The sequence below is a fragment of the Macaca thibetana genome, chromosome 8, assembly GCF_024542745.1.
Source record: "Macaca thibetana thibetana isolate TM-01 chromosome 8, ASM2454274v1, whole genome shotgun sequence".
Taxonomy (NCBI): domain Eukaryota; kingdom Metazoa; phylum Chordata; class Mammalia; order Primates; family Cercopithecidae; genus Macaca; species Macaca thibetana.
This window is the reverse complement of record NC_065585.1, coordinates 121,049,066-121,273,680: the sequence shown is the minus strand read 5'-3', so window position 1 is coordinate 121,273,680 and position 224,615 is coordinate 121,049,066. Positions and strand designations below refer to the sequence as shown.

Here is a 224,615-nt window from a genome sequence, read left to right as displayed (position 1 = left end):
CAAGGATTGTTATCCAAAATATCCAAAGAACTCTTTAAACTTAATAAGGAAGCTAGTCAGTTTTTTTTTTTTAATCGGCAGTAGACCTGTACAGACATCACCAAAGATGCACAGATGGTATATAAGCGTATGAAAAGATGCTCCACATCATATATCCTTAGGGAACTGCAAATTAAAACAAGGTACCCATTCCATACCTGGTAGAATAGCCAAAATCCAAAACACTAACAACGCCACATGCTGGTGAGGTTGCAGAGCCACAGGAACTGATACAGCTACTTGAGAGTTTTCAATAAAAGTAAATAGGATTACAAAACAACATACATAATCTTATCACATGGTGCAGCAGTCGTACTCCTTGGTGTTTATTTACCCAAAGGGGATGAAAACTCATGTCCACACAAAAGCCTGCACACGGACATTCATAGGAGCTGTATTCATCGTTTCCAAAACTTGGAAGCATCCAAGATGTACTTCAGTAGGTGAATGGATAAACTGCACCACGACAGTGGAATATTATTCAGCACTAAAAGGAAAGGAGCTATCAAGTCATGGAAAGACACAGAGGAACTTAAATGTATATTACTTAATTGGAAAAAGCCAATCTGGAAAGGCTATATATGACTGCAACACATGACATTGTGGAAAAGGCAAAACTGTGTAGATAGTAAAAGGATCAGCAGTTTGGCCAGGTGCAGTGGCTCACCTGCAATCCCAGCACTTTGGGAGGCTGAGGTGAGCAAATCTTGAGGTCAGGAGTTCGAGGCCAGCCTGGCCAACATGGTGAAACCCCGTCTCAACTAAAAGTACAAAATTAGCTGGGTGTGGTGGCGGGCACCTGTAATTCCAGCTACTCGGGAGGCTGAGGCAGGAGAATCGCTTGAGGCAGGAGGCGGAGGTTGCAGTGAGCTGAGATCACGCCATTGCACTCCAGCCTGGGTGATAAGAGCAAAACTCTTGTCTCAAAAAAAAAGGATCAGCAATTGTGGGGAGAGAGATGAATGGGCAGAAACAAAGGATTTTTAGGGCAGTGGAACTACTCACTGTGATGCTGTAATGGTGAATACATGTCATTATGAATCTGTCTGATCCCACAGAATGTACACCAAGAGTGAACCCTGATGTAAACTATGGACTCTGGGTAATATGTCAGTGTAGGTTTATCAGCGATAACAAACTTACCAGGGAAAAAAGGAGAAGGGAGTGGGGAAGGGAGGAAGGTTAATATTTGTTACAAGAAGGAAAGGGAAGCCGAGTGGTACTAGCACAGCTCCCAGGATTCTGGTTTCATTCCAGGTAGGGCCAGGACATAACAGCCTGAGCCCCTGCGAAGTGCAGGATTGCTACAGCTGAGTCTCCTGCATGAAGAGAGCAGGAAGCTGGAAGGGGACTAGAGAACCCTGTGCCAATCATGCTGGGGCAGCCACAGGGAAATGTGTTGTTTGACCAGGGAAATGGATACGGTGAAAAAGACATCCATGAAAAATCCCCAAGCCTGGACCACGTACAGATGTGTGTAGCCTGAATTTTTGTTACCAGCATGCTGAAGGACCACAAGCTGAAAAATTAACATAAAGATTGGCCCAGACTTGTGAAAGCTCCAGAGCCTTGTGGACACCAATGCAGTCCATTAGATTGTCCCACAAAGAGGTATAAATAGGACCTATGGAAGAGAAGAGAGAGAGAGAATGAGCAGGTCCAACATGTGTCTGAGAAGTTCCTGCAGGTTAAAATAGAATAGGTGGCACACAGTATGGAAGATGCAAAGACTGAGAATTTTCCAGAATGAAAGATATGTGCCAGTGTAGCGGCTTATACCTGTAATCCCAGCACTTTGGGAGGCCAAGGTGGGTGGATCTCGAGCTCAGGAGTTTTAGACCAGCATGGGCAACATGGTGAAACTGTCTCTACAAAAGAAATAAGAAATTAGCCAGGCATGGTGGCACATGCCTGTAGTCCCAGGTACTCAAGAGGCTGAGGTGGGAGGATCACTTGAGCCCAGGAGGTTAAGGATGCAGTGAGCTGTGATTGCACCACTGCACTCCAGCCTGGGTGACAGAGTGAGACCTTATCTCAAAAAAAAAAAAAAAAAAAAAATCATCCAACTGAAGAAACGTACTGGGGATAAAGAAAAGCATATATGGCTGGGCGCTGTGGCTCACACCTGTAATCCCAGCACTTTGGGAGGCTGAGGCAGGCAGATCACATGAGGTCAGGAGTTCGAGACCAGCCTCCTGGAGAAACCCCGTATCTACTAAAAATACAAAATTAGCCAGGCGTGGTGGCATGCCTGTAATCCCAGCTACTCGGGAGCCTGAGGCAGGAGAATCGCTTGAACCGGGGAGGTGGAGGTTATGGCGAGCTGAGATTGCGCCATTGCACTCCAGCCTGGGCAACAAGAGTGAAACTCCGTCTCAAAAAAATAAATTAAAAAAAAGCATATCCATTGCTAGATAAACTATAGTGAAACTATAGAACATGAAAGACTGAGAATCATGAAAACAAAACAGCCAGATATGATCCAGCAATTCCACTATTGGGTATATACCCAAAGGAACTGAAATCAGTATGCTGGGTGGGGCATGGTGACTCACACCTGCAATTCTAGCACTTTGGGAGGCCGAGGAGGGTGGATCATTGGGGGCCAGGAGTTCCAGACCAGCCTGGCCAACCTGTTGAAAACCTGTCTCTACTAAAAATACAAAAATTAGCTGGGTGCGGTGTTCCACGCCTGTAATCCCGGCTACTCAGGTGGCTGAGGCATGAGAATCACTTGAACCCTGGAGGCAGAGGTTGTAGTGAGCCGAGATGGTGTCACTGCACTTCAGCCTGGGTGACAGAGCGAGTCTTGGTCTCCAAAAAGAAGAAAGAAATCAGTATGCCGAAGAGATTATGTGCACTCCCATGTTCATTGCAGCACTGTTCACAGCCAAGATACGGAAACAACCTAAGTGTCCATCAGCGGATGAATGGATTTTTAAAATGTGGCACATTTACACAATGGAATACTATTCTGCCTTAAATAAAAAACAGGACATTCTGTCACTCGTGACAACCTGAATGAACTTAGAGGACATTACGTTAAGTGAAATAAGCCAGGCACAGAGAGACAAATACCATATGAGCTCACTTGTATGTGGAATCTAAAAAAGTCAAACTTATAGAAGTAGAGAGTAGAAAGGGAGTTACCAGATACTGGGTGGGGGTAGAGGGAGGTTGACGGGGAAAAGGGGAGACATTGGTCAATGGGTATAAAGTTACAGTTAGGAAGAATAAGTTCTAGTGTTCCATTGCACAGCACAGTGACTGTAGTTAATACTGTATATTTTATTTGTTTATTTGTTTTTTGAGATGGAGTTTCGCTGTTTTTGCCCAGGCTGGAGTGCAATGGCGCGATCTCGGCTCACTTCAACCTCCGCCTCCCGGGTTCAAGCAATTCTCCTGCCTCAGCCTCCCGAGTAGCTGGGATTATAGGCATGCGCCACTATGCCTGGCTAATTTTGTATTTTTAGTAGAGACGGAGTTTCTCCATGTTGGTCAGGCTGGTCTTGAACTCCTGACCTCAGGTGATCCACCCACCTCGGCCTCCCAAAATGCTGGGATTACAGGCGTGAGCCACCACACCCCTCCTAATACTGTATATTTTAAAATAGTGAAAAGAATTTCAAATGTTCCCACTACAAAGGAATGAATTTTTTTTAAAGGAATAGCCTGACAAAGACAAGGCAAAAAAGAATATGTATATATAATATATATATATTTGAGATGATAGATATGCTAAGTACCCAGATCTGATCATTCCACAATGTATACAGGTATCCAAACATCACATTGTACCCCATGAATATGTACAATTATTATTTGTCAATTAGACAAAACCAACCAGAAGTTAGAGAGATTGCTTACAAAGAAAGTCAAACCACCAGCATACACTTCCTGAACCACAGTAGATGCCTTAAGACAAGAGGAATAGAAATTTTAAAATGCAACTGTAGGCCGGGCGCAGTGGCACATGCCTGTAATCCCAGCACTTTGGGAGGCCAAGGTGGGCAGATCGCCTGAGGTCAGGAGTTCAAGACCATCCTGGCCAACATGGTGAAACCGCGTCTCTACTGAAAATACAAAAATTAGCCGGGTGTGTTGGCGTGCACCTGTAATCCCAGCTATTCAGGAGGCTGAGGCAGAAGAATCACTTGAACCTAGGAGGCAGAGGTTGCAGTGAGCAGAGATTGTGCCACTGCACTCCAGCCTGGATAACAGAGCGAGACTCCATCTCAAAAAAAAAAAAAATTGCAACTGTAAACTTGGAATTGTATTCCCAACTAAACATTCATTCACAGGTGAGGACAAAAATAATATTTGAAAAATAAAGATCAGGACAGAAATTAATGAAATGAAGAACAGAAAACCGATAGAGAAAATCAACAAAACAAGTTGGTTCTTTGAAAATATTAGCAAAATGGGCAAACCTTTAGCTAGAATGACAGAGAAAAAAGACTCAAATTACCAAAATCAGGAATGAAAGAAGGCATATTGCTACCAAACTTATAGGGAATAAAAAATATATATACTGTAAGGGAATACTATGAACAGTTGTTTACCCAAAAATTAGACAACTTAGCTAAAATGCACAGATTTCTTTTTTTTTTTTTTTTTTTTTTTTTTTGAGACGGAGTCTCGCTCTGTCACCCAGGCTGGAGTGCAGTGGCCGGATCTCAGCTCACTGCAAGCTCCGCCTCCTGGGTTCATGCCATTCTCCTGCCTCAGCCTCCCGAGTAGCTGGGACTACAGGCGTGCACCACCTCGCCCGGCTAAGTTTTTGTATTTTTAGTAGAGACGGGGTTTCACTGTGTTAGCCAGGATGGTCTCGATCTCCTGACCTCGTGATCCGCCCGTCTCGGCCTCCCAAAGTGCTGGGATTACAGGCTTGAGCCACCGCGCCCGGCCAAATGCACAGATTTCTATAGCTTACTAAACCAAGTGCTTTTCCCAGTTGTCTTCTTTTGTGTGTCAAAACCAGCAGATGACAACAGAAATGAACACTTGAGGCCTCTAAAACTCTTCTCTTTCAGCTGACAAGGCAGGGAGCTAGTACTTGAGTCCTCTGACATGATTTGGGGTTGAATAGAACCTTCACATTCCTTCCAATCCTCTTAAATTTGTTAAGCCATCCCAAAACAGAAAATTCATTTTTCCCTGAGAAAGTACCAGAGAAATCTGGTCACTGACCTCCAGACAGACTAAGAAAAGCGGGCCTAAGGCCGGCACGGTGGCTCACGCCTATAATCCCAGCACTTTAGGAGGCCGGGGCAGGCGGATTGCCTGAGGTCTGGAGTTTGAGACCAGCCTGGTCAACATGGCAAAAATCCGTCTCTACTAAAAATACAAAAATTAGCCAGGCGTGGTGGCGTGCACCTGTAATGACACCTACTCGGGAGGTTGAAGCAGGAGAACCATGTGAACCCGGGAGGTGGAGGTGGCAGTGAGCAGAGATCACGCCATTGCACTCCAGCCTGGGCAACAAGAGTGAAACTCCATCTCAAAAAAAAAGAAAGAAAAAAGAAAAGCTGGCCTAAGACCTGGGATGCAGTGGGATTTTGCCCCATCCACCTGATCAAGTTGCTTACCTTGTCACCACAAACCGCACAGAGGGCTTTCATCTGGAGTCCCCAGCCCGTTCTCCGCACAATCAGGTCTGGAATCTCATTTCTCTGGCTGATTTCCCAAGGCTGTTCTGTTCACCTCAGCTACGGGAAATCTGGCTACGTATCTTTTGGCAGGTAGCTGTGGTGTCTTGTCAGAAGCGAAACAGTAGCAATGAAAATGTCAGATTTTTGTGCTATGTTTCCTTAAGTATTGCCCAACACCAAACTTCTAGTGAGCCAGCCCGTTCATTCATCCAGCAAATATTTATTGAAACTGTGTTATGTGCAAGATGTTACATTAGGAGATACAGGTATATAGGGAAATCTCATGTAATCAAGGCAGATTAAAGTCTAGTTGGAGATTAAAGTGAAATAATTTTTTTGTTTTTTTGAGACGGAGTTTCGCTTTTGTTGCCCAGGCTGGAGTGCAATGGCGTGATCTCCAGCTCATCGCAACCTCTGCCTCCTGGGTTCAAGCAATTCTCCTGCCTCAGCCTCCCAAGCAGCTGGGATTACAGGCATGTGCCACCACACCTGGATAATTTTGTATTTTTAGTAGAGACGGGGTTTCTCCATGTTGGTCAGGGGGGTCTCGAACTCCCGACCTCAGGTCATCCGCCTGCCTCAACCTCCCAAAGTGCTGGGATTACAGGCGTGAGCCACTGTGCCCGGCAAAGTGAAATAATTTTAAGGGAAAAAATATAAGTACCATAAACCATATAAAGTTTTAATTATGTGGATTACAACCTAATAATGGTCATGAAGTCAACTTAGTGGGTTTGTTACCCCTTTTTTTAAAAAAAAATATGCATTGCAATGCATATCTTTATGGATATTTTGTGAAAATTTTGTTTGCTATATTGTTATTTATATTGGAGTTGCAGTGTTAAATGTTTTTCATGTGGGTTACAGTCAAAAAATATGAAAGGGTAGTTCAGAATTCTGGATTCAGAAAAATCCAGAAGTTTGCAGATGAGAGGTGACTTTGGGGAGTTAGAATTTTGACAAGTGAAAATGAGTAATGAGAGGAAAAAGTGGAGAGCAGAGGCCGGGCGCAGTGGCTCACGCCTGTAATCCCAGCACTTTGGGAGGCCGAGGTGGGCAGATCATTTGAGCTTGGAGTTCGGGATCAGCCTGGCCAACATGGTGAAACCGTGTCTCTAGTAAAAATATAAATATTAGCCAGGCAGGGTGGCGGGTGCCTGTAATCCCAGCTACTCAGGAGGCTGTGGCAGGAGAACCACTTGAACCTGGGAGGGGGTGGTTACAGTAAGCTGAGATTGCGCCACTGCACTCCAGCCTGGGCTACAGAGTGAGACTCTGTCTCGAAATAATAATAATAATAATAATAATAATAATAAAGTGGAGAGCAGAGAGAAGTGGGTCTCCAAGCCTGGCACCAGGAATGAGAAACTGAGAACTACCCAGCAACAAGGAAGGATTTAGGGGATACCTAAAGAATTTTGTGTGTGGGAAGATATGGAGAGTTAAGACCTTTTGTTAATAATTAATTGTATTCCCTAATGGATTACTGATAGCTTATCAGCTCTGCTTGCCTATGTGGACTTTGACAGCTCCACCTTTAGTGTGGTTGAAAACAAGTGAGAACGCCATGATAGGCCCGGTGGTGGGGTGTCTGGTCCTGCCCCCTCTCTGCCCAGCAATCTCCTTGAAGGGTGCCTAGTTCTCCTGTGGATAGTATTGACAACTAGCCTGGAAAAGCCATGGGATTGCTCTCCAACTTTGGTTTTAAGAGATTAACACTCCTTTAGGATACGTGTTTACGGGCTTCATACCCTTCAGAGCTCTGTGTGTTGGAAGCATGCTTATTTCACTTTATCTCTGGGTAGACTTCTCACTCCTTTTCCAGTGCTTCAACAAAAGGTGTGGTGGGGATTGGCCCCTTTCTGACAGCCCACTACAGTGGGATGAGAGTCCCAAACGGATGACATAATGTCTGGAAAGCACCAAGTTTAACCAAGAGAGAAATAGGGTTATTACAAAGATGAAGGGGCTCTGAGGGAAATTCTGCAAGAGATATCATTACTCTGAAATCACTTGGAAAATAAATGAGAGGAATATCACCGCTGCCCCCATACCCACTGCAGCACTGTAATTACGGGGTGAGGATAATCGAATTTTAGAAACGCCCGGGGCCCAGCTAGACTCTTCAAAAGTAACATGAAGAATCTGACCCCCTCTGGCCTGGCGAAGAGCAAGCTGCTGAGTTCTTGCCACCGGCTCCAGCGACTGTCTGCTTTCCTTTCCTCCTTAGCGCCGCCATCACGGGGGTCCTCCCCGCAAGACCTGCAGAGAGTGGGATGTGGCCCCCTTCCCTGCGCAAATTCAGAGAGAGCTAGTGCCGTCTGGGGATCAGTCACTGTGCTAGGAGCAGATCGAGTACTAAGCCGCGACAGTTGGGCTAGAAAGCCCTTCCTCCGAGCCCTGAAAGGCCCAGGTGGCAGCTGGCTCAGCTCATAGAGGAAATAGTCCTGATGTCCTGCAGAACAGAAACAATGGGAGTCGAAAGAGTGGTTTATTTTCTCAAGAAATCTGCATTTCTCAGGCCTGATATACATCTCAATGAGATGTCCCACAGCGGAAGAGTCTCCTTGGACATTCTTCACCCAATTAACATTTCTCCCAACTTTGGGTTAGTAGGGTTCTTTAGGCGTCTGATCATTGTGGTAAGCGGTGCGGCATCAAGTCTGAAAAGTGAATGTAATATGGTTTATTTGGAATTCGACCAGGAAATTTTGGTTCCTTTGGCTGGTGGAAATATGCAGAAGAACCATCGTCTAAGGGCGCGTCCCCTTCTGGAGTACCTTTCCGAACTGGGGAGGGAAGAGAAAAGCTTTTGGGATGAACCAAAAGTGGTAAAATGCACATTCAAATCGAGTGGGTAAGGACTCGCCTCCTGGGGGAGCGGGGTGGAGGCTAGGCGGTGAGAGCTTCCCGCGCCCGGGGAGCAGGTCTTCACGGGAGGTTTCCGGAGGCAGGAGGAGTCAGAGGTCCTCGCGAGTCACGGCCGGATGGAGGGTGGGAGCGGGCGCCTACCACAGCCAGGGCCGCGAGGCGCAGGAGGGCGCAGGCTGGCCAGGTCCCGGGTCTGCCGGCCCCACGTGGCAGCCCCGGGGCGAGCGGGGCGGGTCGGGGGCGGGTCGGGGGCGGGTCCGGTCGCTGACGCGCCGGGTATATAGCCGGGCATGCGCGCGGTGCTGCGGCCCGGACGCACGGAGGGGGGTTGGCGCGCGTGTCTACGCGGACGCACGGGCTGAGCTGCTTCTCCAGCCGCCGCCGGCCGCCCGGGACCTTGCGGTGAGGCTGCGTGGGGCCGGGGCCGCCTCCGAGCGCCAGGTGAGGGCGTGGATGAGAGGGGCCGCGAGATGGGCAGCGGCTGAGGAGCCGCGCGCCCCAGGCTGGGGCAGCGGGTGGGGGCGGGGACAGCGCTGCGCCGAGGACAGGGCACCGCTCCGGGGCACCGGCGCACGCCCGGACTGCTGGGTGGAGGCTACACCTGGCTCTGGTGCCGCGCTGGCGAGGGGAGAGGTCAAGGCGCGGCCCGTCCGCCTGGAGGGTGCAGGATGCTGGAGCCGCAGAAGGGTGCTCAGAGCGTGGGTCGCCGCGCCGAAGGCTGAGCCCGGCTCCCGGAGCCCCCGCGCGGACACGGACGCAGAACGCAGACAGTAGGTGGCCAATCCGAGGGGCCGCTCCATGGGGCTCTGGGATCTGGACTTTGCTTTTCAGGAGCTGCGTCCCCCGGGCCCCCTCCGGTCCATCTCCGCCCGAAGATACATGTACTCAATCTTCCGGCTGAGCGAATCTCCAATCTGGCTTGCCCGCGAGGATGGCTTTCTGGCTATTTTTGGTCCTTAATGACCAAGTTAGGTGGTCGGGTTCAGGCTGCCCCCTCTTGGTGGGTGAGGGCAGTGGGACAAAGTCGCCATCCGAGCAGTTTCATCATCTGATCCTGAGGTCCAGTTGAGCCGGGAAGATTTCCTCAGCTCTAGACTGGGGGTTCACTTTTGAGGATCTGGTGCTTGCCAGGGCCTGGGCTCCAAAGAGAGGCTTCTCTAAACAGTTAAAGGGCTAGGCTGTGGAGGAGGACTCCGGACACGATTTGGGGAGTGGCCAAGTGCTCTCTTGTGGCCCGAATGGAAGCGTGGGGGTAGGAGCAGCTTTGACCTGACCCTTCCCGGAGCAAGCCTGGTTTGGGTTTATGTCTTTAGTGGCCCTCCCCTAGGAGCCCCAGGCCATTGGGACGGCTGTGCTCCTGCCGAGGAGTGGCCTGGGAGTTAGCCCTGGCCTCTGTCCCTGCTCTGCACTTAACCGGCCCTGTGACCTTGAGAGGGTCAGGCCAGTACCACGGTCAGACTAGATCACCTTATCCACAGCATATACAATTCGGTAACCCTTACCCTTTTTTTTTTTTTTTTTTTTTTTGGAGACAGAGGCTCACTCTGTCGCCCAGGCTAGAGTGCAGTGGCGGGATATGGGCTCACTGCAACCTCCGCCTCCCAGGTTCAAGCCATTCTCCTGCCTCAGCCTCCCGAGTAGCTGGGACTACAGGCGCCTGCCAACAGGCCCGGCTAATTTTTTGTATTTTTAGTAGAGACGGTGTTTCACCGTGTTAGCCAGGATGGTCTCGATCTCCTGACCTCAGGTGATCCGCCCGCCTCAGCCTCCCAAAGTGCTGGGATTACAGGTGTGCGTGAGCTACCACACCGGGCCTATCCTTACCTCTTAAAACACAAGCCCTAAATATGGACAAGAACTTGCATCCTTGGTAAAGCTACAGAAGGGATGTTCAGAATCATAACTTAGCAGCTGGAATTAAAAGCCACATGTTCGGCTGGGCGCGGTGGCTCACGCCTGTAATCCCAGCACTTTGGGAGGCGGAGGCGGGCAGATCACGAGGTCAGGAGATCGAGACCATCCTGGCTAACACGGTGAAACCCCGTCTCTACTAAAAATACAAAAAATTAGCCGGGCGTGGTGGTGCACGCCTGTAGTCCCAGCTTCTTGGAGGCTGAGGCAGGAGAATGGCGTGAACCCGGGAGGCGGAGCTTGCAGTGAGCCGAGATCGCGCCACTGCGCTCCAGCCTGGGCGACAAAGCGAGACTCCGACTCCGTCTCAAAACAAACAAACAAACAAAAAAAAGCCACATGTTCCTTTTCCTGGTGGAGGCTCAGAGAGGTGAGTTTCCCATCACCTGTGTGGTAGCCAGGAGATAGGCTAGTGGTCCTCCTGCGGAATTGGTTTGCAGGTAAGACTAGAGGGCACCAGACAGTGGAAGGGGATCCTCTGGATACTGTCTTCCCAAAGGGCCAGTCCAAAGCAAGTTCTTGCTTAATTTATCATTTTTTACTCATCTGGCCTCTGGGGCCTTGAGAGAGGGCAGTGCTGAGGGGGAGATACGATCCAGGTGTTGACTGACAGCTGGCCAGCCAGTGCAGAGGCTGACCTGAGAACTTGGGGGCTGGGGCAGCTGCATCATTGGCCTTGTAATTTAGGCCAGAGTGAGAATTTTGGGCTCTGGGACTCAGCCTGTGGATGTACAGTGCCTGGTCTGTTTTGGGCTCAGCAGTGGCCACCGTGGCGGGTGCATGCAGACGGCCTGGCCCCCACCCTTCCAATGCAGACTCTTGGGGAGAAACAGCATCCGTGGATGGGGAACAAGATAACAACACAAGAGACGCTTCCGTGCTCTGCACAATTCAGTTCAGAGAGTGAGCGCTGTGCTAGACACGGTTGTGCTGGTGGCGGAAGAATTCCGGCCTTTTCAGATAGGTGGGTCTCTGTTCAAATCCTGGCCCCGTCACTCTCCAGCAGTGAGAAATTTCTTAACTTCTGTTCTCACTGGCTTGCAGGATGTCGTGATTTTGCCTGGAACATAGTAGAGGGCTTGTCATCGTTCTCATCGTCATAATTTTTGTGGGGTGGAGTGGGTTATTTAGGGGTGCCAGAAGCTGACAGTTGGGTTGGGTTGTAGGAATGGTGTGAGCCCAGGCATAGGGTTGATTCATCTCTTCCTTGGCAACATGGATGCAATTTCCCTGCCCTTCTGGGAAGGCCGCTTTTCTGTGGCCTGCCAGGGATTGTCCCACAGATCAATTGGGCAATCTTACGGAAAACAAACTTCTTTCTACCTTTATTTCTGGGAGCTACTCTGATTTCTTCGGAGAAGAAATGCTCCTTCTCTGGGCTCATGTGGCCAGGAAGGAGTAACAATGCCTTCGTGTGCCTGGGTGGTGCATGTGTGCTTGTGTGTGTGTGCATGTGTGTGCACATGTGTGTGTGTGTAGGGTACATATCACTCACAAGACTGGTTCTGTTTTTAAACCCTGCTTACCTTCTTCCTCCTTCCTTACCTGCTCACACCCTGCACTGTTCCAAGAGGAACCTCAATCCCTGTTTAATATTTGCAGAATCGTGGGGTTTACACAGTAGTGTTGTGAATAGATTGTGTGTGCCTGGGAACCAGGACCTCCCTGTCCCCACTATGTCAGGATAATGGCCTGCCCTGACTTGGCGAAGGTAACGATCCGCCATGTTGTTGAGCCACAGAACCATGGAATGTTGACCGGGGGGCTTTGGTGATCTTGGAGTCCGGCCCCATTATTTTACAGTGAATGAAATGGGATCCAGGGAGGTGAATTGGTGTACCCGAGTCACATGGTTACCAGTGGCCAAGAGACTTGATGGAGAAGACCAAAGAAGGGTTCTATTTTTGATCCTAAATGTGATTATGAAATTGCTGACACCTCCAGTCTTTACTTGGAAACTAGAAGAGGAAGGGGACATTTGTCCCTGCGCTTATTGAGGGAGGGGGTGTTAGTTTCTTCTGGAGAAGTGTCTGTCTTTCCAGACTCCCTGGAGACATGGGAGGCTGGGGAGTGAGCAGGGAAGGGGCCTGCTGCTCAGCCCAGCCAGGACTCACCGTGTGTCTGCAGTGGGGCTTCTCCGACCTCCCGGCTGGCAGGCTGGTGGAATGCCAGGAGATAAGGAGTCCAGAGTCCGCCCCCTCGACTGTCGCCAGCCAGGGCCTCATGCCCACCTAGGGGACAGGAGGACAGCCCCTAGGACACAGGATCATGAAGCCCCACTGTCTTGTTCCCCCACCCCCTTACCATGGGCATTAAACCTCTCAGAGGCGGCCCCTGGTTGGGCCTGGCAGAGGCAGAGATGCAGAGGCTGGGCGCTCTGACCTGCACAAGGAGAAGAGGCTGGGGAAGCCACAGAATTGGCCTGCCCAAGGGAGCAAAGAGTGCCCAACCATGGGAAACTGAATTCCCCACCTTGGCAACTGGAGATCGGGCTGTTGTTAGAACTCCTAACCTCCCTCAAAGGGCAGGCCCTGGAGAATCTTGGAGCTTGGTGGAATGAGACGGTGACTGTCCTACATTTATTACCACCGAGTTCCTAATGGCCCTCTTAGGCAGTGCACTCAGTATTAGTAGTTAATAAAAAAAATCAGATAAAAGTTGGGAATCTAAAAAAAAAATACATGTTTTAAATCATTTTTAAAATTTATTTTATTTTATTTTAGAGATGGAGTCTCACTCTATCGCCCAGGCTGGAGTACAGTGGTACGATCAACTCACTGCAACCTCCGCCTCCCGGGTTCAAGCAGTTCTCTGCCCCAGCCTCCGGAGTAGCTGGGATCACAGGCACCTGCCACCAGGCCTGGCTAATTTTTGTATTTTTAGTAGAGACAGAGTTTCACCATGTTGGCCAGGCTGATCTTGAACTCCTGACCTTGTGATCCACCTAGCTCGGCCTCCCAAAGTGCTGGGATTAACAGGCGTGAGCCACTGTGCCCGGCCAAATCATATATATATATATATATATATATATATTTCTTTTTTTTTTTTTTTTTTTTTTTTTTTTTGAGACGGAACCTTGCTCTGTTGCCCAGGCTGGAGTGCAGTGGCGTGATCTTGGCCTACTGCAACCTCTGCCTCCCAGGTTCAAGCGAGTAGCTAGGATTACAGGCGCCCACCACCACACCTGGCTAATTTTTGTATTTTTAGTAGAGATAGGGTTTCACCACGTTGGCCAGGCTAGTCTCGAACTCCTGACTTTGTGATCTGCCCGCCTCAGCCTCCCAAAGTGCTGGGATTACAGGTGTGAGCCACTTGCGCCCAGCACCTTTATTTTATCTTTAAAACATGTACGTATTTTTATTCACCAAAATTTTGATTTAGGGCCAAGTCCTTTCCTTTGAGTCTTTAGATCCCTTATTTAGACTACTTAGAAATTGTTGGTATATAAAAATCATACTTAAACGTATTACCTGTAATTTCCCATTTCCTTCCTTTCATTAAATTTTTTTCCTACTAGGCTCCGTATTCACATAGTTGAAAAATCAAAACGGTAAAAAATAGCAAAATCTTGTCTTCCCCCAGCTTTTCAATAAATGCTCCAAGGTAGCATTTTAAACATCATTCAGCACCTTGCTTTTTTCACCTAGCAACAATATTAAGATTTTTTTCCATATCAGCATATAGAATGCTTTTAGCATTCTCTGTCATAGCTGTGTAGTATTCCATAGTATGGAAGTATAATCTTTTTTTAACCAACACACATATCACCCTGTCTGCACTTAATGTTTGCAGAATACATCTGTGAAATAGGATTGCTGGGTAAAAGGTTAAATCTGTTAATTAACTTTCACTAAATAAAGAAATAAAGCGAAGACAGGAGATTTGCAAAACAGCCATGTTCAGAATCCAGTTACTGCTTTTATGTACATACCTAATTTAATTTCAGCTTTTTATTATTTTTCCATTTGCAACAAGTCTTTCTAGATTAGTAATTCTCAAACTTTTTGATGCTAGGACCCCTTACATTGTCTTTTGTATAAGTGGCTATCTTTATTGATAGTATATTAAAAATTAAAACTAAGAAAAAAAAATTTTTTTTTTGAGACATGGTCTTACTATGTTACCCAAGCTAGTCTTAAACTCTGGCTTCAAGCGATTCTTCTGCCTCAGCCTCAAAACTGAGAAATTTTAAAATAGTTATTTATTCATTTAAAAAAGCAAAAATAAGGCTATTACACATTAAAATAAAAAAAAAATGTTTCGAACGAGCCTGGTGGCTCACACCTGTAATCCCAGCACTTTGGAAGGCTGAGGTGGGCGGATCGCAAGGTCAAGAGATCGCAACTGTCCTGGTCAACATGGTGAAACCCCGTCTCTACTAAAAATACAAAAAATTAGCTGGACGTGGTGGCGCATGCCTGTAGTCCTAGCTACTGTGGAGGCTGAGGCAGGAGACTCTCTTGAACCAAGGAGGCAGAGGTTGCAGTGAGCCAAGATCGTGCCACTGCACTCCAGCCTGGTGACAGAGCAAGACTCCGTCTCAAAAAAAAAGTTTCATGAAAAATAACTATATTTTCCAAAATAAAGTAGTCAAAAGAATGGCCTTGTTAGCATATTTTTAGAAATTTCAGGATTTTGAAATAATTATTATTGGATGATAATGAGATAACAGATTATAATAGGTGTAACTTAAATTTGCTGTTAAGAAGTCAGTTAAAAGTTCTGAGAACAAATCAAGCTAATCTCTGAGAACACCTATATATTATACCCTAAACTTCTACCTTAGAAATTTCTCAAAAACTCAAGATGACACAGGTACATGTCACATTTCATGTGGCTTCTGAAAAGTGAGAGTGAAAAGCTTTTAATTTCTGTATATTAGAATAAAAATAGTCTTTTGGCGGGTCGCGGTGGCTCACGCCTGTAATCCCAGTACTTTGGGAGGCCGAGGCGGGCAGAGCACAAGGTCAGGAGATCGAGACCATCCTGGCTGACACGGTGAAACCCTGTCTCTACTAAAAACACAAAAAAATTAGCCGGGTGTGGTGGCTGGAGCCTGTAGCCCCAGCTACTCGGGAGGCTGAGGCAGGAGAATGGCGTGAACCTGGGAGGCGGAGCTTGCAGTGAGCAGAGATCTCGCCACTGCGCTCCAGCCTGGGCTACAGAGTGAGACTCGGTCTCAAAAAAAAAAAAAAGAAGAATAAAAATAGTCTTTTACCTCAGGGACCCCAGGTGTCAAAATATAAGACAGTAATTTCAGAATTACTGTTCTAGATCACTTAGCTTAATTTTCTCAGATATCAGACATTTTTCTTTGTATTTATTTTATGGGGTTTTTGGTTTTTGTTTTCTCGTTTTTTTTTTTTTTTTCTAAGGCGGAGTCTCTTTCTGTCGCCCAGGCTGGAGTGCAGTGGTGCAATCTCACTGCATCTTCTACCTCCCAGCTTCAAGTGATTCTCCTGCCTCAGCCTCTTAAGTAGCTGGGATTACAGGCATGCACCACCACGCCCAGCTAATTTTTTGTATTTTTAGTAGAGATGGGGTTTTGCCATGGTGGCCAGGCTGGTCTCGAACTCCTGAGCTCAAATGATCCGCTGGTCTTGGCTTCCCAAAGTGCTGGGATTAAAGGCATGAGCCACCGGGCCCAGCCCTCAGTTGTTATTTAAATAAATCATAACCATTTAAATAAATAGAACCTGCCTAAAGAGGTTTGAGAATAGGCACAGCTGGCTGTTGGCATGGAAACCTTCAATGGTGACAGCAGGTGGTGGGGTAGGAGGGGAGGTTGGCCACCTGGTGAGGGGCCTGTTGGCTGCAGGGAGGGACTGGAGACCTGGGGGCCTTGAGCAGTCCAGTGGCGGTCAGCTAAGAGAGCTGCTAAGTACTGTCTCCATTCCCGAGATGCTTGTGAAATGTGTGAGGAGCTGTGCACGTGTGGAAAGTCAGATGCAGGATGGCCTTCCTGAAGTTGCAGCAAGTGGAACAGAGGAGAGGTACTTGGTGAGGCCAGAGGAGGGAGTGGCAGGAGCTGACAGAGAAGGCTTCCTGGGGAGGGATGGAGCCACATCTTGAAAGCTAGGAAGGGGGAGAGAGAGCAGGATCCTGGTAAGGAGAGCCGTGTGAATGCGTGAATGCCGGTGGGATGGTGCGCGTGGCCCAGGGTTGCTGATAAGAGGGAGCAGCAGGTGAGGTGGCTGGAAATGTACGTTGGGTCTAGGAGTCTTGAATGGCTCACGGGTCTAAGGTACGAGTGTTCTCTTGGAACTCAGAGCTGTTTCCATATCAGAGACTTGCCAGCAGCCCTCTGTCTTGGGGTGCAGCCTGCCAGCCTGCTCTTTTTTTTTTTTTTTTTTTTTTTTTTTTGAGACAGGGTCTCATTCTGTTGCCCAGGCTGGAGTGCAGTGATACGATCTCAGTTCCCTGAAACCTCCCCTCCTGAGCTCAAGCAATTCTCCCACCTCAGCCTCCCAGGTAGCTGGGACTCCAGGTGCACACCACCATGCCTGGCTAATTTTTGTATTTTTAGTAGAGATGGGGTTTCACCATGTTGGCCAGGCTGGTCTTGAACTCCTGACTTCAAGTGATCCACCCACCTTGGTCTCCCAGAGTGCTGGGATTACAGGCGTGAGCCACTGCGCCTGGCCAGCCTGCTCTTATCTGGAGCAACTCCATGGCCCCACGTCCCTGTCCTCTGTACCGTTCCACTTCCTCCAGCCTCCTGCCATCTTCCTCAGCCCTCAGAAGCATGGAGCAGCCTCCAGTTTGAACACAGCCCTTAAAAGTCTCTCCCAGAAACTGTAATAGATGTGACTAACTATACACAGAATTCCACCAAACAATTGTTTGGTATTTTTGTCAACTTTATTTTCTTCTGATTATCAGAAGTAATGCATGCATATTGTAAAGTGCAAAAAAATATTTTGGGAAAAGTCGATAATCCTGCTCCAGTCTTTGTTTTCATATTGGCATGTTTTCTTACAGTTGTTTTTTTTTTTTTTTTTTTTTTGTGGGGGGTGGGGGAATGGCTGTCTACCCCCATCTTACCTTGACATCAAAATTTCTTCCTAAGTGTTTAGTCTGTCTTATGACTGTATCTTTTTTTTTTTTTTTCCGAGACGGAGTGTCACTCTGTTGCCCAGGCTAGAGTGCAATGGCCGATCTTGGCTCACTGCAACCTCTGCCTCCCAGGTTCAAGCAATTCTCCTGCCTCAGCGCCCCCTAGTAGCTGGGATTACAGGCATGCGTCACCATGCCCAGCTAATTTTTGTATTTTTAGTAGAGGTGGGGTTTCGCCATGTTGACCAGACTGGTCTCAAACTCCACCTCAAGTGATCTACCCGCCTTGGCTTCCCAAAGTTTTGGGATTACAGGAGTGAGCCACCGTGCCCGGCCATGGCTGTATCTTAGTTTGCTTAACCATTTCCTTTTATTTATTTTTTTTTTATTTATTTATTTATTTTTTTTTTTTTTTTGAGACGGAGTCTCGCTCTGTCACCCAGGCTGGAGTGCAGTGGCCGTATCTCAGCTCACTGCAAGCTCCGCCTCCCGGGTTTACGCCATTCTCCTGCCTCAGCCTCCCGAGTAGCTGGGACTACAGGCGCCCGCCACCTCGCCCGGCTAGTTTTTTGTATTTTTTAGTAGAGACGGGGTTTCACCGTGTTAGCCAGACGGTCTCGATCTCCTGACCTCGTGATCCGCCCGTCTCGGCCTCCCAAAGTGCTGGGATTACAGGCTTGAGCCGCTGCGCCCGGCCCATTTCCTTTTATTTTAAACTTTTATTTTGAACTAGTTTTAGATGTGCAGAAGAGTTGCAAAAATACAGCAGAATTCCTTTATATTCCTCACCCCAGAGTATAATTATATAATCAGGAGCAGGAAATCAACATTGGCATAACACTCTTAACTAAACCGCAGGCCTTATTTAAATGTCACCAATATTTTCACTAATATCCTTTTGCTGTTTCTAGAATCTGATCTGGGATCCCACACTGTTTAGTTATTTCTCCTTAGGCTGTTGCAGTCCGTGGCAGTCTCTCCCTCTTTTCTTGCTAGAATGTTGGAACACAAAGTGATGTTGCATCTTTTTGAGATATTCATAATGTCACGGGGTTTTTTTCTTTTTTTTTTTTAATTTTGAGACAGGGTCTCACTCTGTGCCCAGGCTGAAGTGCAGTGGTGCGATCTCGGCTCACTGCAGCCTCCACCTCCCAGGTTCAAGCGATTCTCTGCCTCAGCCTCCCAAGTAGCTGGGATTACAGGTATGAGCCACCCACACCTGACTTTTTTTTTTTTTTTTTTTTTTTTTGTATTTTCAGTAGAGACAGGGTTTCACCATGTTGTCCAGGCTGGTCTTGAACTCCTGAGCCCAAGTGATCCACCCACCTCAGCCTCCCAAAGTGTTGGGGTTATAGGCATGAGTCACTGCACCCGGCCATGTCAGAGTATTTTTTTACTGGTGATATTTATCTGGATTACTTGGTTGGTGTCTGCTTGATTTCCACACTGAAAAAAGATGGGTTTTTTGTTGTTGTTTTACAAAAACCGAATGGGGCCAGACACGGTGGCTCACACCTGTAATCCTAGCATTTTGGGAGGCTGAGGTGGGCAAAGGCTGAGGTTGGGAGTTCAAGACCAGCCTAGCCAACATGGTGAAACCCAGTTTCTACTAAAAACATAAAAATTAGTCAGGCATGGTGACGTCAATGCACCTGTAATTGCAGCTACTCGGGAGGCTGAGACAGGAGAATCGCTTGAACCCGGGAGGCAGAGGTTGCAGTGAGCTGAGATGGAGCCACTGCACTCTAGCCTGGGCAACAGAGTGAGACAATGTCTCAAAAAAAAACCCAAAAACCAAAAAAAAACCCGAATGGGTAAACTGAAAAAGTTATCTTTCTTTCCCTTTGTAGTTTCAGGAGATACTTTGAGACTATGCAAATCCTGTTTCTCCTTGTACTTTCATCCCCTAATTTTAGCATCCATCTGTGGACCCTGCTTGCAACAATGATTACTGTGATGTTTGCCTGATGATTCTCTGTTTCCCTCTTGTACATTTATTTATTGGAATTCTTTGTAAGCAAGAGCTGGCCCTGCTTCCCCATTTATTCATGCATTTGATTATTCATAATCAGATTTTGTTCTATGGGTGAAAGTTGAATAATACTTTTTGCGGCTCAAATTGTTCTCGCTTTGATCATTTTAGGAGCTCCTTCCAGTTGTCTCCTGTGTGCTTCTGGTAAGCCCCTGTCTTTTTTTGCTTTTCAGTGTTTCCTTAATTTCCTTTACTATAAAATAGTCCAGGCTCATCTTGTGACTTTGCTGCCCCAGCCCTACAGTCAGGCACTTGTCCACGGAGTCTGGTTTCCTTTACTGGAGAACGCTGTTTAGAAACCAAGGTCTGGTTGCTAGGGGTGTTCACTGCTACAGGAGTTATCATTGCTAATAGGTCCTCTTAGCAGACAAAGCTAGGAAACAGATTATTCAGCACCTATCTGTATACATGTATGCTACAAAATACAAGTTTGTACTGATACCTCTTATTCTGATCTAACCTTACAAATTTCATTTTATTTTAGTCTTTCCCTTTTCATTATGACTTCTTTCTCCAACAGTGAAAAACCCTTTCAGCCATTTTCTTAGCTGGGATGAAGGTTATTTTCCACTGGTTTTGCTCCTATTATCGTGGCCCTGATTAACACACATTTGCACGTGTGGACTGTAGAGTATTTGACTCAACTCACCTTTCAGATAGTAACATCTGGAGGCAGAGGTGAGTGTTTCTGATTTTATTTTATTTTATTTATTTATTTTTATTTTTTTTGAGACGGAGTTTCACGTTTCACTCTTTGTTGCCCAGGCTGGAGTTCAATGGCACAATCTCAGCTCACCGCAACCTCCGCCTCCCAGGTTCAAGTGATTCTCCTGCCTCAGCCTCCCGAGTAGCTGGGATTAGAGGCTTGCGCCACCATGCCCGGCTAATTTTATATTTTTTAATAGAGACAAGGTTTCTCCATGTTGGTCAGGCTGGTCTCCAATTCCCAACCTCAAGTGATCTGCCGCCTTGGCCTCCCAAAGTGCTGGGATTACAGGCGTGAACCACCGCACCCGGCTGAATGTTTCTGATTTTAAATACTCTGTGATTCTGCACGCAGAGCTGCACTAGGATGTACTGAGTGCTTGATCAGTGGCTTACCTGCTGAATACCCCATTTGGATCTGTGCCTACTCGGCTACACTGTCCCTCTCTACAGTTCACAACTCTCTTGCCAATTGTATTTGTCTTAAACAATACTCCCATCCAGTTCCTAGCTTAGAATTCTTTGTAAGATGAGAACTGTAGCCTAATGTTAGAAGCTATAAAGCCTGCCCGGTCCAAGATCAGAAACCGCTACCACTCATTTACCTACCACCCGCTCTTGGTAGGCATGTGTCAGTAGAACGGATTAATTGGAAGTAAACTGGAATAGGACGGAGTGCAGAGACCCATGCTGCCTGGCCTTGCCACCTGTGACCAGAACTTGTCACTTCACTGCTCTGGAGAGTGGAGGTCTATCAGAGCAGGCAAGCGTATTAGTATGACACACGTAGTGGCTTAAAACAACACCCATTTAGCATTTCACAATTCTGTAGGCCAGAAGGCCGAGCATTGCATGACTGGCTCCTTTGCTGGGGGTCCTAGAAGACTAAACTTAGAGTGTCAGCTGGAGTTTCAGGGCCTCTGCCAGGCTCATATGGTTGTGGAAAATTCAGCTCCTTGTGGCTATAGGACTGAGGTCCCCTGCCCCCTCACCCCTATTTTCCATTGCTGACTGCCAGTCAGGGGCCACTCTCAGTTCCTAGAGGCCCCCGAATTTCCTTTCCATGTGGTCCCCTCCATCGCTGGTGACACAGCCTTTCTCCCACATGGAGTCCTGCTCACACTTCAGTTCTTTTTGCCAAGAGGAGCCATCCTTGTAAGGGCTCACCAGCTTCGTTCTGGCCCACTCAGGGTAATTTCCCTGTCTCACGTCGACTAGTGTGGTCAGCAAATACCTGCAGACTCGCTTTTACTACACAGTGTGCCATGATCCCAGGAGTGATGTCTCATATTGATGGGTTCCGCCCACACACAGCAGTGAGGGTCACTGGAGTTATCTTAGCGTTCTGCCAGCTGCAGCTCAACATGATCAGGTCTTAATTCTGGCACCAAAGTGTTTACCCGTGGATCTGTGTCCCATGGTTCCCCTGACAAGTTACCTCAAACTTAGTGGCTTAAAAACGACAGAAATGTATTCTCACAGGTCTGGAGGCCAGCAGTGTGAAATGCAGGTATCACCAGGACCACACTCCTTCTGACAGCTGTAGGGGAGAATGCTTCCTTCTTTTCCCAGCTTTTGGTGGCTCCTGGTGTTCCTTGGCTTGTGGCTGCACCACTCCCTTCTCTGCCTCTGTCTTCACATGACCTTCCCCTGTTGGTGTATGTCTGCATGTCCAAATCTCCCTCTCCTTTTTCTTATAAAGACATACGTCATTGAATTTAGGGCCCATCCTAAATCCAGGACAATTTCATCTTGACATCCTTAACTGATTTTATCTGCAAAATCTGTATTTCCAAATAAAGTCACTTTCTGAGATTTCAGGTGGACAGTTATTTGAGGGGATAGTATTCAACCCACTAGATTCAGGATTGTGGGAAGAGCTGCTTACTAAACTCTGGTTCACAGAGCTGCCAAAGAAAAGAGATTTCTTTTTAGACCTAGGAGAGAAGGCAGGTTTGGCTGTGTGGAGGCTGGGGCCCATCCTCAGGCCATCTGCTCCCCTCATGGTGACACAGATCTGAAAACCAGGTGGGTAGAAGGCTGGGCTAGAGGCCCTGTGTCCTTAAGATCCAGACACTTTGCAGTATAGTCAGCTCGCAGTCTCTGTCTCCGTGGATTCAACCACTGATGGAAAGTATTTGAGAAAAGAAACAAAACTGGCCAGGCGTGGTGGCTTACTCCTGTGATCCCAGCACTTTGGGAGGCTGAGGCGGGCAGATCACAAGGTCAAGAGATCGAGACCATCCTGGCCAACATGGTGAAACCCCATCTCTACTGAAAATACAAAAATTAGCTGGGCGTGGTGGCGTGCACCTATAATCCCAGCTACTCAGGAGGCTGAGGCAGGAGAATCGCTTGAACCTGGGAGGTAGAGGTTGCAGTGAGCCAAGGTTGTGCCACTGCACTCCAGCCTGATGACAGAGCGAGACTCCATCTCAAAAAAAAAAGAAAAGAAACAAAACTGACAATATAATGATTAAAAAGAGTACAAATAAAAAAACACAGTATAAAAATTATTACATGCCATTTACATTGTATTCGATACTGTAAGTAACCTAGAGATGGTTTAAAGTCTGTAGGGAGGAAGTGCGTAGGTTATATGCAAATACTGTGCTATTTTATATCAGGGACTTGAGCAATTGTAGATTTTGGTATCCTGGGGGCGGAGGGGGTGTCTTGGAACCAGTCCCCTGCCGATGCCAAGGGATAACTGTACCAGCAACTTGCCTCTGTACAGAGAGCTCTGGTTGAGTGTGACACTGTCGCTGTAGGATGGGCAGGGGACAGATTGTGGTAGCCCTGTGGCAAAGAGGGAAAACTGAGGTCAGAGAGCTGAAGTAATTGCAGAGTTTTGTACTTAGAAGGGACAGCAGTGTTTGGTCCAGCAGTCTTGAAGTGTCAGGCCAGTTCCTGGGGCTAAAGAGAGGCTGATCCTTTAGCACCTCTCTAGCCCCAGGTGGCCTGGGCCTCACCTAGAAAGTTCTGATTCAGGACCAAGATGAGGCCTCAGTGGTGCCACTGGGTTAGGGACCCACGCACAGATGCAGTCCAAGACTGGAATCTGTTTCATACCTCCAAGTGAAGAGCTTCAAAAAGGGAGCAAAAAGCACCCCCCACCCCACCCCGTCCAGCCACCGAGCACCCTCCCACCCGCCCAGCTTATCAGTAAGCCTTGCCTTCCATTTCCGGTTTGTTTGGTTTTTTTTACCCCGAGACAGGGTCCCACTCAGTCGCCCGGGCTGGAGTGCAGTGGCTCCATAATGGCTCACTGCGGCCTTGACTTCCCGGGCTCAAGTGATCCTTCCACTTCAGTCTTCCAAGTAGCTGGGACTACAGGCATGTACCACCATGCCCAGATAATTATTGTATTTTTAGTAGAGACGGGGTTTTGCCATGTTTCCCACACTAGTCTCAAACTCCTGGGCTCATGCAATCCACCCCCTTTAGCCTCCCAAAGTGCTGGAATTACAGGAGTGAGCCACCATGCCCAGCCTCTCTAAATTTTTTTTTATACAGTCTCGCTCTGTCCCCCAGGCTGGAGTGCAGTGGGGCTCCTGCCTCCCGGGTTCAAGCCATTCTCCTGCGTCAGCCTCCCGAGTAGCTGAGACTATAGGCGCCCACCACCACACCCGGCTAATGTTTTGTATTTTTAGTAGAGACGGGGTTTCACCGAGTTTGCCAGGATGGTCTCGATCTCCTGACCTTGGCCTTCCAAAGTGCTGGGATTACAGGCGTGAGCCACAGCGCCCGACCCCTAAATTTTTTTAAATGCAAGAAAATACAGCTGTATTGCCTATACCAGGGCAGGAGAGGATTTTCCAAGCATGTTACTAAAAGCAGAAACTTTAAAAAGGAGAAGTATGATATATTTGCCTTTACCTCTTTAAAAATTATGTCAATAATACCAGTTAACAAAATTAAAAGGCAAACAACTAATTAGGAAGAATATTTGTAACGTGTGACAAAAGGTTAATATTTTGCCATATAATAAACCAATAAAAAAAATGAATGTATCAGCAAAAATGGGCAAAGAAGGCTAGGCGCAGTGGCTTATGTCTGTAATCCCAGTACTTTGGGAGGTAGAAGTGGGTGGATCACCTGAGGTCAGGAGTTCGAGACCAGCCTGGCCAACATGATGAAACCCCGACTCTATTGCAAATACAAAAATTAGCCGGGTGTGGTGGCACGGGCCTGTGATCCCAGCTACTTGGGAGGCTGAGGCAGGAGAATCACAAGAACCCGGGTGGGGAGGTTGCGGTGAGCCGAGATCATGCCGCTGCACTCCATTCCTGGTCAACAGAGTGAGACTCTGTTTCAAAAACAACGAAAAAAAACGGGCAAAGAAGAGTAACAGGCAATTTGTAAAAGGAGTAGAAATATAAAAGTCAACCTTGATAATCAAAGAAATGCAGATTAAAATAATAAGTAATTTTTAACCTATCAAATTGTAAAGATGGAATAATTTAATACTCGGTGTTGGTGAGAATCCTGTGAAATAGGCACTCATACACAGGTAGTGGGAGTATGGAACTAGTTAAATCTTGATCAGGGACAGTGGTACGTGCCTGTAGTCCCAGCTACTTGGACAGATGAGGCTGGGGAGGATTGCTTGAGTTTTGGAGTTAGAGACTAGCTTGGACAATGCAGCAAGACCCATCTCTACAAAAAAAAGTTAAAAATTAGCCCAGCAGGCTTGGTGGCATGTGCCTGTAGTCCTAGCTACCTGTGAGGTGGGAGGATCCCTTGAGCCCAGGAGTTGAAGGCTGCAGGGAGCTATGATCAGGGCACTGCACTCCAGCCTGTGCCACAGAAGTGAGACCCTGACTCTATTAAAAAAAAAAAAAAAAGAATAAAACTTAGAACCTTGAGAGTTTTGTTTTGTTCCTTTTTGAGACAGAGTCTTACCCTGCCACCGATGTTAGAGTGCAGTGTGGTGGTCTCACCTTACCATAGCCTCTGCCTCTCAGGCTGAAGGGATCCTCCTGCCTCAGCCTCCTCACTAGTTGGAACCACAGAGGCGTGCTACCATGCCTGGCATTTTTTTTTTTTTTTTTTTTTTTTTGTAGAGACGGGGTTTCACTGTGTTGGCCAGGCTAGTCTCAAACTCCTGGGCTCAAGCCATCCACCCGTGTCGACCTCCCGAAGTGTTGGGATTACAGGCGTGAACCACCGCAGCCGGTGGTTTTTTCTTTTAGGCTGAGGATAGGGATCCTTGTCCATGCAGGTCTTCTGCTGGCTTTGGTGGAAAGCTGGCTGTGGTGTAAGCCAGAAAGGACCACTGCCTCTGCTCAGGATGGTAGCTTCAGCAAATCATACAGTAGGTTCCTAATAAATACTTGTTGACTGCAACCCCTGAGGCCAGGGACTGCCTCCCAGCCAATTTTATCCCTGCATCTCAGGATTCCTTTCATTCTTGGAAGATCCCTTCTGATCCTTTTCTCTGCTCCCTGCTGGGGAACAAGGAGCGAGCAGAGGAAGAGGCAGCCAGCTCACCAGAAGCGCCTCGCCCACCCGCACAGGGATTACTGGGCTGCTGTCCTGGAGGGACCAGGAGCGGGGCAGACCTGGACCAGCTATATTGTTTCACTTATTTTACTGGAAGCCCTAAAAGTTGTATTTGTGTGGGAGCAAGTGGGGTGGGATATGGGTGTGTATCTTGTTATTTGAGAGAGCCCTGTAAGATTGAACAGTCTGCACTCTGTCCTTTCCTGGAAGCAGAGGGCCCCGGCCAGGCCCCAGGGACTGGGCGCTTGTTTTCTTAGAGCACAGCGTGCTGGAGGCCTGGGGCCAGGTTTAGCCGCGCTGGCCTGCAGGGAGGCTGGCCCTGCTTTCCCTACCAGGAAACAGAGAGGACAAGGCTTTGAGCCCTGGAATTCCTCCCTGCCTCCGCCCTTCTCTCCTCCTGCTCACTGAGGGCGCATCCTGTGCCCTGTCATCCCAGGCCCATGTGACTCCGATTGGTGTATCTGTATTCCAATTCCAATGCTGACCATTTCTCCAGGGCTGGCTATTTTCCATCTGATAGGCTGGGCAAGTTCTCAGGATACCAGGTCCCTGGGTGGTTTCCAGGGGCAGCAAGCCACGCCGTTCCCATCTCCCTTCCCAGAAAGGTGCAGAAAGTACAAAGTCACCCACTCCCTCAGGCCCAGGCTGCTGACCAAGTGCCAGGTCTCAGAACAGAAATTCCACGTCTCAGTTCCTGTTCCCGGCTCCTCGGGACGCTCTGTGGTGCCTCCCACGGCAGAAGCCTTGGCCGTGGGTAAACTGGTGTGTGCAGTGGCTCTGCTGGCCAGCTCCCGGCTGTGGCCATGGTGACTCTGGCATCACTCCCTCTTGACGGCACTGGGCCCCCTCCCCCAGCGTTTCAGGATGTGTGTGATGGCAGGGAAACTCAAAATTTCCATGAGCCAGTAAGAAATTCTAGAAACAGCCTGTACTTGTGGACTTTCCTTTTTCTTCCCCTGCCACAGGGAAGAGTGAGAATGTTATTTTTGGTGGAATTATCAGCTGGTTGACCTTCTCAGGGATGTGGAAAGGGAGGCTGCCTGCCCGGGCCTCTCTCCCATTGCCTGCCTTTGTGTCCCCTGCCCCACCTCACTTTATGTTTAGAAAAAAAAAAACCACTGGCAGGCGCAGTGGCTGATGCCTGTAATCCCAGCACTTTGCTTTGAGAGGCCAAGGTCGACAGATCCCTTGAGGTCAGGAGTTCAAGACCAGCCTGACCAACATGGCTAAACCGTGTCTCTACAAAAAATACAAAAATTAGCCTGGTGTGGTGGTGGGCGCTTGTAATTCAGCTACTCGGCAGGCTTAGGTGGAAAGATCTCTTGAACCTGGGAGGCAGAGATTGCAGTGAGCCGAGATTGTACCATTGCACTCTAGCCTAGGCAACAGAGTGAGACTGTCTCAAAAAAAAAAAAAAAAAAAAAAATGTGGCTCACACCTGTAATCCCAGCACTTTGGGAGGCCAAGGCGGGTGGATCACCTGAGGTCAGGAGTTTGAGACCAGCCTTACCAACAAAGTGAAACCCCGTCTCTACTAAAAATACAAAAATTAGCCCAGCGTGGTAGCAGGTGCCTGTAGTCCCAGCTATTCGGGAGGCTGAGCAGGAGAATTGCTTGAACCCAGGAGGCGGAGATTGCAGTGAGCCGAGATTGTGCCACTGCATTCTAGCCTGGGCAACAGAGTGAGACTCTTGTCTCCAAAAAAAAAAAAACCAAAAAACTCCACCTTATGTTTTACGTCCCTATTCCAGGCCAGCTTCTCTGGCTCTCCAGGGTCTTCAGTTCTGTTCTACTGAAATGACTGCAGGAGACAGGGGGTCCCTGCCCTCTCCCCAAGATTGCCTGTAGTTCACCCAAGCATAAAGACCAGCGAACAGTAAAACTGAAATGTGTGGCGCTTCATGAATGGGCAGTGGGAAAATAACATGCTTTCAGTGGGTGTTGTTTGGGGATGGACACCAGGTGCTACCCAGCCCTCCAGTCTCTGCCCTCCTGGAGTGGACAGTCTAGTTAGGAGGAGATGGATAATGAAAAAAGACTAATAGGGTATTAGGGTTCTCAATGCCTGGGAGTGGGCTTTTTTGTCCACATTGAAGAGGTGACTCTTGAACTGAGACCTGTTAGGAAGATCTAGGGGAAGAGCATTCTAGGCAGAGGGAACAGCAGGTGCAAAGGCTCTGAGGTCAGAATGAGCTTCATATGTTAAAGGGACAGGAAGAAGGGCTTGGGTGACTGCAGGCCAGTGAGTGACATGAGCCAGTTCTATGGTCAGCAGGATGGGCAAAGGCCAGTTGACACAGTGGTTTATAGACCAGGAAGAGGTGTTTAGATTTTATTCCGTGTGGGATGGGTGTGGTGGCTCACACCCATAATCCTAGCACTTTGGGAGGATGAGGTAGGGGGATTGTTTGAGGCCAGGAGTTCAGGAGCAGCCTGGGCAACATAGTGAGACCCCCGTCTTAAAAAAAGTTAAAAAAGAAATTAGAATAAAAAAGATTTTATTCTTCATATACTGGGAAGACATTGGAGGGATTGAAGCAAGGAAAGTGATGTGATCAATTTATACTTTATTTTATTTTATTTTTTTGAGACGGAGTCACCCGGGCTGGAGTGATCTCAGCTCACTGCAAGCTCCGCCTCCTGGGTTTATGCGATTCTCCTGTCTCAGCCTCCTGAGTAGCTGGGACTACAGGCGCCCACCACCTCGCCTGGCTAGTTTTTTTTTTTTTTTTTTTTTTTTTTTTTGTATTTTTAATAGAGACGGGATTTCACTGTGTTAGCCAGGATGGTCTCGATCTCCTGACCTCGTGATCCGCCCGTCTCGCCTTCCCAAAGTGCTGGGATTACAGGCTTGAGCCACCGCGTCCGGCCTAGTTTATTTTTTTGAGAGACAGTCTCATTCTCACCTAGGCTGGAGTGCAGTGGCTCAATCTCGGCTGACTGCAACCTCTGTCTCCTGGATTAATGCGATTCTCCTGCCTTAGCTTCCCAAGTAGCTGGGGCTAAGGTGTGCGCCACTATGCCCGGCTAATTTTTTGTATTTTTTTGGTAGAGATGGGGTTTCGCTATACGTTGGCCAGGCTGGTCCCCAACTCCTGACCTCAGGTGATCCACCTGCCTCAGCCTCCCAAAGTGCTGGGATTACAGGTGTGAGCCACCGCACCTGACCAATTTGTACTTTAGAAGGATGACTTTTTTTTTTTTTTTTTTTTGAAATGGAGTTTTGCTCTGTTGCCTAGGCTGGAGTGCAATGGCACGATCTCGGCTCACTGCAACCTCCGCCTCCCGGGTTCAAGGGATTCTCCTGCCTCAGCCTCCCAAGTAGCTGGGATTACAGGCATGTGCCACCACGCTCGGCTAATTTTTGTATTTTTAGTAGAGACGGGGTTTCGCCATGTTATCCAGGCTGGTCTCGAACTTCTGACCTCAGGTGATCCACCGGCCTCGGCCTCCTAAAGTGCTGGGATTACAGGCGTGAGCCACCGTGCCCACCCCAGATGAATCTTTGATTAAGCTGTAAACTTACGATTTGGGCACTTGATATGTGCATATGTTAAACTTAAAAGAGGGGAGTGGGAGACTCTGACAGAACAGAGTAGGTGCTGAGAGGAAGCTGGAAGCCCAGGTAAGAGATTTTTATTTTATTTCAATATTTCCTCCACTCAAATTCCTTGTATTCCATCCACTTTGCAAGGAAGACTTGCATGAGCTCTTGTCCTCAGGGAGTTTACAGTGCAGTGTCTTCAGATGCAGAGAGTCCTTCCAAATTTTCCTGGAGGGAGCCTTGAAGAATGAGCAGCATTCAAAAGGCTATTGTTGGCCGATTGTGGTGGCTCACTTTTGTGATCCCAGCACTTGGGGAGGCTGGGGCGGGAGGATCTCTGAGCCAAGGAGTTCAAGACCAGGCTGGGCAACAGGGTGAGACCTTGTCTCTACAAAACAATAAAAAAAATTAGCCAGGCATGGTGGTGTGAACGTCTGGTCCTAGCTGCTCTTGAGGCTGAGGCGGGAGGATCACTTGGGTCCGGGAGGTCAAGGCTGCAGTGAGCAGTGATCATGCCACTGCACTCCAGCTTAGGTAACAGAGTGAGACCTTGTCTTAAAAAAAAAAAAAAAAAAAAGCCAGTAGTTACTAAAAACTTGGCATGTCCAGTTGGTGTTAAAGTCGTGTTGCAGTTCACTCCTCCACTCTCTTGCTGATGGGCTTTTGGGTCGGCCCTGATTTTTTGTTACTGCGAATAGTGGCTGCCGTAAGACGTCCTCGGGGTTGAAAGTCACCCAGACAGGAGGCTGTCCGAGTTGCAAGCTAAAAGCAGAAACCTTTTCTTGGTGGTAATCCAGTTGCTCCCTAGGGTTGGTGTTAGCTGGAAAGGGTAAGCCTTTAAGTCTGGTTAGAATTTTGATCCCTTGTTAATAGGCGGGCAGGCAGTTTGCAGGACGTGGAGGAGCGAAAGGGCAAGTGGAAGTACATAAGTGGTTATGTTGTCAGAGAAGTCACTTCTTTCGTGCCATATTATCTGGAAAGTGCCACCATCCCCACTGCCTTGAAGTCTTTATTTTTATTTTATTTTATTTTTTGAGACAGAGTCTCGCTCAGTTGCCCGGGCTGGAGTGCAGTGGCGCGATCTCGGCTTACTGCAAGCTCCACCTCCCGGGTTTACACCATTCTCCTGCCTCAGCCTCCTGAGTAGCTGGGACTACAGGCGCCCGCCACCGCACCTGGCTAATTTTTTGTACTTTTAGTAGAGACGGGGTTTCACCATGGTCTCGATCTCCTGACTTTGTGATCCGCCCGCCTCGGCCTCCCAAAGTGCTGGGATTACAGGCGTGAGCCACCACGCCTGGCCTTGAGGTTTTTAAACCTGAGGATAGGAGGCCTTGTGTGAGCGGGTGTTGGATCGTCTGGCCCTAAGTGAGAGCTGGGTGTGATATGAGCCAGAAGCCTCTGTCCTGGAACCCATCTGTGCATGTGCTCTAGGCAGCCTCTCTGCAGAGTCCTAGGCGAGGCTCCTCCTGCTTCCTTTGCATCTCTGACAGGGAGCTTTAAGAAGACATCTGTAGCCAGGCGCCTTGGCTCATGCCTGTAATCCCAGCACTTTGGGAGGCCGAGGTGGGTGGATCACCTGAGGTCAGGAGTTTGAGACCAGCTTGACCAACATGGAGAAACCCCGTCTCTACTAAAAATACAAAATTTAGCCGGGTGTGGTGGCGTATACCTGTAATCCCAGCTACTTGGGAGGCTGAGGCAGGAGAATCACTTGAACCTGGGAGGCGGAGGTTGCAGTGAGCTGAGATCATGCCATTGCACTTCAGCCTGGGCAACTAGAGCAAAACTCCTTCTCAAAAACATAAAGAAGAAGAAGAAGAAGACACCTGTAGGCTCCTGCCCTTGACTTCTGGACTGGAAATAATGCATCTGCATTGAAGTCCTTATCTTGGCCATTGTGTCACGTCTGGGCGCGGGGCTGAGGATATGTCTGTCTGTTTATATATGCGTTTGCACGGTGAGTGTGTGCATGTACACATTTAAGCAGCAGGTGCTTATTAAGGTCGTACCAATCCCGCAGGACTCTTAGGAAACAACCTAAAGTATAAGGCCTGTCCTTCTAGAACCGTATGACCTTGAAACTACGCAGGAGGTGAGAATGTTCCCTGGATGGGGATGGAACTGGTGCTGGGGGATGGGACTGGTGCTGGAGGATTGGGGTGGATCTGAGGTGGTGCTCTGTCCCGCAGTATGCCTTGTTTTGTTCGTCCAGGCCCTTCACACCTCGTGGAGAGAGTGCATGGGGCGCCTGCAAACCACTGACATGAATGGGACTTCCTAGTCCTGTGGCGGGGAGGGGTGTGGAGATAGAAACATGCAGGGATGGAGGGGTAGAACATTTCAGATGCAGCCTAGGGCCCAGGCAAGAGAGCAGTGGCAGGTGAGGGTGACAGTGGGCAGGACCCCAGTTGGAGAGACCCCTGACTCCCAGGCAAAAGGGCTGTAGTACCTTGCTGGAGGGAGGGGAGTGTTGGGAGGTTGTGCTTTGGGTGGGTGGGGCGGTGATGAAGTAGGGGCAGGAGGTTCTGGAGGGGAGGGACTGCCTGGCCAGGAGGGAACAGCAGGGGCTGGAGTGTTTCTTTCTGTTCAGGAGCCTGGAATCTAAGGGAGATGCTCTGGGTTCGTGGTGAGCCCCACAGGGAGAAAGCAGAGGTTGTGGGAAGGCCTTAACTTCAGTAATGGGTTGGTGGCTGCCAGTGACCTTGAGCCAGAAGAATGTGCTGTGTGGGAGGTTTGGACAGCCCGAGGGAAAATGGAGGAATTATGATTCACTCGTCTACCTTTCTCACCCAATTTGGAAATATGGGCTTTTCCTTTCTTTCTTTCAGTAACCCTCTTTCTCATGAGAATAGGGCTTTTTTATTAATCTGTTGGTAAGTATTTATAGTTACTGAGAAATCAAAAGTCCAAGATGCAGCCCCTGTCTTTCCTGCTGGCGCCCTGGTCGTGCCCTCTCGAGCAGTGATGACGCAGGGGCTGGGCGGGAAAGGGCCGGCGCTGAGCAGCAACCCTTCTTACCTGCTTTGGTTAAGAGATCTGGAGATGGAATGAAAAAGCTCTGGCTCTGCCTCTGAGACTGGTGGCCCTCCGACTTCAGTGTGCATCGTGATCACCTGAGCACTTAGTCAAACCCAAGTTGCTGGTCCAACCCCAGAGTGTCTGATTTAGTGGGTTGTGGCAGGAGTGCTAAGAGTTTGCACTTCCAGCAAGTTCCCAGGTATTAGTGATGCTGCTGTTCCAGCAACCACACTTTGAGAACCCCTTTCCTGGAGAAATTACCACACACGACTCTGCATCTCAGCTGTAGACTGGCATGGGCGGGGTCTTTGAGGAGGAGTCGGGCCTGAGTGGGCTTGAGGGCTTGGAGGTCGTCAGGGGGAGGTAGTGGTACAGGAGGACCCGAGGGAGGTGGGGTAGGCTGGGGGCAGGTGGTCTTGGCTGCAGGCCCAGCAGTCGGGTCGCCACTGGAGCTTGGCTTCTGGGGACACTTGCTGCCCATCCAAGCATGCCTCGCTACTGCTGCACAGGTGCTTGTCATGGGCCATCGGATAGATGTGAGCAGAACACAAAGGCTAGAGGTCTGCCAAGGGCCCACCTCCCCTCCCCGGAGTGGTGAGGTGGGGGGCTCAGGGGGACTTCACCCATTTTGAGAGGTAGGGCGTACGCAGGCTTCTTGGGAGAGGCCCTTGGAGGCACGTTTTGCCCAGTGTATTGCTGCCAGAGAGTTGGAGTTAGCATTTGTTAGTATTTATTTTACTACTTTGCTTTCTTTTTACAGTCCAGAGGTCTTTTGGTTTTTACACCTGTAATGCCGTGAATTCCCAGGCAAGAGGTTCCAGCAGCTCAGGCCTCTACCCTTGGTCTTCACAGTGCCCTCCTCCAGGTGGGGCAGGCTGGCCCTTCAGTTGCACCCAGGTACTTTTCTCTTGGGCTTCCTTGTGTTTCTGGTCGTTTTCCTGCACGCGTTCCAGGAAGCAGTCTTGGCTCTTAGAGCGCTCACTGTGCTCACTACACACATTCATTCTCTTGGCCAGAATCTTGCCCTTGTTTGTTTACGGCAATGCCGACAGCATGGTAGGGAACACTGCAGACGCCTCTGGTTTTGCCATGGTAACATTTGTGGGTTATTCCTTTTTTGAACAGTACCCATTCCCTTGAGGTCTAATGTCTACAGTATCACCTTGTAGATTCCCATGTATGTGGTCAAAGGAACAACTCCATGTTTCCTTCCTTTTTGACAGTAGAGTATACTTTTTTTTTTTTTTTTTTTTTTTTTTTTTGAGACAGAGTCTCACTCTGTCGCCCAGGCTGGAGTGCAGTGGCACAGTCTTGGCCAGCTGCAACCTCTGCCTCCTGGGTTCAAGCGAATCTCCTGCCTCAACCTCCCGAATAGCTGGGACTACAGGCATGCACCACCATGCCCGGCTAATTTTTGTACTTTTAGTAGAGACGGGGTTTAACAGACAGGGTCACGCTCTGTTGTGCAGGCTGGAGTACAGTGGTGCAATCATAGCTTATTGCAGCCTCAAACTCCTGGGTTCAAGCAATCCTCCCACCTCAGCCTCTCAAACTGCTGGGATTACAGGGGTGAGCCACCACATCCAGCCCTCGAACCAGTGTTAAGTATGTAACAGTCTTGCAGGGAGAGCCTGGATACCTTCCAGAGGGTGGATCCTGGGACATGCATTTTCCTGGTGTGGTTCTGGAGCAGGTGGCTTCTTGTGCCATAGCTACCTGGTGGCAGCACAAGCAGCAGCTCCATGGCATCCCAGTTCTGCAACATGATCTTTGCAAATAGGTAGCTCCTGGGAGCTCAGCCTGGAGTCTTGTTACTTCCGCTCTTTGAAGGACCCTCTAGGCCATTTAATATCCTGTACAAAATCCCTTTCTGCTGAAACCACCTAACTGCACCCTGATCTATACATCGCCCTTGTCATCATCATTCAGGTTAGATTCCTTGCTGAATTATTTGCTTTCTCTGCTTTGTTAAGGGTAGGTGCTAGGTCCTTTGCATCCGCAATACCTAGCCTGACTTCTGGCACACAATTGGTAAGCAGTGAGTATTTGTTGAATGGATAAACTCTTGGAGTGAGTTTGTAAAGCCAGTAGGTAATAAGCTAGCTTTTAGTTCAATTAATATAAATGAAATTCAAGGTCAGGGAGTTGTGTAGAGAAGTGCTTAATAGGCGATCCTGACATCTGACCTCAGATAATCTGGGTTAAAGTTGGTCTGTGGGCCCAAGAGGATAGAATGTCTTTGGCAAATGGTTCTGAGCTCCCTGTTCTTTTTTTTTTTTTTTCTGAGATAGAGTCTTGCTCTGTTGCCCAGGGTGGAGTGCAGTGGCGCGATCTCGGCTACTGCAACTTCCGCCTCCCGGGTTCAAGCAATTCTCTGCCACAGCCTCCTGAGTAGCTGGGATTAAAGGTACCCGCCACCATGCCCCGCTAATTTTTGTATTTTTAGTAGAGACGGGGTTTCACCATTTTGGCCAGGGTAGTCTTGAACTCCTGACCTCGTGATCCACCTGCCTCGACCTCCCAAAGTGCTGGGATTACAGGTGTGAGCCACCGCGCCCAGCCAGAGCTCCCTATTCTTTATCAGGCTGCAGGGGCGATGCAGGCAGACTTCAGTTAGAAGGGAGGCAAAACTTCTCTGCCTTTAGCCCATTATGTGCCCAGCACTGTCCCAGGCACTGTGCTGCAGGTAGGGAGGAGAGGAGGACATAGAAGAAACGGGAGGGAAGGATACGTTTCAGGAAGTTATCTTCAAAGAATACAAATCTAGCTGGGGAGGCTCCCTGGGAGACAAGGTAATGAGGAGTCCATAATAGCCAGAGAAAAGTGCTGGAAAAGTGATCCAAGACGACTTCCTCGATAGGGAAGTAATTGAACAGAAGCAGAATTCAGGACTAAGTAAAGGGGTTGTCCTAAGAACCCAGAAGATAGGGAACTAGGAAGGCGCTGGCCTCAGTGCTGTGCCAAGCAGCCTTTAAGCTCTGTCTTGATCAGAGTGCCTCTGTGAGCTCAGTGCTTTCACAGTTTAATTGTGCCGGACACAGTTGGGAAGTTCCTGGCAGGCCCCAAAGTTGAACCCAGGGCGTGTGGCACGTCGTGTCGTCCAGTGATTTGGCCACTAGATCATACTTTCTATTTATTTATCTGATCCTGAATAACAAGCCGGGAAGTTCTGCTTCATGGGGGTGACATAAGTGATGGATGTGAGTACCGCGTTTCCTAAGCCACATGCCTGGCCCCATGGTCTGACAAACGGGAGTGAACTTGGACGACAGGGAGAATTTTGCAACTGTCTGGGAAGTGTTGGGTGAATGATGAGAAGTGAGGTGACTCTGACCCTGACCTTGGGTGGGGAAAACACCGGCTGGCCACTCTGGGCTCTTCCCGGGTCCCTGCCCATCTGACTCAGTTGCTTTGGGAAGTCCCCTTTGCTCCAGCTGCAGCTGGGCTGGAGCAAGCCTGGCAAATGTGTTCCCTCCCTCCCTCCTCCTGGCTCCAGCGCCTGGGCCTGGCTGTCATTACACTCACTCCGTGCTCAGCGTGGGGCTAAATAAGCCATTCCCTGTTTGTCTGTGCCGGCTGCGTGGGGCCCTGACCACCCGTCTCTGCCTCATAACCTCCTCCCACAGGCGCTGGCACACACAATGGGGGCTCAGTAAATATTAGTCGGTGAACAGCAGGCTCAACGTTCTAATTTTGTTCCCTGCTTCTGGGTCACCAGAGTTTTTATTATTATTTTTCTTAGTTTTCCCATCCTGCCCCTCCCAGCAGCGCGAGGTTTCACAAGGAGAGTGAGTGGGCTCTGCTGGCTGCCCTCCTGCACTGTCTGGAAATTTCCCACCCTGGGTGGGCTTCGACTGTGCCAAGGCTTGAGGCGAAGGTCCTGGGAGCAGGAGCTGGAAGAGGAGAATGCATCCTTTTAGGGTATGGAGGAGAGTAGTAGGTGGGAGGGCAAGAGGAAGCAGGGGGAGAATGGGCCAGTTACCCCCTGGGCAGGGCCAAGCCAGCATTGGTTTTCCAACTGTGAGATTTGCTGTTTGCTTGAGTGAAGGTGTCAGCCTAGGTCAGCTTGTCTGAGGGGAGAGTGGCTTCTCACATGATGTTCCTTGGGTGAGTGGAGAGGGCCATGGGCTGGATGGTTTTTCTCAAAGCTCTTTCTACCCCCAGAGAAGCCTGTAGGGCAGTATTCACTTGATGGCCAAGCTGGCAGATGATTGGTTTTCTGATTTCGTAAACTGGGACTTACACAGATGACTGTATCATTGTTAGTTTGACCATGAATATCCAGAGTGTATTAATGAAGCATTTGTAAAACATTTGGCAGTTTCTGTAGCCCATTGTATTTTTTTTAATTGATTTGTGTTATTTTGATGATTTTTTGAGACAAGATCTTTTCTCTGTCGCCCAGGCTAGAGTGCAGGGGCACAGTCATAGCTCATTGCAGCCTTAAACTCCTGGGCTCAAGCAGACCTCCCACCTCAGGCCTCCTTAGTAGCTGGGATTACAAGCGTGCATCACCACACCTGGCTAATTTTTGCATTTTTTGTAGGGACGGGGTTTCACCATGTTGCCTAGGCTGGTCTTGAACTCCTGAGCTCAAGCAGTCTACCTGCCTTGGCCTCCCATAGTGCTGGGATTACAGACGTGGGCCACCACCCCCAGCCCTGTAATGATTTTTTATTATTTCTTACCTGAAGGGTTTTTGTTTGTTTGTTTGTTTGTTTTTTGAGACAGAGTCTTGCTCTGTCGCCAGGCTGAAGTGTAGTGGCGCGATCTCGGCTCACTGCAACCTCCATCTCCCGGGTTCAAGCAATTTTCCTGCCTCAGCCTCCCGAGCAGCTGGGACTACAGGCGTGCACCACCATGCCCAGCTAATTTTTGTAGTTTTAGTAGAAACGGGGTTTCACCATGTTGGTTAGGATTGTCTCTATCTCTTGACCTCGTGATCCACCCGCCTCAGCCTCCCAAAAGTGCTGGGATTACAGGCGTGAACCACCATGCGCAGCCCTGTAATGATATTTTATTATTTCTTATCGGAAGGGTATTAATGCTCACCATCAGTCCTGTTACCATGCTTTCTGCACTCCTGAGCTCTCCGTATTTCCATTTCTGTATTAATTACATGCATTTCATTGTTAAGTCATATTTCCCCCCAGGAAGGGGACTATATTTTCTGAGTTCTTTTATGCCCAAGAATTTCTGCCTATTGTCTTTACCTAATTGTGCGATGTGTTGGCTGGGGATAATATTCTTGGCTCATAGTTTCTTTTGCTCCGAATTGTGGAGACTTTCTGGCATTCTTGCATTCTCTTCTGACACTGAATGGTGCTATGGGAAAGAAGAAGGCAGTTGGATTTTTTCCTGTTTCAAAGAAGTTTTAGTATGTTTCTCAATTTTCTTTTTTTTTTTCTTTTTTTTTGAGACAGTTTCGCTCTGTCGCCAGCCTGGAGTCAGTGACGCGATCTTGGCTCACTGCAACCTTCGCCTCCCAGGTTCAAGTGATTCCCCTGCCTCAGCCTCCTGAGTAGCTGGGACTACAGGTGTACACCACTACACCTGGCTAGTTTTTTTTTTTTTTTTTTTTTTTTTTTTTTTTTCCAATAGAGATGGGTTTCACCATGTTGGCCAGGATGGTCTCCATCTCCTGACCATGTTATCTGCTTCCCTCGGCCTCCCAAAATGCAGGGATTACAGGCGTGAACCACTGTGCCCAGCCTCAATTTTTATAGTAACCCCTTCTGGGGAGAAAAAGAGTTTCTTCTAGATGCCTAAAAAACACTGTAATGTTTCAGTATTGAACATTGGCGGAATACAGTGCATTATTTCAGTCTTCAGATTCTGTTTTTCCTTTAATTTCAGGAAAATCTTGTTTTGTTGTTGTTGTTGTTTTTTGTTTTTTTGTTGTTGTTGTTGAGACGGAGTCTCGCTCTGTCGCCCAGGCTGGAGTGCAGTGGCCGGATCTCAGCTCACTGCAAGCTCCGCCTCCCGGGTTCACGCCATTCTCCTGCCTCAGCCTCCCGAGCAGCTGGGACTACAGGGGCCCGCCACCTCGCCTGGCTAGTTTTTTGTACTTTTTAGTAGAGACGGGGTTTCACCGTGTTAGCCAGGATGGTCTTGATCTCCTGACCTTGTGATCCGCCCGTCTCGGCCTCCCAAAGTGCTGGGATTACAGGCTTGAGCCACCGGGCCCGGCCAGTTGTTGTTGTTTTGAGATGGAGTCTTTCTCTGTTGCCCAGGCTGGGGTGCAGTGGCACAATCTTTGCTCACCGCAACCTTCGCCTCCCGGGTTCAAGCAGTTCTCTGCCTCAGCCTCCCAGGTAGCTGGGACTACAGATGTGCGCCACCATACCTGACTAATTTTTATATTTTTAGTGGAGTTGGGATTTCACCATATTGACCAGGCTGGTCTCGAACTCCTGACCTCAAGTGAGCCACTGCGCCCAACCAGGAAAATCTTGTGTTTTATCTTAGAACACATCTTCCATTTCATTCTTGGGTTCCCCTCTCTGACAACACGAGTTATCCTTTCGTTCGTCTCTTTGTCTTCTGTTTTTGCTTTAATTTGTCTTGTCCATCTGCATTTACTGTGATTATCTCAAACTTTCCTTGAGCCGTTTATGCCTAGTGTCCCATTTTTTGAACAGCAAGCATATGGGAGTTAATTTATATCCTGCTCAAGGTCATCACCAAGGTCTGATTGCAAAAATTCAAAAAATTGCAACCTCAGGCATAAATTTTGGGTTAAATGACCGGCAGAATTTTGTTCTGTATTTGTCATAATGTATTAGTTCTTCAGTGAGGTTTTATTCCTCTTGTTTAGTAAGCCTGCATCCTCTTCTGGTCTCATGTTGGTTATAATCTCATCTTTGAGCTCTCGTCTCGTGGAATTGATGTTCTAATGAGGTTATTCCTTGGCGTGGAGCAGTGGTGAGGAACAGCTTTCTCTGGAGTTGTGGTTTACCTGTCTGTGGCTTGCTCTGCCTGCTGTTTCTTTACCTCTTCCTCATGTGACTGCAGTTCTGCTCACATGTTCTGTTGGCTCTAAAATAAGAAAGCAACTTTCCTCTCCAGGTTTGTCCCCTCTTCTCAGCTCCAGGAGTGCTAAGGGCTAGGTATTTATGACCTGTTTTCTGTAGCCTGAAGGAATGCTAACTGTGTGGTGAGGTGGGTCTGTCCTCTATTCAGGGATGTAGTTCCTGCAGTGTGGCTCAGCTCACTTCCTTGAGAGTGGTATTCTTTTGTGTTAGAAGAGAAGATACACTTGGCCGGGCATGGTGGTTTACGCCTGTAATCCCAGCACTTGGGAGGCCGAGACAGGTGCATCACCTGAGGTCAGGAGTTTGAGACCAGCTTAGCTAACATGGTGAAACCCCGTCTCTACTAAAAATACAGAAATTAACTGGGTGTGGTGGTGCATGCATGTAATTCCAGCTACTGAGGAGGCCGAGGCAGGAGAAATCACCTGAATCTGGGAGGCAGAGGTTGCAGTGAGCCGAGATCATGCTACTGCACTCCAGCCTGGGCAACAGAGCAAGACTCATCTCAAAAAAAAAAAAAAAAGAAGAGAGAGAGAGAGAAGGAATACTAACTGGAATTTGGAATTGGATCATGTCCTCAATTCAGAATGTGGCCTGCGAGCCCTTATTTCCTTCCATGGGAGTCGGCCCATTGTTTTTGGTCCAGGTGCACCGGTTTTTTTTTTTTTTTTTTTTTGCTCTTCCCCAGTGGCTTTTCCTCCTACTCCTCAACTGAAGAGGAAAAATACTTCCTCTTGCCACACTTGGGGATGTGAGTGAAAATTCTGGATCTGCTCTTGTCATTCATTTGGTTTGTCAGGGTTGGGCCAGGAATAGAACATGAGCCATGTGTGGTGCCTCCCTCATTTTTCCCTTGCCTCTGGTTTTGAAGTTAATATATCTCTGATTAGATTTGTTTTCTTGTTTGGCTGCATTGGTGAATTTTTTTTTTTTCTTTTAAAAGTTTTACTCATTTTGTTAATTATCAGGTGTAGGAAAATTATACTCCCATTTCATGTTCTCATCTTAAGTAGTTAGTGTTGCAATATGCTTGCTTGTATGATACTCATTAAACTCTGCAAGTTTATTCTCCTCTTTTCTTTTTTCTTTTTTTTTTTTTTTCGAGACAGAGTCTCGCTCTGTTGCTTTGCCCAGGCTGGAGTGCAGTGGCGCGATCTCCGCTCACTGCAAGCTCCGCCCGCAGGGTTCTTGCCATTCTCCTGCCTCAGCCTCCCGAGTAGCTGGGACTACAGGCGCCCGCCACCACCCCCGGCTAATTTTTTTGTATTTTTAGTAGAGATGGGGTTTCACAGTGTTCGCCAGGATGGTCTCGATCTCCTGACCTCATGATCTGCCCACCTCGGCCTCCCAAAGTGCTGGGATTATAGGTGTGAGCCACCGCGCCCAGCCTGTTCTCTTCTTTTCAAGCTAAGGATATGGGTTCATTGTAATAATATGTCACTTGTAGTCCCACCGAAAATTGGGCTTCAGATTCACGTCCGTGGGCCTTCCATTGCCAGGCGGCACTTCCAAGGCCACTAGCACCCGCAGTCCTCAAGACAAGTAGTCCTTGATTTTTTTTTTTATTCCTTAAGACCTCCACCTTCCACCCTGAGGCCTGGCTTTGTCCTTTGTCTGCAACTTGTCAGGGTTTTTCCTTATGCCTGGGCTCCAGATGGCTCTTGGCTCACTCAGGGCCTTTTGCTATTGTGTGAGTCACGGAGAGCTAACCTTGAGCCATGGTTATCTGCTAGCGGGTATCTGCTAGCTGGAGATACATTCCTATCAGGCTCAGCGGTCACAGCCCTAGAGTGGGGCAGGGATCGGAGAGTGGAGAACGCACAGTCTGCTTGAAGGACTGATGCAGAAATGAGCTGTTTTCCTGGGAGAGAACCCCAAGGGAGTGGTGGGAGCTGCCTTTGTAACTACTGTCTTGTGGACAGTCATAAGCCTGGGTGATGTGCCAGGCAGGACCATGGGTCCCTGAGAGACCCCTTTCTCTGTCCCTGAGGAATATATGAGAACCAGATGGCTCATTTTACATCCTTTGAGAAGACAGTTTGCGGGGAAGTCTTAGGATGATTCACTGAGGCCAGTCCGTGGTGGAACCAAGAGCTCTGGGGAACATAATTTCTATCAGCCTGGCTTCTACTTGGCTGCCCCCTCCACTCCCTCACCCACCCCTGCAACCCTGTGGTCTTTCTTTGTGTAGACCGTCAGCCTTCTCATAATTTTAAGTGAAGTGCTTCATAAAACCCCAGTTTAGACTGCCTTCAAACCGACTGCCACCCTAGAGCCTAGAGCTGACTCTGACCCCGGGTAAGAGCCCCACCCTGGCGATGTCCTATGCATTCACACAGCCTGTGCTTGGCGGGACACAGTGGGCACGAGGGGACAGAGGGCAGACACACGGTCTCTTGGCCTCAGAAATCGTCTGAATTGGGCACGTTTGTCTCTGGAGCATTTGAGCTTAGTTTTCATGTTTTGTTTCTGCACTCAGAATCTGAGAACAGGAGTGTTGGACTCCCTGGCCAGTGGAATGGGGGTGCGGTGGGGGGGTTGTCAGGAAAGGGAGGGGACAAGTGGATGCCCGGCTGCTCCGAGGCCTTGTTGGTTTCTGTTGCCTGTTCTCACATCTGTGCCCAGCCTGCAGACCCAGCATCACAGAAGTGATGGGAGGGGAGGTGGGCTTAGAAAAGAATGCAGCAAGCTGAGCATCACAGGTGCGTCCGTGCAGGACAGAAGTGCCGCTTCTAGGCAGAGCTACTTCTGGACCAAGTGAAGGGCAATGGTGGGTGGAATTCCAATTATGGGCCTCCGGATGGTAAGGCAACTTCTGAGCTTCCACAGAGGGTTCCAGAACAGGTGTTGCTTTCTTCTGTGTCTCCCTCCCACCTCCCCCAGAGTTGGGTCTGGCACCTTAGACACAGAAGGAGGGCACTAAGATAATTTTACTTCTTTGACCCCGAGGCAAGTGCACACTCGGGCAGAGAGATTCTAGTCTCTCTCCAGCAGGAAGAGCTGGCCTGGAGACGTTCCCAGGCCACAGCACACTTCATTTTGTCTCCTTCCCACTTGTCTTCCTGCCCCTGAGAGGTGTCTGTCCTTACTTGAGGGCAGCTGGCCCAACACCCTGGGGGGACTGGAGTGGCTCTCCAGGGGCCACATATGGAATGGAACCTGGCGTGGGGCTTCCTCCTGCAGCTGGGGCCACGCACGCGGACCCCTGCCCAGCCTCCCCGTCCCGGCAGCATCAACCGCTGTGTGTGGTTCCCTCTTCTTTCTTTCCTCTCTAATACTTTTTACAAACCTTTTCCCTGCTAAGAATAACTTGTAGTTAAGAAGAAAACAAAACTCCACCGGAGCAGAAAACTCCCCTTTCATGCCTGCCAAAAGGCCGGGGTCACGGGGACTTGAGTGTCACTCGCAGTCCTAGATCCTCCCCAACCCTTGTGGGTGAGTGCGTATCTCAAGCGCTGGCCAGGCAGGAGGGCTCTGCTTGTGAATCTGCACACCCCATGGAGACAGGTCTAGACCTGAGCCTGGATGCTGTCTCGTGGGCGTCAATGCCCAGTGCATCACATGTCCTGGAGGAAAGAGCAGCTATGCTGCGGGGGAGAAAAGGTGACCTGGGAGAAGTGAAGGTGCTCTTGTGGGCTCATTCTTCTGAAGGTCCAACCTGAAGGTACCTCTTCCCTAGCACTCCAGGCTGTCATAGCCGCCACCTGAGGGGCCGAGGGGCCACTGGGTCTGGGAAAAGTAAATGCTTCATAAATGCTCACCTCTAGGTGAATACCAGCCAGGTAAAGCTGCTAAAATCACCCTGAGTTTCCCACACCTGAAGTCTTTTGGGGTTTGAAGTTACAGCAAATAAGTTTGAGAAATGCAGCTGAGGGGGGAACATCTGTTGGTTTATCTTGTTGAAGTGGCCCCAGGGCACGAGCACTGTGACACAGTCTGTCCTCCAAAGGCTACCCGGGGCTGTCCCTTCATAGCATTGCAGGGCGTTGTAAGCCAAGATCTGGATGCTTATTGGGGCTGTTAGACATTGGGAAAGACCTGCACAGAGACATGCAGGAGTTTGTGGATCTCCATGGGTTCCAGGATGTGTATTTTTATGTCTTCGTGCAGAGGGCATGGTGGTTAAGAAAGCATTGAATTTAGCGTCATTCAGACCGGGCTTCAATTTACAAAGCAATTCAACTTCTGGCTTTGCTGCTTGCTTCTGTGGGTCACGTTTCCTAATCTCTGAACCCCAGTGTCCTTGTCTGTTGCGTGGTGTAAGTTTCCCAGCTTCTGTTAAAGGAACTGGGGAATGCCAAGTGCTTAGCAAGGTCTGCGCTTGGTAAATGCTAGCTGCTGTCCATCATCTCTTTGCCTTTTCTTTTCTAAATGCAGGCAGACCTCCCCCTTGTTTTGACAGCACAACTCATGCCATCGACAGTTCACAGTCTGCTCCGATGGATAACTGCTTTCTTTGTACAACAGGTTTTTAGTCATTCTTGCCTAAGATCCACCCTGCTCGCCAAAATTTAACATTTGTCTCTTGGTGGAGATTTGAGAGTTGTGAATCTCAAAGTAGCACTTGTACAAACCGTCATTGTGGCTGATGCCGAATCCATCCATGTGGACTCAAAGTATATATTCCACTGAAGAGTGATATTTTATGTCCCCAGATTCTGTGCGTGCCGCATACGTGGATCCTAAAGCGTGTAATGTCCCTGGCAATATCATAGTAGGGGACTTACGTGGTGTGTGTGCCCCAGGGCCTGGAGTTGAGATACTTTAGTTTGCCACAGGACATTCCTGACAGTTCCACTAGCAGCCTAATGTTTGGGCTGAGGGAGTCAGAGTTGGGAACCCTGCTGATTATAAGTCTTATAATTATTGTAGCTAAATTTTATTGAGTGCTTTCTATGTGGTTCAGGCAAGCTTGGCAAGGGCCTTGCCATGGCTTGTGCTGTTAGATTCTCAAAGTGATCTAATGAAGTGGATACCAATTTTATAGAGGAAAAAACTGAGGACAGAGGGAGACCCGGGTTGCTTGTCTGTAGTTACTTATAAGCAGCTGTGTAGAAATTCAAGGTAGGTTTGTCTGACACTGAAGGCCATGATAAGCTGCATCGCTGCTTTGAGTGATTCTAGAATATTGACTCGAGTTAAATAATTTATCCAAGATCACACTGCTGGTAAGTGGCAGAGCCAGGATTCAGGCAAGCCTGCTCTCAGCCTCTCTGCTGCTCTTCCTCTGTCATAAGCAAAGCCCCAGGGCGTGTGATGTACTGAGATTAGTGCCTGAGCCCTGGGTGCCTGGGGGAAGAAATGGCTGCAGTGATTGGCCGCTTCTTGGTCTGGAGCAAGGAGACTCATTTTCCCCTCTTGATAATTTGTTTAGATCACTAATGAAATTATAACCATACTACGGGAGATGGTTAACAAAAGAAAAATCGTCATCAATTTTACTTTAAGCTTTTGTTTGTCTGTTCTTTTTCTCTTTTTTTTTTTTTTTTTTTTTTTTTTTGATATGGAGTCTTGCTCTGTCACCCAGGCTGGAGTGCAGTGGCACTATCTCGGCTCACTGCAACCTCCGCCTCCTGGGTTCAAGCAACTCTCCTGCCTCACCCTCCCGAGTAGCTGGGATTGTGTGTGCCTGGCTGATTTTCATATTTTTACTACAGATGGGATTTCACCACGTTGGCCAGGCTGGTCTCGAACTCCTGAGCTCAAATGATCCACCCGCCTCGGCCTTCTGAAGTGTTGGGATTACAAGCGTGAGCCACTGTGCCTGGCCTCATTGTCTGTGTTCTTTCTCAGTTCTAAACTCTGCCAAATAATTGCTCTGCTTTTTAACTTGCCATTATGCCATGACTCATTTATAGCTGCATAATATTCTGTGAAACTGATATGATTTACTTGACCCATAACACATCTTTCTGCATATAGCCTTTTTACTTTTGGATTACTTCTATTAGAGCAAATTAATTAATTATTTATTTGTTAATTGAAGGATTTATATATTTTCATTATCACATAGCTTTTCAAGAGTCCCATTGTTTATCCAGTCACTGGTATCTTATTCTATCGCTTAGCCTCATTCACATGAAATGTTTTATCTTAAAAAAATCTGGCTGGGCGCGGTGGCTTATGCCTGTAATCCCAGCACTTTGGGAGCCCGAGGCAGGTGACTCATCTGAGGTCAGCAATTCAAGACCAGCCTGACCAATATGGTAAATCCCTGTCTCTACTAAAAATACAAAATTAGCTGGGTATGGTGGCCGGCGCCTGTAATCCCAGCTACTCGGGAGGCTGAGGCAGGAGAATTGCTTGAACCTGGGAGGCGGAGGTTGCAGTGAGCCGAGTTGGCATCATTGCACTCCAGCCTGGACAACAAGAGTGAAACTCCATCTCAAAAAAAAAAAAAAAAAAGCTATGTTGCTATTTTAATAAGTAGCAAAATGGAAGCAGCCAAGTTTTACATTTATATTCTCAATACTATAGAGAGGCTGAGTGTTTTGTATGTGTTTAGTGATTTATACAGTATAGAAATAAAACTATGTCATGTCAAATGGTATATATTTTTGCCAGTCTGTAATTTTTCTTTTTTAGTTATGGTGTTTGTTTGTTTATTTATTTATTTTGAGATGGAGTCTCGCTGTGTCACCCAGGCTAGAGTGCAATGGTGCGATCTTGGCTCACTGCAAACCTCAGTCTCCCAGATTCAAGTGATTCTCCTGCCTCAGCCTCCTGGGATTACAGATGTGCACCACCATGCCTGGCTAATTTTTTGTATTTTTAGTAGAGATGGGGTTTCACCATGTTGGCTAAGCTGGTCTCGAACTCCTGACCTTTTGATCCACCCACCTCAGCCTCCCAAAGTGTTGGGATTACAGGTGTGAGCCACAGCGCCCAGCTGATGTTTATTTTTTAACAGCTTTATTTCAGAGGATTTCAAACATACATAAAAGTAGACAGGGCTGGGCGCAGTGACTCACGCCTATAATCCCAGCACTTTGGGAGGCCGAGGTGGGTGGATCACTTGAGCCCAGGAGTTCGAGACCAGCGGGCCAACATGGTGAAACCCCATCTCTACTAAAAATACAAAAATTAGCCAGGCGTGATGGCGGGTGCCTGTAATCCCAGGTCCTCAGAAGGCTGAGGCAGGAGAATTGCCTGAACCTGGGAGGTAGAGGTTGCAGTGAGCCGAGATCACACCACTGCACTTTAACCTGGGAAACGGAAAGACTGTCTAAAACAAAAACAAAAACAAAACTAGACAGAGAGTCTGATGAATTCCCATCTACCTGTCTCTTCGTTCCAGTGAATGTCAGCTCATGCCTGATCATGTCTCATCCACACCCCCATGCTCGTACCCCCTCCTTTATTTTGAAGCAGACCCCAGATATAAGGATGTTAAATTCATGGGTATTTCAGTACCTCTAAAAGGACTTCTAAAAAATCGTAACTGGCTGGGCGCAGTGGCTCACGCCTGTAATTCCAGCACTTTGGGAGGCCGAAGTGGGTGGATCACCTGAGGTCACCAGTTTGAGATCAGCCTGGTCAACATGATGAAATCCTGTCTCTACTATAAATACAAAAAAATTAGCCAGGTGTGGTGGCAGACGCCTGTAATCCCAGCTACTCGGGAGGCCTGAGAATCACTTGAACCCAGGAGGCAGAGGCTGTAGTGAGCTAAGATTGCGCCATTGCACTGCAGCCTGGGCAATGAGTGAAACTCCGTCTCTAAATAAATAAATAAATAAAATCATAACCACATTGCTGTTTTGTTTTGTTTTTTTTTTTAATTTTTCAATCTAATCAAACCTGTTTAGTTTGTCCTTTTTATTCGTTTTTATTCTGTCCCTTCAAAAGAACGGTTTTTTTTTTTTTTTTTTTGAGACGGAGTCTTGCTCTGTCGCCCAGGCTGGAGTGCCGTGGCCGGATCTCAGCTCACTGCAAGCTCCGCCTCCCGGGTTCACGCCATTCTCCTGCCTCAGCCTCCCGAGTAGCTGGGACTACAGGCGCCCGCCACTTCGCCCGGCTAGTTTTTTGTATTTTTTAGTGGAGACGGGGTTTCACCGTGTTAGCCAGGATGGTCTCGATCTCCTGACCTCGTGATCCACCCGTCTCGGCCTCCCAAAGTGCTGGGATTACAGGCTTGAGCCACCGCGCCCGGCCAAGAACGGTTTTTCTCAAAGGCTAATTCAAGAAGGAGCAGAGAGGCAGAGACCGATGGATAGTCTCCCCATGTTTAGTGTGTGGCGGACGGGCCCGGCGCAGTTGCCGGCACACAGGGAGAGGCCTCAGCTTCATCTGCCTTTTTCTCTCACAGGCTTATTCAGTCACCATGAAGCTGCTGCACCCGGCCTTCCAGAGCTGCCTCCTGCTGACCCTGCTTGGCTTATGGAGAACCACCCCTGAGGCGCACGCTTCGTCCCCGGGTGCGCCAGCTATCAGCGCTGCCTCCTTCCTGCAGGATCTAATGCATCGCTATGGCGAGGGTGACAGCCTCACTCTGCAGCAGCTGAAGGCCCTGCTCAACCACCTGGATGTGGGAGTGGGCCGGGGTAATGTCACCCAGCACGTGCAGGGACACAGGAACCTCTCCACGGTAAGGCTCCCCTGCAAGCCAGCAGCTCTGCTCAGCCCTGTCTCTGGCCTCTCGGGGTTCCCTGTCTAGTTGGGCCCAGGGCAGCGTGGCAGAGGTAAGATGAGGCAGGCAAGTCTCTGATAGAGTGGACAGGCTGATTCTTTTTCCCCCATTGTCTGAATCAGCAAATTCTGAGTCTCTGCAGTACCTTCTGACCCCCTGCATAGGTGTTCTGAAGCCCTTAACAAAAGGCAGCCTGGGGCCGGGCATGGTGGCTCACGCCTGTAAGCCCAGCACTTTGGAAGGCCAAGGCGGGTGGATTTTCTGAGGTCAGGGGTTCGAGACCGGCCTGGCCAACATGGAGAAACCCTGTCTCTACTAGAAATACAAGAATTAGGCCGGGCGCGGTGGCTCAAGCCTGTAATCCCAGCACTTTGGGAGGCTGAGACGGGCGGATCACGAGGTCAGGAGATCGAGACCATCCTGGCGAACACGGTGAAACCCCGTCTCTACTAAAAAAATACAAAAAACTAGCCGGGCGAGGTGGCGGGCGCCTGTAGTCCCAGCTACACAGGAGGCTGAGGCAGGAGAATGGCGTAAACCCGGGAGGCGGAGCTTGCAGTGAGCTGAGATCCGGCCACTGCGCTCCAGCCCCGGCGACAGAGCGAGACTCCGTCTCAAAAAAAAAAAAAAAAAAAAAAAGAATTAGCGGGGCATGGGGGCAGGTGCCTGTGATCCCAGCCATGCAGGAGGCTGAGGCAGGAGAATCACTGGAACCCAGGAGGTAGAGGTTGCAGTGAGCCAAGATCGAGCCATTGCACTCCAGCTTGGGCAACAAAGCGAGACTCTGTCTCAAAACAAAACAAAAGGCAGCCTGGAAGTGCAGTTCTCAGCGCCCCCAGGGTCTTCCCCAGAACCGCACTTGAGTGACTTAGAAATGCTGAGAAAACATGACTCCTGGGACAGTATTTCTCAGAGAGTTTACCATTGACAGAGCCCATTACATCCCGGGTGAGTCCGCAGTCCCTGCAGGTGCAGGTGAGATTATCTGCATTTTATAGGAGAGGACACCGAGAGTCCCTCAGTGAGTCCCTGCAGAGACCAGGGCTAGAACGCCAGGTCTTTGGATTCTGTGTTCTTTCTTCCATATCATCTCTGCTAATCAGACTCTGGGGCTATTTGTGGCAGCCAAATATAAGTCAGACAGCAAAATCTTTATATATCGACTTCGTTCCCTGTGCTGGTGTTGTGAGAAATAGAGAAAAATGAGTCATATTTAGGGAGTTGACTATCATGATGGGGAGTTCAACCAACAGAGGACAAAGTCAGCAGGCGCTGAAATGAAGTGTTGCATTTTGTGGGTTGGACGGTAATTGTAGGATGCAGAAATGAGAGGGGGAGATGAGTGTGCTGCAATCATCAGGGAAGGCTCATGCATGGGATGTCCTCCAGCTGCCACTTGAAAGATGAGTGTAGTGTGGAGATAAAATGGATGGGGGTGCTGGACGCGCTGGCTCACGCCTGTAATCCCAGCACTTTGGGAGGCCGAGGCAGGCAGATCACTTGAGGTCAGAAGTTCGAGACTAGCCTGGCCAACAGGGCGAAACCCCGTCTCTACTAAAAATACAAAAATTAGCCGGGTGTGGTGGTGGGTGCCTGTAATCCCAGCTACTCCAGAGGCTGAGGTGAGAGAATCACTTGAACCCAGGAGGTAGAGGCCTCAGTGAGCCAAGATCGCGCCACTGTACTCCAGCCTGGGTGACAGAGCCAGACTCCATCTCGGGGAAAAAAAAAAAAAAGGCGGGGCGGGGTGGCTGGGCGCGATGGCTCATGCCTGTAACCCCAGCACTTTGGGAGGCCGAGGCAGGTGGATCACGAGGCCAAGAGAGCAAGACCATCCTGGCCAACATGGTGAAACTCCGTCTCTGCTAAAAATACAAAAATTAGCTGGGCTTGGTGGCGGGTACCTGTAATCCCAGCTACTCGGGAGGCTGAGGCAGGAGAATCACTTGGACCCGGGAGACAGAGGTCGCAGTGAGCCGCGATTATGCCACTGCACTCCAGCCCGGTGACAGAGCGAGACTCCATCTCAAAAAGAAAAAATTTTAAAAAGGGACAGGGGAACCACGTGGTATGGATGCAGAACGACCTGAGCACAGCAGACACCTGAGCCGGAGAGGAGCTTGCCCCCGTGCCCCTGCGGGGTGATGCAGCTGCGTGAGCCTCAGGACCCACCAGGATAGCAGCAGCATCTTGGGGTGGCGGGAGTCCAGCCCTCAGCCTTAGAGGCCCAGGCACTTATTTTGGCAGCACACCGAGAGGGCTGACTCTCAGAGATATGCCCATGTGAGACCGAACTCAGAAGAGGCCTGGCATGTCGATGTACACAGTATAATTAGAAGTGGAGCTGCAGATTTCACAGGAACGGTTCGTGAGAAGCGCTTACCTGCCACCTCCCAAGGTGACTGCATGCGATGGCTGCTGGCCGGCCATGGCCCACTTTGAATCTTCAGGTTTCCCTCCCCTAACCTCTGTGAACATATATGTCTTTCAGGCTGAGGGCAGTCCTACGGTCCTATGGTTGAGGATGTGTGGGGCTGATCGGGCAGCACCACAGTTTTGGCAGAGCCCCACCCTCAGATATTTCAGCTTCAGAGAAGTAACTGGAACCTGCATTTTAACATAATAGCGCCCTGGGCTATTGTGATGTGCAGCCAGATTTGGTACGAAGCTTGTATCTTCAGGCACACACACAGAATGGTGTTTTCTTTCTTTCTTTTTTTTTTTTTTTGTGTGAGAGATGAAGTCTTGCTCTGTTGCCCAGGCTGGAGTGCAATGGCGTGATCTCGGCTCACTGCAACCTCCGCCTCCTGGCTTCAAGTGATTCTCCTGCCTCAGCCTCCTGAGTAGCTGGGATTACAGGCGTGAGCTACCATGCCCGGCTAATGTTTGTATTTTTAGTAGCGATGGGGCTTCACCGTGTTGGCCAGGCTGGTTTTGAACTCCTGACCTCAAATGATTTGCCCATCTCAGCCTCCCAAAGTGCTGGGATTACAGGCGAGAGCCACTGCACCCAGCCCCAGAATGGTGTTTTCTAGAAACCATACACTCTAGTGACAATGTTTTTTTTTTTTTTTTTTTTTTTTTTTTTTAGAGGGAGGGTGTTGCTCTGTCACCCAGGCTGGAGTGCAGTGGCATGATCATAGCTCATTCACTGTAGCCTCCAACTCCTGGGCTCTAGCAGTCCCCCTGCCTCAGCCTCATTGGTAGGTGAGACGACAGGTATGTGCCACCACACTTTGCTAATTTTTCAACTTTTTGTAAAGAAGGGGTTTCATGTTGCCCAGGCTGGTCTCCAATTTCTGTCCTCAAGTGATCCTCCTGCCTTGGCCTTCCAAAGTGCTGGGATTACAGTGTTAGCCACCATGCCTGGCCACTTTGGTGACAATGATTGGAATCTTGTCATTCTCAAAGTTTCTCAGGCACTCATTTACCGATAGTTGTACTTATGATATGTAACTTTCGTGGCTGGCTGAGCCATAAGGATTAGTTACTAGTTTTTTAAGTTTAGGGAACACCTTGTCCTCATCCCTAGACTAGATGAATCTACAAATTCCCTGAAATTTGGACATTTCTGTCTTTTTTTTTCCTCTGGGCAGGCTGAGTAGGTTGCTGTTTAGCGGGGCAAGGCCTGACCTTTGGGGTCTAAGCGGCTTCCTGCCCTTCCTGTGTTTCAGTGCTTTAGTTCTGGAGACCTCTTCGCTGCCCACAATTTCAGCGAGCAGTCACGGATTGGGAGCAGCGAGCTCCAGGAGTTCTGCCCCACCATCCTCCAGCAGCTGGATTCCCGGGCCTGCACCTCGGAGAACCAGGAAAATGAGGAGAATGAGCAGACGGAGGAGGGGCGGCCGAGCGCTGTCGAAGGTGAGCCAGGCCGGGAAGGCAGGAGCCCATCTCCCAGCTCACCCTGGGCTCACAAGGACTCCTGGGCTGAGCTGCTGCTGCTCCTCACTGAATGCCTCACTAGTGATGACCGGGATGAGGCTGTCAGTGTCAGGAGGGGGAACGATGATTGGATGGATAATTTTTGTATTTGCAAGGATGGCCTAGCACGTTGTCAGACTCCTGGGCTGTAGCTGGCGAATGTTCAGAGCATTGGACTTTTTGAGCAGCCTATGGATGCCTTTTTGGTCCACTTTTTGTTTTATGTTGAACCACAGGGGCCCAACCCTTTGGTTTTTTTAATCTTTTTTTTTTTTTTTTTTTTTTTTGAGGTAGGATGTCGCTCTGTCTCCAAGGCTGGAGTCCAGTGGTGCAATCATAGCTCACTACAGCCTCGATCTTCTGGCCTAAAGCGACCCTCCTGCCTCAGCCTCCTGAGTAGCTGGGACTACAGATGTGCACGGCCATGGCCAGCTAATTTTTAAGTTTTTTGTAGAGACGGGGTCTCACTATGTTACCCAGGCTGGTCTCAAACTCCTGGGCTCAAATGATCCTCCTGCCTCGGCCTCCCAAAGTGCTTGGGTCACAGGCATGAGCCACCATACCTGGCCTACTTTGGTTTTATAGTTTTACCTTTAAGACCTCCCGGAGGCTGCTCTCGGCCCCTGAATCCTTCTTCCCCTCCCTATCCCGGTGTCCCTGATCCAGCCACAGTGGGATTGCCATGAGCTGTGAATGTACACCCTGATAGCCCTAAGCCCATAGGGCCGATGTGTGCTGCCTGACTCTTGGCACCTGGAATATATTGTCTGTGTTACTACAAGTCGCTGTTTTCTGCTGTCATTATTTACTTATATAGCTTTTTCTTGTTTTTTGTTTGTTTTGAGACGGACTTTCGTTCTTGTTGCCCAGGCTGGAGTGCGGTGGTGCAATCTCAGCTCACTGCAACCTGCGCCTCCTGGGTTCAAGCGATTCTCCTGCCTCAGCCTCCTGAGTAGCTGAGATTTCAGGTATGTGCCACCACGCCCGGCTAATTTTTTGTATTTAGTAGAGACGGGGTTTCACCACGTTAGTCAGGCTGGTCTCGAACTCCTGACCTCAGGTGATCCACCTGCCTCAGCCTCCCAAAGTGCTGGGATCACAGGCATGCACCGCCGTGCCTGGCCTACTTTGTATGGTTTTTAAGCTTCCATGCTGTTCGCATCTGTCTCTCCATGGAAAAGGTGTTTCTTTTGGACAGCAATTTTGATAGTTGCCATAGGCTTCTCCGCAGCATCTGGCGAGAGGTGGACTCAGCGAATGTTTACTGACGGGCTGGCGGATCTCAGTCTGCCCCCATCACACCTGAATTCAGAACAGCCCCGCCCTAGGCAGCAGGAATGTCCTCACCCTCAGTAATACAGGCCCTCGTCTGTTCTTGTTCCTCCACAGTGTGGGGCTTTGGTTTTCTCAGTGTCTCACTGATTAACCTGGCCTCTCTCCTGGGAGTCCTCGTCCTGCCCTGCACGGAGAAAGCGTTTTTCAGCCGTGTGCTCACTTACTTCATCGCCCTGTCCATTGGAACGCTGCTGTCTAATGCGCTATTCCAGCTCATCCCAGAGGTGCAGTAGAACAGAAACGTGCGCGTCCTCTTTCCCTGGGGCGGTGCAGCTGAGCCAATCAATTCCTCCCCTACCCTGGGCTCCAGGGCACCCAGTGACTGCCACCTGAGAAATGAACCTGTCCCTCGTATCAAAGCCACAAACAACTTCTAACTCTGGATCTCAGGGCCCACGTCTCACTCCTCTGGCCTCTGCAGGTGCTGTCAGATGCAAGGTTCTTCCAATTTTCCCTCCTCCTGGGGACTTGACTGTCTCCTCTCCCTTCCTAGGCCCCATACATAGGGCATCAAAGGAAAGCTGCGGCTATCAGCTGCCATCCATGCCTTTGGTGCTAAGTACTCGCTCTGTTCTAAGGAGAAATCCTGGCAGGACTCAGGTCTGGGCGCTAAGAGCTTATCCATCTGGAATGAGATGGAAGGAAAAGAAGTTACCAACTGATACGTAGAATTGGCCTAAAAAGCGAGTGTTCTTTAATTTTGAGCAGGCCATCATTTCTAGCATAGAGAGCCAAACATAGAACAAAGACTAAGACCAAGCAAAATTAAAATGACAAGATAAATAGAAGGGGCTCTCCGTCCTTCGTACCTTGCATCTTGACTTTTTCCTAAAAGGACTGACTTCCTGGTACTTTGACTTGACTGTTTTGAAATGTTAATTTTGTTGTTTAATTGTTATCACAGAGGAGCTGTAAAAATAAGACCCAAGTTGACAGTCTGCCCACTGTTTTAGCTCAGGCAGGGATGCTGCTGTCGGAGGTAAGGATACACAGACGCATGGTTGACCCCATTAGGGAGTGGTGGACGCTGCCCTTCACAAAGATCCCATGTCAGCCACTTCCCAGGCTTTCCCAGTCAAAAGACTCATCCAGAAAAGATAGCAGATGGGATGCTATGCCTTGCCTGTTCTTCCTGGTTGAATGTGAACCATCTTAGTGCCATCTCAAAATTCTGCATGGATCTGACAACACTCTGCAGGGGAGGCCTCAACTTGGGCTATTTTTTCAGCTCCAGCAATGGAATACGTTAATTTTTTAAAGATTTGAAATGAAGTGCCTTGTGACCTACTAAAATGGAAATACTGTTAATTGTGTGTGCTCTGCCCCTGTGGCCTGCCAGGGAGTGTCTCATCCTGGTCTGGTTCTGTCTTACCCTCTTTTGGGCCTGGATGGAGTGTCACACTGGGAAATGTTCAAGGAAATATTTTTGTGACAAGGTGTTCCTGGAACTCTGTTCTCTATGTTGGAACCCCTCTCAGAGCACATGGAAATGAGCAAAGAAGTTGATAGGTTAAGACACTGAATTTTATGGGCTCTGGGCATTCATTAATCGTTCTCCATCCCTTCTGCGCTGCACATCTGGCTTGGTTGTATCTCGCACAAAGCAAACCATGTGGTCATGGTGTCACCTGACCCTGCGCTATATGAAATGGACATGCAGAAGCAAACGCAGAAGCACAGTGATCAGCCTCTTTCCACATGCCTGTATGTCCTATAAAGAGAGCCCTCGAGTCCAAAGTCTGTCCTAGACAGCCTCTGTGATAGGTCTGGGCACACCTTGGGTGTGTGACAAGGCAGCACCCTGCCCTGCCAGTCACACCACTGGCAGGAATGATTTGGGGCCACCAGGCCACAGGGGCAGAAGTCACAGGATTCCAAGGCCACCTTGAATTCCTCTTTCTTCTGAACTGGTTGAAGGAAATTTCATCAGATTTGAATCACTAACAAATTTTCTATTTCTCTCTCCCTCCCTACTTGTCTCTCTCTGATTTTTCTTTTTTGTTCCTTTCATATCCACCAAACTTTTCCTTTCGACCTCCTTATCTGCTCCACCTTCTTCCCCCTAAATGGTGGTTGCTGTGCAATGGGGCGCGTGCCTTCTCTCCCTGCCCTGGGTGGGGCTGGCCCTCCCTCCGCATGGCAGTGTGGGGATATGGTCTCCTCTGTGTGACCGTCATCTCCCTCTGCTCCCTCCTGGGGGCCAGCGTGGTGCCCTTCATGAAGAAGACCTTTTACAAGAGGCTGCTGCTCTACTTCATAGCTCTGGCGATTGGAACCCTCTACTCCAACGCCCTCTTCCAGCTCATTCCGGAGGTATGGCAAGCCAGGGCCTTCACCCCGGAGCACGCCGGCGGGCACAGTGGGAGGACCTCCGTTTGGATGGAAGGCCTAGAGAGGGCACCTGGAGGCCCTTTCCTTTTGGAAAGTGAAGCTAGAACTTAGGCGTGAGCTAGGAGAGGCATCCTAGCATAGGCTGAAGAGCTGGGTTCAAATCTCAGCTCTGCTATCAGTAGGTTCTGTAACCCTAGACATGCCACTGACCTCACAGTGCCTCTGTTTCTTCAGATGTGAAATGGGGAGAGCAATAGAGCGGCCTCAGGACGATGCTGTGAGGGTGGAACGAGTGTTGTGGGCAGCACTGAGTGCCTGGTGCGGAAAGTGCAGTCTGGTGCGGAGTGAAAAGATGCAGTGTAGCGAGCTCACTCTGGCTCAGTTATGGTGCTCAGATTGAGGCGTTGGGTACAGAGAAGTTTAAAACACATCATCAGCCGGGCGCAGTGGCTCACGCCTATTTCCTCAGCACTTTGGGAGGCTGAGGCAGGTGGATCATTTGAGGTCAGGAGTTCAAGACCAGCCTGGCCAACATGGTGAAACCCCGTCTGTACTAAAAATACACAAATTAGCCAGGCATGGTGGCGCACACCTGTAATCCCAGCTATTCGGGAGGCACAAGAATCACTTGAACCCAGGAGATGGAGGTTGCGGTGACCCGAGATCACACCACTGCACTCCAGCCTGGGTGACAGAGTAAGACTCTGTCTCAAAACAAACCAACCCCTATATCATCAGAACCCATAGGTCTCAGTAAAAAGATCGTCCATAGAGAGTTTTGGGGCAAAGGCAATGCAAGTCAAACACTGTCTGGTTTTATATACCTTGACGGTACCTTTGCCTAATAAGTTCATGAGAAAACTTGCCACAAAAGAAGGCACTGATGGTGGTTCATCTAATTTGGTGTAATCCCCTCAGCAGAGCCATTAATTACAATAAGCACAGGATGTCTCCCTGTGGGTGGTCTCGCAAGCCTGGACAGCACCTCAGTTGAAGCAGAGATGACTGCATGTGCCTCTTACAACACTTGGTGTTTTGTAAAATGTCAGTTGGCTCCCTCCTAGTGGATCCTTAGATTAAATCCATGGCATCGATAAACAAGTAACGTTTCACCCCATTGGAATCTGACCTGCACCAGAGTGCGTATCCCTGAGCCGAGAACCCAGCTTTTGGGATTTCTGAAGCTCAGCTTGTGGTTCTGCATTCACCATCCTTTGTGGCTTTTTGCAGCGAGGTGTTAGTTGCCTGTTTTCACTTCACTTTTCCCCCAAGATGATTTGACTCCCCTGGAAAGTAAACATAAAGTGTTGTTTCCCTGGAGGGTAATGACTGGATTTGGCCTCTTTAAAACAGAAAGGCAACAAACAGCCCAGAGTTCCTTGAAGTTGGGATCAACTTTTATTTTGGACCAATTCATGAGAGGGCTGGAGTTTATTCAAGGCCCGTTTCCGATCAGAAAACAGAGGAACAGCTCTGTAAATATATATACCTCCCATGTACCCACAAAAATTTTTAAAAATAAAATAGGAGCAAGTCGTTACATACTTTTTGTTTTTGTTTTTGAGACAGAGTCTCACTCTGTCACCCAGGCTGGAGTGCAGTGGTGCGATCTCGGCTCACTGTGATCTCTGCTTTCTGGGTTCAAGCCATTCTCCTGCCTCAGCCTCCCTAGTAGCTGGGATTATAAGTACACCACCAGGCCCAGGTAATTTTTGCACTTTTTTAGTAGAGATGGGGTTTCGCCATGTTGGCCAGGTTGACCTCAAAACTCCTGGCCTCAAGTGATCCACCCACCTCAGTCCTCTAAAGTGCACGAGCCACCGTGCCCGGGCAGGCCATTAAACATATTCACAAGAACCCACCATAAATCAGGAGCGTAACCTAGGACAGAATTCTCTTGATTTCTCCTTCTGTCCTCTTCCCAGTGGATTCTCCCCTCCCTCTTTGATAAGTGACAATTTCAGAAAGGACTCAAAACAAAACCCAAAAATTGACGCTCGCAATAACACAGTCCGCTTTCTTGGTTCTGTGGTCACGGGGGAGTCTGCGGTCAGGAAGATGCTGCAGTTCTTATTATTTAACTGGGAAATGGGTTTCCTGTTTTAGAAAGTATAATTACACCATCTCCTTTTGTGTTTACAGGCAGGTCAGCCAGGAACACTAGATAAGATGAAAATAAATACAAGTGTCTGCTCCTTCAGTATGAAATCTGCTGGCAGTGAATGCCTTCATAGCCAAGCACCAAGAGAAATCAAAAGTGGAAAACCATATTGGAGATTTCTCTTTCTGGGATTAAAATTCTACAGATGATCAGTCATTTGCATCAGCAAATAAGCTTGAGAAGAACCTGGCAGGTTTAGTGTTGTCACATCAGGGAAACACCAAGGACTAGGTTTTTGCTGGAAAGAGGATGGGTAGATGGCAGAGTTACTCTAGTATGCCTCTCTCCTTTCCTAGAGTCAAGGAAGTAGTTAAGAGATAAGACCAGTAAAGATGCTTTATTTTCTTTAAAACTCATTTTCTTTTCCTGGGTCCACAGGCTTTTGGTTTCAACCCTCTGGAAGATTATTATGTCTCCAAGTCTGCCGTGGTGTTTGGGGGCTTTTATCTTTTCTTTTTCACAGAGAAGATCTTGAAGATTCTTCTTAAGCAGAAAAATGAGGTGAGGCTCAACTGTTGTTGAAGAAAGCTCTTCTAGGGAAAGCACCCATCTCAAAAAATGTCGATGTATTGTGGTGGTGGCGGTGGTGGTGACGGTCTTAGCCCAATATCACCAATTTCATGAAACTCGAATTTCTTGAGGAGACAATCCCATTTCCCCTCCTGAGGGTATTTGGCCAGAAGTGAGGCCAGACCAGAAACTAGATCTGGCCAGGGTGCCTTCTACTAAGCAGTAGTTTATCGCCTTTGTTTTGTTCTAGATGATTTTCTTAATATATTGGTAGCTTTACAGGATGGGGAGAAGAGCTTGATGACATGCATTCATTCTGTATGAAGTATGAGGCTGCAGAGAAACAGGACTATTATAGTACAGTTTCAAAAAGATATCTTTAGTGGCTGGCACGCAGTTATTCCCTAAATAGCTGCCGAATTGAGTGAGATTAGCCATTGCAAAAGAGGAGCTCTAAATATTTGAGCAGTGGCTGCCTTGCTGGAATAAGCATGTACCCCAGGGAGGCAGCTTTGACATCTGTCTGACACCAGGTCCCTCGCACTCGGTGCGGCTTTATATATAGATATTAGAAACAGGGTCTCGCTTCGTTGCCCAGGCTGCTCTCAAACTCCTCAGCTCAAGCAGTCCTCCCACCTCGGCCTCCCACTGTGCTGGGATTACAGGTGTGAGCCACCGTGCCCAACCATGGCTTTATATAACAGCTTTTGCTACGTTTCTGGGCGCGTGACCTGCTTGTGTCCTCTTTGATGGTCGGGCTGAGGTCTTCCAGTGTGTGAAGCGCCTCCTTGGAGCATGTGCTCAGTCAGGTTTGTGGTTTTGGTGAATGTCATGCTGATTCCTCCCTGTCACCCCTCCAGCATCATCACGGACACAGCCATTATGCCTCTGAGACACTTCCCTCCAAGAAGGACCAGGAAGAGGGGGTGATGGAGAAGCTGCAGAACGGGGACCTGGACCACATGATTCCTCAGCACTGCAACAGCGAGCTGGACGGCAAGGCGCCCGTGGTGGACGAGAAGGTCATTGTGGGCTCGCTCTCTGTGCAGGTCAGTGGGCCACCAGCTGCTTGGTGGAGCCTCTAAGAGGTCGAGTCAGGCTTACCTTGAGGGCACGCGGTCCAGCCTTTGACTCTGCTGGCCCCGTGGGTGTGCTTTCTCCTAGGACCTGCAGGCTTCCCAGAGTGCTTGCTACTGGCTGAAAGGTGTCCGCTACTCTGACATCGGCACTCTGGCCTGGATGATCACTCTGAGCGACGGCCTCCACAATTTCATCGACGGCCTGGCCATTGGTGCTTCCTTCACTGTGTCGGTTTTCCAAGGCATCAGCACCTCGGTGGCCATCCTCTGTGAGGAGTTCCCACATGAGCTGGGTAAGTGTGCGTCCCCCGTTCCACTGGTGCTCCCTCGGGTGGTGGTACAGGCCCCCTTCCTGTGGCTGGTTCCTTGCTCCCGTCTCCCTGTTTTCACAGTGCTTATTGTAGCTGATTAACATGCTCCCAAAGCTTCATGGACCCTAATCACTGTTTCTTTTTTTTTTTTTTTTTTTTGAGACGGAGTGTCGCACTGTCACCCAGGCTGGAGTGCAGTGGCACGATCTCTGCTCACTGCAAGCTCCACCTCCCGGGTTCAAGCGATTCTCCTGCCTCAGCCTCCCAAGTAGCTGGGATTACAGGCACCCGCCACCACGCCTGGCTATTTTTTTTTTTTTTTTTTTTTTTTTTTTTGTATTTTTAGTAGAGATGGGGTTTCACTGTGTTGGCCAGGCTGGTCTTGAGCTCCTGACCTCGTGATCCACCCACCTCCGCCTCCCAAAGTGCTGGGATTACAGGCATGAGCCACCGCACCTGGCCTAATCACCATTTCTTAACAATTAAATAGATAATTTAAAATGATGGGGTTTTTATAGGGGTGTTTGTTTCCTGTTAGCCCCGTATGCAGTGGCTCAGTTCTCACATATACAGTGGGGTTAATAAGAATTGAACACAGGAGGCGGGTTTAGAATGATAGTGAGGATTAAAGGAAAGCAAAGGGTGAGAGGGACTTCCCATGTGCCAGGTGCTATTCTGAGCACTCAGTAAAGGCTCTCTCTTCTAGCCTGTTAATCTTCCAAAAGCTCAGGTGCCTGGCAGGTGGATGAACCAGGGGGTAGGAGGGGCTTAGTTTGATCAGAGGGAGAGTATAAAAAGCCAGTAATTACTCCAGAGGCTTTAGGGACAACTTAGGGTCAAGTTCTGGCTTTGCCATATATTGACTTGTGACTTTGGGCAAATCACTTAACTTCTCGCAGTCTCGACACTTCATTTCTCGCAGTCTTGATTTTGTTTCCATGGTAGTCGTGAGGAAGGGGGTTCCTTCTGTTTCACCATGAATCCAGAGAGAAATGAGGAGGCCAGTGCCAGCTGGTCATCTATTTTTAAAATCCTGGGAAAGATTTTCAGCCTCTAGGCTGGGTATACGGCCAGTTTGGCAAAGGAGACAGGTCTTGAACAGAAAGTTCAAGGGCCTGTCTTGTTCCCTCAGTCTTGAGTCTAGGGCTGTCTTGATTTTTTTCACCCACACTTTTAGCAGTCTGATGTCATCAGTGCACGCTGTCTCCCAAGACCTTGTATGACTGGCTCTCGCTCTGTTGCCAGGCTGGAGTCAAACTCCTGAGCTCAAGCGATCCTCCCACCTGAGCCTCCCGAGTAGCTGGGATGACAAGTGTGTATCACCATGTCCATCTGACTCTTCTTTCATCGTCCCTCCCCTTTTCGTTCTCCCTGCTGTAGGAGACTTTGTCATCCTGCTCAACGCTGGGATGAGCATCCAACAGGCTCTCTTCTTCAACTTCCTTTCTGCCTGCTGCTGCTACCTGGGTCTGGCCTTTGGCATCCTGGCCGGCAGCCACTTCTCTGCCAACTGGATTTTTGCGCTGGCTGGAGGAATGTTCTTGTATATTTCTCTGGCTGATATGGTAAGTATTCCACAGTTCATTGGATGGGAGGGCAACTATGGGGGCGTTAGGTAGGTAGTTTTTTTATTTTTGTTTTTATTTTATTTTATTTATTTATTTATTTTTTTTGAGACGGAGTCTCGCTTTGTCGCTCAGGCTGGAGTGCAGTGGCCGGATCTCAGCTCACTGCAAGCTCCGCCTCCCGGGTTCACGCCATTCTCCTGCCTCAGCCTCCGGAGTAGCTGGGACTACAGGCGCCCGCCACCTCGCCCGGCTAGTTTTTTGTATTTTTAGTAGAGACGGGGTTTCACCGTGTTAGCCAGGATGGTCTCGATCTCCTGACCTCATGATCCGCCCGTCTCGGCCTCCCAAAGTGCTGGGATTACAGGCTTGAGCCATCGCGCCCGGCCTATTTTTATTTTTTGAGACGGAGTCTCACTGTGTCTCCCAGGCTGGAGTGCAGTGGTGTGATCTCAGCTCACTGCAACCTCTGCCTCCTGGGTTCAAGTGATTCGCCTGCCTCAGCCTCCTGAGTAGCTGGGATTATAGACGTGCGCCACCACGCCTGGCTAATTGTTGTATTTTTAGTAGAGATGGGGTTTCACCATATTGGCCAGGCTAGTCTCGAACTCCCAACCTTAGGTGATCCACCCGCCTCGGCCTCCCCAAAGTGCTGGGATTACAGGCATGAACCACTGCACACGGCTGATAGTTTGTTTTTAATAACAGCTTTCTTAGCTTTCTTTCACACACCACAGAGTTTGTCTGTTTAAGGTGTACCTGCCATTCAGTGGTTTTTAAGAGGGCATTAGATTTTAAAGGAGGAAAAGTTTATGTTTTTGTTTGCATATGTCATTAAAGAAAATGATGATAATCAATCTATGGCCTTTATTACTTATTATGGAATAGCTGTGTATAGATAAGAGACAGAAGGAAGGAAAGAAACTGCCCCTGAAACAATAATGGCAATACTTTGGTTTGTTTCTTTTTTTATCTCAATGCATTGGACATGTCTTTTTCTTTAATTTTTAATTTTTAATTTTTTTTTTTTTTTTGAAATGGAGTCTCGCTCTGTCACCCAGGCTGGAGTACCGTGGCGCAATCTTGGCTCACTGCAAGCTCTGCCTCCCAGGTTCACGCCATTCTCCTGACTCAGCCTCCCGAGTAGCTGGGACTACAGGTGCCCGCCACCACGCCCAGCTGATTTTTTGTATTTTTAGTAGAGACGGGGTTTCACTGTGTTAGCCAGGATGGTCTCGATCTCCTGACCTTGTGATCTGCCCGCCTCGGCCTCCCAAAGTACTGGGATTACAGATGTGAGCCACTGTGCCCAGCCTAATTTTTTTTTAGACAGAGCGTCACTCACCCAGCCTGGAGCGCAGTCGCATGACCATAGGTCACTGCAACCTTGAACTCCAGAGCTGAAGTGATCCTCCTCCCTCCGTCTCCCAAGCAGCTAGGACTACAGGCTCCAGCCACCATGCCCAGCTAATTTTTTGAACTTTTATAGAATGGGGTCTCTATGTTGCCCAGGCTGGTCTTGAACTTCTGGCCTCAAGGGATCCTCCCATCTCAGCCTCTTAAAGTGCTGGGATTATAGGTGTGAGCCACTGTGTCTAGCCTGTTAATAACATCTTGGTAACAAAAAGACCTCTTCAAGTATTTAAAGTCCACAATAAGGCCAGGCATGGTGGCAGACACCTGTGGAGCTACTCAGGAGGCTGAAGTGGGACGATTGCTCGAGCCCAGGAGTTCGAGGCTGCAGTGAGCTATGATCGCACCACTGCACTCGAGCCTGGGCAACAGAGCAAGACCCTGTCTCAAAAACGGGGTTGGGGGGAGTCTATAATAAAAAGTTTATTTTTTTTTATCAGAGTATATTTATTTTTAGCCAGCCTCTAAACTCATCCAGAGCCACATACAGGTTGAGTACTTTGTTTTACCTAGATAGTTGTAAAGACGTGGTACCTGCTATTGTTAATTTTCTTTTTTTTGTTTTGTTTTGTTTTGTTTTTGAGACGGAGTCTCGCTCTGTTGCCCAGGCAAGAATGCAGTGGCGTGATCTCCACTCACTACAGCCTCTGTCTTCCGGGTTCAAGCAATTCTCCTGCCTCAGCCTCCCAAGTAGCTGGGACTGCAGGCCTGCGCCACCACGCCCAGCTAATTTTTATATTTTTAGTAGAGACAGGGTTTCACCATGTTGGTGAGGCTGGTCTCGAACTCCTGACCTGGTGAACCACTGCACCCGGCCCTGTTAATTTTCTTTGTCAACCAACCTGATCTATATCTCCATCACTGAATTGCCCTGGACTTACAAGATTAAGCAAGGAATTGCAGCTGTGTTGTTTCTTGCTTCTTTCCCAGTTCCCTGAGATGAATGAGGTCTGTCAAGAGGATGAAAGGAAGGGCAGCATCTTGATTCCGTTTGTCATCCAGAACCTGGGCCTCCTGACTGGATTCACCATCATGGTGGTCCTCACCATGTATTCAGGACAGATCCAGATTGGGTAGGGCCCTGCCAAGAGCCTGTAGGACTGGAAGTCGGGCCCTGGGCTGCCCGATCGCCAGCCGGAGGACTCACCATCCACAATGCACCACGGAAGAGACCGTTCTATGAAAAACTGACACAGACCGTATTCCTGCGTTCAAATGTCAGCCATTTGTAAAATGCTCTATCCTAGGAATAAGCTGCTCTGGTAACCAGTCTCTCGCTAGTGCCTCTTGCCCTCTTCTCACCTTTTCTCTCAGTGACTCTGGAACCTGAATCTAGCTTACAAGACAAGCCTGACATTTTTCTCTGATTACCTTGGCCTCCTCTTGGAACCAGTGCTGCCAGGTTTTGAATCCTTTACCCAACAATGCAAAACTAGAGCCAGTGGTTAGAACTTGGCTAGAAATATCAAGAGTTGATTCCATAGTGTAGGGCCCATGACTCTCACTGGGCACCTTGGACCTCCAGCTGGCCAACAGAAGAGACAGGAGACAGGAAGCCTTCCCATTTTTTCAAAGTCTGTTTAATTGCCTATTACTTCTTTCAAAGAGAACCTGAAGTCAGAACACAGGAGCAGGGTGAGAAGCGAGGCAGGGTTCATCCTGAATGGGAGAGGAAGTCGAACCGCTGTTGTGTGTCTTGTCAGGATGCTCACTTGTTCCTACTGAGATGCTGGGTATTGATTTTGTAACAGCACCTGGTGTTTCATGGCTGTCCAAGTGAGCTAACGTGGCGGTGTGGCTGCCTGGACCCCCTCTTTCAGGTGAACAACTGACAGAATGGAGGCTCAGGCTGTCTGCAAGAAAACAGTTGGTTTGGCTGTGATTTTTACCTCCTCTTCCCCACTGCCATCTTCTAAGAGACTTTGTAGCTGCCTCCCTAGAAGCACATTCTGAGCACATTTGAGACCTGTGTGTTAGAGGGGAGACTGCACAAACTATCCTCCCCGCTAGTTGAGACGTCTGCAGAGTGGCAAGCTGAGTTGTAGAACTGGGGTGCCATTTATGCTCTACTTAGACAAGGATAATCAGAAATGGAATCAGTGCAGGCAAAATTTAGGATTTACTGCTTCCATAAATCAAAGCATGACTAATAGGGGGTCTCTGAAACATAAGGTCACAAACTTCACTTAGGGCATCGCAGATGTTTGCTGAATGGCGGGCCTAATGATTCTGTTGCAGATGGGTTTTCAATGACCCGTCTAGGTTACTGCTTCCTTGCAAAAAAGTCGAATCCTGTATTGAATTGAATATGAATTGCTCTAACTCTCTCCAGAAAATGGATGGAGATACTTGTCTGCAAAACTGTCGGCCAGCCTCAGGCACTGTGGAGCCCTTGCCTCCGAGCTCTGGCTTCAAGGGGAGCTCATCTCCAGGTTCACTAGGTGAATTGATTTATTATTATCATATTGATAATGTGAGATTCTTTAGCCACTTTGGGGAGCCTGTCTCTCCAGAAGCCTTTCTTAGTGGTGCCCACAGTTGGAGCCCAGGGGCCATGTTTGCAAACTGATTCATGTGCATGGCTGACAGGAGTACTGGTTCACTACCAATGCCTGAGCTTTTCTCTTACATAGAAAAACTGTCCACTCTCAGTAATCACAAGCAGCATCCATTTTGTTTTCTCTTCTTGGGAGACATCTCTCAAACCAGGAATATTCTTGAAAAGAACATGAGCAGGAAAACTGCTGGTGATTCTTTTTTTTAGTTTTGATCTTGCCTGTTGGCTTTGGTACATTTGAGAATACGCTGAAGAGGGAGAATTTCAGTGATGGAGATTCTAGATTAAATATCAGGACTGATTTCCTGGTAAGATTATGGTCCAGTTTTACCAAAGAACCAATTCCTTGAATGTCGGAATCTAACTTTTTATATTGTCATTATTATTGTTGTTTTAAAATGGTTCTTCGTCTTTTCTGTTTTATTCTTCTCAAGCTGCTTTCAGGAGCTAGCAGAAAATAACTCAAAGTTGAAGACTCTGGAAGATTTTGCTTTAACCTAACTTGCATTGATGTATTAAATTTATAATTTTAGCATTCCCAATAGATCCTGTCATTCCTTAAACATAATACCCTTTGTCTTGGAGTAGAATATAGAGTTAGTGGATTTCTAGTTTAGGAGAGGAGCTCAAAACTATAATGTTTAACAAATTGAAATATGAAATAGGGTTTTTTTTTCCCTTTTTATGCACACCTATATTACCTTAAGGAATTTCCTTCCATAGACAGCTGCCTCAAAGGGAAATCCTCTTTAAACTGTCATTGGCGCAGAGGTCAGTCCTAGTCGGAGCTTGGGAGGGGTGCGCTCACATCGTCTGACTTGAGTTGCCACTGATTGTGGCAACAGCTTTGCCCCAAAAACTGGTGATTTCTTTCGATTTTTAGGTGTTGAATTTGCTGTTTCAAGCATTTGTACATATTAGAAGTCTAAGGAGTAGCAAGTCAGTGGGAGGACTTTTTCACCCCTGGCATTAGCAGCTTCAACCTTGTTTTCCACATGCACCAGCTCCTATTAATAAATTAGCAAGGAAAGTGTATGTCACGTGCAGGAACAGTGAGGCAGGGACAGGGGTTCTGCTCCTTCTCACCTCACCACTGGCGCGCAGCTTGCCCCTGTCTTTGCCCCCAAAGGTATTTTGTGTCTAGTGTCAAATGGGAGCGATTCTTCACTGGTCCTTAACCTTGGGTTTTAAAAAGGCAGCTTCCCTGTTTGGGTAGCGTAAGATCTGATTATAGTAAGTCCTCTTCCAAAGAGATGGCAATATGCTGGGCATCTGCTTCAAAAAAAAGTCTGATTTCTACAAGAGAGGTTAGGATTTTATTGTTCATATTTCCCTTTACAGTTCTGCAATTCCATCACAGTATTTTTTTAAAATAACTCAGGTGTTATGAGAAGAAATTAGAAAGGAAAATTAACTTATGTGGACTGTAAATGTTTTATTTGTAAGATTCTATAAATAAAGCTATATTCTGTAATTGTTGAGAATCCCACGTGTGATCATTTGCAATAAATGTGGATGTAATGAAGGCTGTTGAACACAAGGTGGCGATGGTGTCTCACAAAGTTTTGTTTTTACCAGGTCTGGTTCATCATCATTTGGGATTTTAGAAGGAGCTGGTTTTTGGTTTTTGGTTTTTGGGTTTTTTTTTTGAGACAGAGTTTTGCTCTTGTCGCCCAGGCTGGAGTGCAGTGGTGTGATCTCGGGTAACTGCAACCTCCGCCTCCCGGGTTCAAGCAATTCTTCTGCCTCAGCCTCCCTAGTAGCTGGGATTACAGGTGCCCGCCACCACTCCTGACTAAATTTTGTATTTTTAGTAGAGATGGGGTTTCACCATGTTGTCCAGGCTGGTCTCGAACTTCTGACCTCAGGTGATCAGCCCACCTTGGCCTCCCAAAGTTTTGGGATTACAGGCGTGAGTCATTGTGCCAGGCCAAGAAGGAAACTTTTATACTCTCTTTTCTTTTTTTGAGAAAGGGTCTCACTCTGTCACCCAGGCTGGAGTGCAGTGGCACGATCTCGGTTCATTACAACCTCCGCTTCCCGGGTTCAAGCAATTCTCATTCCTCAGCCTCCTAAGTAGCTGGGACTACAGGCATGCGGTACCATGCCCAGCTAATTTTTGAATTTTTAGTAGAGACGGGGTTGTGCCATGTTGGCCAGGCTGGTCTTAGAACTCCTGACTTCAGGTGATCAGCCTGCCTCGGCCTCCCAAGATGCTGGGATTACAGGCATGAGCCACCGTGCCTGGCCTATACTCACTTTAAACCTAATTGGTTTCTCTCTCTCTCTCTAGATATATCTATCTTCCTGTATAGATAGATAGATAACTCTGTATCTATATATATAGTTTTATATCTATCTAAAGAGAGAGAGTGAGTTTGAACTACCAGGCTCAAGTAATCTTACCACCTTAACCTTTTGAGTAGCTGGGACTAGAGGTGCCTACCACCATGACTGACTGATTTTTAAATTTTTTTTTTTTTTATAGAAACATCTTGCTATGTTGCCCAAGCTAGCCTTGAACTCTTGGCCTCCCAAAGTCTGGAATTATAGGCGCAAATCACCAAGCCTGGCCAAAATCGGTTAGTTTATCTCTTTCGGAGGCTGTGATCTCACTGTTGCATGATCAAAGAATTGTGTTTCCAAGAAGACTTTTCTATCACCCTGTTTTATCTTATATAAACTTGAAACTTATAACGTGTGCTTAGTTTGTTTCAGCCACATTTCTATATCTTACAGGGAAAAGTCCTCTGCCAATGAGACTTAAAATGCTAAAATTATTCTCCTTCCAATTTAGTTGTAGGGTCAGGGATCTGTTTTTCTTCAACAACAGAAATGACTAGTAAGATTTTAAAAAAAAGTTGGTTCAATCTTATGACTACCTCCATTAGAGATTTCCAAATGCCTGTTACTCCTTCCTTTGTTAAAACAAGAATAATATATGAAGTGGCTCGTGTTGGTCATTTAATTTGCATTACCTCACTACTACGCCATTTGCTGTCAAAATGACATTCACTCTGCCCTTCAGCTCCTGATACCTCGAGTCCTTTTCTGCCTGCAGTCCCTCCTGCCTTTCCAGGAGTCTGTCTCTGCATACCTCAGTTACAGGACTTGCATTGTAATTGCTATTCTTTGCATACCAAATTCCTTCTGGGTGGAGGCCGTATCTGGTTTCTTTCTGTGATGTCAGCACTGACCATATGGAAAGAATGAATGAAAAGACTAAATGAGCCAGGTGCAGTGGCTCACCCCTGTAATCCCAGCACTTTGGGGGGCCAAGGCAGGTGGATCACTTGAGGTCAGGGGTTTGAGACCAGCCTGGCCAACATGGTGAAACCCCGTCTCTACTAAAAATACAAAAATTAGCCGGGCATGGTGGTGTGCCCCCGTAAATCCAGTTACTCAAGAGGCTGAGGCAGGAGAATCACTTGAACCCAGGAGGCAGAGGTTGCAGTGAGACGAGATCGTGCCACTGCACTCCAGCCTGGGCAACAGAGTGAGACTCCGTCTCAAAAAAAAAAAAAAAAAAAGACTAAATGAAATGTCTTGAAGTTCTGTGTTGGTGGAAATGCTCCTTTTCCATGGCGAGCAGTTCCTGTTGTGTCTTCCAGTCATCGGTGATGATTTCGCTTATGCTTTATTACTCAGTCCACCTTTATTTGGAAACGTTAAGTTTGAGAGAGGTGTACTTGTGGCCCGCGTAGAACAGAGCTAAGCAAACAAGCCATTAAGTAGATTAAAACCTTGACCTTAGCCATCTCTTTGTAATACTCTTAATCAGCTAAGCCATCTAGGACATTTTTGGTGGAAGGTGAAATAACTGAAATTCAAAAAATGCTATAATGAGTGTACTCTCCTATTTCGTTCCTTCTGTGCACTTTACCATTCAGTGATGCTTGGATTGAATTTGGGCAAAACCCACTTCAAGAAATAGCAATCACACTAAATGTGGACGTGGTGTTTTTGATGTGTGGAAAAACAAAATGCTCATCTATTTGAAAGATTTTGTACTCGTCATGATCTAGGGTGAAATACCTAGACTTCTGAAGAGTGACAGGTTCAAATCCCAGCAGGGGCGAATCCCTTTCATCCTCTGGAATAAACAGAATTATATTGCATTCGTGATTGGTGGCTTTCAGCTGACCTTTTTTTTTTTAATCGTGGGGAAAAAAATCAGTGGTTGGGAGCGATCCACGGGTCCTTTATCAGCCTTCGGGTAAGGATGCTAAGAACTGCCAGCCAAAAAACAGTTTTATTTCTTTTCAGCAGATGTCTATTTTTTTTTTTTTTTTTTTTTTTTTTGAGACGGAGTCTCGCTCTGTCGCCCAGGTTGGAGTGCAGTGGCCTGATCTCAGCTCACTGCAAGCTCCGCCTCCCAGGTTCACGCCATTCTCCTGCCTCAGCCTCCCGAGTAGCTGGGACTACAGGCGCCCACCACCTCGCCCGGCTAGTTTTTTTTGTATTTTTTAGTAAAGACGGGGTTTCACTGTGTTAGCCAGGATGGTCTCGATCTCCTGACCTCGTGATCCGCCTGTCTCGGCCTCCCGAAGTGCTGGGATTACAGGCTTGAGCCACCGCGCCCGGCCAGATGTCTATTCTTGCCCCATGCCTTGTCAGGTTGTTGAGTTTTTTTTGTTTTTGTTTTTTAATGAAGGAAGGGAGTTAACGGAGTATCCTTTATAACAGCAATCCTTTATCCTTTATAACAAAGTATCCTTGATCCAGCAGTGGATCAGATTCCAAGATGGTAGCATCAATTATGGTTAAGGAATAACCCCAAAGTGTTCTGACCCTGGCAATCATAAGCCAAGAAGTTCTACTAGGTTGTAGATGTTTGTTTGTTTGTTTCAATTTTATTTTGAGACAGGGTCTTGCTCTGTCACCCAGGCTGGAGTGCAGTTGCACGATCATGGCTCACTGCAGCCTCAACCTCCCGGTCTCAAGTGATTCTCCCATGTCAGCTTTCCAATTAGCTGGGGGTACAGGCATGCGCCACCACACCTGGCTAATTTTGATTTTTAGTGGAAACGAGGTCTTGCTAAGTTGCCCAGGCTGGTCTCGAACTCCAGGGCTCAAGCAATCCCCCTGCCTAGGCCTCCCAAAGTGCTGGGATGACAGGCGAGAGCCACCACACCCAGACTCTCTAGATGTTTTTCTACAACCAGTTTACTTACAGATCTGTGGAACACTGAGGTTCCCTAAGAACAAACTCAGGCAATAATCCACACAGGTTTTCACAAATGCATTCGTGTGACACACAGCCATCAGGATCTCCCAGAGGAGGCTCCTGAACACGGTTTTTTGATGAAGTAATTCTAAATGACACGCTCTTTTTTTTTTTTTTTTTGAGATGGAGTCTCACTGTTGCCCAGGCTGGAGTGCAGTGGCGCGATCTCAGCTCACTGCACTCTCTGCCTCCCAGGTTCAAGAGATTCTCGTCTCAGCCTCCCAAGTAGCTGGGATTTCAGGTATGTGCCGCCATGCACAGCTAATTTTTGTGTTTTTAGTAGAGATGGGGTTTCGCCATGTTGGCCAGGCTGGTCTCGAATTCCTGACCTCAGGTGATCCACTCACTACGGCCTCCCAAAGTGCTGGCATTACAGGTGTGAGCCACCGTGACCGGCCAATGTGCTCTCTTAAAATATGGTTTGTCGGGACTGGGCGCGGTGGCTCATGCCTGTAATCCCAGCACTTTGGGAGGCCAAGACAGGCGGATCACCTGAGGTTAGGAGTTTGAGACCAGCCTGGCCAACATGGAGAAACTGTCTCTACTAAAAATACAAAATTAGCCTGGCATGGTGGTACATGCCTGTAATCCCAGCAACTTGGGAGGCTGAGGCAGGAGAATCACTTGAACCTGGGAGGCGGAGGTTGCGGTGCGCTGAGATCACGCCATTGCACTCCAGCCTAGGCAACAGGAGAACAAGAGCAAAACTCTATCTCAAAAAGAAAAAAATATAGTTTGTCTTCCTGCATTTGGCTAACATTTTAAATGCATCAAAATCAAAGAATGACCCAAGCTAACTAATAGGACATTCACCCCAAAATTTGATGTCAACCTTTGGGTTTTAAGAAGAAAAACAACTAATTCAATAAAGGGAATCGTTTTCTTGCTTAAAATAAAGGATTAGGTCTTTAATTATAGATGCTAGTAAGGAAGAAAAAAAAAACTCTTTGATCTTGAGTATGCTCCCAGAACAGGCGATTCTCTCAAGTGGCATGTTCTCTAACTTCTTGAGGTTTATAAAACAAGCTCTGTTGAAGCCATTGTCTGGTTTATTCTATAGATGTGGCCCTTGAAGTGAAATAGCTTAAGCTGCCAAATTCACACAATTTAAGCATTGTAGAGATTCTGCAAATACTGTAGAATTCTTTCCCCCTCTTGAAAATCAAGAGAACAGGAGAGAGAGATGGAATTTACATTTTTCTTTTCTGGGAAAGCTGATTTTACAAAAGGGATCATACTGATTTTTCAGTATACATGATTCAGTGAAATATTCTAACTAAAAGGGCAGGTAAAATCTAAACAGACTGGGTGTGGTGGCTCACACCTGCAATCCTGGTGCATTGGGAGGCTGAGACAGGAGGATTGCTTGAGGTCAGCATTTGAGACCAGCCTGGGCAACACTGAGACCTGTCTACAAAAATAAAAATCTGGCCTGGTGTGGTGGCTCACGCCTGTAATCCTAGCACTTTGGGAGGCCGAGGCAGGTGGATCACCTGAGGTCAGGAGTTTGACATCAGCCCAGCAAACAAGACAAAACCCTGTCTCCACTAAAATCACAAAAAGTAGCCAGGCTTGGTGGCAGGTGCCTATAATCCCAGCTATTCAGGAGGCTGAGGCAGAATCGCTTGAACCCGGGGCATGGAGGTTGCTGTGAGCCGAGATCATACCACTGCACTGCAGCCTGGGCAAAAGAGTAAAACTCTGTCTCTAAATAAATAAATAAGTCCGGGCACAGTGGCTCAAGCCTGTAATCCCAGCACTTTGGGAGGCCGAGACAGGCGGATCACCTGAGGTCAGGAGTTCGAGACCAGCCTGACCAACATGGGGAAGCCCCCATCTCTACTAAAAATACAAAATTAGCTGTGTGTGGTGGCGCATGCCTGTAATCCCAGTTACCTGAGAGGCTGAAGCGGGAGAATCGCTTGAACCCGGGAGGTGAAGGTTGCAGTGAGCTGAGATTGCACCACTGCACTCCAGCCTGGGCAACAAGAGTAAAACTCCGTCTCAAAAATAAAATAAATAAAATAAAAATCTAAACAGAGATCTCAATATCGTCTTTATTCGGCTTTAAGGTATATTCCTACAAATCTGTTTTTCTAATTATGCTCAACCAAGCTTAGTAGAAAATAATTTTGTGTTCCTCAGTTCATATGTTCTTTTTTTTGAGACTGAGTCTCACTCTTTTGCCTAGGCTGTTGTGTAGTGGTGTGATCTCGGCTCACTGCAACCTCTGCCTCCTGGGTTCAAGCGATTCTCCTACCTCAGCCTCCCGAGTAGCTGGGACTACAGGTGTGTGCCACCACGCCCAGCTAATTTTTGTATTTTTAGTAGAGACAGGGTTTCACCATGTTGGCTAGGCTGGCCTCTATCTCTTGACCTTGTGATCTGCCCACCTCGGCCTCCCAAAGTGCTGCGATTACAGGCATGAGCCCCCATGCCTGGCCGGTTAGTATGTTCTCTCAATATTTTGTTTGAAATGGAGGCTGACTGCATGGAAGACTGCCTTGATCTAACTGATGATAATGTTTTTTCACTGAAAAACTTAAAGCAGCCTTGTAAACTAGTTTAAATGGGAGAATCCTTGGAAAAGTATTGATGTTTGGTAATTTTTGAGCAAACGAAGGTAAGAACCAATGCAAACCTACTTCCCCAGAGTTCTGGATTGTGTCTTTATCTTCAAAAAGAACACAGATTGGCTGGGCATGGTGGCTCATGCCTGTAATCCCAGCACTTTGGGAGGCCAAGGTAGGTGGATCATGAGGTCAGGAAATCGAAACCATCCTGGCTAACACAGTGAAACCCTGTCTCTACTAAAAATACAAAAAATTGGCTGGGCATGGTGGCAGGCACCTGTGGTCCCAGCTACTCAGGAGGCTGAGGCAGGAGAATGATGTGAACCCGGGAGGTGGAGCTTGCAGTGAGCTGAGATCGCGCCACTGCACTCCAATCTAGGTGACAGAGCCAGACTCCATCTCAAAAAAAAAAAAAAAAAAAAAAAAGGCCGGGCGCGGTGGCTCACGCCTGTAATCCCAGCACTTTGGGAGGCCGAGACGGGCGGATCACGAGGTCGGGAGATCAAGACCATCCTGGCTAACACGGTGAAACCGGTGAAACCCTGTCTCTACTAAAAATACAAAAAATTAGCCGGGCGTGGTGGGGGCACCTGTAGTCCCAGCTACTCGGGAGGCTGAGGCAGGAGAATGGCGGGAACCCGGGAGGCGGAGCTTGCAGTGAGCCGAGATCGCGCCACTGCACTCCAACCTGGGCGACAGAGCGAGACTCCATATATAAAAATAAAAATAAAAAAATAAAAAAATAGGCCGGGCGCAGTGGCTCAAGCCTGTAATCCCAGCACTTTGGGAGGCCGAGACGGGTGGATCACGAGGTCAGGAGATCGAGACCATCCTGGCTAACATGGTGAAACCCCGTCTCTACTAAAAAAAATACAAAAAACTAGCCGGGCGAGGTGGCGGGCGCCTGTAGTCCCAGCTACTCGGGAGGCTGAGGCAGGAGGATGGCGTAAACCCGGGAGGTGGAGCTTGCAGTGAGCTGAGATCGGGCCACTGCACTCCAGCCTGGGCGACAGAGCGACACTCCGTCTCAAAAAAAATAAAAATAAAAATAAATTAAAAAATAAAAAAACCACAGGATTTTGCATCCATAAGAACGGATTTGTGTCAATTCCATCATTGACTATCTGTGTGATCTCTAACATGTTTAACCTCTCTGCATTTCAATAATTTTACAAAGTAGAAATTATAATTTTACACTGCCTACCTTATAAGGTAGGTATAAGCACAATGAGGACTAAATACGCAAAAGTGTTTTATAAATTAAAGCTTTGTACTTGTAGTAATTAACATTTTGTTCTTTGGATTCCTTTGAGAATCCTTTGAGAAAAATACATGATTGCTCATACACACTCATAGCATGTGTAAATCTACTCAAACCTTTAATTTCATTTATAATTGGGAGCAGCATGGGGACGGGAGGTAGACGAGAAGGAAATGATCTCTTGAAGCCCCTGTGCCCCAGGTGAAAAACTTCTGCTCCAGACAAGAGTAAGATGAAATCCATTCATTCAACAAATTGTTGAGCTCCAACTTTGCCAGGTATGGTATGACATAGCAGTGAACAAGACAAAGATGCTTCCCTTAAGGAGTGAGGGGAAATAAAAACCAAGTACTACAGATAAATTAACACAGGGTAGTGAGGTAGGGAATGCGCAGATAGGGATAGAGGTGGTCCAGGAAAGGGCTCTAACCAGGTGACTTTTGAGTTGAGCTTTGTAACTGTAGAAGAATGTTCTAAGCCAAAGGGCCAGTCAATGCAAGAATGCTGAGACAGAAATAAGCTTCGTCTATTTGAGGCCAGTATGTGTGAACAGCAGAAACAAGGCCAGTCTGTCTGGACTGCAGCGGACATGGGGGAAGAAGTTTGGTCCCAGCTCAAAGTTGACAAGAGTCAGACCACTTCGGGAAAGGAGAAGACATTTATTTTTGTTTCTTTGAGAGATGGGGTCACGGGTCACTGCAGCTTCAAACTCCTGGACTCAAGAGATCCTCCCACCTCAGCCAGCCCGGCTAATTTAATTTTATTTTTAGAGACGGGGTCTCACTAAGTTGCCCAGTCTGGTCTCCAACTCCTCAAGTAATCCTGCTGCCTTGGCCTCCCAGAGTGCTGGGATTACAGGCGTGGGCCACCGCCCTTGGCCCTAATGAGGGTTTTCATTAGGAATGACAAATCAGTTTTACGCTTTAAGTTTAAAAAGATCTGCTGTATAGGAAAATAGACAGTAGGGGGAGGAAGTTGACAGGATATAGTGTGTGGAAAGGCGTCCCTGATTCTAAATTTTTGCCCCAAGCAACTTGAATGCCAGTGCTGTTTACCTTGGTATCTTACCTGTGGACCAATCAACTGTGTTACGTAGTGGTTGCCGCCATTTTCTCCTGTTCTGCAATGATGCAAACAACAGTCACAAGCAGGAAGTGACAGCAGCTTTGGGGCTCCTAATTCTTTTTTTTTTTTTCTTTTTCTTTTTGGAGACAGGGTCTGGCTCTGTCTGGAGTACAGTGGTGTGATCTCGGCTCACTGCAAACTCCACCTCCTGGGTTCAAGCCGTTCTCCTGTCTCAGCCTCCTAAATTGCGATTACAAGCCTGTGCCATCATACCCAGCTAATTGCTGTATTTTTAGTAGAAACAAGGTTTCACCATGTTGGCCAGGTTAGTCTTTAACTCCTGGCCTCAAGTGATCCACCCATCTCAGCCTCCCAAAGTGCTAGGATTACAGGGGCGAGCCGCCGCAGCTGGTCTGGGACTCCCAATTTTTTTAATTTTTTTTTTTTTGAGATGGAGTCTTGCTCTGTTTCCCAGGCTGGTGTGCAGTGGCGCAATCTCTGCTGACTGCAAGCTCCGCCTCCTGGGTTCACACCATTCTCCTGCCTCAGCCTCCCAAGTAGCTGGGACTACAGGCGCCCGCCACCACACCCGGCTAATTTGTTGTATTTTTAGTGGAGACGGGGTTTCACCCTGTTAGCCAGGATGGTCTCGATCTCCTGACCTCGTGATCCGCCCGCCTCGGCCTCCCAAAGTGCTGGGATTACAGGCGTGAGCCACAGCGCCTGGACTGGGACTGCCAATTCTTATCACAGTTTTCATAAGGGATTCTGCTGGGAAGACCAAAGGGATGATGCGCCATTAAGGGGTTTGCCCACCCAATGCCTGTAAAAAGAAGTCGGGGAGAAAAGAAGGGTTTGTGCACTACCCAAACAGTGGCCTGAATATCAACCTGTAAATCTATATTTACCAGTTAGCAGAAATTTCATTAGCATTTTTTTACGTGTATCCAAAGAGATTACTAATTGATATCAGGCTATTATTGGTAGGATGTTGCTTTGGGCCATGTTTTGCTAATTATAAAAAATTAAATATTTTATCTGGACTTGGGTTTTCTTTTTCTTTTTGAGACAGTTTCACTCTGTTGCCCAGGCTGGAGTGCAGTGGCATGATCTCGCCTCACTGCAACCTCCGCCTCCTGGGTTCAAACAATTCTCCTGCCTCAGCCTCCTGAGCAGCTGGGACTACAGGTGCATGCCACCATACCCAGCTAATTTTTTGTACTTTTAGTAGAGATGTAGTTTCACTGTGTTAGCCAGGATGGTCTCTGTCACCTGACCTCATGATCCACCAGCCTCAGCCTCCCAAAGTGCTGGGATTACAGGCGTGAGCCACTTTGCCCAGCCGACTTGGTCATCTTTTTAGATCACAAGACTGTGGGAGGGACAGGTCATTCCAAAGTAATTTAATCAAAACTAAATGCACTCATGGATATAAATTAAAATATATGATAAAATATAAATATGATATAGTACATTATAAATAATTTATGTAGTTTTTTGAGACGGAGTTTCACTCTTTGTTGCCCAGGCTGGAGTACAATGGTGCAATCTCGGCTCACCGCAACCTCCTCCTCCCAGGTTCAAGCGATTCTCCTGCCTCAGCCTCCCCAGTAGCTGGAATTAACAGGTGTGTGCCACCACACCCGGCTAATTTTGTATTTTTAGTAGAGATGAGGTTTCTCCATGTTGGTCAGGCTCGTCTCAAACTCCTGACCTCAGGTGACCTGCCCGCCTCAGCCTCCCAAAGTGCTGGGATTACAGGGGTGAGCCACCATGCCTGGCCTATGTAGTGCTTTTTATATAAAATTGCAGATTATACATTATAAAATACCTTTTGTTCTGCGTAGCTATTTTAGAAATGCTCATTTTACTCTAGTTTTTAAAATATTCTACGGTTCTCTTACCTGCATTTAACACAGAAGCTTAACATTTAATGGCTTCATATAAATAGAAACTGAAGCCAGGTTACTTTCACACAACAGTGGAAACAAGGATTCCCTGTGCTTTTGTTAAATTAAAAGTGTTCATAATTATGTCTCAGAGGAGCTGGTCATTAATTAAGGTTTAGGAAGTACTTAGGGAGTTTCATGAGGAAATACACCAAAGCTCACAAGCCCTGTAAGAAGGAAACCCAGATTTGAAGAAATGTGTAGAAATGATAGTTAAACATGAATCTTGGTTATTTAAAATATTTATGTCTTCTGACCAATGCAGAAAGTAAAAAAAAAAAAAAGTGGGGGGATGCTAAATTCACCAAGTGGACATCTGGCCAGGTGGAGAGGTCCACCGGCTGAATGAATTGGGATCTCCAATGATTGTTGGGAATTGTTAATGTCTAAAAACAGCACCACACCAGCAGTGAACTTAAATTTTATTTGTTAGGGAAAACAGTTGTTTGGGAAGGGAGCTCAATTAGAGTTTTCTTCTTTTTAAATTTTCTTTTTTTTTCTTTATTTTTTTTTTGAGACGGAGTCTCGCTCTGTCGCCCATGCTGGAGTACAGTGGCCCAGTCTCGGCTCACTGCAAGCTCTGCCTCCTGGGTTGACGCCATTCTCCTGCCTCAGCTTCCCATGTAGCTGGGACTACAGGCGCCCGCCACCACGCCCGACTAATTCTTTGTACTTTTAGTAGAGACAGGGTTTCACTGTGTTAGCCAGGATGGTCTCGATCTCCTGATCTCATGATCCACCCGCCTCGGCCTCCCAAAGTGCTGGGATTACAAGCATGAGCCACCGCGCCCGGCCTCTTTTTAAATTTTCATGGAGTGGCTCTAGATGTTTTTTGTTTTAATCAGAGAAGACATTGAGAAAGCAAATGAATGTTTAACTCTATTGGAAGTAGGACTTTAAAAGAAAAGAGCAGCCGGCACAGTGGCTCATGCCTCTAATCCCAACACTTTGTGAGGCCAAGGTGGGAGGATCACTTTAGTCCAGGAGTTCCAGACCAGAGTGGACAACATAGGAAGACCCCCATCTCTAAAAAAAGAAAAAAATAGCTGGACATGGCAGTGGCATGCCTGTGGTCCCAGCTACTTGGGAGGCCGAGGTTGGAGGATTACTTGAGCCAAGGGAGATAGAGGCTGCAGTGAGCTATGATCATGCCACTGCACTCTGGCCTGGGCAATAGAGCAAGACCCTGTCTCAACAAATAAACATATAAATAAATAGGTGAAGACAAAGAAAAGTGCCTCCTTCTTTCTCTTTCTTTCTTTCTCTCTCTCTTTCTCTCTTTTCCCTCCCTCCCTTCTCTGTCTCTCTCTCTCTCTCTCTTTTTCTTTTAGAACAGGGTCTTGCTCTGCCACCCAGGCTGTAGTGTGGTGGTGTGATCATGGTTCACTTCAGCCTCAACTCCCTGGGTCCAAGTGATCCTCCTACCTCAGCCTCCTGAGTAGCTAGGACCACAGGTGTTCACTACCGTGCCTGGCATTTTTTTTTTTTTTTTTTTTTTTTGAGATAGAGTCTCGTTCTTGTTGCCCAGGCTGGAGTGCAATGACATGATCTCAGCTCACTATAACCTCTAGCTCCCGGGTTCAAGTGATTCTCCTGTCTCAGCCTCCCGTGTAGCTGGGATTACAGGCACCCACCACAATGCCCGGGCTAATTTTTTTTGTATTTTTTGGTAGAGACTGGGTTTTACCATGTTGGCCAGGTTGGTCTCGAACTCCTGACCTCAGGTGATACACCCACATCAGCCTCCCAAAGTGCTGGGATTACAGGCATGAACCATCGTGCTTGGCCACCCGGCTAATTAAAAAAAAATTGTTTTTATAAAGACGGGGTCTCCCTATGTCATTGCCCAGGCCAGTTTGGAACTCCTGGGCTCAAGTGATCCTTCTGCCTCAGCCACCCAAAGTGCTGGGATTACAGTCGTGAGTCACTGCACCTGGCCTTATTTTCACCTATTTATATAGCAATACTTTCTCACCATAGAATATTGGAAAGAAAAAAATATTTTTTTATTATACCACCAAGTGATGGCTGCTATTCACATTTTTTTCCTTGATAGATTATGCTCAGTGAGGGTATGAATTATGTCAGTTTTGGTTCGTTTCCATATCCCTAACACAGTGCCTGGCACACAGTCCACACCTAATTCATACTTGTTGAATGAGTATATTAATATTTTCTTGAGGTCTTTTATTTTTAAATAAATGGAGTCTTGCTATGTTGCCCAGGCTGGAGTGCAGTGGCTATTCACAGGCATGAAAATAGTGTAATATGACCTCAAACTCCTGGGCTCAATAGATCCTCCTGCCTCAGCCTCGCAAGTAGCTGGGACTACAGGTGAATACCACTATGCCTGGCCTAAGGCTTTTATTTTATGCTTTTCTTTTTTTTTTTTTTTTTTTTTAGACAGGGTCACCAAGGCCGGAGTGCAGTGATGCGATCTCAGCTCACTGCAGCCTCGACCTCAGAGACCGCCCACCTCAGCCTTCTAAACGATCTGCCCATCTCAGCCTCCCAAGTAGCTGGGACCACAGACGCATGCCACCACACCCAGCAATTTTTTTTTGTATTTTTTATAGAGATGGGTTTCACCATGTTGCCCAGGCTGGTCTCGATCTCCTGAGCTCAAGATCTTCCTGCCTTGGCCTCCAAAGTGCTGAGTTTACAGGCGTGAGCCACTGTGCCCAGCCACGTATTTGTTTTTGTTTTTTTAGATGGAGTTTCTCTTTGTTGCCCAGACTGGAGTGCAATGGTGCCATCTTGGCTCACTGCAACCTCTGCCTCCTGGGTTCAAGCGATTTTCCTGTCTAAGCCTGCCAAGTAACTGAGCCAGCCATGTTTGTTAATAAAAGTGGAGACAATACTGTATATATATGGTTATATTTTAGCTTTTTCACTTTTCAGTGTCTCCTGAGGCTTTTCTCATGTCATCAAATATTTTTCTAATTTAAAATATGGTATTTCCTAACTGCATGATGTTCCATTCAATCATACTTCATATAACCATTTTTCCTATACAGATGAAATCATATAGTAGATACCATTTTGTGGCTTGCTTCTTCTGCTCAACGTAATGTATTTTAGAGATTCATTCATGTTGTTGCCTATATTAGTAATTATTTCTTTTTTATTAGCTGAATAGTATTCCATTATATGGAATTTTACAATTACTATCTTAAAAAAAAGCAATGAATTGCTTATAGGTAGGAAGCTAGCGCTCTTTTCCACAGCACACATACTGAAATAGGAATGATACGGAGAAGATTAGCATGGCTCCTGTGCAAGGATGACGCACACATTTGTGACGCATTAAAAGAAAAAAAAAGAAGGAAACTGAGGGTCAGGGAAAGAAGTGAGAATTTACTTTTCTTGTACATACTTTTGCAGTATTTAATTTTTTTTTTTTTTTTTTTGAGATAGAGTCTTGCTCTGTCGCCCAGGCTGGAGTGCAGTGGTGCGATCTTGGCTCACTGCAAGCTCCACCTCCCAGGTTCACGCCATTCTCCTGCCTCAGCCTCCCAAGTAGCTGGGACTACAGGCGCCCGCCACCATGCCCGGCTAATTTTTTGTATTTTTAGTAGAGACAGGGTTTCACCATGTTAGCCAGGATGGTCTCGATCTCCTGACCTCGTGATCCACCCGCCTCAGCCTCCCAAAGTTTTGGGATTACAGGCGTGAGCCACCGCGCCCGGCAATTTTTTCTTTTTTTTTTTTTTTTTTCTGGAGACAGAGTCTCACTTGCCCAGGCTGGAGTGCAGTGGTGCAATCTTAGCTCACCGCAACCTCCGCCTCCTGGTTTCAAGCAATTCTCCTGCCTCAGCCTCCTGAGTAGCTGGGACTACAGGTGTGCGCCACCACGCCTGGCTAATTTTTTGTAGTTTTAGCAGAGATGGGGTCTTACCATGTTGGCCAGGCTGGTCTCGAACTCCTTCCCTTAGGTAATCCACCCACCTCGGCCTCCCAAAGTGTTGGGATTACAGGCATGAGTATCATGCCTGGCCTTTAATTTTGTTAAATCATGGACATGTGTTACTTTTGAAAAATATATTTAAAACATTAAAAAGAGAAAAATCCTGAGAGCAGAGCTGGGTTCAAATTGTACTTTCAACTACTTGTGTGACAGTGGGTAAGTGGCTTGATGCCTCTGGGCTCATTTCCCTCACCTGTAATATAATAATTCTGGTCCATATGAATCCTTGGTCTTTGGCCTCTTAGATACTCCAATTGGTCAGTTATCTTTTGAATCAAACTTTATCTACTGGGGCATACTAAATTATTGCATATAAGAAATAGAGGTGATTGGCCAGGTGCGGTGGCTCACGCCTGTAATCCCAGCACTTTGGGAAGCTGAGGTGGGCGGATCACGAGGTCAGGAGTTCAAGACTGGCCTGGCCAACATAGTGAAACCCCGTCTCTACTAAAAATACAAAAAAATGAGCCGGGCATGGTGGCGGGCGCCTGTAATCCCAGCTACTTGGGAGGCTGAGGCAGGAGAATCACTTAAACCTGGGAAGTGGAGGTTGCAGTGAGTCAAGATTGTGCCATTGCACTCCAGCCCAGGCGACAGAGCGAGACTCCATCACAAAAAAAAAAAAAAAGAAATGGAGGTGATTAGTGATTCATTATATCCACAAACACCTACTGAGCAACCACAATATAAATGGGCCATGCTAGAAACTGGAAATATAGGCTGGGTGCAGTAGCTCATGACTGTAAATCCCAGCACTTTAGGAGGCAGGCCGATGTGGGTGGACTGTTTGAGGCCAGGAGTTCGAGACAGCCTGGGCAACATAGCAAGGCCCCATCTCTACAAAAAAGAAATTTAAAAAATTAGCTGGGCGTAGTGGTGTGTGCCTGTAGTCCCAGCTACTCAGGAGGCTGAGGTGGGAGGATTGCTAGAGGCCAGGAGTTAGAGGCTGCAGTGAGCTATGACAGTGCCACTGCACTCTAACCTGGGCAACAGAGAAGATCCTGTCTCAAAATATATAAATAAAAAACAAATTTTTTAAAAGAAGAAGCTGGATATAGTCTCTGCCTCAATAGTCTAGGTGGGGAAAACAGCCACATGTGAATAAATAATATCCACCATGCATTAGGTGGTTGATCTGTTTACAAAATGCTCCTGGTCCACAGAGGAAGGCTTTACCTCTACCCGGATGGACTAAGGAAGGCTTCAGAGAGGTGATTATAACAGGGCTGGATCTTAGGCCATGGCTGAACTTGTGAGTCAAAGTAGAGAAGGACGGGCATTTCCAGGCTATAAGGATCAAATATCCAAAGGGGTGGAGCCCTGAACATATCCACCATATTCCAACCCCATGCCTCTGTACAGCTTTACCCTATCTAGAATACCTCCCTTCCTCCTTGCTCTTCATATCCCATCCTTCCTTGGAGGGCCCTGGCCCTGAAAAAACATAGCAAATGGCTTCAAGTGGCCAGCCTGAAAGGTCTCATGGGGCTACAGACAGAGAGAAGCTATAGAGGTGAGTCAGGATCAGGCTGTGAAGGAGCTGTTGGGCCAGGTTTCAGGGTTTGAACTCGATCCCAAGGGCTCCAGGGAGTCACTGAAGGGAGATGAGAAGCAGCATCAATAGTCAGATTTTCTGTACAAAGTTGACTCTGGGCCGGGCATAGTGGCTCACACCTGTAATCCCAGTACTTTGGGAGGCTGAGGCAGGAGCATTGCTTGAGGACAGGAGTTGGAGCCCAGCCTGGGCAACGTTGCAAGACTGAGTCTCTACAAAAAATTTTAAAAATTAGCTGGGTTGTGGCCGGGCGCGGTGGCTCAAGCCTGTAATCCCAGCACTTTGGGAGGCCGAGGCGGGCGGATCACAAGGTCAGGAGATCGAGACCACAGTGAAACCCCGTCTCTACTAAAAATACAAAAAATTAGCCGGGCGCGGTGGCGGGCGCCTGTAGTCCCAGCTACTCAGGAGGCTGAGGCAGGAGAATGGCGGGAACCCGGGAGGCGGAGCTTGCAGTGAGCCGAGATCGCGCCACTGCACTCCAGCCTGGGCAACAGCGTGAGACTCCGTCTCAAAAAAAAAAAAAAAAAAAAAAAAAAAAATTAGCTGGGTGTGGTGGTGTACACCTGTAGTCTCAGCTACTCAGGAGGCTAAGGTGGAAGGATTGCTTGAGCCTGGGAGGTTGAGGCTGTAGTGAGCTGTAATCATGCCACTGTACTCCAGCCTGGGGGACAGAGTCAGACTCTGTCTCAAAAAAAAAAAAAAGTTGATTCTGGGGTCAGTGTGGACAATGGATTAAGAGGTCAAGACCAAAGACTCAGGGACCAATTAGGAGGCTGATGCAGCGGAGCCCCTATTCACTCCCAGCCTTTATGCCCTGAGAATAGCTGATTCTATTATTGAATCAGTTGAGATGGATTCCCGTAGAGAGCAAGACACGTTCCCTATGTCTGCCCCAAACAACCCAAAGTCTTTTGAAACTTCTACCAGGATAGGAAAGCAAGGCAATGCGATGGGTGAAGGTTTCTGGTGGTCTCAGCTTATACAGATCAAAGCCTTTCCAACCTGGTTTCCTCCGGGAGAAATCCATGGATCTAACGCCCTTTTCCAAACACAGAGATAGAAAGTGACGGGAACTATTAGGAGCAGTGCTGGACAGGAGGGCTGCAATCCCAGCTATCAGGAGGCTGAGACAGGGAGAACTGCTTGAACCTGGGAGGTGGAGGTTGCAGTGAAACTAGATTGTGCCACTGCACTCCAGTCTGAGCAGCCTGGGCGACAGAGTGAGACTCTGTCTCAATAAAAAAAAAAATAAAAAATAAAATTAAAGAAAACATTGCAAACCAATGTGAAGGGACGTATTATTCAATAATAGTAATGGAAAAATTAACCGACTATTGTATTTTGGGGCCATCTCATAACATCCAAATAAAATGAACCTCGTTTAATGTGTTCCGGCAGTTCAGTCTGTTCTCACAGTAAGCTCTGGAGCCTGAGTTGTACCACAAAGTTATTCTTACCTTGAGGCAAACTTAGTCTGACCTGGAGGCCGTGATAGCCACTGCTCCTAGGACTGGGGAAGGGATGGTCATAACTCCTTAGGGGAGGGGGCTCCCATTCAACCTAAGGCAATTCTCTGGAGAAGGGGCAGCAATGAACTATCAGCCACCAGCCCTCAAGAAACAGGCAGAGTACGGTAGCTCATGCCTATAATCCCAGTACTTTGAGAGGCCAACGCAGGAGGATCACTTGAGCCCAGCAGTTCAAGGCTTCAGTGGGCTATGATGGCACCACTTCACTCCAGCCTGGGCAACACAGCAAGACCTCATCTCTCTCTCTCTCTAAAAAAAAAAAAGGCAGCAACCAGAAGATGGTTATCCCTCATGGTGAAGGGTATGTGGGCAGAGCATCCCAGCCTCTGCTACAGGGAGGGCCTATTAATATTATTATAATCCCCACGTTACAAAAGAGGAAAGCAAGGCCTGAGAAGTGAAGGAACTTACCCGTGCCCACAGCTGGAAGTGATGGTATCAAGGTCTGTTTGGTGTCACTAGTTGTTGTGGGAAGACTAAGCAGCTATTGAAACAGAGGACCAGCAAGCTACTTGGAGAAAGGCAGAGATACTGAGTGAATCTCCTTAGAAAGGGGCGGGGAAGGCTGAGGTGGGCAGATCACGAGGTCAGGAAATCGAGACCATCCTGGCCAACATGGTGAAACCCAATCTCTACTAAAAATACTAAAAATACAAAAAAATTAGCTGGGTGTGGTGGCACATGACTGTAGTCCCAGCTACTCGGGAGGTTGAGGCAGGAGAATCACTTGAACCCTGGAGGCGGAGGTTGCAGTGAGCTGAGATCACGCCACTACACTCTGTTTTTGAGACTCTGTCTCAAAAACCCAAAAACAAAAAAACGGGGGGTGGGGATGCGAAGGGACAGGGCTGCAGGTTGCTTACAATTACTTTGCTAAAGCCAAGCTACAGAATAACATCTGGATTCTGTAAATTCATGTATACCATGCTTGAGGACTCAATGCCCCATATTCCACGCGGTGCTGTAGAAGAAGTTCAGGTACTGCATGTCTCTTGATGATGATGGTGTTCACTAGGCCTCCGACCAGCTGTGTGACTTTGGGCAAGTTTCTTCACATCTCTGTGCCTCAGTTTCCTTATCTGTAAAATGGCGATAATCATATAAATCAGGTTGGTGTGAGGATTGAATGAGTTAGTATTTGTGGGTTTTTTTGGTTTTGTTTTTGAGATAGATGGAGTGTGTATCGGTGCCCAGGTTGAAGTGCAGTGGCACCATCTCAGCTCACTGCAACCTCTGCCTCCCGGGTTCGAGCGATTCTCCTGCCTCAGCGTTCCGAGTAGATGGGACTACAGGCGCCCACCATCACTCCCAGCTAATTTTTGTATTTTTAGCAGAGATGGGTTTTCGCCATGTTGGCCAGCCTGGTCTCGAACTCCTGACCTCAGGTGATTCGCCCACCTCAGCCTTCCAAAGTGCTGGGATTACATGCATTGGCCACTGTGCGTGGCCCGCAACGTTTTCTTTTTCTTTTCTTTTTTTTTTTTTTTTCTTTTGGAGATAGTCTCGCTCTGTCACCCAGGCTGGAGTGCCCGGGCGTAATCTTGGCTCACTGGAACCTCTGCCTCCCGGATTCAAGCGATTCTTCTGCCTCAGCCTCTGGAGTAGCTGGGATTACAGGTGTGAGCCACCACACTCGGCTAATTTTTGTATTTTTAGTAGAGACGGGGTTTCACCACATTGACCAGGCTGTTTTCAAACCCCTGACTTCAGGTGATCCACCCACCTTGGCCTCCCAAAATGCTGGGATTACAGGCGTGAGCCACCTTGCCCGGCCCGCAATGCTTTATTAAACTTTTTATTTTTAGCTATCCTGTTGAGGTTCTTCCAGATGAATTTTAGCCTCTGACGCAGAGGTATGATTTGATAGGCGTGGAGTTCTGGTTACTTCTTTTTTTTTTTTTTTTTTTTTTTTTTTGGGGAATGCAACAACTTTATTGAAAGAAAAGTGCAATGAAATTTGTTGAAACCTTAAAAGGGGAAACTTAGACACCCCCCCTCAAGCGCAGGACCAAGTGCAGAGTGGACTCTTTCTGGATGTTGTAGTCAGACAGGGTGCGTCCATCTTCCAGCTGTTTCCCAGCAAAGATCAACCTCTGCTGGTCAGGAGGGATGCCTTCCTTGTCCTGGATCTTTGCCTTGACATTCTCAATGGTGTCGCTGGGCTCCACCTCAAGGGTGATGGTCTTGCCAGTGAGGGTTACTTCTTAAATGAAGAACTTCCTCAGGATATCTGAACAATTCTCTTGGGTGGAAGCCTCAAGGACCATGAAAACAAAACCAAATTCTATTCGGCCCCTAAAGTCCTCTTGCCTCCTGCGGTTACTGTCAAAGAGCTATGGTCAAAATTCCAAGGGATAATTCAGGGTCTGATTCCACTATCTATCCCCAGACCGCCTATACATAAATCTATTATTATTGGAGATTTACCATTAATCCTATAACATTTTAGGAGCTGTCCAGTATAATTTTCTGAAAGCCCAATAAGGTAGCTGCACGTAGTTCCTGAACGCTTGAAACGTGAACAGAATTAATTTAAATTTACATAGCTACATGTGACTACTCATTGGTCACTGCAGTAATTGTTAAGACTGGTTTTGCCTGTAACTTGCATGTTTTATTAGACATCAGTTTCAATATTTTATTTGCATTGCTAAAAGTCAAAATCCTTTTGACTTTGCCAGTTACTCAGTGAGAGGACGGTTGGAGCCAGTTTCTGTTCTAGGCTTACAGTTTTAAGGGCAGATAAAGGTCAGTTTTTAACCTCGAGATGAACAGACTGTTAACCTTCTACGGACTTGCCCATGGGGTTCCACAGTGAGCCTGGGCCGGGGGAAGAAAAAAGGGGCTTCTAGCTGGGGAGTGATACACAGGGCACAGGAGGAGGTCCGGCCCTGGGGTCCCAGGAGCAGGGAGCTCCCCTCTCTTAGATGTGGAAAGTGAGGAAGGAGCAGGGCCTTGCTCAGAAACCGAGCTCCCCAATCCCCCACCGCCCTAGCTACTGGACTGGAACTAGGATGGACACGAATGTCCTTCTCACTGTACTGACTGCACTCAACACGCGGGAAAGATAAAGCGAGGGGATTTAAATGTGTGGGTTTGCTGAATGACCCACAAAAGCTGAAGGAGCGCGGCCGGACTTATCACACTACTTGAGACAAAGCGGGTGGGAGACCCAGAGGTGAGGAGGGAGGCCTGGGAGGTCAGGGGCTCTCTGCGAGGCGGTCCCAGGAGGCGGCGCAGAGCGGCCGCGAGGCCGCAGGGCCGGGTCGCAAAATGGCCGCGGCCGGGCGGGCCTCCCGCGCTGGCCACGCGGGCGGGTTTCAGGTGTTCCCGGCCTGGGCAGGGGCGGGCAGGAGAGAAGGGACCGGCTGCGAGGAGGGCTGGCTGAGGAGAAGCGAAAATGGGCTTTTAGGAAGAGGGACCCGGAGCCGGAGGAGCCGAGAAGAGCGCGTGCGCCGAGGCCTACGGCCTCCCGGGAAGGCGGAAGCGTGGGGAGGGCGGTGCTCTGGGCGGGAGGCCGGGCCGGGTCGGCTTGGACAGCGGGGCCGCGCGTGGGGCCTCGGCGCGCCGACGGCGGCGCGCGGGGCCGCTGGGAAGTTGTGAGAGCGGCGCGCGGGGGCGCGCTTGCGCGCACGAGGGCCCGGGCCGCGAGCAGCCGCGGCCGCCCCGGTCGCCACCCTTAGCAGCGGTCGCGGTCGCTGCCGAAGCTGTGTTCCCCGCCTTAGCCGCTGGCGCCTCCCAAGAGAGCGGCCGGTGGGCCCGCGTCCTGTCAGTGGCGTTGGAGGCCGGCGCTGCGGCGGCCGCGCCCTTCTGGTCCTCGGGCAGCGCTGAGGAGCCAGGGTCGGGCACGGCTGGCTGACGCCTCCGGGCAGCTGAGGCCGCCCGAGGAGAAGGCGGCGGCCGCGGCGGAGGCGCACGTCGGGCGGGCTCCTGGAGCCTGGAGGAGGCCGAGGGGACCATGTCCGGGAGGCGCTTCCACCTCTCCACCACCGACCGCGTCATCAAAGGTGCCTGGCGGGCCGGGCCTTCCTCGGGGACCCGCGGGAAACGGCCCTCGGCTGGGCGGCGGCTCGGGGCGGAGGGAGGCTGGGGCCGGGCTGCACCCACCCTAGGAGGGTTCGGAGGGGTGTAGACCGGGCCGGGCGGCAGCCTCCGAGAGCAGCCCCCCGGACCCGGCGTTTTCTGCTGCACCTGGTCAGGTGCCTGGCCGTCATTGCCAGGTTCCCTCCCGAAGGTTTCAGGGTGTAGTGGGGACTTCTCCCACCACCCCCAAAGGGCCCAGAACCCCGTCTTTTTTTGTCTTTAAGAAACGACTCTGGGGAAGCCATCAGGAGTGGTGTGGGCAGGGAATTGAGTCGACTCTTCCAAGTGAGATATTTAAGATGAGATCTTTATTGACACCCACCCCCCACCCTTTTTTTAGGACGTATACCATGTGCCTTTTGACCCACTTTCTCTAGATCATTGCAAGTCACTGCTATTACTGAAATAAACTTAGTATGGGGAAGTCAGATACATCCATTATATGATGTTTAAAATAAGTTTACGGAGCTCTTGGCGTGGTAATGGTATTTTATTTTGCCTTTGGTTATGAAGACTTGGAGAATGATGTTTTCTGATTCGAATGTGTACCTGCATTAGATTTCTCTTGTTGTTATAAGAACAAAATGTAAAGGGCTCCTTGCTTTCTAAATCTTGCAGGGTTTTAGGTTACAGTTGTTTCTGCCTTTAAACTAAGAAGATGGATTAAACATAACCACTAATTTACGTGCTGCTTTTATTCAGCTGTAAGACTTAGGCACAACCCTTCTCTCTCAGATTAACAATCGGTTTGACAGCGCTATTTTCTAAGAGTAAGAAGAGAATAAACTTAGACCAACTATGTTAGTGGCGTCTGGATGCAGGGGTTAGCCTGACAGTGGGGAAAATTATTAAGATAATTTTCTGCTTTTTCATTTTGGTATTAGAGAAAGGCAACTAATATTGGTGACGGGAATACATTTTTAAAAAGTGAAACGCCTTATTGCATGTTCAGGGAGGGGGAAGAATTTTAGTGTATAACTTAGATTTTTTCCCCCATCTTCCCAAATCAGCCTCATAAATGTTAATTATCTATACTACATAATTATAATGGGATTTTTGAGATTTATCTACTTAGGATTTATCTACTGTCGTTAGAGATATAACTGAATTGTTCATCTAACTGACATCCCCTGAACAGCTAAATTATTTTGACCATGTAAATGTAAGTCTTCATATTAATAGTGTATAGCCTATAAGAAGTATAGGCTTCTCTTAAGAGTCAGAGTGTACTAACCATAACCTTTTTTGAGGAATCAAGGTCATCACTATGTACATTAATTTCTGTACTGTGCTGTTAATATGGCTGGTGCGTTCTGCTGTATAAAGGTGTTGGCAGTTTTGTCCTGTACTAAAATGACTCCTCACTGCTATACCAGTTCAGTGTTTTGTCTGCTTTTAGTTTCTCTCTCCAGTACTGTTTTCTGTCAAAATGTGCCCTTACTGCTTTCTAATCTGCTGCGTCTAAGCTGAAGTAGGCAGGGAAACCAGATAAGCCAGAACTGTGGGTCAAGTCAGAATAAATAGGATCTTAGTGAAGCTTAGTGCAGCCCTCAGGAATCTCACAATCTAATCACCATTGCACCATGTAATTTCCACCATAACATGTCATAAGATCAAAAGAAAATTAAAAATTTAAATGACCCTTAAATATAGTAATAAATATAGTAAAATAAAATGTAATAAAATAAAACAGTTAAAATGCAGGGGTTGGGAGCAGGCATGGTGGCTCATGCCTGTAACTCCAGCACTTTGGGAGGCCCATACGGGCAGATCAGTGAGGTCAGGAGTTCGAAGCCAGCCTGGCCAACATGGCGAAACTCCGTCTCTACTAAACATACAAAAATTAGGCATGGTGGCAGGCACCTGTAATCCCAGATGCTTGGGAGTCTGAGGCAACAGAATTGCTTGAACCCGGGAGGCGGAGGTTGCAGTGAGCCAAAATGGTGCTACTGCATTCCTGTCTGGGTGACAGAATGAGACTCTCTCTAAAAAAAAAAAAAAAGGCCTGTAATCCCAGCACTTTGGGAGGCCGAGACGGGCGGATCACGAGGTCAGGAAATCGAAACCATCCTGGCTAACACGGTGAAACCCCGTCTCTATTAAGAAATACAAAAAACTAGCCGGGCGAGGTGGCGGGCGCCTGTAGTCCCAGCTACTCGGGAGGCTGAGGCCGGAGAATGGCGTGAACCCGGGAGGCGGAGCTTGCAGTGAGCTGAGATCCGGCCACTGCACTCCAGCCTGGGTGACAGAGCGAGACTCCGTCTCAAAAAAAAAAAAAAAAAAAAAAAAGGCCGGGCGCGGTGGCTCATGCCTGTAATCCCAGCACTTTGGGAGGCCGAGGCGAGCGGATCACGAGGTCAGGCGATCAAGACCATCCTGGCTAACACGGTGAAACCCAATCTCTACTGAAAATACAAAAAATTAGCCGGGCGTGGTGGTGGGCGCCTGTTGTCCCAGCTGTTTGGGAGGCTAAGGCAGGAGAATGGCGTGAACCCAGGAGGCGGAGCTTGCAGTGAGCCGAGATCGGGCCACTGCCCTCCAGCCTGGGCAACAGAGCGAGACTCTGTCTCAAAAAAAAAAAAAAAGTAGGGGCTGGTTTATTGCTAGGCATGCTTATGGTTAAATAAACCCTGTCATCATATCCTGCAGGATGCAAATTTGTTCTTTACCAAAATTAATTAGCACATATTGTGTACTTTTTAAACAAATTTTTTTTTTTTTTTTTTTTGAGATAGAGTTTGGTTCTTGTTGCCCAGGCTGGAGTGCAATGGCACGATCTTGGCTCACTGCAACCTCCACTTTCCAGGTTTAAGCGATTCTCCTGCCTCAGCCTCCCGAGTAGCTGGGATTACAGGCATGCACCACCACACCCGACTCATTTTGTATTTCTTAGTAGAGATAGGGTTTCTCCGTGTTGGTCAGGCTGGTCTCAAACTCCCGACCTCAGGTAATCCGCCTGCCTCGGCCTCCCAAAGTGCTGGGATTATAGGTGTGAGCCACTGTACCCGGCCCTATTGTGTACTTTTAAGACTACTATTAAATAAATGAAATAGAAATAATTTCAGGTCCTTAGAATGTATGGATTTCTCTTCTATATAAAAACTTTAGTGTAAGAGCTTGACCACAGCATTTGTGGCTTCGTGGTGACTTATGTTGCTTTTTTCAGGGTTTTCCAGAGTTTGAAATAGTTGAAGAAAATGAGGTGTCACTGTGTGCATAGCTAAGGTCCATTGTATCGGGTACTGAACCTTGGTCTGATGCTATCTTGTTTAGCCAGAGCTGTCTGCATTTATTCACAGCTTGAAAGCTTTTTCAGAGGTGATACCACACCCCAGTTATTTTTGGTTCTGTCATTTCCTGTTAACTTTAAAGTGTACCTAATTGTTCTGTTTGAGCAAAATTTGGAGAAGAGTGGGTATGTGGGAGTGGTTTATATTTTAGATGTCCTTTAAACAGCAGCTTTCTTAAATTGAAGGATGTGGCTGGGCGTGGTGGCTCACACCTATAATACCACCTACTTGGGATGCTGAGGCAGGAGCATTGCTTGAACCCGGGACGCGGAGGTTATAGTGAGCCAAGATCGTGCTACTGTACTCTAGCCTGGGCGACAAGAATGAAACTCAGTCTCAAACCAAAAAAAATATCATTTATAAAGTAGGGTTAATAATACCTTCCCTGTCAAGCCTGGGTCATGCAAGTGACATAAAGGATGTGAAAAGGTCAAGTTAAGGTAGTACTTTGAAACATGATAATAGGTTGGTAATAGATTGCTTACTACAGAAGTGGTTAGTAGAGGTATCATTAACGTTTGAAAATATCAGAATTAGAAAGTATATGAAATTATAAGCTACGAAACTGTTCCTAGTCAGGAGAATACCTGTTCTACAACATAACGGATATGTGGGTGAAATCTCATCGGTAACAATGTAAAGAGACCAGCACAGTTCTGTCTGGTACTTCCCAGGCAGCAGATTTCTTCTCTATCTGTTGAAGGTGTTTATTTTATGTTTAAATATTCTTATGATTTTACTTGTTCATTAAATGTTTATTGAGTGCCATCTGCAATGTACCCTAGTAGGTTGCTCATTCATTTCTTCTTTGCTTTAAAAGTAGCATTTGTGGCCGGGCGTGGTGGCTCAAGCCTGTAATCCCAGCACTTTGGTTTTTTTTTTTTTTTTTTTTTTTGAGGCGGAGTCTCGCTCTGTCGCCCAGGCTGGAGTGCAGTGGCGCGATCTCGGCTCACTGCAAGCTCCGCCTCCCGGGTTCCCGCCATTCTCCTGCCTCAGCCTCCCGAGTAGCTGGGACTACAGGCGCCGCCACCACGCCCGGCTAATTTTTTTGTATTTTTTTTTAGTGGAGACGGGGTTTCATTGTGTTAGCCAGGATGGTCTCGATCTCCTGACCTCGTGATCCGCCCGTCTCGGCCTCCCAAAGTGCTGGGATTACAGGCTTGAGCCACCGCGCCCGGCCTAATCCCAGCACTTTGGGAGGCCGAGACAGATGGATCACGAGGTCAGGAGATCGAGACCATCCTGGCTAACACGGTGAAACCCCCGTCTCTACTAAAAAATACAAAAAGTAGCCGGGTGAGTTGGCGGGCGCCTGTAGCCCCAGCTACTGGGGAGGCTGAGGCAGGAGAATGGCGTAAACCCGGGAGACGGAGCTTGCAGTGAGCTGAGATCCGGCCACTGCACTCCAGCCCGGGCGACAGAGCGAGACTCCGTCTCAAAAAAAATAAATAAATAAAAATAAATAAAATAAAAGTAGCATTTCTGTGAGCCTCTAAAGCAGTATGTATGCACTGGGGCACCACTACTGGTATCTGAACCAGAAAACTAGGAACTCAAATGATTAAATTGTGATATTCTTTCTGCTTTATTTTTTTTTTTTCTTGTTTCCAAGTTTCTTTTCCTGTTTAAGGACATGTTTTTTCTTTGACAGTGATTTTTATAAAAGCAGTTTATTTCCCTGGAATGAATCTTTTCAGAAGCAACAAGGAAATTTCAGTAGGAATTACATGACAAATACAGAGAATCCATTGTCTTATTTTGTTATTTGATGGCCAGATGGGGTTTAACAGAAAAGTCAGATTTCTTTTCAGTAAGGTGCTGATACATTTCTCCCTTTCTCTTACAATTTACATATATTGTGTATTTACAGAGTACTGTACCATTTTTACCACACATGGGAGGCTACTGTTTCTTTAATATCATGGCACTGAGAATATTGTGCTTATGGCTTTCTTAAAATATTTTAATATTAGTGTGGACAAAAATTGCTATTTCCACAAATATACCCTAAACCCGATTTTAGTCTCTGGTACCTATACTTCATTTCTTTCCACAGCTCTCGCCCCATTCTCCCTTTTTTATATCGATAATGGATTTACCAAGGGTTTAAAGTTTTTTCTCTTAAATATAAGCTTAATCCTGCTACTTATAGAATTTGAAAATCAGAGAGGTAAGAAAAGAAAGACTTCATATTCCTTCCCAGCAGAAATAACTGCTTTTAATACCTTTGTGTATTTCCATCTGCAGGTATTTTTTTTTTTTTTTTTTTTTTTTGAGACGGAGTCTTGCTCTGTCACCCAGGCTGGAGTGCAGTGGCCGGATCTCAGCTCACTGCAAGCTCCGCCTCCCGGGTTTACGCCGTTCTCCTGCCTCAGCCTCCCAAGTAGCTGGGACTACAGGCGCCCGCCACCTCGCCCGGCTAGTTTTTTTGTATTTTTTAGTAGAGACGGGGTTTCACCGTGTTAGCCGGGATCGTCTCTCGATCTCCTGGCCTCGTGATCCGCCCGTCTCGGCCTCCCAAAGTGCTGGGATTACAGGCTTGAGCCACCGCGCCCGGCCCTGCAGGTATATTTTGAATTCAAAGGAAAATGGATCACACCTATTAAAGCTTTTGTTATGCAAATATTTCATACTATTTTAACATAAATATTGTAATTTTACCTAAATATTTCCATAATGGTTTCAGTCAGCCTGGAAATGGTTTCAAAGTGCTTATATTAATATTTTGGTTCTTTATATTTTCAGTGGGGCACACATTAATCACTTGATATAATACCAACCTGGAAGAAACATTTTCAAGTATAAATTTTCAATGTGAATATGTTTTAAAGTTGATATCTCCTGGATTTGTCAACAGTATTTGTTTAATTTATGCTTCATTTACCATTGTAATTAACAAGCTGACAAACTTTTGAAACTTTCAAAATCAGTACTAATTGAGATTCATACATCTGAGTAGAAATCTGGAACCTCTGAAAGGGCATTTTAATATAAACGCTTAATTTTTATTTTTATTTTTTTGAGCAAGGATAAAGTATTCTTCCTTACCTACATGTTATTGGTTGTGATCAAAGCTTTATTTATGGTCTGACATTTGATAATTAAGCTTTCTCTCTTTTATTGCATTTTAAAATGGGATTAAAAATTTTTTTTGCCTTATGTAATTTTTAGCACATCATAACTTTTACTGAAGTATATACGGGAAAATGTACAAATTATAAATGTACAGCTTAGTGAGTTTTTACAAATTTAGCACCCATGTACCCATGTAACTGCTCAACCAAAATAAATAAATTACCAGAACCCCAGAAACAAGCATGAGTTCATGTTCAGTCACTGCTTTCCATCCCTAAATGGGCAACAGTGGGGAAAACATGACACTTGTAACCATTATTCTGGCTTCTAATATCATATTTGTAAAGTAACAAATATTTGTAAATCACATCTTACTGTAAAGTGAAAAACAAAAGGGATTCTTTGAGAGAAAAATGCCAAGGACTCATTACTTAAAGTGGAATAATTAATTAAAGACCTTTTCCTAAACATTTTTGGAAAAAGCTAATTTTTAGGACAGATATGGTGGCTCACGCCTATAATCCCAGCACTTTGGGAAACCAAAGTGAGTGGATCACCTGAGGTCAGGAGTTGGAGACCAGCCTGGCCAACATGGCGAAACCCAGTCTCTATAAAAAATACAAAAATTAGCTAGGCATGGTGGTGCACACCTCTAGTCCCAGCTACTCGGGAGGCTGAGGCAGGAGAATTGCTTGAATCCAGGAGGCGAAAGTTGTGGTAAGCCGAGATTGCGCCACTGCACTCCAGTCTGGGTGACAGAGCAGGTCTCAAAAAAAAAGGCTGATTTTTAGACATATGTCTATTAGAGACAAAATTATTCAGTTAATTCTGGGATTTGTAGTCATTTTGGAGCTTTGGCTGCTACTTAATTGCTAAATGACTAATGGGAATAAAGGGATGTCTTATAATCATTACCATCCTTGGGTGCAATCATTACTAGACTATAACGCTCCTTTATAGTTTTTTTTGGTGGGGGACAGGGTCTTGCTCTGTTGCCCAGGCTAGAGTACAGTGGCGCAATCACAGCTCACTGCAGCTTCAGCTTCCTGGGCTCAGGTGATCCACCTCAGCTTCCTGAGTAGTTGGAACCACAGGCATACACCACTGTGCCCAGCTAATTTTTTTTTTTTTTTTTTTGAGACAGAGTTTTGCTATGTCGCCCAGGCTGGAGTGCAGTGGCGCAATCTTGGCTCACCGCAAACTCTGCCTTCCGGGTTCACGCCATTCTCCTGCCTTAGCCTCCCGAGTAGCTGGGACTACAGGCATGAGCCACCATGCCTGACCTAATTTTTGTATTTTTTATAGAGACGGAGTTTTGCCATGTTTTTGAGGCTGGTCTTGAACTCCTGGGCTCAAGTGATCCTCTTGCCTTGGTCTCCCAAAGTGCTGGGATTACAGGTGTGAGCCACTGCGCCCTGCCTTTTATAGTTTTAATGTTAAAATTTAGCAGCCTTTTAAATTTCAAAACTGAGACCTAAAACTTTCAACCTAACCTAAGTGGTATCTTTCTTAGTTATCTTTATATTCTATCTAGTTATCCAGATGAATGTAGAAAGAACTTTTAGTTCCCCATATTCAGTTTTATTTTATTGGCACATTAGATTATCCTGAAGTCTTTTAGTTTCTTAAGTCTTCATTTGTTGTTAGAAGAGGGTTTAACTTGGTAACTAGGATCTTTAAATTGGGCACAGAAAGATATATTGGATGGCTGGACAAGACAATGTATTTCTTTGATTATCATGGTTAGATGTACTAATTGGTAACAGTTAATGAAGGTTTTTTTGCAGCGTCTAGACAATGTCAGCCCAAGAGACTGAAATTCTAAATGAACAAACACTGAGAAATATTTGAAGAATTCATTCAATAATTACCTATGTAACATTCTTGCTGAAAGTGTTTAGTTTAAGCTGAGCCTAGTTATAGTAGTCAGACAAATCCAGTTTGTGGGCCTTTCTTTTTTTTTTTTTTGAGACGAGTCTCGCTCTGTCCCCTAGGCTGGAGTGCAGTGTTGCGATCTTGGCTCACTGCAAGCTCCACCTCCCGGGTTCACGCCATTCTCCTGCCTCAGCCTCCTGAGTAGCTGGGACTACAGGCGCCCGCCACTGCACTCGGCTAATTTTTTTGTATTTTTAGTAGAGACGGGGTTTCACCGTGGTCTCTATCTCCTGACCTTGTGATCTGCCCGCCTCGGCCTCCCAAAGTGCTGGGATTACAGGCGTGAGCCACTGCGTCCGGCCGTTTGTGGGGCTTTCTGTAGGACAGTTCGCCTGAACTCTAAAAATTTCAAAGTGATGAAAAACGAAACAAAACAAAAAGGGCAGGAAGACTATTCTAGATGAAAGAAGTTGAAAGAGAAATGACAGTGTCAAGCCTGGATTAAGAAAATAAAAACTGTAGAGGACATTTTGGGGATAACTGGGAAAATTTGAATATGTACGGAGTATATATTAGACGGTATTATATCATTGGTTTTTTTTTTTTTTTTTTGAGATGGAGTTTCGCAGTTGTTGCCCAGGCTGGAGTACAATGGCGTGATCTCAGCTCACTGCAACCTCTGCCTGCCGGATTCAAGAGATTCTCCTGCCTCAGCCTCCCGAGTAGCTGGGATTCCAGGCATGCACCACCATGCCTGGCTAATTTTGTATTTTTAGTAGAGACGAGGTTTCTCCATATTGGTCAGGCTGGTCTCGAACTCCTGACCTCAGGTGATCTGCCCGCCTCAGCCTCCCAAAGTACTGGGTTTACAGGTGTCAGCCACCGCGCCTGGCCTATATCATTGTTAAATGACTTGAATGTGACGATATGGTATTATGGTTATATAGGAAAATGCATCTTACTTTTAGGCAGTACCTGATGAAGTATTTATGTTGAAATATCGTGATGTTTGCAGTTTGCTTTTAAATTGTTTTAAAAAAATCATTTGTAGAGAAAAAAAGCAAAAGTGGCAAAACATTTACTGTGGTGAATCTAGGTAAGAGCATATGTGTGTTCATTTTATGATTCTTTCGCTTTTTAAATAGATTTCAGTTTTTCAAAATGTAAAGTTGGGGAGAGCCAGGCATGGTGGCTCTCACCTGTAGTCCCAGCTGCTTGGGAGGCTGAAGCGGGAGGATCGCTTAAGCCCAGGAGTTCCAAGGCTTCAGTGAACTATGATTGCACCACTGTGCTTCAGCTTGGGTGACAGAGCGAGCACCTATCTCTATTTAAAAAAGAAAAAAAAGGCCGGGCGCGGTGGCTCAAGCCTGTAATCCCAGCACTTTGGGAGGCCGAGACGGGCGGATCACGAGGTCAGGAGATCGAGACCATCCTGGCGAACACGGTGAAACCCCGTCTCTACTAAAAAATTACAAAAAACTAGCCGGGCGAGGTGGCGGGCGCCTGTAGTCCCAGCTACACAGGAGGCTGAGGCAGGAGAATGGCGTAAACCCGGGAGGCGGAGCTTGCAGTGAGCTGAGATCCGGCCACTGCGCTCCAGCCCCGGCGACAGAGCGAGACTCCGTCTCAAAAAAAAAAAAAAAAAAAAAAAAAAGAAAAAAAAGTTAGAAAAAAAGTACAATTAAGAAATGGCCAGCTGGGTGCAGTGGTTCATGCCTGTAATCCCAGTACTTTGGGAGGCCAAGGCGGCTGGATCGCTTGAGCTCAGGAATTCGAGACTAGCCTGGCAACATGGTGAAACCCCATGTCTACAAAAAATACAAAAAAGTAGCCGGGTGTAGTGACCTGCACCTGTGAACCCAGCTACTCGGTAGGCTGAGGTGGGAGGATCACCTGAGCCAGGAGGCGGAGGTTGCAGTGGGCCAAGATAGCGCCACACTCCAGCCTGGGTGACTGAGACCCCATCTCAAAAAAAGAAAGAAATGCTTTAAAACAGCTACAGCTAGGTTTAGGAAAGGCTGTCATCATATTTGAGGATTCAGTAGTGTCTTAATGGGGGAAAGCTGAAAAGAACAAAACGAGCCTTAAAGAATATTATAGCTGACATGAAGTGGAGGCAACTTGTTTAGCATAAACAGTAGTTGTTTCAGCTACATGATGGGGGTTGGAAAAACATACAGAAGTCAGTATGGGGAAAGAAAAGGTACTTAACTAAGGAGTAGAGAGAAGATGGGCAAACTAGAAGCGCCAGAGAATTGAAAGACGTAAAATGAAGAAAAGGAAGAAGAGGAATAGTTGAAAACTGCAGTTGACATCAATTTCATTAAGGGGACAGCAACACTATTTTGATAACTATTTTTTTTATTGAGACAAAGTCTTGCTGTTGCCCAGGCTGGAATGCAGTGGCGCAGTCTCGGCTCACTGCAACTTCTGCCTCCCGGGTTCAAGCGATTATCCTGCCTCAGCGTCCTGAGTAGCTGGGATTACAGGTGTGCGTCACCACGCCTGGCTAATTTTTTTTTTGTTGTATTTTTAGTAGAGATGGGGTTTAGTAGAGACCATGTTGGCCAGGCTGGTCTCAAACTCCTGACTTCAGGTGATGCGCTCTCCTTGGCCTCCCAAAGTGCTGGGATTACAAGCCTGAGCCACTGTGTCCGTCCCCCAGCCTACTTTAATACTACAGGTTGAGTGTTCCTAATCCAAAATCTGAAATTCTCCAAAATCTGGAGCTCTTTTGAGTGCCAGATGACACCACAAGTGGATACTTTCTTTCCTGACCTCATGTGATGGGTTGTAATCAAAACCTGAGGCCATAACCCAAAGTCTTTTCAGTGTCCCCGAGGAAAAAAGACCCTCCCAGCCCCCTTCGGTTGTGATATATCTTTTCCATGCACAGCATAATGATGATGTCCAGGCAACCACAGATTGACCACATAGGTGGCTGGGATAGTGACACATTTGCTTTCTGATCATTCAGTGTACACAAATTGGTTTTGTGCACAAAATTACTAAAAATATTTATAAAATTACCTTCATATTCGGTGTATATGAAACATAAATGAATTTTGTGTTTAGACTTGCATTCCATTCCCAAAACATCTCATTATGTATATGCAAATATTCCTAAATCTGAAACAATCTAAAATCTGAAATGCTTCTGGTCCTAAGTCCTTTGAATAAGAGGTCATACTTGTCCCTAGAATGTTTTATATCTGCGAATGGGCTCTTTGCTTCTGTGCATGATTTTTTTTTTTTTTTTAATTTAATTTTTAGAGATAAGGTCTCACTCTGTTGTCCAGGCTGGAGTGCGGTAATGCGATCAATGCTCACTGTGGCCTCAAACTCCTGGCCTCAATTGATTGTCCTGCCTCATCCCTCCAAGTAGCTGGGACTACAGGCGTGTGCTGCCATGTCTGGCTAAATGTTTTATTTTTATTACTTTTAAGTTGTAGTGACAGGGTCTTGCTATGTTGCCCAGCCTGGCCTCAAACTCCTGGCCTCAAGTGTTCCTCGTGCCTCCCAAAGAGGTGGGATTACAGGCATGAGCCACTGTGCCTGGCCCTGCATAGCATCTTGTCCCTCAACTTGACCAGCTCCTGTTTATCTTTCAAGATTTAGCCAAGGGGACTTCTGAGAAGCTTTTTCTCCTCTGCTAAGAAGCTGTGGAGACTTTGAGAACATGGGCTTCAGTCAGACATACCTGGATTCAAATTCTGGTTGTTGTTTTGTTTTGTTTTGTTTTGTTTTTCCAAGGAGATGGGGTCATGCTCTATTAGCCAAGGTGAAGTGCAGTGGCACGATCATAGCTCACTGAAGCCTCAAACTTCCAGGCTCAAGTGATCCTCTTGCCTCATCCTCATGCCTGGGACTACAGGCGTGTGTCACCATGCCCAGCTCAGATTCTTTTAGTGATGCGTGACTTTGGATAAATCACTTACCCTTATTTTACCTGCATTTCTTTATCTGTAGAAGAGGGATAATGAAACTGGCAGTGGCAATCACATAGTGAGTGCTCCATATGTGTTATGTTAGGTGCTGCTGCTGCCATCACTATCATTATCATCATCGTCATCATCATAAGAGTTGCTGTCTCCTACAAGCTCCCATAAACAATCTCATTGCTTTGCAAATCGCTTTAAATGTTTTCTTGTCCTTTCTTCACAATAACTGCTCTGTTTAAGGGCAACCACTGTGTATCCTTAATGCTGAATGCAGTGCCTAACACATGCTTAGGTGCTTAGTAAATAAGTATGTGCAAGCATAAGAAGCTTATTTTATGGATGACAGTGTAAGAAAGAGTACAGACTCTGCTGATAACCAGCCGTGTGGCCTTTGAGCTTTGTTATTTATTTTCCTTGCCACAGGTGTGAAATGGGAGATAGTGCCTACCTCAGAATTTAAAGATTACATCTCATGTTGTATGTAAAGTGCTTAGCCTAGTGCCCATAGTGGGTGGTTAATAAGTGTTAGCTATTATTTTAAAAATAAATCAATCTGGCCGGGCGCGGTGGCTCATGCCTGTAATCCCTGCACTTTGGGAGGCCTAGGCGGGCGGATCACGAGGTCAGTAGATCGAGACCATCCTGGCTAACACGGTGAAACCCCGTCTCTACTAAAATACAAAAAATTAGCCGGGCGCCGTGGCGGGCGCCTGTAGTCCCAGCTACTCCGGAGGCTGAGGCAGGAGAATGGCGCGAACCCGGGAGGCGGAGCTTGCAGTGAGCCGAGATGGTGCCACTGCACTCCAGCCTGGGCGACAGAGTGAAGACTCTGCCTCAAAAAAAAAAAAATCAATCAATCAATCAATCAATCAATCAATCTTGGATCTTGGCAAGATTTGACAGCAGATCTATTTTACTTTATGTGACATGTGAAATGAATATTTAAGAGTATTGTATTTTATATAGTCACACTTACATAGTTGCTTAGTGATTCAGAGTTCTGAGAAATGCATCCTTAGGCGATTTCATCATTATGCAAACATCATACAGTGTACAATTAGCCCTTAGTATACGTGAGAGCTTAGTTCCAGGACCCCCACATATACCAAAATCCCTGAATACTCAAGTCTAGAAGTTGACCCTGTGGAACCTGAGTATTCAAAAAGTTGGCCCTCTGTATTTGCAGAATTGGGTTTTGCATCCTGTGTTTGGTTGAAAACAAATCTGCATATAAGTGAACCAGTGCGGTTCAAACCCATGTTGTTCTAGTTAACCATACTTACACAAACCTAGATGTTACACAGCTGTATGGCATAGCCTGTTGTTCCTAAGCTACAAACCTGTGCAACATGTTACTGTACTGAATACTGTAGGCAACTGTAACACAACAGTAAGTCTTTGGGTATCTAAACATATCTAAACCTAGAAAAGGTACAGTAAAAATACAGTATTAAAGATAAAAAATGGTCCACCTGTAGAGGGCACTTAACATGAATAGGGCTCGCAGGACTGGAAAATTGCTCGGGGTGAGTCAGGGAGTGTGTGGTGAGTGACAGTGAAGGCCTAGGACATTACTGTACAGTATTGTAGGCTTTATAAACACTGCACACTTTAGGCTACGCTAAATTTATAAAATACCTTTCTTCAATAGTAAATTAGCCTTAGCTTACTGTAACTTTTACTTTATAAACTTAAAAAATTTTAAACTTTTTAACTCTTTCGTAATCATACTTAGCGTAAAACACAAACACATATAGCTGTACATACTTTCTTTCATATCCTTATTCTTATAAGCTTTTACTGTTTCTTATTTTTTAAAACTCTTTTGTTAAAAATGAACACACTGACCAGGCGCGGTGGCTCACGCCTGTAATCCCAGTACTTTGGGAGGCTGAGGCGGGGGATCACGAGGTCAGGAGATCAAGACCATCCTGGCTAACACGGTGAAACCCCATATCTACTAAAAATACAAAAAAAATTAGCCGGGCATGGCGGTGTGTGCCTGTAGTCCCAGCTGCTGGGGAGGCTGAGGCAGCAGAATGGTGTGAACCCGGGGGGCGGAGCTTGCAGTGAGCCGACATCGCCACTGCACTCCAGCCTGGGTGACAGAGCCAGACTCCGTCTCAAAAAAAATAAAAAAAAAATAAAAAATGAACACACACCACACACATTAGCTGAGGCCTCCAGAGAGTCAGCATTATCAATGTCAATGTCACTGTCCTCTACCTCCACCTCCTGTCGCACTGGAAGGTCTTCAGAGGAATTAACAGGCATGGGGCTGTCATCTATGACAACAGTGCCTTCTCATGGAATACCTCCTGAAGGACCTGTCTGGGGCTGTTTTACAGTTACCTTTTTGTGTTTTTTTTTTTTTTTTTTTTTTTTGTTTTTTGAGTAAGTAGAAGAAGTATACTCTAAAATAATGATAAAAAGGGTGGTATAGTAAATGTATAAGCCACTAACTTATTTGTTGCAGTAGGTTTGTTTACACCAGCAATACCACAAATGTGAGTAGTAGTAGTGCCTTATACCGTGATGTTAAGACAGGCGAAAACATCACTAGGTGACAGAAATTTTTCAGCTCCATTATAATCTTACAGGATCTCTGTCATATATATGGTCTTGTAGGCTGAAATATTGCTATGTGGCACATGACTGTTTTTTAACTTTAGTGTCTTAGATATTGAAAGGATTTAAACCTAAATTGCTTAAGAAGAAAAATGGTGAAATTTTCCTTTTCCCTAGTATAGATAGAATTTTGGAAGTGATATATTCATAAATATTTGATGAGTTCCTATTACATGCGGCACATTTCTGGTTATGCTTAGAAGGTTAAATACTGCTTGAAAAGTACTCATGCAGTGTAGCATGTAATAGCCTCTCAAAAATGTTACAGAAATTTAGAACAATGTAGTGACCTATGACTAATCCCACTGCAAAAGGAGCAGATGACTAAATTGTAGACAATACCTGGTGTGAAATGTTTGTTCCTTTGATCTGTAAATCGATAATCCTTTAATGTTTAATCTGACTGTGACTAGTGGCCTGAAGAGGTAAGACTTCTTCTGTGTTTTTATGTGTGTGCCTACATATGTTTTTTTCTTGTGACCTAAGGCTTTGTTGAAGTTTAAAATAGAGTGATTTTAATGAATGGCTGGAGTAATAAAGATAATTGGTGGGTTTCTCCATGGAAGCAAGTTGTATATTTTTAACTATTTTGCACTGCTTTATGAAAAACATATGCCACTATAGAAGTTATTGTTTCTGTTGACTATCACTGCTAGGGATTATTACTTAGTTGGTTCCAGGAGGCCCAGTTCTTAGCTAATACTTTGGAAGTGAATTCTGTGACTATCAAAGACCAGAAGGAATAATCTCAAAGAACCTGATCAGATCATGGAACTAAAATCACTTGTTCTAGTGAGGAACAGTTGAAAAGGCAACATAAGACTTTTGGTAATAATATTTAATGTAACTTATTTAGCAGTATTTAATTTGTTCATGATTGGCAAAGCAGGTGAGTAGATTAGGAAATGAGTCTGAAAAAGTAGGGCAGGCCTGCTGGCTTAAAATAGGAATGAAAGCAGTGAACAGAGATAGCTGTTTAGGCAAATCCTAGTGTCCCATGAGGATAAGACTACCACAATAATCTAAAAATAATAGCTTATAGGCCAATAACTTTTAAGGTTTATGTTCCTACTTACCGCAGGTCATCACCTATGTGGCTGTTTCTCATTTATGGAGATCTACATCAGATTTTACTTGTGTTTACCTGAAAATACATATTGTTTATGTAGTCGGTGTATATTGTAGCATACAGGGTCTGACCTTGAAAAGGCTGCAGAATTTCTTGAGTGTACTTTAGGAACTTAGTTTTTCAAAATTTATTTAATTTTTATTTTGGTAATTATAGATTCACAGGAGGTTGTAAATAAAGAAATGTAAAGGGAAGTCCCATACACCTCTCCCCTAACTCCCTTCCCTCTCTTTGCGGTGTCAGTATCTCACACCACCACAGTACTATACCAAAACCAGGAAATGGACATTGGTACAGTCCATAGAGCTTGTTCAGATTTCACCAGTTATATGTGCATTCCTGTCTGTATATGTGTGTTTAACTTTATGCAATTTCACATGTAGATAGCATAATTGCCAGCACAATAAGGGTACTCTAACAGTACAGTAACCACAAGATTTAGTTACTTCCCCTGAATAGCTACACCAGTCCCCTTTTTCCACCGGAAACTCAGTTTTATAGTTTGGCTATTGTTTTTAATCATGTGCAAACCTGATTTGATTAAGGTTTTTGCTTCTGATTTGGAAGCCTTGTTAAATAATTTTTAATGAAATACAGGTAGTCTGAAAGCAACTGACACATGGTAAAAAGCTAGATTTAGGAACACTGAAAGACTTCTTGGATGCATAGGCTTAGAATGATTCTCAGCTATGATTTATTTCCTTCCTCCCTTCCTCTCTTCCTTCCCTTCCCTCCCTCCCTCCTTCCCTCCCTCCCTCCCTCCTTCCCTCCCTCCTTCCCTCCCTCCTTCCCTACTCTCCCTCAATATTCTGTAATATTGAAATATTTCATTTAAAATATACAATATATTATGTATATATCTGAAATTTTCTCCTTTCTTCCTTTTAATATACTTTCTATTTATCTTGATACCGAGAGTGCTGCTATAGCAAACACCTATTTATTTATTTATTTATTTTTAAGAATTAAAAAAAAAATTCAGTGGATCTCGGCTCACTGCAACCTCCACCTCCTGGGTTCAAGCAGTTCTCCTGCCTCAGCCCCTGTAGTAGCTGGGACTATAGGTGCGTACCACCATGCCCGACTAATTTTTGTGTTTTTTAGTAGAGATAGGGTTTCACTATGCTGGCCAGGGTGCTGCTCCGGGCCTCAAGTGATCCACCTGCCTCAGCCTCCCAAAGTTCTGGGATTACAGGCATGAGCCACTGCACCCGGCCCAGGTCTCAACTTTCTCATACCCTTAATTGAGTTCTGTAGACATCTTTGATTTCCCCCTTTATAATCTTCCGTACTTACAGTCTGAACCATGCAATGTACTGCTTAACTATTCTGTGTTTATATCTTGTTTTACGTGAATTCTACTCAACTAGAGCATATGATTCTTCAAGGTAGAATAAATGTGTTAAACTTGTATATTTCGGCCAAGCGCAGTGGCTCATGCCTGTAATCCCAGCACTTTGGGAGGCCGAGGCGGGCGGATCACCTGAGGTCAGGAGTTGGAGATCAGCCTGGGCAACACGGTGAAACCCCGTCTCTACTAAAAATACAAAATTAGCCAGGCATGGTGGCACATGCCTGTAATCCCAGCTGCTTGGGAGGCTGAGGCAGGAGAATCACTTGAACCTGGGAGGTGGAGGATGCGGTAAGCCGAGATCGTGCCATTGCACTCCAGCCTGGGCAACAAGAATAAATCTCCATCTCACCAAAAAAACAAAAAAAAAAAACAAAAAAAAACTTGTATATTTCACACATTACCCATACAATGTGAGCAGGTAGTGGGTACCAGATAAACATTTAGTTATTTAACTAGAATGTAATTACTGCCCTTGTATTTTTCCCTAGCACTTTCAAATGTTACTCAGAGAATCCTTCTAGCTCTTTGATACAAATTTTAGAACTTCACTATTAATAAATTTCAGCTGGGCTGGGTGAATCACCTGAGGTTAGGAGTTTGAGATCAGCCTGACCAACATGGTGAAACCCCTATCTCTACTAAGAATATGAAAATTAGCTGGGCGTGGTGGTTCTCAACTGTAATCCCAGCTACTTGGGAGGCTGAAACAGGAGAATTGCTTGAACCCGGGAGGCAGAGGTTGCAGTGAGCCAAGATCACGCCACTGCATTCCAGCCTGGGCAACAGAGCGAGACACCATTTCAAAAAATAAATAAATAAATAAAATAAAAAACATACATATATCACTAATATCTAGGAAGGCTACCTATAGAAACTTAGATATATTCAGTTACTGATTGTTTTGTTTTTCAGTTGGTAATGTACACCCTTTCAGTGTTTGAAAGGATGACACTGGATAATTACATTTGAATTGTACACCTCCCCAACTGGTGTTGGAGAAACCAGAGGAGTTGATGATTTTATACATAGTTTTTCCTACCTCTTATTATTGAGAAAAGAGTGTTAATTGTGGTCAGTGAATTTCTTCAAAGTTTGCTGCTTTTAAATCAAATTAAGGAAGTCAGCAACCATAAGTAGAATTATATGTGGTGAAGAAGAGTTAGTAGCACATGTCATTATATGTTTTACATATCGAAGTTGACACCAGAAAGATACATTTGTAATTTTTTTTTTTTTTTCTCTGAGACACAGTCTAGCACTGTTGCCCAGGCTGGAGTATAGTGGTGCAGTCGTAGCTCACTGCAGCCTGGAACTCCTGGGCTCAAGTGATCTTTCCGTCTCCACCTTCACCTCCCAAGTAGCTGGAATTACAGGCACATGCCACTGTGTCCAGACCACTTTAGTGATTTATTTATTTTTTTAATCTCTATTCTCTTTTTAATATAGAGCTGCAAATTTCTTTTCTTTAGTGCAATCCATGTGTGAAATATGTGTTATTAGTTGTTACTAACAATATTTGAAGTCCTGAAGTTTTTGAATGATTTTGTATGTAAGATTAAAGTGGATTCATGGTTTCCACTAATAACCACTTCATTATTATCACTTTGTTATATGTGTGTGTGTTTAAAGAGATAAACTTACAGGTAGTTTATCTAGAATTGTGTAAAATCCTTTCATTTTCATGAGAGAGTATCTTGCATGTGAATATTGTCATGTGTTATGCCTACATTGTTGGTTAGTTAGACTTAAATTTTAGTGGCCTCTCAGAGATTATTTTCATTCTAGTTCATGTCACATTACTTTGATATATGTATTAAGAAGAAGTACAAGAGATTGTTTAATGCATTTGTCTGAATGTTTGTGACACCCCAGAATTTGTATGTTGAAATCCTAATCCCCAACGTAATGGTATTAGGAGGTACAGTTTTGGGGAGGTGATGTTTTTATAAATTTCTAAAAGAAAATATAGGAAAAATCTTTGTGATTTTGGGGTAGACTATTTTCTTAGATAGGTCATCGAAGACATGAACCGTAAACGCTGATAATTGGAGTTTTAAAAAATTAAAATCTTTTGTTCTTCTAAAGATGTTTAAGAAAATGAAAGAGCAAGCCACAGAATGGGAGAAAATATCTATACTACATTAGTAGAGTTTACTACTAAATTAAGAAAACATTAGAAGATTATCTATATAGTATAACTGATTATAAAATAATGTGTTTACATATTTAAAATACTAAGATATATATTGGTATCTTAACATTAGTTGTCTTTGGCTGGCGAGATTCTAAGAGTTTTGTTTTTGTGGTGGTTATTGTTTTTTGTTTTGTGCTCTTTATCTTTTAAAAAACTCTTTTGCCTCAAGGATGTAGTATCTTTGATTTAGAAAAATCTTTAAATAAAGATAGGATAGTTTGAAAGATTAGCAGAATGTTTACAACCAATACTTGATACTACATGGATAATACTTTGTTATTCTATTTTTGTAAATTCTGTGCTTGAAAATTTCAAAGAATTTTTTGTGTGTGAGTGTGTGTTTTGAGGTGGAATCTCACTATGTTGCCCAGGCTGGTCTCAAACTCCTGGCCTCAAGTGATCTTCCCACCTTGGCCCCCCAAAGCATTGAGATTACAAGCATGAGCCACTACTCCCAGGCAGAAACTTTTGAAACTTTAAAAAATAGCATGAAAACTTTTATTTTAGTCCAGGTGCAATGGCTCACATCTGTAAACCTGGCACTTTGGGAGGCTGAGGTGGGAGAATTGCTTGAAGCCAGGAGTTTGAGACCAGCCTGGGCAACATGGTGACACTCTGTCTCTACAGAAAATTTAAAAATTAGTCAGGTGTCATGGTGCATGTCTGTAGTCCCAGCTACTCTGGAAGCTGAGGTGAGAGGATTGCTTGAGGAGTTCGAGGCTACCATGAGGCATGATCAAGCCACTGCACTCCATCCAGCCTGAGTGACAGAGTGAGAGACCCTGTCTTTAAAAATAAAAAAAGAAAATCTTTACTTTGTTTATTTTTTGAGACAGAGTCTCGCTCAGTTGCCTAGGCTGGAGTATAGTGGCGTGATCTGGGCTCACTGCAACCTCCGCCTACCGGATTCAAGTGATTCTCCTGCTTTAGCCTCCCGAGTAGCTGGAACTATAGGCATCTGCTACCAAGCCTGGCTAAGTTTTATATTTTTAATAGAAACGGGATTTCACCATATTGGCCAGGCTGGTCTCGAACTCCTGACCTTGTGATCCTCCCACCTTGGCCTCTCAAAGTGCTGGGATTACAGGTGTGAGCCACCATGCCCAGCTGAAAATCTTTTATTTACAGCACTTTATGAGCCATATTTAGCAAACATAGTTCCACATATGTAGTTTATTTTTAATGATAGGGGTTTTTAAACTTGAGTTTTAGTATAAATACACAGTATAATAAAAGTTTGTTTACATTAGATATGAAGCTAATTATCACCCCTAACTGCTGGCTGGTTTTCTAGAATTGTAGAAGCAGGTGGTGAATTTTCCTGTCTGCTGATATCCAAAACACTCTGATTCCTGGGTGTTCCAGCAATATTGGATGTTGGTAATACTACTGTTGGTCGATTAATTTATGATAGTATTATATTCATCTCTAAAGTCTAATTCTATTTATTTTTTGAGTAAATAGTACAGTAACATGGCATAACATTTTAAAAGGTGTGTGGTAAAAAGTCTTCCTATCCCTGTCAGCCGCCAGTTCCCTGCCATGGGACTATTAAATCTCACCACCAAAGACCACCAAGAAAACATCTGTAGTCAAAAATAAGTTACGCTGATACAGCTTGCTGCAGGAAGGAGTAACATCCATCAGAAGAGCTGTGGGACCTCTCAAAAGGATGGAGTTAGGAAAGAGTATATACAGGGTTTTAGGAGCTTTTAGTCACAGAGTGATGTTAGGATGAAGTTAGTAGTCTGCGCAGGGATTGGCTAGCATATGTAATTTGAGTGAGTTGCTGGAACAGTCAGTAGTTTTGCCTCTAGGACACACAAGTCCCTGAGGATTTACTGTTAGATCAGTTTGTGGTACTAGAACATATGGGTCTGGGTGAGCTGATATTAATGAAGGTTTGAGGCTGGGCACAGTGGCTCACACCTCTAATCTCAGCACATTGGGAGGCTAGGACAGGAGGATCGCTTGAGGCCAGGAGTTTGGGACTAGCCTGTTCAACTTAGTGAGACCTCAGTCTTAAAAAAAATTTTTTTTTAATTAAAATTAACTGGGTGTGGTGGCACATACCTGTAGTCTTAGCTACTTGGGAGGGTGAGGGGAGGATCACTTGAGCCCAAGAGTTGGAGGCTGCAGTGAGCTACGAACATGCCACTGCACCCCAGTCTGGGTGACATAGGGAGACCCTGTCTCTTAAAAAGAAAAAAAAAGGTTTGAGCTTAGATGGCCTGTGATGCACAGTACATTGTTGTTTGGTTTGGTTCAGTTTATCTGTTTTGCAAGTACTAGTGCTTTTCTGCGTATCTGCGAGCAATTTGTAGTGTAATTGCAGTTTGGTTTCCATTTTTAATCTCTGTTTCTGATCATTCATCAGCTAAACTGGAACATTTACCTTTTAGGGAAGGTGATCAATCAGGATTTCAAACTGTTGTTTGATGGGTTGTGAATGTTTATGAAGCTTTGATGGTAGACATTTTGGCCTCTACAGGCACCAGGCCATTTTGTTCTTTTTCTTTTTTTCTTTTCTTTTTTTTTTTGAGAGTCTTGTTCTGTCGCCCAGGCTGGAATGCAGTGGCACGATCTCTGCTTACTGCCAAGCTCCACCTCCCAGGTTCACGCCATTCTCCTGCCTCAGCCTCCCGAGTAGCTGGGACTACAGGCACCTGCTACCTCGCCTGGCTAATTTTTTGTGTTTTTAGTAGAGACGGGGTTTCACCGTGTTAGCCAGGATGGCTTCAATGTTTTTTTTTTTTTTTTTTTTTTTTTTTTGAGACAGAGTCTCGCTCTGTAGCCCAGGCTGGAGTGCAGTGGCCGGATCTCAGCTCACTGCAAGCTCCGCCTCCCGGGTTCACGCCATTCTCTGGCCTCAGCCTCCCGAGTAGCTGGGACTACAGGCGCCCGCCACCTCGCCCGGCTATTTTTTGTATTTCTTAGTAGAGACGGGGTTTCACCGTGTTAGCCCGAATGGTCTCGATCTCCTGACCTCGTGATCCGCCCATCTCGGCCTCCCAAAGTGCTGGGATTACAGGCTTGAGCCACCGCGCCCGGCCTCAATGTTCTTTTTCTTAGATGATAATTTGTTGAATCAGCTGGTGTGACAGTGGCTGCACAGCAGCATTTAAGACTCTAAAGATAACACACTTGGCATCTGCAACACACTGAAACTCAGACAATTATTGTTCAAGTTTAAAATAATGCCCCATATATCCCATAATCTATTTGGATTTTCTTTTGGGCAACCAAATTTTTTTTTCCCTTTAATTTGGATATGGGTCATTCACCTTTGCAACTGTCCTATATTTGGTTTATATTTTGCCAAGGATAAGGGTCTTGATAGTACTAACAGTAAGGAAAAGTTATCTGTTAACAGCCTAAAATCTTACAACAGTGGAGAGAGAAGAAAATGCCAAGAGAATAAAGGAAAAAATCATGCAAGTCTGTAGTCATCAGTGGCTTCTGGCATCTGGGAGGTTGTGTTCTGATTATCTTGGACATAAATAGTCTATTCATATTATCTTCTGCTTCTGGACCACAACAGTTCTGGAAATCCTGACTCAGCCACTGTTTGTCCATGGCAATGATGTCGGCAGTATGTGTCATTAATTTATTCTCTCTAGTGTCAGTAATGGGTGCATGATACAAACATTTACAAAAGTTCTTTTGATAAATCTTCCACAGGGCTCAATTCCTATCTTTAGCTTATAGCCAGGAACTTTAGATGAATGTAAGGAAGAAGCGGAAACCACCTGTGGATCATGGGACTGTAGGCTTTAGTTGGTTTATTATCAGAATGGAAGGGAGTGGAATATTCTGTTGCAGAAAGTACATAATGAGTTTTATGAGTAGTTAGTCACTGATTATCGTAGAAGTAAGAATATCTCACAAACAGGGAGGACATTGAGTCTCTAGGACTTTCTTTCATTTATCCTATAAGGTATATTATGAGTTTCACCAATCCAAGTTTACTGAAACCAAGTTTACTGAATCCTTTTTTAGATAGCTATTGTGGCAGTCTTTGTACTTGAATGTGTATTTTCTTTTTTTTTTGAGACGGAATTTTGTTCTTGTTGCCCAGGCTGGAGTGCAATGGCGTGATCTCGGCTCACCACAACCTCCACCTCCTGGATTCAAGCAATTCTCCTGCCTCAGCCTCCCAAGTAGCTGGGATTATAGGTGTCCACCACCACACCCAACTAATTTTTTGGTTTTTCAGTAGAGATGGGGTTTCACCATGTTGATTAGGCTGGTCTCGAACTCCTGACCTCAGATCCGCCCACCTCAGCCTCCTAATATTTTTTTTAAACTGAAAGATATTTAAATGTTGAAGTATATTTCTTTTTAACACATGTTATTATACATGATTAAATTAGGAAGGCTTAACTTTCCTTATGATTTGTGAGGTTTTTTTTCCCTTTTAACCCAAATTTAATAAAGCAGAGATTTCTCACAATAGTTTTGAGTTAATTAAAATTCAGAGTATGCCAAACAAAGCTAATAATTTTTATAATCCTTTAAAAAATTTTTAATAAAGTAAAGGACTAAAGCTTTGTTTTACCTAATGGCCATTTAGTATAAACCCAAAGATGTTGTAGGTGTAAAAGACATCTTAACAATTTCTTATTATTTACTTATTTTTTAGAGACGGTCTTGCTCAGTTGTCTAGGCTGGAGTGCAGTGGCTCAGTCACAACTCACTGCAGCCCCAATCTCCTAGGCAAGTGATTTTCTTGCCTCAGCCTCATGAGTAGCTGGGACTATAGGTGTGCACCACCACACCCAACTAATTTTTATGTGTTTTTGGTAGAGACAGAGTTTCACCAGCTGGTCTCGAACTCCTGAGCTCAAGCAATTCACTCACCTCAGCCTCCCAAAGTGCTGAGATTCTTTTTGTAGGTGTGAGCCATCATACCTGGCCTACTTTTTGCTTTTTGTTTTTTAACTGATGATTCCAAGAGCCTGTTCAGTGTTTAGCACATAGATGTAGATAGCTGTAGTCTTTACTTAAGTTTGAATGAAGTGAGTTATGTGTGGGCTGAGTTCACTCAAAGCTTGCCTCAGCTAGGATTATTGACCATATACCCACTTCACTGGAGAATGAGTATGCCAAGAGACCGAGGCAGAATTTGCAAAATCACTTCTGCTGCAATGTATTTGTTAAAGCAGGTCACTAATGCCAGTTCAGATTCTAGGGGAGAGACATTAGACTCTCCCTTTTTTTTTTGAGACAAGGTCTCACTTTGTCATCCAGGCTGGAATGCAGTAGTGCTATCTTGGCTTACTGCAGCCTCAACTTCCTGGGCTCAAGTGATCCTCCCACCTTAGCCCCGGAAGTAGCTGGGACTACAGGCATGTGACACCACATCCAGCTAATTTTTGTTGTATTTTTAGTAGAGACGGGGTTTCACCATGTTGCCAAGGCTGGACTCAAACTCCTGAGCTCAAGCAATCTGCCTGCCTCAGCCTGCCAAAGTGCTAGGACTACAAGCATAAGCCACTGGGCCTGGCCTTAGACTCTACCTCTTGATAGGATAAAGTCAGGTCACTGCTATGCTTTAAATATGACCCCCAGAAGCGTATGTTGGCTGTTTGGGTGATGGGTATACTAGAAGCCCAGACCTTACCATTATGCAGTATATCCACGTAAAAAACCTACACATATACCCCTTGAATCTAAAATTTAAAAATAAGTATGTGTTGGAAAATTTATCCCAAATGCAATAGTGTTGGGAGGTGGGGCCTAATGAGAGGTGTTTAGGTCATGAAGGCCACCTCTCATGAATGCATTAATATTGATTATAAAAGGACTTGAGGCTGCAAGTTCTATCTCTTGCTCTCTTTTATCCCCTCTTTGCCCTTCCAGTATGGGATGATGCAGCAACCCATGCCAGATGCCTAGCCCCTCAATCTTGAACTTCTTTGCCTCTAGAACTATGAATGAATAAATTTCTATTCATTATAAATTATCCAGTCTGTAATATTTTGTCATATCAAAGCAAAACAGACCAAGACAGGGAGATTACAGAAGAGTATGTAGAGTGAGAAAAATTACTGCAGCCATTTTTTTTTGTTTTTGCTTTTTTTTAAAAAATTATACTTTAAGTTCTAGGGTACATGTGCACAACGTGCAGGTTTGTTACATAGGTATACATATGCCATGTTAGTTTGCTGCACCCATCCACTAACTCGTCATTTACATTAGGTAGTTTTCCTAATGCTCTTCCCTCCCCGAGCCCCCGATCCCCTGACCAATACCAGTGTGTGATGTTCCCCACCCTGTGTCCATGTGTTCTCATTGTTCAGTTCCCACCTATGAGTGAGAACATGTGGTGTTTGGTTTTCTGTCCTTGTGATAGTTTGCTTAGAATGATGGTTTCCAGCTTCATCCATGTCCCTGCAAAGGACATGAACTCATCCTTTTTTATAGCTGCATAGTATTCCATGGTGTTTATGTGCCACATTTTCTTTATCTAGTCTATCACTGATGGACATTTGGGTTGATTCCAAGTCTTTGCTATTGTGAATAGTGCCGCAGTAAACATACGTGTGCATATGTCTTTATAGTAGAATGATTTATAATCCTTTGGGTATATGCCCAGTAATGGGATTGCTGTGTCAAATGGCATTTCTAGTTCTAGATCCTTGAGGAATTGCCACACTGTCTTCCACAATGGTTTAACTAATTTACACACCCACCAACAGTGTAAAAGTGTTCCTATTTCTCCACATCCTCTCTAGCACCTGTTGTTTCCTGACTTTTTAATGATCTCCATTCTAACTGGCGTGAGATGGTAGCTCATTGTGGTTTTGATTTGCATTTCTCTGATGGCCAGTGATGATGAGCATTTTTTCATGTGTCTGTTGGCTACATAAATGTCTTCTTTTGAGAAGTGTCTGTTCATATCCTTTGCCCACTTTTTGATGGGGTTGCTTTTTTCTTATAAATTTGTTTAAGTTCTTTGTAGATTCTGGATATTAGTCCTTTGTCAGATGGGTGGATTGCAAAAATTTTCTCTTTTTGCTTTTTGAGATGGAGTCTCACTCTGTTGTGCAGGCTGACGATTGTAACTGACTTCAGCCTCAACCTACTGGGCTCCAGAGATCCTTCTGTGTCAGCCTCCTGAGAAGCTGGGACTACAGGCAGATGCCACCACACATGGCTAATTAAAAAAAAAAAAACCAATCTGTAGAGATGGGGTCTTACCATGCTGCCCAGGCTGGTTTCGGTCTCTTGGCTTCAAGCAATCTCACTAAGTTGGATTCCCAAAGTGCTGGGATTACAGGAGTGAGTCATCGTGCCTGGCTGGTTGCAGCCATTTTTAGAAAATAAAATGTGCTACAGACATTGTAAGGGCAAAATATTTAACAATAACTGAGATTTCTAAAAATTGAAGATTGGCTAAATATTAATAAATTATGATATAAGTAAATTATATCTACCTAGGAGAAAATAAAAAAAATTTATGGTATTTTAAGGTATCTATGTACGTACTTATGCATTGAGATATTTATCATCAAAATTTTTTACTAGTGCGTATAAGTACTTAACACAGTAGCAATTCAATAAAATTATTTGAATGAATTAATTGAGGATACTTTTCAATCATTCATAGTTTTTATGGTGAGAGTTTTCATTTTTTCTGTCTTATTTTATGTGTATTTTAGTTAGATGTTCACTTAGTCTGTTCAAGATGTGTTTTTTGTTTGTTTGTTTTGAGACGGAGCCTCGCTCTGTTGCCCAGGCTGGAGTTTAGTGGTGCGATCTCAGCTCACTGCAACCTCCACTTCCTGGGTTCAAGCGATTCTCCTGCCTCAGCCTCCTGAGGCAAGCACGCGCCCCCACGCGTGGCTAATTTTTGTATTTTTTTTTTTTTTTTTTGAGACTGAGAATCGCTCTGTCGCCCAGGCTGCAGTGCAGTGACCGGATCGCAGCTCACTGCAAGCTCCGCCTCCCGGGTTTACGCCATTCTCCTGCCTCAGCCTCCCGAGTAGCTGGGACTACAGGCGCCCGCCACCTCGCCCGGCTAGTTTTTCGTATTTTCAGTAGAGACGGGGTTTCACCGTGTTCGCCAGGATGGTCTCGATCTCCTGACCTCGTGATCCGCCCGTCTCGGCCTCCCAAAGTGCTGGGATTACAGGCTTGAGCCACCACGCCCCGCCTAATTTTTGTATTTTTAGTAGAGACAGGGTTTCACCATGTTGGTCAGGCTGGTTTTGAACTCGACCTTATGATCCACCTGCCTCAGCCTCCCAATGTTCTGGGATTACAGGTGTGAGCCACCACGCCCGGCCTGTTCAAGATGTTATAAAAAAAATGCCTTAGACTGGGTAATTTATGAACAACAGAAATTTATTTCTTACAGTCCTAGAGGCTGGGAAGTCCAAGAGTCAGGTTACCAGCAGATTCTCTGTCTGGTGAGGGCCTGTTCCGTATAGGTGGCACCTTCTGTGTATCCTCACATGGCAGAAGGGACAAACAAGCTCCTTTGGCCCTCTTTTATAATGGCACAAATCCCATTCATGAGGGCACAGTCCTTATGACCTAGTCATTTCCCAGATACTCCGCTGCTTAATACCACCATATTGGAGATTAGGTTTTACCTATGAATTTTTGAAGGACACAGACATTCAGATCATAGCAGCTGTTAAGAAACATTGAATCAGAAGTTTCTAGTCATTCTTCTTTTGTTGTTGTTGTTGTTGGTTTTTTTTTTTTTTTTTTTTTTTTTAGACGGAGTCTGGCTCTGTCGCCCAGGCTGGAGTGCAGTGGCCGGATCTCAGCTCACTGCAAGCTCAGCCTCCCGGGTTCCCTCCATTCTCCTGCCTCAGCCTCCCAAGTAGCTGGGACTACAAGTGCCCACCACCTCATCCGGCCATTTTTTTTTGTATTTTTTAGTAGAGACGGGGTTTCACCGTGTTAGCCAGGATGGTCTCGATCTCCTGACCTTGTGATCCGCCCGTCTCGGCCTCCCAAAGTGCTGGGATTACAGGCTTGAGCCACCGCACCCGGCCTTTTTTTGTTTTTTTGAGGCAGAATCTCTCTCTGTCACCCAGGCTGGAGTGCAATGACGCGATCTCGGCTCACTGCAACCTCCGCCTCCCAGGTTCAAGTGATTCCCCTGTTCCAGCCTCCCGAGTAGCTGGGATTACAGGCCCCCGCTACCATGTCCGTCTGGCTAACTTTTGTATTTTTAGTGGAGACAGAGGGTCACTATGTTGGCCAGGCTGATCTCAGACTCCTGACCTCAGGTAATCTGCCCGCCTTGGCCTCCCAAAGTGCTGTGATTACAGGCGTGAGCCACTGCACCTAGCCAGAAGTTGCTAGTCATTCTAAACTGGAAAGTCAACATAGTATTTTGAATCAAGCATTTAAAAAATGTCTCCTTTTCATAAATAGTTTATTTTTACATTTTTATCCCTTTCATTTATTTAGGAAAGAAGAATTATGAGTTTTTTTTTTTTTTTTAAACAGCTGGCAAATTAGAGAAAATATTTATACAGCTTCTAATAGGCATCTCAAATTATTTTGAAACATTTGGCAATATATCTTCTGTAATGTTTTGCCTGTAATAGTTGAATAGATATTCTCATTTGGTAATAACTTGGAAGATACAGAGTGGCCCATTTAAAATGGACTCTGATTTAAAGGTACTGTTGGAGGCATTGGTGACCGGCCATTTTTCCTTTTAAACAGAGAAAGTATGACAGAATCTATTTTCAAGAAACAGCCATAGCAATATTTTTAGTCTCATATGCTCGCATAGAATTTTGTCACTCCCCACCAGTAGATGGAATCTATTTCCACTCTTCTTGAACCTGGGCAGGCTTGTGACTCTTCCAACCAATTGAATATGATGGAAATTATGTGATGTGATTTCTGAGCCTATGATATAAATAGGATACAACTGATCCAGCAATCCCACTACTGAGTATCTACCCAAAGGAAAATAAATCAACATGTTTATTGCAGTACTATTCACAACAGCAAAGATACGGAATCCACGTTGAGTATCTATTAGTGGATGAATGGATAAAGAAAATATGGTATATATACACAATGGACTATTGTTCAGCCATTAAAAAAAACAAAATAATGTCACTTGCAGCAACATGGATGGAACTGGAGGTCATTATCTTAAGTTAAATAAGCTAGGCACAAAAAGACATATCATATATACTCACTTATATGTGGGAGCTAAAAATTTGAACACATGGAGGTAGAGAATGGAAAAATAGATAATAGAGACTGGGAAGGGCGAGTGGGAGAAAGGGGAAGGATGAAGAGAAGTGAGTTAAAGGGTACAAACATACATTAAGATAGGAGTAAGTTCAATGTTTGATAGCAGAGCAGGATGACTATACCTAACAAAAATCTATTGTACCCAGTGATGAACATCCTAAAGACCCTGGCTTGATACTGTGCATTATATACATGTAATTCCTCATGTACTCTGTAAATTTGCACAAATAAAAAGAGGGAAAAAAAGATACAACTTCTTCCTGGCTCTCTCTTTGTCTTGGGGTGCTTGTCGTTGGAACTAAGTCATACAAAGAGGCCACATGTGGGTGTTCTCATCAAAAACCTGAGCTAAGCTGCGGCCAACAGCCAGTATTAACCATGGTACGAGTGAGAAAGCTTTCAGGTAATTCCAGCCTCAGGCTGTCGAGTGTCCTGCTGAGGCTCCAGAAGTTGCGGAGCAGAGACAAGCCAGGTCCACTGTGCCCTGTCTGAATTTATGGTCCACAGAACCTATGATAGGTAATAAATGATTATTGCCTTAAGCCACTAAGTTTTGGGGTAATTTGTTACATGGCAGTAGATAATTCATACATATAATTTCTAGAAACATATAGGGAAATAAAGATTTGCCAGAAGACACATATATGTAAATGATATATAAATGATTCCTATGGATCATGTATGATCCATATATATATGATATGGGTGATATATCTAAAATATGGGTTATATATATATTCTCTGCTGTATCATTTATTTATGTTTTCTTTTTTTTAGAGGCAGAGTCTCACTCTGTCACCCAGGCTGGAGTGCAGTGGCTCAGTCGTAGGTCACTGCAGCCTTGAACTCCTGGGCTCAAGCGATCCTCCTGCCTCAGCCTCCCAAAGCACTGGGATTACAGGTGTGAGCCACGATGCCTGGCCCTGCAGTATAATTTACAATTTTTTGAAATAGTCTAGCTATCCAACAATAAGAAAATGTTTAAATAAATTATCATAAGCACAGTATTTTCGTAAATAAAATTTTCTACATTTTCTATATTCAAAAACAAAGTTTAAAGAATTGGTATATAGTCAATTATGTTATAATGATAAACCTAATTGACTTATATATTTACATAAATAAAGATGATTAAGAACAAAAAAGGCCTTACATCTGGTAAAGGACACGTACCCAGAACATACAAGAACTTTCATCAGTCAATAAGAAAACATATTAAATGTTTTAAATTGAACATTTAAATTTAAATGTTCAAAAGAATTGAACAAGCATGTCCCCAAAGAAGATACTCAAATGGCCGACCATTAAGCAAGTAGAAAGGTCCTCAACATCACTACTCATCAGAGAAATGCAAAGTAGAAAACAGAGATACCAGTAGATGTTCACTGTAATGGAATAAAATTTAGCAGATGAGCAATATCAAGTGTTGGCAAGGATATGAAGTAACTGGAACCCTACCATACCTTGATGGTGTGAAGGTAAAATGGTATCACTTTGTGAACTGTTGGGTGAAACCAATGTTGACCCCATAAACTTTCAGTCTCCTTCCTGGGTATATGCCCAAGAGAAAATAGTGCTTATGTCCACCATAGCACACATAGAATTATATTCATAGCAACTGTGTTCATAATGGCTCAAATTGGAAAGCTGCTCTAGTCAAACACTGTGCTGCCCTTATCTTTATTCACGCAGTAGTACTTAGCATGTAGCTACCTGTGTTTAGTTTAATATGTGTGTTAATGAAAATTTATTTAGGGGATTTCACCCCCCAATTTTTTAACTTTAAAACTATGGTTTCGCATTTCTTAAAACTTTTTTTTTTTTTTTTTTTTTTTGAGACGGGGTCTCGCTCTGTGGCCCAGGCTGGAGCACAGTGGCGGGATCTCAGTTCACTGCAAGCTCCGCCTCCCGGGTTTACGCCATTCCCCTGCCTCAGCCTCCCGAGTAGCTGGGACTACTGGCACCCGTCACTTCGCCCGGCTAGTTTTTTGTATTTTTTTAGTAGAGACGGGATTTCACCGTGTTCGCCAGGATGGTCTCGATCTCCTGACCTCGTGATCCGCCCGTCTCGGCCTCCCAAAGTGCTGGGATTACAGGCTTGAGCCACCGCGCCCGGCCAAAACTTTTCTCTTTACATCAGTTTGGTTTCAGAAGACTAAAAGAAAGAGCTTGTTGCACAGATGGCCCAAAGCACAAATTATTAAAATGCTAACTTTTATCTACATCCAGCTCCAAATATTCAAATATTCCCTTACTCCTTGATCATTCTTTTTTTTTTTTTTTTTGAGACCAAGTCTCTGTCACCTAGGCTGGAGTAATAGATATATATGGTCCCCTATTCTAAGGTGATACAGTCATGCATCTGAGAAATGTGTCATGAGATGACTTTGTCATTGTGAGAACACCATGGAGTGTACTTACAGAAACCTAGATGGTATAACTACTACTATACATAGCCTATATGATATTGCCTATTACTTCTAGGCCACAAACCTGTACAGCAGGTTACTGTACTGAATACTGTAGGCAGTTACAACACAATGCTAAGTATTTGAGTATCTAAACATATCTAAACATAGAGAAGGTACAATAAAAATACAGTATAAAAGATAAAAACTGGTACACCTGTGTAGGGCACTTAACCATGAATGGGGCTTACAGGACTGGAAATTGCGCTAGGTGAGTCGGAGGTGAGTGATGAGTGAATGTGAGGGCCTAGGACATTATTGTACACTACTGGAGACTTTATAAGCTTTATAAACGTTGAACACTTAGGCTACACTAAATTTTAAAAAAAATTTTCTTGGCATGGTGGCTCATGCCTGTAATCCCAGCACTTTGGGAGGCTGAGGTAGGCAGATCACTTGAGCCCAGGAGTTCAAGACCAGCCTAGGGAGCATGGCAAAACCCCATCTCTACAAAAAATACAAAAATTAGCCAGGCATGGTGGCGCACACCTGTAGTCCCAGCTACTCGGGAGGCTGAGGTGAGCTAGGAGGTTTAGGGTGCCATGAGCCATGGTTGCACCATGGCACTCCTGCCTGGGCAACAGAGTAAGATCCTATCTCAAAAACAAAAAAAAATTTATTTCTTCAATAGTAAAGTAAACAGCATACTGTAATTGTTTATAAACGTTTCAATTTTTAAAAACTTTTGGACTTTTTTATAATAACACCTAGCTTAAAACACAAATACATTGTATAGCTATAGAAAATAATTTTTATTGATATCTTTATAGGCTTTTTCTATCTAAAAAGTTTAATTTTTTTTTAACTTTTAGAATATTTTGGTAAAAATGAACACACACACACACACACACACACACACACACACACTGAGCCTAGTTCTACACAGGGTCAGGATCATGAATATCGCTGGCTTGCCCCTCTACATCTTGATCCACTGGAACACCTTCAGGAGCAGTAACAGGCATGGAGCTGTCATCTCCTAGGATAACAATACCTTCTTCTGGAAGTCCTCCTGAAGGACCTGCCTGAGGCTCTTCTTGAGGAGATGTCACTCTTTTCAGAAATTGGCCCATGTGTTTTGCTTGGTTTATTTCTATTTTTTATTGTAGATTTGTTTGTAAGCAGTTACTGCAGCATGAACGTTCCTGTGTATTAATGAAAAGCTTTCTGTTTTGGGGGCCCATGTTTTCACACTTCTTAAGGAGTTTGTTGAGGTCTGCAAAAGCTCCCAAACCCTTCACTGTGAATTTTCTTGGCGGTTCTTTTTCTTTCTGCAGCAAACTTCTTTCTTTCTTGCTACTTCTTCAGCTGTGCATTCCCATTCCAGTTCCGACTCAGTCAAATACTGTGACGTTATTGGGGCTATAACGTTACTAGATGAAAGGAGTTTTTCAGCTCCATTTAACTACAGTCCATTGTTGACCAAAACATCATTTTGTGGCACACAACTGTATTTAGTTAAGGTTAGGAAGCTGCTATCATTTTTTCGGTGAAATTTAAGTAGTTAAAATGAGTCAAGTAGTAGCTGAAAGCATGACGAAACTTACAATAGCACTTTCTTTACTTGTAAATGATACAATATGGTATGGCTAGATTAAGTCTTTTAAAAATACCCATAGATTTCAACTTGGTTCTTAAACTTGGTTCCATAAAGCTGGAAGTGGAACCATTGGACATATATCAGAAATTCAACTGAACGCCTCCTTTTAAATTTATGGTTTATGGACTTGTGGCTCTTCGATCCCAGGGGATCTAAAGTAGACTGTGTTCTAAATTAGGCACATAACGAGACAACAGCCAATTTGAAAATATTAAATGAAGTTGCTAATTCTCCATGATATTATATATATAAACTTTGTACCTAATGTGAACTGAAGGTAATTGTTAGCATTTCCAGATTAGAAAACATAACTGGACTTCCCTTATTGTTTTTTTTTTTTTTTGAAACGGAGTCTAGTTCTGTCGCCCAGGCTGAAGTGCAGTGGCACAATCTCGGCTCACTGCAACCTCTATCTCCCAGATTCAAGCAATTCTCCTGCCGCAGCCTCCCAAGTAGCTGGGATTACAGGCGTGTGCCATCATACCCGGCTAATTTTTGTATTTTTAGTAAAGACAGAGTTTCATCATGTTGGCCAGGCTGGTTAGGAACTCCTGACCTCAAGTGATCCACCCACCTCAGCCTCCCAAAGTGCTGGGATTACAAGCGTGAGCCACCGCACCAGGCGCCTTATCCATTCTTTTATGCTCTGTTACTATAGCAAATTATTCTCAGACACAGCTCCATCCTGGTAGTAGTGTTCTTGTTATTATCAGTAACAAAGTACCTTAAGCTACTGCTTTTGTTTTGTTTTGTTTTGAGACAGTATGTTGCTCTGTTGCCCAGGCTGGAGGTCAGTGGCACGAGCTCAGCTCACTGCAACCTCTGCCTCCCGCGTTCAAGCGATTCTCCTGCCTCAGCTTCCCGAGTAACTGGGATTACAGGCCCTTGTCACTACACCTGGCTAATTTTTGTATTTTTAGTAGAGACGGAGTTTCACCATGTTGTCCAGGCTGGTCTTGAACTCCTGACCTCAAGTGATCTGCCCACCTAAACCTCCCAAAGTGCTAGGATTACAGGCGTGAGCCACTGTGTCTGGCCTAAGCTACTGCCTTTTAAGAATAAAGTATATATACACGGTTCCCCTGATGAGGAACTATAGTGAGGCTGCTATTTTGTTTTTTAATTTTTTTGGAGATGGAGTTTTCGCTCTTGTCACCCAGGCTGAAGTGCAGTGGTACAATCTCAGTTCACTGCATTCTCTATCTCCTGGATTCAAGTGAGTCTCCTGCCTCAGCCTCCTGAGTAGCTGGGATTACAGGTGTGCGCCACCACACGCAGCTAATTTTTGTATTTTTGCTAGAGACAGGGTTTCACCCACGTTGGCCAGGCTGGTCTTCAACTCCTGACCTCAGGTGATTTACTCGTCTCAGCCTCCCAAAGTGCTGGGATTACAGGCGTGAGCCATGGTGCCTGGCACAGACTTCTAAGACATTGGTGCTATTAGGTCAGTTATATGGGAGAAATAAATACCATTTTAGTATTGTGATTACTTTTCTTTTATTTAACCATAGTTTCATTTTTAACACCATAGATAGAAAAACAAAGATACTCATATCACCTAGTGTCTTGTTTATAACTTGTTCCCTGAATCAGCTTCAAGTCTTTCATGTTTGTGTATAAAACATTATAGGGCTGGGCACGGTGGCTCATGCCTGTAATCCCAACTCTTTGGGAGGCCGAGGCAGGTGGATCACCTGAGGTCAGGAGTTCGAGAGCAGCCTGGCCAACATGGTGAAACCTTGTCTCTACTAAAAATACGAAAATTAGCCAGGTGTGGTGGCATGCACCTGTAGTCCCAGCTACTTAGGAGGCTGAGGCAGAAGAATCGCTTGAACCTAGGAGGCAGAGGTTGCAGTGAGCCGAGATCATGTCACTGCACTCCAGCCCGGGTTGACAAGAGCAAGCCTCCATCTAAAAAAAACAAACAACAAAAGCCATTATAATTTATGCACACACAAATCTTTAAAATGACTTTGTGACCTTTTTATACTTAGAATTGATGATTTATGATATATAGTATCTTAGAATTTTTTTCCCACGTACTAGTATTGTGGATGTGAAGTCATGGTAATTTATTATGTTTAATTTGTCAGGTAACAGGATTGTGTTCTGTTTGTTCTTTATATGTTTAAATATTTTAAATTACTATTTTTTTTTTTTTGTAGCTGTCCCCTTTCCTCCAACCCAACGGCTTACTTTCAAGGAGGTATTTGAGAATGGGAAACCTAAAGTTGATGTTTTAAAAAACCATTTGGTAAAAGAAGGACGACTGGAAGAGGAAGTAGCCTTAAAGATAATCAATGATGGGGCTGCCATCCTGAGGCAAGAGAAGACTATGATAGAAGTAGATGCTCCAATCACAGGTATAAAAAGTATTTGCATTATACTTTTTACAGTATAGATTTGCATGAGCAGTTTTGAGAAATAATTACAAATAACCAGCTAAAAAGTGGTGTGATAATTTTTCTAGAAATTATGAGACGGTCAGGATTGGTTAGGATATTTGTTGTTAATTGAAGAAATACAATTTTAACTGTCTCATATTTCCAGTAGAACTTTAGTATGAATAGATTGACTACAGTTATACAGCCGTCCTGTCAAAAGCTAGAGTGATTTAAGTTAGAAGTTAAACTGTGATCCTTTTTGGTGTAATGCCCTTTGTCTTCTAAGATATAATTTCTCACCTCACTTTGTAACTTTTTTTCCTAGTGTGTGGTGATATTCATGGACAATTCTTTGACCTAATGAAATTATTTGAAGTTGGAGGATCACCTAGTAACACACGCTACCTCTTTCTGGGTGACTATGTGGACAGAGGCTATTTCAGTATAGAGGTAAAATTAAACTAGATATGTTGGGACTATTATATTGTCTTTTTAAAAAGATGATTTCCATTCTTCAATAGAAATTAAAATGAGAACTCTGGCAGAATTTATAAACTTTGTTACTTTCAAAATTAAAGTAGTAGAAATGTTTTCTTTGATAGAACAGTTATTCCTTTTTCAAAACCAGTAGAAGGCTGGGCGCGGTGGCTCAAGCCTGTAATCCCAGCACTTTGGGAGGCCGAGACGGGCGGATCACGAGGTCAGGAGATCGAGACCATCCTGGCTAACACGGTGAAACCCCGTCTCTACTAAAAAATACAAAAAACTAGCCGGGCGCGGTGGCGGGCGCCTGTAGTCCCAACTACTTGGGAGGCTGAGGCAGGAGAATGGCGTGAACCCGGGAGGCGGAGCTTGCAGTGAGCCGAGATCCGGCCACTGCACTCCAGCCTGGGCGGCAGAGCGAGACTCCGTCTCAAAAAAAAAAAAAAAAAAAAAACCAGTAGAAAATCTGACAAATAGGCTATATATTAATATTAACCCAATTTTGCAAATAGTTAAATGTTCACTAACTTTTCCTCTTGAAGACAGTATACAGGATTGTATAAAAATGACATAAATTACTGTTCACCCTAAATGGGGTTTAGATTAGCTGACCTTAATTATAAGACTATAAGCTGCTGAGCTACAATTAACACGTAGATTAACTGCCAGTGCTAAATAAGCACTAAGCTTTTTGTAGGAATAATGTCCGGTACTGGTGCACATAGTAAGCACTTAACAAATGTTCACTGAAGGGGAAAAATGAGTTGTAGTTAATGAAAACTTATACTTTCCTTTTATATATTTTGGAAAAGGAAAGACAGGAACGTGGTTAGAATTAAATAGAACCTTTTATGTGTAAAAGATAAAACTACTTTAGAACTTTATGCAAGGACTTGAGTACAGTGGAACCACAGCACATTCATACTTAATGTTTGTTGATTCAACTCTACATGCTGGCAAGTAAAAGAGAAAAAAACTTTTGAAATAGCGTGGGTAATAGAATTTGTAATGTGACCAAGAATAAGCTGTGAGCTGAGAAATTGAGTCTGCTTTCTGTCTTTGCTCTCTGTAGTCCTGCCTGCCCTCATTGTGTGAGAATCTCACTGTACTAAGTGTGCTTCTGGTGGTTATGTCATGCAGCCTCACTCCTAAATGCAAGTCAGCTCTCTTACCTGATGCCCAAGCAAAGGAGTGGCAGTTGCTCTATATAGCTGGAGAAAAAATAAGCAACAAAATGGATTTTTAGTTTTCAGTTAGATAGGCAGTCTAAATTCATGAGTCAGAAAAGTTCAATGTTGGCCAGGCACAGTGGCTTACACCTGTAATCCCAGCACTTTGGGAGGCCGAGGTGGGCAGATTATGAGATCAGGAGATCGAGACCATCCTTGCTAACACGGTGAAACCCCGTCTCTACTAAAAATACAAAAAATTAGCTGGGCGTGGTGGCGGGTGCCTGTAGTCCCAGCTACTCGGGAGGCTGAGGCAGGAGAATGGCGTGAACCCGGGAGGCAGAGCTTGCAGTGAGCCAAGATCACGCTACTGCACTCCAGCCTGGGTGACAGAGCGAGACTCTGTCTCAAAAAAAGAAAAAAGAAAAAAAAAAAAAAAGTTCAGTGTTAGCTACCAGTGAGCAAAATTCATTGAGTGTCAAATTTGAGGACCAAAGTTAAAGGTAAAACCTGAAAAAATGGTAAAGCCCATTTTCCTGCTGTTCAGTAATTGTCCAAGGTCTCTAAATAGGTACCATGAATAGGTGGAGCTCATCCTTGCAGACTGTGTCACTGAAGAGCTTCCCTGTTGCCACTCATATCATGCATGTTTCAGTAGACAGTAAGTCAGATGTATGGACGTGGGGCCGCCCACAGTGGCTTACGCCTGTAATCCCAGCACTTTGGGAAGCCGAGGTGGGTGGATTACCTGAGGTCGGGAGTTCAAGACCAGCCTGGCAAACATGGTGAAACCTCATCTCTACTAAAAATACAAAAATTTGCCAGGCATGGTGGTGGGCACCTGTAATCCCAGCTACTTGGGAGGCTGAGGCAGGATAATCGCTTGAACCTGGGAGGTGGAGGTTGTAGTGAGCTATCATGCCACTGCACTCCAGCCTGGGCAACAGAGTAAGACTCTGTCTCCAAAAAAAAGAAAGAAAGAAAGTATGGATGTTAGAAAGACACATTGAGTGTTTATTTCTTTGTGTGTTTGCTAGCCTGAGGAGGTTTTAGAGGGTAAAGATTAGAAGAATACAAAACTTAGTGAATTTCTAATTAGCCATTTTATTTTATTTTATTTTTTAAGAGATGGGGTCTTGCTATGTTGCCTAAGCTGGAGTACAGTGGCTATACACAGATGTGATCATTTCGTACCTCAGCCTCCGACTCCTGGATTCAAGCCATCCTCCCGCCTCTGCTTCCTGAGTATCTGGAACTATAGATGCACACCACTGTGCCTGGCTAGTCATTTTATTTAATAAAACAACTTTTTAAAAATTTATTTATTTATTTTTTGAGACAGAGTTTCACTACTATTGCCCAGGCTGGAGTGCAATGAGTGCAATGGCACAATCTCGGCTCACTGCAACCTCCGCCTCCTGGGTTCAAGCAATTCTCCTGCCTCAGCCTCCAGAGTAGTTGGGATTACAGGCACCTGCCACCACGCCCGGCTAATTTTTTGTATTTTTAGTAGAGACGGGGTTTCACCATCTTGGCCAGGCTGGTCTTGAACTCCTGACCTTGTGGTCCACCTGCCTCGGCCTCCCAAAGTGCTGGGATTACAGGTGTGAGCCACTGTGACTGGCAATAAAACAACCTTTTTTTTTTTTTTTTTTTTGAGACAGAGTCTTGCTCTGTTACCCAGGCTGGAGTGCAGTGGCGTGATCTCAGCTCACTGCAAGCTCCGCCACCTGGGTTTTAAGCAGTTCTCTGCCTCTGCCTCCCAAGTAGTTGGGATTACAGGTGTTTGCCACCACATCTGGTTAATTTTTGTATTTTTAGTAGAGATGGGGTTTCACCGTCTTGGCCAGGCTGGTCTTGAACTCCTGAACTTGTGATCCACTCGCCTCGGCCTCCCAAAGTGTTGGGATTACAGGCATGAGCTACTGCGCCCAGCCTGAAACAACTTTTTAATGATAAATTATGCCAAATTATCTTCTGATTAACTCATATAACTTAAAATAACTTTAAAATAGTTTTAGTTCATTAATACATTCAATAAAGCACATAGAAAATACCAACGATTTTGTGCACATATATCATGTTCAGAATATTTTGTGTTATGCATTTTTTTCCTCACTCATCAATAAAGTTTCCTGAGTGCCAACTTTATGGTAGGCTATGAGAATAAAATAAAGAATAAAATTTATGCTCTGTAGGAGCTTCCAGTCTAATATAAAAGATACACTTACGAATAGGTTTTCATTATAATATAAAATGTGCTTTTTGAATTAAGTGTTTTTCATGTTAGGACCTAGCACAGTGCCTAACACATAGTTGGCACACAGTTAATATTTGTTGAATGGATGAATGTTAATAAATCATAGTTTGTATTTAGCTTTATCCTGTTAATTGCATGTTTGCTAACTTAAAGGGTTTTTTCTGCAATAACTTTAGAGATAAATGAATCAAAACTTTAAGGTGACAATGACATTTTATACCAGTGTTAAAACTGAAGTATGAGATCTATCTAGTGTTCATTGGAAGTCACTTTTTATAAATCACTAAGATTATAAACCTCTATAGGCTATAGCTTACTCTAACATGTTGCAAGTATACACTTGAAAAATAATTTTTTAATCAATATTCTTGATAACCATGAGTGTGATGTTTTTGTTTAATAGATGAAAATAAGGTCATGGAATTCTTATTAAAATTTTTTGTTATAAATAATTTATTTTTTTAATAGAAAAATTGGGAAATGCAGAATCTAGGAAACAAAAGCTTTCTACAAATCAGAGGTAATCACTGTTAATGTTTTATTATATTTTCTTACAGCCTTTTTTCTTCTTTTGCATTTGTATACATTTTGTTTTTAAGAAAATTGAGGGCATTTTGTATGCTCCTTTTCTGATCTTCTTTTTCTACTCAAGATTATATGGAAAGCATTTTTCTGTATTGTTAAGATTTCTCCAGAAGTGTAGTGTCAAAGTCAAATAAAATAGAGACAAATCTCTGAAATTAAAACATTTTATCTGGGAAGAAAAAGACCAGCTGGCCAACATGGTGAAACCCCATCTCTACTAAAAATACAAAAATTAGCCAGGTATGGTGGCAGGCGCCTGTAATCCCAGCTACTTGGGAGGCTGAGGTGGGAGAATGGCTTGAGCCTAGGAGTTGGAGGCTGCAGTGAGCCCAGATCACCCCACTGCACTCCAGCCTGGGTGACTGAGCAAGACACTGTCTCAAAAAAAAAAAAGAAAGAAAGAAAAGAAAAAAATGCAGTTTGGGGCATACACACAGACTGAGCCGTCTTTGGTATGTCTGAAAAAAAGAGAGGGTTAGGTTTTATGAGAAAGAAAAATGTTATGTATTGCTGTTTGAGAAAGTTCATTGACACTAGTAAGGTTCGGGAGAGCTGACAAGTTTTACTTAATTTCATGTAATCAATTTATATTCTGCTTGATCTCCATTAGTAGTTTCATGATTCCGTCAGTTTGTTAGAGTTGTGGAAATTTTTATTTAGCCTATTGCTGTTAATGTTATCAGCAACCTATATTTAAGAATACTTGTTGAAGTCTTTTCCATGAATCTGACTGTGCATGTTTTTAGAGACAAAACAGTAACTGTGAATGACAAAAGCTTAGAACAGCCATGGTTAAAAATCTGATGAAAGTTCACAATTGATAAGGAATTTTGTTATTTCTATTATAGATAGCATTTTAGGATACAATAATCAGAGTTAAGACTGAAAACATATTAGATTTTTATGAATTATACAGTTTTTGAAACATTTATATTAACATACCCATAAATGCAACTAAAAGAAGATCTAGTATCACTTACCATTTAAGTTTCTTATATAATTTACTAAATAAGCCTGATCATTTCATATCTCTGTAAGATGAGAGACACAGATCTTTTGAGGCTTTCCAGGGGTTGAACTGGAAAATCCTGAAGTTAATTTAATTTAATTTAATTTTTTTGAGATGGAGTCTCGCTCTGTCACCCAGGCTGGAGTGCAGTGGTGCAATCTCAGCTCACTGCAGCCTCCGCCTCCCAGGTTCAAGTGATTCTCCTGCCTCAACCTCCTGGGTAGCTGGGATTACAGCCCCCCGCCACCATGCCCAGCTAATATTTGTATTTTTAATAGAGATGGGGTTTCACCATATTGACCAGGCTGGTCTCGAACTCCTAATCTCAGGTGATCCACCTGCCTCAGTCTCCCAAAGTGCCAGGATTACAGGTGCGAGCCACTGCAGCCAGCCCCAAAGTTAATTTTAGGTCCAAAGTACTTGAGGCTGGTTACATTGGCTTAAGCCTGTAATCCCAGTTCTTTGGGAGGCCTAGATGGGAGGCTAACTTGTGTTTAGGAGTTCAAGACCAGCCTGAGCAAGACCTTGTCTCTACAAAAATAAAAAAAAAAAAAGACTTAATTGAGGGTTTGATTTTGGGGACGTTTGTCAAAGATGTCACAAGGCTCAGAACATCTGATCAAAACAGAATCACACAGGTCACTATAAAATAATGGTCATTTGGCTGTGTGCAGTGGCTCATGCCTGTAATCCCACACTTTGGGAGGCCGAGGCAGGTGGATCACCTGAGGTCAGGTGTTTGAGTCCAACTTGGCCAACATGGTGAAACCCCGTCTGTACTAAAAATACAAAAAAGTAGCCAGGCATGGTGGCGGGTGCCTGTAACTCCAGCTACTCGGGAGGCTGAGGCAGGAGAATCACTTGAACCTGGGAGGCAGAGGTTGCAGTGAGCCAAGATCGCGCCACTGCACTGCAGCCTGGGCAACAAGAGCCAAACTCTGTCTCAAGAAAAATAAACAATAATAATAATAATAATATTCATTCGGCCAGTGATAATCAGAAGATTTCCAAAGTAATAAAGTTACATGGATGTAAAAAACTTTAACTTCCTTAAAGCTTAGTTTTCCTAAGTAATAAAATACCTAATAAGGGCAACACACAACACAGAAATTATCTTGATGAAATGCAAAAGTTTTGTTTCCTTTTTTTTTTTTAATACTTTAGATTCTGGGATACATGTACAGAACATGCAGGTTTGTTACATAGGTATCCATGTGCCATGGTGGTTTGCTGCATCCATCAACCTGTCATCTACGTTAGGTATTTCTCCTAATGCTATCCCTCCCCTAGCCCCCATCCACCGACAGGCCCCGGTGTATGATGTTCCCCTCCCTGTGTTCTCATTGTTGAGCTCCCACTTATGAGTGAGAACATGTGGTGTTTGGTTTTCTGTTCCTGTGTTAGTTTGTTGAGAATGATGGTTTCCAACTTCATCCATGTCCCTGCAAAGGACATGAACGCATCCTTTTTTATGGCTGCATAGTACTCCATGGTGTATATGTGCCACATTTTCTTTATCCAGTCTATCATTGATGGGCATTTGGGTTGGTTCCAAGTCTTTACTATTGTGAATAGTGCTGCAATAGACATACGTGTGCATGTGTCTTTATAGTAGAATGATTTATAATCCTTGGGGTATATACCTAGTAATGGGATTACTGGGTCAAATGGTATTTCTGGTTTTAATCCTTGAGGAATCGCCACACTGTCTTCCACTGTGGTTGAACTAATTTACACTCCCATCAACAGGGTAAAAGCGTTCCTGTTTCTCCACATCCTCTCCAGAATCTGTTGTTTCCTGACTTTTTAATGATCGCCATTCTAACTGGCATGAGATGGTATCTCATTGTGGTTTTGATTTGGATTTCTCTAATGACCAGTGATGGTGAGCCTTTTTTCATATATTTGTTGGCCGCATAAATGTCTTCTTTTGAGAAGTGTCTGTTTATATCCTTTGCCCACTTTTTGATGGGGTTGTTTGTTTTTTTCTTGTAAATTTGTTTAAGTTCCTTGTAGATTCTGGATATTAGCCCTTTTTCAGATGGATAGGTTGCAAAAATTTTCTCACATTCTGTAGGTTACCTGTTCACTCTGTTGATAGTTTCTTTTGCTGTGCAGAAACTCTTTAGCTTAATTAGATTCCATTTGTCAATATTGGCTTTTGTTGCCATTGCTTTTGGTGTTTTAGTCTTGAAGTCTTTGCCCATGCCTATGTCCTGAATGAAGCATATAAAAGTTTTGTTTCTTAAACAAACTACCAAAAAGGTAAAGAAAAACCTTCTGTAGTATGATTGTTTCTTCTTATGCTATGTTCACTTACATAACCTGGAAATCAAACCTGATGAAAAGAATACTTGAATTAATCAGACAGAGAAAGAATGTGCCCAAGATTATGAGTGTTGCAATTCAGATACATCAAGAAAAGTCAAGAATTACACTACAGGAAACCATTGCTTTTCTAGGCTTTTAAGATAAACCTCTTAGTGTCAGATCATAACAGTAGAGTTAGAATAGGAGAAAAAAAGTTACAGGAGCAGATGAAAAAGTTGGAGAGAGCCACCTTCTAGCCAAGCAAAAATATATACTTTTTCTTTTTTTTTTTGAAACGGAGTCTCGCTCTGTCACCCAGGCTGGAGCGCAGTGGCCAGATCTCAGCTCACTGCAAGCTCCACCTCCCAGGTTTATGCCATTCTCCTGCCTCAGCCTCCCGAGTAGCTGGGACTACAGGCGTCCGCCACCTCGCCCAGCTAGTTTTTTGTATATTTTAGTAGAGACGGGATTTCACCGTGTTAGCCAGGATGGTCTCGATCTCCTGACCTCGTGATCTGCCCGTCTTGACCTCCCAAAGTGCTGGGATTACAGGCTTGAGCCACCGCGCCCGGCCAAAAAATATATACTTTTTCAAGTGGAGAAAGAACAGAAGGCAATAATATGTGACTTGCAATCATGTGCAGTGAAGGACAGCAGAATTTGAACTTCTGAGGTATACATCTGAGAAGTTTCAAAAAGAAACAGATTTCAGAATTAAGTATCAAAACCTCTTGCAGTTTTACTAAGAGAAAATCAATACTTTAAGAAAAGCCCTGTTCTACCATAGGAGACCACATTTTTTAGTTTTATATTAGTGTCTTTTTAATATCAAAGCTCAATCTTTAGCAAGACTATATGTCTTATTTATTTATTTATTTATACAAAGTCTCGCTCTGTCACCCAGGCTGGAGTGCAGTGGTACAATCTCAACTCACTGTAGCCTCTGCCTCCAAGGTTCATGCCATTCTCCTGCCTTAGCCTCCCGAGTAGCTGGGACTACAGGCATGTGCCACCACGCCCAGCTAGTTTTTTGTATTTTTAGTAGAGACGGGGTTTTGCAGTGTTAGCCAGGATGGTCTCGATCTCCTGACCTTGTGATCTGCCTACCTTGGCCTCCCAAAGTGCTGGGATTACAGGCGTGAACCACTGCACCCAGCCCCATATGCCATTTTATTTTAATTATAGCCAGCTTGATCACATACAAAATTCCATTTATAAATTCCGTTTTCACAAACCCTATTACAGTTTCGCTCAGACCTTTAATGACATGCTTGGACTTTCTGCTTTGTCCTTATTTCCTTTCTTAAATAACCATTTTATTTTAGGACAAAAATTTGCCACATAAGATTCTTTATCATACAAAATTATTTCTCAATAAAGAACACATTTTAATGCCTATCTTATAATTAAAAAAAAAAATTTAAGAAACAGGGTCTTGCTCTGTCACCCAGACTGGAGTATAGTGGTACAATCATAGCTTACTATAACCCTGAGCTCCTGGGCTCAAGCAATCCTTCTGCCTCAGCCACCCCAATTAGCTAAGATTACAGGTGTGTGCTGTCACACTTGGCTAATTTTTTTTTTTTTTAATTTTTTTTGGAGATGGGTCTCACTGTGTTGTTCAGGCTGGCCTTGAACTTCTGGCTTCAGGATACCCTCCAACCTCAGCCTCCCAAAGTGCTAGGATTACAGGCATGTGCCACCACAGCCAGCTTTTATCAACAATTTTAAAAACAAGTAATTTATCAGAGATGTACTTAAGTCACAAGAACTGAAAAAAAATTTGGGTTAATTACTGTATATTTTATATGAGCACTCATTTATTTAAACCAATCAGAATAAATTTTTTAGGGATTTCTGGCTGACTACATCAGATTTGATTATGTAGACACAGCATATAACATAGTATATATATAAAATATAAGCACATCTACACAGATATACATACTTATAAATAAATTCTTATGGCTTTTGTTTTAGAGTTTTGGTCATGAGATAGTAAAACACTCGCCAGTTTATAAAAAACAGTTGGATCCAGATTATCTTTCTGACAAAATGGAATAAGGCCAAACTTAATGTTCTTTTTTAAAACTGGCAATATTATAAGGGTTGTGAACTAAATTTTGAGTAACGTAGTTTGAGTCAGTTACCAATAAACTGGATTCGACACAGAATAGTTAATTGTGGAAATATGACTGAATTATCTTCTAACAAGATCTGTTCAGTATCTTCTTGGTCTCAATTCTTTATCCTTGAAGATAAAAGTGTTGTCATTCCTTTTACTATAGGCAGGCTGTGTTTACATGGGAATTTCATTTTTGCAAAGGAAACAGCATGAAGGTCAAAATGATTTTCTTTAATATCTGCTAGTTTTAAGGGTTTTACTTAAATGGTCAGTATGCCAGAATAGCCAAAGAGTTTTGAAAAAAGAGAGTTTAGTTTAGAAAAAGATGAGAGGAGGCAGAGCAGGAGGGGAGAGCTCTAGAGAGGAAAGTGTTTCAGCTAGCTTTGGGGGAGTATTTTTTTAGGAAGTCATTCTTTGAGTCCTGAATCCTTTTTTTTAGCCTTAAAATATCAATGAGATATGCATATCTTATTTGCTGTGTATTGTTTTATAACTGTGGTCTTTTAGTTTAAAGAACAACAGACTGTTTGAATGATCCTTATAATATTTGAACATGTTACCAGCTGGAATCCCAGAAAATATCTTGGCATGTCTTTGAATTTTGAGAGCCCATTTTATTGTGGGTGCTCTGGTTTAATCCCAAATACACAAAAACCAATTAAATGTAAGCACTGAATTTGGAAAGGCCAAATAAACGCAAGCACAGATGGGAAAATAAAGTACCCACTTACCAAGAAGAATGATAAGAAGCCTTCTCCAACTGAAAGAAAAAAGAGAGATCCCAAGGCCTCAACCCAAAGGGAAAAGTCTCTTCCCTGAGACCCCACAGCCAGGGTCTACAAGGAGGAAGAGTCTTCCTTAATAGGAGATCTCTCAGCCAGATCAGACTGGAAGGGGAAAGACACCGTCCCATCCAAATCCCAGATAAAACAGAACTCAACCAAAATCGGGAGTTCAGTCCAAGAATGACTCACTAAGGGAAAAAGAGGCAGCTTGCAGAAGCTGGTAGGGGAGGGGGTGGCTTTCAGAGTGTGGCTGCCTTATACTGTAGTTCCAATGGCTGCTGATATTCTCTGAGATGAGTCAGCCTTAGACTCATACTTGACCAAGTATATCAAAGTCAAATGAAACATAGAGATGAATCTCTGAAATTAAGATGTTTTATTCGTGAAGAAAGAATTGCAGTTTAGGGCATGCATGCCGACAGAATGGTATGTCCAAAGAACAAAGAGAAGGTTAGAGGTTTTATGAAAAAGAGAAATGTTACATATTGCTCCTTGAGAAAGTTCATCAGCACTAGTAAGATTCTGGAGAGCTTACCAGTTTTGATTGGTGAGTGATGGCCGTGGGTAAAATTAGCCTTAGAATTTCAGCAGATCATTTCAGTAGCCATTAGATAAAACTGGTTTCCAGTAATAGCAGGCAGTTTCAGCAGACATGCTTCTTGCAGATGAGTACATTTTTGGGGCTATGTTATATGTCCTGAGTGCTTCCCCCCCGCCCCTGCTCTCTTGACTTTGTTTTAGTTGGGTATGACAGGAATAACCCAGTTCATATGATCAACTTTCACAGTAGTTAATGATATAAATACCTTAATTTATTTCACCATTCCTCTACTGTTGGAAAAATAGGTTTATAGCAGGTCATGCTATTGCGTACATTTTCCCTCCATCTTCCCTACAAACAGTATCTCTATTCAGATAAATGAGATTCGGGTTGCAGGGAGAACCTTTGATTTCAGTGAAGGAAGGCTCTTATCCCATCCCCAGGGAATGAATTCTGGTTGGTCTAAACTAGACAATCAATTTCCTGTCACTCATGACTGGTCTAGGGGTAAACACTAGATTTTCTTTTAACCAGTAACATATAAAGGGAACTCAGTTGGGTTTTTGTTTGTTCACTTGCTTTTGGAAACACTCTTTCTTGATGAAAAGACTATTGCAAGGTTGAAGCTTTTGGACCCCCTTTCCACCATGTCACTTCATATGTGGATGTTGTACTGTAGCAGCCATGCTGTGACTATGAGGAGGAGACATGACTAAGGAGGAAAAAGCAGACCTGTCAATCGCAGATCACAGAGGTACAGAGGGCTTGGTTTCTTGGCAAAGATGTTGAACTAGTACACCAAACCTGGATATCTCATCTCCAGACTTGATGTTGTTGTTTTTTTGAGACAGAGTCTCACTCACTCTGTCGCCCAGGCTGGAGTGCAGTGGGGCACCATCTCAGCTCATTGCAACCTCCGCCTCCCAGGTTCAAGTGATCCTCCTGCCTCAGCCTCCCGAGTAGCTGGGATTATGGGCACCCACCACCACGCCTGGCTAAATTTTGTATTTTTAGTAGAGACGGGGTTTCACCATGTTGGCCAGGCTAGTTTCAAACTCCTGACCTCAGGAGATCTGCCTGCCTCAGCCTCCCAAAGTGCTGGGATTACAGGCATGAGCCACCGCGCCGGGCCCAGACTTTGTGTTTTATGAGATATTTAAATATTTTACACAACAGCAAGTTGGATTCGGTTATCACTTGTATTTAAATGATACAAGGTTGTTTTCCAATTATTTCCATTCTGCACATTGCTGAAGTTAACATCTTTTTGAATATATCCGTGATGGCATTTCAGATACTTAGATCAGATTCTCACACATGAAGTAACTGGATGAAAGAGTAGGTCATTTTTAAGACTTCTGTCGCTGATAAAACAGAATAGTAAAGTTTTATTTTTCTTTGAGCCTTTTGATGTTCCCTCTTCATTTGTACCTATTACAAAGTGCTGGCTGGGCACAGTGGCTCACGCCAGTAATCCTAGCACTTTGGGAGGCCAAGGAGGGTGGGTCATCTGAGGTGAGGAGTTCGAGACCAGCCTGGGCGACATGGTGAAACCCCGTCTCTACTAAAAATACAAAAAATTAACCACATGTGGTGATGCATGCCTGTAGTCCCAGCTACTCAGGAGGCTGAGGCAGGAGAATCGCATGAACCCTGGTGGTAGAGGTTACAGTGAGCCTAGATCATGCCCCTGCATTCTGGCCCAGGTGACCGAGTGAGACTCTGTCTGAAGAGAATAAAAATAAAAACAAAGTGCTTCGTCTTCCTCTGTGAGAGAGGAAGCTAAATTTGAGTTTTCTTTAATTGATTTTGTGAGAAAAGAAAAGATTAAAGGGAACATTTTCAGCAAAGATATATTGTATTAAATGCACAGAAGCCACCAAAGAGAAAAATGTTATCAGATAACCAGGTGATATAAATGTTATTAGATGACCAATTGATGAACAGGTATTGACATACAGAAATGATTCTAGAGGCAGAGTAAAAATTCTGCTCACATAGAAGTGAAAAAGTAATTGAGTGGTTGAACAGATCTCTTGATAATCATGACCTTGTGATTGAACTATACAAGACAATTGTACAGTTGTGTCCTGCTACATAAAATAAGGAAATAAAACTTGAAATTAGAGGCCAAGAAGCACATCACCAAATGACATTGTACTATGGGTGGATTGTGCCTTTATATATTTCATTACCTCAAAAAGGTGAGTTAGAAGGCACAAATGTGAAATCAAAAGATATATTGTGTTCTTGATTGGGAAATGTAGGTATAGAAAAGATAAAGTGCATTCTAAATTTATATATTGATTTAATATAACTTTTCCTTGGAATATTTTGTGAAAATTGGTATCTTGGTAATGAAATTTAACCCCTCAAAAGAATAAAGCCACATAAGGTTATTTATTTATATATGTCTGTATGTTTAAGCTTTATGATTATTTTGCAATGTCTGTTCCAAAATGTGTATATGCTTTAATGCAACAATTCCATTTTTGAGAACCTGTGCTTTAGATGCATTCATAATTACATACAATGATGTTTAAATTGTTTGTCACAATGATTAAAAGTTTCTTTTGGCATTTGATAAACAGGCTTCAGGGATACAAAATACCCTGCAATGTGTAGGAGACTCCTAAACAACGAAGAATGAATGATTCTCAGGTTGTCAACAGTGCCTGTGTTAGATTCTGGGGATCTAACATGGAGATGCATAAGCAAAGTCCTTTACTGTATTTTCTGGTGACAGGGACTGCATCATGTATTTGTTTACCATCCATGAGAACCAAATCAGAGGAAGGGGCTAAAGCAGGACAGGAGCAGCTAACTTCGAGTGATCAGGGTAGGATCTTTTGAGGAGGCAATTTTTGAACAGAATGACCTGCGGGAACAAGCTGTGCATAGATCAAGGGAACTACATTCCAGGCAGAGGATACAACCAGTGTAAAAGCTCACAGGCAGAAGCAAGTCTAGGGCAGTCCATGTGTAGAAATGAGGCTGTCGAGGCTAGACAGAATAGTGAGTAAGGGAGAGATGGAAGAGATGCAGAGAGTTGGGCAGATAGATGATGTCAGGCCTAGTAAACCATGTCAGTGCATTTGGGTTTTATTCTGAATGTGCTAGGAAGTTATTGGAGGAATTTTTTTTTTTTTTGAGCAGGAGAGTGACGTATTCACATTTATGTTTTAAAACAATTACTTTGGCTGTTATAAGGTCAGTTGACTTTTGGAGCCCAAAAGCAGGTGCAGGGAGACCAGTGAGGATTTAATCTAGTAATATGGGTGAAAGATGTCAGTGATTAGATTAGGCATACTGAGAAACATTTGGATTCAGGATTTTGAAGTCTTTCCTTTTTGAGGAGGTGGGAAAGTCTCAGCTGAATTGATCGAGCTCCTCAGGTCATGGCACATTTCTCACCAGTCTTTGCGAAGTCCCTGTTTCTTGTTGTATTCTTTTTGTCCTTATCTGTCATCTCTGAGTTCCCTACTCTCTCTCCCCAGCTTCTACTATATTTAATATATGCTTCAGAATACATCTAATATATATATGAATGAACGATTTCTCAGATTGTCAACAGTGCCTGTGTTAGATTCTGGGGAGCTAACATGGAGATGCACAAGCAAAGTCCTTTACTGTATTTTCTAGTGAGAGGGACAGCATATATATATAAAATATATGTTATATATATTATATACATATAAATATATACATATATAATAAATATATATATATATTCATTAATTTGAGACAGAGTCTTGCTCTGTCTTCCAGGCTGGAGTGCAGTGGCATGATCTTGGCTCACTGCAACCTCCACCTCCCAGGTTCAAGCAATTCTCCTGCCTCAGCCTCCCCAGTAACTGGGATTACAGGCACATGCTACCATGCCCAGCAATTTTTTTTGTATTTTTAGTAGGGACGGGGTTTCACCATGTTAGCCAGGATGGTCTCGATCTCCTGACCTCGTGATCCACCTACCTCGGCCTCCCAAAGTGCTGGGATTACAGGCATGAGCTGCCACGCCCAGCCAATACATCTAATATATTAATTTTTTAATATATAAAACTTTTACAGATAAAATATTTTAATTTTACATAAGTGATATGATGCTGTCCAGTGGTCCTGAAATGTTACTGTACATCATTATTACCTGGAAAGCTTGTGCAAACACAGGTTGCAGGGCCCTGACCCTGTTTCTGATTCATCAGGCCTGGGGTGGAACCTGGCAATCTATATTCTGTCGGGTTCCCAGGTGATGCTGCTTATCACACTTTGAGATGAATGTAACTATACTTTGAGAACCACTGTTGTAGTGCTATTTATACTGTTGACTTTTTTCACTTACCACTGTGGTTTTAAGATGTACCCAAGTTATTAGTATATGTGCCTCTAGTTGATTGCTTTCTGCCTGTTGTATAGAATTTCATAGTATTTATCTGTGACACTTTCATTCTCTGTTCTGCTTGGTGGACACCTAGTTTAACTCCAATTTCTTTCTAAAATGAACACTGCTATGATGAACACCTTCATATAAATCTACCATGATTTAATGTCTATAGGGTTTATTAACAAAATGGGATTGCCAGGAGAAAGGGTGAGTGCATTCATACTTGAACTGAGCATTGATTGCCAAATGGCTCTTCAGAATGGCTGTGCAAGTCTCTATTCCTCCCAGTAGCACTGAAGAATTCCTATTTCCTCACATCCCTCCTTGCAGAATATGATTTTATCTCATATTATAATACTTGCCAATATAATGGGTATAAAGTAGTGTTCTACTGTTTTAATTAATGTTTCTCTAATTACAATAAAATTAAGCATCTCATATGGCAACCATTCAGCTCTTGCACTCACTCCCAGGAGTTTCTTATATGACCTTTCAGAGATAAGTTAAACATATACTAGCATATTTGAAAACCTAATGAAAAAATAGTGTACTTGTCACTATACATTGCCCTTTAAGTGCTGCTTTATCTGAGTCCCACAGATTTGGATATGTATTGCTTTCGTTATCATTCAGTATTTTATATTTTAAGAATTTTCTTAATGAAGTAGTATGTTTTTTCTTTACAGTCATGTAGGATTTTTTTAGAGCTAGTATTTTGTTACTGATTATTGATTTAATGTAATTTGAAGAACATCATTGGAATAATATTCATTCTTTGAAATTTATTGAGACTCCTTGTGGTATAGTACAGAGTAGATTTTTGTGATTGTCCCATATATACTTGGAAAGAATGTGTATTCTCTACTTGTTGAGCTATTCTTTATAACTTTGACTATTTTTGTCTGCTTGCACTATCAGTTACTTTCAGCATTGTGTCAAAATTTCCAACCACAATTACAGTGTCATGCATCACTTAATAAGGAGGGTACGGTCTGAGAAATGGGTGCCGATTTTGCTGTTGTGAAATCATCATACAGTGTACCTACATAAACCTAGATGGTATAGCCTGCTACACACCTAGGCTACATGGTATAGCCTGTTGCTCGCAGGCTACAAACCTGTACAGCATGTTACTGTGCTGAATACTGTAGGCAATTGTAACACAAGGGTAAGTATTGTATGTCTAAACATATCTAGACATAGAAAAGATATAGTAAAAAAAAAAAAAAAAGATAAAAAATGGAATACCTGTATAAAGTACTTATCATGAATGAATTGTACAGGACTGAAAGTTGCTCTGGGTGAATCAGTGAATGATGAGTGAATGTGAAATCCTAAGACATTGCTGTATACTACCAGATACTTCATAAACACTGTACACTTACACTGCACTAAATTTATTAAAAAGTATTTTTCTTTCTTCAATAATAAATTAGCCTTAGCTTACTGTAACTTTTTACTTTATAAGATTTTTAATTTTGAGCTGCCATCTTGTGTACCCTGTGTGTGTGCACCTAATCTCAGCTGGTCCACCTGAGACCCCCTAAGCACCAACTCTAGCCCCCCGCGTGGCCCGTTATCTGCTGAGAGAAGATGAAAGAAACATTTATGAGCCAGGAAAAACTCGCCAAACTGCAGGCACAAGTGCGCATTGGTGGGAAAGGAACCACTTGCAGAAAGAAGAAGGTGGTTCGTAGAACAGTCACGGCAGATGATAAAAAACTTCAGTTTTCCTTAAAGAAGTGAGGGGTAAACAATATCTCTGGTATTGAAGAGGTGAATATGTTTACAAACCAAGGAACAGTGATCCACTTTAACAACAGAGATGCCAGCAAACACTTTCACCATTACAGGCCATGCTGAGACAAAGCAGCTGATGGAAATGCTCCCCAGCATCTTAAGCCAGCTTGGTGCAGACTGTCTGACTAGTTTAAGGAGACTGGCTGAAGCTCTGCCCAAACAGTCTGTGGATGGAAAAGCACCACTTGCTACTGTAAAGGATGATGATTATGAAGTGCCAGATCTTGTGGAGAATTTTGATGAGGCTTCCAACATGAGGCAAACTGAATTGAGTCAACTTCTGAAGATAAAACTTGAAGAAGTTACTGGGAGCTGCTATTTTATATTATGACTGCTTTTTAAGAAATTTTTGTTTATGGATCTGATAAAATCTAGATCTCTAATATTTTTAAGCTCAAGCCCCTTGGACACTGCAGCTCTTTTCAGTTTTTGCTTATGCACAATTCATTCTTTGCAGCTAATTAAGCCGAAGAAGCCTGGGAATCAAGTTTGAAACGAAGGTTAATAAAGTTCTTTGCCTAGTATACCCCCCCAAAATTTTTTTTTAAATTTTTTTAACTTTTTGACTCTTTTGTAATACCACTTAGCTTACAAGTGGTATTATGAGTGAATGTGAAGGCCTAAGACTTATGCAGCTGTACAAAAATATTTTTACTTATATTTTTATTCTGTAAACTTTATTAAAAAATTGTTTTACTTTTAAAATTTTTTGGTAAGAATGAAGACACACACACACACACCACACACACGTGCATGCGCGCCTAGGCCTACAGAGGGTCAGGATCATCAGTATCACTGTCTTTCACCTCCACATCTTGTCCCACTGGAAGGCCTTCAGGGGCAGTAACAGTCATGGAGCTGTCATGTCCTATAACAGTGTCTTCTGCTAGAATCCCTCCTGAAGGACCTGCCTGGGGATGTTTTACAATGAGCCTTTTTCTTTTATAAATAGGAGGAACAAACTTGAAAATAATTATAAAAAGTATGGTATAGTAAATACACAAACCAGTAAATTTATCATTAGGTATTATGTACTGTACATAAATTGTATGTGCTATACTTTTATACGACTGGCAGTGTAGTAGGTTTTTTTTACCTCAGCATCACCACAAACATGTAATGCCTGCATGTAGACATTATGATGGTTACATCACTAGGATGTGGGAATTTTTCAGTTCCATTTTAATTTTATGGGACCATTGTCCTGTATGTGGTGTGTTGTTGACTGTAACAGCATTACGTGGTGCATGACTATATTGATTTATCTGTTTCTCAACATAGTCCTCTGTATTAGTTCTTTTTCATGCTGCTGATAAAGACATGCCCAAAATTGGGGAAAAAAAGAGATTTAATTGGACTTAACAGATCCACATGGCTGGGGAGGCCTCAGAATCATGGCGGGAGGCAAAAGGCAAAAGGTACTTCTTACATGGCGGTGGCAAGAATGAGGAAGAAGCAGAAGTGGAAACCCCTGATAAACCCATCAGATCTTATGAGACTTTTTCACTATTACAAGAATAGCACAGGAAAGATCGGCCCCCATGCTTCAGTTACTGTCCCCTGGGTGTGGGAATTCTGGTAGCTACCATTCAAGTTGAGATTTGGGTGGGGACACTGCCAAAGCATATTAGCCTCTCAATTTTTGCTTGTGTTTTGAGGCTGTGAAATATATACAGAATATTTCATAATTGGTGTATACAATTGATTATCATCATTCATGGGTTCTGTATCTGCAACTATGCCTATGCCTCCTTGCTAAAATTTATTTGTAACCTCAAAATCAATACAGTGCTTTTGTAGTCACTGGTAGACATGTGGAGAGTGATCTACTACTTTGAGTCTCCCAACGCACATGTTGCCACCTCAGACCAAACAAGGCCACACTCTCCCTTCTTGTTTTAGCTCTCAGCTTTAAACAAGTATTCTTTTCATAGTCTATTTAGTGCCTGAATGCCTGCTATAGGTAACCAATCTCTTTAGTTTTTGGGTTTATCTTTCCTGCATTTTTTATGTACAAAGGAGATACATACATATGAATTTCATATATCTTCTTTATTATATAGAGGGTGGCATACTATAGCTACTCTTGTACTTTTTTTAGGAGACAGAGTCTCACGGTGTCACCCAGGTTGGAGTGCAGTGGCATGATCATGATCATAGCTCACTATAGCCTCAAACTCCTTGCCTCAGGGGATCCTCCTGCCTCAGCTTCCTGAATAGCTGGGACTACAGGCATGTGACTACCATATCTGGCTAATTTTTAAATGTTTTGTAGAGATAGGGTCTTGCTGTATTGCCCAGGTTGGTCTTAAACTCCTGGCCTCAAGCTATCCTTCTGCCTTGGCCTCCTAAAGCACTGGGATTGCATTTGTGAGCCATTATGCCCAGCCATACTTTGCTTTTTTCATCTAAAAATATATCCTGGAAATCACTCTAAATCAGTTTATAGAGATCTTTCTTCATCCTTGTGCTTTATTGTTTGAGCGTATCATAGCTTAGCCTCTCTCCTGTGCATGGTCATTTAGGTTGTTCCTAATGTTTTACTATTACACACATGCTACAGCCTTGTGCATATTTATTTTCATATTGTTGGAAGTGTATCTTTAGGGTAGATTCCTAGAAGTGGGTCAAAGGTAAATGAATGTGTAGTTTTGTCAGTTTGGCCAAATTGTTTTTTACTATACGAATTATATTATTATTATTATTATTGTGGGGATGGAGTTTTGCTCTGTCGCCCAGGCTGGAGTGCAATGGTGTGATCTCAGCTTACTACAACTTCTACCTCCCAGATTCAAGCGATTCTCCTGCCTCAGCCTCCTGAGTAGCTGGGATTATAGGCACCTGTCACCATGCCCAGCAGATTTTTGTATGTTTAGTAGAGGTGAGGTTTCACCATGTTGGCCAGGCTGGTCTCAAACTCCTGACCTCAGGTTATCTGCCTGCCTCAGCCTCCCAAAGTTCTGGGATTGCAGGTGTGAGCCACCACACCTGACCTATATTCATTTTTGTGTGGTCACGTTTACCCATCTTTTATTTTATTGTGTCTGGATTTTTAGTCATTGGTTACACAGTTCTTACCTACATCAATTTTGACCTATACTGGGCTTAAGAACTCACTCATGTTTTCTTCTAGAACTTGTGTGGTTTTATCTTTTTACATTTAGATTGCTCATCCTTTTGTTGGTTATTGTACATTGTGTAAGATGTGGTTCTAACTTTATCTTTTTTTTTAAATGGCAGCCACCTGACCCAGAGCCATTTATTTAAAAGTTCATCATTATTACTGTGATTTGAGATACCACCTTTATTATTTACCATGTTTTTATAGGTACTTTTATACTATATCTGTAGTATAAAATTCCACTGGTATATTTATCTACATAAGGCCAGTATCACTGTTTTGATTATAGACGTTTGTATGTTTTAACATCTGGTAGGGCTAGTCTGCCCTCATGGTGTCTCTTTTTAACGTTTTCATGGCTGTTCTTTCTTGCATGTTCATATTTCCATGTTAATTTTAGTGTCAGCTTGTCTGACTCCATAAAATAGCTTGTTTGTATTTTTCTTGGAACTTCAATGACTTAAATTAGGGAGAACTGTAATCTTTTTTTTTTTTTTTTTTTGAGGCAGAGTCTCACTCTGTCACCCAGGCTGGAATGCAGTGGCGTGATCATGGCTCACTGCAACCTCTGCCTCCCAGGTTCCAGTGATTGTCCTGCCTCAGCCTCCCAGGTAGCTGGGATTACAGGCACTCGCCACTACGCCTGGCTAATTTTTGTATTTTTAGTAGAGACGGGGTTTCACCATCTTGGCCAGGCTGGTCTCGAACTCCTGACCTCAGGTGATCCACCCACTTTGGCCTCCCAAAGTGCTAGGATTACAGGCATAAGCCACTGTGCCTGGCCGAGAACTGTAATCTTTTCATGTTGATTTATTCTATCCACAAACAAGGAATGTCTTTCCATTATTTCATGTCTACTTTTTTGTCTTATAGGGACATTTAAATTTTTTTCTTGTATGGATTTTACACATTTCTTGTTAAATTTATTCCTGTGTCTTTAGGCCTCTTTGTTGCTGTTACAAATGGGGATTTCTCTACCATGATGTTCTGTTGATTGTTTCTGTATAAAAGGTCTATTTTTGTTTGTTTTAAGACAGAGTTTCGCTCTTGTTGCCCAGACTGGAGTGCAGTGGCGTGATCTCGGCTTGTGGCAACCTCTGCCTCCCGGGTTCAAGCAATTCTCGTGCCTCAGCCTCCCGAGTAGCTGAGATTACAGGCATGTGCCACCATGCCCGGATAATTTTGTATTTTTAGGAGAGACGGGGTTTCTCCATGTTGGTCAGGGTAGTCTCGAACTCCCAACCTCAGGTGATCTGCCCACCTCGGCCTCCCAAAGTGCTGAGATTACAGGTATGAGCCACTGCGCCTGGCCCTATTTTTTTTTATTTTAAGATGGTGTCTCCCTATGTTGCCCAGGTTGGCCTTGAACTCCTGGGCTGAAGTGAGCCACCTGCCTTAGCCTCCTGAGTAGCTGGAACCATATGCGTGCCGCTGTGCCCCACGGCTATTGATTTTGTATGTTAATTTTATATCCTGCTGCTTTACTGAATTATTTTATTATTTGAGTTAGTTTTATTGATTTTTGGGGGTTATATCTGCAAATAGAGATAGTTTTATTTTTTACCCATTCTTAACCCTCTAATTGAGGTGTAATTCAGTTGGCTAATACCCTTACACCAGTTTTGAACAGTAGCAGAGATAGTAAATATTCTTGCCTTGTTCCTGGTCTTAGTGGAAATGCCTTTAGTGTTTCAGAATTAAATTAAATACAGGTTTTAGGACTAATATATGTGTGAGTGGCTTTCTGAGAGAGTTCTAGATATTTAGATAGAACATGAGAACAGAGATTAGAGAGAGATTTCTGTGAAAGCTACTCTATACTCTGTCAAATTCTAGGGCAATAAGTATATCACATTCAAAAGGTTTCATTTTTCAGTTTGGGAGTAACAATGATATATGCCATTACAGCAAGTCATTTGAATTATATAAATTGTGTTTATGCATTATAATGGTCACAAAGAAAATTTTATCTGTCTTATAGTGTGTGCTGTATTTATGGAGTTTAAAGATTAATCATCCCAAAACATTGTTCCTGCTTCGGGGAAATCATGAATGCAGGCATCTTACAGACTATTTCACCTTCAAACAGGAATGTAAGTATAATCACTCCTCTAGAACTTTTTTAGTTACCCTTTAACCTGTCCCAAGTAAATCAAACATAAAGAAAAAGAACTAATGGAATTCAAATGCTTCCTGTCCTGTTGTTGTTATTTTTTTCACCTGCGAAGAACTAAGACTATCTTCTAAGGCATTTATTTTGAATATAACTTTTGGGTTCCCCCTTGTTTAAAAAATAATTCATTTGGGATATTTGGAAAGCATAGAGAAGTCTAAAGAAGATAAAAGTGTCCATAATCAGGTTGCAGTGAGCCGAGATCACGCCACTCTACTCCAGCCTGGGCGACAAAGCAAGATTCCGTCTCAAAAAAAAAAAAAAAAAGTGTTGGTAATCATGCCACTTGGAAGTAATCACTGTTATCACACTATTTGAAATATGGTCTTCCGTTCTTTTTCATTATTATGAAATAGTTCAGGTATATATATATCTATCTGTATATATTTTTAAAATAAAATTGGGCTCATATGTAGTGTCTAATACATTTCTGTTTCACTTAATATAGTAGCATTTTTTCCATATCATTAAATATTTTTGACAACATGGCTTGTGTTATTTTAATTTTTTTAAAGTATTCTATCTTACAAATGCACAATCATACATGTAGCCAATTTACTAACAATCATAGGATAGTTAGGTTGTTTCTAACTGTAAGTACTATTGTAATAGTAAAAATAAGTTTAATATAAAAGTAGAATTATTGGCCGGGCGTGGTGGCTCATGCCTGTAATCCCAGCACTTTGGGAGACTGAGGCAGGTGGATCACAAGGTCAGGAGTTCAAGACCAGCCTGGCCAACATGGTGAAACCTCTGTCTCTACTCAAAATACAAAAATTAGCTGGGTGTGGTGGTGCGTGCCTGTAATCCCAGCTACTCAGGAAGCTGAGGCAGGAGAATGACTTGAATCTGGGAGACAGAGGTTGTGGTGAGCTGAGATCCTGCCACTGCACTCCAGCCTGGGCAACAGAGCGAGACTCTGACTCAAAAAAAAAAAAGTAGAATTATTTTGAAAGTCAAAACATTACTTGCTGATTTAAAAAACAACACAGTGGGAGGCTGAGGCTAGACGATCCCTTCAGCCCAGGAGTTTTAGACTAGCCTTGGCAATACAGCAAGATGCTGTCTCAAAAAAAACAAACTCATAGATTTCCTTGACTAGCATCTAGTACTCATAATTGGCTGCTCACTGACACACAGTATGATGCTGACTATGTTGGGGATGTTTGGGAGATCCTGCCCCAGGGCATTTGCATTTTTAGTTCTTCTTTTCCCAGATCTCTATCTGCTTATAAGACATACATTCTATTTCATTCATGTCATTTCTTCCGAGACTTTCTCCTCTGGTTGCTTTTTAAATCACAATCTCATCATTTTACCCTCATACCCTGTTTCTTTTCATAGTGTTTATCAACACCTGAGATTTATGTATATTTATTAGTTGACTGTCTTTCTCTGCCACCAGAAGGTAAGCTTCATGCCAGCAGGGATACGTTTTGTTCACTGTTGTTTTCCCCAACACCCACAACAGTATTAGTTGCTCATCGAAGTTGCTTAATAAATACTGGTTGAGTTCATTTGAATGAATGAGCATCTATGATTTGTATCTTCAGAACAAACTCTCAAAAAAGAATTTCTGGGTTAGAGGGCATGCACATTTTAAAGACTTTTGACATACTCTGAAGTAGTCTTCCAGAAAATATGTATATTGGGTTATACGCCAAAATTTTTTTTTATTTTTGTGATGAAAGTACTGAAATAAACAAAAGCAAAATTTTACCTGTTTTGACTTCTAAAATGTTAGCATATTCTCTATAAAATAAGCTAAACTAATCTCTTGGGTCCCATATGGCTCTAAAATCTACCCCTTTTAATGAATCCTGAATATATAAATATACTTTAGTGTTCGTATGGTTGATATTTTGATCATGGATTTCATTTTGTATCTTATTCAGATTTTTCTGCAGATTATTATCTTAGAAGAATCTATTATAAACTTTTTTTTTTTTTTTTTTTTTTGAGACAGAGTCTCACTCTGTCACCCAGGCTGGAGTGCAGTGCCGGGATCTCAGCTCACTGCAAGCTCCGCCTCCCAGGTTTACGCCATTCTCCTGCCTCAGCCTCCCGAGTAGCTGGGACTACAGGCGCCCGCCACCTCGCCCATCTAGTTTTTTGTATTTTTAGTAGAGACGGGGTTTCACTGTGTTAGCCAGGATGGTCTCGATCTCCTGACCTTGTGATCTGCCCGTCTCGGCCTCCCAAAGTGCTGGGATCCAAAAATAATTTTCAAAGTTAAAAAAACTTTTACATTTGTTTTCAGAGACTCAGAGTTTATTCATCTGCCACAGATCCATTTACTGACAGGTAGATTGCTATTTATAGTGTGTTATACGCTCATATGAATTCTCGCTACCAGTAGCTTCTTACATTGGAGATGGCAGTTGTAATGACAGCCTCCCTCCTAGTAGAGCCTCAAAGAAAAGGTCTTTGTTATTAAGAGAAATTTTAGAGGATAATCACTTTTTAAAAAGTCCCTCTGTCAAAAAAGTCAGCTACAAGAGGGCAAGATACAGATCCTTGGATTAAACACTTTAAATCAGCAGATAATTACCGGGAAGTTTTAAATCTACTGTTGGTGGATGTTTAAATTGGTGTAGGCTGAGCATGGTGGCTCATGCCTATAATCCCAGTACTTTTGGAGGCTGAGGTGAGTGGATCACTTGAGCCCAAGAGTTCAAGACCAGCCTGGTCAACATGTTGAAACCCCATCTCTACAAAAAAAAAAAGCACAAAAAATTAGCTGTGCATAGAGGCACTCACCTGTAGTCCCAGCTACTCAGGAGGCTGATTGAGGTGGGAGGATCACCTGAGCTCAGGAGTTTGAGGCTATAGTGAGCCATGATCACCACTACCCTCCAGCCTGGGAGACAGAGTGAGACCCTGTCTCAACAACAACAACAACAAAGATGTAAAGTATTTGAAGAGCAATTTTGTAATATATATATAAATTTTAAGTGCATATCCCCTTGATCTGGCAATTTCATTTGTAGGAATTTATTATGCAGATTGTATTACTTTTTGAATGCTGCATAAAAAATTATCACAAATTTAGTGGCTTAAAAGAACACATTTCTTATCTCATAGTTATTGTAGGTCAGAAGTCCAGGCCACAGTGCGGCTAGATTCTCTGTATAGAATCTCACTGAAATCAAGGTGTTTCCAGGGTTTCAGTTCTCACCTGGGGCTTAGGGTCTTTATCCAAGGTCACTTGTTGGCAGTCCTTGTAACTGTAGGATTAAGGTCCCTGTTGTCTTGTTAGCTGTTGACCAGGGATGACTCTCAGCTTCTGGATATTGCTTGCAGTTCCATAACATGTAGCCTCCAGTGGTAGTTTGCAATATGAATGTTTGCTTTTTTCCAGGCCGCCCTGAATGCATCTCCCTGACGTTCTCTTCTGTGATCAACTAGCTGGAAAGAAACCCTCACTTAGTTTTTAAAAGGCTCATCTTAGGTCAAGCATGGTGGCTCATGCCTGTAATTTCAGCACTTTGGGAGGCCAAAGGGGAGAGGATCACTTGAGGCCAGGAGTTCAAGACTAGCCTGAGCAACATAGTGAGACCTCCTCTCTACCAAAAAGAAAATTAAAAACTTAAAATTCAGTCAGCCTGCATGGTGGTGCAAGCCTGTAGGCCCAGCCATTTAAGAAGCTGAGACTGAAGGATAGATTGAGCGTAGGTGTTTGCGATTACAGTGGGCTGTGATTGTGCCACTGCATTCTAGCCTGAGTGACAAGAGTGAGACCCTGTCCCTAAAAATAAATAAGTAAATAAATAAATAAATGTTCACCTGATTAGATCAGGCCCTCCCAAGGTAGTCTGTCTTTTGCCATATAATGGGACAAAATAATGGGAGTCTCATCATACTTACAGTTTTCATCCACTGAAAGAGGAGTGGATTATACATACAAAGATGTAGATCAATTCAGGTCATTTTAGAATTCATCTACCACACAAATATACTCACAAAAAGGCAGTAAGATACGGATGCTTAAGGATGTTCACTGCAGTGTTAATTATAACAACAACAACAAAAAGATAATCTAAATGTCGACAAGACAGTAATGAATAATACGCTTTTTAACAATGGAATGCTAGGCAGCTATTGAAAGACCAAGGTGGCCAGGTGCAGTGGCTTATGCCACACTTTGGGAGGCTGAGATGGGGGCATTGCTTGAGCCCAGCAGTTTGAGACTAACCTGGGCAACGTAGTAAGACTCTCTCTACAAAAAATTTAAAAATTAGCTGAGTGTGGTGGCATGTGCCTATAGTTACAGCTACGTGGGAGGCTGAGGCAGGAAGATTGCATGAGCCCAGGAATTCAAGGCTGCAGTGAGCTATGATCACCACACTCCAGCCTGGATGATAGAGCAAGTCTCTGTCTCCAAAAACAAAAGAAAGACAGACCAAGATAGACCCATAATATGTGCCGATATGGAGAGATGCTATTTTATAAGCCATTTGCAGAGCATGTAAATGGTCATCTCCTTTGTAAATTAAAAATATATAATGTACAGAAGAAATCATTAACAGTGGGAGGTTGGGTTAGGAGGACTTATAGTTGTTGTTGTTGTTTTTTGAGATGCTGTGTTGACATGTTGCCCAGGCTAGTCTCAAACTCATGCAATCCTCCAGCCTTAGCCTCCTAGATAGCTGGGACTATAAGTGCATGCCATCATGCATGACTTACTTTTAATTTTATATCCTCTCTAGTATTGTTTGAGTTATTTTTTACCACCACTGTGTACTACTTTTATAATTATTATTATTTTTCAAATTGGTAATTTAAAAATTACCTAGTTGGGGCCCAAGCATTTGAAAAGCTTTGTAAGCACCCGAGGTAGTTCAGCTATGTGCTGCTGGTTAAGAATGACGGCTCCGGAGTCTTTAGGAAGCTTCTACTATCCTTTGGGAACCACTTCACCAAATACAAAAATTAGAAATACTTTATTTTATGTTATTTTTCTAAATCAAACATTGGGGTATTCTTTAACACTTTCATTTCTTACCTGGCAACATTAAATAATGCATATAGCAGTTAAAAAATGCCCTGGAATATAATGCTCGATAAAAGTCAGCTAATTTTATTAATTAGGAGTAGATACGTAGTAAAGAAAGCTCCCTATGACTGCCTTTGTTTTGAATTAAATATCAGAGGTTTTTTTAGGTGACATTTTTCTTAGTTATTCTTCTGTCTTTTCAGAATTGTTTTTTAATTTTTAATTTTTATGGATGTATAGTAGGTGTATGTATTTATGGGATACATGAGATATTTTGATACAGGGATGCAATGTGTAATAATAACATCAGGGATTTTTTTGACAGGTATAAATGGTTCAGACTATTTTCAGAAGCTGGAACAATAGGTCCTGGAAACATTTTAAGTGTCTCCTTTTGCCCATAATTTCTTATCTCAGGTTTTTATTTGCTTTTCATGTGATTTAACTGTAGTTAAACCTGATGGCTTTCTTTTTTTCCTGTCTACCAAGATAGTCCTTCTTTTGTTACAATGCTGCATCTGAAATGTAAATAAATCTTGGAACAAGCACACAAATTCAAGTATAAGTTTAAAATTTTATTCCTGTATAAGGAGAGAGCATGTGTGTTGCTGTGCATGGGTGTTTTTACTGATAAGCTGATCTCTCTTCAGTGGCCGCTGTGTCTTCAAGAATTAGCATCTTATAATTAGTAAGGGATGCTTAGTTTCAGATTGTGCAGCTGTAATCTTGTTCATGTTTTTAAGGGGAAGGTGGGTGAAGGCTTTTCTTGTATCAATCTTAAATTGCTGTATAATGCAGAGATTTTTAAAAAATATTCCTTTCTTTATGGAAAAGTATACTGCTTTTTTTTCCTTTTTTAAAAAACTGATATGTAATAGTTGTACCTATTTTTGAGGTACATGTGATATTTTTACTATGTGTGTACAATGTATAATTATTAAGTCAGGGTAACTGCAATATCCATCACCTCAAACATTTATTTTTTGTCGAACAGTTAAACAAAATTTATTTTTTTAAGAGACAGGGTCTCATTCTGTTGTCTAGGCTCGAGTACAATTGTGTAATCATAGCTCACTTCAACTTTGAACTCCTCAGCTTAAGTGATTCTCTTGCCTCAGCCTCCCGAGTAGCTGGGACTGTAGGTGTGTGCCACCATGCCTGGCTAATTTTTAAATTTTTTTGTAGAGACTGAGTCTCGCTTATGTTGCCAAGGCTGATCTTGAACTTCTCAAACAATCCTCCTGCCTTGGCCTTCCAACGTGCTGAGATTACAGGTGTGAGCCGCCATGCCTAGCCCCTAACAGTTAATTTTTGACATATCATTTGTTTTTGCAAAAGTATTGCTTCATTGTTATCTACTTAGAAAGCAAGAAACATAGTGTCTGTCTTGTTTTGTCTTTTCCTTTTCTTCCCTTTTCCCTTCCCTTCTTTCTTCCCTTCTCCCTTCCCTTCTCCCTCCCTTCCCCTCCCCTCCCCTCCCCTCCCCTCCCCTCCCCTCCCCTCCCCTCCCCTCCCCTCCCCTCCTCCCCCCCCCCCTCCCCTCCTCTCCCCTCCCCTCCTCTCCTCTCCTTTCCACAGGGTCTTGCTCTGTTGCCCAGGTTGTAGCACACTGGTAAAATCATAGCTCACTACAGCCTCAACCTCCCAGGCTCAAGCGGTCCCTACACCTCAGCCTCCTGAGTAGCTGGGACTACAGGCTTGAGCCCTCATGCCCAGCCTATTTTTATGTATTTATTTATTTATTTTCTTCGAAGGAACCTCGTGTTTATATTATTCCATAAATGCTGTGGGTTCAAGCTCATAGCTCTGGGTCAAAGTTTCTACTAAAGTAAATGAATTTCTTATTTCCATGAACCGGGTTTTTTTTTTTTTTTTTTGAGGCAGAGTCTCGCTTTGTCACCCAGGCTGGAGTGCAGTGGTGTGATCTTGGCTCACTGCAACCTCTGCCTCCCAGGTTCAAGCAATTCTCCTGCCTCAGCCTCCTGAGTAGCTGGGATTACAGGTGTGCGCCACCACGCCTGGGTAATTTTTGTATTTTTAGTAGAGACAGGGTTTCACTATGTTGGTCAGGCTGGTCTCGAACTCCTGACCTCGTGATCCACCCACCTCTGCCTCCCAAAGTGCTGGAATTACAGACGTGAGGCACCGTGCCCGGCCCTTCCAGGAACCATGTTTTAAAATGTATAGTTAGCCGGGCGCGGTGGCTCACGCCTGTAATCCCAGCACTTTGGGAGGCCGAGGTGGGCGGATCACAAGGTCAGGAGATCGAGACCACGGTGAAACCCCGTCTCTACTAAAAATACAAAAAATTAGCCGGGCGCGGTTGTGGGCGCCTGTAGTCCCAGCTACTCGGGAGGCTGAGGCGGGAGAATGGCGTGAACCCGGGAGGCGGAGCTTGCAGTGAGCCGAGATCGCGCCACTGCACTCCAGCCTGGGCTGGGCGACAGAGCGAGACTCTGTCTCAAAAAATAAAATAAAATAAAATAAAATGTATAGTTAAATAGCTTACTGACAAGTTCCAGAAACTCCTGTAATTTTACTAATGAAAGCAGTATTGTTATGACAACTGGATTTAAAAAAAAAAATAAACAAATATTGTTTGTCATTGCTCATTGCAGCGGTTTTTAGAGTAGCAAAAGATTGGTCTAATTAGATTGTGGCATATCCATAAAGCAAAATACTGGGTAGATGTTAAAAAATTACAAAGCTCTTCTGTAGGGGAGGCAAAATTTTACCTTTACTCTCAGAGTTTTTCAGCTGGGCTGGAGAATTAAATTGACATAAGATAAATTAATAGGAGAAGAGCATACGGATTTATTTAATATAAGTTCTACATGACATGGGAGCCGCTATAAGAAAATGAAGACCCAGAGACTCAGAGTTGAACACTTACATGCTGAATTGGACGAAAAGTAATAAGTTGTGAAAAAGGAACTAAATGATGTGAGGAGGCTAGAAGATAAGAGTTATTTGAATTCAGCCTCAACTATTAATCCTTGGTGATAACAATGTTATTTTCCTTCTTGTACACGGAGGGCATCTTTCTTTTCTTTTTGTTTTTTTAACTTTTATTTTAAGTTCAGGGGTACATGTGCAGGTTTGTTATATAGGCAAACTTGTGTCATAGGGGTTTGCTATATAGATTATTTTGTCACCCAGGCACTAAGCCTAGTACCCAGTAGTTATTTTTCCTGATCCTCTCCCTCCTCCTACCCTCCATTTTCAAGTAGGTCTCAGTGTCTGTTGCTCTGGGAGGGCATCTTTCAAATGAGAATTTCATCTCCTGCTTTTAAAAAGCAGCATGAGCTGGGCACTGTGGCATGTGCCTGTAATCCCAGCTATTTGGGAAGCTGAACTGGGAGGATCACTTGAGGCCAGGAGTTTGAGACCATTCTGGGCATGTAACAAGACCCCGTTTCAAAAAAAAAAAAAGAAGAAGAAACAGCACGAAGGCCAGAGTGATCTTCTTGCAACTGTGGTTTTTCAGGTGCCTTTAACTCAAAGTTGTCAGTGTGCCGGAGTGGCGTATTTTGGGGTGGCATACTCTTAATTCCACTCTTCCTCTGAAGATGTGGCATGATAGCCAAAATGTGTTCTTAAGTGCAAAAAGCAAGTAAAGAACAGTACATATGTGCTATCATGTGTGTAAAAACCAAAAGGATGTTTTGGAAAGAGAAGAAACATACATATCTGCATGTGTATGCATAGAATATCTTTGTAAAGACACCCAGGAAACTGCTAATATTGGTTACTTGCAGAGAGAGGGCAGGAGGTACATTATACCCTTTTGTGGCTTTTAAAATTTGAGCTATGTCTCACGTCTGTAATCCCAGCATTTGGGAGACTGAGGTGGGAGGATCTCTTGAGGCCAGGAGTTCTAGGCCGCAGTAAGCTATGATAATGCCACTGCACTCCAGTCTGGGTGACAGAATGAGACCCTGTCTCAAACAATAATAATAATAATAAATAAAGCAAATAAAAATTGAAACAAATATGTCATCAGTGACTAGACCAGATTGTGATTTCTTGCAAGTAGTGCTGACTCTCAAAATTGCTTTCAAAGAGTTTTGTTGAAAATTTTGTTTTGTTAATATTGTATTATTGATACTAGTTAGAACTTATATCCGTGTCATCCTATGGCTGTAGTGCATTTTCCCTTCGCTATAGAAATAACTGTTTTTTGGGATATATCCTAAAAATTTGTCTTGAAAATAAAGCACTTAAATCAGCTAATTTAACCTCTGGGAATTATGTATTTGGCTATTTAGATTCTGCTAATCAAAATCTTATTTAAAAATAATGATTAGGAGGAATATTAGAGGGTCATTAAGAGCATGAACAGGTTTAAGTCCCAGTTCTGCCAGTCACTAGCTTTGCAGCTTTGGGCAAGTAAGCCTAATTTCCTCAGTTTTTGAATGAAGACAGTAACAATATCTACTTCATAGGGTTTCTGTGAGTATTAAATACTTTATCAGTTAACACTTACATAGTATGTATTAAGTGCCAGCATTATTCTGCATATTTGACATAAATGAATTGATTTAATCCTCACAGCAACCCTGAATCTACAATTCAGGGTATTATTATTATTATTATGACCATAGATAAGGAAACCAAGGCAGAGAGTTAAAATTTTTATCCAAGGTCCCATAGCTAGTAAGTGGAGGGTGCTGAGTTTCTTCAAAGCAGGCAACAAGTTCCAGACTGCATTCTCTTTACCACCATATCATGCCACATGCTTAACTCACTGACAGACACGTCATAAGCCTTCAATACATTTAAATAATAAAAGTAATATAGGCCAGATACAGGTGCAGTACCTCATGCCTGTAATCCCAGCGCTTTGGGAGGCTGAGGCAGGAGGATTGCTTGAGGCCAGGAATTGAAGACCAACCTGGGCAGCATATTGAGATCCTGTCTCTACAAATAATTTTTAAAAATTAGCTAGGTGTGGTGGTGTGCACCTGTAGTCCCAGCTACTTAGAAGATTAGGCAGGAGGACTGCTTGAACCTACGAGTTTGAGGTTACAGTGAGCTACGATTGCACTACTGCTCTCCAGCCTAGAAAACAATAAGATCCTGTCTGTAAAAAAAATTTTTTTAAAGGCAGTATAATAATGTTATTGTATAAAGATTACATATTCATCATAAAAAAGAACAGCTAAACTAAGAAAACTATAGATACCATTGTCAATCTAATCCCTCAGAAAATTAAATATTGGTGATTATATATGCAATTCATATACTTTGAAAAAATAAAGATAGTAACATTTCGTAGCCTGTTTTATTCACATATTAATATAACATGAACTTCTTTTTGCTTAATTTAATTTTTGACCTCCTGATTTAATTTACAAAATAACAATATACTTCATTACTTGCCATCTTGACTTGGCATTCTTTTTTGGAAGTGGGCTAAGGAATTATTTTGAGTCATTCTTGGGATTGAAAGGCATTTATCAATGTAAGATGTTATGGAGCATAAATTAATAAGTAATTGAAATTCCTACCTATATTCAAGTGTAGAACTCCCATGGAGGAATTCCTTACTGACACTGGCAACAGAGGGAACTCTGGTTCCTAGGATTTTCAGGAGAAAAAGTCAATCACTGACCATAAATTAAAGAGTTTTTTGTTTGTTTTTTACTTCCAACAGACTTTATGGCCAATGCTGGATCTACTTTGAAATGGGCAAAATTTATAGTATTTAAGATAAAGCAGAGTATAAGGATGTAACTGTAAGCAGAGGCAACGATGCATAAGACATGGCTCTTGTTAACTTTGAGCTCCTAATAAAGTTAGCATATGTTGTGGAATAGATGATGCTGACTGCTATAACAGCAATACAAAATGTTCTGAAAACCTCAAAGAAACCCACAGGCTCCCTTAATGAACTCAAACCCTGATCACCCAGTATTGGCATTAAAGAGAAATCTTCACACTCAGGGATGGAAGGCCTTACAACCTCTAGTGTGGTCTACTGGTTTACACCTTCCTTAGGGATCTCTCTCTAATCATTCCTGTCACCCATACAGTACTCAGTCTGGCCCAAACCTGAATCCATCATTCTTCACTTTATTCCCCAAAGCCTTGCCAGGACCAGGCTCTGATCCTTAAACATGTCTTTCTAAAGGCTTAGAGATCACAAAAAGGAAATAAACACAGAAATAATTACCAACTAGATAGTCTGACTCACTCGATACAGCTTGGTCCTGTAGGCCACCTCATCATCCCAGAATCCTAGAAGAGGAGAAGGAGCTCACAGTTCTGCAGAGCTGCCTGACTATACTTCTGGTCTTCTCTGCCCACACACATCCCTGAACTCAGCTTGACTTTTTGAAACCAAGGCCAAGGAAGAAGAAGATGTTCCTTTTTCTCTTTAAATGCCCATTTTCCAGTTTCCCACCTATTATTTGATGACTTTTCCTTTCTAGAGATTTGTAGAGACTCCTCCTTCCACCTGCTGATGTATTTCCTTATTCTGTAGCCCCAAGTTGACAACCACATCAAAATATAATTTATTAAACCAAACATTTATTTTTTATTGTTTAGAGGCAGAGTCTCACTCTGTTGCCCAGGCTGGAGTGCAGTGGCACTATCGTAGCTCACTGCAGCCTCAAACTCCTGGGCTCAATCTATCCTCCCACCTCAGCCTCCCAAGTAGCTTGGACAGCAGGCGTGTGCCACCACAGCCAGCTAATTTTGTTTTTTAATTTTCTGTAAAAACGAGGCCTTGGCTGGGCGCAATGGTTCATGCCTATAATCCCAGCAGTTTGGGAGGCCAAGGCAGGTGGATCACAAGGTCAGGAGTTTGAGACCAACCTGGCCAACATGGTGAAACCCCGTCTCTACTAAAAATACAAAAATTAGCCAGGCGTGGTGGCATGCAACTGTAGTCCTAGGTGCTTGGGAGGCTGAAGCAGAAGAATCGCAAGAACCCGGGAGGCAGAGGTGCAGTGAGCTAAGATCCTGCTACTGCACTCCAGCCTGGATGACAGAGCGAGACTCCGTCTCAAAAAAAACAAAAAAACAAAAAATTAAGCCTCATTGTGTTGCCCAGGCTGGTCTCAAACTCCTGGCCTCAAGCGATCCCCCTACCTCAGCCTTCCAAAACACTGGGACTGCAGGCATGAGCCACCACATCAGCTTAAGCCAAATGTTTTTAGAGAAAATAGAATCAAGACATAATTTGTTTACAGACCTTAAAAATCATGAGCCAAAACATTACTGACATTTTATTGATATCTCTTAAGACTCCAGTTTCCACTTATATATCTTCAGCACCCCTAAGGGATCTTCAAGACCCATAAAAGACTCACAAGACTACCATGGACCTTACTTATCATCCATATACTTAGAAGGGTCAGGAAGGGCAGCACTGGGCGTTCCTTTTCAGTGGAGTGGTCCTCACAGCAGTGCATACCACAGTCCAGCAGCTTTCCGTCTCTCTTGCCCCCTCCCATCTCACCAGCTCAGGTACAAGGAAACAGTATCCATACTGGGAAGATTAGGGAGCCATCCTGGTATAGAAGCCTCATGCATCAAGTGTCAATGTGTGTTGTAAAACTACCTTCAGAGGACCCCAAAGCTATAGCTTCCCACCAGGTAACTGGGTAATTTTTACCACAAGCCATGTTGCCTAATAACACAGTGGACAGTCACCTTATCACATTTCCAAGCAACAGAGCTAGAAAGTTAATCCAAGGTCACACTTGTCTTTAAGAGGAGAAAGGTATTGTTAACGTATTATCCACAGCTTTTCAAAAGTATCTTTACAAAGATAATTGTGATCTCAAATTATCTAAAATAAATGGCTTTAAAATAGCTTCATATTCTCCTGGCCTATATCCTTTTTCAAATGTGATACATTTTAGTTTTTCTTCCATTGACTGGTTTTCCTTTTTTGTTAGGTCGAATCAAATATTCGGAACAGGTGTACGATGCCTGTATGGAGACATTTGACTGTCTTCCTCTTGCTGCCCTCTTAAACCAGCAGTTTCTCTGTGTACATGGAGGAATGTCACCTGAAATTACTTCTTTAGATGACATTAGGAAAGTAAGTTATCTTTTATTATTCTCATAGAGTATATTTTTAAAATGTGTTGGGTTCTGTTGTTGTTGTTGTTGATGATGTTTGCTTTAAGGCAGAGTCTCTCTCTTTCACCCAGGCCGAAGTACAGTGGTGCTATCTCAGCTCACTGCAACCTCCGCCTCCCTTGTTCAGCCTCCCAAGTAGCTGGATACAGGTGCGCACCAGCACACCTGGCCAGTTTTTGTATTTTTAGTAGGCTAATTTCTGTATTTTTAGTAGAGGCGGGATTTCACCATGTTGGCCAGGCTGGTCTTGAACTCCTGACCTCAAGTGATCTATCTGCCCACTTTGGCCTCCCAAAGTGCTGGGATTACAGGTGTGAGACACTGGGCCCAGCCTAAAATTTGTTTCTTATTGCAGTCAACCAATATATCTTTAGCTGAAATCTTTAAAATATAGATAATCAAAAGTAAGAAAATGGAAGATACCTCTGATTTCATCACCATAACTACCGTTAACATTTTGATATGTATCTACCACAAATTATAATTTTTAGTGAGCTCTATGTTTTTACCAACTAGAAAGCTAACATTCTTATAGTCCTGAAACTTAAAGTATATCACAGTGCAAAAGGAAGCAAACCAGGGTTCTAATCACAGTCCTGCCATTAATTGTGTAACCTTGACCAAATTATTGAACCTCTTTGTCACATTTCTTCTCTATGAAATGAGGAAGTTGGAAAGAATGGTCTGAGGACACTGCCATCTCCGAAATGCATTGGCTTTGACATTTTAGATGATACGGTTTCATTGTTTTACTTGCCTTCCTTGGTGATTATTATTTCCAAGATTCTGTATCTTCATTATGGAAAAAGATGACAAATTTTTATTGTACATAGTCATCTTATCTTCTCTACCTTTGAATTCTTCTACGTGTCTCTCTCTCTCTCTCTCTTTTTTAATCAAAGTAATGGATACTCATCCTCTTATAGGTACTGAGACTAAAGATTTTTCTGTTTATAAAACTATTTTCTCTGAATGAAAGTCTCCTTAGGGTAAGAGGGTGTACCTATATGTACTGGCTTTTCTCTTGCCTCACTGTCTTTTAAATAACCAGCATTTCTCTCTTACATAGTAAAATATGAATTTTATAATTCTGAATCAATCATATCAATAAAAAGCTCTTTCAGTAGAAATTTATCTTCTTGGCATTCAGCTATTCTATTACTTACTTTCTCTTGGTTTTTATGCTTTTAACTAAAGCAGCAATGACTAAAGGCTTAAGTTAATAACTCATATTGAAATACCTCAACTGCATAGAATGGAAAGGATAAATGCCCTTACAAAATTAGCATTCTTTAAAATAAAGAAATCTCCACTGGAATGAGGTTTGCAATGAACAGAACCATTGTAAAACATTTCTGCTCTCATGGTAACATTGGCTCACCTAGACAATTAAAATTAATTTTATATAGTCATAGTCTTTCTAAAATTGTATATCTCTATAGTGGTTGATTTCACATTTGAATTAAATTAGTACTCCTTTACGATTAGGATGTAAGAGGGTCCTTTACTACAGTATGGTTAAATGACAGGGATGTTTATAAAAATTTATTGCAGGCCGGGCGCAGTGGCTCAAGCCTGTAATCCCAGCACTTTGGGAGGCCGAGGAGGGCAGATCACCTGTGGTCAGGAGTTCGAGACAAGCCTGACCAACATGGAGAAACCCTGTCTCTACTGAAAATACAAAATTAGCCGGGTGTGGTGGCACATACCTCTAATCCCAGCTACTAGGGAGGGTGAGGCAGGAGAATCGCTTGAAGCTGGGAAGCGAAGTTTGCGGTGAGCCGAGATCATGCCATTGTACTCCAGCCTGGGCAACAAGAGCGAAACTCCGTCTCAAAAAAAAAAAGAAAAGAAAAGAGAAAAAAAATTATTGCAGAAAAATAATAAAAGTTATTATATCTAAAATTGTTAAATGTTCCTTTTCTTGCAGGAAAATCCTTTAGGGGCACACTGGCTTCTCTCCTAATACATTCTTGTGGGTGGAAGGGGTTTTTCTTTAATGCATACCAATTTCCAAGAGCCCTTTTGCTCTCCTGATTTTTTTCTTTTGGCTTTTGTGTGTCTTCTAGTTAAACAGGTTTACAGAACCTCCCGCCTTTGGACCTGTGTGTGACCTGCTTTGGTCTGATCCCTCAGAGGATTATGGCAATGAGAAGACCTTGGAGCACTATACCCACAACACTGTCCGAGGGTGCTCTTATTTCTACAGGTAAGCTAGTCCTTGAGATAGAAAATTATGAAAGGAAACTGTAATTCATTTTATCAGATTATTTTTCAGCATTTTATATTTCAGATCTGTGTAGTATAAGCACTTCTGTTTAATTTTTCGATTAATAGGAGGCAAGAAACTTATTTGTTTGGCTTTTTGTATTTTCTTAGATATTATGCCCTAAGAAGTGTAATACACGAAACATGATTGGACATCCTGCAGTGCTCTGATATTTTCGTCTGACTCTAAGTGATCTAGACTATTTGTTCCTAAACATTATCTATATACTTTTTTAAAAAAAATCAAAGCTTTCTTGGCTCTTTCCCCAGAGATTCTGATACTAGGTCTGAGAGGAATCCTATTGTGTTTTCAAAAGCTCTCCAACTTTTGTAACCACTAGTGTAGACTAAGATATAAAAAGAACAGGACATTGTGAACTAAGCCCAGTACATTTCCTGGAAGTTGGTGGTTGTTTTAAATTTCACAGGAGCTTTCATTGTGATTAGACACTCAAAAATAGGAAGACAGGCAGGGCTTGGTGGCTCACGCCTATAATCCCAGCTCTTTGTGGTGCCTAGATGGGCGGATCACTTGAGGCCGGGAGTTCAAGACCAGCCTGGCCAACATGGCAAAACCCATCTCTACTAAAAATACAAAAATTAGCCAGATATGGTGGCAACACTCCTGTAATCCCAGCTAATTGGGAGACTGAGGCAAGAGAATCACTTGAACCTGGGAGGTGTAGGTTGCAGTGAGCCAAGATTGTGCCACTATACTCCAGCCTGTGCAACAGAGCAAGACTCTGTCTCAAAAAAAAAAAAAGAAATACATAGAGAAGTTGGAAATCTAAATTATTTTTAATCCCAGTATTTTATTGTGGCAAATAATATATTTATTTTCCTAAAAATCTCTGTTACTTGGCTAAGGTAATGTGTTCATTAAAATACATGCATGCACACACACATGAAACTTTGTTTCACCATTACTTTTAGCATTCTTCTAAACCTTTTTTCTTTAAAAAAATTTAAAAAAAATTTTTGTGAGTACATAGTAGGTATATATATTTATGGGTTATATGAGATATTTTGATACAGTCATACAACATGTAATAATCACATCAAAGTAAATGAGGTATCCATCACCTCAAGCATTTATCCTTTGTGTTACAAACAATCCAATTATACTCTTTTATTTTATTTTTTGTTGTTTTTTTTTTTCACTTTGTTTTTGACGGAGTCTTGCTCTGTCACACAGGCTGGAGTGCAGTGGCGTGATCTCAGCTCACTGCATCCTCTACTTCCCAGGTTCAAGCAATTCTCCTGCCTTAGCCTCCTGAGTACTGGGATCGTAGGCACCCGCCACCATTCCTGGCTAATTTTTGTGTTTTTTAGAGATGGCGTTTCACCCATGTTGGCCAGGCTAGTTTGGAACTCCTAACCTCAAGTGATCCACCCACCTCAGCCTCCCAAAGTCCTGGTGTGAGCCACTGTGGCCAGCCTCTTCTAGTTATTTTTAAATGTACAATTAAATTATTATTCACTATAGTGACCCTGTTGTTTAAATCTCACAGTAGCAAATACTAGGTCTTATTCATTCTTTCTGTTTTTTTGTACTCATTAACTATCTCATTTCCCCTCTCACTACCCTTCCCAGCCTCTGGTAACCATCATTCTACTGTAATCTCCATTAGTTCAATTGTTTTAATTTTTAGCTCCTACAAATAAGTGAGAACATACGAAGTTTGTCTTCCTGTGCCTGGCTTATTTCATTTAACATAATGACCTCTAGTTCCATTCATGTTGTTGCAAATGACAGGATCTCATTCTTTTTTATGGCTGAATAATATTCCATTGTGTATATGTACCACATTTTCTTTGTCCTTTCATCTGTTAATAGACACTTAGGTTGCTTCCAAATCTTGGCTATCGTGAACAGTGCTGCAATAAACATGGAAGTGCAGATGTCTCTTCAATATACTGATTTCCTTTCTTTTAAATATATACATAGTAGTGGGATTGCTGAATTATATGGTAGTTCAATTTTTAGTTTTTTGAGGAACCTCTAAACTGTTCTCCATAGTAGTGTACTAAACATTCCCACCAATAGGGTATGAGGGTTCCCTTTTCTCTATGTCCTCACCAGCACTTGTCATTGCCTCTCTTTTGGATAAAAGCCATTTTAACTGGGTGAGATGATATCATAGTTTTGATTGCATTTCTCTGATGATCAGTGATATTGAATACCTTTTCATATACCTGTTTGCCATTTTATGTCTCCTTTTAAGAAATGTCTATTCAGATATTTTGCTCATTTTTAAACTGGATTATTGGATTTTTTGTATTGAATTGTTTGAGCTCCTTACATATTCTGGTTATTAATCCGTTGTCAGATGGATAGTAAACAGTCTTTTTTTTCTTTCTTCTTCTTTTTTTATTTTTTATTTTTATTTTTTTTGAGACAGGGTCTCTCTCTGTTACCCGGGCTGGAGTGCAGTGGCGCCATCACAGCTCACTACAGCCTCAACCTTCTGGGCTCGAGCAGTCCTCTTGCCTCAGCCTCCTGGGTAGCTGGCACTGTAGGCGTATGCCACCATGCCCAGCTGCTTTTTAAATTTTCTGTAGAGACAGAGTCTTGCTGTTTTGCCCAGGCTGATCTCAAAGTCATAGACTCAAGCACCCCTCCCTGGTTGGCCTCCCAAAGTGCTGGGGTTACAGGGATGAGTCCCACCCAGCCAATAACCATTTTTCATTCCTCCATGCCAAGTTTTCCAATGACTAATGTGATGAAATCAATTAACTTTTATTTCTTTTTACATTGCTCAAAATAAAGAGCATAATACGTATTCATTGTTGTCAGAATAGAAATTGGTACAATTTCTGTGGACATCAACTTGGCAATATCTCTCAAAGGCATTTGTACATGGCCTTTGATCTAGAAATTCTACTTCTAAAACTTAATCCTGTGGATGTATACTTGATTCTCATTACTTATGGATTTCATATTTGTGAATTCCCCCACTTACTAAGATGTATTTGTAACACCCAAATCAGTACTTACAGAGGTGTCATAATCATTCATGGGAATGCAGTGTGCAGTGCAACAAAAAATTTGAGCCACCTCACTCACATGTTCCTAGCTGAGATTGAACAAAATGATGCCCTACCTTCTTTTTGCAGCCCTCATATTGTAAACAGGCATTCTTTTGGGTTTTATTTAGTGAAACATGTTTTATGTTTTTGTGCTTTTCATGAGTGATTTCACTGTTTAGAATCGCCACCAAGTGTAGTGCTGAAGTGCTGCTGTCTCGGGTTCCTAAGCACAAGAAGGCTGTGGTGTGTCTTACAGGGAAAATATGCGAGTGTTAGATATAAGCTTTGTTTAGGCATGAGGTGGTTTTGGCCATGAGTTCGATGTTAATGAATCAACAGTGTAAATGACCTGAAGTATTATTAGACAGAAACACATCTGAAACAAGGTTATGTATTAATTGGTGGGTGAAAATGTTATGACCAGAGGCTCACAGGAACTTTACCCTGTATTTCCCTTAGCAGTAGTGTTTCATTATTTGCTAATTCAGTTTTTGCAGCAACATTATAGAATGTAGCTACTGGGAATAATGAGATAAAAAATTTGACTCACCCAGGACACATGCATGTTCCCAGCTGAGGTTGAACAAAGTGATACTCTGCCTTCTTTTATCCCAGGGATAAATCCCATTTAGCCATGGTGTATAATCCTTTTAGTGTGTTGTTGAATTTGGCTTTCTAGTGTTTTATTGAGGATTAAAAATCTATGTTCATCAAAGATACCTGTACTTTTCTTTCTTCTGGTGTCTTTGGCTTTGGTATCAGAGTGATCCTGGCCTCATAATGTGAGTTTGGAAGAATTCTATCCTCTTCTATTTTTTGGAAGGTTTAAGAAAGATTGGTATTAATTCTTTTTTTAATGATTGATAGAATTAACCCATGAAACCATCTGGTCCTGTGCTTTTCTTTGTTGAGAGCTGTTTGATTACAGATTCAGTCTCCATATTTGCTATTCGTCTGTTTGGGTTTTCTATTTCTTCTTGATTCAGTTTTGGCAGGTTGTATATTTCTAGGACTCTATCCATTTCTTCTAGGTTTTCCAGTGTTTTGGTGTATGGTTATTCGTAATAGTCCCTTATGATCCCTTTTATTTCTGTGGCATCTATTGTAATGTCTCCTCTTTCATTTTTTATTTATTTGAGTATCTCTTTTTTTCTTAGTCTTGCTAGGGGTTTGTCAATTTTGTTTAGTTTTTCAAAAACCAACTCTTAGTTTTGACTTTTTTCTATTGTTTTTCTATTCTCTATTTGATTCATTTCTGCCCTAAACTTTCCTTTCTTCTGCTAACTTTGGGTTTATTTGATTCTCCTTTTTCCAGTTTCTTGAAGTGTAAGATAAGGTTGTTGAATTCAGGTCTTTTTTGTTTTTTTTTTTTTTTTTTTTTTTTTTTTTTTTTTTTTTTTGAGACGGAGTCTCACGCTGTTGCCCAGGCTGGAGTGCAGTGGCGCGATCTCGGCTCACTGCAAGCTCCGCCTCCCGGGTTCCCGCCATTCTCCTGCCTCAGCCTCCTGAGTAGCTGGGACTACAGGCGCCCGCCACCGCGCCCGGCTAATTTTTTGTATTTTTAGTAGAGACGGGGTTTCACTGTGGTCTCGATCTCCTGACCTTGTGATCCGCCCGCCTCGGCCTCCCAAAGTGCTGGGATTACAGGCTTGAGCCACCGCGCCCGGCCTCTTTTTTGTTTTTTAAATTGGCATTTGTTACTATAAGCTTTCGTGTAAGTACTGTTTTTGCTGCATCCCATACATTTTGATATGTAATTTTTGTTTTCATTTGTCTTGAGGGTTTTTTTTTTTTTTTTTTTAAATAGGATGTTTTGCTCTGTCACCCAGGCTGAATGCAGTGGCACAGTGATACCTCACTGCAACCTTGAACCCCTGGGCTCAAGCAATCCTCCTGCCTCAGCCTCCTGAGTAGCTGGGACTACAGGATGTACCACCATACCCAGCTAATTGTTTTTAAAATTTTTAGAGGAGATGAGGTCTTGCTATGTTGCTTAGGCTGGTCTCGAACTCCTGACCTATCTAGAGATAATTTTTAAATTCCTTTTTGATTTCCTCTTTGACACAATAGTTGTTCAAAAGTGTGATGTGTAGTTTCTACATATTTGTGAATTTTCCTATTTTCTTACAGTTATTGATTTTTAGTTTCATTCCATTGTGGTGGGAAAAGATACTTAGGATGATTTACATCTTCTTAAGTTTGTTGATACTTCTTTATGATTATATAGCCAAAAGAATATTCTGTATACACTTGGGAAGAATTGTAGTCTTCTGTTATTTGGCAAAAAGTTTTGTATATGCGTATTAGGTCCATTTGGTCCATAGTATTTTTCAGTTCTGTTGTTTGCTTAATGATTTCTGACTGGATGATTTATCCATTCTGAGAATGATGTATTGAAGTTACTTGCTATTATTATTATTATTATTATTATTATTATTATTATTTTGAGTCGGAGTCTTGCTCTCTCGCCCAGGCTGGAGTATAGTGGCACGACCTCGGTTCACTGCAACCTCCGCCTCCTGGGTTCAAGCAATTCTCCTGCCTCAGCCTCCCAAGTAGCTGGGATTACAGGCATGCACCATCATGCCCAGCTAATTTTTGCATTTTTAGTAGAGACGAGGTTTCACCACGTTGGCCAGGCTGGTCTCGAATTCCTGACCTCAGGTGATGCACCCACTTCGGCTTCCCAAAGTGCTGGGATTACAGGTGTGAGCCACCATGCACGTCCTACTTGCTATTATTTTATTACTGTTTAATGTCTGCCTTCAGATCTGTTGTTGCTTTATATATTTAGGTGCTTTGATGTTAGGTACATATATATTTATAATGATTATATCTTTCTGTTGTATTGACCCTTTTATCATTATATAATGACTTTTGTTCCCTCTTGTGATGATTTCTGACTTAAAGTCTATTTTGTCTGATAAAAGTTTAGCCACTCATGTTCTCTTTTGGTTACTGTTTGCATGGAATACCTTTCTCTACCCTTTTACTTTCAGCTTATGTGTGTCTTTAAATCTAAAGTGAGTCTTTTGTAGACAGCATATAGTTGGGTCTTGTGCTCATCCATTCACTCATACTATATCTTTTGATTTGGGAGTTAAAGTAATGATTGATTGGTAAGGACTTACTATTACCATTTTGTTGGTTGCTTTCTGTCTGTTTTGTGGTTCTACTATTCCTCTTTTTTTCTCTTTGTGATTCGATTTTTATTTTTGTAGTGGGTTATTTTGGTTCTTTTCTTTTTATCTTTTGTGTATCTACTGTGCTTTTTCATTCATAGGGTTTGCATCAAACATTTTATAGTTATTGTAGTCTGTCTTAAGCTGAGAAGAAATTACCTTCAATGACGTATAGAAACTCTACACTTTACTGCCCATTCACACACCTAATGTAATTAATCTCAGATTTTACTTTATTTTTGAGACAGGGTCTTGCTATGTCACCTAGGCTGGAGTGCATTGGTGCGATCTTGGCTCACTGCAGCCTCTGCTTCCCAGGTTCAAGTGATTCTCCTACCTCAGCCTCCCGAGTAGCTGGGACTACAGGCATACACCACCACACCCAGCTAATTTTTTATATTTTTAGTATAGATGGGGTTTCAGTATGTTGGCCAGGCTGGCCTCTAACTCCTGGCCTCAAGTGATGTGCCTTCCTCGGCCTCCAGAGTGCTGGAATTACAGGCATGAACCACCGCGGCCAGCTGCATCTTTTAATTTCTACTTTAACTTCCTTTAGTTGCTCTCATAAGGCTGGTGTAGTCGTGACAAACTCCAGTTTTTGCTTTCTGGAAAAGTCTTTATCTCTCCTTCATTCTTAAAGGGCAATTTTGCTGAGTAAAGTATTCCTGGTTGGCAGGGTTTTTTTTTCTTTCTTTTAGCACTTTGAATATATTGTCTCCCACTTTCCTGGCCTGCAAGGTTTCAGCTGAGAAATTCACTGATAATCTTATCAGTGAATCAGAGATGGGGTTTCACCGTGTTGGTCAGGATGGTCTCGATCTCCTGACCTCATGATCCATCCTCCTCAGCCTCCCAAAGTGCTGGGATTACAGGCGTGAGCCATCGTGCCCAGCCTCAAATGACCTATCTTTTACGTTTGCCATTTCTTTTCTTCTGCCGGAGTCTGCTGTTGAAGCTGTCTCTTGAGCTTTTCAGTTGACTCATTGTGTTCTTCAGCTGCAGGATTTCTATTTGCTTCTTTTTATGGTTTCTGTTTCTTTATTAAACATCTCTTTTTATTCATTTATTGCTTTCCTGATTTTGTTTAGTTATAGTTCATTGAGCTTCTTTAAGATGATTATTTTGGATTCTTTGTTATACAATTCATACATCTCTATTTATTTTGGGCCAGTTACTAGAGCTTTATTAGTTTCCTTTGGTGATGTCATTTTTGCCTGGTTCTTTATAATTCATATAGCCTTGCAGTGGAGTCTATGCATTTGAAGGAGCAGGGGCCTTCCAGTTTTTATGGACTAGTTCGTCAAGTAAATACCTTCTCCTATTGAGTCCCTGGATTGATGGGATTGCCTGTGGTATTGTGATTAAGCAGGGCTGAAGCTAGCTTATGGGGCTACATTAGGGTTCACAGTCAGTGGGCCTGCCACTAGGGGCATGGACAAGTATGTCCCATGGATGGGGAGAGCTGTTTCTGGAACTCAATAGGGTGGGACCCAAGCCGGGCCACAGGCTGGTTTGGGTTTATGTTTGGGTCCAATCAGCAGCCCTTTTACCAGAGGAATGGACAGGCATGATTTCCACAAGGTCCCTGTTAAGACAGGACTTCCTCTTGGCCATAGTAGAGCACAGCTGGAGCCAGGTCAGAGTGCTGCTTTGAGTTTGCAGTTGGGTCTGGTTGGTTGATCTGTTACTAGGGGCATCAATAGACATGGTTCCTTCCCAGGATGGATCAGGTTGGTGGTAGGGCTGCAGACAAGTAGGACTGGAGCCAAGTTTACGAGGGATGGGCTGATTCTGGGTCTGTAGCTGAAAGGTCAGTGGGCCTACCTTCTCAAAGCAGCTGTTCCTAGTCTTGGGCTCCACCAAGGTTTCATAACCACCTACCTCAACCCCAAGGTTCTCATAGTGGCACTTATGGTCATGGATGGCTTCCAAACTATTGTTTCTGTAGGAGGACCAGGGCTGGGGACATTCTCTTTTGCCATCTTGCTGACGTGACCTACAATCTACTTTAAAAGTAAATTTTTTCTAATGAGCATAAGGAGAAACAAAGATTTTTAAAATAAACTAAATAATTAATGCCTAAGTAATTCCAGGTTAACTTTGTATACTCCAGTTCTTCCTATCAGGTATTTGTCATTCAGAGAGGTAATAGTAAGACAAGAATATTTTAGGTGTATATGAGAATATTGTATCTTTTTTTAGAATATGGTTGGCTAAAATATTTACATCTACTCCTAAAATATTCCTGCATAAGCTTGCAGTGAGCCGAGATTGCGCCACAGCACTTCAGCCTGGGCAACAGAGCAAGACTCCATCTCAAAAAAATATATATATATATTCCTGCATAAAATTATCTTGGTGTTGATATTACCTGTGAAGCTGTAAGTACATTCTTTTATTTTTCTAACAATTTGACAATTTGACAATTGAAGAAAGTATGTGTTGAATTTTTAGCACCTACTACATATACACACACACTACTGTTGCACTTTTTAATATCAAGACACTGATAAAAGTTTTTGGTGTTGTATTATTATCATTATGGATTAAGACAAAAATTAAAAGATGGGATGGAGGAGCTCTTGCTATTGTAGGATTATCTATTGTCTTCATGTTTGATCTGTAGTGAGGTATACTAGTGAAATAGAAAAACAGAATGATGAGTACTAATGTATTCATAACATTTCAGTAGTGTGTAATACTTGTAATTTTGAAACAAAATCAGCTGATATCACATTGACTTTTCTCCATCTTCCTATTTAAAAAATTGTTTTAATTCTGGATTTATGTTTTCTAATTTTCTTTTCCAGTTACCCTGCAGTTTGTGAATTTTTGCAGAACAATAATTTATTATCAATTATCAGAGCCCATGAAGCCCAAGATACTGGGTAAGTCACATTAAAATTGTATCAAATATCACTGCAGAGTCTTTGCATTTAATATGAAGACAGACGGGCTTTCATCTCTTTTTCAGGTATCGAATGTACAGGAAGAGCCAAGCAACAGGCTTTCCATCACTTATTACAATTTTCTCTGCCCCCAATTACCTAGATGTCTATAACAATAAAGGTAAAGGAGTCCAGCAATATTTGAGTTTGAATTTATGAGTAAACGTGAGCTCTGGTTTAATTGTATGTATGTATGTGTGTTTGTTTCATTTTAAAATATAAACTTGAAATAAGAAAAAAGGGGTCTTAGTTGAAACAAAGGCCAAGAAATTTAGAATTTATGCTGCTGCTTGGTCTTTATCTCCTAAGGATTACTGGCTTCTTTGTGAGTATAAATAATGATCATAATAGGTCGGATTGATACTACAGAATCAAAGTATAAGAAGAATAAATTGCTTCAGGCTCATGTTAGAATAGTTAGCATAAATTACTGGTTTTGGTGAATTTAATGTATTTATAACAGTATCTCAGAGTCATAGGTATTTTAATATTTGTGAATTGTTAAACTGTTTTCGTTTTTCTTGAGATATGATCTAGGTAGAGTGACCTAGTGTACAAAGTCAAAAAAAAAAAAAACTTCATTTTTAGTTTAAGCCCTGCCAGAAACTAATACTGTGACTTTGGGTGAGTCACGTTATCTTTCTAATCTTCAGTTTCCCATTTGAAAAAAGAAGAATGGATATATACATGCCTTTTGTTCCAGGAATTTTATTTCTAAGACTTTATCCTGTTAAAGTCTTTTTTTTTAATTTAAAACTTTTATGATTAATAGTTTATAAGTTTTCTATCGAAGCCGTGGTCCTCCTAAAAAAACTTTCATATTTCTGTAACTATTTTGTTGTTTATAAAGTATGACTATAAATTAATAGGACTTTGAAAATGAACATGCCAGAACGAACATATCCAAATGAGTATTGTCCCTTCAAAGTAGTTACCTTGGGAGGCTACACACCTATTCCAACAATGCTGTCCTTGTTCAAAAACATTTTTGGAACTCCTCTTTTGGCATTGCCTTCAGAGTCTGCGACACATTCTTTTGATTATCCTCAATGATGGGAAATCTTCGTCCTTTGAGGGTGGATTTGATTTTTGGACAGCCAAAAGTCATTCGGAGTCAAGACTGATAAATAAGGTGAGTGATCAAGCTAGATGATACCATTTGGGGTCAGAAACAAGGTATGATTATAAGGTAATGAGACTGGTTTTTCTCGTGTTGCTGATACAGTGGCTCTGGAGGCACTTCCAAAAGAGGAGTTCCAAAAACGTTTTGAGTAATGGCAGCATCTCTGGATTAATTGTATGGTAAGGCAATAAGTTGTGCTGAAAAGAACACAAAGCAAGGAGTCAGTCTAGTACTGCTTCACTTTTAAGTGTGTCACATTTAACAAGGTACTTCTCTGAGCCTCATCTTTAAAATACCTGTCATATAGGGTTGTTGAAGATAAGTTGGAATAAGGAAAATGGATCTTAAAGTGTTGTTCAAAATATAAATTACTATAATAATACAGATTTTACTGTTATTGTACCTGATGTGATGATATCAAAGGACCACACTCATCTGATACAAAGGTCTGGTGTGTTTGTAGCTGGTGGTTTCTTAAGTCTCATTACTTTATAGTTATACCTTGTATATGCAGTTGGGGAGATAAGTTTCAAAGATGGCCAAAATATAATTAATATTTACTCTGTTTAAAAGTAAACTGTGGAATGGCACATCTCATTTAAATCTGATTTGGGTCAGTCATTTTAGTTTGTCCTCCAGTGACTTGTCTATTTTAAAAAGCATGTCTTTGACTTAAGTTCTGTCCTAGCCTTATGTTTTCATTTACGTTAACATTCTTCTCTGAGCCTGATCTGTCCTACAATGCTCTACTTCTCCCTAAGTTATTTCCTTTTTCCTGATATTTCCAGTATATTAGCAACTTAGGTTTTTATTCTTATTTATTCTCTTGTCAATGGTGTGGACTATTTGTGTTGTTAAACGTCTTCAAGGACTGTTAGTGGCCCTAGATCTCCTATTTGTAATGAAGGTGTTCCTTTCTCACTTTCTTTTTTAACTTCATCAGAAAGAGTATCTGTTGATACTCTTGACTTGCTGGGCTTGACTTCCTGGGCTCAAGTGATCCTCCCACTTCAGCCTCTCAACTAGCTGGGACCACAGGTGCATGCCACCACACCTGGCTAATTTTTAAATATTTTTTTATAGTGATAGGGTCTCATTATGTTGCCCAGGCTGGTCTCAAACTCCTGAACTTAAGCAATCCTCCTGCCTCTGCTTCCCAAAGTGCTGGTATTACAGGTGTGTGCCACCACACCTGCCCTCTTTTATATATATATATATGAAATATATATATATATATATATATATATATTTTTTTTTTTTTTTTCCCCAGAGACAGAGTCTCGCTCTGTTGCCCACGCTAGAGTGCAGTGGTGCGGTCTTGGCTCACTGCAACCTCTGCCTCCGGGGTTCAAGCAATTGTCCCACCTCAGCCTCCCGAGTAGCTGGGACTACAGGTGCACATCGCCATGCCTGGCTAATTTTTTGTATTTTAGTAGAGACGGGGTTTCACCACATTGCCCAGGCTGGGCTCGATCTCCTGAGCTTAGGCAATCTGCCCGCGTCAGCCTCCCAAAGTGCTAGGAGTACTCATATTCTTTAGACTTCTTGGTATCTACAGGTATTTCTTAGTTCCACTGGTTACACAAAAGACCTTTAATCATGATTTTTAAAGATTCTTCTTGTTTTCTTCTGTCCACTGGGAACACACCCAAAGGCAGTTTTGTTTTTGTTTTTGTTTTTTTGAGACAGAGTCTCGCTCTGTCGCCCAGGCTGGAGTGCAGTGACGCACCGTCTCTGCTCACTGCAAGCTCCGCCTCCCAGGTTCACGCCATTCTCCTGCCTCAGCCTCCTGAGTAGCTGGGACTACAGGCGCCCGCCACCTCGCCCAGCTAATTTTTTGTATTATTTTTAGTAGAGACGGGGTTTCACTGTGTTAGCCAGGATGGTCTCGATCTCCTGACCTCGTGATCCGCCTGCCTCGGCCTCCCAAAGTGCTGGGATTACAGGCGTGAGCCACCGCGCCCGGCCCCAAAAGCAGTTTTATAAACTCTTGTTTCCAGTCATTCACTGTTGAGACTCACCTCCCACTTCTTTTTCCTGTGTAGAAATTGAGGGAGTTGTTGAATAATGATATATGACGTATTTACCTAAACTAAATAAATACATACACGTGAAAATAATGGAACGTGTGCATCATAGCCAGTGTTAGGCTTTTTAAGAGCTAGAGATTATATTTTAATTTATTTTCTTAATAATCTATGGTGTGCATTTTAGACATTCAATAACAAATTTTAAGAACACTAGATTGTCCTATAACAAAGAAACAGAAACGAGGACGTGACCTATATCTGTCATTTCTAGAGAACTGTTACACCCTATTTTATTTCATGACCACGGAATAATTAAGAGAATAGTGCAAACAACATTGCTGGTGATAGAGGCTAAGGAATTGGATTTTAAGACTTTCAAAATATAAAGAAAATCAGTTTGGCATCAAAGTATGTGTGCAACTATCTGAACGGTTAATATTAAACATAGCATGCTGGCCATATACTGCTGTGTATTGGAGAAATCGGCAATTTTAAAATCCACTATATTGAATACAGAGATGATTTAATCTAATTTTGAACATTTAATTGTAAATTGCTCCAAGTTTGCCTTTTGTATCTTCCAGTATGAGTTGGTAACTGCACTATATAAACTCCCAGAGAGTGTATACAATATTTAACTCAGGCTAATGACTAGCAAAACAGGCTGTGGCCGTTTAATGAGTGATATTTGCCTTCAAAGGAGAGTTGTAATTATAACCATTTGGCCTATAAAAGGAAATTGTGGGGAAATTTTCCTCGTGGATCTTGAGGGTTATATAGATAGTTACTATGCAGTGACTCCAAAGTTTCAGTTTCTTTTGTACTTTTATTATATGAGCTCTTCAGGTGACTTTGTTCCTTGGAATAACTCTTAAGAGAATGAACTAAATAAAAGGCTTTAAAATTTTCCATCTGCGCTTTATCTAGTCAAGTCCTGACTTTACAAATGGAAAGTTCTCGAATTCTGTGTAGCAGGTACACAGCTGTACAAAGCATATCAGTTGCCATGCCATGTTCCTCTGTGCCAGATTTTCTTGCTTTTTTCCTTTTTAGCTGCTGTGTTGAAATATGAAAACAATGTCATGAATATCAGGCAGTTTAATTGTTCTCCACACCCCTACTGGCTTCCAAACTTTATGGATGTTTTCACATGGTCTTTGCCTTTTGTTGGGGAAAAAGGTAAGAGAACTAAAGCATGTGTCTCGTCAGTTGTTTGGTGACTGAGCACACCTTATATTTGCATGAGCCCCCGCAAGGTTCAGAAATGTTTTCTAATTTTGTTTGTTCTCTACTTAGATTTTTTTTTTTTTTTTTTTTTTGAGACAGAGTCTCGCTCTGTCACCCAGGCTGGAGTACAGTGGCACAATCTTGGCTAACTACAACCTCCACCTCCTGGGTTCAAGCGATTCTCCTGCCTCAGCCTCCCGAGGAGCTGGGATTATAGGCATGTGCCCCTGCGCCCGGCTAATTTTTGTATTTTAGTAGATACAGGGTTTCACCATATTGGCCAGGCTGGTCTCAAACTCCTGACCTCAAGTGATCCGCTCTCCTCAGCCTCCCAAAGTGCTGGGATTACAGGTGTGAGCCACTGTGCCCAGCCTCTACATAGATTTGTAAATGGCATGTAATTGGTTCTTAAATTTTCATACATTATGGTTTTCTTACTGTAAATATCAATTTAAAGTAGCTGACCTACTATGATCAAGATGATAAAACAACATAGTTACTTGTCATTGCCTCAGATTTCTTCACTACTGAAGAGATTTAAACAGAATTTATTGTCCTTACAATTTTATTTGTACAACTACTCACATAAGCTAAGCCTGTTGGATGTAGGCCTGTTGGCTTAACTTTGTAAAATGGGAAAAAATTTTATCACGTGTGTATCAGTATGGGAAGAAGCTCTGAACAGCAACTCAGTAAAATCAAGTAGTTACGCAATAGATCTTCAAAGACTCCAAACTTGTACCGGAGCAAGTAATCTACCCAAATTCTTTTTAAATCTGAAAGTTTACGTTTATGCTACTTTTTATAGCTATTGTTACTAACATAATGATAAATAATTTTTGTTCATGCTTACTTAACGTGTGTTTATTTAGATATACACATTATTTTAGAGAAAATACCTCATTAATTGCATAAATTTTGGATTATTTTGTTTTACGTAGTCACAGAGATGCTGGTAAATGTGCTCAACATATGCTCTGATGACGAACTGATTTCTGATGATGAAGCGGAAGGTAAAGTTTTCCTCCTCTAAACTAAAACTAGGGAGAGGTTCGGTTTTGGTTTTAGTTGTTTTAGTTTATTTTGAATGATTTTCTTTGTCATATTAAAAATAAATTTAGTTCATTGTGGAAAAATAAAATTTGAAAAATACGAGAAACCATAAATAAGGAAAAAAAGTCACCCATAATCCCATCATCTTATAGATATCCACAGTTAACATCTTAATGTATACTGTGTTAGCTGTCTTTTATCTCTGCACATAGCTTTCCTCTGTTTTTTTTCTTTTTAATGAGAATGAGGTCATGTAATAAGATCTAGTACACTTACTGTTTTTGTGGAGTTTCTTGTAGACTAATTTCTAATGGATCTGTAGTTGTCCATGCTGATCAATGTTTTATCTAATCCCAGTGGTGTTAGATATTGGAGGTTTTCCAAAGTTTTTGCTGACAAAACCCATATAGTTTTGAAAATTTGTATAGATAAAAATGTACACATTCTATTAACCAATATTTATTACATGGTTGATATATACCAAGTACTGTACTGTTTAGGTCCTTGCTCTCAATAAGCTTATTTGCTAGTGCAGGGAGGAAAAACAGTAAATAAATATGTCAGATGAAAGGAAGTAAAGCAATATTAGAAAATCAAGAATAACACTCCTTATTTCCATAGGATGAATTTCTAGAAATTGAATATCTGTGTCAATTAGTACTTAAAATTTCAATTCTGATACAGATAGAAATTTCTGATACAGCCTCTAGAAAGGCTGTACCACTTTACATTTTGCAGGGTGTATAGTCACAGTGCGGTCTCCAATACTCTTTATGATACTCGTTATAGTCTGGTGTTATTAAGTTTTTAATTAAAACTTTATATTTTTATGAGACTAATGGACAATTTTTTCTTGTGTTTATTGGTCATGTTTATCTCTCTTTTGTGACTTGTCAATTCATATCTTGTATCCTTTTTTTTTTTTTTTTTGAGACAGAGTGTTGTTCTGTCACCCAGGATGGAGTGCAGTGGCGCGATCTTGGCTCACTGCAACCTTCACCTCCCGGGTTCAAGTGATTCTCCTGCCTCAGCCTTGTAAGTAGCTGGGATTACAGGCGCGTGCCACCACGACCAGCTAATTTTTGTATTTTTAGTATAGATGGGGTTTCACCATGTTGCCCGGGCTAGTCTCGAACTCCTGAGCTCAAAGTGGTCTGCCTGCCTGGGTCTCCCAAAGTGCTGGGATTACAGGCATGAGCCACCACGCCCAACCCCATTTTGATTTTTTTTCTTATTGGCGTGTGAGGAATCTTTTTATTCAGTAACATTTTATTATATATGTAGCCAAGTACTTTTTTCCTAGTGTGCTGTGGGAGGTTTGATTGTAAAGGTAGGTCCTGACTTGTCTGAGAATGCAAGAGATTCTGGAAAAGTGGTGGTTACCCAAGCACAAACCGGCCTCATCCTATCCAGGCTCTGTGCTAAGTTGGTTCCCTTAACTGTGAGGATAAACCATCTCCATCATGGAGAAAACAGAATTCCCTTTGGGAATCTAGAGGAAATTACCGTACACTCTCATGCTTCAGGTTCTGCACTGAAAATCAACAGCATATGGAAGATAGCTTGCGAGTGTATTTATTTATGGTATAGGAGATCACTATAAGGAACCAGTTCTTCTTGAGGAAGTAGTGCAGCCAAGTGAAAAACAAAAGAAAAACCGAATATCCCCTTGAGCAACATGGTGAAACCCCATCTCTACTGAAAATGCAGAAATCAGCCAGATGTGGTGGCGAGTGCCTCTGGTCCCAGCTACTTGGGGGCGTGAGGTGGGAGGATTACTTGAACCTGAGAGGCAGAGGTTGCAGTGAGCCGAGATCTTGCCACTGCACTCTAGCCTGGCAACAGAGGAAGACCCTGTTTCAAAAAAACAAACGAACAAACAAAAACACATGTATTTCCTATTCTTTACCACCACAAACATAAAAATAAATAAATAAATAAAAAGGAAGAATGGGCCGGGCACAGTGGCTCACGCCTGTAATCCCAACACTCTGGGAGGCCGAGGCAGGTGGATCATGAGGTCAAGAGATCGAGACCATCCTTGCCAATGTGGTGAAACCCCATCTCTACTAAAAACACAAAATTTAGCTGGATGTGGCGGCGCGCGTCTGTAGTCCCAGCTACTCAGGAGGCTGAGGTAGGAGAATTGCTTGAACCTGAGAGGTGGAGGTTGCAGTGAGCCAAGATCGCACCACTGCACTCCAGCCTGGCGACAGAGCAAGACTCCATCTCAAAAAAAAAAAAACAAAAAAGAAAAAAAGGGAAGAATGATTATATCCCCTGAAAAAGAAGCTGTGAAGCTGTAGAATCCATTAAACAAAAAAACATGCTATTCCTACAAAGAGATTTGTTAACTGTTCTGTCCTCCGTTTTTGTTCCTTGTTTTTGCCATCATTTATTCCACAAATTATATCTTTATTTAATGTTATTTTCATGATGTGTGGGGGTAGAAAATGTTGGATGCTCATAGATGTGAATTAATGTAAAACCGTAAACTTTTAAGAAATGGAAGAAACTACTGACAAAATAAATTTGTAATTTAATGTTGCATCATGATTCCAAGGATATCTCTTATGAGCTGGTAAAGATAATAGCCTGTTTCTCTCATTGCATTTCACTTTGATTTTTTTTTTCTCTTTTCCATGTAAACATAAATTTCTCTTCTCATATTTCTGTCTTCATCTCCTTGTTTCTTGGTGTCTCTTCTCCCTGAAGATCACTACATTCCAAGCTATCAGAAAGGTATCCGACTAAACTGTGCTAAGAGCTTAATGCTTACTCTCTGTCCCACCACAGTTGTCTATTGGTTAGACTTTTAAAATTGGTAGTTAAATAATTTCAGAAAGGCTCTCCATCCTCCCCTTCAGTTTTAATGTGTATGTTTTCTCTGGACCTCTTGCATGATCCGGCAGGGTGTTGAGGGTTGGATGTGAGGAAGGAGAGGCCATGTTTCTTTTTCTGACTTTTGACTGTAGATACCTGGTGCATGCTGGACCTTGGCTTCTCATTTGTGGGCTATTTTCAGAATCCTAGATAAGAAAAAGCCATAAAGACTCACGTTAACTTTTTCTGTTGTTGCTTTTTAAAATAGTGCACGGTTGTAAGTAGTATTGTGAGGCAATAATTCACTAATGTAAGTGAAGATTATAGAATGAAAGCAGCACTCACTAAGTTCAGGAGAGCTAGCTGGGTGTTGTGTTTACGTACAGAAGACAGCTGCTGGAATGATCACTTGCCATTTGGCAGGCCAAACCCCGCACCCTAAGGTGGCCCACAGCATTGTCAAAAGACATCTTTGCTGTAGCAGCTTTCTTGGTGAGGTTTGTTTATGTATGTGTGTGTTTCATTCTTTACTGTGTTCTACGTTTCACAACCACAAATAAGTTCCCACCTCTCATAGATCCACCCAGTCTGTCTCTTTTGTGGCCTCTCATTTTTACTTCATCTTTTTATCTTCTGGGTCATTTTTTCTCTTGCTCCTTAGAACTTCCTGAGATTTTTGTTTGTTTAAACAAACTTAAGCCTTCATTTCTGTTTTTTAAAAACAATTGTTTCTTTAACTTAAGACACTTCATCCTGAATTTTTTAAAGGCAGCCTATTAACACATCCCTTTAACTTACTTATTCTTTGTATTCTCTAAGGAAGCACTACAGTTCGTAAGGAGGTCATCAGGAGTAAGATCAGAGCCATTGGGAAGATGGCACGGGTCTTTTCAATTCTTCGGTAAGGATGTCTGTCATTACAGTGTGGATTAAAGGCATTTTGAGAGTAAATTAGACATCGAATTCAGAACAGTTTTTTTAGAATTGGAATTTAGTATTGAAACTGCAGGTCTTTAGGTCGAGTGCAGATTAAATGAACATGTTAAAGCGACTAAAAATGTTCCATCAAACATTCAATTTGTTAGTAGCTTAGATGTAGTGAATGTAGTGGTTTAGTGTGGACTTTCCAACCAGATTGCCTGTGTTCAAATTCTGGCTCTACCTCTTATCTGTGTGATCTTGGGTTTCATCTCTGTGCCTTAGTTTCCTTGCCTGTTAAGCAGAAATAATAATAGGACCTAACGCACAGGTTGTTAGGTGTATTAAATGGGATAAAATATGGGAAATGTTAGAACAGTGCCTGGCTGTTAAGTGCTTCTAATTGAAAAACAAGAACTGGCTGATTGTTTAAAATGAAAATATTTGCGGAAAACATCCCTTTCTTTGAGTCAGGGAAGGGTTAGGAGGTAGGAGAACCTATCTTCCATCTCTGCTCTCTTCACTTCCTTCAATATCTTTGAGTTGCTGAATGGAGGGTTCCCTGGCATTAACCCAGGGCTTTGGTCTTCCTTTGCAGGCAAGAAAGTGAGAGTGTGCTGACTCTCAAGGGCCTGACTCCCACAGGCACGCTCCCTCTGGGTGTCCTCTCAGGAGGCAAGCAGACTATCGAGACGGGTGAGTATGAGAGCTCTCCTCCATGGAAGGTGTGCTCCTGTAACCTAACAGTCAGCACACACTTACAAACGGGGGCTTTCCTCAGTAAATGCCACGAGAGCAGTTGGTTATACCATAAGCGGGGAAATGAATCTTCACCCCTACTTCCCTCCATACAGAAAACCTAAATCAGAATGGCTTATTATAACTTCAGTGTGAGAAAGCAGGATAGTAAAACGAGAAGAAAATATGGAGAGTAAACACTGGGGTAGGCAGAGTCTTTAAGTAGGACACAAAAAGTACTAACCTTAAAAAGCCAGTTGAATTTCATTAAAATCAAGAACTTCTCTTCTTAAAAATACATGATTAAGAGAGGAAAAAGGCAAGACACAACATGGGAGAAAATTTTTGCAATACACATGTCTCACAAAGCCCTTGTATCCAGAACGTATAAAGAACTATAAATCAATAGGAAAAAACAAATTTCAAAAATGGTCAGAAGATTTAAACAGGCACTTCACAAAAGAGGATATCAAAGTGGCCAATAGACCCGGTGCAGTGGCTCATGCCTGTAATCCCAGCATTTTGGGAGGCCAAGGCAGGCGGATCACCTGAGGTCAGGAGTTTGAGACCAGCCTGGCCAACATGGTGAAACTCCATCTCTACTAAAAATACAAAAATTAGCCAGGTGTGGTGGTGGGCACCTGTGATCCCAGCTACTCGGATGACTCAGGCAGGAGAATTGCTTGAACCCGGGAGGCGGAGGTTGCAGTGAGCTGAGATCACACCACTGCACTCCAGCCTGGGTGGCAGAGTGAGACTCCATCTCAAAAAAAATCAGTGGCCAATAAACATATGAAAAGATCGGCTGGGCGTGGTGGCTCTCACCTGTAATCCCAGCACTTTGGGAGGCCAAGGCGAGTGGATCACGAGGTCAGGAGATGGAGACCATCCTGGCTAATACAGTGAAACCTCGTCTTTACTGAAAATATAAAAAATTAGCCGGGCTTGGTAGCGGGCGCCTGTAGTCCCAGCTACTCAGGAGGCTGAGGCAGGAGAATGGCGTGAACCCAGGATGCGGAGCTTGCAGTGAACAGAGATCGCGCCGCTGCACTCCAGCCTGGGCGACAGAGCAAGACTCTGTCTCAAAAAAAAAAAAAAAAGAAAAGATGTTAATATTATTATAGTTTTCAATCTAGGTAGTAGACGTTAAAACCACAGTGAGGGCTGGGAGCAGTGGCTCACGCCTATAATCCCAGCACTTTGGGAGGCTGAGGCAAGCAGATCTTTTGAGGCCAGGAGTTCAAGAACAGCCTGGCCAACACAGCAAAAGCCCACCTCTCCTAAAAATACAAAAATTAGCTGAGCATGGTGGTATACTCCTGTAATCCCAGCTACTCAGGAGGCTGAGGCACTAGAATCACTGGAACCCGGGAGATGGAGGTTGCAGCGAGCCGAGATCACGCCAAGACTCTGTTTCAAAAAAAAAAACACAAAGCACCGCAGTGAGGTACCATTACATACCCACTAGAACAGCTAAAAATTAAAAGTTTGGGCCAGGGCGTGGTGACTCACACCTGTTATCCCAGCACTTTGGGAGGCTGAGGTGGGAGGATCACTTGAGGCCAGGAGTTCGAGGCTGTAGTACGCTATGATTGTGCCACTGCACTCCAGTCTGCAGTCTGGGCAACAGAGCGAGACCCTGTCTCCAAAAAAAAAAAAAAAAGTCTGACAATACCAAGTATTGTATTGGTGTGTTTGTGGAGAACTAGAACTAGGTATGCTGCTGAAGTGCTTGTAAATTGATTCAAGCACTTTAGAAAACTATTGGGCAGTAAAGCTAAACGTACATCTACCCTGTAACCCAGCAGTTCCACACCTGGTATATATCCAAGAGAAACTGGATGTGTTCACCAAAGGTTATGCTGGGAATGTTCACTGTAGCTTTATTCATAATAGCTCAAAGCTGGAAACAACCCAAATGTCCATCAATGGTAGACTACATAAATAAATTGTATTCTAAAATATAAATAAACTGTATTCTATTTATACAATGGAATAATACTCAGCAATAAAAAATAGCACATTATGGACACATGCTACAACATGGTTAAATCTCATAGACATTACAGTAAACTGCAAGAGCCAGACACAAAAGAGCACAGACTGTCTGATTTATATAACATTTAAGAACCGTTAGACTAATCAGTGATAATAAAGTCAGAATGTCACTTTCTCTGGTGGGAGGATATTGTCCCAGAAGGGCACAGGGAACATCTGGAGTGCTAGGAATGTTCTGTATCCCTATCATGGTGTTAGTTAGACATGTGTATAAATAGGTTAGAATGTATCGAGCTGTACACTTCAGATTTGTGCACATGCTATGCCTCGTGTATATTTTGTACCTTAAAACAGTTTGAGAGGGTTGCAGTTTCTCAATCAGAGAGGGAGTTTGCCTCTTTCTGTGCAGCCATATTCTATTCCAGTGCCAAAATCACCTCTTCAATCAGAGTACCAATTCTGAAATTTACCCAGGAGCCGACTTCTTAGGAAAGGGCTTTCTGGAATCCTGGAATGAAAAGATTGGTGTTTGTGAGAATAAACATACAAAGGGAAGAGACAGGAGATCACATTACTGGGTGACTGACACTAGGTATGAAAATTGGTGTTGGCCGGGCACGGTGGCTCAAGCCTGTAATCCCAGCACTTTGGGAGGCCGAGACAGGCGGATCACGAGGTCAGGAGATCGAGACCATCCTGGCTAACACGGTGAAACCCCGTCTCTACTAAAAAACACAAAAAAATTAGCCAGGCGAGGTGGTGGGCGCCTGTAGTCCCAGCTACTCGGGAGGCTGAGGCAGGAGAATGGCGTGAACCCGGGAGGCGGAGCTTGCAGTGAGCCGAGATCACGCCACTGCACTCCAGCCTGGGCGACAGAGCGAGACTCCGTCTCCAAAAAAAAAAAAAAGAAAATTGGTGTTGAAGCATTAATATCTTAAACTAAAGTTTCACTGCTTTTTTTTGCTCCCCTTGTTTTGTTGAATTGTTTCTACTTAAGTGTTTTTTCCCACATCATCCTTCATCTGGCCTTTTTTCTTTTTTCTTTTTTTCCCAAGAGACAGAGTTGCCCAGGCTAGAATGCAATGGCTATTTACAGGTGCTGTCATAGCTCACGGCAGTACCCAGTTCCTGGGCTCAAGCAATCCCCCTGCCTCAACTACTTGAGTGACTGGGACTATAGGCATTTGCCACTGTGCCTGGCCATCCTGCCATTTATAGGAGTCCTTTTTCTTTTGTAGAAATTTCATTGCTATTGACTAATAGGGACAAACCCTTTTTTTTTGTCTTTTTGGAGACAGAATCTTGGTCTGTTGCCTAGGCTGGAGTGCAGTGGCACGATCTTGCCTCACTGCAACCTCCGCCTCCTGGGTTCAAGCAATTCTCCTGCCTCAGCCTCCCAAGTAGTTGGAACTACAGGCGCATGCCGCCATACCCGGATAATTTTTTGTATTTTAGTAGAGACAGAGTTTCACCATGTTGCCCAGGCTGGTCTCAAACTCCTGAGGTCAGGCAATCCGCCCGCCTCAGCCTCCCAAAGTGCTAGGATTACAGGCGTGAGCCACCACGCCCAGCCGTTTTTTTCTTTTTATAAAATTCAATTCCTCCTTCTCTTTCAAATTGAATTCTGAAATATTAAAGTTCAGCTATTTAGAAGAAAGTCTGAACATTTTCTCTTTGGAAGTATAGTTTATTTTCCTAGTTCCTTTAGTTTCACAGAAAGTATCAGTAAACTATTTCCAGTTGAATATTTTTCTCAAATAAATGTGCAGGTTTTTTTTGTAAGCAGAATATGTTCCCACCATTGTTTTGCTTGGTAATTAGTCATCTGAGATATTCCGAGAGCAACTCTGATAACAAAGATATCTTAGAGGAATAGGCAGTAACATGAGTTAAGAGAAAAAAAGGAATGTCCTATAGCATCCTTATGTGAACATTATGCAATTGTGCTGACCAACAAAATTGTTGTTTTAATCGAAACCAACTTTGTCTAAACCTTGAGAAAGCAAATCTTCAAATCAGGGCTGAGCAACAGAATTATATAGCTATGTTATTTGGAAATTTGTTTCTAATTCTTGGTCATCTTTTGGGCTCAGCCCCAATGTATGAGTTGAATATAAGTGTTTTAATCAAGATAGGACCATTTATTGATACTTCCAAAATTGATAGAAATCTTCAATGATATGTGAGAACAAAGGTAAAGTTGGAGCCAACTTTTTAGAGTTTCTTGTTCTTACTGATTCACAGGAAGTGAGTTTATTCTGTTATTTTCACATTGGAGTCTCAGTTCCACCGGCTCATTGGCAAACTGGAGCATTAACTAAAAAAGACCTTTTATTCATATAACTTTACTTTTATTCATATAACCAACAATATCCCATATGGCCATGTAACATACATTCATATATGCCCCACCTTGATCTAAGAGGGACTGGCATGAGTTACAGTATACATAAAACACAGTGGAGTAAAATACATATGCTTGGAAATTGAAGCACAAGGGAAAACAAAAATAAAGCCAATAGTTAGCCACAAATTTGACTCTAAGAATCCCAATAGCCAAAATAGTGGGGAAAGCCAAGGACAGGACAAGATTCATGAAGACCATCAGATTAAAACAGATCAGTTATAAATTGGACTACATCAAAATTAAAAACTCTTGTACTGCAAATGGTGCTATCAAGAAAATGAAAAGACAACCCACAGAATGGTTGAAAATGTTTTCAAATCATATATCTCCTAAGAGATTGGTATCTAGAAAATATACTCTTACAACTCAATAATAAGACAACCCAGTTAAAAATGGGTAAAGAATTGAATTGACATTTTTCCCATGAAGACATACAAATGGCACATGAAGTGATGTTTGACATCATTAGACATTCAGAAAATGCAAATCAAAACCACAATGGGATACCACTTCATAGTCGGTAGGATGGCTGTGAAAAGACAGCAGTTAATAAGAAGTGTTGATGAGAATGTGGAGAAATTGGGACCTTCTTAACACTGCTGGTGGGAATGTAAAACGTACAGCTGCTTTGGAAAACATTCTGACAGTTCTTCAAATGATGAAACATATAGTTGACTTATTACTCAGCAATTCCAGTCACAGCTACATACCCCACAAAGAAAAGAAAATACGTCCTCGCAAAAACTTGTACACAAGTGTTCATAAATGACATTCATCATAAGAGCCCAAAATGGCATTTTTATAATAGCCAAAAGGTGGAAAAAAGCAATTGTCCATAAACTAGATAAACAAAATGTGATAAACACAATGGAATACTATTCAGCCATAAAAAGGAATGAAATGCAGGTATACATGTCAACATAACTGAACCTTGAAAACATTATGCTAAGTGAAAGAAGTCAGTCACTACAGACCACATATTATATGATGCCATTCGTATAAAATGTCCAGAACAGACCAGTCTACAGAGAAAGTAGATTCGTGTTCGACTAGGATTAAGGGGAAGAGGTGAGGGAAGGAAATGGGAAGTGACTGCTAATAAGTGGGGGGTTTCTCATTGGGGTGATGAAAATATTCTAAGCACAGATTGCGGTGATGGTTGCACAACTCTATATTAAAACCTTTGACTTGTATACTTTAAACAAGTGAATTTTGTGGTATATGAATTCTATTTCAGTTAAGATGTTAAAAAGAAAAAAAAAGTTGAGGTAGTTTGATATGACTGTTTCTTATAATGGCCCTTACTGCAGGCTACTATCTTTATACTCAATGTGAATAACAATTCTGGGAGGGCCCCAAACAACGTAATGTCATACACATTTTACCATGTAGCTTTTAAGCTCTAATTAGACCAACACTCAGTATACAGTTTTAGCAATGCTTTGTTCTCCCACTTCCTAACAGTGACATCAGTGATGTGGTGTTAGAAGGCACTGTAGCTTTCTTGTCAAGGGTATTTGTTCTACTTAAGGAGATTAGAGAGGGTGTGACAGTGATTTAATACATGCCTACCTATGGTTGACAAATGAAAGCACTTCGTAAGTAGATTCCAATTATCCATTTTTCACATTGCATTAGGTATTTAATGTTGTAGTTCTTTCCGTTTCTTTTCTTATATTGATATATAAAGCCTTGGGAATAGCAGCATACTGTTACTGCTCATTATTCTTCCTTGCCTTCTTTTGGCAAATTGGTACTGGAGTAACTGACAGAGTTCTCCTAATAGGATCTTTCTTGCTGCACCCTGTACCTTTTCATATATTAGCGTTTTTACTGTCTGAGAAAGGAGATGCAAGGGAGTTTACCTGTTGGTACTAATTTTTAAGTTGCTTCCTTTTCCATTGCTAAGAAAGAAGAGGGCTTTCTTAGTTATTGGCCTACTCTCTTGAACACTGTGTGGAAGCCATATGGATTGTAAACATCAGCCTCTGCTATATTTTTAAGCCCAGATGGGTACACACATTTGCATTAGGAATTCAGTAGTTCTATGCTTTTGTTAACTTTGTACTCCACTCCTGGACAAGGAATAACCCTTCACATGGAACCTATTTTTCGTCTCCTTCCAAATGCCAGTCTGCTGTTCAAAGGCCACTTTTTTTTTTTAACGAAGTAATTAATAGGACAGTTGGACTCCAAATAAGTCACTTGAGATCAATAAGATGTAGTTGTAAATAAGCTTTTTGAATAGGACCCAGCAGTAGCTCATTTAATATCACCTGAGCTACAAACTAAGGATTATTGTGATGTCAGACTATTTGATTCTACATGTTGTTTTGATATGTGGATGTCAAGATATAAAGTAGCAGTTGGCTATTTAAAATGAAGAGAGCAATGTTCAATGCCACCCGAAATGTTAAAAGTATTAGAAACTCTCCTCACCCCATATTCCTCCCACCCCAATTGAGTCTCTCGCAATAATCTTCTCGCTTCTCTAACTAGTTGACTTTCATTGTGGATGGGGATAGGCTAAAACTCGGGCCCGTGGGACGGCTGTGCTGCCAGCAGTGCTGTTGGTTTACTCACTCTTTTTCTGTCTTCATTTTTGCATGCTACTGCTCCTGCCCTCTTACAGCCACAGTAGAAGCGGTAGAGGCCCGGGAAGGTATGGCCATATTACTCTGATAGATGTGATCCATGTGTCTGTGTACTGGTTTTTCAAAGCTTTATCAACATTTCAAATATTTTATTATTGCATCACCAGAACTGTAACAGTGAGAAAAGGAATCGTTGTTTCTAGGCATGTTAACGAAGCAGGTGTTTCCTTTGTGTCCTATCTTTGCATTAATTTTAAATAACCTTCACCACAGCTACAGTTTTGTGTTTTTTTTCTGGGCTCTATCAGCTTTAATACAATGGCAGAAGCTTAAGCAGCTGGTCATGAGAGGTCAAGTGGTTTACTTCTGTATCCCTTCCATGTACAAGAGACATCCATTTGATTCTAAAGAGAGCCAAATAGGTCAGCCTCTTCAGCGATTCTAAAAGATTTCAAGAGCAGAGGCAGAAGTAGACTGGAATTTAGTTCATTTCTGAGGTTGCCCTAAGGTAGGCAAGTTAAATTAACTTTGTTTCTGTGAAAACCATTGAAATTGATAAACTTGTATTATACATGTAATTGTTTTATTAGGTAAGATGGTTCAAAATGGGAATGCCTTTCTTTGGTGATACAAAAGTTGAATCAGAAAGAAAATAGCTAGAAGCTATTTTTAAGTTTTTAACTTATGTACAGCTCCTGGTTGTGCAAGATAAAAAGCTGTCCTAAACAAAAAGATTAGCTCTTTTGTTACCTGTTTTTGGTGTGGTCTATGTGGTCTTTGTGCTAAAAGCAACTACCTGGGTTCAACTTGTTCAGTTATTTTAGGGTTGCCTTTGTTCTAGCATTGCGTATGTTTGTAGTGCATAAGACACTCTTTCTTAAATGTATTGGGGCCCAGTAAGTACTTGTTAGCTTTTTGTTAGGTATATGTCTACCATGATTATGCATATAGAGCTTTTATGAAAATTTCTTTCACAATTTCAGCTGCCCTTTGGGCTTTAAGGAAGCAGTAGCTTCAGACAAGACCGATTCAGGCAAACATTGCCCATGACTTTCACCAGACATGTGCTTCATAGCCACCTTTCTGTGTGTTTCTCTAGGAGGTTGCTGTGTGCTAAGAAACTTTTTTTAAGCTTGTTGTTTTGCTGCCTAATTGAGCTCTCTCCACCTGCTTCCTGTTTTTCTGTAGCCATCAGAGGGTTCTCGCTTCAGCACAAGATCCGGAGTTTTGAAGAAGCACGAGGTCTGGACCGAATTAATGAACGAATGCCACCCCGAAAAGACAGCATACACGCGGATGGGCCAATGAAATCTGTAACCTCAGCACACTCACATGCTGCACACAGGAGCGACCAAGGGAAGAAAGCCCAGTAATGACTTCGAGTCCTGCCGTGGCTCGGTGGATCTGAAACTCAAGAACAAATTTTATTTATTTATTATTGGAAAATGAAAAGCAACTCAAACAATTTCAACCTGGAGGTGCATTTATAATTCAGTCTGCATTTATTCTGTAAAAAGGTGACTGTTTTATAAATTCTTTTAATTTATGTTCAATATATATAAAAAGTGCATCTGTTTTGTTTTTCCCTTTTTTCTCCATAATTTTAAAAAATGAATCTGATTGTTGTCAACATATTTGTGAAGTCTTGTGCTATAAAGGGGAACTTCCCCTAATAAAAGGGCCTTGGAAACCTGCTGGGTTTCTGACTTGAACTAGTCAGTCTTCATTATTGTTTTTTGGAAGTTAATGTCTTGTCTTTCCTGTAAGACTAATAACTTTTCAAATGCAAGATTTTTTTCCTTTCTGCTGGGTGCCATTGAAGAAAGTCCTCTTAGATTTCAGTGGCTAAAACTGCTTCTCTTCTTATGGGAAACTGGATCATAATAGAACTTCAAAGTGAATAACCCAAACCCAGTGATTTTAAGGGCAAAGGGAAATGTTTTCCATAATAACCTACTTTCTCTGGGCTCTCAGTTCCTTTAAATATGTTCTAGTAAAACAAAATAAAAAATAACAAGGGATGTTCTTAGAGTTACTTAAAATTTGTTCATCTGACCATGGGCATGAATAGTTTAAATTTCCTTAGAACTTTGGAGGAGAAATATTTTCAGAAAGCTTTCACAGTTGCCAGATTCTTTTGCTTTCATTTTTGAACCCCAGGTGACTTCTGTAAAGGAAGTCACTTTCTAAATATTTGATAAATGCCCTCAACAGCACCTTCTACAGCAGGATGTATATACGCCCTTCTAGGCTGTTGGCATCAGCTCTCGCATCTGCCTTCCCATCGTCCTCCTGTTGTTCCCTGTCAGTATTACTGAAACCAGCTGGGGTAGTAGAAACTGAAAAGAGTTCAATGGTCTCCTTGTGAATTGAAGGTCTTGCTAAAGGACATTGGATAAGTGAGGATTTCCTGTCTTCTGTATCAGTTACTCTTTAGGTTGAATGGTATTTCAGCCTCCATTAGCATATTTTGAAATGCAAAAAACAAGTGTTCAGATGTAGTTTGTGAATTATTTTCCCTTAGTTTGATTTTCAAGTCACAACCAACTAGTGAAGAAAATTTTGGGGCAACTTAGGCTCCCATTTTGGCCAGCCTCATCTCAGGAGCCGTGTCATAATACTCATTGGTCAGCTCTGCAGTGAATGTACATGCCTGAGAACATTACATCAGAGCATGGAACATGCACATTTATGGCATTCTTTAGTGTTATTTGTGATGTGGCAGTCTAGCACTAAAGCAAGTATTTCAGACAGTAATACGTCATATTGGGAGTTTCCAGGAAACCAGAAAAACAAAGAACAAAATTTTGGTGTTTTTTTTTTTCCCCAAAAAAACCATACTTTTCATTAGAAGAATGAAGACTTAGCCTATCTATCTCTGTTTTCCTATACCTTTTTTCTAACAGTTCCTGATTTGTTTATGGCAGAAATCAAAGCACTCTTAGGGATTGGAATCTGCCTGCATGGATTGCTCCGTTAATAAAAAGATAGGAAGGAGATAAAGGATCTCTGAATGGGTTGTGAGTAAAAGCTGTGAAAGAAGGGAGAAAAAGTCTGTAGTAACTGTCTTTTCCTGATTGTCATTGAACCTAAATCGGGTATTAAGCACCTAGATATCCTTATGTTCCTTTCTCTTCCAATCCTAGGATTAGAAAAGATCCTGTCTTTGGAAATTTCACTGATGAAAGTCATTCCACATGACAGATTGCAGAGTTGCTAGTACCTTATCCCTTTCTCCTTTTCATTAAGGCTGTTGTTACACATATACAATCCACAGGGAGAAACCACTCTTACAGGCCTCCATCAGCAGGCAGTAGTAGAAATAGTTACTGTAAATCCTTATAAGCAAAAAATAATAGTTTGTTAGGGATGATTATTTAGGAATGGCTTCACTATTGTCTCAAAAAGCAGAATGATAAAGCAAGTTTCCTTGACAGAAGCATCACAAAATTATATACAGTACTTCACTGGTTCCCTCTGAGCTGTCGAGGAATCAGCCAGAGTAGAGAGGTTATGTGGTCCTGGTTCAAGAAAACCTGAGTGAGTTTTAGAGCAGCACTAACTCTTAAGAGGAGGCTAGATTTGAAAAGTCTGTTGAATTCTAAAGGTAAAGTTATCCTTTCCGTTGTGTAGCTGTTTTAATGTAAACAACAGCTTCCAAGGTGGCTGGACCCCTGCCCTGGGTTTGCTCTCAGGCTACTTTTCCTGCCTAGGGCCATGATTAAACAGACATTTTAACTGCTGTTAAAGCTCTGCAGTCTTGGTGTTTTCAAAGTCTCTTCTGTTTCATTGAATGTTTCCCCCTGTGTGTGCGTAAAGATACTATAAACAGTTTTATTGTGTTCTCGGTCACAGGACCTTCCTTGTGGAAGGCCCACAGGGACCTTCTTTTTCTGCAACTTCTCCCATTTAGGAAAACAAAAACAATTTCCCAGGCATGTCAGGACTCCTTTGTAAACTTTTCTGAAATACCATTTTGAAAATGATGCTTCACATGGAGCCAGTTTCTCACTTTTGGTGACATACATATCACAGGACATTTAAATCGATCAGATGATTATTTCTTTTAAAAATTTGAAAACTCATCTAATGTAAGTTCAAAACATATATCCCTTTTTGATTTCTGTGTTCTGAATGTTTAGAGCAAAAGCAAAACAATAAGCCAAGGGTGTGTGTGTGTGTGTGTGTGTGTGTGTGTGTGTGTCTTTAATAGAATGCTAAAACAAAAACAGCCTCCGTTTTCCTTAAAATCTCAAAGTGACACTTTGGTTACAAGTAGAGACATTGCTGATTTGCTGGTCTTTTGTGACTGGATATTGATTGGCAAGGTAAGAATTGCTTATCACACTCCGATGAGCTTGATGCTGCTCCTTGCCTAGGAGTAAAAGACTCAGGCTCTCCAGCAACATCAGTATTTTTCATGTCTTTCATTGCCTTTTTTGGTTCTTCCATGAACAATTCAGTGAGGCAAGTTTCTATCAATAGCAAAGATTTGCCACCTTAAGTTTAGCTTTCTTTGCTGTCCTGATAACTTAGGGATGATTTCCTGACTGACATTGTTCAAAATAGGAAGAGAGAAACCCTTATTTGTTTTGTCAATAGACTATTGTTGAATGTCATTAAGGAGCAAGGGTAAGATTTTTAAAAACTGGATAACTTTGGGGCCTTTTTAGCCTTTTTGGCATTGTTCCTTAGATCCTCTACTCTCTGAGTGCTTTAAAAACACACAGTTTGAGGTGCAGCTGATCTCTATAGGAAAAATATAAGCCATGCCTGCATGAGACACAGCTGGGCTTGCTGTTCATGGTCATTACTCAAGAGTCTCTCTAGCCTCAGAATGAGTAAGGCTAAAATCTGTTCCCTTTACCCTGCCCTATTTTATGTAAATAAATAAATCTCCAAAATTTTCTACTGTACCATATCTATAAAGCTTAAGTTCTTAAGAATTTTCATCCAAGCTGGGCACAGTGGCTCACGCCTGTAATCCCAGCACTTCGGGAGGCTGAGGCCAGTGGATCACGACATCAGGAGATTGAGACCATCCTGGCCAACATGGTGAAACCCTGTCTCTACTAAAAATATAAAAATTAGCTGGGTGTGGTGGCGCATGCCTGTAATCCCAGCTACTTGGGAGGCTGAGGCAGGAGAATCACTTGAACCAGGGAGTTGGAGGTTGCAGTGAGCTGAGATCACGCTGTTGCACTCCAGCCTGGTAGACAGAGCAAGACTCCATCTCAAAAGAAAAAGAATTTTCATCCTGACCAATCTGGGTGACCAATCAGTTAAATTGGTTTAGGAAGAACTTGCCCTAGATTGGTTGATGCATAATTTTTATTTTTACTAATTATCGGGTTTTTCTCTCTGATCTCTGCATTGAAAATTATTTCCTAAGCCATAAAGATTTGTTGAGGTACCATTCTAGAATCCCCAATATTTATTCTAGTTGTTATAGTAACAGTGGAACCCAAGTTTCTCCTAAAGCATTACTCAGCTTTCCTTGCCCAGGCAGAAAAGATGTCAGAGGGAGGGTGAACCCAAGGCCCATCTGTGGGTATGGGCTCCAATTTCCTAAATTGTCTGTGGTTATAACCATGGCTTCCACCTTGTCTGGCACCCGGTCCACATCTTTTCTGAGATCTGCTAGAAGGTGAGTAAAGGACAGCATAGGAAGGCCCAACAGTGGATTGAGGAGGGTCGGGTTATCTGGAGGACAGGGCGCAAAACTGGCTTCCCACAGTCCCTTTCAGTATTGCTGTGATGAGATGCCCGGAGGAAGGCTGTCAGAAAGAGCAGATGTGTGTAGAGGAAGAAAGTTGTGTAGTGGAAGGACAGTGTTGTTTACTCTTATCTTGAGTGTGAGTAGAGAACTGTATTAACAATAGGGCTTTGTGCAATTGACAGAGTGTGAAAAAGGGAGCCTATATTACATTGGGGCTTGGGACCTGACCTGCCTATATCTAGCCAGCCAGAGTGAATGGGGTCAGTGTTAGCTGCCTTCATCTATGCAGTCACAAAGGTAAAGATGATACTGGAGAGTATATTCCCTCCCAGGAGGCCCTGGCCTCACACCCCTGCCACCTTGGCAAGACCTGCTAAATAACACCTTTGTCTGAGACAGGGTTATGCCTCATCTCCTCTTCTATGCCCTCATGACAAGTCTAGGTGGCTTCAGATCAAGAAGCGAGGCCATGGAGGCGGACTGTCCCTCTCAGCGGCTCTAAAGTAGGGCCCAGCACACTGCCTTCCAGTAAGTTCTTGCCCACATTCCTTCATTCCCTTGAGGTAGATGTCTCCAAATACTCTTAACATGAAATGCATGTAATGAGGAGCAGGCCTATCATAGATCTTGATTTGGGGCAATAAAGATGTGTTTTTGTCACAGAACTTTTGAGGATGACATTGTAAATCCCTAACTTTTCTTTTCTTGGTGCATGGTGACCCCAATCGCTGTTTTTTTCCAATAGATCTGTCAGCAGACATTTTCCAAGAAGGGGTCCCAGTATTCCTTCCTAAATGGTGAGGTGGTCAGATGTCAGACTAACTGGTGGTGTGATGAGTTTTTCAAGGTTCTTCTGAATGATGGATTATTTGCTTGTGCTTAGAGATTGCCTACTTTTTCTTGCTTTCAGTTATGTTGAAGAAAGTGGGGGAAATGTTGCTTATTGGCCGAAATCATCTAATGTCTTTTTTGTGAACAAGAAATTAATTTGTTAGGACTTTTGACTATAAATTAGAGGTCATCTTAAGATTTTAAAAAAAGAAGAAAACACCCTTAAAATTAAATGAAAACTGTATTGGCTCCCTGTGTCTTTATTTCCTGTATTTTCTGGTGGAGGTACTTATATTTGGCCTTTACTCATTTAACAATTCCAGAGGCCAGGAGAAAGCCTGGCTTTTGATATCTGGTCTCTGACGATGCCAAGGAATTCTCCTCCCAAGGGAGGGAATCCCATCGCAATAAAAAGGACCTCTTTCTTTCCTCTCTCCAGCCCTTTCGTTTTAAAGCAGCTATGGTGGCCACAACGTGTTTCTGTGTCTCCCAACTCAGAATCCACTCCCCAACCCTGGCCTCCTTCTTGCTCAAGTCCCAGCCCCCTCTGCAGCTTCTCCAATAGAGTCTGCTACTTGAAGAAAAGGAATAAAGACATCCCAGAAAACATACATTCTTTACCAAGGATAAAAACAGTTTTGTATTCTTGTAATTTAATGACCGTGCATGTGATCCTAATAATAGACATGGTGAATTCCATCTTGGAGAAGTCAAGGCAGCCAAAGAGGATTTGAACGTGGAGCTGGCCTACCAAGAACGGGAAGTGTCAGACTAGCCTTTTCATTCCTCTGAAAAGTAGAAATATGAGGTGCTGTGGATTCACAAGGAAAAACAAGCTCCCCTGCGCAAGTGGGGAATTGGGGATACAGAAAGCCGGGGCCCTGGAGAGTAAAGTGTGTCAGTGACGGGACTCTACAGGTTATGGCAGTACAGGTAGAAGGGCTAAATCCAGCAGTGCCAGGCCCCAGTGAGATGACTTTTACACTAAATACAGCCACGTTAAGGGCCACAGTGCAGTTTACAGGCCAGAAAACAGGCCCAGGTTTCCTTTTTTTTTGAGACGGAGTCTCGCTCTGTCGCCCAAACTGGAGTGCAGTGGCCAGATCTCAGCTCACTGCAAGCTCCGCCGTTCGGGTTAACGCCATTCCCCTGCCTCAGCCTCCCGAATAGCTGGGACTATAGGCGCCCACCACCTCACCCGGCTAGTTTTTTGTATTTTTTTTTTTTTTAGTAGAGATGGGGTTTCACCGGGTTAGCCAGGATGGTCTCGATCTCCTGACCTTGTGATCTGCCTGTCTTGGCCTCCCAAAGTGCTGGGATTACAGGCTTGAGCCACCGCTCCCGGCCACAGGCCCAGGTTTCTAATTTCCAATAAGATGAGTATGCATTGCGTTCTTTGTTATCCCAATGGCATCCTGATGTAGCAATGTCCCTACACCTTAGCTAAACCTTCAGTAAAATTAGGTAAGATTTGCCCATATTTCTGGAATTGTGGAAAGATTTTAAATAGCCTGGAAATGAAGGACTTCAGTGCAAATTCATATTAACCTGTTGTTCCATCTAGATCTGCTCCTCACTTTGTTGCCTGCTGCATGTAATTGCATGATCTTGCCTTTTTTTTTTTTTTTTTTATTACAGCTTTCAGGCTTTAGAAAGAAAATGTAATTTTGATACAGTGGATGAATAATTTAATGGTAAATGAAGCAGACTTTTTAATGTTGATGCTGTTAAGGAGAAGGTTAATCATAGAATTCAAGGAGGCGGGAAGACAAGGTTATTCTTTGTTTGGAGGCCAGAGCCGTACCTTATGGTATCCACTGGGCCAGCAGATCAGCTCTCTTATCCTACCCATCGCAGTCTACCTGAGCTGGGAAAGAAGGCTGATGCAGACCTAATTTCCCAGCTCCTGGGTCTGTGCCCTCCTTTGTGGCTGAGTTGACTTGGCTAGGTTTTCCTTCTGAGGTCATCACTTATTTATCCTTCCCTTATAAAATCGACTTTCTAGAGCTGACAGCCACTTGTTTGTTTCATCTTTCCTGAGAACTAAGAGAGGTTCACCCAGCTCAGTTCTTCTCAAAGACACCCCATCTGTGCATTGTGCTTATTTTCTCATCCATGAAAAGAGGAAGAGAGAACAGCCGTGGATGTGATGTCAGCATCAAAACTTCCTTGAGGACAGGAGGGATAAATTGGGCAAACGGCTGAGTTCTCCCGCAGCCTTTGGGAGACTGGCCCTGAGAACCCAGAATAGATGCCTATTACATCATGCATGTGCTATGGAAAGGTCTGTGCCAGGCAAGCCTGAGAGCCTCATTCTCTATTCCTATGGGGTTCCATGCACCTAACCTGGCTGCCAGGCTCCAACACCCACCATACTTGACCTGTACTGGGCATTTCCCGCCCCCCAGATCCCTCACTCTGTATACAGTGAGTCTACCAGAAATCTTGAATTCCAGATGAGCCAGGTCATGCCATTGTCAGCATAGAAGGCCCTTTGAAGCCCCAAAATGGGTCATTTGCACTCTCTTCTTCTGCCTGCTCCTGTTCCCATGAGTGGTTGGCATGGAAAGGGCCATCAGTAGAACTTGGCTGGCAACATTTGCAGGAGGAGGAATCAAGAGAGGACCCAGGAGAAAGGAATGGAGCCCAGGGGATGAAACATAGTCCAGATTCTTGCTGGTGTGTCCATGTGACTTGGTTTCAATTCCTCACCATTGTGTCACTGTGGCCTTCTAGAGAAGTCCAAACTGCTGGAAACGGGCAGTACTTTCTGTGCTAACCCCTTCTGGTCTAACTGCTCAGCTTAGAGGAAGGAAGAAAACACTCAGAATTCTGAGAGCAAAACCCCCAAAAAAATCTACTCAAAGCACCTGAAGTTCATCCCTGGGGAGGAGAAGAAAGGAAGAGCAGATGCCCTGTATCTCCATGGGAGTACCGAGGCACAGAGCTAGGGCCGCCTAACTGTCCAGGGTAGATCTCAGAGGGTGACTCATCTGAATTGCCGATTCCAAGCACCAGAGCAAGGTGCTCCTCAAGAACTGAGTCCGGGTTCATGTCTTCTGGGACCCCTGGCTTCCCTCTTCCCACTTGAGAACTAAAACTGGGTGCTCTGCCCACCCCGCTCACCCCGCCTTCACTTCAGTGCTCTTTCCCCTCATCTGTCATCCTTGGTGACAGAGGTTGCTTTTCAGAGTGACCCGCATTCCACCACCTTCTCCCCCTCCCTGTGAAGAGCCACATTTACTGGTAGTCCCCTGGCTCATCCTCCCCTGCAGGCGGGGGATGGGAGGCAGGGGATGTGGACAGACCCCTGTTGATGGTGATGTTGGGGACTACCCACAGAACAAAAGGTGCAGCCTCAAGGGCTTGAGCGGGGGATACTGGTGCCTGGGATCAGGTAGCTGGGAAAACAGGGCAGTTACATAACTCTGTTTACTGTGGCTCAGGTGGCTCTGAGAAGGCAGAGGCAGCCCCCGACAAAGGGCAGTGCCAGAGGTGGGGAAGCGGCGACTCACAGGGAGGGAGGTCCCTCTTAGACAGGGGAGTCGTGCTTGCAAAGGGGAGAGTGCAGTGGGATTTGGAAAGGAAAGGAATCTGTTCTGTTGTTGACAGCCAGCTGGCCAGCCGCCTTATCTAGGACCATCTTCCCAGCCTTAGCCTCTCCCTAACCATGCCAGCTGTGGAGGTAGCAAGGGAAGCTGAGCTAGAGGGAGGCGTCGGGAAATCTGACACCTGGTTCCTGGCTCAATCTCCAAACCTTGCTACCTTTCCCCCCTTAATCTACTTTTCAAAGAGAACGAATGATTCTCTTTAGATAAGGGCAGAAAGGGAGGAATCAGTCAAATTTCCTTATGTTTTCCCTGCTCTGTGGCCCTCTGTCTCCCATCTTCTCGGCTGTGAGGCCAGATGGGCACCACGGAACACGGTGGATTCTGACCTGAGAGAGGTGATAAACCTGGCAGAGCCCAGGCCTAAGCAGACAGGCAGAAATCAAAGCGGCTCAGGAAGAAAGCTCAGGTCTCCCGTAGACCTACCCCGCCTCCTCCTACAAAGCTGTTTACTCAAGTCCCGATTCCCATAGAGATGAAACTGGTGGCCAGTCCCCAGCTCCTTGCCCATGGCTGCCACCTCCCTTTGTGAGAAACAGGAAGTGGGGAATTTTGTCAGCTCAGCTGCACCCTCTACACTAAATATTTATCTTGGAGTCCAGGTCAGAGCCCTAGAGAATAAGAGAAGCTTGCTGCTGGTGAGGGGGTATGGCCAGGATTCCTGGAGTCGGAAGAGCTTCAGCTTCACCATCTTGGGAGAAGAAGGAAGAAAGTGAAAGTGATGTGGTCCTTCTTAGTCCCAAGGACCCTGACAGGTGGGAAAAATGCGTGTCTAAGAAAATGGGCACCTATTTTATCCCTGAGGGAGGGAAGAGGCTACCTGGGGTGGGTAAGCAGGTATCTAAGCTTCAGGGGAGGGGCAGTGCACTGCTGCCTCCCTCAAGAAGTGTCCCAGGGTTCCTCCCCTGCTCAGCTGTCCTCCACAGCAGTGCCCCGCGATCCCCATCTCTCCACCTTCCTGGAGGGGCAGGTTCTTGGAAGGAGTCTTGAAGGTCATCTTGTTCAGCTCCCGCTCAGTGCAACAGTTGCCTTTACATAGATGCCCCAGGATTGGCAGACTCAGAACCCCTGGAATCATGTAAAAATGTTTCCTGGGAAGCCTTGGACTTGCTTCCCTATGATGTGTCCCCCAATGGTCCCACTGCTGCTGGTGCGGCTGTCTGTGTCTACATGGCAGCCCCGCAGGCGCAAGAGGCCAGCAGGCCTATCTGAAGCTTCTCAACCCAAACATCTCCTCCAGCTTTCACGTGTGATGTCCTTTCAAGGCAACTGGGGAGAGCTCCTTTACCTGAAGGAGGGAGAAGATAAGACTAAAGAAGTAATGGTGGTAGGGACTGAAAATCGCTTAGTCTTTTCTCCACTCTCTTTCCTTCCAACCTTTGAGTTGAGCGGTGAGTTTGGAAAACACTCCAAAGCTCTTGGTGGCCTCTGGCACCAGTCTGACACCCAGCAGGAATGCAGGAGATGACATTTGTTTTCATAATTTAGCATTGATCACGCCCAGCTCCTATCTAACGTTGATCAGCAACTATTTGCTGGTTGGTTGGTTTGGGGCTTGGGGATCCCTGAGCCAACCCAAGGGCTAGAAAGGATTCCAGAGTGTTTCCAGGCCGGTCAATGCTCCTTAGGCATTCCCACTTTCTGAAGCAGGCCCTGTGCCACACAGAGGCTCGGAGCAGAGACAGGGAGAGGGGATGGCCAGAGTGGATGGGGAGCAAGAGGGCCGGGGCTCTAGGGACTCAGCTCAGAGCAGCGAGAACAGCGGAAAAGCAGGCAGATCAAAACAAACACAATGTCCGGGAACACCAAGACCCTCCTAATCCCATCCCCGAAAAAGAGACCCCACCCTTATCCTCTCTAAGGGCGCGGCACGCCCAGGGGGGCCGCTCCCTTGGGCTGATTTCCTCCCTGTGCTTGCACGTGTGTGAGTGTCCCCACGTTTGCAGTGCACGCGCGCCTGTTTGTTTGCACACGCCCGGCCGCGCGCCGCCGCAGGCACACCCTCTCCCCCAGCGCCGACGGGCGGCGGGGCCTTCCCCTGGTCAACTCTGACACTCTGCCCGCGGGGCGCCCTCATCTCGCTCCCGGCCTGTCCGCCTCCCCCGGCCTGCCCAGTTCACCACTCCTGCCCCCTTGTCCGGGCTCCGCCCGGTTCACCACTCCTGCCCCCTGTCCTGGCTCCGCCGCGAGGCCGCTCGCTTCCCACACTCTGGAAATGTCGCTGGAAACTCTGAGTGGTCCGCGTCGGGCCGCCCGACCCCTCCCAGACGCCAGCCCCGCGGTAGGGGCCGGGATGGCAGCTGGGAAACCAGAGAGAGCTCCCCGGGGACCCTCGGCGGCCCCTCCCGGCGCCGCCTCCCCGCCGGCCCGGCCTCCTCTGCAGGGGACCAGTGTCCCCGCGCGCGCCCCGACGGACGGAGGGCACTCGCACGCCCCTCCTCTCCGGCCCAGCCCCGGCCCGCAGTCCAGATCCGAGACCCAAACTCCGCCCGCCCCGCCGCGCGACTCTCACGGTCCTGCCTCCAGCGCGCACCCCCTCGGCCTCCCTCTTCCTTGTCGGGCGCCCAGCCTGGCCCGGCCCGTCCTGACCCGGTCACGAGGGCCGCGACGGCCCGCGCTTCTCCCTGCCCTTCTTCCCCGAGCGCCCGCGCCAGGCAGCAGCCGGGCAGGGATGCTCCTGCGCTCCCGGACGGCCTCAGGCCCAGCCACCTGCTCGCCCGGGAAGGTAGGTCCGGGGAAGGAGGGGCGGGGAGTAGGCGAGGCCGCGGGAGGGACCCATGCCCAACCCCAGGGAACCTCACCGAGTCCCTCCCTGGGGTCCGCGTCCCAAACTCTGGGAAGAGGTGGGAAGTACCCCCCATCAGCCCTCATACCAGAAAAAGCGAAATTCAAGAAACCTGTCCTTGTACACGTGGCCTTGTGGCTGAGAAATACTTGGGTAAGCGCTTAGGGCCAGGCCCCCAAGACCAGGGCAGTGTTCAGAGCAGGAAAGCCGGTGTCTGCCCCAGCAGGGCTGCCTCCCCTCTCCCGATCCCGGGACCTCGCCCGCTCCCGGGGCCTCGCCCGCTCCCAGGGCTGGCTGCCTGCGTGGAGGGGCGGCCTGAATTCTGGGAGGACCCCTCCGCTCTCTGCTACATGGGGGACCAGTCCCCAGATGCTACCCTCTTCCTTGGAAGTCCTCCGTAAGTCTCCTGACCAGGCTGCCAAGAGAAGAACTCGGACCACCCTTCCCTGGAGGTTCCGGGGGGGATGTCACAGGGAGCAGGGTTGAGAAGGGGCAGATGGGGGCACCAAGGGTCAGCAACCTCTGACTACAGGTCGTGGGGGACCTCCTCCCCTGCCCATCCTCCAAGAGAGCAGTTCTCACTGAGCACGAGGTGGGCGGGGAGGTCAGGGAAGGAAGGCGCTGTCAGCTGATGGCCCAGGCAGCCGCTGCTGACCGGCAAGTTGGCCCGAAGCAGTCAGCTGTACAGGGAGGGGCGCTGCGAGGAGCCGGCGGGCTCCAGGCCTCCTGAGGTTCCACCCCACCCTGCCTCAACTTCCCCCTGCAAGAGGAGGTGGAGTGTGGGGACTGGGGTGTGTCTGCATGTTTTGCTTTGGTGGGAGTCCTAATTGGACCCAGCTGGGGAGCTGCTCCTCCTCCAGCCTCAGCCCTCCACTTCCCGCAGTCAGGCATGGGCACAGAAGAGCTGTGTCGCAGCAACTCAAATGTCAGAAGTCCCCACAAACTCAAACCAGAGACAAGGAGCTGCCCCCAGCCTTGGCTGCACCCTCGCCAGCCCTGGGCAGGAGCTGGGTCCAGGGGATGAGTCATCCCAGCCTTATTCTACCTTCATCCCCTCCGGGCCCCCCAAGTCTTACACTGCTCATATGACTGCACCTCCCACCACTGTTCAGCTGACACCCCTCTGTACCCACAACCCCCGTGCAGCTCATGTGGTCTGCCCAGTGGCCCCCCCCAGAAGTCATATTCACAGCTCTGCACCCAGATTCCAACACACACATACACACACAGCTCCTCCCGATGCATTTGCAGCCCTCCCTGAGAGCCCCCAAGGGCCCCACAGGCACAGGCAAATCTGATTCCAGTCCTGGGCAGTGGCAGAGCTTGCCTGTTTCTGGTCCAGTCCCGCAGCCAAGATGAGGAGGGATGGACACCATAGCACAGTGCTCTGGGTCAAAAAGCACGCTTGGACACCCCAAACTGGGAGCCCCTTTTTGTCCTCTTGCACCCACCCTTCTGGGCTCCCCTCTTGCTCCTCCATTCCCTGGGTGCCTGGGGCTCCCTTCCCCTTCCCCAGCCTTGGCATGAGGCGGAAGAAGCTGGCTGCGGGCAGGCATGGTGCTGCCAGGGAAGACCCTCCACTCACAAAACAGCCTGGAGTGGCGGGAGAAAGTGGAGCCAGGGTGCGCGTGTATGTGCGTGCACACGTGGCCACATGCAGAACACCCCAGAGCACTCAGCACCACCTCTCCGTGGGCATGAGCAGGTCCAGCTTTGCCCGCACCCACCGCTTCTCTCTACACCCACCCAGAGCCCTCTGAGTCCTCATTCTGTGAAGGAGGCCAAAGAAGGGCCCGATGCTCCCTGTGACCTCGCAAGAGTGGGTCTTCCTGCCTGGAAATGCCCCCGATGCTCCCCGTGGCCCTGTCGGGCTTAAGGCCCTGCTGGCTGCTTCCTAGAGGGCAGTGGGCGGGTGGCTGAGTAATCCCTTGTGCCGCAGGCAAGAGATGCCCACACAGGGCCTGGGGGAGGCAGAGGGAACTGAAACAAAGTCCTGGCCCAGGCCCCCGCTCTGCCAGCTGCCCCAGTTCCCCTGCGCCTTCCCTCCGGGGGAGTGGGGAAGCCGGCTGCACCCGTGCAGGGAGAGCCCCACGGGCTCCTGGCCAGCCCCTCCCCTCCTCCTCACCCAAGCTCCCCCTCCCCCACTCCCACCCAGAGCTCCTGCCCTGGGCGTAACAAGTGGCCCATTGTACCTCTGAGAGCCAGCAGGCACGGGCAGCCTGCAGGCGGGTGCCTGGCGTGGCCTGTTTCCTGGGTCCTTGAGCTCGCACCCAGCTGATCCTGACCCCCTCCCACAGCCGGCCCCTCCTCCCCTATCCCAGGGTCGAGCCAAGAGGGCATGGGCAGCCCGGCCTAGCAGGGCTTTCCCTTCCTTCCTCCTTCCCCACAGAGGACACGCAGAGGAGCAGCTGGCTCGCCCTGAGTCCTCCAACCTTAACCCAAGCATGCAGGGCCCACCCCGAAGCCTCCCTGCCGGGCTCAGCCTGGACGACTTCATCCCTGGCCACCTCCAGTCCCACATAGGGTCTTCCTCCCGGGGGACACGGGTGAGTGAGTCAGTAGGAAGGAGGGTGTCTTGGGGGTCCGGAGTTGGTTGGGACGCTAGCTAGTCAGGTGGGGGCAAGAGGATGAAAGGGATGGAGGGAGGGCTGAAGAGAGTTCTGGGGGGCCTCGCTGGTTTCCCACAAAATCGTCAGGTGGGCCTGGGACCGTCACCGAGGGGTATGGGCTGTGCCTAGTAGCCATCCCTCCCACCCTGCTGGGCCCTGAGCTGCCGCTCCTGGCCCCTCCCCGCAGGTGCCCGTGATCCGGAATGGTGGCTCCAACACCCTTAATTTCCAGTTCCACGACCCCGCGCCCAGGACTGTGTGCAATGGCTGCTACACACCAAGACAAGATGCTTCCCGGCACCAGGGTAGGTCTGCTCAGGAGCCTCATGCCGGAGATGGAGGGTCAGGGCCCTGCCATCTGGCACTGCCTTGTGTGGAGCGAGAGGGGCAGCAGCGGGAGATGGGGTTCTTGAGGCCATGAGGAGGTTCCTCAGAGGCCTCTGGGCTCACTGCAAGCCTCTCCCTGCGGAGCCTGCTGACTCTGCAAGAGATATCATCCGCCTGGGGAGAGCAGGCTGACGCATCCCCTCTCCTGCCCTCCAGCCCAGTGCCAGGGAAAGGAAGTGTGCAGGAGCCCTGGGCGCCGGGGGAACCTCCTGCAGGGACTGGGGATGGAAGGGTGGAGGTGATGTGGGTATCTGTTGGCTTGGGAAGGGGTGGAGACTGTCCCATTCAGGCCCAACAGGCTGCCCAGCAGGAGTTTAGAGAGGCAGCTCTAGGTCCCGGTCCAGAGGTCCTGGGAACTCCTGGGTGCAGGCCAGCCCTGAATATGTCTCTCCTAAAGTGACATCTTTCTTTTTTTTTTTTTTTTTTTTTTTTTTTTTGAGGCGGAGTCTCGCTCTGTCGCCCAGGCTGGAGTGCAGTGGCGCGATCTCGGCTCACTGCAAGCTCCGCCTCCCGGGTTCCCGCCATTCTCCTGCCTCAGCCTCCCGAGTAGCTGGGACTACAGGCACCGCCACCACGCCCGGCTAATTTTTTTGTATTTTTAGTGGAGACGGGGTTTCATTGTGCCAGCCAGGATGGTCTCGATCTCCTGACCTCGTGATCCGCCCGTCTCGGCCTCCCAAAGTGCTGGGATTACAGGCTTGAGCCACCGCGCCCGGCCTAAAGTGACATCTTGTATGCAGCATTCCCATGAGACAGGTGCTGTGTAAAGGAATTTATTCATTTAACAAACAAGAATCCAGCCTGGGCAACATAGCAAGACCCTGTCTCTGTCAGTCTGGGTGACACAGCAAGACCTTGTCACTTAAAACACACACACACTGGGAGGCCGAGGTGGGTGGATCACCTGAGGTCAGGAGTTCAAGACCAGCCTGGCCAACATGGCGGAACCCCGTCTCTACTAAAAATACAAAAATTAGCTGGGTGTGGTGGTGGGCGCCTGAAATCCCAGCTATTTGGGAAGTTGAGGCAGTAGAATCGCTTGAACCTGGGAGGTGGAGGTTGCAGTGAGCTAGGATCATGCCACTGAATTCCAGCCTGGGCAACAAGAGCAAAACTCCGTCTCAAAAACAAACAAACAAACAAACAAAAAACACCCACAAAATTATGGAACACCCAGAGCATGCTGGCCACTGTAAAAACCCTTTACAAGGCTCACCTCATTTAACCCCTTGATATCCTGACAAAGTAGGGGTGATGATGACTGATAGCATCCCAGTAAGGAATCCTGCCCACAGAGACGTTCAGCCACCGAGGCTGAGCTACAATTCACACCCTTGTCCATCTGGTCTCAAAGCCTTTATACTGCTGCCCTAGCTACTTAGAGGCTAACAGTTATGGGTAAGTTGAGGACTCAGTCACAACCATGTCTAGGGAATGGGTTTCTGACCTTCACTGAGAGCCTCTCGACTGTGGGTCAGGCACTGTGCTGGGTACAGTCACACACACTAGTTGTCACTGAATCCTTGTCACGATGAGCCTTGTTTTACAGAAGTGGAAACTGAGACACTGCGAGGGTGACTGATGTGCCCCAGGCCTTGGCAGCCAGTAGGTGGCAGAGCTGGGGTCTGAATTCAAGTCTGTCCCCTCCAAGCCCAGCATCTTTACTGCCACACCCCAGCTGGGATGTCCCCTGTATTCTCTACAAGTAATCATTTCCAGACCTTATTCTGAAAGCACTTAGGATAGTCCCAGGAAAGAAGGATGGGGGTAGGGCCAGGCACAGCATTCTCAAAATCCATTTAAATTCACTTAAACAAACAAACTGAGTCATCCACTCAAACAAACTAGGCGATGTTGAAACTTTGAACCCACAGAGATCCATGCTCTGAGGAGCTAAGGGACACACAGGTTCAGGTGGAGACCACTGCCTTTCACTAATGCTCTCCTGCACGCACCCGACAGACCCCACGTGTTATCAGACCTGGCCAGGCCCTGGGAGCAAGCCCTCTGCAAACACAAAGATCCCTGCCTCCCAGCATGCCCAGAACTGGTCAGCCACGTGGACCAAGGACAGCAAGCGTCGGGACAAGCGCTGGATCAAGTACGAGGGAATCGGGCCCGTGGATGAGAGCGGAATGCCTATTGCCCCGAGATCCGTGAGTCCAGGGCTGGGGGCCACAGAAAGATGGGGCCCAGGGATCTACAGGAAGCTCGACTTGTGTGCATTAAAGTGGGGGTGGGACAATAAAGGCCACACCCAAACCATCCCAGACTAAGCAGGGGTTCAACCGTGGTGGAGTTCAGGGGCCGTAAACCTCATGAAGCTACGGACACCCTTGTGTGCCTGAGTTGCTCAAGTGGTTTGTGCAGGGTACAGATCTAGAACTCCCATCAGTGTCTCAAAGGTAGAGAACCCCTGCTGTAAGGGCTGAGGCTGCGGGGCACCCTCTCTTAGTTTCATATCCCCAGGGCCTGTCACCACACTCATGAAATGGTTGCTGAATGAATGACTGACTGGCCGAATGAATGAGTCTTGTCTGAGAAGATCTCTCACTGTGGCAAGAGTGGAAGGATCCGGGGGTCCAGTTAGGACTGGGGATACCCTGCCCTTTTCCATCCACTTTCATGTCTTGACTCAGCTCCATTTTCTTTCTTTCTTTTTTTTCTGAGATGGAGTCTTGCTCTGTTGCCCAGGCTGGAGTGCAGTGGTGCGATCTCGGCTCACTGCAAGCTCCGCCTCCCAGGTTCACACCATTCTCCTGCCTCAGCCTCCCAAGTAGCTGGGACTACAGGCGCACACCACCACGCCCGGCTAATTTTTTGTATTTTTAATAGAGACGGGGTTTCACCGTGTTAGCCAGGATGGTCTCAATCTTCTGACCTTGTGATCCGCCCGTCACAGCCTCCCAAAGTGCTGGGATTACAAGCGTGAGCCACCGCGCCCAGCGGCCAGCTCCATTTTCTCATCTGGAAATTGGAGATGGTAACATACCCTTCCTGCCTCCCAGGGCTGTTTTGAGGCTTGAATGAAGCAGGTGATGCGAAACACGCATCTCACTCCTACATTATTACTATCAATTTTGGCCCAGGTGCAGTGACTCACGCCTGTAATTCCAGCACTTTGGGAGGTCAAGGCAGGAGGATCACTTGAAACCAAAAGTTCCAGACCAGCCTGGGCAACATAGTGAGACCCTGTCTCTAAAAAAATAAAATAAAATTAGTTAGGCAAGATGGTGCACACCTGTAGTTCCAGCTACTCAGGAGGCTGAGGCAGGACGATTGTTTGAGCCTAGGAATTGGAGGCTGCAGTGAGCTATGATCATGCCACTTCACTCCAGCCTGTGTGACACAGTGAGACCCTGTGTCCCCCCAAAAGAAAAATGTTCTTTGTAGAAACACTAGACATAAAGAAAAGCAAAGAGAAAAACTGTAAATTGCCCAAATCTCATAACATCATTATTGCATACACTTCGATGGACTTCTTGCCATGTATCTTACTTATATAGGATGTGTTACATGAAGCTATTGTTATTAAAGAGATCACAAGAGAAGTATTCCCCAGCTCACCTATCGGGGGTTCAGGGGTGGCCAGAGAAAGGACTCACTAGGGAGTCCTTTTGGGTGGCTTGCTATTGGGAGGGTGAATAAGCAGGGACAACTGACTTTGCATTTTCTGATCCCAGAGTGTTGACAGCCCCAGAGACTGGTACCGGAGAATGTTCCAGCAGATTCACCGGAAAATGCCAGGTAAGATACCCTTCCAGGGTCCTCGCCCTGCCAAAGTGGATTCTGGCCCCTGGGGCTTGGAGAGACAGGGAAAGAAAAGGGGACTTAGCTGCTCAACGGGTTCTTCTCCACCTCCCCCGAGGCTCTAATGAGTAGTCCTGAAAATAGGCTATCCCCTCCCTGTACTCGGAGCCAGCAGTGGTCTCTAGAGCATCCCCAGAAGGACACTGACCAGCCACTGTCCCCCAGTGTCCTCTGAGGGGACTGAGAAACCATTCCTTTCCTAAAGTCCCTCTCTGATTTCCCTGCCAGGCTGGAATGCCACTGTTAGTGGTCATTCCCTTACTGGAAGCATTGTTTTCTTCCACAACTCAAAATGCAGCCAACCCCGGGGGTGCCTAGGAGCTGGCTCTGAGGTCACCCATCCATTCAGCGAGTCCTTGACCATCTATTGAGCATGGACCACGTGCTGAGCACTACTGTAGGTGCCAAAGATCAAAGGAAGTCACACATTAAACACACACCTTTGACATGGCAGATGGTGGAAAGGGCTAGGGAAAAATAAAGCCAGACCAGGGGAGTGCCCCAAGCAGGGAGGCTGCTGCTTCACCCAGGAGGGGCCAGGAAGGCACTTGTAAGTGGCGTTTGATCAGACCACGGAGGGAGTGAAGGAGTCGGCCTGGCAGAGCTGGGGGGAGGATTCCAGCAAAGGGGGCTCCGAAGACCCAGAGGTAGAAGCATGTTCTGGACTGGCAAGGAGAGCCTGGCCTGGAGCGAGGAGCATGTGGTGGGAGATGGAGTCAGAGAGGTGGTGGGGTCAGGGCATGTGGGGCCTCGTGGGCCATTACAAGGACTTCAGCTTTTACGGTGCAAATGAGGAGGAGCCACTGAACGGAAGAGTGCCATGCTTTGACAGGTAATGGCTGAAAAGGTTGTGCCTGGCTGAGGGGTGGGGAAGGAGTGGTGGAAGCAGGGTGACCAGTTCCCTTGCCTGGTAGGGGCTAGGGAGAAAAAGCCGCCTTTACAACTTTGCTTTAATCCAGGCGAGAGGTAATCGTGTGTTAGACCAGGGTGGTAGCAGTGGCCCTGGTGGGACAGGGTGAGACTATGAATACATTGCAGTCACTGGAATTTGCTGATGGATTGGACGTGGCATGGAAGAGACAGTCAAGGATGGTTTAAACCTCAGCAAGTTGAAGATGGGAGTTGCCATTTGTCAAAACAGGAAAGACTATAGGAGGAGCAGGTTTAAGAGGCATTCACAGGCTGGGCGCGGTGGCTCACGCCTGTAATCCTAGCAGTTTGGGAGGCTGAGGTGGGTGGATTGCCTGAGCTCAGGAGTTCAAGACCAGCCTGAGCAACACAGTGAAACCCTGTCTCTACTAAAAAAAAAACACAAAAAATTAGCCGGGTGTGGCAGCATGCACCTGTAATCCCAGCTACTCGGGAAGCTGAGGCAGGAGAATTGCTTGAACCTGGGAGGCGGAGATTGCAGTGAGCTGAGACCATGCCACTTCACTCCAGCCTGGGTGATAGAGCAAGACTCTGTCTCAAAAAAAAGAAAAAAAGAAAAGAGGTGTTCAGTTTTAGACACGTGTTCCCTCTGAGTGAAGAGATTGAGTGAGCGGATGAATATCCAAGTCTAGTTCATGGGACAAGGTCTAAAACTGCAGGTGGAAATACCTGGGACTCACTCAAAAGAGATTTTGGGACCAGCCTGGCCAACATGGTGAAACCCTGTCTCTATCAAAAATACCAAAATTAGCTGGGAGTGGTGGTGTGCACCTGTAATCCTAGCCACTCCGGAGGCTAAGGCAGGATAATTGCTTGAAGGTAGAGGTTGCAGTGAGCTGAGATCACCCCACAGCACTCCAGCATGGGCGACTCAGTCTCAAAAAAAAAAAGAGAGATTTTGATTTAAAGTTTCCCCAGTAATTCTAGTGTGCAGCCAAGATTGTGAATCATGGGAATAGATGGTGTTTTAAAAGCCTTAAGACTAGCTGGGTGCGGTGGCACACAGCTATGGTCTCAGCTATTTGGGAGGCTGAGGAATTCAAGTCCACCTTGGGCAACATAGCATGATCCCATCTCTGGAAAACAACAATCCATAAGTCTAGACAAGATCACCTAGGGAGATAGACAAACAGACCCAGGACTGAGCCCCCACGCACCTGGATGCTTAGAAGTTTGAGAAATGAGGCGGAACCAATAAGGCAACTGAGAAGGTAGAGCCAGGGAGGCAGGAGGAAAACGGAGAGATCTCCCTGGGGCCAAGTGGAAAGGGAATTCCAAAAGGAGAATGTGACCGGTGGTGACAAATGCAGCTGATGGGTTGAGTAAGATGAAGACAGAATTGACCGTCAGATTTGGCAACGTGGAGGTCACCAGCATCCTTGATAAGAGTGGGTAGATGCGCCGTGGTGAGCAGAAGTCTGTTTAGGGAGACGGGGAGTAGGGGGATTGGAGATGGTGGAGGTCTTTATGCTCACTGATTACAGTTTGCTATGGGGGAAAGCAGACAAATCCAGGAGTCGGAGGAGGGTGTGGGGTCCAGTGAGGGGTGATGTGGCTGGCGTTTAGGCAGGCGCCGTTGTAGCGTGTGTGTGCGCGTGTGCGCGCCGTGGGGAGCAGTGGGTCAGTAGCTCTTCCCAGGAAGAAATTCCCAAGCACCTTGAGGAGCTAGGAGTGGGTCTGGGCAAATGGGGAAGGAAAGCGTTTGGAAGAGGGTGCAAGTCGAGTTTCCCCAGCCTGAGTGGCGAGGGCAAGTCCACAAAGGTCGGGAGAGGGTGTGTGTGGGAACGGGGAGGGAGGAGCAGGAGGGCTTGGGCAAGGCGGCTGCCCTCTTGGCTCGCTTAGGCCCTAAGCCTGCCAGAGGCATTTCAAGCCCTCCAGAGAGCTGCCCTCCTAATTCCTTCCCTCCCTTGGGACATTCTTCAGGCCCTGACTCAGCCCTCAGCCCCCTGCTCTAGGGATGTTGGGAGCGGCTGTGGTTGCCTCCCAGGGCACCCTGCCCTCGCTTTCTGCCCCGTCCCATGACCTGGTCCCTTTTGCTCCTGCAGACCTGCAGCTGGACTGGACCTTCGAGGAGCCACCCAGAGGTGAGTGGATGCGGGCCCACCTGCCTGCCATAGCTCTGCACCTGTGTCCGTCCCTCCCTGAGGCTGGGACCTGCAGCCCCGCCTGGCTTTGGGGCTTTCCAGTTGGCTCCGTTCAACTTGAGAGGTTTTTATAACTCATTTCCAGAGCACTTCAAATCCCCCGGTAGGTGGTAGTTAACAGCCTCAGCTTGTACCGGGAATGGGCGCCTTGCCACTCCTTGGCCGGGATTTCTCTGGGCCTCCCTTTCCTCATCTATAAGATGAGATCATCACCTACCGGAGTTGCTTTGAAGATTTAGTAAACGTTGTAAAGTTCTGGGGGCAACGCCCACGTTCAGTGTCCCTGAGCACCAACCACCCTGTCCCCACCATCCACCCAGGAGCAAGGGGGTGGTGCTGAAACCCTAAATGATCACCCAGGCACCCTCAGCCCCAGTTCCGGCCTGTCTCCTCCCACCTTCAATGGTTTCCTCGTGTACCTTCTCTGCAGACCCCAGGCATCTAGGAGCCCAGCAAAGACCTGCCCACAGGCCCGGCCCGGCAGCATCTTCCAGTGGGTGAGCATAGTGGGGAGGGGCCGAGGGCTGCGGAGAGGCGCGGCCCGTGAGCCCCCATGGGATGGGCGCCCCCTCGTGGCCACAGCCGGCACAGCCTCGGAGCAGCAGCCGGCAGTGGGGTCTGACTTTCCTATCCTTCTGGGCTCTGTCCCATCTCTGGGTCTCCACTACCCCCATAGACTCTCTTCCCTACAGGGCCAAAGGGGATGGGAGGGCAGGAGTGGACCTGGCACCCGCTCCTGGTCAGGAACACCTGTGATGCGTTTGTGGTCAGCAGCAGGAACTCTTGCCCCAAAGATCCCACCGGTCTTGTGACACAGGGAGCGGGGCGGCCAGGGCAGCCATGGACAGAACTGTTGAGGGGAACTTGGACCTGGGGCTGTCCTCTTTGAAACCTGAGAGAAAACAGGGGATATGGAAGTACCCAAGTTCCTGCCTGATAGCACAGAGAGAGGAGCCCCTTGGCGGGATAAGGATGACATTCCTTTCCTCTGTACAAACCACAGGCCCCGCCGGGCTGCGGGGGCCCTGGCGGCGTCAGCACCACCGTGGGAATCAGGATCTTTGCTCTCAGAGTTAAATCCTTGAGTTTCTTATTCCCTTGCAGGGAGGGACTCATCTCATTAGCATGGCTGAAACTGGCCTGTGGCTCTGGGCAACGCTGATAAGGTTCAGAGGCAAAGGGCTCAAGATTTGGACACTGAGTTCTGGGTTTAAGCCTGTGCACTGCCACTAGCCATGTGACTGTGGGCACCTCATTCAGTCTGAGCCTCTGTGTCCCCATCTGTTAAGTGGTGATGCCCAGAGGGTTCAGTATGATCATGTATGTATCATGCATCATGTTTTGCACATAGCAAGTCTGCACAACATTAGTAATATACAGGCTTAATTATGATTACAGCTTCCTTAGGTTAGGAATGACACATTCCATTCTCACCGTCACTTTTATTATTACCAAAATCAGAATGGAGTCATAATTACAGCCAACAAATCCCAACCCTTGGTCAGACATTGCATTATTTGATAAGCCGGATGCAGCGGTTCCTCTCGGTGGAAACTTTCAAACAGAGACTGGAACGTTCCATGTAAGCCAGCCAGGAATGGGGCCCTGGAGGGGAGCTAAGGCAGATGTGACCATGCTGTACTGCAGTGGCTGGGGTAGTCTCACAGATGGAGTCACTGAATCCAGCACCCTCATGGAACTAGGCCCAGCGAGCAGAAATAACTTGCCCAGAGCTGCAGGGCAGGGCTGCCTCTGGCTTTCCTTGCCCGTGGGTGTACGATCACTCAGCCACAGCACCCAGAAAGACCAGCTTCTTCAAAGCTGAACAGATGCACATAGCCACAGTCATGGGGCCAGACCAAACACACGTGCAGGATTTAGCAAAATGGCCCGCAGGAGAGGGTCGGGCCACACCTGGAGCAAATATATGTGTGAGGCCTTCTCCCGGGCACCTCACACATGTTCTGTCACCAAATCATTTCTATATTACAGGTTCTGAGCCTGAGGCTCTGAGGGATCAGTAACTTGTTCAAAGGTCACACATCCACTAAACAATGGAGCTAGAATTTAAGCTTGGAGCTCACACACTTCCACAGTTTAGCCTTGCTTCCAGAGTAAGGGCAGGGCAGTCAGAGGCAGAGCAGACCCCACAGCAGGGACAAGGGCAGGGCGAGAGGGCTGTGTGCTGGCTTCTGCCTCAGTCTCCCTAAAAGGAAGCTGAAGAGATGTCCTTCCCTTTCTTCAGAAGAAGCTGGGACCACTCTGAAGAGTTACCTAGAAGCACCTTCAGCTACAGACCTGGAGCATTCTCCACTGTGCTGCAGCCCCCAAATCAGGTAGCCCACCCAGCGTGTTCCCTGGTCAGCCCCGGCTGTATGCTGTATGGCCAAGCCCCTGTGCCACGATGTCCTTTCAGCTGGAATTCCTTGGAGGCCACCGTGGGCCCACGGGAAGGGCAGGGGCCTGCAAGCCTGCATTTTGAGCCTGGCCAGTGTCCCAGTAGCCCTCTTCACAAGCTGACGCCCACCCACCTCCACGCAGGTGCCCAGACGCCGAGAAAAAGGAGACAATGTCTGGACAGAAGAGTCCTGGAACCAGTTTCTGCAGGAACTAGAGACTGGGCAGAGGGTGAGTGCTGGCTGGCTCTCGGGGTGTGCACGCACCCTCAGCTGATACATTTTGGAAAGTGAGCTCACCTGCTCTGACACACCCTTTCTACCCTTCAGCCCAAGAAACCGCTGGTGGACGACCCTGGTGAGAAGCCCTCCCAGCCCATTGAGGTGAGTGCTGCAGGGTGCTGGGGACAGCAGCCTGATAAACCAGGGAGATTAGGGTTTTCCCCGCCCCAGTGACCATGGGCATAGGCCACCAACTAAGAGCTCTCCCTCCAGTCCCACACGGTTTATTTCTGTAACGCCAGCACTCGGGACAGTGGCTGGCGTACAGGAGGCGCTCAGTAAACATGCGTTAAATAAATGTGTTGGCCAAAGCAGGAGCAGAAAAGGGAGTGGTCAGTGTGCACTGGGATTATCAGGAAATATTCTTGGAGGTGGAGCTGGACCCTTGAGAAGCTCTGAGGGCCTGATCCGGCGGAGACCCATAGCAGAGGCTGGCAGGAAGCAGCGTGAGGGTGGGGGCGCCAGTCCCTGGGGTGGCGGGGGAACCTGGATGGGCACAGCGAAGCCAGGCCTTGGAGGGCGGGAGAAGATGGGAGAGGAAATGGGGAGCCCCACTGGTGCTGGAAGAGTGACATAACTTGGCAGAAACTGGTAGAGCTGCGGAATGGCGGGATCAGGAAGCGCGAAGGCACTCCGGGGGCTTGCAGGGCAGGTGAGAGGCCGCGGCGGGGATGCCCTCTTGGCACCCCGGGCCACACCTCCCGGCAGGAGCCCGGCCCGTGCGCTGAGGCCTGTCCTTACGCCGGCCCAGTGCGCCGGCCTGGCTTCTCACAGCCGACCTTTGACCGCTGCCCCCACCCCCACCGTGCGCTGCCCCTCACTGCCCAGCCTCTCCCCGCCCCCAGGTGCTGCTGGAGAGAGAGCTGGCCAAGCTGAGTGCCGAGCTGGACAAGGACCTACGGGCAATTGAGACCCGACTGCCGTCCCCCAAGGTGCCAGCCCCCTGGGTTCACCCGCGGGGCACGCCGTTGACCGCACGGTCGGGGCGGGCCGGGAGCCTTGGCGGCTGGGCTGGGCGAAGGGCGGGCAGACGAGGTCAGGCCTCCGGCGGCGCGCACAGGCCTCGGGCCCTCCTGGGCGCTGGCGGGCTCGCTCCTCCATAAATAAAATACAGGGCGTCGACTTTCGCAAGTGACCCCGAGGAGCCTTTCTAAGCGGACTCCACGTCAGCCCGACGCCCGGGCTCCCGCCCCGTCCCGCCCCCGGGCCGCAGCCTCGGGGACCCCCGCCCCTTCCCCTAGTTCCCGCCCCGCTCCGGGATCGGCCGCGCGGGCGCCTCTAGGACCCCGCGTCCCGCCCGCTCTCCTCCCCTCCCGAGCCGCGAACTTTTCCGGAGGCGGCGGCCTCGACTGCCGCTGGGTCCCGGGGTCGCGGGCCCTGATTGCGCCGTCTCCCCGCACAGAGCTCGCCTGCGCCCCGGCGGGCCCCGGAGCAGCGGCCCCCGGCCGGGTGAGTGGGAGACGCGGGAGGAGGAAGGGGGCTGTCCCGGGCCGGCGGGAGGGAACGTGGCGCGGCCGGGCGGGGCGGACGGGGCGATCGCGGGGCCTAGTCAGGGGAGGAGGGAACCGCAGAGCCCAGTGTCCGGGAGGGACCGCAGCGCCACTCTCTGCGGGATGCCGTCCCCGCGCCACCGAGGGCACCTAACCCCGAGCGGAGGGCGAGGGTCGCGGCCGCCGGGGACGCGGCGGGGTTGGGGCGGCCCCGCCACGGCCCAGGCACTCCCGCTGGGCCCTGCCGGGCCTCACCCTTCCCGGCGCAGCGACTCGGGAAGTTGGACATCCTGTGGAGAGCCCAGGACCCGAGAGACGCCCTGGGAGGAGGCGGCAGGGATAGGGGCGATGGGGGTCAGAGCGGTCTAGTGACCAAGGTGGGACGCGGAGCCCCAGGCTGGAGGCTCAGTCTCTGTGCCCCGTGCAGCCCGGCCTCAGCCTGGAGCTCCAGCTCCCCGAATGCACCTTACCTGGGTCCCGCCCGGTCCCTGAGCCCCCGCAGAATGGCTGATGGAGGAAGCCCCTTTCTAGGTCGGAGGGACTTTGTCTACCCTTCCTCAACCCGAGGTAAGGACCCAGCCGTGCTCTGTTTCTCACGGAGATGCCCACCCACCAGGCATGCTGGTGCCCCAGGGGTGGCAGGTCACAGAGCCCCTTGCTTCTGCCAGTGCCTGCCCTAGGTGGGGGTGCAACCCCATTCCAACCCCATCCGCCAGGTTGGCCTCCCCAAACTGAGGTTGTGCTTCTCCACAGACCCTAGTGCCTCTGACGGAGGGATCAGCCCAGCCAGGAGGGAAGAGAAGAAGGTAAGGAGGGGACCAGGGTGTGGGGGACCTGGAGTGGTCCCAAGGCTACCATCCTGGATCTGCCACCCGCCCAACTGAGGTAGCCCACTCTGTCCTCTCCCCTGCCTAGAGGAAGGCCGCCAGGCTCAAGTTTGACTTCCAGGCGCAGTCTCCCAAGTAAGTGCCCTCCTCCCCCTCCCCTTCCACCCGAGGCAGTCTCTGCCATCCCAGAGCGGGATGGGGAGGGGGACTGGGCTGCAGTGGGCATCCCTAATTGGTGAGAGGAATAAGGTGTACTGGGGAGGGTCTAAGGGGAAGGAGGCTTGGGAGGGCCTCAGCTTACCATGCGGTCCTCGCCTGCAGGGAGCTGACTCTGCAGAAGGGTGACATTGTCTACATCCACAAGGAGGTGGACAAGAACTGGCTGGAGGGAGAGCACCATGGCCGCCTAGGCATCTTCCCTGCTAATTATGTGGAGGTGAGCAGGAGGGACAAGAGCAAGCAGGGGTTGGGAGAGACTTGGGTTTCCTAAGGCAAAAAACTGTGAGGGGCTGGGCCATGTCTCAGTATTGTCCTTGGCCGCCACAGGGCCTGGCCCAGTGCTCTGCATGACCCCAGGAAATGTTTGCTAAATGAGGGTGGAGCCCAGCCAAGGGGAGGACCCAGCAGCCAGCTCCTCAACCCTCCGTGTCCCAGACTTTCACCATTCAGATCCATCTTTCTAAAGCTATCTTTGGGAATCACCCTAATGGCAACTAGCAAGAGTGGGAAGTATGCAACAGTTTATAAATCACATATACACACATAACCTCTTTCAGGTGTATTACTGCCCTGGTTCCTTTCACTTCCCAGAGAGTGATAGTTTATCTCCGTTTTACAGATGGGGATGCCAAGGTTCAGTGACAAGTTATTAGGTAAAAGATCTAGAATCTGAATCCAGGTCTTTTGATTCCAGAGAGAGGTTCTGGGCTTGACAGATAAAGGGCAATAGGTGACTTTTAAGATATGTCAAGTTATCCAAATTACTGGCATAAAGATGTTCATTATAGTCTCTTACTATTGTTTTAATGTCAGTAAAATATGTAGTGATGTCTTCTCTTTCTTTCGTTTTGTTTTGTTTTGTTTTTTTGAGAGATGGAGTCTTGCTCTCGCCCAGGCTGGAGTGCAGTGGCGGGATCTTGGTGCACTGCAACCTCCACCTCCTGGGTTCAAGTGATTCTCCTGCCTCAGCTTCCCAAGTAGCTGGGACTACAGGCGTGTGCCACCACGCCCAGATAATTTTTGTAATTTTTTTTAGTAGAGACGAGATTTCACTATATGTTGGCCAGGCTGGTCTCGAACTCCTGACATCAGGTGTTCCACCCACCTCAGCCTCCCAAAGTGCTGGGATTACAGGCGTGAGCCACCGCGCCTGGCTGATATGTTCTCTTTCATTCCTGATGTTGGCAATTTGTGTCTTCTCTTATTCTGGCTAGAGCTTTATTAATTTACTTGACCTATGGATTTTATTGATGTTTTTCTCTTGTTTTTGTTTTCAATTTCATTGATTTCTGCTTCTTTATTATTTCCTTATTTTTGCTTGCTTTAGGTTTACTTTGTTCTTTTTCTAAGTTTCTTGGGGTGAAAGTTTAGACTATTATTTGAAGCTTATTTTTCCCTAATGTAAGAATGTCAATGCTATACGTTTCCCTCAGAATGCTGCTTTAGCTGTGTCTCACACGTTTATTTTTCGTCAACTCTGTTTTCTCATCTCCTTCGCGACTTCCTCATTGACCCATGAGTTGGGTTGTTGTTTAATTCAGGCTCTTGATTTGATAGATATCATTAGGCCTCCCTTGCCTGCCCAATAATCCACTTGGTCCTGAAATTTCACAAAGTATATACAGTATTTCACTCCACCAGTCATTTCTGTCTGTGTGTGAAATAGTTGATTGGCTGCTTGATTTTTATGGGCAGAGTGAAGCAAAGAGAACATGAGGATTCTGGGCTCCTGCTGGGGTAGATGGGGAGGAGGAACCAAGACACTGGAACCCAGGGACACCCGGTTCTCGGCAGTGAGAAAAGGGTGAATCCTCAGTTTTGGAACAGTTCCCCAAGTTCTCCCTGCTGCTTGGAATGCCTCATTTTCTTCTGTGGTCCAACTTAAACTCTCTAATCGGACTGGCTTCCATCTTTTCTCTTGGTGTTTTTCATTCAGTAATGCCCACTCCACATACCCCTATGGAAAATGTTTCTTCCGGGGAGCCTTCCCAGACTCCTCCCCATCCTCCAGCTCCCCTTGGCTGTGGCCACCCCTGGCTGCCCTCAGGGCTTGTTTCTGGTGTTTATATCTTTCTCTGCCAAGGGGCAGGCCCACCTTCTCTTTGCTGTCTCACAGGAACCCCCAGTCTGTGCTATGTTGATGCCAAGGCCAAATCTTTCTCATGACCTTTCTTCATGCAGGTGCTGCCTGCAGATGAGATCCCCAAGCCCATCAAGCCCCCGACCTACCAGGTGCTGGAGTATGGAGAGGCTGTGGCCCAGTACACCTTCAAGGGGGACCTGGAGGTGGAGCTGTCCTTCCGCAAGGTGGGCCAGGCAGGAGATGGTGGGGTGGGTCGGGGCAGGCGAAGGTGTAGGTAAATATGTGCACTAAAAACACATTTTTTTTTTCTTTTTGAGACAGAGTTTCGCTCTGTCGCCAGGCTGGAGTGCAGTGGCGCCATCTCGGCTCACTGCAACCTCTGCCTCCCGGGTTCAAGCAGTTCTCCCGCCTCAGCCTCCAGAGTAGCTGGGACTACAGATGCCCGCCACCATGCCCGGCTAATTTTTGTATTTTTAGTAGAGATGGGGTTTCACCGTGTTGGCCAGGATGGTCTCAATCTCTTGACCTCATAATTCACCCACCTTGGCCTCCTAAAGTGTTGGGATTACAGGAGTGAGCCATCGCACCTGGCCTAAAAACACTTTTTTAAAAAAGAGTCTGATGTACCTAGCTTCACTTAGGATTTCAAAATTTTCCCCAGTCTCTTTCATTATGCTTCCTTTAGTGTAGTCTTTTTTATTTTTTTCTGCATTTTTTTGAGACAGAGTCTCACTGTGTTGCCCGGGCTGGCCTTGAACTCCTGGGCTCAGGCGATCCTCCTGCCCCTGCCCCTATCCCAGCCTCCCAAGTAATTTTGGTCCATTTTTAAAAGATCATCATAAACTTCTAGAGTTATATATATTTTCAACTGCAGGTTGCAGTGGATCATACTCAGCATTTTTAAAGGTATAGACAGAAACGTTAGCGTGCGTCGCGGGCAGGAAGAGCACTTTATCCTACTGTAGGCAGTTCTGTGTACGCACATATGTATGTATTCTGGGCTGTTATTAAAATCTTTTTAACTGTGGACTGTGGTGAAACAAGTTTGAAAGATGCTGTTCTAGAAAGCAGAGAAGTGGTCTGCCTTTGGTTGATTTGGGGAGCAGCGACTATGCTTCCAAAATCAGCCAAAGACAGACCATAGTGAATGCTACCCAGAAGAGCTGGCCCCAGGGACAGAGGGGGAAGAAGGTGGCTGGATGGAGAGAGGTAGGGGCAGGAGAGAGCAGGGGAAGGCAAGGGCTGGAGGCCACCCTCCCAGGGAGTGGTTCTACCTAATGTCAGCCAGCCTATGGCCTTGAGGACTCCCTGCCTGTCCTGGGGAGTGTGTTTTTGACACACTCATGACAGGGTCCCCCAGCGTGAGGCAGGAACAGGACCCAGGCAGGGCAGTAGTGGTAGCACCTGTCCCGTGTGCCTAAGGAGTGGACTGTTGATCTCATTCACACCTCATAGTGACAGTATGGTTATTTTCACTTAACGGAGGAGAAAACAAGGCTCAGAGAGACAGAGCAGCCTGCCTGAGGCCACACAGCTTGACCTGGCGGAGCTGGGTTTGGATCTGCATTATTAGCCACGGGCTCACCTGTGATTGGAGCTCTGGGGAGGGACCTTGCTATGCATCCCAGATAAGGCACCGTGGGTGCATGGCACCAGGAAAGCCCCACAGACACTGACTTTCCCCCCTCAGGGAGAGCACATCTGCCTGATCCGCAAAGTGAATGAGAACTGGTACGAGGGGCGCATCACGGGCACGGGGCGCCAAGGCATATTCCCCGCCAGCTACGTGCAGGTGTCTCGTGAACCCCGGCTCCGGCTCTGTGACGACGGCCCCCAGCTCCCCGCATCTCCCCGCCTGACTGCTGCCGCCCGTTCAGCCCATCACCCCAGCTCCCCCTCAGCCCCGCGCAGCCCAGCTGACCCCACCGACTGGGGAGGGCAGACCTCCCCCCGCCGCACTGGCTTCTCCTTCTCCACCCAGGAGCCTAGACCCCAGACCCAGGTGAGGTAGCCTGCCTCCACTAGAGAGCCCACCTCCTCCCCACCCCCCATCCCCCAGCCCCGTGACTTGTCCACACTTGGGAATCCTTCCCAGACAGCCCTGGGACAGATGAGTGGGGTGACAGGGCAGAAGCTAGTATGGCAGCCCCACCCTGGCCTGGGGAACCTCAGCCTACCGAGCTCTGGCCCAGGGAGCTCTCGATGGAATCCCAAAGCCAGCCCGGGCTCCTGACTCTCGGTGTTCTTGGTTCATCCATCATCTTCCTGCCTCTGACATCCCTTTCTTCCTGTCAATCCTCAGAATCTTGGCACCCCTGGTCCAGCTCTGTCCCACCCTCGAGGTCCCAGCCATCCCCTGGACCCGGGGACCTCTTCTCCTAACGACTCTCAGATACACTGGACCCCGTGAGTACCATCTGAGGGCTTGATCAGACTGGGGGAGTGGTCACTGGCAGGCAGTACCCCATATTCCACCCTCCCCCAAGTCCCCACCTGTGGATTTGGGAAACTTCTACCAGGTAGCCCTTGTCCTCGAAGAGCTTATGGTGATTTGGTGCAGGGAGGAGGCGCTGGTCTGTGATGTTCCCAGTCCCTCCTGGCAGCTGCGTGGCCTTGTGGCCTTGGTCTCCTCATTGGGTTTCTAGCCCTGAGGTCAGTGCATGTAGAATTGAAGTGTGGAACCGGTAGAATGGACAGGAAGGCACCAGGTGCTCAGAGGAGGCGAGGGTTCAGTGGCTTAGGGCCCAGAGGGCAGAAGGCAGGCCTGGGAAAGACTGCACTGAGCACAGGCAGAGTCGCTCCGAAGAGCTGGGGCAGGGGCTAGTGAGAGCGTGAAGGGACCCTGGGGCGTTCACAGGAAGTGGCAACACTTGGGTTAGAGCCTCTGGGCCCGTTCTCCAGTTGCCGTGATGATGCTTCTCGTAGGTACCGGGCGATGTACCAGTACAGGCCCCAGAACGAAGACGAGCTGGAGCTGCGCGAGGGGGACAGGGTGGATGTCATGCAGCAGTGTGACGATGGCTGGTTTGTGGGTATGTGGGCAGGCCGGGAGGAGGCATCTCAGGGCCCCAGGGGATGTGGGTAGGCTGCTGCTGCCTGCCAGTGCTACTTCAGCAAAGATTCATGGCCGACCACCCCCCACTCAGCTTCCGACCGGGCTACTGGGGAGGGCCTGGCACCCGATGCTTCCCCAAAGCCAGCACTTCTGTTGGCTGCCTTCCTTCATGCCCTGAAGAGGCCGAGGCCCAGGAGGAAACTGGCACCAGTCCAGGGTCACCGATGGAGTCACCGGGGACCCAGGCCAGGGTTCCCGACCTCCAGAGCCCTGCCCCTTCCTCCTGCACACCCCTGCCTCTGGAGCAGCCCTCGGGGAAAGAACCTGGTGGAAAGGACCAGGACTCACACTTGTGTATCCTGCAACCCCTAGCTGGCTCCTCCAGCCTGGGAGGAAAAGGGAGTGGAGCAAGGTCCCAGCCCCTCAGGGCTGGCCCAAGGGCAGCTCTGACCAAGGACAAATGCAGGAAGCCTCAGGTTGGCCTCGGCCTGAATCAAGGTGACCAACCTACCAGGCTTCACATGGCCTCTTTCCCCAGAGTGGGCTGGCCCTGTGCAGGTCTCATCTTCAGAGGATGGGCCGTCCCCACAGAGAAGAGAGTGGCCAGAAGCCCCCTGCCCCTCCCCAAGCAGGTTTTGAGGCCTGAGGAGCTGGGGGGCTGCTTGGGCAGCCCCTTGACCTGGCAGCCCACCCTTCCTGATCTGATCCCAGTACAGCTGCCAGCCAGTCTCCTGACCCACCCAGGACCTTAAGCACTACCCTGTGAATGGTCCCTACCTTCTGGTGGGGGAGGGAGGGAGGCGGTGCTTAGAGATGTATTCAAATTTACTCGATACACTTTTGCTTTGCAATTTTTTTTACAACTACTAATAAAGTTTTGCAAATCTATGCAGACAAGAAGAAAAAGTACCACTTTTGTGTTATGAGCCACAAGTGCTTTGAGAGGAATGGGTGAGACCTGTGCCCTCTCTGGTATGGCAGCCACCAGCTGCATGCAGCTGTTGAAATGTAGCTCAAATGAAATAAACTAAAAATCCAGTTCCTCAGTTGCATGGGCCAGTCTCAAGTGCCCAACAGCCACACGTGGCGAGTGGTGACCCTTTTAGTTAGTGCAGGTCAGGGAAGGCTTCCTGGAGGAAATGAGGGAGCTGGGCCTGGAAGGGCAGGGGAAGGATTTGGGGAGGCCAAGAGGAAAGGGAGGTACTCAGGGCAGAGGATGAGGGTGGGGGTGGGACGAGCATGGGCTGCCCCCAAGGAAGTCAGGGTGCCAGCCTGGAAGGGGAGGCTCAGGATCATCCATTCACCCAAGGTCAGGAGTGACGTTCATTTGAGTTTATATTCCTATTTTTCCATATATAGGAATATAATAATACTTATTACATTTCTGTATTTCTATATTTCTCCATCCCTTCTTCCTCCCAGGCTGGAAGAACCAGCTGGGGGGTGTGGGGATACACAGGTGTGAGCTCTGGGCCTTTCCACCAGGAGCTCTCCCCAAGTGCTGCTCCAGAGGCAGGGGTGTGCAGGGGAAAGGGGCAGGGCTCTGAAGGTCCTCAACCCTGGCCTGGGTCCACAGTGACCCATCGGTGACCCTGGGCTGGTGCCGGTTTCCTCCAGGGTGTCACTGTCTTCAGGGCATAAAGGAAGGCAGCCAACAGAAGTGCTGGCTTTGGGGAAGCATCGGGTGCCAGGCCCCCCAGATGCTTTGCCCGCTGGGGTTCCCCCTCCTCCTCTTCAAGACACGAGTTTCTGTGGGGCTGTAGACCAGAGGCCTGGATCTGTGTCCCAAGCTTGCTCCTAAGCATGGGGGTGCTCTCAGGCAATTCATTCAGTCTTCTCTTAGGCCTTCCCACCCATCTCTAAGTGAGGGTGCCGTATTAGACCAGGGGCGTTTCTCCCGATTTCAGTTCTATGATTCCTCCTCCTGCGTCCCCACTTTGCGGAGGAGGTGGGGAGTGACTACGCGCTGTGTACAGTGTGATGCGCCTTTGTTAATTGCTCAGATTCTTTGATTGTTGAGTGTGGGAAGTGTAGCTTTGCCCATCTAAGCTTCTGCCGCTAGGGGGCAGGAAGGAGGAGAGCAAATCCAACTCCCTCCCTGGGCTCCCCTACAGAACTCCCCTACAGTTCTGGGCACTGCCGGCAGGGGGCAGGCCCTCACCCTTGCATCCCTGTTGAAGAAGGGAGCGGGGAACGCTCTTCCTGCCTTTCCTCTTTCAGGTGTCTCCCGGAGGACCCAGAAATTCGGAACATTCCCTGGAAATTACGTTGCCCCTGTGTGAGTGGTCTCCATGGCAACTTGGAGCCAGCCAGGATGGGGTGGGGAGCAGTGGCACTCGTGGGAGGGACATGACCCCCGCCCACATCCTCCTTTCCCAGGACCTGAGCTCCCGGCATCTGCAGACGACCCCCGCAGCCTTTCCCTCGGACCCCCCTCGAAGCCCCCTGGACTGATTCCCACCCACGACTCACAGACATTCCTCCCACAGCCCTTTCATTTCCTCCCCACCCCACTCCCCAAATACAGAGGTCCGCTTTGAAGTGGAGACCATTTCCAGGCCTTATTGAGACCAGACCCCAAGTCCCCCACCCCCATCCTGCTCCAGCTTTCCTCTAACAGGGACCAGCGCTCCGCTTTGCCCCCAGGGGGTTCCTCTAACCAGGACCAGCTTCCTAGCCTCCTAGAGACCAAAGGC

General features: G+C 45.2%; 3 protein-coding genes, 1 non-coding gene and 1 pseudogene across 14 annotated transcripts in view; all 5 read left to right on the top strand.

Annotated features, from left to right (window-relative positions):
- Nucleotides 1-5,669: 5,669 nt before the first annotated feature.
- SLC39A14 (solute carrier family 39 member 14) lies at nt 5,670-66,655 on the top strand. Of its 5 annotated transcripts, none has more exons than XM_050801434.1 (9): nt 5,670-5,693; nt 47,678-47,956; nt 51,673-51,859; nt 55,398-55,567; nt 58,125-58,247; nt 59,117-59,305; nt 59,421-59,628; nt 61,027-61,211; nt 63,555-66,655. In XM_050801434.1, the coding sequence occupies exons 2-9, from the start codon at nt 47,693-47,695 to the stop codon at nt 63,699-63,701; spliced, it is 1,473 nt and encodes a 490-aa protein (XP_050657391.1). In that variant the 5' UTR covers nt 5,670-5,693; nt 47,678-47,692; the 3' UTR covers nt 63,702-66,655. The 5 variants fall into 5 exon arrangements, with proteins under 5 accessions (XP_050657391.1, XP_050657389.1, XP_050657390.1 ...); XM_050801432.1 differs by lacking the exon at nt 5,670-5,693 and adding an exon at nt 8,846-9,002; XM_050801433.1 differs by lacking the exons at nt 5,670-5,693; nt 55,398-55,567 and adding exons at nt 8,846-9,002; nt 53,309-53,478.
- A 13,812-nt stretch (nt 66,656-80,467) lies between these two features.
- On the top strand, nt 80,468-80,574 carry LOC126961879 (U6 spliceosomal RNA). The gene has a single exon (XR_007728465.1). It is a non-coding gene; the product is annotated as a U6 spliceosomal RNA (small nuclear RNA).
- Nucleotides 80,575-87,895: 7,321 nt separating this feature from the next.
- On the top strand, nt 87,896-190,456 carry PPP3CC (protein phosphatase 3 catalytic subunit gamma). 4 transcript variants are annotated; one of them, XM_050801426.1, is made up of 15 exons: nt 87,896-88,317; nt 124,352-124,549; nt 124,896-125,020; nt 147,121-147,232; nt 160,219-160,364; nt 162,475-162,614; nt 171,696-171,773; nt 171,860-171,954; nt 176,040-176,165; nt 177,155-177,226; nt 179,982-180,008; nt 180,909-180,990; nt 181,606-181,703; nt 188,783-188,812; nt 189,933-190,456. In XM_050801426.1, exons 1-15 carry the CDS (start codon nt 88,269-88,271, stop codon nt 190,115-190,117), a joined length of 1,563 nt encoding a protein of 520 aa, XP_050657383.1. In that variant the 5' UTR covers nt 87,896-88,268; the 3' UTR covers nt 190,118-190,456. The 4 variants fall into 4 exon arrangements, with proteins under 4 accessions (XP_050657383.1, XP_050657384.1, XP_050657385.1 ...); XM_050801427.1 differs by lacking the exon at nt 179,982-180,008; XM_050801428.1 differs by lacking the exon at nt 188,783-188,812.
- Nucleotides 139,562-147,110, top strand: LOC126961286 (transcription factor BTF3-like; annotated as a pseudogene). The gene has a single exon (XR_007728247.1). The product of XR_007728247.1 is annotated as a transcription factor BTF3-like (transcript).
- Nucleotides 190,457-201,101: 10,645 nt separating the features above from the next.
- SORBS3 (sorbin and SH3 domain containing 3) overlaps nt 201,102-224,615 on the top strand; it is a 23,862-nt gene continuing 348 nt past the window's right edge. The window contains exons 1-21 of one of the 3 annotated variants that reach the window (XM_050801417.1): nt 201,102-201,627; nt 204,077-204,233; nt 204,529-204,601; nt 206,646-206,839; nt 208,367-208,430; nt 211,469-211,507; nt 211,998-212,064; nt 213,813-213,903; nt 214,109-214,195; nt 214,294-214,347; nt 215,091-215,177; nt 215,648-215,694; nt 216,163-216,302; nt 216,489-216,541; nt 216,651-216,697; nt 216,884-216,998; nt 218,963-219,088; nt 220,555-220,866; nt 221,167-221,270; nt 221,790-221,896; nt 224,140-224,615. The exon at nt 224,140-224,615 is cut by the window's right edge and continues 348 nt beyond it. In XM_050801417.1, the coding sequence (XP_050657374.1) occupies nt 204,132-204,233; nt 204,529-204,601; nt 206,646-206,839; nt 208,367-208,430; nt 211,469-211,507; nt 211,998-212,064; nt 213,813-213,903; nt 214,109-214,195; nt 214,294-214,347; nt 215,091-215,177; nt 215,648-215,694; nt 216,163-216,302; nt 216,489-216,541; nt 216,651-216,697; nt 216,884-216,998; nt 218,963-219,088; nt 220,555-220,866; nt 221,167-221,270; nt 221,790-221,896; nt 224,140-224,201 (1,971 nt within the window). In that variant the 5' untranslated portion in view covers nt 201,102-201,627; nt 204,077-204,131 and the 3' untranslated portion in view covers nt 224,202-224,615. Of the gene's footprint in view, nt 201,628-204,076; nt 204,234-204,483; nt 204,602-206,645; nt 206,840-208,366; nt 208,431-211,468; nt 211,508-211,997; nt 212,065-213,812; nt 213,904-214,108; nt 214,196-214,293; nt 214,348-214,524; nt 214,698-215,090; nt 215,178-215,647; nt 215,695-216,162; nt 216,303-216,488; nt 216,542-216,650; nt 216,698-216,883; nt 216,999-218,962; nt 219,089-220,554; nt 220,867-221,166; nt 221,271-221,789; nt 221,897-224,139 lie in introns of those variants that run through there. The other 2 variants (XM_050801416.1, XM_050801418.1) reach the window with 2 other exon arrangements.

Coding starts and splice junctions, on each gene's coding strand:
- PPP3CC (XM_050801426.1), top strand. CDS start 88,269: ATGTCCGGGAGGCGCTTCCACCTCTCCACCACCGACCGCGTCATCAAA. Junction 177,227..179,981: donor TTCTGATGATGAAGCGGAAG/GTAAAGTTTTCC, acceptor TTCTCCCTGAAG/ATCACTACATTCCAAGCTAT. Junction 181,704..188,782: donor CAAGCAGACTATCGAGACGG/GTGAGTATGAGA, acceptor GCCCTCTTACAG/CCACAGTAGAAGCGGTAGAG.
- SLC39A14 (XM_050801431.1), top strand. Junction 47,957..51,672: donor GACACAGGAACCTCTCCACG/GTAAGGCTCCCC, acceptor CCTGTGTTTCAG/TGCTTTAGTTCTGGAGACCT. Junction 59,306..59,420: donor TGGGCTCGCTCTCTGTGCAG/GTCAGTGGGCCA, acceptor GCTTTCTCCTAG/GACCTGCAGGCTTCCCAGAG.